General features: G+C 42.4%; 30 protein-coding genes, 4 long non-coding RNA genes and 1 pseudogene across 49 annotated transcripts in view; 18 read left to right on the top strand and 17 right to left on the bottom strand.

Annotated features, from left to right (window-relative positions):
- The window catches only part of LOC127761754 (uncharacterized), a 972-nt gene extending 898 nt beyond the window's left edge, over window positions 1-74 (bottom strand). The window contains exon 1 of the mRNA XM_052286081.1: window positions 1-74. This exon is cut by the window's left edge and continues 898 nt beyond it. Within this exon, the coding sequence (XP_052142041.1) occupies window positions 1-74 (74 nt within the window).
- An 8345-nt stretch (window positions 75-8419) lies between these two features.
- Window positions 8420-15900, top strand: LOC127761758 (premnaspirodiene oxygenase-like). Its single transcript, XM_052286085.1, has 2 exons — window positions 8420-8551; window positions 14836-15900. Exons 1-2 carry the CDS (start codon window positions 8420-8422, stop codon window positions 15898-15900), a joined length of 1197 nt encoding a protein of 398 aa, XP_052142045.1.
- Window positions 15901-20440: 4540 nt separating this feature from the next.
- On the top strand, window positions 20441-22445 carry LOC127764243 (premnaspirodiene oxygenase-like). Its single transcript, XM_052289095.1, has 2 exons — window positions 20441-20920; window positions 21382-22445. Exons 1-2 carry the CDS (start codon window positions 20441-20443, stop codon window positions 22435-22437), a joined length of 1536 nt encoding a protein of 511 aa, XP_052145055.1. The 3' UTR covers window positions 22438-22445.
- A 1545-nt stretch (window positions 22446-23990) lies between these two features.
- On the top strand, window positions 23991-26459 carry LOC127764172 (premnaspirodiene oxygenase-like). Its single transcript, XM_052289009.1, has 2 exons — window positions 23991-24464; window positions 25407-26459. Exons 1-2 carry the CDS (start codon window positions 23991-23993, stop codon window positions 26457-26459), a joined length of 1527 nt encoding a protein of 508 aa, XP_052144969.1.
- Window positions 26460-36533: 10074 nt separating this feature from the next.
- Window positions 36534-40875, top strand: LOC127762281 (protein CLP1 homolog). Its single transcript, XM_052286723.1, has 10 exons — window positions 36534-36813; window positions 36948-37016; window positions 37132-37233; window positions 37649-37890; window positions 38319-38457; window positions 38560-38616; window positions 39106-39240; window positions 39583-39815; window positions 40472-40516; window positions 40599-40875. Exons 1-10 carry the CDS (start codon window positions 36625-36627, stop codon window positions 40684-40686), a joined length of 1299 nt encoding a protein of 432 aa, XP_052142683.1. The 5' UTR covers window positions 36534-36624; the 3' UTR covers window positions 40687-40875.
- Window positions 40876-41463: 588 nt separating this feature from the next.
- LOC127762282 (serine/threonine-protein phosphatase PP2A-3 catalytic subunit) lies at window positions 41464-45979 on the bottom strand. Its single transcript, XM_052286724.1, has 6 exons — window positions 45545-45979; window positions 44707-44821; window positions 43977-44085; window positions 43818-43895; window positions 42680-42871; window positions 41464-41823 (listed from the first exon to the last, which is right to left on the bottom strand). The coding sequence occupies exons 1-6, from the start codon at window positions 45798-45800 to the stop codon at window positions 41650-41652; spliced, it is 924 nt and encodes a 307-aa protein (XP_052142684.1). The 5' UTR covers window positions 45801-45979; the 3' UTR covers window positions 41464-41649.
- Window positions 45980-50920: 4941 nt separating this feature from the next.
- LOC127761107 (25S rRNA (cytosine-C(5))-methyltransferase NSUN5) lies at window positions 50921-56051 on the top strand. The gene is made up of 13 exons (XM_052285332.1): window positions 50921-51242; window positions 51794-51852; window positions 52031-52081; window positions 52316-52448; window positions 53083-53168; window positions 53316-53414; window positions 53505-53558; window positions 54125-54269; window positions 54747-54808; window positions 54919-55006; window positions 55194-55277; window positions 55369-55530; window positions 55651-56051. Exons 1-13 carry the CDS (start codon window positions 50975-50977, stop codon window positions 55875-55877), a joined length of 1518 nt encoding a protein of 505 aa, XP_052141292.1. The 5' UTR covers window positions 50921-50974; the 3' UTR covers window positions 55878-56051.
- Window positions 56052-56095: 44 nt separating this feature from the next.
- Window positions 56096-57435, bottom strand: LOC127761108 (19.0 kDa class II heat shock protein). Its single transcript, XM_052285333.1, has one exon. The coding sequence runs from the start codon at window positions 56711-56713 to the stop codon at window positions 56189-56191; it is 525 nt and encodes a 174-aa protein (XP_052141293.1). The 5' UTR covers window positions 56714-57435; the 3' UTR covers window positions 56096-56188.
- A 4449-nt stretch (window positions 57436-61884) lies between these two features.
- LOC127761763 (uncharacterized) lies at window positions 61885-63431 on the top strand. Its single transcript, XM_052286091.1, has 3 exons — window positions 61885-61977; window positions 62161-62358; window positions 62490-63431. The coding sequence occupies exons 1-3, from the start codon at window positions 61885-61887 to the stop codon at window positions 63429-63431; spliced, it is 1233 nt and encodes a 410-aa protein (XP_052142051.1).
- Window positions 63432-67952: 4521 nt separating this feature from the next.
- On the top strand, window positions 67953-75229 carry LOC127763011 (aminopeptidase M1-A). The gene is made up of 19 exons (XM_052287565.1): window positions 67953-68284; window positions 68867-69012; window positions 69188-69290; window positions 70032-70218; window positions 70324-70417; window positions 70899-71052; window positions 71360-71464; window positions 71546-71662; window positions 71857-71970; window positions 72500-72682; window positions 72816-73095; window positions 73174-73295; window positions 73372-73469; window positions 73550-73727; window positions 74048-74162; window positions 74265-74332; window positions 74434-74511; window positions 74595-74669; window positions 74765-75229. The coding sequence occupies exons 1-19, from the start codon at window positions 68048-68050 to the stop codon at window positions 74945-74947; spliced, it is 2637 nt and encodes an 878-aa protein (XP_052143525.1). The 5' UTR covers window positions 67953-68047; the 3' UTR covers window positions 74948-75229.
- A 1517-nt stretch (window positions 75230-76746) lies between these two features.
- Window positions 76747-78245, top strand: LOC127762254 (uncharacterized). Its single transcript, XR_008015465.1, has 3 exons — window positions 76747-77096; window positions 77722-77810; window positions 77902-78245. It is a non-coding gene; the product is annotated as an uncharacterized LOC127762254 (long non-coding RNA).
- A 431-nt stretch (window positions 78246-78676) lies between these two features.
- On the bottom strand, window positions 78677-82871 carry LOC127762252 (U-box domain-containing protein 35-like). Its single transcript, XM_052286691.1, has 8 exons — window positions 82508-82871; window positions 81957-82027; window positions 81685-81806; window positions 81400-81582; window positions 80890-81205; window positions 80669-80770; window positions 80156-80584; window positions 78677-79456 (listed from the first exon to the last, which is right to left on the bottom strand). The coding sequence occupies exons 1-8, from the start codon at window positions 82869-82871 to the stop codon at window positions 78677-78679; spliced, it is 2367 nt and encodes a 788-aa protein (XP_052142651.1).
- A 2134-nt stretch (window positions 82872-85005) lies between these two features.
- Window positions 85006-92024, top strand: LOC127762253 (U-box domain-containing protein 34-like). The gene is made up of 9 exons (XM_052286692.1): window positions 85006-85351; window positions 85462-85592; window positions 85685-85800; window positions 86837-86958; window positions 87081-87373; window positions 87502-87603; window positions 90161-90589; window positions 90750-91499; window positions 91639-92024. Exons 1-9 carry the CDS (start codon window positions 85153-85155, stop codon window positions 91831-91833), a joined length of 2337 nt encoding a protein of 778 aa, XP_052142652.1. The 5' UTR covers window positions 85006-85152; the 3' UTR covers window positions 91834-92024.
- Window positions 92025-98368: 6344 nt separating this feature from the next.
- On the top strand, window positions 98369-100232 carry LOC127763865 (allene oxide synthase 3). The gene has a single exon (XM_052288661.1). It carries the CDS (start codon window positions 98421-98423, stop codon window positions 99900-99902), a length of 1482 nt encoding a protein of 493 aa, XP_052144621.1. The 5' UTR covers window positions 98369-98420; the 3' UTR covers window positions 99903-100232.
- A 7544-nt stretch (window positions 100233-107776) lies between these two features.
- LOC127763967 (allene oxide synthase 4) lies at window positions 107777-109646 on the top strand. The gene has a single exon (XM_052288771.1). The coding sequence runs from the start codon at window positions 107838-107840 to the stop codon at window positions 109380-109382; it is 1545 nt and encodes a 514-aa protein (XP_052144731.1). The 5' UTR covers window positions 107777-107837; the 3' UTR covers window positions 109383-109646.
- A 19288-nt stretch (window positions 109647-128934) lies between these two features.
- LOC127764529 (uncharacterized) lies at window positions 128935-130422 on the bottom strand. Its single transcript, XM_052289417.1, has one exon. The coding sequence runs from the start codon at window positions 130385-130387 to the stop codon at window positions 128987-128989; it is 1401 nt and encodes a 466-aa protein (XP_052145377.1). The 5' UTR covers window positions 130388-130422; the 3' UTR covers window positions 128935-128986.
- Window positions 130423-132356: 1934 nt separating this feature from the next.
- LOC127761769 (alpha-amylase/trypsin inhibitor-like) lies at window positions 132357-133861 on the bottom strand (annotated as a pseudogene).
- A 527-nt stretch (window positions 133862-134388) lies between these two features.
- LOC127764481 (uncharacterized) lies at window positions 134389-135750 on the bottom strand. The gene has a single exon (XM_052289365.1). The coding sequence runs from the start codon at window positions 135748-135750 to the stop codon at window positions 134443-134445; it is 1308 nt and encodes a 435-aa protein (XP_052145325.1). The 3' UTR covers window positions 134389-134442.
- A 1196-nt stretch (window positions 135751-136946) lies between these two features.
- LOC127761774 (uncharacterized) lies at window positions 136947-138746 on the bottom strand. Its single transcript, XM_052286103.1, has 2 exons — window positions 137607-138746; window positions 136947-137063 (listed from the first exon to the last, which is right to left on the bottom strand). Exons 1-2 carry the CDS (start codon window positions 138744-138746, stop codon window positions 136947-136949), a joined length of 1257 nt encoding a protein of 418 aa, XP_052142063.1.
- A 3154-nt stretch (window positions 138747-141900) lies between these two features.
- On the bottom strand, window positions 141901-146902 carry LOC127763304 (beta-galactosidase 4). Its single transcript, XM_052287960.1, has 17 exons — window positions 146338-146902; window positions 146118-146213; window positions 145928-146040; window positions 145718-145784; window positions 145527-145619; window positions 145274-145417; window positions 145048-145136; window positions 144848-144953; window positions 144666-144753; window positions 144397-144515; window positions 144150-144314; window positions 143889-144058; window positions 143691-143794; window positions 143496-143605; window positions 143195-143407; window positions 142870-143072; window positions 141901-142395 (listed from the first exon to the last, which is right to left on the bottom strand). Exons 1-17 carry the CDS (start codon window positions 146536-146538, stop codon window positions 142287-142289), a joined length of 2190 nt encoding a protein of 729 aa, XP_052143920.1. The 5' UTR covers window positions 146539-146902; the 3' UTR covers window positions 141901-142286.
- Window positions 146903-153425: 6523 nt separating this feature from the next.
- Window positions 153426-158857, bottom strand: LOC127761148 (uncharacterized). The gene is made up of 10 exons (XM_052285387.1): window positions 158495-158857; window positions 158231-158272; window positions 157988-158132; window positions 157541-157770; window positions 157316-157373; window positions 156328-156405; window positions 156141-156229; window positions 155471-155552; window positions 155209-155388; window positions 153426-155139 (listed from the first exon to the last, which is right to left on the bottom strand). The coding sequence occupies exons 1-10, from the start codon at window positions 158665-158667 to the stop codon at window positions 155002-155004; spliced, it is 1215 nt and encodes a 404-aa protein (XP_052141347.1). The 5' UTR covers window positions 158668-158857; the 3' UTR covers window positions 153426-155001.
- Window positions 158858-160124: 1267 nt separating this feature from the next.
- Window positions 160125-163008, top strand: LOC127763070 (tetraspanin-2-like). Its single transcript, XM_052287652.1, has 2 exons — window positions 160125-160718; window positions 162465-163008. The coding sequence occupies exons 1-2, from the start codon at window positions 160212-160214 to the stop codon at window positions 162768-162770; spliced, it is 813 nt and encodes a 270-aa protein (XP_052143612.1). The 5' UTR covers window positions 160125-160211; the 3' UTR covers window positions 162771-163008.
- A 381-nt stretch (window positions 163009-163389) lies between these two features.
- LOC127763071 (CASP-like protein 2D1) lies at window positions 163390-166109 on the bottom strand. Its single transcript, XM_052287653.1, has 3 exons — window positions 165736-166109; window positions 165123-165234; window positions 163390-163931 (listed from the first exon to the last, which is right to left on the bottom strand). The coding sequence occupies exons 1-3, from the start codon at window positions 165939-165941 to the stop codon at window positions 163644-163646; spliced, it is 606 nt and encodes a 201-aa protein (XP_052143613.1). The 5' UTR covers window positions 165942-166109; the 3' UTR covers window positions 163390-163643.
- Window positions 166110-170564: 4455 nt separating this feature from the next.
- On the top strand, window positions 170565-172666 carry LOC127764107 (cytokinin dehydrogenase 6). The gene is made up of 3 exons (XM_052288936.1): window positions 170565-171153; window positions 171249-171655; window positions 171781-172666. The coding sequence occupies exons 1-3, from the start codon at window positions 170565-170567 to the stop codon at window positions 172366-172368; spliced, it is 1584 nt and encodes a 527-aa protein (XP_052144896.1). The 3' UTR covers window positions 172369-172666.
- Window positions 172667-176859: 4193 nt separating this feature from the next.
- LOC127763033 (cytokinin dehydrogenase 7) lies at window positions 176860-178995 on the top strand. Its single transcript, XM_052287605.1, has 3 exons — window positions 176860-177439; window positions 177574-177980; window positions 178101-178995. The coding sequence occupies exons 1-3, from the start codon at window positions 176860-176862 to the stop codon at window positions 178686-178688; spliced, it is 1575 nt and encodes a 524-aa protein (XP_052143565.1). The 3' UTR covers window positions 178689-178995.
- Window positions 178996-179885: 890 nt separating this feature from the next.
- On the bottom strand, window positions 179886-185978 carry LOC127763034 (uncharacterized). 16 transcript variants are annotated; one of them, XR_008015644.1, is made up of 6 exons: window positions 185545-185978; window positions 185344-185398; window positions 185012-185039; window positions 180567-184884; window positions 180269-180417; window positions 179886-180190 (listed from the first exon to the last, which is right to left on the bottom strand). It is a non-coding gene; the product is annotated as an uncharacterized LOC127763034 (long non-coding RNA). The 16 variants fall into 16 exon arrangements; XR_008015643.1 differs by having other exon boundaries at window positions 180567-184631; window positions 185012-185125; XR_008015642.1 differs by lacking the exon at window positions 185012-185039 and having other exon boundaries at window positions 180567-184631.
- A 10512-nt stretch (window positions 185979-196490) lies between these two features.
- On the bottom strand, window positions 196491-198583 carry LOC127761705 (protein CYTOKININ-RESPONSIVE GATA TRANSCRIPTION FACTOR 1). The gene is made up of 3 exons (XM_052286028.1): window positions 198082-198583; window positions 197557-197937; window positions 196491-197355 (listed from the first exon to the last, which is right to left on the bottom strand). Exons 1-3 carry the CDS (start codon window positions 198289-198291, stop codon window positions 196900-196902), a joined length of 1047 nt encoding a protein of 348 aa, XP_052141988.1. The 5' UTR covers window positions 198292-198583; the 3' UTR covers window positions 196491-196899.
- Window positions 198584-201917: 3334 nt separating this feature from the next.
- On the bottom strand, window positions 201918-207623 carry LOC127762474 (uncharacterized). Its single transcript, XR_008015539.1, has 4 exons — window positions 207532-207623; window positions 204312-204572; window positions 202701-202987; window positions 201918-202595 (listed from the first exon to the last, which is right to left on the bottom strand). It is a non-coding gene; the product is annotated as an uncharacterized LOC127762474 (long non-coding RNA).
- Window positions 207624-207887: 264 nt separating this feature from the next.
- LOC127762473 (elongation factor 1-gamma 2) lies at window positions 207888-211273 on the top strand. The gene is made up of 8 exons (XM_052287000.1): window positions 207888-208007; window positions 208130-208190; window positions 209156-209305; window positions 209377-209437; window positions 209527-209579; window positions 209655-209756; window positions 209835-210324; window positions 210649-211273. The coding sequence occupies exons 2-8, from the start codon at window positions 208182-208184 to the stop codon at window positions 211026-211028; spliced, it is 1245 nt and encodes a 414-aa protein (XP_052142960.1). The 5' UTR covers window positions 207888-208007; window positions 208130-208181; the 3' UTR covers window positions 211029-211273.
- Window positions 211274-212866: 1593 nt separating this feature from the next.
- On the top strand, window positions 212867-216868 carry LOC127762472 (elongation factor 1-gamma 1). The gene is made up of 8 exons (XM_052286999.1): window positions 212867-213021; window positions 213140-213193; window positions 214229-214378; window positions 214449-214509; window positions 214599-214651; window positions 214800-214901; window positions 214978-215479; window positions 216244-216868. Exons 2-8 carry the CDS (start codon window positions 213185-213187, stop codon window positions 216621-216623), a joined length of 1257 nt encoding a protein of 418 aa, XP_052142959.1. The 5' UTR covers window positions 212867-213021; window positions 213140-213184; the 3' UTR covers window positions 216624-216868.
- Window positions 216869-217275: 407 nt separating this feature from the next.
- Window positions 217276-224555, bottom strand: LOC127762471 (probable serine/threonine-protein kinase SIS8). Its single transcript, XM_052286997.1, has 12 exons — window positions 223358-224555; window positions 222803-222906; window positions 221871-222715; window positions 221058-221098; window positions 220585-220653; window positions 220379-220479; window positions 220177-220255; window positions 219994-220092; window positions 218946-219014; window positions 218367-218416; window positions 218098-218274; window positions 217276-217994 (listed from the first exon to the last, which is right to left on the bottom strand). The coding sequence occupies exons 1-12, from the start codon at window positions 224249-224251 to the stop codon at window positions 217910-217912; spliced, it is 2613 nt and encodes an 870-aa protein (XP_052142957.1). The 5' UTR covers window positions 224252-224555; the 3' UTR covers window positions 217276-217909.
- Window positions 224556-231220: 6665 nt separating this feature from the next.
- Window positions 231221-234137, top strand: LOC127764781 (uncharacterized). Its single transcript, XR_008015963.1, has 5 exons — window positions 231221-231407; window positions 231485-231668; window positions 232672-232920; window positions 233041-233132; window positions 233850-234137. It is a non-coding gene; the product is annotated as an uncharacterized LOC127764781 (long non-coding RNA).
- A 1091-nt stretch (window positions 234138-235228) lies between these two features.
- On the bottom strand, window positions 235229-240973 carry LOC127764053 (putative transcription factor bHLH041). Its single transcript, XM_052288877.1, has 5 exons — window positions 240298-240973; window positions 240120-240134; window positions 239089-240024; window positions 238193-238684; window positions 235229-235944 (listed from the first exon to the last, which is right to left on the bottom strand). Exons 1-5 carry the CDS (start codon window positions 240688-240690, stop codon window positions 235852-235854), a joined length of 1929 nt encoding a protein of 642 aa, XP_052144837.1. The 5' UTR covers window positions 240691-240973; the 3' UTR covers window positions 235229-235851.
- A 23480-nt stretch (window positions 240974-264453) lies between these two features.
- LOC127763253 (ATP-dependent RNA helicase DRS1-like) lies at window positions 264454-269117 on the top strand. The gene is made up of 7 exons (XM_052287903.1): window positions 264454-265550; window positions 265697-265804; window positions 266175-266477; window positions 266709-266763; window positions 266889-266965; window positions 267463-267884; window positions 268016-269117. The coding sequence occupies exons 1-7, from the start codon at window positions 264500-264502 to the stop codon at window positions 268664-268666; spliced, it is 2667 nt and encodes an 888-aa protein (XP_052143863.1). The 5' UTR covers window positions 264454-264499; the 3' UTR covers window positions 268667-269117.
- A 5124-nt stretch (window positions 269118-274241) lies between these two features.
- LOC127763237 (glycine-rich RNA-binding protein 3, mitochondrial-like) lies at window positions 274242-278292 on the bottom strand. The gene is made up of 7 exons (XM_052287881.1): window positions 278133-278292; window positions 277802-278045; window positions 277639-277679; window positions 276142-276305; window positions 275904-276006; window positions 275657-275826; window positions 274242-275181 (listed from the first exon to the last, which is right to left on the bottom strand). The coding sequence occupies exons 2-7, from the start codon at window positions 277996-277998 to the stop codon at window positions 274663-274665; spliced, it is 1194 nt and encodes a 397-aa protein (XP_052143841.1). The 5' UTR covers window positions 277999-278045; window positions 278133-278292; the 3' UTR covers window positions 274242-274662.
- Window positions 278293-280524: the final 2232 nt, after the last annotated feature.

Below are 280524 nucleotides of genomic sequence, written 5' to 3' on the forward strand. Positions count from 1 at the left end.
TCAACAAATTTGGCTACTTCCTTCAAGAACGTTGGATGAGCTCTTTTCGTGTTGTACATCCATGTCCGATCCATGACCTACAATAAAGCTTGTCATTAATACATCCATGCCCGATTCAAACACGGATGTATTTAAATTGGAGGGAACTAATCACCTAGTAATTTAAAGTTTTACGGACTATTTAAACAGCTGCACAACAATTTTAAGCATTAATAGAATACTGTCGATCCATTTCTAAAAAAAGAAAATAATCGTCCTTTCATCCAAATGAAAATAAATTTAATAGAGGCAAACCCAACTTTTCAATGTAGGTACTAATTACTTTTATAAACATGTAAAAGATTGCATTATGTATTTGCTAAAAAAATAAAAAACAAAAAGGTACTTACACTATTCCATTTATAAAACTGCAAGTTTCTTCGTATTCCACCGATGAAAACTGACAAAAATGGAAGCAAATGAAGGAGGAGAACGAGCTCTACACCTTTTATATGGAACCCAATCAAAGATTTGAGGTCGAAAACCTTCCCCCTAATTTGTGGATGTTTAGGAGAGAGAAAACGCCATGCATGCATGGCAACGATCGGGCTGGGGGCTTATATGCCCCCCGACCATCGCAAGCGGTCGACTACTGTGGGCCGCACGGGATAATCGATTATCCCGTGCGGTTGTCTTAACGGATCGCACGGGATAATCGATTATCCCGTGCGGCCCACTGCCCGACCCCGGCATTCGCCTGGTTCCAGGCGGAGCCACTTATGGCCCGCCTGGAACCAAAATGAGCCGCCGTCCAGGATAATCACATATGTACTAGTGTCACTTGTGAGGAGTAAAAGAATTACTGCTCTAGAAAGAGGCCTGATATTGCTCTGGAATTTTTAGTAAAATTTTTAGTGAGATTGGAGTGTCCGGGATGATCGGGAGGCACGTGAGGAAGTGGCAGAAAAAGCGGAGGCGTTCGGAGTAGCGCTACTTCGGAGTAATTTTTTTAGTTTTTAGAATGCGCGGAGGTGGGGGCGCCAAAAAAAAATGGAAATGTTGGAGAGGGGAGGGCTGGGTGGCACGCAGAGCACCATGTAGCATCACCATGTGTATATATATGTGTGTTTATTATTTTGCAGTGGACATAGCTAGTAAAGACATGAGGCCAGCTAAAATATAAATTTATTTTTTACATAAATTACTCATCGTTGTCAGGTTAGAACAAATCAATATCACGGACGTGCATCAAAGACATCGGGTCTGAAGAAGAGGCCGCCACCAATGAGTCACCGATGACAGTCTCCAAAGCACACCAACAAGATGATCTAGTCATCTTTGTATCTTTGTTGGTTTTTAGTATGAGACCATCACAGATGACTCGTCCGTGACGGGTTGTAGGTTGACTAATTTGCCAAGTCAAACTTTATTCGTGACGGACTTTTAGTTTGGCCCAACACAGATAACTGTTATAGGTAACGGTGGCGGGTCTGACACATATGACCTTTCACATCCCTGACCAATAATCCGTGACCAAGACCCCTGACGATACAGATGAGGGCTCCCTCCTGACACCGATGACCTGTTTTGTACTAGTTAGAGACGTTGGGGTTTTTTAAGATTTGGGTAGGACTTGTCAATATGTATGTATTGACTCATCTATTGTTTTTGTTAATTTTTAGACATTTATGCAGGAAATGTGATACTTAGTGACAAGTATTTTGTGCTAGGTATTAGAGGATTTAAGGATGGTTCTTTCTAGAGTGATTTTTAGTCGGTTGCCAATATTGGTTTGATAGATGGGCATATCGAAGAATTTATATATTTTGCTACTTCTATTCAGTTGTGTTTGAACTCTTCTATTTGGCTAATCGGCCCTATCTATTATGTATGACTTGTGCACTCGCTAAGTTAAGTGAACCTTGTATGTGTTCATATGTGGATTTAGTGACAAGATTATGGGTAAGTGTACTAGCCACTGATCATAGGATCAGTACAGAGTACTCTCCAGAAATTCGGGAATTCTATCCCCAGCCAAATGCCGACATTTGGTTAGAGAACTCACGGTATCTACTCCTGTCATATTTGGTCTTGATTAATGTGCTTACACTAGCAAAGAAGAATTAAATGTATAGAAGTTCTTTACCCAGATGAATCTTATGGGGGGTAAAACAAGGTTCTTTGAACTAGTTTGGCCTACTTGAACATGAATGTTTCATAAAACTAGAGACTCAAGAAAGTTTTTTTTTCTTTTTTTGAGAAAGGTTTAATTTAGTGTGCAAACATCGTTGGACCTTTACATGAATAAATCAAATAGTGCCAATTTGTGAATTTCTGAACGTACTTACTGTAAAGTATTAGCACAAGGGTTGATAGAGGGCAACTTGATGAAAATCTTCTGAACGTATTGAATTTGTGATAGGGTTGTTAGACTATTGTTCTGGTTAAAATACAGATTTTACATCAATTTCTATTAACATGCTTTTTAAACTGCTGACAATAGTGCATTTCGTGCAAAAACTTTATATAGAAGTTGTTTTAAAATATCAAATAAATCCATATTTTATGTTTAAAAGATTGAAATTCAATTAATCGTGCGCTAATGACTTTTTCATTAGGCGTGTCCGCACATCATCTTTCGTAAACTATCTCGAACACGGTCTTCATAAGGCAGTTGGGGGGGGGGGGGGCGGGGGGGTTATTTTTATGTAAGATATACGGTTGTCGGTACAAGGGTTGATAGAAGAATGTACCAGATCTAGCTCCAAGATTGATGCACGACAAGAGAAAATAAGGTTGAGAGCATGTCGAAACAAATTTTCGGCAATATGAAAAGAGGGTAGCGTACGAGACCTAAAAGTGGATGGATGTAGAGACAGGGATTTAGACAGGTTCAGGCCCTCTCAGTGAGAGGTAATACCCTACTCCTGTTTGGGGATTTGAATCCACCGGGTGTTTATTGATCTGACGATCAGGTTGTCTCATGCCCCCTAGAGGGCCTCCTGCCCACCTTATATAGGATGGGGGGCAAGATTACAAGATAGAAACCTTAACCAATACGGAATCGGTTTCCTAAATCTATTTTACAATATTATCAAATCAAGACTTTAGACCGCTCCATAATATAAAAGGAAACGTAATACCCAAGTCATGATCGGTTACATATTCCATAGATATAAACTATCCCCTGTGACTAGTCGGATAACCATGCCGTGTGGGTATGGGGTATCCATAATCTCCACAGTAGCCCCTGAGACCTTCACAGTCGGAAAGATAATCTTCTCTCGAACTAGATTACTCCAAAGCCGAGTGCTTCAATCATCTTCGCCATGATCTCCCGAGTACTTTTACCAAATATGAAGACTGTGGAGGGCTGAAAAATAAAGTCAGGTGCATCGAATAGATGTACCTAATAGATGCACCAACTGAATGGTTTTGATAATTGTAGTCAACCAAGTGACTTAATATTAATATATAGCATATGCGGTGTGAATCCCGGAATAACATGATCCGAGTGATATACCGACTGCTTTGTAAAATATGATGCGTGCAACCTAAAGCTGACTACATCATTGAATACACATAGCAAAACAGCTATAAAGAAGCTTGTATGTTGTGAATAAATAAATTTCCAAAGTATTGGGCATACACCATGCGCACACTGCTTTAACAGATGTGCTTGAGTCCCTAAAAGACACATGGTTTCACCACACCTGGAAATATATGGCATATGTGGTATAAAATCCGAGTAAATAAACTCATAAGGATTTATCAATCGTCTGGAAAATGATCAAAATATATAATCAGCCTAAGCCATAATATTGGTCAATAAAAATACACACTTACGTGGCAAAAAGCAATGATGTTGTATCCAATCAATTGCTTGATAAACTCAAACAGCGCCATGACTATATAAAAAAGTCAGCAGGGCAGCTATATAAAGCTATGCTGTTTGACACCTTTTAAGATGCATTGTACCAACTCCTAAAAAGTTAAGTAACTGCGGCATAAAAGGATTTTAAGGTATTGGGCACTAGATCACGCGCACTTTGGCCTAAGCAAAAAGTGCCTAAGTCCCTAAAAGAACGTGACAAGCCACACCTGAAAATATGGGCTGCATACATATTAGGCCTAGGCCAAAAAATATGCCTTCGACACCCTTTAAAGGATGACGCATGTAACATGCTCCCGAGTAATAAATCTTCTAGGTAATGTAGACCAAGTGTAGCTCATATGAATAGCTTCTGATCTGAGTGATTATCCCTTATGGGATACTCCAAAATAGATATAATAATTAAATCCCGACTGGCGCAAGTATTCAGTTGATAATCCTTACGGGGAATAATAATTGATCCAGTCTTTGAGCATAGAAAATAAACTCATGACTATAAATCCATGTTGAATGTATCCGAAACAAGTCCAAATTGAAGATATAATCCTCACGCTTGAGTTGATGAGCCCCTGAGCATATAGCTTGTCCTTCTGTCATAGTCACCATTGTCCATTGATGGTAGCTGACGCAGTTGGCATCGAGACAAGACGACCAATATAGAGATAATATTGTCCACCAGAGGTGGCAAAAATATTGGTAGTAGTGAAGATAGTGATACCAATCAAAAGTGATGAAGTTGCATAGCCGTGGAGGCGAAGAAACCAATCGGCAACAGTCAGGTCAGCCAGCAATGAATATGAAGGCGCCCAGCGATAAAGTTGTGTAGCCATAGCAGCGAAATAATAAGTCGGTGACAGACGATGCAGCTGGTGAAGAAGATGAAGATGCCCATTAGTGGCGACATAATAAGCCATCCATGAAGGCGAGGATACCGGTCGGTGGTGACGAAAGCAAGCTGACGGTGAAGATGTAGACACGCATCAAAGGCGATGACAAAATCCACCAATCATGAAGATGAAGAAAATAGTCGACGACGACAAACGCAACCGACAGTAATGATGATAAGCAGCAATCATAGATGATCAAATATAATGACGAAGTTGCCCATCAATAGCAGTAGAGTGGGCTATGTTGAAGAGGCTTGACAGGATGTTGATGAAGATAACGATGTCGGTGATCCAGTCGATAGCAACCGTGAAAGTGAAATAATAAGTCGGCGAAGACATAGTCATCCATTAGCAACAGCGGAGACATCAAGGCCAATGAAGTAGAGGTACTGGTGATGATGTCAGTGACAATAATCCATCAAACTGTTGAGAAGATATCGAAGCTCGAATAATTTTCTTGATACGAGCGTGTGCATAATGAAGACTGATGCAACGCCCCTTGATTTATGAAGATGGCTGTAGAACTTGGTGCTATAGCTGTTGCAGATGCTTCACTTAGAGGAAAGTATATGCTGTTGGTCAACTCATTGAATCTGATCTGAGTTGATTGGTTGATGACTCCAAACTCCCAGACAAGTAAATTAAATCTCAAACTTGAGAAATTTGGAGTAGATTGTGGCGGCATGAAGAAGCCAAAATTGCCGGTGTAATAATTGGAGTTGCTGAAATTAAATGTCGGCTCTGAAGCGAAGACGAAGATAATAACTCCCCGAGTTGACTCGTTGATTGATTGATTGCTTCATCTTGACATAAAGCTTGTCGAATTTTGAGAGTCTTGTATTTGTGTAGCCCCTGACTCTTTGGTTAGTTGAGAAACAACTGAACATAGAGTCAAGAACTATAGCTTCTTGTCGTCGAGTAGTCATTGCTTGAGTGAATATACGCATAGAAGATGTCCAAGTAGAAATCTTGAATATTGGAACACCATCTGTTGTAGTAAAATAACATGGCATTATACTTGCTGACGCATGCCGAGATGTCAAGGCTCCTGTAGATGTCGTGGTCGGCGAAGTAGCAAAGCTTGCGAAGTAGAGGCAATAGAGTTTGCCAGTGCCGAAGATAATAAAGATGAGGTTGCTCCACCATGGTGACAAAGTTGCATAGCCGTGATGAAGTGAACACGAGTCGGCGGCAACAGAAGCAAACCGGTAGCGAAGATGAATAGTTGTGAAGATAAAAACACCAGTCGGCGGCGGCATAACCAGTCGGCGACGGAAGAAGTAGAATGCTGACAAAAACGCGTAGCCATGGAGGTGAACAAGCCAGTCGGCATCAGACAAGGCGGCTAGCAATGAAAATAATGACGTCCATCAGTAGTGGTAGCAGTATAAACCAGCCGTAGAGGCGACGGCACTAGTTAGTAGCAGACGAGACGACCGGCGATGAAGACGATAAGGCCAATCAACACTGGCAGAATCATGCAGCCATGGAAGTGAAGAAACCAGTAGGCAGCAGACGTAGACAGCTTGCGTTGAAGGTGATGACGCCTAATTGCGGTGGCGGCGACGTAGCCAGCCGTGAAGACGATAGCACCAGTTGGCGTCATACGAGGTGGCCGGTTGGAGAAGATGTAGACGTCCTACAACAGCGACATAATAAACCAGCCGTGCAGGCGGAAACACCAGTCGACGGCGGCGAAGGCGAGCCGGCGGTGAAGACGTAGACGCCCAAAACAACGGCGACATAATAGGCCAGCCGTGCAGGCGGAGACACCAGTCGGCGGCGGTTGCGAAGGCAGCCGACGGTGAAGACGTAGACACCCAACAACGGCGGCATAATAGGCTAGCCGTGCAGGCGGAAACACCAGTCGGCGGCGGACGAGGCGGCCGGTCGGTGAAGACGTAGACGCCTAACAACGGCGGCATAATAGGCCAGCCGTGCAGGCGGAAACACCAGTCGGCGACGGACGAGGCGGCCAGTCGGTGAAGACGTAGACGCCCAACAACGGCGGCATAATAGGCCAGCCGTGCAGGCAGAGACACCAGTCGGCGGCGGCGAAGGCAAGCCGGTGGTGATGTTCTGACTGATCCATTTCTGGAGCGTAGGAGATAAGCTTAAAGCCATGAATCCCCTTTTATGCAAATCTGGATCTGGATCCTGCAGAACAAACATATAGGATGAGTAGTATCTGATGTAAATATAATACTCGAGAAAAATCCAAGTATTTTAAAATGTTTATAAATATGTATTTCTTCTCTTGTCAATTTTGATTTCCTCGAGCAGATGACTCATTACGTTTAAACACTATGTCCGACTAGTCGTAGCCCCCAAGCACCGGGAGTCGGCCTAGGCACTTTACAAACATGCATATGAGTGACATGAGTTCGTCATTAATGGAACAAAGTTTCACGAATCTAAATTTACTACTCGGGTACTTTTGGAATTATTAAGAGTAGAAAATAAATTATCTTATCTCTATGCTTTTGATTTATTCCGAATAATACTTAGCACCTTGCGTTATTCGGTCCATCCAACAAGCCCCCGGTGCTAGGAATCGGCCCAAAGGCAACTATCCATTGGCGAACCAAACGGAAAGCATAAAAAGATAGAACTCCATAACTCGATAGGCACTTTTGTACTCAGATTATGTCGCAAGCAATCAAGATAAATATTATGAAAATTGTTTAAAAAATATGATATAACATCTATAGCCCCCGACTCACTAGTCAACGGCAAACCAGTTGATGTAGTGAGGCAAAGGAAAAGGCAAAATATCATATAAAGAATAAAATAAATGATGACTTAGCTTTTTAATATTCCCTTGGTGATGGCAGAAGTAGCCGATGTGGGAACAATGCCGTCCATCAATGGCAATGAAAACACCAGCCGTGAAGGCAGCCTAGGCGGTCGGCGGTGAAGTCGTAGACGCCCGACAACGGCGGCATAATAGGCCAGCCGTGTAGGCGGAGACACCAGTCGGTGGTGGCGAAGGCAAGCCGGCCGGTGAAGACGTGGACGCCTATGAACGGTGGTGTGACCAACTAACCGTATAGGCGAGGACACCAGTCGGCGGCAACAGAGGCAGGCCGGCAGTGAAGTCGTAGATGCCCAACAACGGCGGCATAATAGGCCAGCCGTGTAGGCGGAGACACCAGTTGTCGGCGGCGAAGGGAAGCCGATCGGTGAAGACGTGGACGCCCATAAACGATGGTGTGACCAACCAACCGTATAGGCGAGGACACCAGTCGGCGGCAACAGAGGCAGGCCGGCGGTGAAGTCGTAGATGCCCAACAACGGCGGTATAATAGGCCAGCCGTGTAGGCGGAGACACCAGTTGTCGGCGGCGAAGGGAAGCCGATCAGTGAAGACGTGGACGCCCATAAACGGTGGTGTAACCAACCAACCGTATAGGCGAGGACACCAGTCAGCGGCAACAGAGGCAGGCTGGCGGTGAAGTCGTAGATGCCCAACAACGGCGGCATAATAGGCCAGCCGTGTAGGCGGAGACACCAATTGTCGGCGGCGAAGGGAAGCCGATCGGTGAAGACGTGGACGCCCATAAACGGTGGTGTGACCAACCAACCGTATAGGCGAGGACACCAGTCGGCGGCAACAGAGACAGGCCGGCGGTGAAGTCGACGATGCCCATCAGCAACGGCCAATGGAGAGGCGCAGCTGGATCAGCGTGAGCTATGAGAGGCGCAGCCGGGTCAGCGTGAGCCATGCAGGGGCGATAGTCGGGCTCGGCAGTGTGGACGCAGCCAATCGCGAACTTGTTGAGACGGTCGACAGTGTCAGCGGATGTAGCCAACCATGTAGGCGAAGATGCCCGGCAATAGTGAGTGCGGGCTAACGCGCGGACAAATCAAGTCGATACTCCGCTGCACGGCGACGGCCTGACCACCACGGCGTCTCAGTAGCACATGCAATCAAACAAATAATTAAATTGATCAGCAGCAGCAAGGAATTAATTAAAGATAAATGCACAAATATCACGTGAGGTGTGATTGGTTGCTGGCTTGATGGGCATGCATGTTGCCGATGCATGGTCCTGTGCATGCCGGTGACGTGTCATCGTATGATTTGTTGGCCATGTTGCCATTTACAGCCTTGTTGAATTTGGTTGTTGATGATGTCGCCGGTGGCGAAGACGAGGAGCTTGAGGATGGCGAGAGAAATGTCGCGGTCGTAGCAGGGATCTGTCGACGTCTCGGACTCCTTCGCGTGACGCAACCCGCCCGACTAGTTGACAATGACGGCGCGGCAGCAGCCGGGCAGTCCTCGCCGACTTTGAAGCGGCGGAGGAACAGATCCGCGACTCCGGGAGGACGGCGGGGAGGGAGGCGACGTAGTCGTCGGAGCGGAGGAGGCGGAGGTCACAGCCGCGCACAGGCAGCGTAGCTGCGTGCGCGGCCCCGGTGTCGTCGGTGTCCATCAGCCGCAACCGTCTCCTATGCATGCCGATTAGATCGGTTTTGTCATGCCTCGTGTCTGTAGATCCATCTTGCAGCATCATGGCATCTTTGTTGGGGTAGATTGATTGGTTCAGTAGGCTTGGTGGTGGATGACCATCTGATCCATCAGATCGTCGCTGCCTTAGATTGAATCTCTCCTGACTGGTTTGGATCCAAGTCAGAGAGTGAAAACTTGTTAAAGTTGTCAGCGGCGACGACGAAGCAAAAATCCCGAAGCGAAGTGAAGACGAAGCCGACGACTCTTTGAGGTCGATCTCAGCACATCTCCAGAAATTGATTCCATCGCACTTCTCGATGGAAAGCTCGACGCAACCCCTACCTAGCGCGCCAACTGTCGAAACAAATTTTCGGCAATATGAAAAGGGGGTAGCGTACGAGACCTAAAAGTGGATGGATGCAGAGACAGGGATTGAGACCTAAAAGTGGATGGATGCAGAGACAGGGATTTAGACAGGTTCAGGCCCTCTCAATGAGAGGTAATACCCTACTCTTGTTTGGGGATTTGAATCCACCGGGTGTTTATTGATCTAACGATCAGGTTGTCTCATGCCCCCTAGAGGGCCTCCTGCCCACCTTATATAGGATGGGGGGCAGGATTACAAGATAGAAACCTTAACCAATACGGTATCGGTTTCCTAAATCTATTTTACAATATTATCAAATCAAGACTTTAGGCCGCTCCATAATATAAAAGGAAACGTAATACCCAAGTCATGATCGGTTACATATTCCATAGATATAAGTTATCCCCTATGACTAGTCGGATAATCATGCCGTGTTAGTATGGGGTACCCATAATCTCCACAGAGCAGGAAGACACGAACGAATCAGCTGGTATATGTGTCTCGGATGGATGAAATGAGACTACGTCGCAGGAGGACGAATTAGCGGTGCCCCTTTGCAGAAAAATAATCCCCAACCAAGATAGAGTCGGGCAATCTAGATAGCTAGTGCCACAGTTAGCTACCTACTGCAGAATTCAGCAAGAGGGGCATGGGCAGCCAATGTCTGCTGTTGATGGAAGATGCATCAGAACGAAGCCACCAGGATAAATTGTACATGAACCTTTGTTGATGGACTACCAATCACCAGGCGTGATGAACGCCAGCTATAAATTCGCAGTAACATGATGACTGATGAATGGAGCTTGAAGGCGGCATCATAGCAGCCATGGAGGAGCTATTGAGGCGTCGTCGATGGCCGGTTTACTGATTTTGCGGCACATGAAGGCGCGGAGCAATAACGCAGCGCCGTGGAATCTCAGTGATACGGAGATAGAGAATGAGCACGATGTTTTGTTTTCCCCGGCCCCCTTCCATTCTAGTTGTTTTGCAACTCTGACGCTTGGGCTGGTACTGGACTCCTATGGGCTTCATTGCACGCCCGTACTCTATATTATGTGTAGTCAGCCCAGGAGCCCAGGCTGGAACATATAACATTTAGGAATAAGTTCACTTTAGGTCTCTCTAATTTGTCGGTCAGTCTGATTTTCGTTTCTTGACCGTAAAACCGGGTACGACCCGTCCCCCAACTTACGAAAACCAGGTAAACGTTGTGCCACATAAGCCACGTTGCCCGGTTTTCATAAGTTGGGAGACGGGTTGTACCCGGTTTTACGGTTAAGGGGCGAACATCAGACTGAGCGACAAATAGAGAGATCTAAAGTAAACTTATTCCTAACATTTAATATTGGTCTAACCACACTCTCTCCAATCTAATGGCCCAACTAAAGCATTTGAGCTTCTCAAAAAAAAAAAACACTAAAGCATTTGAGATGACGACGTGTGGACGTAGAAGCATATGGCCACGAAAAATGAATAGACCCTAATAACTACGGAGTAATAACTAACTACATTACGTCGCGTGTACATGGAGTAGGGGACAGGTCATATATGGCGCCATTTGCACACAATAATCCCCGACTAATTAAGATATGGAGTCGGCCTATCTAGCTATTTTTAATCAAGAAGAAAAGTACCGGCCAGTGTGCTCCGAGCCTCCGACGATTAGCTACCTCTATCTACCAACTTCCCCATACATAAAAAAAAAAAAAAGACTTGGAGCCTCGTCATCAGTTGACCTAATAAACCAAACCAACATCTAAAATTTGAATTTATTTCGAACTCGATTTTAAGTTTCAACGTAATTTCTTTTTACCATTGGCTTTTAAGTCGCTACGAACAAATATATAAAATTTTTACATATAAATTTATTTTTATTCCCTAATAACCATTTTAATTTATTAGGGAATATAAGCAACCGATGAGGCTCTTCCGGTTTATAGATAGAAATATTTTATTATGTTCATGTCTAGATTTATAGTCAGAAATTGATTTATTAGATGTTGTCAATGGAAATTGGGACAGAGGGAGTAGCAAAATTGAGAGGCACCATCTCCGATATATGCTAGCTTGGTGGTGAGAAGATACATCAAAACAAAGCCACCGGACAAATTGCACAGGGATCTTTTGTAGATAGAAACCGTCAACCCTGATAATCACCAAGCATGATACGATGGTCTGCAAAGATGGACGCCAGTTATGAGCGGATATATATTCGCTTCCGGCCGGCGACCGATGTTTGGCTATGCAAGTCATACTAACTACGGTGCAGAATGTCTACCCTTGTATACGATCCTCCTATGCAGCCTCAAGCTGGATTTTCAACGGATCATACCGATCGGTCCCTTTCTGCAGCAACGACAACCGTGATGCTAATAACTATGCGGGGTTGAATTGACTCAGCTCGATCGTATATACTTGTTAGAGCACTACTATAATGCCCTTACTTTGTTACATGATTAAACAGAGAATTTAGAATTATATGGTATTGTGGGGAAAATTAATATGGCTATATTATTATATATTAAGCGATATAATAATTTTTTTACTTTGATTTTTTTTACTTATCTTAACAATCATGAAAAGTGATTGGACAAAAACCCTCAAATTCAACATCAAATCAAATCCTACATTTCAAAATTTTAATGTAGCTACCTAGTTGAAATAAAAGTTGCTCCGAGCACTCTCTTATCATTTCAAGGAGTACAAATTAATGGAGATCCACATGTTATATGTTATTGATAGGGGTGGTGGTGGTATTACCACCACCATTACTTTTTATAAAAAAAAAGGGTATAGAAATTGCTTCAACAATATACCAAAGACTTTTTCTCGTCGTGGGAGGAAACCACCATAATTTTGACCTTTTTAACTTTTTAGTGAACTTATTCTATAACTACAACTACACCTTGACAATAACTATAATCCAAAATATGCCTTCACCTCAACGCTATGGGCCTTGCATTATGATGTTGGACCATGAAATACACTATGAAAACAACAATATACCTAAATGCATGTGATTGCTTGCGTGGTGTAGCGGTAAATGGTGTTTTAAATTGTGGTGGAGATCAGGGTTTAAACGTAGCCGTGAAAATCTATGTGAAGAAAATTACACTGGTGGAAAAACCCTTATTAGTCCCGATTGGTAACCCCCCTGAAAACCAGGACTACCAATACAGGACTAAAGATCGCTATTTTTAGTCCCGGGTAAAATAATAGGGACTAAAGATCGAGCTGCCCTTTTTTTTTTATTTGCATGACCCTGTTGCTGCATGGTTTATATATATATATATATATATATATATATATATATATATATATATATATATATATATATATATATATATATATAATATTTAAATATGTTTCAATACATATACATGCATAATATATATATATTTATACATATATGTATGCAAATGCATATGTATATATATATTAAAGCACTTAACATTTTATGTGCATATATATGACCAAAATATATATTTACACTAAAGTAAATGTGTACATATAGAAAAATAGACATTGTATTAATTAAAATTCATTATGTCCTATCTAGCTACGACTTCGACGTAGTAGTCGTTATCTCAGAAGCTAACGACCTATGAATTGTATTTCTGTCGTAGTAGAATTCACCCTCGAGATCAAGGACTTATTCGTTGATGAATCCCATGAGTTGTTCTTGAACCGCCGCGATAAATTCCTTGTGTGTGAGGTTATCTCATACGAATAACCTATGAATGTATGAAATTAATTAGTAAACAACAAATCAATACGTACGCAATGAAATTTTGAATTTATTTGTATGTACATCGAGCTCTCTTGTGGTGATGATTTGGTCTGCAAGGCAGTGGCAATACTCGCACACGTAGTAACCGTACAAGTTAGTTCCCTGGTCTTGCTTTGCGCACTATATGTACATGACAAACGGCGAGAGATCTAATTAATATACACTTGTATTTGAATTGGAGATTCAATACAAATGTAGAGCATGTGTACTCACAGGAAATTAAACTTCCGCCTAAGTTTTTCTTTCCAATTGCCGCGGACCAAATGACGGAACCGATACCAAGCCCTACATGGTGTTTAAAGCTATGATTCGTAGTATCAATTAATTATATCAAAATTCGTAATAACATTGGAACTTATGACATTACCTGTCTATAAATTCAAAATCCTGGTCAAACGTAGACTCTTTTTTATCCATTGAGTCATATACATTGACTACGCAGGCCTCCAAGTCGAAGAGTAAAAGGACCCAGCGGAATCTGCAATGTGCGTTGGATGCATGACATATGAAACACTTAGCATGTACGTACGGAAATGAAATTTGGTAGGAAGACAGTAAAAACTAACTGTGTGTTGTACGGCAATAGTATGAACGTCTTGTAATGCTGCGCCTTCAGGAGATGGATGAGATTGTCCTCTGTGGTTTGCGGATACTTGTCGATCATATGGAGCTTAAAAAGAATGTTTTCGTGGGGTTGAATCGTATGCAATTTTGTAATTGCAAAAGGTGATAAGCTATAGAAAAACATACTAATGACATGATTTTGAAATATGATAGATTTAGTTTTTTAAAAAATAAAAAAAATGGGGGAGGATAATCAGGAAATTAAAAGGCAAGACGTTCACATTTGTTGGCTAGAGAAATGACAGGCTAACCAACTGGGCAATACTAGCTATATGTTCTAGGGTATAATACTTCATAGAAATATGGTTATTCAGTTATTCACATGCATACCCATGAACGTTAGGAGGTCTGCACCTGATCGTGTAGGTTCAGGTTATAATAACGGTGTAAATTGAGCGATAAAGTTGTATACAAAGTAACGGTATTAATATGGATAATTGAAAATAGAAACTAGCAATTATACATCAAATCTAATTGTAGTTTTCGAATCTAATGTATACAAAATACAACTCAATCTGTCTATTGAAACATGATGCAAAAGTTGTATATCGGATCTAATTCAACATTTAAAATCTGGCTCCGCCCATAATTAAGAAAATCTTAAAATGTTAAGTACACATTCTGGTCATACATGTGCTTAATTAAGTGCAGCTTGATCACTAGTTCATGTTGCAATATATACAATTAACCAAAGAACCATGCATAGACCAAAGATATATGATTAATTACAAAGTATATCTATTATAAATTACATTAAAAGATTTTAATGGTTAGTCATACTTAATTTCAAATTAAGTCTTATTGCAAATTTAAAGTTCTAAAGCAACAAGCTTCTTCTGACTAGATAGCGAGTCGAGTGGACTTGATCTGTGCAGTCGGGCCATTGACACTAGTGGACGTCAGTGCACTATTCTATGACATAACAATCAGCATCGCCTCATGTGCATCATTTGGAAAGAAGCATAGGAATGTTGATGAGTACCTTTCAGCAATCAAGACCGGGGTTAGTTTGGCTAGCGGATTCAAGATACCAGACCTCTTCCCATCATGGCGAACGATGCTCTCCATGGTGATTGGCATAAGGCGAGCCCTCAAAGAGGTCCACGGGATAGTGGACTCCACATTGGAGGATGTCATAGAGGAGAGGCAAGGTGAAAAGGAAGACAAGACTAGGCCTGACATGGTGGATACTAAGGAAAATCTAGTTGACATGCTCATTGGCTTACATGAGAACGGTGCCCATCTAAGTAGAGACAGCATCAAGGCAGTGATATTTGATATGTTCACTGCAGGGACAGGCACATTAGCCTCTGCGCTGAATTGGGGTATGTCAGAGCTAATGAGGAATTCGAGGGTGATGACCAAGCTACAGGGTGAGATCCAGAAAGCATTCCATGGCAAGGTCACCGTGGGGGAGGATGACATTCAAGCAGCCAACCTCCCTTACATCAGGCTCTTCATCGAGGAGACGCTACTGTTGCACCCGGTGGTAGCTCTCCTAGTACCTCGGGAGAGCATTGATGTGTGTGAGGTCAATGGCTACACAATTCTTGCGAGGTCCCGCATCGTGGTGAACGCATGGGCTATTGGGAGGGACCCAAAGTACTGGGATAATCCTGAGGAATTCAAACTTGAGTGGTTCGAGGGAAATATAGTGGACTTTACGGGAAGCAGTTACGAGTACCTACCTTTTGGAGCCAGACGAAGGATGTGTCCAGGCATTGCCTACGGGCTACCTGTCTTAGAGATGGCACTTGTGCAGCTCCTATACCACTTTGATTGGTCACTTCCAAACGGTGTCATGAAGGTGGACATGGAGGAGGAGCCAGGTCTTGGTGCGAGACGCAAGACACCGTTGCTACTCTGTGTCAACCCATTTGTCATTCCGGTATTGCAAGGCCAACAGTGATGGGTGATAGTATAGCTGATTGACTTGAAACTCTCGTGTATACTAGCTAGTATCGTGTATTATGTAAGCCCATGCATGGTCAGCCTTACATGCCTTTAGGTTTGTCCTCTCCTACCCATCAAAATGTTGTGTACCTTTGACAGTATTGTTGCCTGAGTATTTACTCTCTTTTAGAGAATTTTGTAATATAAGTGGCTGTAATTTCTTTGAAGCAAAGGTCGGAATTTTTATTCCATTATCTAAAAAATATAAAGCCATAAAATTTGAGAAATAATTCCTAACACAATTAATGTTATACTTTTATCTTGCCTAGTTTGCAGGTATTTGACACTTCACCCACTAGTAAAAAATAATTTGTGACCTACTCCCTCCGTTTCACAATGTAAGTCATTCTAGCATTTCCCACATTTATATTGATGCTAATGAATCTAGGCATATATTTATCTAGATTCATTAGCATCAATATAAATGTGGGAAATGCTAGAATGTATTACATTATGAAACGGAGGAAGTAAAACTTTTTGTATGCAGCATCCAGGCTGGAATTTCAGGCTTTCTGCCCTGTAGTCTATGCTAATTACTAATTGAAGTGTTCAATTTATACTGTAATCATTCTCATTTAGATTTTTTTTTTGGAAATGAAGAGAATATATTATAAGCCGTCAATTGCCACGTTTTCATGATCTTTAACCTTGTCAACAATGTTTTATATTATTGAGAAGGCCGAATGTTCTTCATGGCGCACAAAGTTCTGATTATATTTATCATTGTCTTAACCGAGAAGTGCCATTTATTTCTCTTTAAGGAGACCTGACCTCCTGTGTTTGCATGTGTCCATTGTTATTCGTTGACCTTGAAAGGATTAATTGGGGTGTGTATAGTTTATTTTATGTTAGTGTTTGGATTCATGAATATTATAAATATCATTGTTTTCTAACCAATTTGTTTGTCGACTCATGCCACACAATTCGTACCATACTGTAGCTATAGATAGCCAAATAAACTGCCCAACACGACAAGGCTCGGGTCCGAGATCAGTCAGGCCAGCACAGCCCGACCAACATGTCGAATCGGGCCGTGCCCGCCCACGAGCTACACCAACAGCCTAGGCACAACCCAATAAGACTTGGGTCATGCTGGATCGGCCCAAAGACATAAAAGCCCATTGTACTTATCTTTGGAATAAGTCTATTTTGCATCCCTCGTCTCTTTCGACCCTATCTTCTACGTCTAAAATAAGTCTATTTTGCATTTCTCATCACTTTGGATCGTGTCTTGTATGACTGAAAATAAATCTATTTTGTCTCTATGATCGTTGGACCGTTCCGTGTCGCTAGCACAACGCATGGGCAGTGCCGTCGAAATCGGAAATCAGGGAAACGTGATTAGCAATGTATTTAGTGTAGATTAGAGTCATTAGTTATTTCTTTGCTTTTCCGGATAAATACATGTGAACACTAAAGAAGAACATTTATGCCTAATTATCCCGGATCTAAACGGTGGCATAAGTGTTCTTTCTGCTAATATTGATTTTCAAATGGGTGACCTTAAAAGATTTGCATGTGAAAATCGATTTCTCAAGATGGGTAGATGCTCGCCTTCACAAACCTTTAATCGCATGTCAGTGATATGTAAAAATATGTTTTGACTGCTGAGAAAAAAAAAGTTTCATAGTAGTGATGATGAAATGTGTTAAATGTTGCAATAAATCTTGAATAAAATTCGACAGAAACCGAGTGATTTGATTACGAGAGGTCCAAAATTTGAAAGGTAATGTAAACCTAAGTCATGCATTACTTGCATTACTATCCCAGTATTGTAAAAGATGGAAACCGGCTGTCGAGCAGATAGGGTACCACTAAAGTGATTAGTCGGAATACGGATTATTAGTCGGAATAATACGAAAATTTATCGTTCAAAAAAATTGTATATTTGCTTATTAGTTTAGTTTTGCTTCTATTTAAATTAGCATACATTATATTTTCAGTCTGAATTGGAGTTGCACGCTGCTGCAGAGCAGCCGCCGGCGGAGCGAGTCAAGAGCTCAAACAGACGCAATGCCACTTAACTGTACTATGTAAGTCATAATTAACGACAAGGTGAAGAATTTCTCGCCTTGCATAAATTATAAATTATAAGAGCAGGTATAATAGCAAACTATTAGCCAACTATAAATATATTTTAATGAAATAAAAGATGAGAGAGAAAAGCAGCGGGCTACAAAGCTGTAGTCAGCTGCAGCGCGGACTCCAAGACACGTTGTGTGTATGACAGGTGAGACCGTATATTAATAGTATAGTAAGTTGCTATTGTATAAATTGGCTATTAGATTGACTATAAATGAATTAGAGCTAGTAGTGAGCTATACTATTAAACTTGCTCTAATACTCCTACGCAGCACCCTGGATTTTCAATGTAGCAACACAACAATAATCATGCCAATTAATTACATTGAGCCGGGTTGATTGACACCGTCGTAGATTCGAATTAAGTCGTCTGTCCTGCATCCCGGCCTGTCTGCTTGCAGTTGCAGCAACTTTTCATCCATTCGGATATTTTTTAATTAATGTCCTCCCTTATCTCAGTATCCTGCATTAGATTGAAAATTTCAGGAGGTCAACTGAGTTTAAATTTGTTACTCCCTCGTCTTATAATATGGAACACAAGGACTTATTCCATATCACATAATATACTACATACATATATGCATTCAATTAACTAGTATATTTTTTTCTGAATTTTTTTAAAAATCTTCCACCATCAAAATCTTTCATCTCATAATTATTTCTAAACAAAGATAATAATAATTATTTCTTGATCTTTGGATTAGTGGTGGTTTTGTCTTATATTTAAATAAAATGAGTATTTACATAGACCATCTTGAGCGATTGAGATCTCTCCTCTATTTGTATATAGCTTTATAGATCATGTTCACCTCACAAAAAAAAGATTGTTTGCAGTTTGATTAGTAAAAAAATTTCATCAACTTCCTCCTATTTGTGTGTATGATATTATCTAGTAGAGAGACCTACTAAAAATAATACCGAATTTTCATGTAAGCACAATACAACTCTAATACCGAATTTTGGTGTAAGCACAGTACAACTCGTCCCACAAGTTTATTCAACCACAAAGGGCGGGGAACCCATGTTCATTATGTGATGGCTGAATGAGCCATTCTTTGAAGATACTTTATGTGGTTTTTAATATATGACACGCCGTTAAGTTTTTAGATATGTTTGGCCATTCATCTTATTTAAAAATATGTATAATTATTATTTGTTTTGTTATTAATTACTTGATTTAGTATTAAATGCTTTTTTAGCACACTTGTATTTTTTAATGTTTGAGAGAAAGTTAAGACGCATAGTCATACCTACACATGTCTAAAGTAAATATCGTCATAAATTAAAATCTGGAGGAGTGCAATAGATGACAGTATAGTCTGACTTTTGGTTGGAACAATTCGAACCCATTGAACAAGATCCTGACTTATAACTTGACGATTTCCATGCATGTTTTGAAATGGATTAATATCAAAATGTATCTAATTGACTATACAATTCAGATCGAGTTATAGGAGTATGCTACTACTAAGATTGCTCATATAATATTTAATTATTTTCTGAGAACATGCAGGAGTGCTGCATTGGATTGAAGGAGCTTGTATTACAGACTGCATCTTTTTTTTTTTCTCAATGTCTACATCAAATGGCATTCCATACATGTACTTTTATGAAGAGGTACGTGATAAAATAATCTATGTTGTCTAATATTCTTAATCTTTTTTGTAACTACTTTGACCACGTACAATAAAAAGTCACGAGGACATAAAAAGTCAACTTGTCGTATAGTAGTGTTCCTGAAATAGCGTAGACTGGACTGTATCCAGTTGTTGACAAATGACAGCTGCATGCCGCCGGCATATATTGATATATACATCCAGATAGAAACTAGCAACGGAGCTTAAAATTCAACAATAATCAAATTAACTAACCTGTGATAGTATACTACTGGAGCATTTGGATATCCAAAACAATTATTGAAGCTAATATTATCGGGGGAAATGGTCGTAGTACGTAATTGCAAGCTAGTGTAGTCTGTGTTGCAGGGCCATGCAAAGACTTGATTTTTCCTCTGAAGACTCAAAGCATGAATTAATCTCTGTACGTAGTTTGGACTTTGAACACGCCAACCACTGCCTTCCTATATACCTTCTGCTATAAATACCGTAAATCATCAGCTGATCACCAAGCAGTCAAGCACTTAGTAGTCAGGGGAAGCTCAAGCACTTAGGGTCTATTTGAGAGCTTGAAATTCGGAGAAACAGTTAACTAGCAGCCATCTTCTGAGGATCTGCAAAGTAGGGTTTTTCAGCTTCTGACTACTAGTTTATTTCTATAGATTCTACGACCGTAGCTTCTCAGAATTTGAGTGAATGAAAAGTTGAACTGTTTAAAGAAGCTTCCGATTAAAAAGAAGCTACAGCTGTCAGAAGTTTTCCAAACAAACCATTCATCTCTCTCTTTGCTTGCTAGCCATGGATGGGCTCTTGTACCAAGCGCTCCTCCTCTCCGCGCTCGCCGTCGCGGTGCTCCAGATCGTCAAGCTCGCCGTCGTCAACAGAGGGAAGAAGCAAGCGGCGGCGGCTGCACCGACGCCCCCGGGGCCATGGAGGCTGCCGGTGATCGGCAGCATGCACCACCTCGCCGGGAAGCTGGCGCACCGCGCGCTCAGGGACCTCGCCGCCGTGCACGGCCCGCTGATGATGCTCCAGCTCGGCGAGACGCCGCTGGTGGTGGTGTCGTCCAGGGAGGTGGCGCGGGAGGTGCTGAGGACGCACGACGCCAATTTCGCCACCCGCCCAAGGCTGCTCGCCGGCGAGGTCGTGCTCTACGGCGGCGCCGACATCCTCTTCTCGCCGTCCGGCGAGTACTGGCGCAAGCTCCGGCAGCTCTGCGTCGCCGAGGTGCTGGGGCCGAAGCGCGTCCTATCCTTCCGGCACATCAGGGAACAGGAGGTGAACATTGATTGTCAGTATGAATATAAATATTAATTGACACATATTCTGGTCACATATGTGCTTAAATGCATGCTTGATCACTAGTTTATGTTGGTATACGATCACAGAACCTATAACCCAAACATGCGATTGCAACTGATCTAGATATAATCAAAGGATTTTTCACAGTTAGTCATATTTAGTTTTAAGTCAACTTTTACTGTGGTCTTTATTGTCAGTAGAATTAGTCTAGATATTTCATTTCTTATTTAATGGGCCACATCTATTTGTATTATCTTTTCAACTACTCGTATAGTAATAGAAAAAATAAACATAATCAATGGCTTAGATCATTTTTTTGTTAGTAATAATACTGGTAGTATGGTTACTAGCAGTAGACACCTCCGTAAATTTAAGTAACTCTTAAAAATTTCAAGGTGATCTCAAATTTCTAATACATCTATGCTTCTTCTATCTAGATGGCGAGTCGGGTGGAAAGGATCCGTGCGGTCGGACCATCGGTGCCGATGGATGTTAGTGCACTTTTCTATGACATGGCAATCAGTATCGTCTCATGTGCATCCTTTGGTAAGAAACAAAGGAATGCTGACGAGTACCTTTCAGCAATAAAGACTGGGATCAGTTTGGCTAGTGGGTTCAAGATCCCTGACCTCTTCCCGACATGGAGAACGGTGCTTGCTGCAGTGACGGGCATGCGGCGTGCCCTTGAAAATGTCCATAGGATAGTGGACTCCACCTTAGAAGAGGTCATAGAGGAGAGGAGAGGCGCTGCAAGAGAAAGCAAGGGCAGATTGGACATGGAGGACAACGAGGAAAACTTGGTCGATGTGCTCATCAAATTGCATGAGCAAGGTGGCCACCTAAGTAGAAATAGCATCAAGTCGGTGATATTTGATATGTTCACAGCCGGAACAGGCACGTTAGCATCATCGCTAAATTGGGGTATGTCGGAACTAATGAGGAACCCAAGGGTGATGACCAAGCTGCAAGGTGAGATCCGAGAGGCGTTTCACGGTAAGGCTACCATAGGGGAGGGTGACATCCAGGTGAGCAACCTCCCCTACCTTAGGCTTTTTATCAAGGAGACCCTTCGGTTGCACCCTCCAGTGCCTCTTCTTGTGCCCCGGGAGAGCATTGACATGTGCGAGGTCAATGGCTATACGATCCCTGCAAGGTCACGTATCGTTGTAAATGCATGGGCTATTGGGAGAGACCCAAAGTATTGGGATGATCCTGAGGAATTCAAGCCAGAACGATTTGAGGGCAACAAGGTGGACTTTGCAGGGACTAGCTACGAGTACCTACCTTTCGGAGCTGGACGAAGGATTTGCCCGGGTATTACGTACGCCTTACCTGTCTTGGAGATAGCACTTGTGCAGCTTCTATGCCACTTCAATTGGTCACTCCCAAAGGGTGTCACCGAGGTGGACATGGAGGAGGAACCTGGCCTTGGTGCACGGCGTATGACGCCCCTGCTACTATGTGCCACCCCATTTGTTGTTCCAGTATTGTAAGACAGACATTGATTGGTGCTAGCTGGTTGACTTAGAACTCTTGTGTGTACTAGTAGCATGTATTTTTTTTTTGTTTTCATTCCATGGTTGACCTTACATGCCTGTAGGCTTACACCCCCAATCCATCAAAAGGTTGTGTTCCTTTTACAATTAATTAATATACCGTCCTATATTTTTCATGTAGACAGCTACGAAGACATATATATTAACATAGACTGAAATGCTCGATAAAGAGTCTAGAATGTATCTGGCATCCCGTCCCATTTATATATTATCACCCATTCGATCCATATATTAGCATTTTTAAGATGCTTATTAGTACATATTAAGTATGAAGGGGAAAAACTTTGATAGCCCTTGTTAATTTGCATGTGCCATTTCATGATCGGATGAGGTTAAGAGATGAAGCATGCTGTTGCACAAGAGGTTAATAATGAACTATCCATTAACAAGACTATAGTCCTGGAAGATTATAATTAGAAATAAAAACAAAGCACTATGTGCCGACAAACTCCAACACACCTTGTTGAGGAAAAAAACTATAGAACCATACGATCACTGTTATGCGTGGCTGGACATTGTCTAGCTTACAATGGAGACACATAAGTAGGGCCTATCACCTAAATCTAAAGACAGTTGAACACAACGCACTTGTCCCTCACATAGACCAGTCACTATCATGATATCCAAGTATTGTCGCAATCGAAACAGTCTTTAGGCGTTAAAATAATTTTGGATCATCTACATGGGTGTTAATATTTTTATTTACTGTTTTCTCAATTAATGTCGGATTTTAATTAGGATGAGCATATGTAGGTAGTAAGACAGATAGGTAGATATAGATGGTGGCAATGATGCATACTGAAGATTCAATATTTCTTTTTTCTTGATAGATAGATAGATAGATAGATAGATAGATGTAGGAGTAAATATCATACAAGTGCTATTTTTCTAAGTCAAAACTATCTGTTGCTGTTGATTATTTGGGAAAACTACAAAAATAATTGATGATTCTATCATAAAACCGGTTTGTGATAGATTATTACCGAAGCTATTGCCACATATTATCTAAATTATCATAGGAATAATAAATTAAATATTTTAGAAATAAAATTAATAAAATACCTCGGAACAAAGTGACCTAATTAACAATGCAGCAAAAGAAAGTTTCTGAGAAAGTGTATATTTAGATACATGCAGCAAATAATTCATGGCAATAATCCAGTGAAGAACTTAGAGGAGCGGCGCTAAAACTACCATTAATAAAATTAAAAAAGTTATAGTTTTCTTAATTTAATATTGCATTGATAGATAGAGAGATGGAGAGATAGAGAGATGGAGAGATAGTGGATAGCTAGAAATGTAATATTGCATCTTTCTATCTCTCTAGCTATCCACTATCCACTATCTTTCTAGATAGAAAGGACTTCACTGCCCCTGCCATGCCAACCGCAGCTTCTACCTCTTCTACATATATGTGCAGCACATACACAAGCACATGCCACATACACAGTACAGAGCGCCGCCACAGCTCACAATTAACCTTGGCAACCATGGATGAGCTCTTGTACAGAGCTCTCCTCCTCTCCGTGCTCGCCGTTGCGCTGCTCCAGATCATCAAGGCGTTCCTCATCATCATCAGGGCAAAGCCGGCGGCGCCGCCCCTGCCGCCGGGGCCATGGAGGCTGCCGGTGATCGGCAGCATGCACCACCTCGCCGGGAAGCTGCCGCACCGCGCGCTCAGGGACCTCGCCGCGGCGCACGGCCCGCTGATGATGCTCCGGCTCGGCGAGACGCCGCTGGTGGTGGCGTCGTCGAGGGAGATGGCGCGGGAGGTGCTCAGGACGCACGACGCCAACTTCGCCACCCGCCCCAGGCTGCTCGCCGGCGAGGTCGTGCTCTACGGCGGCGCCGACATCCTCTTCTCGCCGTCCGGCGAGTACTGGCGCAGGCTCCGGCAGCTCTGCGCCGCCGAGGTGCTGGGGCCGAAGCGTGTCCTCTCCTTCCGTCACATCAGGGAACAAGAGGTACATATATAGGTCACACACATTAGCTTACACTACTTAACAATTTTAGGGCTTGTTTAGTTCTAAACTTTTTCTTCAAACTTTCAACTAATTTTCCATTACATCAAAATTTTCCTACACACGTAAACTTCCAACTTTTCCATCACATCGTTCCAATTTCAACCAAACTTTCAATTTTGGCGTGAACTAAACACACCCGTGGTGTTTGGATCCAGGTACTAAACTTTAGTCCCTGTCACATCGGATGTTTCGACACTGATTAGAAGTATTAAACGTAGACTAATAATAAAACTAATTGTATAAATGAGAGATAATTCGCGAGACAAAATTTTTAAACCTAATTAATCTATAATTAGTACATGTTTACTGTAGCCACATAGGATAATCATGGATTAATTAGGTTTAATAGATTTATCTCGCGAATTAGTCCAGGGTTATGGAATGAGTTTTGTTATTAGTCTACATTTAATACTTCTAATTAGTGTCAAACATCCGATGTGACAGGGACTAAAATTTTAGTCCCTGATCCAAACAGACCCTTAATTAACACATTCTAATCACAAATTCACATTTTGAAGTGTGATAGCCAAAACATGTGCATCATCGACATCGGACGTATTTTTTTTAATGAACCGGTACTTAGTGTGCTAATTTAATTGGATATATATAATAGGAGTATATATTGTACAAGTAAGAAAGAATAATACTAAAAAAAGCAAGGGGATAAGTTTTAAGGGTCGTTTTGCTCCAGATACGGTCTAGATTTTGATCTCCTCCTTGATTTTCGCCACTAGGGTTGTCGTCGAAAGCTCATTGTGTTCAAACACTCTACTTTCTCTCTTTCAAAATTACATAAGTACATCAAAAGAGGTTTGGTAGCTAATCATAAAGTTTGATCACAATCACTAATATCCTAATACAACATGTTATTTTTATATGTAGATGGAGAGTCAAGTGGAAGAGATCCGTGCAGCAGGACCATCGACGCCAGTGGACCTCACCGCAATGTTCTCCTTCCTGGTGATCAGCAACGTCTCCCGTGCATCCTTTGGGAGCAAGCATAGAAATGCCAAGAAGTTCCTTTCAGCTGTGAAGACCGGGGTCACTCTAGCTAGCGGTTTCAAGATCCCCGACCTCTTCCCGACATGGCGAAAAGTGCTCGCCGCGGTGACTGGCATGCGGCGTGCCCTAGAGGACATCCACAGGGTTGTGGATTCCACCTTGGAAGAGGTCATAGAGGAGAGAAGAAGCGCAAGAGAAGACAAGGCCAGGTGCGGCATGGTGGGCACCGAGGAAAACCTCGTCGACGTGCTCATCGGCTTGCATGAGCAAGGTGGTTGCCTGAGTAGAAATAGTATCAAGTCAATGATATTCGATATGTTCACGGCTGGAACAGGCACATTGTCATCAACATTGGGTTGGGGTATGTCAGAACTGATGCGGAGCCCGATGGTGATGAGCAAATTACAGGGTGAGATCCGAGAAGCGTTCTATGGAAAGGCAACGGTGGGAGAGGAGGACATTCAGGCGAGTCGCCTCCCATACCTAGGATTGTTCATCAAGGAGACTCTTCGCTTGCACCCGCCGGTTCCTCTCCTAGTGCCCCGAGAGAGCATTGACACGTGTGAGATCAAAGGCTACATGATCCCAGCGAGGTCCCGCATCATTGTAAATGCATGGGCTATCGGGAGGGATCCACGATACTGGGACGATGCCGAGGAGTTCAAACCTGAGCGCTTCGAGAAAAACATGGTCGACTTTACAGGGAGTTGCTACGAGTACTTGCCTTTTGGTGCAGGAAGAAGGATGTGCCCTGGCGTAGCCTACAGGATCCCCATTTTGGAGATGGCGCTCGTGCAGCTCCTCTATCACTTTGATTGGTCGCTGCCAAAGGGTGTCGTAGATGTGGACATAGAGGAGTCATCTGGCCTCGGTGCACGACGCAAGACGCCTTTGTTACTCTGTGCGACGCCATTTGTTGTTCCAGTATTATGAGGCACATTGAAGATGTGCTAGTTGATTGGTGTAGAAGTCCTTTTTCTTTTAAATTGTGTGAAATTTTCTTTTCCATGCATGATCCTCAGATGCCTTTGGGCTTGCCCTCCAAATCATGAAAGGGGTGTTTTATTTTGTAATAATGTTATTATGCTGCATCGAAGACAACAACAAATTAAGGAATCATTTCTCCATTTTTAATCTTAAAAGTGCATTGCATCATCCTGTGACAAGTTGTAAGTTTCACAGTTGACACTAAGGAAGTAATGATACCTAGATGCGTAAATATAACTCAAAAGGGCATGCATGGAGGCCTCTTTTAGGCCCAAAACTTGTGTAGACTACATGCCAACGGAAAATAAGTTTTTTTTATTTCTTCTATAGTGGTGGTGTTCTTTGCGATCTAAAACTCTCTTATGGCCAATGTAAATGGAAAATTATATAGTGCGAATCACATATATAAGTGAAAAACAGACACCTAAGATTTATCCACGTCACCAATAGTAAAGTACTCTCAGATTCAACCATTAGAAAAAAAAATTACTACGAGTAAAATTTTTTACTTTGTGATATGGATAAATCTCAGGCATCCACTTTTACCCCAACGGTAATTTTCAATTTTTATGTGGTTTCCACTGTATATTAAAACAGAATCTGGCGGATTGATTTGAATTCTGTTCTCGATTTTGCCATGTTGTTTATAAAAAATGCAGTCATTTGGGGATAAGAGCAGGTACAATAGCGGGCTATTAGCCAGCTATAAACATATTTTATTGAGATAAACGATGAGAGAGAAAAGCAGCGGGCTACAGATATGTAGCCCGCTGCAGCACGGACTCTAAGACACAATGTGTCTATGACAGGTGGGACCATATATTAATAGTATAGTAAGCAACTATTGTATGAATTGGTTATTAGATTGGATATTGATGAATTGGAGCTAGTAGTGGGTTATACCGTTAAACTTGCCCTAAGGTATGTTTTGTGACCGACAGTTACTGTTTTTTTATTTTTTAGAGGTGAATAAAAATTGGGCGACTCCCAAACAGGCCATTTGGTCTTATTTATTGTCAGTTTAGTTTGCAGACACAGTAGTTCAGTAGGAAATGTGTTGGAGTAGAAATCCCTTAACGCGCAAATCACACTTATGGTGTGTTTGGTTCACGGTCATATATGGATGAGATATGACCATTCATGTTTATTGGATATGACGATTTAATTTTTTGTTTGGTTTTTATAGATAGGATGGATCCAATTTTTTATTTGGTTGGAGGGATATAAGATGAATGGGATAAACCAAAATTTAGTGGGGCCATTATCATACATATTTTTTATTAAAATATAATCATCCAAGATCTTGTTTTAAAGATTTAATTGTAATAAATATAATGGTATAATCGAATCCCAAATCAGATATACGGTTTAGGAGAAAAAACATTTAGAGCTTAACTGAAGATTAAACCAACCACAATCAATCAGAATAAGCCACATCACCCAAACCAAAATATGGATGGCTTCATCTGGCTAGTCAGATCCACTCATCCAGCGTACTCCCTCCATTCCAAATTGATCTACATATAATTTTTTTGAGGTTATTCCTAAATGATCTACATATTTGTGTTCATTTATTAAGTCTATTCGTTATTTGTGTATTGGAGTAAATGGACATTGATGCATGCATCCATGCACACAAGTATTTATAACCCACATGCAATATCTTGATTTGCTATTGGCTAGGAAATAATGGAGATGGTGCATGCATCGAGTTTGTTGCTAGAGTAAATATAGTATGAGAGAATTATTAGCTTTTTTTGGTCTTGGTGTACCTATGAAATATGTAGATCAATTTAGAATGGAGGGGGTATTAAGAGAATATTTCATTTTTTGAACCGCCCCATCCACCCTACCCTCCAAGAAAAAAAAATTGGCTTCATCTCTCATCCAACCAAACACACACACACCCTTACAAAATGCATAATAATATCGCTTTGATCAACATGTTGAATTACTAACTATATTAGTAATGAAAAGAAGCTAAAATTCTAATTAGTCAAACCATTTCATATTATAAATCATTTTGAGTAAATATCAGAGAACCCCATGTACATGTACTTGTGTTTCATAAACCCCCATGTCGAAGCACCTGGTTTCAAAATACCCCACGTAAATGGATCAAGGTTCAAAAAACCCCATGTCTAAGCAGTTTGGGGCATTTGAAGTTCCCAGCATGGCTGATGGCCCATGCCACTCTTCCAGCAGTCGCATTCGTAGCTAATGTGAAGGCGTGGTCAAATGCGGGTGCGAGGTCGCAACTTTAGGCGAGATGGAACGCTCAGCCATTCTCTCGCTTCTCTTTCTCCCCTGTCTCGTTCACTCGTCTCCCATTAGGGCACCTGCTAGACGATGCCGCTGAATGCTGGAAGATAAAGGATCGCAGTAGACCATACGGCCACGAGAGGCAAGCAGCTCAAGCTATATGGTTGATATATGGCAGGTTTCTTTGCGGTATTTGTTGGAGATTATGTTCTAGGATTTATTTGATTTGGGGCAGGACAAATGCTAGATTGATCCCTTTTCTTATATATGCTTGTTTCTAAGAGTTTGATTTGAAATTGTGTGTTTTGGTGATTTGGCTTATAGAATTGATATTGTGATGTTGAAATCAGCAAGCTGATTATAACAAATTTTCTGAGAAAGCAGTCAACTAGGGAGAGGTGGCAGTCCACTTGTTTTGTTTTGTTTTTCCCTGGGATCGTCATCGTTTAGTTGCTGACATCCGCCAGCTTCTTCTTGCTGCATTATGCATGTGTCGCTTCGTTTCATCCGTAGCAAAAAGCTAACGATCGTTGAGACGATGTCTAAGCTGCAGGTGGGCCACGAGCCGAGTTGGCAAGACAAAGATGGCCCTAAACTGTTTAAACATGGAGTTTTTTCAGCTATGATCCATTTACATGGTGTATTCTGAAACCAGATGCTTAGACATGGGGTTTTCTGAAACACAAGCACATGTACATGGGATAAGACTAGTTTCTGGCATGATAATTGGTTTCAGCACTCTTGCCTGAAGGACATAGCACCTTTGTGTTTTAAACTGGCCAAAAGAAAGCAGAGATGTGTCCTTCATGAACTCCTAAACAACAACTGGATTGGCTCCTTTAGGCAATTCACCACAGTGGAAGAGCTAAATGAATTAGTGCATTTGGGAAGCTTGCTCCAAGATGTAAATCTTTCCGACAACATAGATGATATCTCTTGGAATTGGAATGAGTCAGGGTCTTACTCATCCAAGAGTGCATATCTCTTCCAATTCGAAGGACCCTTCACACCAATTGACTTCTCCTCGCTATGGAAGGCGCCGGCTGAGCCGAAAATTCAGTTCTTTGGATGGCTTGTCCTTCATCAGAAAACCTTAACCGCGCAAAGCTTACTTCACAGACATTGGCCGTGTAATTGGATCTGCCGTCTATGCACATGTGCCTTCGAAGACACCAATCATTTGTTCAGCGTTTGCAGCTTCGTCAGAGAAGTATGGAACTTTGTTCGCTCCTGGCAAGCTTTGCCACCTGTTATTGCTGATCCCACGGCCGGAACCTCCGTGTGGTGGGCTGCAATCAACTGCGTTCTCTCAAAGGATCAAAAGTTGGCGGTTAGAGGAGCACTCCTAACAACATGGTGGAATGTTTGGTTAGAGACAAATAATAGGATTTTCGCTAATAGTGCTAGAACCGAGCGTGAGGTGGCCTATGTCATAAAGCAGGAGCTTGATCTCCGCAAGTCGGCTTTTAGGCCGACCTGATGTCTTCTTTGTTTTCTCTAACTGGCTTGCAAGCACTATATTTTCTCTCTCTAATTAAATTCCGGCAGAGCTCCTGCCGTCGATTTCCCAAAAAAAAACAATCACATGTACATGTGGTTCTTTGATATTTACTCTTTTATTTTACAAACTAGGCAGGTAGCCCGCGCGAATGCGCGGGCATGTGTCGTATGATAATAGGTTTGAGATACTTATAAGAGCGAAGTATTAACCGGAGAACATCTGCCATGATTTCTCCCAAATTGTTTTCGTTCGCATTAATTGCTTTTACAATTTTCTAACCTATTAGCTTTCTATTATATCATATTTAAGTAATATCTATAAACAATTATTTATAATCTTCTTCATCTTTTGAAAAGAAGGTAAACTTATTTTCTTTAGAAAACATGTCAACGAAAGTAAAAGTAAGTGTAAAATAAAAGTAAGATGTTTTTCTGTTTAATTGCATACCTATTATCATGGTTTATTGGAGGATGATTTGGGTGGGACATGAAGCTCCACTAAATTGTATATAGCCTAGTATGATTGACATAATTTGAGAGGCAGTCTATCTATGAATATATTATGTAGAGTGGGTAAGAGGTACTACACAACCTAACATGAATACGATAACGACGAAATATAATTGCACAATAATATTTTTGAAATGTGATGTACCATGAATACATATAATGATATATATATATATATATATATATATATATATATATATATATATATATATATATATATATATATGTATATATATATATAACGATTAGAAATAATGGTTTTAGAAATAATGGTTCCACCGGTTTAAAAGGCATAGGAATATTCCATAGATGTAGCTTAAAAATTATGGTTGTTTTGATATCCAACATTATTGCGAAGTGAACGTAGCTCAACTGGTTAGTTTCCTTGTGGTGGAACTTTCCCACTCGGGTTCAAGTCCCAAACTTGAAATTTTTTTTCAGTGGTAGATGACGTATCCATCAACAGTGAGGCGCTCATGGTGACTTCGTCAATATCAAAATATGTCGGCCTAATCTCTCAGAGGTCCTAATAGGAGTAGGGTATGCGTTCATAGGGGCATATGTACTTTGTTTCTCGAAAAAAATATCCAACATTATTTGTTGTTTCTCTTTTAGTTTAATAAGTTTAATAGATAGAAAAGATGTCTTTGTTTCTAAAAAAATATCCAACAGTATTTGTTGTTTCTTTTTTAGTTTAATAGATAAAAAATAGGGAGGTGACGAACAGTGTTGTGTGCATGTGATGGCAAGGAGGAGGTGGAGGAGATTTTTTTTTCTAATTTTTCTATATGAATTAAGTGAAAGCCGATGATGGGGTATTTCATTTTTTAAGAATTTCTAAGGTTCTTTCTGTTATACTGTTATAGGACGTGACACATGGCAACTTAAGATTTCCTTTTAATAAAATAGATCTAATAGTCAAATATAATGGATGCATCAATTTAATTGGTTTTTCTTAGAATTTTAGGAGATGATATATGGTCATTTATGAGTGCTCTGGAGGGCGTTTAATTGTGGAGGGCGTTTAATTGATTTTTGTTACGTACAGTGATCTAGTATAATATAATACATCTGTTCAATTAATTTTTCGTTGTTGTTTAGTTGTCAGGCCACGATAGGGTCAACCTTTAAATGATGTATTTTAAATTTTATATAGTAAAATATAGCTAATGTGATTTTTATTTATTTATTTTATTATAAATAAAACAATAGCTATGATTATTTTTATTTTATGTTAGTTAAAAAAAATAGAAGAGGAGATAATTGAATTGGAGAAGAGAGGATGAGAGAGTTATAGGGGAGGGTAAAGGTGTACGTAAAGCAGGATGGGAGGAGATTATTGTTCTCAAGATAAATAGAATGGGTCCTAGTTTTGAGTTGATTATTAGAAAATACTTTAGGTATTGTATTTTTAATTAAACTACTTAAATTGTTCTAATTTAAGTGTGTATTATTAATCAAAAGGTTTTAAAATCTATTTGATGTTTTTCTTAAAAATGTATGGATTAGTGAACAATAGCTAATGCATAGAATATGTATGACCAAAGTAATGATTTTTTAAAAAAAATATATAGTTAACTTGGTTCTTTAATTTTAAGTTTTACACTAAATAATCTAATGGTGTACACCAATAAAAAGTTAGCTATATGATTTAGATAGTATAGTTGTTTAAAATTTTTTAACATAAAATATTTTTTTCATCTAACTAAATGAGGAAAATAAGAGAGAAAACATATAGGTGAGGAGGTACATACGCACAATGGGTCTACCATATATCAGTGAAAATCGACAACCAGATATTTTGTTTATTCTCATAATTTTATGATTTTTCTAATTTATTGAAATGTCACGTGGCGGCGTAGAAGTGTGTGTAGAAGTACTACATGGCGGGTTTACAGAATGTTTAATGGGCAAAGAGCTAAAAATGCTTCCATGTGATAGTTTTTAAATGAAAATATAGTTAATATCAAATGTAGTCGTAGTATTTTCCCTGTATACATCTAATTTAGATAAGTTTATTAGGGATGGGTGGATGTTTCTCGTATGTATAAAGATTCGAGTATGGAAGAACTGTGTGTAGTATGTACATACCTGGGAGATTTTAATTTTTTCTCAATCATGGATAGTAGCACGTTTATACATGAGAATTTTTTCAGTTTTTTTTTTTGAGCAGCACGTATGTACGTTTCTCTCGTAGCAATTAGGTGGGACCGTGGCATGGCTAATCCTTCTTCTTTTTTTCAATCATAATTACGTATTTTGTTCCTTTTTTTCGCGAGTAGCAAAACATGGAAGTACGTATACGTACGTGTATATATATACGTGGGATGTATTTTAAATAAATCTAATCTAATGGTTTAAAAATAGTGGGTCCACTGAATTAAATAAAAATCGATGGTTGGATATTTTTCTTTTTTCTCATAATTGTAAGATTTTCTCTTATTTATTAGAGCGCCACGTGGCAGCTTATGAGTGTTTGTAGGAGTACCACATGGCGGTTTGAGAGTGTTTGTAGGAAGTTTAGTAGACTTTTAGCTTAGCCAATGAGCTAGATCAAATGTAGTCAAAGTAGGAGATATAGGACATTGGTGTCAAAATAATATATTTGATCGTTAATTTTTAAATAATATATAAATAAATAAAACCATAATTTAGTAATGTCACATGCTTTTTTCTACCGTACGGAGCGAGTAACTTTTAATAATACTAATCAGATATATTTTTATGGCTCAAAGCATAAAAGCATAGATAATATGGAATTGGATTATTAGTTTGGGAAAGAAAAAAAGAAAAAAAAAGTACGTACCTATTTTTGGGAGGGGCTGCTATGTACGGAAGTACATACGTGAAGCGATGTACATTCTATATTGTGGAAAAAATAAATGGTAAATTTTCAATATGGATCGAATGGTGGAAAACAATGGGTCCACCAGATTTAATGAAAACCGATGGGTGACAGCTTAGTAGCGTTTGTAGGAGTACCATATGGCGGTTTGAGAATGTTTGTAGGAAGTTTAATAGACTTTTAGATTAGCCAATGAGCTAGATCAAATGTAGTCAAAGTAGGAGATATAGGACATTGGTGTCAAAATAATATATTTGATCGTTATTTTTCCAATAATATATAAATAAATAAAACCATAATTTAGTAATGTCACATGCTTTTTTCTACCGTACGGAGCGAGTAACTTTTAATAATACTAATCAGATATATTTTTATAGCTCAAAGCATAAAAACATAGATAATATGGAATTGGATTATTAGTTTGGGAAAGAAAAAAAGAAAAAAAGTACGCACCTATTTTTGGGAGGGGCTGCTATGTACGGACGTATATACGTGCAGCGATGTACATTCTATATTGTGGAAAAAATAAATGGTAAATTTTCAATATGGATCTAATGGTGGAAAATAATGGGCCCACCAGATTTAATGAAAACCGATGGCTAGATGTTTTGATTTTCTATAGCGCTATGTGGCGACCTGAGAGCGTTTGTAGGGGTGCTATATGGCGGCTTGAGAGCGTTTCCAGGAAGTTTAATGGAGTTTTAGTATATAATAGATTTGATTTAATAGAAATTCAAAGTGATTTATAATATAGAACGAAGGGAGTAATTGACATCGATCGTCACACAATCACTGAACTGTTACATGGATATAATCGTAATCTACACAGCAAACAGAAAAATTCTTACAGTTGTTCCAGTAAATTGTTTCTTAGTTACGCCTTGCGCTGCAGGAAGGCGTAGGTGGCCCCGATCGCGGCGGCGGCGGCGGCGATCTCCAAGGCGCGCGGCGTCAACCTGGCCGCCCCCGTCAGCTGGTAGGCGAACTCGACGGCGAGGAGCGCCGCGAGCGGCCACAGCGGGGCCTTGAGCCGGTCCCTGATCCCCGGCGAGCCGCGGGGAGCTCCCTGGAACCGCGTGAGGAAGTAGAAGTAGAGCAGCAGGAGGAGGTACGGGTAGGCGAAGACGGCGGCGGAGAACGGCGCGCCGGGCTCGAAGCGGCGCATCTCCAGCGTGGAGTTGAGGGCTGCGAGCGAGTAGCCCACGAACGTGGCCCAACCGTCGCCGCCGCCGCCGTCGGCGGCGTCGGCTTGGGGATGGTGATCCGCCGGCGGTGGGAGCGGGGGCTCCTCCTCCGGCGGCGGCTGCGGCGGCGCTTGGCGGGAGGCCATCGTGGTGGATCGGAGCACGCCGCGATCGAGAGGATGCAATGCGAGGTGGAGAAGGAGGAGTAGGTAGCTCGCGAGCAGGAAGAATGGCGGAGATCGAGGAGAGTAGGCGACGAGACGACTCGCGATTGTCAATGATTGTAGGCGCGTCACGCGTGGACTTGAAATGTGATGCGAGATGATGAAATAAAAATGAAATGTCCTGCAATTTGGTGAGTTTCAAATAAGATTCGACGTACATTGAGTGGTTTCAATTTGAGATGACGAAATTGGAGTTAGATTGAGAATTCTGTGAGTTGAAGTAAACTCTCAAATTTGTGCCTAGTGGTCCGAAAAAAACGGAGCGGTCCATTAGCACGTGAATACGTGATTAATTAAGTATAATTAAGTATTAGCTACTCCCTCCGTTTTATAATGTAAATCATTCTAGCATTTCTCACATTTATATTGATGTTAATGAGTCTAGACATATATATTTATTTAGATTCATTAACATCAATATAATTGTGGAAAATGCTAGAATGACTTACATTGTGAAACAGAGGAAGTATTTTTTTAGCACGTGATAAAAAATTAGAAATATGATTTTTTTAAGTAACTTTCGTATTGAAACTTTTTTTAAAAAAACACACCGTTTAGCAGTTTTAAAAATGTGCGCGCGGAAAAAGAGAGGGTGAGTTGGTAAAGAGGATTCCGAACACACCCTTACTCTCTATCTTAACATTCTGAGAGTTTGCAATCTAAACTCACTCGCACGGACAATAATCGAGATTGAATTTGTGAAATAACAGGATAATATTTATCATGAAAAATTGTTCGTGTATACTACTTTTTATAATCTTTTTGGTGAACATCGTTATCATAGAGTATGGTAATGGATGCATTGACATATATATACAGTAGTCCCTAACGATATATTGAAAAATATAGTGAAGATAAAATTGTGTTTGGTTTCTGCACCTTTGAACATGAAATGTTGGGTTATATAAAATTTATTATTACTCATAAATAAATCGAGTTCGAATTTAATGTTTTTAAACTTCAATAGATTTCCTATATATTTGTCGACAAATTTTCTCCTAAAAATATGACAGATGTAATTATATTACAATCATAGTGTAATCACACGGTAACTTATATGTAATTACACTGTAACTACAATGTAACATGTATGTAACTTTCAAAAATCTCCACATAACATGTTATTTCGGTAAAATAGAGGTCATAGGATCAAATCCTCTCACATGTGCGTACTGTGACTTTTTTCTTCTTTACCTGCACAAAACTTGAAATAGATCTAACGGTTTAAAACTATATGAAAGTTACATACAAATTACATTGTACCTACCATGTAATTTACATGCAAATTACAGTGTAATTACACTATAATTATATTCTAAATACATCTGTTAAATTTTTAGGAGAAAATTTATAGGTGATCCCGAATCCAATATCCAAGCCCGGCTCCGGCCAAAGCCCAAATTGCAATCCCTACATGGGCCAAAAATGCCCAAAACCATCGAAACAAAACGAATCCTTTTCTCCTTTTCTCGCAAAATCTCCAAAACCGCTTCGGCTTCCTCTCTCCCCTCACGGCGGCCGTCGCTTCGTTCGCCGATTAGCCGGCGCCGCCGCCGCCGCCGGTAGAGAACCCACCCCCTCCCCGCATGGCCGCCGCGGGCGGGGCCGCGCAGCCGCCGCGGCAGTACAAGCTGGCGCCGCAGAGCGAGCTGCGGGTGGAGGTGCCCCCCGACGCGCCCGTCCGCGTCCGCCTCGTCGCCGGCACGGCGGAGGTCTTCGGCACCGAGCTCCCCCCCGAGGGCTGGGTCCCCGTCCCGCCCCGCTCCAAGATCGCCGTAAGCGCGCCCTCCTCCTCCTCCCACCTCCCACCTCCCGCGGAGGAGAAGAGACCCGCCACGGGATTCGCCTCGCCTCGGCTCAGCTTTGCTGCGACCACTGATTTCTTGCCATTTGGTATGTTTCGGGGTAGATTTTCACCTGGCACGGCGCGACGGTGGAGCTGGACGGGGTCAGCGAGAGCGAGTACACGTCCGACGAGGTGATTTCTTCTTCTCCATATTCTAATCCCCCTGTGAATTTTGGGGTTTTGAGCTTCTTCCAATGCAATGCGATGTGGTTGTGACATAGTACTAATTACATGCTCATGGCTGTAGACACCGATGGTGGTTTATGTGAACACCCACGCGATCCTTGACGCGAGGAGGGCGAGGGCGAGGGCCGCCGCGGCTCAGGGTGCCCTGCCGGAGTCCTCGCAGGTTTGTGATCTCGTCTCTCTCGGTTTGGCATCTCGTCATGCAAGTTATTGCACGGTTAATTGGTCAAAAATTGTGTAGTAGATGCACACTTTTTGATTCTGTTATGTATATTACATAATTGCGTAATACTTTGGGATGGCTAGCATGCTAATTTTACAGTTTGTTGCACATGAGGTGTTTTAGATTCCTAGAAATAATATAGTGTGTGTGCCTGTACTATGTACTCCAACATAAAACTAGTTCTGTTTAACAACCAATGTGTTAGAGCAATAACAAGTTACAAGTTGATGAGTACCCTACGGTCCAAAATTGAATATGGGTGTTGAAAACATTGAAACATTGTGCGAACAAAGGGTATATTTATCCCGAGGTTTTTGGGCTGTCTTGCTTAGTTTTGCCTCTCTTCGCGGTTTAGGGACCCAGAGTGATCATTGTGGGGCCAAGTGATTCTGGAAAAAGTACTTTGTGCAAAATGCTCCTTAGCTGGGCTGCCAAGCAGGGCTGGAAGCCTACATATGTGGATTTAGATATTGGCCAAGGTTCGATAACCATACCTGGATGTATTTCGGCAACACCCATTGAGAAGCCTATAGATATAGTTGATGGGATTCCCTTGGAGATGCCGCTTGCATACTTTTACGGCCATCCAAGCCCAAGGTATGTCGTTCCCACTAAGGCCTTGTTCGGTTACGCTTGGATTCAATCCGGGCTGGGAATAACAGTATAGTAAGAAATTTATGATAGATACAATGAGAGACCAGAATTTATTTCGGGCCGGGAACCAATTTACTCATGATAGGGATAATAAGAGACCGGGAATCAATCCACTAGTCAAGAGGTGTGGAACTAATCCCGGCCTCTTATTGTCCCTATCATGAGTAAATTGATTCCCAGCCTGGAATAAATCCCGGTCTCTCATTGTATCTATCATAAATCTCTTACTATACTTGTCATTCCCGGCCCGGATTAAATCCAAGCGTAACCGAACAAGGCCTAACTGTTTTTTCCATGTATTTTATATAAAGACTTCTTTTCTTCTACTCAACTTTTTTGGCACCTCAACTATTTCTTTATGTTGCGGACAGTGTTAGTCCAGATGTTTACAGAGCTCTTATGAAGGAGCTAGCTCAGACATTGGATAAACAATTCTCTGGAAATTCTGAATCTAGGGCAGCAGGAATGATTATCAATACTATGGGGTGGGTTGAAAACCTTGGTTTAGAGGTAAATTTATTTGTTTCATGAGCAACTTAGATTTTGGTTATGTGTGTTGATGGCTAATATTTATATTCTAGCATGAGTTAATTCACCATTTGTGTTGTGCAGTTACTTCACAATTCAATTGAGATTTTCAAGGCTAATGTAATATTGGTATTGGGACAGGCAAGTGCTTCTGTTTTCTTCATAGTGTTGTAGAACTCTGTTCAAATGGGATGTCACTATCGTACTTCATAGTGCTATTTCAGGAGGGATATGCTTGTATTATAGGGCTGTAGAGAGCTCTCTAGTCATTTAGTATTCCCTGATTCTTATGTGCTGCCAAGTGTACTCTGGAATCTATGTTCAGTTTGATGTTGATGATGGCTGCTGTTTCTATACCTCAGTATGAATCTAGGGGGGGCAACCAAGCATTTTGTTGAAGTATTGTATTATTGTCTAGACATTTGCTTGTGTGATATCAATTATTAGCTTGTGTTATACTGTCATAGGGGTAGTTACTGCCCCCCCCCCCCCCCCCTCCCCTAACAACAACACACACACACAAAGGACAGCGAAACTATTGCTGTTAGGTTTATGTTGACAAGTGCTATCATGAATAAGCATGAAATGAAATGGTCCTGAAGATTGGATCATTTGATTTGTCTACTGCAGGAGAAACTATGGAAGATGCTAAAAGATGCAGCAAAAAATAAGCCCAACATTGATGTTGTAAAACTTCATAAATCAGAAGGTGTTGTTCCGAGAAATCCAAAGTACCGTCAAAAGACTAGAAGCTTCCGTATCAAGGTAAATTATTTTTCTGATAATAAAATGTGGAAGTTCCTAGATTCAACTTTCAAAAGTCAATGTTTCAATACAAGGCATTGTTTGGTAGGCAATATGAGAAATTAATTGATGTAGGCTTAAATACACATGCATTACTGTACAGTGTGACTCACCTTTATGTTCATTTTTCTAATGTTATCTTACAATCGAAGGAGGCTTAAACACACATGAATTACTGTACAATATCACCTCCTTTTTCATTTTTCTAATGTTATCATGCAATCGTATGTTACATTTGTTCAGTTAATGCCATCCTATTCTGCTCTGGTTTGCTAAAGCTAAATTGTAACACTCGCTTTGCAGGAGTACTTTTATGGCATTGCGAATGATCTAGCACCACACTCAAATGTTGTTAACTTCAGTGATGTATCTGTTTACAAGATTGGCACTCATCAAGCTCCTAAGTCTGCACTACCGATTGGTGCAGAGCCTGTGGCAGACCCTACTCGACTTGTTGCTGTTAACATCAGCACAGATATGGTCCACACAGTGCTTGCTGTTTCATATGCTAAGGAACCTGATGAAATAGTTTCCAGGTGATACCAACTGCCCAAATTAGTGCTTATGCTTTACATCTACTAAAATGTTTATGCTTAGAGCCATAGTCAATACAGCTTGATACGGTGATACCTTATTTATGCATATAATTGGTACATCAGGGCTCAGGTATAGGAAAGAAAAATACATAGTAAAGTTTATGGAATTTTGTATTGTCTTTCAGATGGGTGGGTTTCTTGCATGTTGTACATGTTTGATATTATTTTGCTTTCTTCAGACCAATCTATTATCTGTATGCACTAAATAACTTGTCTGTGCACAGTTCTAGCCCTAGCTAGTACGCATGTCACAGCTGTTGCCCACTTAAAAACCTGACAAACCCATTTACTCTAGGTGGCAGTTTTCAAAACTATTTAAGATCTGTATCATATGATCATTAGATTTATATACTTGAAATTCAGGATATCACCAAGTTATCCTGCAATCATTTTCAGTAGTTTACCAGTGTCATTATAATCTGTACTGCTGGATTAGCTCGATCATGCGTGACTAACTACAACTTCTCTAGTCTTTCGTTACCACTACGCAAAAACTGCAAAAATTATAGCATCGTTTTTCTTGTAACAAACCTGAGTGTACCTCTTTGACAATTCTGGAGATACGTTTGCTATAAACCTCTTTGACAATTCTGCAGCAATGTTGCCGGATTCATCCACGTGACAGATGTTGACATCCAAAGGTACCCCCAACAACCAAGAAAACTAGCATGTACCTTTTTATGGATTCGTGGCAAGACCTAACTTAACATGCTCTCATTTCAGGAAGAAGCTCACATACATTGCACCATGCCCAGGGGACCTGCCAAGTAAGCTGTTAATTGCGAGCTCGTTAACGTGGTACGAGGCTTGATCAGCTCATGGCAGAACGATCAACGATGTAGCTAGGTGGTCAGTTAAATTAATCAGATGGATGTAACACAGATGTATCCCTTGTCCTATCTCCGGGTGTACGTTGTAAACTTGCAAGCTTTTTAGTAAACTCAATGCACTGCTAACTAAAACTTATAACAGCAAATTTCACTCATTTCTCTGGAACCTATCTTGTGAATGATTTATTCTGACGGTGCTCCGCTGGTGTGTGCGCATTAACCTCTCTGAGACTTATCAATTCGAGTATTCTGATGTTATAATCATTCCATCGTGGAGGGTGCCTATAATTAGGCTTTACGAAAATATTCTGCATTTCATTGTGTACAATGTTGATAATGGTGCCTATGATGATAACGCATGAATGACAGGTAACCTGCATAATTATAAGGATTAGCAACACCTGGAAAGGCATAATGAAAGATCTCAACCACAACCATGAATTCTTAAAATTGAAATTAGTAGGGCACCCAGCTAAAAGGATCCTTGCCAGCTATGAACATGAAACATACAACTCATTACAACACGCTGACCCAAATTACAAACAAAGCAAATCTGATGGGGGATCATTGCTGAAAGCCCGAAGACGAGAACTATCTTCCCATCTGGAGATAATTTATTCGGTCATGCTGTGAGCACATCAGGCATTGCATCCCTGTGAAGACCGAAAAAAATATTAATAGGGGCGATCCTAATGCAGCTTCCCTTCACTGTCTACCAATAATACAAAATGGAAGTACATCAGGAGAAAAAAATCCAGTGCATGTAACTTTTAACGTCTTGTATAAAGGTTGAGAAGCAGCAACAAAATCTCCAAACAAAAGAATTGAGAGACATACAGCCGGGCTCGTGCAACCCGTATCTAAGGACAGAAGATCTACAGACCCCGACACCGCGGAGGAGAGGAGCATCAACACAGGTGAGTTAAAATTGTCAACACCACAAATTACAAAAAGTAGTCGGGAGTCTTGCGTGTTGTGTCTGGTTCAATTTGCCGAGGAGCTGGATCAAATTGGAGGAAGTTCTGATCCATGTTTTCGCCAATCTCAAGAATTGCAGCCATGTTACCACAGCGATAACAGTAGTTTGGTGCACTGAAGACCGTCACAACATTCTTGTCCTGGATGACAAAATCACAAGATAGAATATCTGAATATTGCATCCAAGGCAGGCAAATTATAGTATATCATTGGTCCCTTGCAAGATGCGGGAACATACAAAAAAGTACTGTCATGAATACAGCTGAAACGTCTTCTCGGCTCATGCATATAACACTATTTTTGCTATAAACCTCTTCAGTGGCACCAATTTAACTGACTGACACCACACAGTCACACGAAGAGCAACATCGGCAGATGTTCATTCAACATCTGCGTTCAGACTCTAATTCACAATTATTTGATATATGCCTTAGCAGTTAGCAGTTTGTGGATTAGCTCCTCCAAAAATTCACAAGAGCCAGCTAGTGGATTCATCGGTTTACAATCAAACACATTGAAGTGCACAAAATTGTATTGAGCTCTTAAAATTGTTAAATTAATAACTTAGATATTCTCCAAGATTCCATGCACCTAACAAATATATACTACCTCCGTATTTTAATGTATGACGCCGTTGACTTTTTGACAAACATTTGATCTTTCGTCTATTAAAAAATTTATGTAATTATAATTTATTTTTTGTGACTTGATTTATCATCAAATGTGCTTTAAGCATGACATAAGTATTTTTATATTTGCATAAAAATTTTGAATAAGACGAGTGGTCAAACGTTGGTTAAAAAGTCAACGGCGTCATACATTAAAATACGGAGTAGTTAAGAAATGTACTTGCGATCTCATCATAGGTATTCCAGCATTTCCCCAGGATGGGTATTTTAAGATTTTTCAGAAGGTATTTTTAGGGAATGTTCTACAGTTGTTCAATAAACGAGAAGAATTTATAATAAAAGGTAATGTTGAATTATGAACGCCTACCTGACACCAATTAAATCCTTCCATTACAAGTTGATGTGCCCTTGAGATGAGAGATAGACCATTTGTATGGTTAAACTGTTGAGCGATATCTTGCCCAAATGTATAACCTGCTCCTCTCGGTGAAATTCCCCACCCGCATCTGTCATCTGGGTCAGACCACAAAAGATCACACATGGGTCCTTCATGAGGAACCTGCAAGCATTTAGTGAAATTTGTAACATTAGCTGACAAAGAACATTTGAGAAATAAAGTGCAATTTCTTCTGCAAATGCAACAGAAGTATGGGCACAAGAGCTAACAAATATCACCGGTAACCATCATAAGCACAACCTCCTAGATAATCATCTAACTGTGAAAAAAAATTCAAGAGCAACAAGTATTTGTTCAATCATATAAAATCATCCACATCATGACCCACAACACAAACTTCTAACTAAAGTGAACTGTGGTGCTCTACCTAGAAAACAAGATCCATCTTCAGACATTTACAAATTTGCAGCAGCAGGAAGTGGAAATATCATAGTAAAAATATTCCTGTCAAAACTAATATAGTTGAATGGTATATCCCCAATTTAGACATTCCTTAAAAAGGAATTGGGGCCTGGGGTGATGGTGCATTCTACACCCACCCCCATCAAGACCTTTTTAAGCTAACATATGGATGCATCTCCGCATACTTGCGTAGTTAAGTTTTGGTTGTCGGTGGCTGTATACTCCTTTTTTTTGGGCAATTGAGCATACTTACTACTGCATTCCACTCTTTATCCTATAGTATAATTATTTGGCATCTTTTGAAATGTGTGGACTCGCTGCTAGTATATGATATATACCAACTAGATAATGCAAATAGTAATTACTACACCTAAATTGATTAATTATATGATATATATACCAGCTAGATAATGCTCTAATCCTCCAAGTAAAACAAAAATAAACATAATGTCATTTGAAAGCTAAATAGCTTATTGTTTTATTAATAGCATAAATAGCCCAAATAGCTGCAAAAGTTTCAAAAATCTGCCATTATCACCAGAATAGTGGCACACAAGACATGCAGAAGTCAAAATTTAGGGGTACTGCAGATGAAAGGTGACTAAAGACACTCGCTCATCAAGATAGTGCTAGCACTGCTTCATACCTCTTGTATACGATCAAGAGCACGGATGTTATCTAAAGTATCCAATGATGGAGAGAGACCACCGTGAAGGCAGAACACCTATAAAATGGGTGATTCACATGTCAGGCATATATTGGATAAGCCTATATCAGTTAAACCGCAATTAGTCAAGTAACAAACCTGGTTTTCTATAAGAGCTGTGAGAGGCAAATAATCAAACAAGTCTGTAAAGTATTTCCATACATTTGCATTTCCATACTTTCTCAAGCATTCATCGTAGAATCCGTACCTGTAGAAAAACAGTAGTTTTCATTAACCCACTGAAGAACTATCTATTGGGTTGAAAATATTGAAACAAGAATATTTTTTAGCATTCCTATCATTTAAAAAATTGCATAAAGAAATAGCTAGAAACAAAAACCATGAAGCATAGTGGCAATAAAATTACAATCCAATTAAATATAAGCAACCTATGCTGTAATAAACCACAAATTCGTGCCAATAAGGTGAATACAGAAGGAGGGATCTAGCTTGAGGTTCTAATCTGAGAAAATATATGAAAATGACAAAATGGTTTCACAGCATTAAAAAGGTAGATTGTTACAGGTCAGCAAAGAGGCAAACATTATGTATTAGCTATTTTTGGAAAGTAAATCAGCCAACATGTTTAAGATTCTGATTGGGTTCTCTAGTTTTGAGGTGTTAAGCACTAATAACTAGAGTCCTGATCAAAAAGCAAGTTGTTTTCTAAAATTCACAAAAATAATATCCTAGAATATTGATGTGCAATAAAAGAGTGCATCTTTAATGTTTGCCACTTTTTCGTTGTTACAACTATAATAATTGTGCAAGTAGCTAAAAAAGAAGAAAATATATGGGGGGAAAATCCAAATCTAGGACATAAACTCACACTTGAGTGATTTGTCTGCTCTCATGATTTCCTCTCAATATTGTAATTCGATCTCTGTAGCGTACTTTCAAAGCCACCAACAACGAAACAGTCTCCACTGAGTAGTAGCCACGGTCTGCAATAACAGCCATACGGTAAACGTTATCAACATTAGGAAAGCGAAAATCAATAGAGATGCGAAACAAAATTACAGACAGAAATAAACGCAAGCATGAAAAGAATCACACGCCCCATATGCACAGAAATGATGGGATCGCCTTTATAGTTTATAGCATTCCACGAAACAAACATACGATATCAGCGCATATACTTCAAGGGAAATCATGCGTCACCCCTTTGTCCTACTAAATAAGGATAATCACTTGTCACATAAAAGCGCAGATCAACGCATCGAAAGAGTCCTGCTTGCTCTGGAAGCACATTTCCATTTCACGCATAATCATCATCCCCTTATACCCCAATTAATGAGAATTCTTGATGATAGCCACATAGCTTATAAAGCCCACTAAGTATGGCACCCAAAAGGCAAGAAGCCAAGAACTCAAGTAGGATTCTCCGCAAGCTCGGCCAAACCCCAACACATAACCACCACAGGATATTCGCATCGACAAATCGAACTACAAGAACAAAAAGAACTACAATTCAGAACGCGAGCTCCAGCTCATTATCCCCAAGATTCTTGCCACGCTATAACCACCAGCCATATCAACTCCATCTCATCATCAGGATCTAAAAAAAGAAAGAAAAGAAAAAGAGCCAGCACCAATCCCCCCACCACAGATCGACCGAATCGAGCGCGCGCGCGCAGGGGGGAAGAGGACGCGGGGTATGAACTGACCGACGTAGTCGCCCATGAAGAGGTAGTTGGTGTCGGGCGCCTCGCCGCCGATGCGGAAGAGCTCGATGAGGTCGTAGAACTGGCCGTGGATGTCGCCGCAGACCGTGACGGGGCACCGCACCGGCTGCACGTTCCACTCCTCCATGAGGATGGCCTTCGCCTGCTCGCACAGCGCCCTCACCTCCCCCTCCGCCAGGTGCTTGCACTCCCGCAGCTGCGCGATCTGCCGGTCCAGATCCCCGTGCGACGACGGCATCCTCTCCCCCGCACCTCAGGGAGGGGAGGACGGAGGAGGCGCCACTGGGGGCTCCGGGTCCCGCCGCGCGCCGCCGCCGCTCGCCGCTGGCGAGGAGGGTGGGGGAGAGGGCTAGGGTTTGCGGGGGATCGGGGGTTGGAGGTGGAGGAGGTGGAGGTGGAGCTCAAGCCTCCATTTCTTTTTCCCTCTGATTTTATTTTATACGGAGACAGATTTTTTTTATTTTTTTTCTTTTTTTACAGGTAGTAAAGTGTACAGGAAGACCAGGGCACTGGGTTGTTTGGAGTTTAGTGGTAATGGAAGGGTCAAAGTGTAATTATGTGATGTTATTGCTGCAAAGCAGAACAGCACAAGTCAGCTGGTCAAAGTAGATGGCTATAGTTTGATTTGGGGTTTTATAAGGATTTCTTTTTTCCCTTTTTTAACATGTTTGTTTGGTTTTTAAGCAAAAAAAAAACTTATATTAATCAATCTATTCTGAAATACAAATTCTTTTGGCAATGCTATCTCGGGTGACATAGTTGAATTCTACCCGTAGCGTTGTGCTTTAAAACATGTAATATCGTTGCCATGGTTAAACCAGATCAAACAAAACGGTGAGTTCTTATGTTTAGAACTGAAGATGATGTGCTATCAAAATTATATTAAAAACCTCGCAAAAAATATATTAAAATTTCTAAAAATTAAAAACATATATTTCTACATTGTTTTCTTCGTAGTGATGAAAACTTTGCACCTAAGACCGTATATTTTCACTATTTTGGGGTTCTATAGCTACTTTATTATGTTTCATTTTAGACTATGGAAAGTTAGACTGCGTTCGTTTGGAGAACAAAGGGAGTTTGTTGGAGTTTGTTTGTTTCATTTTTCGCGCGCACGCTTCTCAAACTACTAAATAGTGTGTTTTTTGCAAAAATTTTCTATATGAAAGTTGTTTTAAAAAATCATATTAATCCAGTTTTAAAGTTTAAAATAGTTAATACCCAATTAATCATGCGCTATGCCTCACCTCGTTTTGCGTATTTTCCCAATCTTCTCAATCACCTCTCCCTCAAACACAGACTTAGGGCCCCTTTGAATCATAGGAATGAAAAAACGGAGGAATAGGAAAAACATAGGATTCTGACAGGAATGTAAGTGTAAAACAGAGGATTGCAAAACACAGGAAAAACATAGGAATGACTGTTTGATTGGACTATAGGAAAAACACAGGAATTTAAGGAGAGATAAAGACTCAAAGGATTTCTTCCATGAGGTTCTACCTCTGGTTAAAATTCCTCCAAAACTTGTATGGAAAGAGGCATTTCATAGGAATTTCATAGGATTCCATAGGATTCATTCCTTTGATTCAAAGAGTTTTGTGGGAAAAATTCCTATAGGAATGAAATTCTTTAAAATTCCTATGAATTTCCTTTGAATCAAATAGGGCCTTTTAGGGCTTATTCGGTTCACAGGATTTCCAAATCACAGGAATAGGCAAAACGTAAGAATAATGTAGGAATGCACGTGCAAAACAAAGGATTGGAACACAGGAATTTTTCCTCCACCGAGCTAAACAAAAGAGGATAGAGTAGATGTTTTCATTCCTATGGAATTAGTACATTTTGGAGGATTTTTAGAGGATTGGAATAGCGTTCCTATGGAAAATTTTCCTTTGAATCCTATAAACCGAATGCATGAATAGTGCTTATTCCAAAGGAATTGAGATTTCCTTAGAGAATCCTTCAAAACGAATAAGGCCTTAATGTAGCAAGAATTCTTCCTGTTGATCATTTTCGATAAGACAAGAATATAGCATGGTGTAATATATTCTCACCTACTACCAAAGAAGACTAGTACAACCATGCAGCAGATTGCAGGCACAGCCATGAGCCTCCGAACAGTGATGAGCACTGACATCAACCTTCTCCCAGTCAAAAGGCAAGCTTTTGACGTAGGAATAGATGATGTAGGACTAGAGGTAGGTGGAATAATGGATAGAGTTCCAGCTGTACTGTATAGGAAAAACATAATTCAAAATAAACTGCTGTTTATACGATAACATGCTCAGGTTAAAGTAGCTGTTTAGAGTGGCATGCATGCACCATTTCTTCCCATATAATTGGTCCTAACATCTTTCTATTATTGTCTTTACGTGAAATTCTTTGTTGCTTTCAACTGGTGGCTTTGTCTTCTTGGGAAAAAAGGTTGACTTCCATCGAAGTAATTAACATTTGTGAAAAAAAAAGATTCGTAAGAGAAAATTGTGATTTTCCATGTAAAAACTATTATACTGTAGGTATGTTCGGTAGTGCTTGCTGCTGCTGTTTGAAAAACGGCTACAGGCAACAGCAGCTAAAAACGGCCATAGCCGCATCACTGCAGCAGCTAGCGTTCCCGATCAACCCCTGTTTCTTTTGGGTGAGGAAGGACTAAAGGCTAGTTTGTTTTCTTCGGTTGTAGGAGATTTCTCAATGCACACGAAACGAAAAAACTTATTAGCGCATAATTAATTAAATATTAACTATTATAATTTTGAAAATGGATTTATTTGAATTTTTAAACAACTTCTATGTAGAACTTTTATTTGCAGAAAAAATGCACCATTTAACAATTTGAAAAGAAATTGTAGGCAATTTAAGTATTGGTACTCATAATACATATAGAATGTAGGCTATTCAAGTAGAATATATTCTCACATTAATATCACATAATATATATATCTCACTTCCAATTGCCTCCTCTATCAATCCTAACACATCAAAGCATATTGAGAAGGTTGGCTTAGAACAATAACACAACTACTCACATTTACACATAAAATTCGTTAGGGTTATGACATAATGAGTGCTATCCTTATGTAGGAATCTGTCGTCGAACTATATCCGTGGACGGTATTTGTAGAGTATGGGGATCATTGGAACTAGGGTGTACGCGATATTGAGGTAAAAAAGACGGTATGTAGGGATTTTTCTACATGTTCGGACCCCTTGTCTGACAGCTAATAGCACTACTCATATTGGGCGAAGCCGATGTTGCCTTTATAAATTGGTATCACTCAAATAGAATATTTGCGATGACCTAATATAGTCTTTGTCGGCTTGCCAGCATGGACCTCTTACACATAGTTGATGGTTAGTGTAGTTTTCTTCTTCGAATATGAACTCGACGAGATTGGAGGTAGCTCTAGATCCCTCATGTCGGCCTTTGTGGCGCCTGCATTGGGTTTGTCTATATCTGTATTGGCTTGTATTTTGACTTCGCATATCCCTCTTCCTAGTGGTGCTTGTATTTATATCCTTGGGTGCCCTCTTGTATAAGTAGGACTAGGGAAACATGTATATATATATATGATCCGAGTAGTCCTTTTAGTGTCGAGTAGAACTCTATTTTTTCTTCTGTATATGAGGCATGATTCCGTATAAGATTTGATATATATATATATATATGGTGGGTCCCACCGAGCCTAACCCAAAACTATTGGATATGCCTTATCTATAACATTGGCAAAATTTCAAGCATAAACTATGTATAATTACATCCTTTATGTAGAACCTACGGGTTTTGCGGATTTTTTATATTTTAGATTTTCATTAGAAAAATTATTTTATAAATAGATCTCTAGACAAACTATTTTAGAAAAGTTTTTTTAAGGTCTATTTATAAAATAAGTTCTTAAAATACTAAAATGTAAAACAATCCAGTACAGGTTTTTTCTAAAAAAAATAAAAACCATGCCTAGAATTTTTTTTTCACATATTCATGCTCTTTTTCTACGTCCTTCGTTGAACTTTACTTAGTTTTCTAAAACCAGGAAGTATATATAAAATGTTCAAATTCATGTAAAAGTTTCTCCATTCTAAACTACAATTATTAGTCTCGAATCATAATATGTCACCATAAACTCCATCAGACTGAATAAATGATATATTTGTCTGATTTTGTGATAATTTTCGAGAGAAACAAATAAACTATCTACTACAAAGTTTTGAAAAGTTATTTCAGAATGATAATAAGCTATATAAAAAGATTAAAAAGAAAATTGTTTGGAAGCTTAGAAAACAACCATGATATAATTCTTAGAGTAATCTCAATCTAGAAAACATCAGATAGTTTTCATAGTTGTCATGTTATATAGATAGAAACTATATACTCAATGGATGGTTTCTTCAAAATAAATTCGTATCCAATCACCTCTCTTCAATCTTCTTTCATCCACATATCTTCTCTTCCATTCCTTTTTTCTTGTGGAGAGTATCTAGAAAACCGTCGGAAGTTTTCTAAGTGAAAAACTTTCAAATATAACTATAGTATAATTGAAGTGTAATTACATTGTATCTACAATGTAACTGCATCGTAACTACACTGTAACTATGAAATAACTTATATAAAACTTTTATTCAAATATGATTTTATTGGTTAACAACGAGATCTTATGCGTGACATGTGTGAAAATTTCTTTCTAGCAATTTTTTTCCTTCATGCAAAAATCCCGAGGCAATCCGATAGCTACGAATTTGAAAGTTCTGGGGACAAAAAAAAAACTTGCGGAAGTTTTCTAGCAATTTCGTTTCCTGTGCAGAGCCGGTTTCTTGCATGAAAAACACATTTTTATTTTCCTTCTAACCGTTGGTCTTTTACTTTTACTTATGTGATAGTATATTTAATGAAAAAAATTTAGGGCATGTTTGGCACACCTATCCAACTCCACCTCTCCTCAGCCAAACAGTTTCAGCTCCACCTAAAATGGGAGCGGAGCTGGATGGAGCTCTCTTACAAAATGAACTAGAGAGATGGAGCTGGGTTTAGGCAGTTCCACAACTCTACTCCAGACCTAACTCCTGAAGCAAAATTTAAATGAACTAGAGAGGTGGAGCTGGGTTTAGACAGCTCCACAACTCTACTCCAGACATAACTCCTTAAGTAAAATTTAAAAGTTAGAGCTCTACCAAACATGCCATTAGCTGAGGTGAAAGGGATGTAACTACCCTAATCTGGTTCTAATATAACACCGGCCTCTCCTATATCCGGTTTTCTCTAAAATAATATTTTTAAAAAATCATATAAGAATAAATAGTAGTTGTAGAAATAACTGGGCCTAAACAAAAACAAGGGTGCCCACTTCTCTCAGGCTCCCAAGCCCAGCCCAGCGCAACACCCCCGCCCTCGCGGCCTCGCCAGTCGCCACGGCCACCATGCCGCCGCCGCCGCCGTCGAAGAACCGCGGCCACGTTCCCGCGCCCCGGCCGCCTCCGGGCAAGCCGCCTGGGCGACGGATGGCGAGCCGGGACGCGGCGGAGCGGGCGGCGTTCTTCGCGCGGCGCGAGGCGGCCGCGGTGCTCCGCCGCGTGCTCCGCGGGGACGCGTCCAGGCGCGCCGCGGGCTCCATCAAGTCGCTCGTGTACTCCCCCTCCGTCCGCAACAAGCGCGCCACCTTCGCCCTCGTCTGCCAGACCCTCAAGTGTAAGCCTCACTCGCATCGATGCCCCCCCTCGTTTCGCTGTTGCGTGCAAGGTGTTCGATGGAATGCCAGTGCCGAGCTGTGTTGCTGCGTCCTCTCAACTTGGATTTGGATATCCTATTACTGCCATCCTATGTGTCGCATGAAATGGTCGTGTGGGAATGAGTGCCAGGTGTTTGTGCCAGTTTTCTTCTCGTTTGTCCATGCTGCACAATGCAAGAGGTTATTTTCTGGCAACATTAAAGACAACTTCACTACCTAGCCTCCAGAGTTGCTCTGATATGGATAATACATCTTGGTAATCAGCATCACAAATAACATTTTAGCATCACTCACAGAACTTTGGTGGTAAAAATGCCAACTGTTAGATAACCCCATACACACTGTTTTTCCTAGATTTGGATGGTAATTGAGAGCTGGGGAGTAAAACCTCAGTTTGGTATACTGTACACTTAAAAAATAATCTGCTATACTGTACACTTAGAAAATACCTCAGTTTGGTCCTTTTTCTGTATTCACTCCTCTCCTCATATTGCTCTATTTCCTTTATCAGATCTTCCAATTCTAAAGGAGGTTTTAGCATCAACTGGAGTACTAACCAGTAAATGGAAGGTCAGTTAGACACTTCGTATGTTGTGATGGAATAATGGAATTGAATTCCTTCTTTTGTGTGCAGTATTGTTATCTGTGTGGTGTTCACATGTTAGCTTTAGTCATGCCTCTTAAGTTGCAACATAGAATACCTGCATGGTGCAAAACATCAACTGACTTTTTTTTTTTCAACTTGCAGAAACAGGAAGAATTAGTTTTCGTGACTGCCTATGACATTCTCTTTGGTCAGGTTTGTCAGTTACTCAACCCTTTAGATTCAACATATTACTTCCACAGTCTGTGCATTTGGTTTGTTTAACCTTTCAGTTGTGGAGTTCAGATCTTGTAGCCACAAAATGGTTAAACTTTTGCATTGCACTTGATTACATAACAGTTCTGCATGTCATTGAAGCTCACAAGATAGTTCATTTCTCCTGTCCCTATTAAAATAAACAATAACATGAAATGATATTGATACTTGTAGGAGACAGCAGCTTCTGGATCCGTTGAACAGTTAATTATGTTACATAAGGATACTATTATGGCTGCTCTTGAGAAAATGTGTATTAGAAGGAAGGTTCGTAGTGTTGAAGACTTAGTAAGCAAGAAAAGGACAGGTACTTCTCTCCGCTCTGTTCTTTTGAAGCTTTTCATTCATTATTCCTGTTATATGATATGATTACTTCTAAATGCTTCTCTCAGCCATCTAATTAGCCTGCCCTTCCAAAATCAAATGCATTAGTCGATGTTTAAATTTTTTGTAGCAGTTAAAAGAAGTGCTAGTCTGTAATGAAGCATGTAATTACACTGTATAATTAGAATGTGCTACAAACTTACACTTGCATTTGCAGAGCATCTCAGTTCAATTTTGTCAATACTCAATATACATTGTTCATGTAATGTTTCGTATAATAGGTAGCTTATGAGTTCATTTCCTTTTGTCCATGTACAGTTGATTTGTTATGACAATTGACATATTATGGCCAGCTCTGTTTAACCTGTTGGTTTTATTTTTAGCAATACCATCACAGATAATAGTTAATAGCACCAGTCGCATTTGCACCCGGAAAAACCGATTTGGTTTTCAAAATTAGGATCATAACAATGTTTGAAAATAAGTGTATTAATTGAATTTGTGCATATGCTTTGGTTTCTACATATTAATTACATATGGTCCTCACTAAGCTTAAATCATATGCTAATAGAGGAATTGTATTCATACAAGCTACTCACTGTTATCCCTTTCTTCAGTCAAACCAAAACCCAGGTTTCTTCGTGTTAACACACTCAGGACCAGTACAGATTCTGTCATCGAAGAACTGAACAAAATACACAAGGTACTTCATCCATCTTCATGTTTAGCAAGCCTGTTGCTGTAAGGAACAGTCTAAGCAATTCTTCCGGAACCTACTGCTGTAAATGCAACCTTATTTTCAAATTGTACTACTTGTGAGACTCGACTAATTTCATTCAGTATTGAGTAGGTTGATAAAGACGAATTGGTTCCGGACTTGTTGGTGCTCCCACCTGGAACTGATTTGCATAACCACCATTTGGTCTCAGAAGGAGAAGTATTTTTACAGGTGAAGTCTTGTATTTCTGTAGCGTTTACTCTTGAATGACCTATGAATAATACCGATTGCCTTTTTCCTCATCTTTAACTCCTTTCACAGGGGAAAGCAAGTTGTATGGTGGCAGTTGCATTATGCCCTGAGCCAGGCTGGAAGGTTAGTGCATTCGATCTGGCTGGACTAAAATTTCGTTAATATTTATTATTATCTTGAAACTATTTGCAGCCAAAGATCTACAGCCCTAAAAGGAAGGCAGCATATGTTCTTGATAGATGCTAAGGAGCAGTAGTAAACTAGTTTATTACCCTGCCTTTCCTGTATGCTTGCTTAATTAAATGATGGATATGACTTTACATAAATAAGATATTAATATCATCTGAATTACAGTACTACCTATGTTAGTGCGTAGCAATAAATACTCCATTGATTTTGATTATTCTATGGCATGAGTTTTTGGTAATGCTGAAATTGCTGGTATGAATTGAGCATACAAAATAATACTAGTAGCTATGTGTTTACTTAAAATCTATATACTATTTCTCACTTTGCAAATAATAAGTCTATATGCTTTTTTTTTTGTTTTCATCTTTTGTTTTTGTCATGGATTTGGAAAAAAAATTGTAGCATCACAATTTTTCCAGTCAAACAACATTACTTTGATTGTATTGCTTTTTAGTTACATCATGTTAAATCATTAATTTCCACTTGAACATTAAACTTAGGTTATTGATGCATGTGCGGCTCCAGGGAATAAAACAGTCCATCTTGCTGCACTCATGAATGGAGAGGGGAGTATTACAGCTTGTGAACTTAATAAAGAGAGGACCAAGACTTTGCAAAATACTATCCGAAGATCCGGAGCAAACAGTATCCTCTCTTTAAGTTTCTGGATTTAATGACCTTGATAGTGTATTTTTGCACATTGTTTTGCTGTTAACACATCCTTCTCACCATACTTTTAGTTTAAACTAGATCAATTTATTTTTTCAAGTTTGCATAGTTTCTGCTGTAACTAAAATATCCAATGATCCTTTTGGACCTTCAGTATAAGCTTGTTCTGAAGGAATTTCTAGATATGCTACTTAAGTTGATGATTAAAACATTCCGCCTCCCTTAGATTGGGGTGTTAATTTCTTTGTAGAAAACATACTATAACCTCCTGCCTGCATCTTAACTTTACTACGTTTTCTCGATATGATCATAAATTGTCTTGATGATATGTAGTTTGTTCTTCTGTTTCCCAAGTTCTATGTCTGTTTGTACTTATTTACTATACATTGTCTGTTATGTCTTACAAAGTTCATGACATATTTTGAAACTCATTTTCCTTGACCAATTGATTAGATATTGAAACAATCAATGGTGACTTTTTGGATATCGATAGCAACGATCCATCATATGCGGAGGTTTGTAGGAGTTATTGATAAATATTTTAGACGTCTTGTAGCCTTTTGCTTGCCTCATAGCACAGCTGTCCCTAATTTTGTGTGTTCCTATGAGATGATGATTGCTGCAGGTCCGAGCTATTCTATTAGATCCCTCTTGCTCTGGTTCCGGAATCTCTACAGAGAGACTTGACCATTTGCTCCCTTCGCACTCAAGAGGTAACTACAGGTTGATAACTTGTATATTCATACCCTGTCCAATTAAAAACTTTTTTGCATGATTTGCGATGAGCTTAGTATTTACTGTGTGCAATGTATGAGTTTGCCACGATGATATGCATCCTATCCTTGCATTCATGGAATTTTTGAGGGAAACATTTGCACTGAATGAAATCTTGATACGCAGGTAATCAGGATGATGCAAGTACGAGTTCAAGGATAAGGAAACTCTCCGCCTTCCAGAGGAAAGCGCTCTCACATGCTCTGTCATGTAAGTCCCTCCTCTTTTTCTGTATCCAATCTTAACATGTCAATGGACAGCATCTGCACAATTCTGAAGCTTCCCTCCACCTCTTGCCCAGTCCCCTCTGTGGAGAGAGTGGTCTACAGCACCTGCTCAATCCACCAAGCTGAGAACGAGGACGTCGTGAGCTCCGTCCTGCCATTGGCGTCATCGCTCGGATTCGAGCTCGCTACTCCATTCCCTCAATGGCGACGCCGTGGTCTCCCCGTCTTTGAAGGATGTAGGTGTTCTATACCTCAAATTTCAACCACGATCAGTCCTGGATGACAATCCATTGACGAGTAAAAAAAAAAAAAAACCCTCTAGTTCTTCATGGCTTTGGCTTTGCGCTTGTGTGCAGCTGAGCATCTGCTTCGGACGGACCCGGAGGACGGCCTGGAGGGCTTCTTCATATCGTTGTTCGTGAGGAAAGCAGCAGCAGCAGCCGATGCTGTAAAGCCTAGCAATGGTGGTTTGGGAGTGAGCAAGCAGGTTTTTAAGAGACGTAACGGGCTCATGGCTTTCGGCTCATCGAGACTGTCCAGGATGATGATGCTCTGCTCTACCCGGGGTCTCTCGAGAAGATGATCCTTTAGGATCTCTTCGATCTTCTTTCTTTGAAAGCTAAGGAAACTGAGTGTTCAACTGGAAAATTTTGTTTTGAAATGCTTAGACGAGGAATTTTTCTTTTTCTTTTTTTGGTTTTTGTAGACGCAATGACATTTAAGGGCAAATTTCATTCCATTTCACGGCTACCAAGCCACACAAAATACATAAGCAGATAACTAACACCACACACTTATTCACTGATTACTTGATCAGACGATCACTAACTAGCTCAAAAGAAGAACACAAACATTCCAGGACCATCATGATGATGGCAGCGACGCACGGTTCGCCTACTTGCCCTTGCCCTTGGGCTCGCTGGCGCCGGCGACCTTGACCTCGACGACGCGCGGCTTCTTGGGCTCCGGTGGTGGCTTCTTGTCGACGGTGACGGTGAGCACCCCGTCCTTGTACTCGGCGCGGACGCCGTCGAGGTCGGCGCTCTCCGGCAGCGGGAACCTCATGAACTTGCCCATCCGCCGCTCCATCCTCAGGTACTTCACCCCCTCGCCGCCGTCGTCGCCGTCGCCGGCGGGGCGCCTGCGCTCGCCGCTGATGGCGAGCACGTTGCCGTCCTCGACCTCGACCCGGACGTCGGCGGGGGCGACGCCGGGCATGTCGACGGCGAGCACGAGCGCGCCGGAGGCCCGGAGCTCCTTGACGTCCATGGGGGTGTTGGCCATGGCGCGGCGGTCGCGCACGTAGGCGCGCGTCGGCGGGCTGAGCTGCCGCTCCAGCTCATCGGGGAGGTCCAGGTCCAGCAGCTGCTGCATCGCTGCCGCCAGCAACGGCTCGCCGTCGACCACCGACAACTCCATCGATAACAAAAACTACTTTGCTTGGTGGATATAATGGTGATGATCTCTCTCTCTCTCGTCGTGTGTGGTTGCTTGCGCGATCGTCGCGTTCTTGCTTGGGACTTGGGAGAGATGGAGGGGGGGGGGGGGGGGGGGGGAGCTTGGAGTTTATATGGAGGGAGAGGAGTGAAGAGTGTGGAAGGGTTGGGGATTACAGGGAGGACGCCTGTGCAACAAGGTTTCCGTTTTGAGGCTGCCTGGCTCAGAGCTGGGGATTACAGGGAGGTGGTGGAATCAGCATGGGCACGGGGCAGTGATGGCTCACAGTCTCTGCAGGGCACCTGGAGAAATATGCAACAGATGGCTGCATCTCTTCGTGACTGGAGCAAAGTGTCTTTTGGCTCGATCCGCAAAGAAATACAGAGATTGGAGAGGAAGCTAAAAACACTCCGGTCTTCAGGTTTGGAGGAGAGGGTGATACAAGAAGAAAGGATGGTAGAAAGGCAGTTGTGTGAGCTCTTTGAGAGAGAAGAAATCATGGCTCGACAAAGGTCACGAGTGGACTGGCTCCGAGAAGGAGACCGTAACACTGCTTTCTTTCATGCTAGGGCCACGGCACGGCGGCGCACCAACAAGATCACTGTGCTGGTAAAGGATGACGGCACTAGATGCACTGATCAGGAGGGTATAAAAAAATTGGCCGGAAAGTTCTATGAGGATCTCTTCACATCTGAACCTTGTGTGTCAACTGATGTGGTGTTAGAGGCAATCCCAATCAAGGTTGATGTGCTGGTCAATGAGGAACTGGGCAAACCATACTCTGATGATGAGATCAAAGATGCGTTGTTCCAAATGGGCCCAACCAAAGCACCGGGGCCGGATGGCTTCCCGGCCCTTTTTTATCAAACCCACTGGGGACTGATCAAAGGGGAGATTTGCAATGCAGTGCGTGGTTTCCTTTTGGGAGAGGAGATCCCAGAAGGTTTTTGTGATTCTGTCATTGTCCTAATTCCCAAGGTACACAACCCTGAACATCTCTCCAAATTCCGCCCAATTAGTTTGTGCAATGTGCTCTACAAAATTGCTTCGAAGGTCTTAGCAAACCGTCTCAAACTCTTCCTTCCTGATATTGTCTCCGAGTTCCAAAGCGCCTTTGTGCCGGGGAGACTTATCACTGACAGTTCCCTTGTGGCCTATGAATGTTTAAACACCATTAAGAAACAAAGCAACAAGAAGCCTTTCTTTGCTCTAAAGATCGACATGATGAAGGCTTATGATAGGATTGAGTGGTCTTATCTCCATGGCTGCCTAATGAGACTTGGTTTTGAACAGGACTGGATCAATACGGTGATGCGCTGCGTGACCTCGACAAGATATGCAATCCGGATTAATGGTGAGCTCACCGACACTGTTGTTCCCTCGAGGGGAATAAGGCAGGGCGATCCCATAAGCCCCTACCTCTTCCTACTCTGTACTGAGGGGCTCTCTTGCATGCTGCAGAAGAAGGAACAACAAGGATTTCTACATGGGATTAGGAATGGCAGGCAAGGACCTCCAATCTCCCACTTGTTCTTCGCAGATGACAGCATTTTCTTTCCTAGAAGTGATCACAGAAGTGTCCAGGCTATCAAATCCACACTGCAAGCCTATTGTGATGCCTCGGGACAGAAAATTAACCTGCAAAAATCCTCCATTTTCTTTGGAAAAAGATGTCCAAGCAACATCCGGAATGAAGTAAAGGCAAAGTTGCAAGTGTCAACGGAAATCCTACAAGATTCCTACCTTGGAATGCCTACTGAAATCAGCAGGGCAGTTTCAAACTCCTTCCAATTTCTCCCTGGCAGAATTTGGAAAAGAGTCAATGGTTGGACAGACATGCCTCTCTCAAGGGCGGGTAAAGAAACCATGCTGAAATCAGTGGCACAGGCGATACCCAACTTTGTCATGAGTTGTTTCCGTATCCCGATCATGACTTGTGAAAAGATGAAGTCCTATATTGCTGACCACTGGTGGGGTTTTGAAGAGGGGAAGAAGAAGATGCATTGGAGATCTTGGGAGTGGCTGACCTGTTACGCCCAGAAATTCCCGAATAGAATTCCCAAGCAGAATGTGCATTAAAACCCCCGTCCAGGACCGGCCGGGGTACACAAACGACAAAGTTGACATACAGATCCACGTCTTACAAACATTATAAAAGTCTTACATAAATACAGCGGAAAAACAAAAGATAACTGGAGCTAAGCCTTGAATTGATCTGCAGCGGGAACACCACTCCACAGGCATCCTCGACGGCACGGACAAAGCCTACTCCTCGGAGAAACCACCATCGGACACATACTCATACTCTGGGGTTGGGGAAAATAGAGCAAGACTGAGTACTACCCACTGTACTCAGCAAGTCATACCGGAATAGGGGTATGATGCAGGGATTTATCAAAGGAGAGCTAGAGTGGTTCATTTGCCTAAAGCGAGCATTTATAAACAGAAGTTGAAAGAAGTAAACAGTTGTAATAATTAATCAATATTAATCATCCACTGTCCAACACTATCCCACGTTGCAACAGGCCCAGCCATCCACCTAAACTATCCAATTTCATAAGACTAAACTAGGGTGAAACTAATCACGGTGAATCTGGTTGACCGCCCATAACCGCGGGCACGGCTATTCGAATAGTTTTACTCTGATCAGAGGTGTACAACTGTACCCACAAGACACAGCCCCACGACACGTTACCGTGCGCCGACATGCCACCACGACATACCAGAAAGAGGCCGTGACAGGACCCTTCGCATAACCCCCTCTAGCCAAGCACACCACACCTCAGGTTTCACCCCCGTCCCCAGCGGGCGACGGGCAGTCCCCTCTCGTGCCTAGGTGAATCCGGAAGCGACAGAGCCCGTCGCAGGGCCCGCCCCGCTCCATCACACCCACCCTTGCCTGGATGCGTCAGCTAGAGGAAAGCTACACTACAAGCCCAGCCGTTGCCCACGCTGGCTTGTGGTAAGCACGATAAATTCTTCTAGGGTTTCCCGCAAACCGGTCCTTAATTGCCATGGGTGCGACTAGCAAAACCATGCACCCACAGCCCACCATGTGATTCATTTTAATTAATCAACACCAAAGCAGTGGTACTAATCCAACATTACCATTAGAACCTGCAGTCTATACTTTAATAGGATTTTTCCCCAATGTGTGCTAGTTGAACTAAGCATGGCTAAGCGATTCCTAATCCAAAGTCTATTCATGTTATAACTCAAGATAACAAGGAGCATGGTACCAAAATAGCATGGCTGTAACAATAGGTAAACATCCCATAGTATTGTTGCAAAGGGATGCAGTATTTGAAAGAAAACATTAGAACATTTACAATATAGGATCAACATGATCAAGTGACAGGCATGACTTGCCTTGCTCTGCTGCTGAAAGAACCTCGGCGACTATCTCGAAGTACACCGGAGCGTCGGGAGAACCGGAATCTAAGCGACATACAAAGCAAACAATACAAACAGGCTATAAGACTACTGAAACAGAGAACAAAACCATTTTTAATGGATTCTACACATTTTTCTTGATTTACTGAGACTTGAACGGGCTTAAACGGAGCACGGATGAATTAGTTATGAATTTTAGAAGATTCACTGTGTTTATTACTATAACAAAAGTCCTTAAATCATTTATTGCGCAATAAGCCCCAGGGCTGACGTCATCAAGGGGGGAGGGGTGGCGCCGACAGGCGGGGCCCGCATGTCAGTGGTGCACGGGGTGGCTGGTCTACCGTGGACCGGGACCACGTGGGTGGTCCACTGCCGGTCCACGGGGTCGACGGCCCGGATCGGCCCGGGGCCGATCGGACGGTGCGGCGGCGGGCTAGCTCGGCTCGGCACAAAGCCGGCCGGTCGGCCATGGCAAGGGCGGCGGCGCGCGCGCGTCCACCGGCGACGGCAAGCGGCGACGCGGGCGGTGGCAGCGGACAGCGCCCCGGCGGCGGCAACGACCGAAGGCGACGGCGAGCGCAGGTGGCGGCGGCGCACGGGGAAACGGGGAAGGAAAGGAAAGGGGAGGGAGTCCTCACCGGAGGGGGCGGCGACGACCGGCGACGAGGAGCGACGGAGGGAGGTCGACAAGCGGCGGACGGGGTCCGGGACGACCTAAAGAACGAAAAGGAAAAGATTAGAGAGGGAGAGAGGGGCCATAGAAGGCGGGAACGCCGGTCGAAGGCGGCGGACATGGCGGCTCTCACCGTCACACGGTGGGAATGGCGCTCCGGCGGCGAACCTCGACGGAGGAGGGGTGGACGGGGTGGATCTCGGCCACTCAAACCCAACGGCGGCGACGACGCGGTGTGGCGGCGAGCCTAGCGGCGGCTAGAGGCGGCCGGAGTGGCGGGAAAGGCGGCGGCGGGTGGATGCACGGTGCGGGAGCGATGGAGAGGTCGGGAGAGTTCGGCGAGATGGGGAAAAAGAGAGAGGGGGTGGCGGTGGAGCTTAAATAGGAGAGGGGGAACTCGGACGTGGCCGGTAGGGGCGGGATTCGCCGGCCGACGTGGGGAGTGGGGAAGGAGAGAGAGGCGGGATTTGAAACTCGAATCCCGGCCATCTCGGGCGCGGGCGCGAGCGGGAGAGAGGGGGAAGTGGGTGTGGGAGACGCGGCGCACGACCGGGGCGGCCGACGTGGCCCGGAGGGGGCGGGACGTGGGCACGGCGGCGGTTTCGGCGGTGGTGGCGACGTGGGGGCGGGCGGCCGGAGGAAGGGGACGACCCCGACAGGTGGGGCCCACCTGTCGGCGTCCCAGGGAGAGAGGGGAGGCGGCTTGGGCCGGCCCACAAGGAGGAGGGCGTGCACGGCGGCGGGGTGGACTGGGCCGACGGCCCAAGAAGAGGAAAAGGAGGGAAAAGAAAAAGAAAAGGAGGAAAAGATTTTCCCTGGGATTTAAAATTGCATGTGCTCAATTTTAATTGGTTAAAATTATTTCGAGAGCTCTGAAAATTCCACTAAAAATCTTGTTAGCGAATTTCGACATGTAGAACTCATGAAAAATTCCACATGCCAATTCTGATTATTATTTGCATTAATTTATTAAGGTTTACTCTTGCTTTACACTGGTATTTTCTTGAGACCATTTATAACTTCAATTTAGGCTTGGGAAAGAACTTCAGGGTGTGACATGACCTCTCCAAAGTCATTGGGAGGGATGGGTTTCAGGGATTTCGTCATCTTCAACCAAGCGATGTTGAGCAAACAAGGATGGCGCCTCCTCACTGATCCAAACTCCCTTTGCACAAGGGTACTTAAAGGCAGGTATTTTCCTAATTGTTCTTTTTGTGACGCCCCCCAACCAAGATCTGCTTCTTTCACTTGGCGAAGCATTCTGTTTGGTAAGGAATTACTCAAGAAAGGAGTGGCATGGGGGGTGGGAGATGGAAAATCAATCAAGATCCTGTCAGACAATTGGATTCCTAATGTGCAGGTTGGACTGGTAAGTCCTCTTATGCATATTCCGGAGGATGCAACAGTGCAATTTCTCATGGAGGAAGGGGGGAAAGAATGGAACCACGACTTGGTGAAATATGCTTTTGATGAAGAAACTGCCAATGAGATTCTGCAAGTGCCAATAAGCCGACATGGGGGGGGGATGATTTCGCTTCTTGGCCATATGACAAGAGAGGTCTGTTTACAGTGAGGTCGGCTTACAACTTGGCTCGGACAGAAGCCTTTCTTATCGACCACAACAGCAGTGGAAGAGGCCTCCCCTCTATCATGCATGACGATGAAACAAACTGGAAGAATCTTTGGAAGATCTGTGCACCTGGAAAGATGAAAATTAATCTATGGCGTGCTGCCCATGACTGCCTCCCGACAGGTTTTCAGCTCCGAAGGAGGCATATTGAGGCGAGGGATGGTTGTGCTTTTTGCAACAGAGATGATCGCATTGAGCACGTGTTTCTTATGTGCCCTTTCTCTGATTCTGTATGGAAAGAGATCAAGCAGGTGTACAACATCAAGCTGGGCAGAGGAGATCTTGCTAATGTGAGACAGTGGATTTTTGACTTCCTTTGCCGAGGTTCAGCTATCCAGAACACAGTGCTTGCTGTCACCTTCTGGCATATTTGGGAGGCAAGAAACAATGCCAGAAATAATGTGGAGACTTTGCATCCGAGAAGGGTGGTCCAGAAGATAGTGGCGTATGTGGAAATGATCATGCAACACTGCGGGCCTGGGAATGTTTCTAGGCCGGCGGAACGCATTTCATTGCCTAGCTGGGTGCCACCACCGGCGGGCGTTTTCCTAATCAATATTGATGCAGCGGTGTTCCAGGCTGAGCGCCAAATGGGAGTCGGGGTGGTGATCAGAGACCAACACGGCAACTGTCTTTTAGCGGCCAACACTCGTTTCATGGGGATCACCGATCCGGAGACAGCGGAGGCTTGTGCTATCCGGCATGCGCTGTGGCTGGCCAAAGAAGAAGGCTTCCATAATGTGATTGTTGCTTGCGACTGTCTTTCTGTTATTCAAAAGCTAAACTCACCTGGGCGGGATCGCTCCAAGATTGGTTGCCTGGTTGAGGACATCAAGAAGCTTGGTGTTGAGTTTATCAGTGTTTCCATTATCCATGTTAGTCGTTGTTCTAATGTAGCGGCACACACATTAGCTCGTTGTTCTGAGCCCTCTGTCTGTAATGTTTACCATAATGAGACTCCGGACTGTATCCGTGAGATGCTCCTGTCTGATGCTCAGTAATCAATAAAGTGCCGCTTTCATCTCAAAAAAAAAGTGTGGAAGGGTTGGGTGGTGAGGTGGTGAGAGAGATGGAGAATGTTCGGGCGTTTCTTGGGAGGGGGAAGAGGCTTCAGCACTCTTTGCTGGGTGGGGTCCACTGTCCACGCAGCGGCAGCAGGCATTCCGGTGCATGGAAACAAAAGGTCCGTTTTACCAAGAATTTTGCAAAATGTCCCCAAAAAAAAAAAGAATTTTGCAAAATGCTTACCCTTGTTTGGCAGTCCAATAAGCCCTTACTTGGACCCTCCCCTCCGGGACCGAGATGAAGGAGAATTCTCACCCATGGATGAGCAGAGGTGGAGCTTCATAATTTTCCGGGGACTAGGCTGGGGATGGTAAATTACCCGTGGGTGACTCGACAAGACCCTGGACTATTAGTTATATGTTTAAAAGTAGTCCACTCAAAAAAATATAGGTCCAATATATATAAAACCTAACCTTAATACACAGCCCTCTCCCTCACCCAATCCCTAGATCCTCCTCAATCATTCCACTGTCGTTATCTCTAGTTCCCAATCCCCATCCGACCATCCCCAACCGTCGGTTGCACCTCCCCATCTTGTTAGCCTCCTCGTTGTGTGCCCCGTCGTCGCCACCTGCCTTGTTACGTGCCCGCGCCCCCTCGTTGTTGGCGTCCTCATCACTGGTCATCTCGTTGCCGCCTGCCTTGTCATACGCCCACGTCGTCAACCGCCTCACTGCACACCCCCTCGTTGCCAGACTCCTCATCGTCATCCACCCCCTCATCACTGGCCGTCTCGTCACCATCCGCCTCCTCTTCTCTGGCCACCTTGTTGAGCGCCCCTCATCGTTAGGTCGCCTCATCGTCATGCCGCGTCGCCGCTCCTCCATCATGCCACCTCGTCGACGCACCATGCGTTGCCTCGTCGGTTGCCCTCGAGCTGACTCTTAGTCGGGTTGCGGGGCCACAAGGGGCCGGGGGCAAGGACTAATTTCGCTCCGGTAATCCCTCCAGGGTTGGGGGTATTTGGGGGTAGGGATACCAGAGGATAGCAGGGGCGGGGGTGTTCCAACCCAACCCACCTTGGTCCCATTCCGTTGCCACCCTTAGGAATCAAGACCAAGAGGTCAAAAGCTCCATCGATTGGCCATGAGCTAATTATAATCCAAAACGGCTTATTAATGAAGAAAAATAATTTATAGATCAAATTTTTATATCTGTATTTTTAGCGACTTAAACAATGCTAAAAAGAAACAACATAAAAACATATTCTAAAATTAACTCCAAAAATTAAGTTATATAATTCAAAATTTGTTAGTAGCGATTTCATAGAGGGCAAACAATGAGAGTCGAAATTGGACTCACCGAAATATCTCTACTACGATAAAAGGACAGTCGTCCTCCCTTCCCTTCTTTCCTTCCACAATCCTCATTGCGCACCTCTTCCCTTTGCCAATCTCAACATAGCGCGCGAGCGCACTAACAGAAGTTGAGAAAGAGGAGCTCGTAGGAACAAAATGGTTGGCGAGCACTCAAAAAGGGAAGGCTAAAGGTGAGAAGTGAAACCACAAGTGAGAAGTGATCAAGAAGGAAGAAAAATGGATAGAGAGAGGAAGAGGAATTCTATATATATAAAATATACATTTTATATAGTTGGTACCCACTAGAAATTATTAGAAGCTAAAGCTCAACATGCAAGTATACTATATAATCGCCTACTAGTCATTATTATTATAAAGCATCTTAAATCACATGTAAGCATGATATATCATATCTATATATCCTATATAGTTTGCACCAAAAACAAAAACTAAACATGCATTTAGCCACATCACCCACAAAACTAGAGCCACCGGATCATTTTCATGAGCCATCACAACCATCCAATAGATATTAAATATCAACAGTTATCATTTTTCATTGATTATGAGTAAACTCAACATTCTTTAACCATTTAACCACTTAGCATAGTATGCACCATTTAACCACTTAGCATAGTATGCAGTAAAACACCACTACAATAAGTATTTCATTTTTCATATGTGAGGTGTTTTTATAGGTACATAGTATTTATCACGTCTATACATTGAAATTTTTTAGCTGCACTACACACATGAATAGTTTGCCGCAACACGTGGGGTGTTATCTAGTACAAGTAATTATTAAAAGCTAAAACTCAACATACAAGTATACCACATCATCACCCACTAGCCATTACCATATATCATTTTAAAATACATGCAAGTAATGTATCATATAAAATATAATATTATAGAGTTTAACATATAAGTATGTTAAATCATATTTATCACATCATTTTTACGATATTTAACACTCATCATTTCTATAATATTTACCATGTATGCATCCATTTATTTTGTAGCAAAAGCCGGGTATCATCTAGTATCAATAAAGTTTATCCCCATTAAGTGTAGTTAAATACTAATTTTGTATTCTCTCATGAAACCACATCGCCTCAATTATTTTTAGTCTTTGGAAGATTCATCAAGGATGCAAATTGCATCCCTTCTCCACAAAACCACACCGTACAACTCAATCATTTATAATTTTTGGATAATTAATGAAATACAAAAGGTATAAACACATGAAGGAAAATCATATAGTAAGTTGGAATTTTTTTTTACAATTTATATATACTATTTTACAACATAATTCTCTCGCAACATTGTGTGGAATTACCATCTATTAGGGCATGTTTGGCACAGCTCCAGCTTCAGCTCCATCTCTCTTAGAGCTGGAGCTCAGCCAAACAGTTTTAGCTCCACTTAAAATGGGAGTAGAGCTCTCTCACAAAATGAACTAGAGAGGTGAAGCTAGGTTTAGGCAGGTCCACAACTCTACTCCAGACCCAACTCTCGGAGCTAAATTTAAGAGTTGGAGCTCTACCAAATATGCCTTTAATGTAGTGAATGATAGGTGGGGCCTACTATATCTCTTGCATTTTTCTTTTTCCCTTTTGCTAAATCTATTTAAAAGTTTAAGGGTGAACAGGTATGGTTAACTTATATTCTTTTCGACGTACATCTAGTTGTTACCTCACTAAGGAGGCTATCAGACGGTTTATTGGAGAATAAGTCAAACGGCATATTTACAAATGAAAAATAATTCACGAATAAAATTTTTATATACGTATTCTTAAGGATCTAAAAATAAAGGCTGAAAAATCAACTCCAAATTTAAGGTTGAAATTTTAAATTTTGGCTGGTAAGTATAAGTGGAAAGATAAGCCTTAAATCTTGTGCACCAACTTAATTAGATCCATATTATAAATTATTTTACAGAATCGTTTAATTCTGGGTGTTTGTGTTAAAATATCAATTATTGAAGAACAATGCATGTTACGACAACACTGTGACAACCTATACCGAATCAAATAACCTCTCTTTGTTACTAATCTAAAAAACCCCGATTTTTTTACATCTAAACACATGCAACACCGTATTTCCAAATACAAGCACGCCAAACACACATTTAACTTTGTAGGCACTAGGCAGGATGCTACTTGAGTGGTGATTTCTATTGAACTGTTATGAGCAAAACTAATTGGATGCTGAATTGATGAGTACTACATACGTATACGTATACACCAACAGCTTACCTCCAATTGGCCCGTTGGCTTTTGTTTCAGAAATCAGAACAACATGGCCCTGTATTTTCTCCAACAAAAGTTGGATTAAATTTTAGATACTCGTGGCATGCTTTTCAAACTGCTAAACGGTGTGTTTTGTGCGAAAACTTTCTATATAAAAGTTGTTAAAAAATACCAGATTAATCTATTTTTCAAGTTTGAAATAATTAAAAATCAATTAATCACACGTTATTACAACCTCGTTTTACGTGAAACACTTAATCTTCATCTTCATCTTTATCTTCGGGATATTCAAACACCACCATAGTATGTGTAACATTTTTGCTACGATTCAAATCTAATTCATCCATAAGGATCATCAAAATTAATCATAATTTGTGCTAATTAGTAATCTTCATTTGTTTTGCATACTAGTTTTGCATATCAATCAGCTTTCAATCGTAACATATACATTTTTCAGTGTAATCTAAATATAGTAAGGCACATGATTGCTTTTGGTTGGCAAAGAAGAGAGTATTTTTTTTAAGAAGGCGAAGGAGAGTTATCAAGGCTGATGATTCCTGCACGTTACAGCGAAAAGCACATTAATCTCTTGGACATTTAGTTAAACAAACAACTCATTTGTTTTGACCAACATCAGGTCAACCGGATCGACGTGGTCACGTAGGCATGTTGCTTAGAAACAAAAATTCAAAAATCATGTACTCAAATTCGTAATTAAAAGGTTGCATGTGCTTAAATACAAAAAAAAAAAAGGAAAAAAACCCAAAAAGTAAAAAAAAAAAAAAACAGCAGAGATAATCGTATTCGTGCCCAAGCCGTACGGCCAACGAACTGATGCACGAATCTTAAAGCAACGAAACCCCACTATAATACTCCCCATCTCCCCGAAAACCCCCTTCCAAAAAACCGCAAAATCTCACCGAATCTTTCGCCGTCTCCGAGGCTTGCACAACTCTTCTTCCTCATCTTCCGCCGCGGGCGGCGACGGCGGCGGCGGCGGCCATGGCGGCGGCGGAGCAGAGCGCGGAGCAGTTCAGGGGCCAGGCGAGGCTCCCGGGGTTCGCGGCGCCCCGGCGGTACGACCTGCGGCTCGTCCCCGACCTCGACGGGTGCGCCTTCACGGGATCGGTGGACGTCTCCGTCGACGTCACGGCGCCCACCAGGTTCCTCGTGCTCAACGCCGCCGAGCTCGAGGTCTCCCCCGGGGGCGTCCAGTTCAAGCCCCATGGCGCCGAGCAGGTAGATATAGATTCGCTTTTGTTTCTCCCTGGCGCTTTGGGTGGTGGCCGGCCGTGGGTTCGATCTACTCGCGTGAGGGTGGGGGGTTTGGGCGTGACAGGTATATGTTGTTTTCGGTGGATTAAGGGTTTGATCTCTCGAGTCGAAAAATTAGGGGGAAGTTGACATTTACTTCAGTTATCGGAACTTGTTAGGGCTTATGTTTTTTTTTCTACTAAAAATGTCTTTGGATATTTCGATCTTTTTATAGCCTTTATCGTAGGCCTCATGATCTTGCATCCTAAGGGTTTTAGATTTAGATAGGGGGTCGTTGCCGCAGTTGAAAGTGTCAGGAAATCGGGATGTGATTTAATTATTTAGAATACTCATAATAAGTAGAAGGCCTGTGCTTGTAATAGTTAGCTTCAATTTAAGGTTTGTGTTTCCATATCTTTAATTTGGTAGGTTGAGGTTAGAGCCAAAATAATGATGGCTAGGAAGTAGCGATCTTTATTTTTTTGGGCCGAGGATGGTTTTGCAAATAATATCCTAGCATTTTGTTATGTATTTTCTTCATAAGGATCGTTCTATCTTTTGCATTAGGAGCTGCACCCAGCGGAGGTTACCAATGTGCCAGAGGATGAGATCCTGATTATCCGCTTCAATGAGGTTCTTCCTGTAGGGGAGGGAACTTTAGTAATTGCATTCAAGGGAACTCTGAACGACAAGATGCATGGCTTCTACAGAAGGTACTCATTTTGTGGTGAAAAGGTTTACTTGTAAATATTTTGTCTCATGTACATAAACTCTGTAAATATCTTTTATTAAATCTTAATATACTGTGGGGGCCTCTCCTCCCTGGTTAAAAAAAGTTTATTTGTAAATTAATAAATATATATATGTAATGTATTGTGTTGTCTCTAGTGTGTATGAACTCAATGGGGAGAAGAAGAACATGGCGGTAACCCAGTTTGAACCTGCTGACGCAAGGCGTTGTTTTCCTTGTTGGGATGAGCCCTCTTTTAAGGTCTACACTTCCTTGCCTTTTTTTTTTGACTCCTGGTATCTCAAGCTAGTACTATATGTGTTATTTTTATTTCTGCTTCATGGGGAATAAGTGTTTTGGGCCATGCATGGTGCTTACGTTCAATCTCACTCAGTGTGATGTCTAGTTGAGGACAAAACAAATTATGTCCCTAAATGGACATATTGTGCCACGTGGGGCTTCAGTTCTTCTTGTTATCGCTTCATGGAGTCCATGGAATTTTTTTTGGTGCTATCTCATTTGTTATCCCCGAGTTTGATGGTTAGGATTTAAATTCGTTAGGGTTAGTTATGTATTTTCACTTTTTTTTTTTTACCTTCCATAGCTTTGGATGATATAAACTGAACAGTCACTCCACATGTTCGATTCATCCTTAAACTCTAGGGTATAGACTGATTACATGTTGCCTGATTTCATCTTTATATATGAGTTATGAGTAGACGAGTGTCTAGTGCCCATTGGATATAATGATATAGAGCAGGGCATGCATTGTTTGATTTTGTTGCTCATTTTCTGAACCTATGCCATATTTGTTTTCCTTCTGGAATCAAAATAGGTCTAGAATAACATCTGCAGCTCATCCTTTACCATACCAAAGAAAACTACATTCTGACTCTCTGCACCAACTGGTTAAAAGTGCATATGAAGAGGAGTTAAATATTAAGGGACTTTAGGTTAAACAGAAAATATAATGTGGGTTTAATCTCTCCTTCTTCGTTACAGGCTATATTCAAAATTACTCTAGAAGTTCCGTCTGAGACCGTTGCATTGTCAAACATGCCAGTGGTTGAAGAGAAGGTCAATGGCCTTATCAAAGCTGTCTATTTTCAAGAAACACCAATAATGTCAACATACCTAGTGGCTGTTATTGTTGGCATGTTCGACTATGTGGAAGCTTTCACCACTGATGGTACTGTAACTCTTTCATTATCTCACTATCACACCTATTTTAGCTTTCACCTTTTTGTGGCTCATGTCTTCAATTTAATTGGCCTTGTCTTTATTTTACTTGCAGGCACTAGGGTTCGTGTTTACACTCAAGTTGGCAAGAGTGCCCAGGGAAAGTTTGCACTAGAGGTTGCTGTGAAGACACTGGTCCTCTTCAAGGAGTAATTATCTGTTCCTCTGCCTTAGTATTGATTATTTGATTAGCAGAGTTATCTTGTGCAGTTATGCTGCTATTACAGTGCTCATTAGACATTGATTATTTTTGATACCAGTAGTATTGCTGAGGAATTTCTGGAACTTGTCGTTGCCAAATAAATACCATTGAATGATACTTATATAGTCTGCCTCTCTCTCTCTCTCTCTCTCTACATATGCAAATCTGCAAACTTTAACTTCTGCAGGTTGACAGATATATTTCATTCTATTGGAAAACCTTTTTTCTATATCTATTAGAGTCAAATCAAATATTACATTATGAGCTATTTCTGGATGTTATGAGTTTTAGAAGAGGCATTCAAATGATGTATCATTTCATAGTTATATAATTTGAGGAACTGTTAAGACTTGAGACATATGCATCAACCCTTAATTGACTTACTGTCATACATGATCCAGCTGATGACAATTCCTTTACGTTGCTAGGTATTTTGCTGTGCCATACCCACTCCCAAAAATGGACATGATTGCCATTCCTGATTTTGCCTCTGGAGCAATGGAGAACTATGGCTTGGTTACATATCGTGAAACAGCTTTGTTATTTGATGAGAAACACTCTGCAGCTGCGAATAAGCAAAGGGTAGGACACTATTTTAATTTTATTATTTTGATTATTTATGCTAATATTGCAATATGATTCATGGTCACCATTACACATGATTTATCCACCCAATTTGATTTATCAGCTAAACAAATGTTGATCTGATGGTGTGACCAGAAATTTTTCTTATCAGCAAATTAATAACTGGATAGTACACCGATGGGTCCTTTGAGTCATCATTTAAAGATTTAATAATTTCTGATATTCATATCCGTTTTGGTTGTCATGTTTAATTGATACCATCCTTCTGTAAGATACGTAGCTAATCTCTTATTCCACTGTTCAGGTTGCAGTTGTGGTAGCCCATGAATTAGCTCACCAGTGGTTTGGAAATCTTGTGACGATGGAGTGGTGGACACACCTATGGCTTAACGAGGGTTTTGCGACATGGGTAAGAACAAAACAATCAAGAGTACAAATATATAGAAAATTTACATTTTTATGTTGCTCATTTGATTTTTTCCTTTTGCAGGTCTCCTACTTAGCTGCAGACAATTTCTTTCCTGAATGGAATGTTTGGACCCAATTTCTTGAGGAATCTACAACAGGTTTCAAGTTAGATGCCCTTGCAGGGTCACATCCAATTGAGGTAATGTTTGATATATAGCTGCATATTTCTAATAATAGGTTTGTTTTCATCTAACTGTTTTTTCAGTTTCATTTAAGTTTTCTTAAAAAACACTTAAAAAATTTTACTATACTTTTGATGCCAGTGTTACCAAGATCTTTCATTGCAAACTTACACTAAGACTTACATCGCAAATTTATGTATGCTATTTTCAGGTCGACGTAAATCACGTTGATGAAATAGATGAAATATTTGATGCTATAAGCTACAGGAAAGGAGCTGCTGTTATTCGGATGCTGCAAAGCTATCTTGGGGCTGAAACTTTTCAGGTTTGTGATGCATGTACTAGTGTGCTGCCCCATGTAGTGCTACAGTTTTCAAATAAATACGTACTGTAAATTCTAATTTTACAAAACACCAAACGACTATCTTCAAATCTAAAACTAAACTGGCCAAGTAGGCATGTACATACATACATGTGTACATGGTTTAATATTTAAAAAGATCTTACAAATGATACACTCTTTGATTATATAACCACAGGATTAGCATAAACTCACTATAACTACCGCTGGTCCTCTTTTAAATTCTAGACCAGAGATGTTCCCTTTGTTATTTTGGAAAATACAAATGGATGGCAGAATGGTTGCTTTTTATATTTGTTTTTTTAAAGACTGTTTATCAGCCTGCATAAGCTTTTTATTAGGACCTTAATATTTGGAGTAGTATGTTACCTGAGGAATTAACTAGGCGCAGAATTAGTTATTACTAATAATATTCTTTGGAACACAAGTTTGCATGAGGTTTCATTTTTTGCTTCTCATTGGAAATAAGAAGTTTGTTTGTTCTTTTTGCTAGAAATCTCTGGCCGCATACATCGAAAAGTTCGCATATTCAAATGCCAAGACTGAGGACTTGTGGGCTGCCCTTGAAGAGGGGTCTGGTGAACCAGTGAAAACATTAATGCATTCATGGACAAAGCAGCAAGGGTACCCTGTTGTTAATGTGAAGCTCAAGGATGGAAAGCTAGAGATGGAGCAGGTAAGACTTTCCTTTCTTTTTTCACTATAAGGTGGACTTCCTTCCCTCTATCTAACCCTTTTTGCATCCTAAAAAAATATTATTGTTTCTATTTGGAGGATTTGTGATTAGCACCTGGTCTTATCTCTTGCAGACACAGTTCCTATCAAGCGGGGCTGAAGGAGTTGGGCAATGGGTGGTTCCCATCACACTGTGTTGCTGTTCGTACTCACGTCAAGAGAAGTTCCTTTTTAATGGAAAGCAAGAGGATTTTAATTTGTCAGGGCTTGTAGAATGTCAAAAGAAAGAAGACTTCTGGATTAAACTTAATGTCAATCAGACTGGCTTCTATAGAGTGAGCTATGATGAGGAACTTGCATCTCGACTTAGATATGCAATTGAAGCCAACAAACTGAGTGCAGCAGACAGATATGGTAAAGTTCTTACAGAAGCATCTTATAAGTGGATGTTACCCTGCGCAACTGTTCTTACAATATTATTGTTTGGTACAGGTGTACTTGATGACACATATGCCCTCTGTATGGCTGGCAAACAGAAGCTAGTCTCCTTATTGCATTTGGTTGCTGCGTACAAGGATGAAACCGAGTATACTGTGCTCGCCCGTGTCATAGATGTATAGATCTTTCTACCCGACAAATGTTTTTGTTAGATTGATTCTGTTCTAAGCATTTCAATTCTTGGCTTGATAGACAAGTCTGAGCATTGTCGAGATGGTGGCTGTTGCTGCTCCTGAGGGGTTGGGCAAGCTGAAAAAGTTCCTGATTGACTTTCTTGAGCCATTTGCACAGTAAGTTCTGTATGATGCCATTCCATAATGGAAGAATATTTTGTCCTACAACCTCCTAAACTTTCAGGAATCCTTTGCAGGAGAATTGGTTGGGATGCTAAAAGCGGTGAGGGTCACTTGGATGCATTATTGAGAGGTACACTTTTAACTGCTCTGGCAGAACTTGGCCATGAAGCTACAATAAATGAAGCTGTACGCCGATTTAACATCTTTGTGGAAGATAGAGAAACACCACTACTCCCTCCAGATGTTCGAAAGGTTAGCATTGTAATTTACTGCACATTATGTTGGGGTTATTTGTTAATTTTATATCTCATTAACAGGAATAGTGTTATTTGTTAATTTTATATCTCATTAATGAAGTTGAGTTTGTTCATGAAACTTTGTAGGGTTGTTTATTTACATATTACCTACATGTGTGATTCTTTTTGAGATTTTTTGAAAATTTTATAAAAAAGTTTCCAAGTTTCTGCCTAAGATGTGGTTTCCACCATGTATTTTTCCTATTTGTATAGCTATGTAACTATGCGAACTATCTGCACTCAGATCTTCTTTTTAACCATCTTCCTGTTTTGTAGGCGGCATATGTTGCTTTGATGCAGACAGTGAACAAATCAAACAGAGCCGGCTATGAATCACTATTGAAGATCTATAAAGAAACTGATCTGAGCCAGGAAAAAGTCAGAATTTTAGGTTAGTCAAATATGCATTTAATATTTATTTTGACATAGGTGACATTGTCTGTCTGAAGTTGGGACTTGGGACCTTTTATAAGTTCCGTTCCTCCTTATGTAGGTTCTCTAGCATCTTGCCCTGATCCTGATGTTGTTCGTGATACACTGGACTTCATGCTGTCACCTGAGGTAAATACAGGAATCAGTAAACACCTTCACATTCTACATGATACAGCCAAAACTTTATCTCATGTGATAAGCATAACTCACAACATTTTATGAATGAACAGGTGAGGAATCAGGACTCTATATTTTTGCTTAGAGGAGTCGGTGCAGCGGGACATGAGGTGGCATGGACATGGTTGAAGGTGCTTACAAATATGTTATTTTCCTCGATTCGCCTTTCTACTTCCTGTTTCTTCTACTGACACCATGCTTCTTTATGGTTCAGGAAAAGTGGGACTACATTTCAGACACCTTCTCTGGAACTCTTCTCACCTATTTTGTTTCCACCACCGTCTCACCGGTACACAGTACACCTTATTTTCAACGTGCTCACATACACATGCCATTATCGTTACATTGTAAATTTTCCTGACTCGGTGTCGAAAATTGTTCCAGCTGCGCACCGATGAAATGGGCGACGACGCGGAGGAGTTCTTCAAGAGCAGGACGAAGGCCAACATCGCGAGGACGGTGAAGCAGAGCATCGAGAGAGTGAGGATCAATGCCAAATGGGTGGAGAGCACCAGGGCCGAAGCTAACCTGGGCAATGTCCTCAAGGAAATTTCTCACGACCACTGAGACGACCGATCTTTTCCTGCGCCGTTGTCTTAGCGTGTAAGATGCGTACTCTCCAGCAACAAGTTAGTAATAAGAACTTGGTGGGTTAGACGACCTGTTGCATGCCCCTGATACTTGCATCTATGGACCAGTTTCTCCTGGTTATGTCAGTTTGATAGATGCAATTGCAATTTGCATGGAGTATTTGATAGGGACATCCGGACATGAATTGCATGCAAATGTTGCCCTGGCAGTTCAACATTGCCAGAATCTGGGAAATTAATGAGCATCTTTCGTACACAATCGAGCATTCTTACGTCAAATATTAGGGCTACGAGGCCCTGACTGCAAATATAAAAAAGATACTCCCTCCATCCCATAATAATTTCACTTCTAATATTTTAAATCTATGCCATAAAAAGGCGTATTTTTAGGTTATGGTTTATGAGAGGTCGATCTCATTAAATTCACGCGTATAGTCCAATGGGAAAACAAATTTATCCGTGTCATTGGTAAAAGTGTACTTTGTTGGACTGATGGAGTATGATAAGTATTATGAAAGATATTAGCCGTTACTAAATTATATCCAGCAACAACAATGATTCTACTTCATCTGTTTCAAAATGTAGCTATTTATAGCACAGTTTCGTGTTCCAAAATGAAGCTATTTCTCCACCTATCTCCTCATCTCAACCAACCATAACCATTCTTCTCCATCTATTTTCTCTTTTCAACCAATCACACATTTTCTCTAATACTCGTGCCAATCTTAAAAATGTCTACATTTTAGGACGAAGGAAGTACTCCTTCCGTCTCATTTTAAATGCAACTGTAAGTTTTCGCACATAATTTTGATCGTCCGTCTTATTTGAAATTCTTTTTATAATTAATATTTTTGTTGTTTATGAGATGATAAAACATGAATAATACTTTACTCGTGACTTATGGTATTTTTTTTCAATTTTTTTTAAATAAGACGTACGATTAAAGTTGGACGCGGAAAACCATAGATGCACTTAAAATTGGACGGAGTAAGTATTTTTTTTTTAGCATCCTACTCCCTAGCTAACTAGTACTAGAACTAGTACTACTACTCAGGGCAAGTGCTATGGTAGATGTGACTACCACCTCTAAATTTATCTATTTTATTCACCCATGAACTAAGAGACAACCCATACAATCAATGCATCACCTCCAGTATACAAATACTAATATCTCTGATACTCTCATATCTTTCTTAAAATTTATGTGGAGGTTACCACTTAATTTAGGGTGATATTTAACTATTTGCTTATAGTACTTGCCCTCAGTTCTTGAACATTAGCTACCTCTATTCTAAAATACAAATATGGAAGTTTTATAAAATATTAGTTATCTCTATCCCAAAATAAAGAATATAGTGACTTGTTAGTTTGTTATATTTTTCCATTGTAAAGTCCTACCTCCGTCTTATTTAAATCCGTGTCCAACATTTGACCATTTGTTTTATTTAAAAAATTTATAAAAAAGTTTTAAAAAATAGTCACATAAAGTATTATTCATATTTTATCGTCTAGGGCCTATTTAGATTGTAGCCAAAATAAACCTTACCAAATTTTGGCAAGATGACAATATTGCTAAAATTTTAGCAGGATTTCTTATGTATTTACTAAATTTGGCAACAAACTAAACGTATATATTTTATTTAACTTTATAAAAAAAGATGGTATGGTTAAAAATAACATCTAAGTGAATATGCTTCTAATAACAATAAAAATAGTAATTATAAAAAAAATTAAATAAGACGGGACGGAGGGTGTATGAGCTACTTCTATCCCAAATACAGAGACGGAGGACGGGAAGAGGAGAGCAACGAGCGGGCGGCGACGGGGGACGACGGGGCGGAGAGAGGAGGAGGAGGCGACGGCGCAGAGGATTCTCCGGCGCCGCCCGCCCTCCCGCACGCTCGCAGCTCGCAGCTCGTGGCGCCGTCCTCCCCCCGTCGCTGCCCGCCGCCCGCCGCTATACCATCCCATTCTTGCCGCCCGGGAAGACACTCAGCCCAATCCCATGCGCCTGTACAGTTGTGCGGGAGGAGCAAGGGCCAAGAGCACGGCACCTGCCCCTCGGCACCGGACACGCTGGCCTCCTTCTCACTGCTCTCTCCTTCTTGTGCTTGTGCAGGCAGAAGGTGATTGAACAAAACCGCAACCGCCCCCTTGTGCTCTTCTACTGATTTTGCTTCTGCACTTGTTTGTTTCAGTCTTGATTTTGGTGATGTACAATATACTATGCCTATGACCCTCATTGCAGTCTGTATATAATAGGATAAGATGCACAAATCAGAACAGGATGGTTTTATTTTTTTTAGTACAGGATTTAGAATTTATAACTGTAAATAAAAAGTAGGTTTGACAGGTTTGTTGGGTGTCATTAACAGTACTATCAATCCGGTCATCAAACTCAAGTGATATGCAATTTTTTTTTCATTATTCCAAACAATGCAAGGAGTTCTATATATCCCACTCTCGACATGTTTACTTGTTAGTGCTTTAGTTTCGATGGTACTTGAAACATGTTCTGAAGCCAGATTTCATCAAAATGGTAGGAATATATTATTGGTCCTCTTGATTGTCAGCCTCTTGTAAGTTGCGACTTGCCTTTTCTAGTGTATAAACTTTTTTAGCACTCCTTATAGCATGTTCTGAACAATCCCTCTAGTAACGATCTCTTGTTTTTATGAACATGTTTGGAGCCCTTGTTATATAATTCTTGATTTCTGTAATCTCTGAGTTTCTTAGTAAATTTATGTTCAGGCGGAGGCTATGTCCAATTACTCCCTTTTGTGTGAATACTATTGGGCTAGGCCCCCAGAAGCTGGGTGTATTTTTAAGAGGATTGTATGGTGAGTAGATAAGGGCCAATTAAAATTATGTTCTCCTTGTTGTTCAAAGGTATTTGTGTTTTTTAAATCTGATCTTCAACGTTCTGCATAGGCTACATTTGCTGCAAGCTAGAGAGAGCTATTGTGCGTCGGATTGGGAGCTCACATGCCATCAGGAAACTAGATTTCTGTTTAACTTGTGTCCCATGGTTAGATAAATGCATGCGCCAAGTTTAGTAATGACAAAGTGCTTCCATCTTGCTAAAAATAGTGAAATAAAATTAATCGAAAAACTTTGGCACTGCCTACCCTAACTGACTCTTTAATTTGATCTTGGTACATGAGTTCAATTTTGGTGCCAACAAATTGACTTGTTTTTCCATGAACCCATGCATTTAATTGATGATACTTACAAGTTGTCATTCTACGAGTGAGAATTGTTTGAGCAGGTATGATAATCATAGGAGGTCCCATCAAAGAAAAGTTTTTTTTTTTTTCGAATGTGGTATTTACATTCTGTTGCAACACATGAGTACTTGGCTAGTCATAGAAGCAAACCAAAAGTTTTCTCTGGCGATGACAAAGATGCGCAAAACATGATCTGAGAACCAAAGGCTGCTCATCACCCACTTGGCATCTTGGGCATGTTACATTACATACAGAAATGCATTGCCTTAATCTTTCCTTTACATGGTTTAATTTTCTCCTCTTAATCATCTACATGCTAATGATTAATCACCCAAACTATGTTGCGCCATTAAGTAACATCATCAGCTCAGCTGCAGTCCACACAGAGCGAAGGCAGCAGCAGCAGTGCCTTTTAATCATCTATACATTGCAGCTGCAGGTGCAGCAGCCATGGAGGATGGAGGCAGCAGAGACTCTGATCATGGCGTGGAGACGTCGTCGCCGCCGAAGCTGTAGGGAGCGGAGCTGGAGCAGGTGGTGCTGGTGCTGCTGACCTTGGAGGCGTCGTACTCCTGGCCGAGGCAGCGCAGCCGGTTGAGCTCTGGCAAGATCTCCTTCCCGAGGTCCGGCCGGTCCTTCTTCCTCAGCTCGGCGCACCGCAACGCCAGCTTGGCGAACACCAAGGCCTCCTCCACCGGCCAGTCGGTCACCATCGGGTCGAGCACCTCCTGGAAGGTCCCCCTCTCGATGGCGCTCTCGACGTGGTGGGTGAGCCCCATGGGCGACCTCGCCGTGATGATCTGCAGCAGCAGGATCCCCAGCGAGTAGATGTCGGACATGGTGGTCAGCATCCCGGTCTGCTGGTACTCCGGGTCGATGTAGCAGAAGGTGCCCGCCGTCGAGGTCATCCGGTACTGCGTGGCCTCAGCGGCGGCGGCGGACTGCGGGACGAGGCGGGCGAGGCCGACGTCGCTGATCTTGCTGACGAAGTTGTGGTCGAGGAGGATGTTGGCCGGCTTCAGGTCGCGGTGGACCAGCGGCTCGGGCTTCGCCTGGTGGAGGAAGAGGAGGCCAGTGGCGATGTCGGCGGCGATGCGGAACCGGATGTTCCAGGGGATCGGCAGCGTCTTCCCCCGCCGGCACAGCCGGTCCTCCAGGCTGCCGTAGTCCATGTACTCGTACACCAGGCACCCGTACTCCGGGCATGCTCCCAACAGCAGCACCATGTTTGGATGCCTCATGCAGCTAAGCACTTCTATCTGAACAACAAAATAAATAAATTACAACTTATTCATCACCATGCAGTTTATTAATTACTCCCTCTGTTTCAGATTATGAGTCGTTTTGACTTTGGTTAAAGTCAAACTGTTGTAAGTTTGACTAATTTATTAGTCTATAATTAGTTCTATTAAATCTATAATTGAATATATTTTTATAATATATTTGTCTTGGGTTGAAAATATTATTATTAATTTTCTGTAAATTTGGTCAAACTTGAAGCAGTTTGAATTTGACCAAAGTCAAAACGACTTATAATATGAAACGGAGGGAGTAATTAGCTTGATCATGACATGACTATCTTTTGCATAATTGACATCATATATTTGATCTGCCCAAAAAAAAGAAGAAGAAACTCTCACTACATGCAGTTTATGAGCTTGGTTATAACTATCGTTTGCATAATTGACATGCAGATAATTTAGATATTTGAATGGTAAATATGGGTAGGAAGATAAAATGTCTTCAAAAACATATGATTGAAATAACGATGTTCTGAACTAACTCATTGTCAGATCATTAAATCCTTCAAAAACAAAAGAAAGAAAATTTGCTTCCTGATGGTGAGAGAAAATATTGCATTCAGTTTTAGTTTGGTTGTACTAATATGTTAACTCAAAACAACCCTGAATATACTGAAAAGATGAAGAATTTACTAGATACTCCTATATTAGATTTACCTCTTGCTGAAACTGTTTCCTCCCTTGTGATGCATCTGGCCTTAAGATTTTAATGGCGACATTAGTATGATCCATGACAGCTTTATACACCGGCCCATATCCACCTTCCCCTATCTTGAGTGCCTTGTCAAACTTATGGGTGGCAGCTTCAATGTCATCAATGGAATACCTCCTGTACCTTAGATCAGTGTTGTTCATTGCTTCTGTTGCTCTCTTCCTCTCCTCGGCTTCGCGCTTCGCCTTCCACTCTGCTCTCAGTCTCTTCTGAGCCTCCAGCTCTGCAATTCTCTGTGCAGCCTCTGCTGCTTCCAGTGCGGCTCTGCACTTTGCCTTCTCCATTTGGACCAGAGCAAGGGCTTCCTCTTCAGCATTCCTGAGTTCTTGGTACTTCTTGGACTCTTCCATCTTCATCTGGTGCATCTGAGCAGCCTGCTGATTTGATCATTATTCACTATTGTTTCAAAATATTTCAGATAATAGTTGAAATTTACAGCGACATAGAAGTGGGCAGACCTTCTGTTTAGCATCAATTGCTTCCTTGCATGCGGAGTTGTACATTTCCATTGTCTGCTTCAGCTCTAGTCTCAGCCGTCTCATTTCCGTTTCGACATCCTTCTGAATTTCAAACGACACAAAAATAAGAGTTGATCAAAGTCCAATACTCTAAAAGATTCCAGATCGCCAAGATTTTGATCAACTGCAGAAAAACTGATGTTGCCGGTGTGCTTGCTTACCCCAGCTGAGCTTAGGCTTTCCATGGACATTGATGCGGAAAGCGAAAGCTCCAAAGAATCGCCGAAGTCCATCGATGGCAACTCCAAGCTCAAAGGAAAATCAACATCATCTGAAAAGGAGCTACGGGTTACCGAGGGCCTTGGAGGAGCTATGAAGTCGATATAGTCGTCGAAATCCTTTGGGGGTGCTGATCTAGCTCCAGAGAGAGGCCTTTCCCTGGTTGGAGCTTTTGCAAAGCCAGATAGTCGGTCCACCGATGGTCTTTTTGCCTTTGGAGATGATTGATTGGAAATCTTCTTCCAGTCTCCTCTTGATCTGTTCAGCAAACCCGGAACATGATTTCGTATTATGTTAGCAAGTTCAGAAGGTAAACCGAGTGACATGACTGATAAACATATCTATATCTACTTATTTGCATACAGATGTTTAGATTTTAGAATCTGATTACTTCAAACCATTTTGCAATGTAATTATTGAGTGAAGCGATTATTCCTTATCGACAAACTTACCTCGGATATCCATCAGATTCTATGCTTGACTGTGAGTACTGTTTGGGAGGGAGAGTGGTAAAGGGTGCTGGGGCTTTGGCTGCCTTGACTTGGATTGCCTTCCCTTTGTGGATGACATGCACTGTGCAGTAATCAGGCACCATCTTCATCAAGCATGTTGGCACATCAGGATTTCTGAACTTTCTGCAGGACACGAGGTTCATGACTGTGTTCAGTTATTACAGGTTATCAAGGGATTGGGGAATGGTGCACAGCACAGCCATGGAGGAATGAACAATCATGCACCTGATGAATGTGTTCCTCGTCGACGCCCCGACGACGATGTCGGTGATGGCGTTGCTAGTGGCATACTCGACTATTGCTTTGGAGATGTCACTGCCATCCAAGATCACTTCCTTCAATTGCATCTGCAGTTTGCAATGTAAGTATTTCTTGAGCTTATTTTGTTCCATTTGATTTTGTTATTGTCATCTTATTCTAGTAGTGAAAAAAAAACATGTATCTGATAAGATAGTAGTATATATATTGGGGCAATTATATATTCTATTGGCACTCACCCCTTTACGAGCACAATAGCCTCTGTATGAGATGAACATCTGTTGCATCTCTGCATCCGCTCCTGCTTCAGCTGCAGCATGAAGAAATTTGTTGATGAAATTAAATAAACCAGGGTAAATTGGAGAAAAATACATAAATTAGCTACCGGAATCTAACAAACTATATGCAGAATTTTGAAACAATGCGTATTATCGACAAAATCATGCCCATTTTGTCGTGTCTGAATTTTCCATCTTCCTACAAACTTCCATTGCATGATGGGAAAATGCGTAATATTAGCTAACCCATGAAATCCAAACAACTACATGCATTTCAAATAAAATGTGCATTGTCGACAAAATCATGCCCATTTTGTTGTCTCTGAATTCTTCATCTTCCTGCAAACTTTCACTGCATGATGGCACAATGCAAACCATGCACATTCTCTTCCACATCCAATTATTGCATCTCTCCAATTCGACCAAGAAAAAAAGTAGTGTTTTTTTCCTCTCACTGATATCTCTTGCATTACAAGATTAGCTTTGGTTCATGCAGATTCATGGAGCATTACCATTTTGCTGTGGCTTGACATGGACGAGCTGGAGAACGCTGCCCCTGGCGAGGAGCCGGTCCACCGCCCACTTGGCCGCCTGCTGGCTGTTCTTGTCCCGGTCGACGGCGACCACCGTGGAGCTGTCCCTGGCCTCGCTGTCCCCGCTGCCGTGCGAAGACGCCGAGGAGGAGAAGGCCGACAGGTACATGCTCCCCGCACCTCGCCGGCAAAAAGATCGTCGGAGCAGGAAAGAAGAGGAAGAGACAAAAAAAAAAAAAAAGGATTCTTTTGCTTCTCCTCCTCTCCCTCTTCTTCCCTCCTCCGGTTTTTGATCAAGCCAACCAAAAACTGCAGGAGGTTTCACTGTTTTTTTTTTCTTCATTTTTTTTGGGGGCCAAATTTGGGTGCTGCAGCGTTGTTAATGGCCGTTGGCTTGCTTATGTTTTTGTGGCTCTTGTGTCCCCACTTGTCATTGACTGCAGGTGTTGCTCTCTGATCTATTTTTGCATGTCCTTGTGTGCATCCTAGTTGAAACACGGATGATATATACAGTCTTGCATTTTTTTTAAAAGGGAGTGTAGTTTACAATGTACAAAACCCCTACAAATTTGATAAATCATACTACGTAATTTTGATCTAAAAAACCATAATGTTTTTTTTTTCCTTTGTCAGAAAGACTGGTCTGAACTTGAAAAAAAAATTGACACGCGTCTAGCACAAAATGTAACTATGAAATGCCACTTACCCCTTCTTTTTATAAAGCTAATACCCACTAAACACTTAAAACTCAATATTCAAGCATAATATTTATTAGCACTTGTAAAACCTACATGCAAGAATGCCACATCGACCCATTAAACACAAAAAGCTCAACATGTAAACATATAGTAATTGTATCTATAAAGGTCATTCTAAAACTAAACATACACATGCTAAATCATCATTCTCAAATCATTTTCATATTATTTTAATCCAAATCATTTCATCATTTTTCCAATATGTAACATATATCCCGCAACAAAACATGGGGCATCATCACCATATGGAGGTAATTTTCAGGACAATATATTGGCTCCGGTTTTGGGCACAGTTACAAAGATCTGATGAAGACGAAGATCTTTTAAAAGTTGCATGCAGAAAGCTTGAATCGATGGTTATGTAGTTTTTTGCCAATTATGAATGAAGATTCATAAATAGGCTTTAATAATGTGTTCTCCATATCTTTTATTGGTTATTTTTATCTTTATTTACTAGTTGCTATTATTTTTGGACTACACTTGTTTTGAGTGCTAGACTGTAATAATGGGCTGTAGCTCTTTTGAGCAAAGGTCGGGATGTTATATTCCATTACCTAAAAATCTAGTTGTAACCTTTTAATACATTACCTACTAGAAGGGGGCAAAAATTATTTCTTGGTACCTCTCAAGAGGACCGTATATAAAATTTCTCTTTCATAGTACGTACTTGCTAATATACATGATGATTTTTTAGTAATTTCGTGGTACGGAACTAATTTCGATGTGAAACATACTGTAAAAATTCGTGTGTTGCAAGTGTTAAAAGAACTTTTAAAACAGTAGATAACTGAGAGCTGATAAATATACTTTACCGATAAATCTATTACAAGACTAGAATCTACTTTAATAGTTCCTTACTCACTAGGTTTCAAAATTCTTAAATCCAGCATCGACATCGACTTGCCTTGCAAGTTGCAACGGATATTAAAAATATACCTTGCATTGACATAATTTGGAAGCATACATGAAAATTATGTCTTTTTGCACACAAATATATATTTATCTAACATATTCTCAGATTAATTGTTATATTTTAAAACGGAGAGAGTCATAAAATTGGATTGGACACTTAGTGATACTACCAAAAACACAACATATAAAGAGATAATGGGACTGCCTATAGAACATGTGATAGGAAACACTCTTCGAAATCATGCAAATTTTGGACCGTCCGATTGTGTGTCTTCCCCATCTCCAATAGCTCCCTACTGTCGGACCCGCCACCTCCTAACCAATCCTCCTGCCTCCTCCTCCCCCTCCCCCCTCTCCCCCCAAAACCACCACCACCGCCCTAGTACCACCCCTCTTCTAACCCTGCAACTTTGGTGGCGCCATTGTAGCCTCGTTGCTCGCTGATCCACCGCCCATCACCAGCTACCGTCTCTCACGATCATCACTCTTAAGCCCAACTTTCCCCCTCTTCCCCTTCCACTCTGACCTCAACCTGAGATCCTAATCTATAGGTCCCTACCGAAGTTTAAGATGCTACCGATGCCAGAGAAGATGGGAAGATCACCGAGCTAATGGAAAAGGACAGAAATATGAATCACAAAGTACATTAGATGGCCAAAATTTATAAGATTTGAAGGTAGATTTCATACCAAATAATTCTTAGCAATCCCGATAAATTAACCACAAGAAGTAGTCAAAACCGCTCTAACCTCACCATACACTTGTCAGAACTCAAAACCCTCCTCTGTGAGACTGACACTGCGGGCCCACTCTCTTCCACCAAAGCCCATCGTTATACTAGTGAGCTGAGCGAGCTCCTCCCCGACTCCCGAGACGCCCGCGCGCAACCAACGAATTTCCCGCGTCGCCTTGAACCACCTCGCGATCGCCGCCTCCGCCTCCGCCTCGATACCCATGGCCTCCGGCGAGCCTCGCCCGCCGTCACCCGCCGCCGTCGCCGTCGCCGTCCGCCCCGGTGGCAGCGCGAGCCGCCGCGCCGCGCGGTGGGCCGCCGCCAACCTCGTCCCCGCTGGAGACGGAGACGGCCGCGCCTCCGCCGCCGCCATTTCCGTCGTCCACGTCATCGCCCCGCTCCGGTTCGTCCCCTCCCCATGTAAGTCCGCGCGCGCGCCTCGTCTCTTCCTCGGCTAGCTAGGTAGCGGATTTGGCTTGACGCGGGGTTTTTTGCTTTTGCGCGCGGCGTCGTGTGGGGCGGTGGGGAAGGCGGGGAGCAGGTGCCGGCGGCGCGGGTGGCGCGGGAGGCGGCGGAGGCGTACGCCCGGGACCGCCACGCCCGCGCGCAGGAGGCGCTCCGCCCCTTCCGCCGCATCTTCGCCGCCGCCGCCAATGCGACGGTGAGTTTCCCCCAATCCTCCAAAAAAAAAAACAAAAGAAAAATCCCCATCTCTGAACTTTTCCCGTGATCTGATCCGGTCGCGTCGCGCAGGTGGAGACGGTGGTGCTGGAGGGCGACGGCGTGGCGGAGGCGCTGGTCCGGTACGCGGCGGATTCCGGCGTACGGAGCCTGGTGATCGGCTCCGCCTCCTTAGGGTGGTTCAGAAGGTGCGTGTCCTTTTTCTTCCCCTCCTTTTCAGCATTGAATTTTGTTAACCTATGATGAGATTATTAGGGGTATTGTAATTATGTTCTCAAGAGGTGATTAAGTGAAAAGGGCGTCTCGTTTGCTATTAATTTCACCTTTTTAGTCGAGGGTTGGAACACGGAACAATGGCTTCATTAGAAATTAAAGTGCATTTTGATGGGGATTAGTTGCAACCCTCAAGTCACATTGCTTGTGTATGGTTGCACTGTGCGTGTGTACTATGCAGCATGTGTGTAAGTGTGTTACAGTATATGTTGCTGACAATTTGGTAAGCTGCTGCTTTCTGCTTATGATGATGGGAAACAGTCGTCCAGGTGTCTTCAATTGCATTACAGATGGCTGATAGAAATGTTTTGTCTTGTCCTTTTCGATGTCTAGACATTATAATATGACATTGCATTAGTCCTTTCATACAAATGTTTTCTTGCAAAATTCACTGAAGATGTAGATAGACCTTGTCACCGGTTGGCTCCTGCAAACTTTTCTGAAAAAAATTAGTAAGGTTGGTTGGTAATTTATTTATTTGATGTCGGTGTACCAGGTTGTCAGTTTAAATTTCATGGACAGCTAGTTTCTGTTTGATAAAAGCCTGATGCCTAATGCAACAATCCAATTTAAACCCAGCACCAGCAGTACTTAGGTTTTTGTCAAAATGATTTGGGACATCAAGCTATACTTTTCTATGCTAAATTCATTTATAGATCTTAGCTTTCCGATTATGGCTGCAATAAAAATCTGCATTATTGTACTGCCCTCAGTTTTCTCTGGATTCAGAAACTTCCTTCTTCATGTACAGATTGTAAATAAATCTGTCATACTTGCTTCAAGGTTGCTTGATGTTTCTATTTATATTTAATAATTTATTTTTATTATGCTATCATCTTTATCAAGAAAGTTATGATTCGCATAACTGCTTTTGCCATCAGGACTTAAAAATAAAGTCTTTAGCACTGTTATGTTTTCTGTCCTTAAATTGCTGCACCGTCCATTTTTCAGGGCAATGAGTGTCCCAGATGTTGCCACTGCGGTCCTAAAAACAACGGAAATTTCATGCAATGTATTTGTCGTGTCCAAACGAAGACTGACCCTGAAAGTGACGAGACATCCTCAAATGAGCAGTATGTCTTGAGTTTTGACAATGTGTTTTCCTCTTTGTCCTATGTTTTATCTTGTTTCATGTTTCTCTTTGCTAGTTTACATATTTCAAAGCTCCGTTTGTGTTAAGGCACTCCTTTTGTAGGGTCTGGTACTGGCTTGAGAATTCAGTCAGTTAGTCAGAAAGCATTTGCACAATCGTACAGAAGTTTGTTGTTCGACAACTTCCCTGAGAATGGGATACACCCAGATTCATGCTGTCAGTCCCGTGTTTCTCATTGTGGTCCTACTAATGCACGTCAAAGTTCAGAAAGTCATGGGCAAATCCTCTTTAACAGTTTAGGTGCAAAGACAACAGGAATAGAAGGATATAAAAACCATGGTCTTCGAAGCCCCTTCAAGGAAGCACATTATGCTGACTCTAACTCAAGTGAAGAGGTCAGATCTGTCCCCTCCTTTCTTAAATTTTCTTGTACTACTATTCAGTGTTGCTGTCAAGAGAAACTAATTTGAGACATATTTGCTTTCGTATCATGCTAAACATGTTACCCTGACATTATCTACAGTGTCAATCCATAGATGAAGTAGCAAAACTGAGGAAGGAATTGCAGGATACCTTAGTGATGTATGACAAAGCCTGTGAAGATCTTGTCCATGCTAAGAAAAAGGTTAAGTTCTTAATACAACTTAAGCTATCTTCAAAAGTTATTATCTTTGTTTGGTCATGCTTTCCCTGTTGGTTGTAAATCTTGTACGCAAGTAGTCAGCTACTAGTTAAATTATGTTTTTGTGCATTGTCTGTTGCACATGAGCTCTGAAGTTTGGACGCTGTGTGCGTACTTGGTCGTGGCGAGAATAGCTCGCGGCTTGGGGATGTCAATGCCTCATGCGGATCATGGGGCTGGATGTGATCAAACCACGACGTGGGAAGCGCTCGACGCTTTCTGTTTTGCATGTTGCTTGTTCCATTTTCCAGAATAAAAAGGAGAAGAGAAAACCCTGAATAGCAGCAGCTTGATCGCAGCACAAAACCTTTCATGTTATAGTTCTTGCTCATTTCGTTCAAAAAAAATAGTTCTTGCTCATTCTTGTGTTCTAGCTCGAGTTAGGATACAAGAGTTTGTGAGGAAGAAGAATTATAACACAAGAGGATTTGTGCTGCGATGAAGCTATAGCTTTTCGGGGTTTTTCCCTTCTTCTGTTGACAAAAATGCAACATGCAATTCCCACTTAATTTCGGAAATTTCCAAAATTGAGTAATTTCGGACCCCCCGGGAAGTCAATATCTTGACCGGAACTTTTGTTTTTTCTCATTTTTTTGTGAACTTAGTCAAATTCAGTTAAATTGTGTCAAAATTTCAGAAAATTTCGGCCCAAAAAATGCTGAAAATTCAGTTCTACCGAAATGGCCGAAATTTTAGCTGAAATCAAAATTGAAAGAGATTTGCTCTGGTCTAGCAAAAAATACCTCGAGGTACCAGTACCTCACGTTACAAATCTTTTCCGATCGTTGCATCTAGCTGGGCAGGTTGGGCATTGTTACATCCAACGATCGGAAACAATTTGGTACCGTGAGGTACCGGTATCTCGAAGTACTTTTTGCTGGACCATAGAAAATCTCAAATTGAAAACCCTGTTTACAACCAACAAAACTCCCCATAAACCTTGTCCACCTGCTTGATTTCGACGAGGCCAATCTTGGATCGTAGCTCAATGAACTTGTCGTACCCAAGTGCCTTTGTTAGGATGTCCACTAGCTGCTCATTGGAGCTGATGAACTCGACCTTCACCTTGGCCTCTTCAATGCATTCTCTGATGTAGTAGTATCTAGTATCAATATGTTTACTGCGATCATAGAAAACATGGTTCTTAGTGAGATTATGCATTGGTTGTCAATCTTCAATGTGATGGCACCAGCCTCCTCTCCTCTAAGCTTAGCGAGAAGGCGCACCAACCACACACCGTGGCAAGTGGTAGTCATGTCAATGATGTATTCAGCTTCGCAAGACGAAAACACCACATCTTTTTTCTATGATTGCCAGGTGATGAATCATGTCAGTCATGTTGCCAAGGAAGAAGAAGACGCCATAGGTTCCTTTGCGAGTGTATGTTTGGATGGTGCTCTGACCTGAGCGCTCTCACTCAGGCAGGTGCATCCAACCACAGGCCACCAAAATCGGACGCCTAAGAATCATGCCTGACTCAGGTGTGATTCTCAGGGGGTGAACCAAACAGGCGGGTGTGAACCAAACAGGGCCTGAGAATCCCCGCAAGATCGCTGTCGCTGTATCAGACAAGATGCACTGCTTCGATCTTCCTCCAGTAATGGCAGCCGTAGTTGGTGGGGCCTGCGACGTATCTCCAGTGGCGAAGCCATCGTGGGGGCCAGGGAGGGCCTGGCACCTCCCATGCCGCCATGCGACAACCCCCCCCCCCCCCCCAAAGTGATTATCCCGTATAATCTGATCATTAGTTACTAATGAGACTAACTATATCGCTGCCTAGGTTTTAGCTTAAATTGTTACGTGGGTTAACTAACTGAAGTTATATGTGGTTGAAAACCTCAAATTAAAATGATGAAATGACATGATGTTGAATCATCCATATACTAAATATATTACTGTATTTAAAATAGATGCTATTTAATGATCTAATTTAAAATTAGTGATCGTCCATATATTAGTAGACATATACGTCTAAAACCACATCAACAATCATAATTTCCATAATTATATAAGGAGTGATTAGACATATCATACGTAATTGCGCATATTAATATAAACAAGATACGATTGGGTATATCTTTCTCTTCTAGCTAATTGCTATGATATGCATGATGCTGACCACACATTACACTCTACAACATTGTCCATCGAGCCGCAAGTGAGCTCTCTCATCTCATAGATGGCACCCCCAATCCCTAAATCCTGGCTTCGCCCCTGCGTATCTCAGCACACATTTCACGGCCGCCAGGTGCTGGTTGGGCTTGATGAAGTCCGTAGTGCACCTTCGAGGACTTGAGCTAGAACAAAACAAGAAGAAGATTGCCAGGGAACCTTACAAACCCTATAATCTTCCTCTTGAATTCTACATTATTGACCCTCAAATTATTCTATATCTCTGAATTTTTTTAAAGACATGTTACATTCATGTTACCTCAAATGCATTGATCCTTGTTATCATGATGATTCAAATGCATTGATCCTTGTCATCATGATGATGCAGATTCAGGTACTTTCCAGTGAGTGTTCTGAAGAGGCAAGGAAGGTGGAGCATGCTCTACAGGAGGAGGAAGCTCTAAAGCAGGTGGTAGCAGACGAGAAGGCAAAACATTTAGAGGCCATTGAAGAAGTTGAGCAAGCAAAGAAATCATTCACCCGGGAGGCCTACTCTAGGAACAAGGCAGAAATGGTAGCGAGCATGATCTCCCTCGATAAGGCAAAAGTTGTTGATGCTATTTTGTCAACAAGCAAAAATTGCAGGCGATACAAAAAACATGAGATCGAGCTCGCCACTGATAATTTCTCTGAAGCAAGGAAGATTGGTGAGGGAGGTTATGGGAATGTGTATAGGTGCACCCTTGATCATACTGAAGTTGCTGTCAAGGTCATTCAGCAAGATTCCATCGACAAGACCGATGAGTTCCTGAGGGAGGTAATTATGGTTTATGGAAAAATTTATGCATATGCATGTAGAATTCAATAATATGGTTTGTGGCAAAATTCATGCATATGCATGTAGAATTCAATATACAGTTTTTTTATTTGTGTCTGAGAATCTCAGTAAAATGATTCTACTGTATGGCTTCATGCAGGTTGACATTCTCAGCCAGCTTCAGCATCCCAACCTGGTTTTGTTGCTTGGCTTCTGCCCTGAAATTGGCTGTCTTGTATACGAATACTTGCAGAATGGAAGTCTAGAAGATCAACTTCTTAACAACAAAGGGCGCCAGCCGCTGCATTGGTTCCTAAGGTTCCAAATCATCTTTGATGTGTCATGCGGGCTTGCATTCTTGCATGGAAGGAAACCGGAACCTATAGTCCACCGTGACCTCAAACCCGCAAACATCTTACTGAACAAGAATTATGTGGGTAAAATTGGCGATGCCGGTTTTGCGAAGCTCATATCGGATCTTGTGCCTGACTGGCAAACGGAGTACAAAGAGACCATCATCGCCGGCACGCTGTACTATATGGATCCTGAGTACCAACAAACCGGGACGGTTCGTCCGAAATCGGACCTTTTCGGCCTGGGAGTTATCATTCTTCAGATGCTAACCGGCAAACGCCCCAATGGGCTCATTGTCAGCGTAGAAAACGCCATCAGAAACGGGATGCTTGCTGATATCCTGGACAAGTCTCAGACTGATTGGCCACTTGTTGAGGCAGAAATGTTGGCAAAGCTTGGCTTGAGATGCACTGCCCTAAAATGCAGAGAGAGGCCTGGCCTTGAGTCAGAGGTTCTCCCCAAGCTCCAGGAAATTCTGCATAGGATTACTTCCACTGTTAACTTAAGAAGTCCAAAGTTAAATGTGCCAAGCCACTTCGTCTGCCCTATAATGCAGGTAAATCCACTGCTACCTGACTGTTATTTTCATTCATCTTCACTATACATTGCTCGAAAAGATTACTTTTATACCTCTTAAATCTGAATAACTATAAAATTATTCTTTTAAAGAAGTCAATTATACAAATTTTATACAGGAGGTAATGAATGATCCTTATGTTGCTGCTGATGGGCACACGTATGAGCAACAAGCAATCAAAGCTTGGCTCAAGAAACACAAAGTATCCCCGGTCACACGGCGAATTCTACCAAATTTGTCCGTAATACCAAACCATTCGTTGCGAGCTGCGATACAGCAGTGGAAGTCACAATCTGCTCATGCAAAGTCATAAAATGGGCGTGGAGTTTGTTTCGATATGATTTAACTTTTTTGATCTTTGAGTTCTTTATCCGGGGTTTGTTTCGATATGATTTAACTTTTTTGTTCTTTGAGTTCTTTATCCTGTAAATTAGAGTGCAGTTAGGATCTTAGGGAGGAGGGCTGTTGCCGGTAAATAAAGGAGGGCTGTTGCTGGTAAATAAAGGCACTGGTGGAGAAACCATCTTTGGTCGGTCGACCAGATTTTACAATAGTCCCGGTTATATTAAAAACCGGGACTAAAAATATCTTTAGTCCCGATTTAAAAGCTACAGGATACTTTTCAATCTTTAGTACCGGTTGGTGTTACCAACCGGAACTAAAGATCTATTTGTAGTCCCGGTTGATAACATCAACCGGGAAAAAAGATTGCCATACGCTTTACTCCCGGTTGGTAACAGATCTATTTATAGTCCCGGTTGGTAAAACCAACCGGGAGTAAAGATCGACGTGGAGATCGGAGAGGTGTGCACGATCGGATCGAGGTACCTTCTCCTCTTCTTTAACTCCTCTCTTCTCCTCAACCTTATCTCCTCCTCTCATTTTTAACTCATCTCTTCAACCTTATCTCCTCTTCTCATTCTTATCTCTATTCTTCTCCTCTTCTTCTCCTCTCCTTCTCCTCTCTACTGCCAAGCCGGCGCGAGGGCGGCGGGTCGCGGAGGGCCGGCCGGCCGGCGCGGTGCGCGGTGAGGCGGCGGCTGGCTGCCGCGCGGCGGCGAGGCGCGGTGGGCCGGCCGGCTGGCACGGCGGTGCGGCGGCAGCTGGCGGCGGGGCGCGCAGGGAGGGCCGGCCAGCTGGCGCGGCGGTGGTGGGCGGCCGCGCAGCGGCGGGGCGCGGAGGGCCGGCCGACCGGCCGGCGCGGCGGCGGTGCCTCGCCGCGCGTCTTCTCCTTTTTTTTTCTTTTTCTTTTTTTTTTGAAGAATCTGAGATTGTTGTGTGAATGTATTTGATTGGATCTGAGATTGTTGTGTGATGTATTTGATTTGTGTGTGATGTGAATATGTGATGAATTTTGTAGAAGTTGTGATGTAATTTTTTTTAAGATTTTGTGATGTATTTGAGTATTTGAGATGATCGATTTGTGGATTTGGAGGCAATTTGAGGATGATTGATTTGGGATTTTGGGGATGGAATGGGGTGAAATTAATATATTTAAAAATAATGAAGAAAAGAAAATAATAAAGAGGAACTGGAAAGAGCAACCGGATTAGCCTCTTTAGTCCCGGTTGGTAACACTAATCGGGACTAAAGATGCTTTATCCTTAGTCCCGGTTGGTGTTACCAACCGGGACTAAAAATGGATTTTTACTCCCAGTTTTTTTACCCGGGACTAAAGATAGCGATCTTTAGTCCCAGATTCGTAGTCCCGGTTCGAAAACCGGGACTATAGGGGGGGTTACGAACCGGTAGTAATAACCCTTTCTCCACCAGTGAGGTTTAACCGTGCAAACTATTTAGTACCGAATTTGAAAAAATTGCAGATATGATTTGTTCTTATAATATGAGTAACATGTTTCTCTTTCAGTTTCTGTGTTGTCTCTCTTCCCCTTTTATTTGTAATAATTTGGTTAGCTTGAAATGTACTCAAACACCTTCTGTCTTAATACAAATAGGTATTCGTGAGTAAAAAAAGTAGCATATTTCTCTCTGGGGATTTTTCAATAAAGAAAACATACCATTTTAAATGGTCACATAGTCTTTAAAATATAATTATGACTGCCAATTTTATTGCTCAATAATTGAAAAACCTCAGTAAAATTATAATATTATAAAGGAATTTTTGAGGAAAAAAATCTATACATGTGATTTTTATACGTCTAACCTAAATATTTAAAAGAGTTAATTGCACTTTGGCACGCATATTCTTACCAAGTTTTATTTTAAAAAGATAGTTATGTCCAAAGTTTTTAAAGTTTAACTTTAAGCATGTCTAAAACGATGTGTTGTTTAGCCTAAGGGAACACTAAGTTCTATTCCTAAACACCCTCCATTTTTCCTATCCAAATCCATATATATTAAATAAAATGGTGAAATATACCAACATCTCTCAGCCTGCATGCATGCATATAATCCAGAATTTTTTCAGGACTAAAATCCCTACCCAACCCGAGCCCAATGTGCGGCACAAGGCCTACTATTTTGGATTGTAACTCAGGCCGCCGATCTTAGCTAGTTTTACGTCAAGAAGAGAAAAAACAAGGGAAAATCTTGAGCCAAACTTTCTCCGCCCAGACCATGATCAGCTAATACTGGTGAGGTAACTGTGAGATCCGACCATGATCCTGTGGGTAGATCTAGCTGTAACTCCACATGGTTTTTGTCCATCGCCAGGAAATTGTGGTCCTGTATATAGGAGAATTTTTTTGACAGCAAAACAGCTACCCCGGCAGGTACTCCCTCCGTCCAAAAAAAACAAACTCTGGATTTCCGTGTCCAATGTTTGACTGTCCGTCTTATATGAATTTTTTTTATAATTAGTATTTTCATTGTTGTTAGATGATAAAACATGATTAATACTTTATACGTGACTTGTCTTTTTATTTTTTTTCATAATTTTTTCAAATAAGACGGACGGTCAAACGTTGAACACGGAAATCAATGGTTTGTCTTTTTTTAGGACGGAGGGAGTACAGAACATAGAAACAAACTACTAGTAACTAGAAGCTGAATAATCCCAGCTTTTCTATATCCTCACTAGTTGAATATAATACCCACTTGTATCTTTACAATCTGTTAGAAGAGAGAATTCTTTATATACCATTAAAAATTTACCAATTTTCTTATATGTCACTCGAAATTGACTTTTTCCTTATATTCCATTGCCTCAAATTTTCGTACCTTGTCTTGCCACTACCTTATGTATTGACCGTTAACTCTATAGTAAAAAGACACATTTGCCTTTCTGAGATTTACTAAGTGGTTATAATATGAGAATTATTTGAAAGTTACAAAGAAACTGGTTGTAAAAAAATAGCCATATAAAAAATAAATATCGATGTAAAAATATTTTTTATTCAGTATATTAAAACTATGTACTGGAAATTCATGTGGATAGTATGTACTGCAAATTTGTATGGTTTCTACAGCTTTTTTTTTTAATCCGGTATATACTAGATCTCTCGTTGGAGGTATGTACTGCTTTTTTTTTTTTTACAATTCGGTATATACTTTATCACATGCTAGCTTTCGGAGGTATATGTGTACTGTTTCTTTTTTTATGGTTAGTATTCGGTATATACTAGATTACTAGTGGTTTTTGGCTTGCTACGTCCATATATATCCACGCTCGTCCTCCACGTGTAGGGATACTAATATCGTTGATATTTAAATGAAAGATCTAACAGTTTTAAAAGTAAAAATATGTGAAAATTTTGTCTTCTATGTTACGGCTAAAATATAATGAGTTTGAAGATATATGTCTATTGAAAGAAACATTACAAATATAACACTATTAAAAATATATACGTGTCTATTTTTATATAATTTTATATAACATTTATTAGTTGCTGCGGACGAACTCATTTGCCTTACCCGTGAACTTTGGTCCAACATCCAAGCTTTGCTGCCTCCACTGACGTGTGCAAGCGAATGCTGATAAGCATGCGGACAAGTGCTGCGCAGTCATTGGCCATGCGTACGTCTGCCACGTGCGCGTTCGTTAATATTCGTTCTTCCAGCCTCCCCAAGCTAGCAAAGGCAGAGTTCAGTTCCAAATTTTTTTCAAACTTCTAACTTTTCCATCATATCAAAATTTTTCTACACACATAAACTTTCAACTTTTTCGTCACATCGTTTCAATTTCGACCAAACTTTTAATTTTAGCGTGAACTAAACACACCTAAAGTTAATTGGTGCAGTACGACAATTTGGCAAACTGATTTCGTTTCAAAACCTAATATCATGGTAGGCACACATAAGTGAATGCATGCTTAGTCGCCATTAACTAGAGAATGAGAAAATGGACAAAGAAAAATAGACAATCACGCACACGTACATAAGTTTTATCATTATATGAAAGACGTGCATGCTTATGCAACATATCACACGCAACGTAAGTTTTATCATTATACTCCCTCCGTTTCGAAATGTTTGACACCGTTGACTTTTTAGCATATGTTTGACCATTCATCTTATTCAAAAATTTTTATGAAATATGTAAAATTATATGCCTACGTAAAAATATATTTAACAATGATCAAATGATAGAAAAAGAATTAATTATTACTTAAATTTTTTTGAATAAGACGAACGGTCAAACATGTGCTAAAAAGTCAACGGCGTCAAACATTTCGAAATGGAGGGAGTATGAAATACACGTATGCATATGCATCATATATATCACACACATGTACTACATAATCGTGAATATGTATTTGTGAACTATCAGATTTAAACTTTGGTGGATAGAGTAATACACACGTTACTATTTCTCTGAATGCGTGCACTCTTTAACCCTTTAGCATGGGTCATATTATTGCACTTTTTTTTTTGTTACTACGTGTTCTTGTAGTTTACTGCGAGGCGTCATGCCGCCCATGATGTCAGGATGTTGCGTTTTGTAGCTTAATTGTTGCCAGGTCGGGGAATAGCATGGTATTATCCACACAGGGGGAAAAATGTTGTTAATTAATTAGTACGTGTTCTCGTTGTGACCATGCAATTAGCTAGTTTTTTTCTCTTTAATTAGCTCTGTTGCTAATTATTATTCAAGGTTCAAGTGTGATATCGATGAATCTAGTATTCAAGTTACATGGTGCTACTTGTCAGTTATATTTGTCAGCGCTCGACTAATTCTCTTCTTTTCGCGTTCCTCGCGTTCGGTTAATTTCGCCTTCCATTTACTATTGACTCTCGCAGAATCATCAGGACTGATATATAGGTACAATTATTTTGCGTCTTGATTATGTACATGTAATTCCATCCATTTGAAGAAATTACTGACAAACTAAATTTGTACGTAAAATCGTAATTTTTTTACAAAGTAAGAAGTAAGTCACCTTAATATGATCTATGGATCATCGTACCTCAAATAGTCAAATTCCACATGCAGCTAGATGCATGAATTCCACGGAAATGATGCATGATGTTACCGTGCGATCGATTGAGACTAATTGAGACCACATGCAGTCTTCTCTATGACTGCAAGATAAGAACACGTACGTGGCTACGTACCTTTTGTTCTTTCCTATAGAAGGTAGAAGTTCATTCGCATATATAAAGTCTTTTCTTTTTAAAGTATAAGGTATTTTAATTATATGGAACACATTGATATTATATATTTAGATTTATAGTGCTAGAAGCTTAGGATGTGTCTTATCTGATCAAATAATTTAGGTTCCCATCGGTTGGCCTATTCTGCCAAAGAAAAAGCCAAATTTTGAATTTTCAAGCTTAACTATGAGATTGATTTTGAGATATTTTCAACGTAATTTCTTTTTCAACATTGGCTTTTAAATCACCAAGAACACATTTATGAAAGTTTTACCTATAAATTCATTTTTATTTCCTAATAAGCTGTTTTGGCTTATTAGGAAATAAGCCAAACGATGGGGACCTTATATTTTAGGACTGATGGAGTAGTAATTTTTCTATGTACTTAGATATACTTTTGTTCGGATATAGATTTAGAAATTATTATATTTTGAAATGGAGGTGGTATTTAATTTATAAGCTACTCCTCCGTAGTATTTCGGATGATCGATGCAAATGTACATGCTCGCGAACTTAAATCACACATATATAGCCCATTTAAGTGGCTCATATCAGCTCATTTTAAATGGAGGTGGATTTAGTTTTCTCCCTCAATGATATTCTCTCTTTTTTACAAGTCATCCAAAATTTCATAGTTCTTTAACAAGATAAATTAATATATGATATATCACTCTAAAAATATACAAATTCAAATTTAATATATTGCATATAAATAATAATAAATTTGAATGTGAATAATGTGTATTATTTGCGGCCAGATTTATTATTTGTTATTTCTATATTTATAGGTCAAATTTGAACTTACATATTTGTGACGTGATACATATACTATTCTATATTATTATTTTTTAGAAAATACTTGATGATATTTTAGGCGACATGAAAAACAAAATGATCGATATTCCCTTAAAAGACAAATAGATTCTTCCCACTTAAAATGGCATATATAAATATAGTACATGTTTATAGTCGGAGCCACGTACGTACAAGTTACATTGGGATTTAAATATAAACATGTGTATAGTAAGTGTATTTAATTTTTACTTGTACGTGGCTCCGACCATTTATCTTATTAAAAAAATATATAAATATGCAAAAGTATAAGTTAAAATTATATTTTATTTGATGATAAAATAAGTCATAATAAAATAAATAATATTTATATAAAAATTTTAAATAAGGGAAATGATCAAATGTCATGAAAAAAACCTACGGCATAATACAATTTGAAGTGAAGGAGTACTATTTATATCCCACCAGACGAACATCCTCTCGCTCCTCGAACCAACCCAACACAACACTTGCACTTGCACTACGTACTCTCATTTCATCCGCTCCCGGCCGGCAATGGCGTCACCGCCAGTGAACTCCGGCGACGCCGCCGCCGCCGCCACGGGAGAGAAGAGCAAGCTCTCGCCGTTGGGCCTCCCCATACGCGAGATACCCGGCGGCTACGGCGTGCCCTTCTTCTCGCCGCTGCGCGACCGCCTCGACTACTTCTACTTCCAGGGCGCCGAGGAGTACTTCCGCTCACGCGTCGCCCGCCACGGCGGCGCCACCGTGCTCCGCGTGAACATGCCGCCCGGCCCCTTCATCTCCGGCGACCCCCGCGTCGTCGCCCTCCTCGACGCGCGCAGCTTCCGCGTCCTCCTCGACGACTCCATGGTGGACAAGGCCGACACGCTCGACGGCACGTTCATGCCGTCGCGCGCGCTCTTCGGCGGCCACCGCCCGCTCGCCTTCCTCGACGCCGCCGACCCTCGCCACGCCAAGATCAAGCGCGTCGTGATGTCGCTCGCTGCCGCGCGGATGCACCACGTCGCGCCGGCGTTCCGCGCCGCCTTCGCCGCCATGTTCGACGCCGTCGAGGCCGGCCTCGGCGCCGCCGTCGAGTTCAACAAGCTCAACATGAGGTACATGCTCGACTTCACCTGCGCCGCGCTGTTCGGCGGCGAGCCGCCGAGCAAGGTGGTCGGCGACGGCGCCGTGACGAAGGCCATGGCGTGGCTCGCGTTCCAGCTGCACCCGATCGCGAGCAAGGTCGTCAGGCCATGGCCGCTCGAGGAGCTACTCCTGCACACCTTCTCCCTGCCGCCGTTCCTGGTGCGCCGTGGCTACGCCACCCTCAAGGCGTACTTCGCCGACGCCGCCGCGGCCGTCCTCGACGACGCCGAGAAGAGCCACCCGGGCATCCCGCGCGACGAGCTCCTCGACAACCTCGTGTTCGTCGCCATCTTCAACGCCTTTGGCGGCTTCAAGATCTTCCTGCCACACATCGTCAAGTGGCTCGCCCGCGCCGGCCCGGAGCTCCACGCCAAGCTTGCCACCGAGGTCCGCGCCGCCGCCGACGACGGCATCACCCTCGCCGCCGTCGAGCGGATGCCGCTGGTGAAGTCGGTGGTGTGGGAGGCGCTGCGCATGAACCCGCCGGTGGAGTTCCAGTACGGCCACGCGCGGCGCGACATGATCGTCGAGAGCCACGACGCGGCGTACGTGGTGCGCAAGGGGGAGATGCTGTTCGGGTACCAGCCGCTCGCCACCCGCGACGCGAAGGTGTTCGACCGCGCCGGCGAGTTCGTCGCCGACCGGTTCGTCGCCGCCGGCGACCGGCCGCTGCTGGAGCACGTGGTGTGGTCGAACGGGCCGGAGACGAGGACGCCATCGGAGGGGAACAAGCAGTGCCCCGGGAAGGACATGGTGGTGGCGGTGGGGCGGCTGATGGTGGCGGAGATGTTCCGGCGGTACGACACGTTCGCCGCCGACGTGGTGGAGGCGCCGGTGGAGCCGGTGGTGACTTTCACGTCGCTGACACGGGCGGCGTCGGGATAGCACGCACGTCGACGTCACGTGCGCGCCGAGCTGTGATTTAGTACTGTACTGTACTAGGTTGGTGGATGCTTTAATTGCGTGGTTAATTATTTGCATGGAGTTCTTGATTTGCCGGGGACCGGGGTGGAGTGAAAGTGTTTGAATTCAACTTTTGATTTTATGTAAAGTTTGATGAATTAATTTGTTACAAAGGGGAAATGAATAATGTAGTGATATGATCCTACTGCTAGTCTGCTATGGTGGATATGTGAGTTGATTTGTAATCTGTCTGGTCTTAAACTAATACTCCCTCCATTTTACAATGTACAACACTGTTGATTTTTCTCATAACGATGTAGTAGTCCATAGGCACTTGTTAAGGGAGATCCTGGCATTTGTTCCTTGGTGTGAGGAACCCTGTGTGTGCCATATACCGCATGGGGATGGGGAAATTTTGCACATCGAGAGAAGGAAATTCCCGTGGGTACATGGCACCCATCGGAATATGGAAATTCTCCTCTAGGTGTATGGAAATTTCTCCTGTGAGTACCATATCTAGGGAAATATGGATGGGAGGATTTCTTCACCCCTCGAGAGCGGGAACGGGATGCTATGCTACCCAACAGGGGCAGCCCGTTGCCATTCCTAATCCACGTGTCCACATCCCAGGTATGTTTGATGCTTTCGGAGGCGCATGCAGAGTGGATTGCATGTTGTGGTGTGAGTGAATTGTGTAAGCGGGTGCATCCAATGGTACTCTCTTAAGAAGAAGAAATAAAATCCTATAAACCGAAAAGGCTTGAAATTTCTCTTATTGTTCAAAAGAACTAAAGAAAGCTGGATTTTCTGGGGTTCATATCTATGGCTTATAATATAGGAGTACGAAATTTAAGAGGCCCAAAAGGACCAATGATGCCCATGCGCAGTAGCCTGAGATGAGCCCAGCCCAATCTCTTTAAAGAATCGAGCGAGAGGAAGCTTCGGGTGGACCAGTTTGTTTCTAGGGCCCAAAAGGAAAGAACGTTTTCGCAATACAAATGCATTCAAAGCGTTTCTTAAAAAAAAAAAATTACAAATGCATCCACACGTATTATTCTCCAGGAAATTAGGTTGAACAGGTACGGTTTTTTTTTAGAGCGACAGGTACGTCTTTTGATTGGTCTGGTTTTGTATTCAACTCCCCATGTTTCACATGCATTTGAATTCATAAAACAGATTAGACCGGGACAACACGCTACTACTATCTAACCATTTTTCATGTGGTTAAATCATTTTTTGCAGGCGGATGGGTGGTCCACCTGCATGTATTTTCGATTGCGGGCACTTATGTCATCCGACTACGAAAAAAAGGCAAAAAAAAGTAAATGTTCCTAAAATTGAAACCCTAGCCAGATACGTCGCCACCTGGTCGCCGCAGTCCAAAGCCCGTTGGATCCACTCGGGCTGGGCCCCTACCGCCGCCAGTCATCATCGCAGCAAACAGGCCGTGGTCGTGGACATCATTGCCATCGAGTCATTGTCGCTATCGAGGATCAGAGATGAAGTGTGGGAGGGGGAGAAGGGCCGCTGCCACCATTGGATCCACCTCGGTCGGGGTTGCGGCCGACGGGTCCGCCACTAGATCCACCCAGCCGGTGCTGCGGCCGACGGATTTGCCACCTCCTGTCGCCGTTGTTGCTTGATCCGCCCCAGCCTGATTCGTCGCCTCCTACAGCTGCTGGATCTGCCTAGTCGCCCCCCACTCCTTCGCTACCGATGATAGATCCCACGCTCGCCGGCTGCTCTGCTCACATGCCCTACTGGCTGATTTGCTCCCACGCCCACCGGCTACTCCGCTCCAATGGCGGAGTAGAGACTGGAAAGCCCGACCGCCACCGCCACCCGCCATCACTGGTAGTAGGAGAGGAGTGGGCAATGAGGAGAGTGGGGAGAGTTGTGGACGGGAGAAGAGAGGATTTTGTGGGAGAGAGAGAGAGGGGAGAAAAAAAGGAGTGGGAAGAGAGGTGGGCATTTTTGCATGCTATCCTGTGCTTAGGGAAGCAATTTTTGCATGCGGGAGTAGTTATGGTCTGTCTACAATCTGAAGGTGGTCTCATCCCAAAAAATCAATTATGTAGTAGCGATATTCTTAATTAAAAAGAGAGCTAGGGTTATCCTTTCATAAAATAAAAAGTCATCCAAATTTCATGCTTTAATTTCAAAGACGACCCAAAGACCAAGAGCAAGCACAAAAAATAGCCTATAAGCTGACTATAATTATTTCTTTGCGCATGTACAGGAGAGATAAAACAGATTGACAGCTGTTCTCCAAGAATTAGCTTTGCACGTGCCTTAAAAGAGATGCATTAAATATATAAGTGAGGAAAAAAAAAGATAATATAATAAAATAGAGATGACCTTAATCGCTTAATTATTTCACATGTTAGTTGTAATATATACTCCCTTGTCCCAAATTATAATGCCTATATTTTTTACACGTTCTTCAATAACATACTTTGACCAATATTTTATTTCATTATATGATCCCAATAAACATGAAATTAACATCATATATATGAAAGTACTTCAAAATATGAATCTAATGATATAACATGCATAATACTTAGTATAGATATAGTATGATTATTAGTCAAACGATACCGAGTTCGATTTTTCTTAAAAAGAGGACGCTCTGTAATTTGGGACGGAGGAAATACTAATTTTAGATGTGCTTATTATAGTTAGTGGTTAGCTTTATCATTAAATTTTCTCTCGTCGCGATAAAATCTACGTGTACAAACTTAATTTAGTTTCTTAAAAGATAATTATGGAGTTTCAAAAAAATGGCCTCTCCAGGAATCTGGGGCCCCGTGACGAAATGTAAATTAGGACCCTAAATTTTTTTAAAATTATAGATATAATATAACTAAGCATATTTTATGTCAACTATATAACTTTAATGTGTTATTTCATACCATATTCAAAAAATACATCAAATAAATATTAATACTAAAATAAAAGAGAGTAAAGGTAGTACCAACCTCGTGATGTACTGAAAAGCATCATCCATCTATTGTTTTTTTGAAATGAAATATTTGATTATATCTTCATAATTAATATTGTCCAATACATCACTTTCAGCACCTGAATCATACTTCTTATTTGTATAAGACATGCCAATGATTGAGGAAATAAAATTCTTCTCGTGTTTTATAAACAAAAGAAAAGACAAGACATTATATTACTTTTTGGTTGAATAATCAATCTAATTGGTCATTCAAAATACCATAATTTTATTTGAATGTATATGCATATGAATATATATCCATCCATCCCAGTCAATGAACAGTGTGAGAAAAATAGTCGCTGTAAACAATTGGCAACAAGGATAACAGTGTGAGAACATAGTTGGATGGATTGGCAGGCACGTAGATGAAGCTATACATGGAACCATAGAAATCACATGGCTTCAGAAAAGAAAAGTATAGCTATGAGTAGATCGAGATGGCCATGTCAATGATAATTCGAGCCTTTGAGGGAGATTGGATTGAGGATTCGAGGACGAGGAGATGACCAAGAGGACGACGACTCGACGAGGAGGCAGAGCCGCAGAGGCCGCACAGCCAGCCCGCCGCCAGCAGCCGCTAGGGCTTGGGCTGTTCGGTGCTCGCCTTGCCGCCGCTCGTCGCTCGTCGCTCATCACCTAAGATGCCTGCTCATCGCTCGATATTATCGTCGGTGAGTCGGTCTGCTTGCCTGCGCGTCGATCGCCGCCTCGCGTCATCGTCTCGTCGACTCGTTTGTCTCGACTCTCGATCTCGTAGGCGCATGCATCAGTTGGAAATTGAAGTCACTTCACTGGTCACAACGCGACGAGCCCACGACCCACGCACGCACCGACGCAATGCAAAGCGACGCCTTTCGCCTTCTGCCCCTGCACTCCTCGCTCGGTTGGTAATGGTAGCAGGCCAGGCATGTGTGCAGGCTGTTGGAATACGCGTAAGCTACTATAGCATAAATTAAAATTTTCTATCGCGTAAAACAGGAACCATGCAAGTATTAGATCATAGATTGTTACCACTCGACGCGCTGCGCAGCGGAAGAAGACGCTGAGAAGTCGAAGGAACTCTCGCGAAGTAGCGCGCGTCGATGTAGAGGAAGTAGTCGATCGCACCGGCTCGACCTTCTCCTCCACGTGCGTTCTCCTCGCCATACTCCCACGCCGATCAGCACCGCAAACCAGCAGCGCCTCTACCGGTATCCGCACATACAGGGACGGAACGCCATGCGCAGATGTGCTAGCACCCGCGCGCGGCTAGGGTTTTGCTCGGGGAGGGAAGTGATGGCTAGGGTTTCTCACGTGATGCAATGCCTCCGCCGGTCACGCCACTCACGAATATATAGGATCCATCACTCGGGCCTTCAAGACCCGTAGGACTCCTATTCGGATCCCTATCCGAATTAAGCTCATATTGGATCTCTATCCAATCCCCTTATTCCGGCCCATTAAACGTGCGACCCTGTAGGTTCATATATACTCGGCTGTAACCTGAAAACTCCTTTTCGGTCCATGCGTCAACAGCGACACCTAGCAGAACGTATTGACCCACCGGGCATACATAAAGATCATATCGGCTGAACATCTAGTGTATATTTGTATGAACCCCTTTGCCTCACGATATCGATTAAGCTCAAGGCTAGATATGTGCCATCCTCTAGTAGCTCAATCATTCACTCGAACCTGTTGATAGATTATATAACTTGTGATTGACTCCTCAATCACCTTTGGCATGGCCATGCACTTCCATAATCTACAACATCGAGGGGCCAAGAGATATCTCTCTATAGGAGGGGCAAATCCCATCTTGATTATTCATATCCCACTACATGTTTCATAGCATACCCGAAAACTACTTTTATAGCTACCCATTTACGGAGTAGCGTTTAGCAGTCCCTAAGTAAGCTGCTACACATGTTGAGAACCATGATAATCTCAGGTCTAAGTATTCAACACCAATACTAAATGAGATCACCGATGACACAATACATATGGCTCTTGCAGTGTCTCATGTTGGGTCTATCCAACAACATGTTCACCAACATGTGTCCACATTATTAATTTGGTATCTCTATACCATGATCCATGAGACATGATCATCAATTAATACATATGCTGATCATATAAACATATTTGTTCCACATATGATATTTGATCAGGGATCCTTTAGAAATAGTAACAAACAATATAAAGAGTCTCATGAAAGAATCACATATTCATTAACCAATAAGGAGTTATCTATTTCAAGGAACAATGTCGGATAAATATGTAAACATAGTATGTGATACAATCATCTCTATGATTGCTTCTAAGGCATATCACTAACACATGCCTACTCCGAGGTGAGGGCAGTGGCGAAGCTATATTGTGTTTAGAGGGTGCACATGAACCCCCAAATTCCTAATCTCACTTAAAAACACTAAAAACACTAGAGTGTATATTGTTGTATTAAAATTTTCTAGGTTTTTAATAGTAGTGTACCTCTTTGTTTTGATGCTAGATTCGCCCCTGGGTGAGCGCCCCCAAAAAAAAATCGAGGGCCCGGCCTGTGCAGCCGTCGTGTTGCTCATGGCTAGCTATCGACGGCCCTGTGCAGATAAAGAAAATTATTGGTAATAATAGCTAGGGTCAGGCCAATAGGGATAATGGTTTCTTGGGTATGAATACATCCAAGCTACTGTACTTGTGTCAGATTTAGCTCGAATTAAAATACTCCCGCGTGATACTTGCTTAAACATTAAAATCGTCCACATAGTCATCAATTGATCAATTCATCATCATATATAGTCCCATATGATGATCTCGATCGTACGTGACGATACTTTGAGCTGGTCCACTTGATCAACAGCCGATTAGGTATTCTTCCTTATGTAAAAGTACACTATCGAAGTTACTTAGTACTATTACTTTGCTACCTCCGCATTAAAATAATTTCGTTAACGCACCACGCTCCCGGGGAACGTTTTTAAAATCTCGAGTGGACATCCCCTCGATCTTTGCATTCTATCGAAATAGTTATAAAAAAATAAAAATTTTGATAAGATAGATTGATATGTTATATATAATTTGACTATGGGGTATTTAGATCCAGAGGTGTAAAGTTTTGGCGTGTCACATCGGGTATTATATAGGGTGTCGCATGAGGTGTTTTGACACTAATTAAAAAAACTAATTACAAAATCCGTCAGTAAACCACGAATGGCGTGGTTTACTGTAGCACCACATTGTCAAATCATGGAATTAGGCTTAAAAGATTCATCTCGCAAATTAGTCATAATTTGTGTAATTAATTATTTTTTAGTCTATGTTTAATACTTTATGTAGGTGTTCAACGTTCGATGTGACGGGGTGTAAAATTTTTATGTGGGAACTAATCAGGGCCTATATGTATATGTTAACTAGCTAGAGTTCCATTTATCTCTTTTGTTATAACTCGTAGAAGTTGAACTTGTACGTATTTAAAGTGATTAAATCACATATTAATCTATCCTCTTAATATTTTTATAACTATTTAGATGACATGTTACAATCAATGGAAATATAAGACATTTACCAAAGGTACTCACAATTTATGTTAGATTTACATATTATCTATTTGATCAAATAATGTTGTACAATAATTGACTCGTATTTTCCTTTCCAGAGATGCTATCATAGCTTAAGAATACATCTGGTAAATAGATGAACTACAAGGCTAATGTAATATTATTTCAAGACCTTCCTCAACTATTTTTGAAGGTTACCACGTCATCTTGAACCCTCAACATGTAGATATTCAAACCCAGTGAGTTTTTAGCCCAGTTCGGTCTCTTAGGACAACATTTACTACAAACAGACCTAGCGTCTTTATGCTAACTCTGTTAGTTAATTTTGGACTTATAGGAGAGCTTATGGAGTCACATTTCAAAGCATATCATCCACGATAAACTTCATCCTGAGTCAACGGAAATCATCCAAACAAGATTGCACTGTTGTTGAAACCAAACTTAAGTTTTAGACTTTGTAATAGACTAGGCCTATCTCGAAAATGCCTCTGTCCATCTCCACAAACCTAAACACATTCCTAGAGCTATTTTCCTCTTTAAATATCTATGTACAGCCTATAAAACAATTGGATATTGTTTAGTTGAATTTTGCCAAGTGCCATTCACTATGTAATCCTCGGTTGTTTAGTCGCTTTACTATAGATTCAGAGCCCCCAATAATTGGTGTGTTGATTTGCCGAGTCGATTAGATAAAACACTTCCAATGTTTTCTTTGTTCTTAATTACCTATTCATAATATTTAGATTGCAAAGATCATCAAGCACGCATCATCATTTGTGGTATAGTGATTGTACGACATCCTGGACTTGTTCTGTCGTCATCAATTCATCAAAGCTAGAGTTATCCCTCACCAAAGAAACAAACCACAAGAGAGAGCGCCATTAGATATCCCCTCGACCGTTTAAAATTTATTCCTTCACAGTCCATGATAAGAGCAAGCAGTTGGTACTCCCTTCAGTTTTTTTTTAAAAAAATTCTTGGTTGTAATTGACTTCTAAACATATATTTATCATTCATCTTATTAAAAAATAATTAAATAATATTATTTATTTCGTAGGGATTGTTTTATCGTTAGAAATACTTTAAATATAACTTATATTTTATAAATTTTAATATATTTTTAATAAACCAAACGGTATGATAAAAATCAATAGCGTCAAAATATTACAAGTAGGATACTACCATCAATGCTCAGTCAGCAACAGACACACAATGAAAAAAAAAGGAAAAGAGTTTACCTTGTCTGCTTCTCACTTTAGCCTATTTAACCCCAGTACAACAGATGCTCAATGATTCATAGCTGTGGCAGTGACGATCCGACACCTGCACGCTAGTACGTAGTGCGTATACGTAGCCAGTACCCTACTCCCGTCCATGGCGCCGCCGCGAGCCAACTCCGGCGACGGTAACGACGGCGCCGTCGGAGGGCAGAGCAAGCTCTCGCCGTCGGGCCTGCCGATACGCGAGATTCCGGGCGGCTACGGCGTGCCCTTCTTCTCGCCGCTGCGCGACCGCCTCGACTACTATTACTTCCAGGGCGCCGACGAGTTCTTCCGCTCACGCGTCGCCCGCCACGGCGGCGCCACCGTGCTCCGCGTGAACATGCCGCCCGGCCCCTTCCTCGCCGGCGACCCCCGCGTCGTCGCCCTCCTCGACGCGCGCAGCTTCCGCGTCCTCCTCGACGACTCCATGGTGGACAAGGCCGACACGCTCGACGGCACCTTCATGCCGTCGCTCGCGCTCTTCGGCGGCCACCGCCCGCTCGCCTTCCTCGACGCCGCCGACCCTCGCCACGCCAAGATCAAGCGCGTCGTGATGTCGCTCGCCGCCGCGAGGATGCACCACGTCGCGCCGGCGTTCCGTGCCGCGTTCGCCGCCATGTTCGACGCCGTCGATGCCGGCCTCGTCGCCGGCGGCTCCGTCGAGTTCAACAAGCTCAACATGCGGTACATGCTCGACTTCACCTGCGCCGCGCTGTTCGGCGGCGCGCCGCCGAGCAAGGCCATGGGCGACGCTGCCGTGACGAAGGCGGTGAAGTGGCTCATCTTCCAGCTTCACCCGCTCGCCAGCAAGGTCGTCAAGCCGTGGCCGCTGGAGGACCTCCTCCTCCACACCTTCCGCCTGCCGCCATTCCTGGTGCGCCGCGAGTACGGCGAGATCACGGCGTACTTCGCCGCCGCCGCCGCGGCCGTCCTCGACGACGCCGAGAAGAACCACCCGGGAATCCCGCGCGACGAGCTCCTCCACAACCTCGTGTTCGTCGCCATCTTCAACGCCTACGGCGGCTTCAAGATCTTCCTGCCACACATCGTCAAGTGGCTCGCCCGAGCCGGCCCGGAGCTCCACGCCAAGCTAGCCTCCGAGGTCCGCGCCGCCGCGCCCGCCGCCGGCGGCGAGATCACCATCTCCGCCGTGGAGAAGGAGATGCCGCTGGTGAAGTCGGTGGTGTGGGAGGCGCTGCGCATGAACCCGCCGGTGGAGTTCCAGTACGGCCGCGCGCGCCGCGACATGGTCGTCGAGAGCCACGACGCGGCGTACGAGGTCCGCAAGGGGGAGATGCTGTTCGGGTACCAGCCGCTCGCCACCCGCGACGAGAAGGTGTTCGACCGTGCCGGCGAGTTCGTCCCCGACCGGTTCGTCTCCGGCGCCGGCGGCGCCGCCCGGCCGCTGCTGGAGCACGTGGTGTGGTCGAACGGGCCGGAGACCGGGACGCCATCGGAGGGGAACAAGCAGTGCCCCGGGAAGGACATGGTGGTGGCGGTGGGGCGGCTGATGGTAGCGGAGATGTTCCGGCGGTACGACACGTTCGCCGCCGACGTGGAGGAGCTGCCGCTGGAGCCGGTGGTCTCGTTCACGTCGCTGACCCGCGCCGCCGCCCCCGCCGCCGCCGGCGAAGGCGCCGCGCGGCGCGGACTATAATAGTGTCAAGCGGCGGCGCGCGTGAGCGGCGAGTGCTGGTGCGGCGACGACGCTGTCCATGCATGGTCGCTGTCAGTTGGTCAGATTTGCATGGATTTCTTTTTTCTTTGACCTAAAAAAATTGGGGAAAAGGTGTACCTTCGCGTGCATGTGGGGGCAGGTTCCTAAGTATAGGGATTCGGTTTGTCATTGTGTGAAGTTCAATACGATGTTTGAAGTTGAATAAAATTATGTGCGTTCCTCGTGGTTTTTCTTTTTGGGTTATAGGTCAAGATGGATAATCACACAATGCAAATTATGTGCATTCCTCGTGGTTTTTCTTTTTATTATAGGTCAAGATGGATAATCACACACGCTACCAATCATGCAGTGGAAATCGTATATGTAGTGAAAAATTAAAATTTACCTTTGATTAAAAATAGATGTCTGATATTTATTCATATCATCAAAAGTAGAAGAATTTTTTCTAGTAAAATTCTTACTCATGATTGAATCCAGGAGTTTTCAGATTTATACTACATATTTCTCCCAGCTAAAGCTACCTAGCTTGTGAATAACAACTTCTAAGGCTGAGTTTGACAGTTTGTTTATCAACTTGAAATGATAACTTTATTATTTCTCGTTAGCACGTATTTCGCTAAACAATATATTTTGTGTAAGAAGTTTCTATACATAATTTATTTAAAATTTATAATAGTTAATATGTAATTAGTACAACTGTGCAACTCTGTTTTTTAATTGACCGGCAGGGAATACCACTCTCATGACTTTCACTGAGAAGGATGGCCACGAACCCTGGCTCCTTCACACGCAGATCCACCCCATGATTTAGGATTTAACCCTTGCTTTGAGGCCCTTACTCGTACACGATGGTTCGTAATTATAAGTCATTTCTTAACACGTGTTTTAAACAAGGGGTTAGCGAGTAGTTTTTTAAAACCAACACAAAAATTCTCTCCTAAGATGTGTCGAACCTAAGGCTGGTAGGTATACTATAACCAGGGCCGGTCCTGGGGTTTGGGACCCCAGGGCAAAAACTTATATAGAGGCCCTTATTAACACGTGGCTACTGGCGAGCCGCGATTTGCCGTGTCCACCTGCCGTTTCTATTTACGAGACACCGAGAAGTCGCCGCGAGCGCAGTAGCAACAAGTGGCGTAATGTGATCGAGGCGGCACGACACGAGTGGCGTGGTGTGATCCAGGCGAAGCGACGGGAATCAGATGAATATCGCTTCGGCTTCGCTGAAACATGCCTGGCGATGGACTAAAATTGAATTGGGCTATTCAGCTGTCTAACTTAATATAGACCTATGGCCCATGGATTAAAATTATACAATGCGTAGTATATATATATATACTATATGTGTATAGGGCCCCTAGATTTTGGGGGCCTCGGGCAGCGTTACGGCCTGACCCCCCTAGGGCCGGCACTGACTATAATATTATAACCACTGTGCAACAAACCCGTTCACTACCACCTACACTTTAGATTACAAGTTTTTATTAAATAGTACAATCGAACAAACACAACCCACAAACTTTAGTTACACTGTATGACGGTAGATCATATCGAATTCCCGCAATAATAAACCGCTAGTGACGATATTAATTAGTATCACTAGCAGGTCAAGCCACAAAATGGCATTTGCACATATGATCGATGCAGTAATATTGTATTACATATATTTGTTATACTAGCAAAAGTGTCCATGCGTTGCATCCGGTGATTACAGAGTGTGTATATTGACCAAAAATGTTGTTTGGTTTAGCAAAAGTGTCCGTCCGTTGCACCGGGAAGCGTACAGATCAGAACAATATGCAAATAATTAAAATACAGATTCGCTGAAATATTTGGTATTTTTAAGTAGGTATGTATATAATTAAATAAATTTACAAGTAAAGCAAGTGTGAGAAATAAAATGATATGATTAAATTTAATTTTATTAAATTCTCCATGATTAGTTGCGCTCTTTGAAATTTTATTGGAATTTTCATAGCTAAATTGCTAATTTTAATAATACAAACATCATTTAACAATTATTTAATTAGAAAAAGAAAGAAAATACTTCCTTTTAGGTTTGCTTCAAAATAAACACATAATAACTATAATATAATTGTAATGCTTCTGAAAAAAAATAAATTACTAAAAATGAACTAAAATAGACTTATTTCCGTCCCTTGCCGGTCGGTCCACGACTTTATGAAAACCCTAACCCTCCCCCTCCCCCTCTAAGTCGGCCGCCTCCCCCACTCCCGACACCGCCTCTCGCCCTCCCCCTCTCCCCACCGGCGCCGCTTCCCCTCCCCTCCCCTCCGGCGGCGCCGCTACCTCTCCCCATCTCCGGCCTCTCCCTCTCCCCCCAGCCGGCCGCCTCTCCCACCACCGGCGCCCTTCCCCCACGCTAGCTGTGGCGGCGGCGGCGGCGCCCTTTCCCCACGCTAGCAGCCGCGGCTTCCTCCACGGCGAGCGGCGGCGGTGCCCTTCACCACGCTAGCGGCAGTGGCGGCGGAGGCTCTCCTTCCCACCTCGCCGACATGGCGCAACGACGGCGGGGTGCGGCGGAGACGGCGGCGACGGCCGTCCCTCCCCCTCTCCCTCTCCCTCTCCCCGTTGGCGTCGACGGCGGCGTCGGCTTCGTCCGAGGGTGGATCCATCAGCGGTGGCGGCCACCGCAGGCGGATCCGACAGCGGCGCTCCCTCCGGCGGCGGTGGTGGCGTCGGCGCCGCCGTTTTTTTTTTGTAATTTTTTTCCATGGCTATTGCTAACCGAATCGGATTGAGCACGTGGACGAACGGGACGAAAATAGATGTGACGAAAGGAAAAATATGAATATTTATATTAGTTATAGATTATAGAAAAAATGCCAGTGCGTTGCAACGGGTAAACTAAAATTATATTAAATATAAAAATATTAGATGATTAGGATTTAGTTTTACATGATATGAGCTCTTTAAGAAAATCTATTCCTAATGAAATAAAAAAAGTTCAATTTAAGGGACCTCAAGTGAACTTATTCCGTGCGGAGTAGAACAAATCCGGGACAACTTTAGGGACATTAAGTAAACTTATTCTGTGACAAGCGGCCCAATAGTGTGGGCGGTCTGGGAAGGCCCGACGAGGGAGAAGCTGAGCGGTTCGATCTGATGGACGGTCCTGATTGATCGCGCCCTATATATAAAAGTTGAAAGATCAAACCCTAACCCTAAAAACATTCCCCACCCCCTCCCTCTCTCTCAGTGGCGCCGCCTCTCTCCCTCCGCCGCTCTTCCACCCCCCCCCCCCCCCCCCGCGCGGCGCCTCTTCTCCTCCCCCTCCACCTCCACGGCGGCACCTCTCCCCTCCCCCTCCACGGCGGCGCCATTCCCCCTCACCGGCGGCGCCGCTCCCCCCCCTCGCCCTCCACGGCGGCGCCTCTACCCCCTCTCTCTCGCCTCCCTCGTGCGACGGATCCGGCGTCGGCGGTGACCGTGGGTGGATCCGGCCGTGGTGGTGGCGGCCGAGGACGGATCCGGCGGCGGCGGCTCCCTTCAACCCCTCTTGCCTCCCTCCTGCGGTGGATCTGACGGCGGTGGTGGCGTCGACGCCGACCGCATGTGGGCTGGGCGGCTGCTGCTCCCCCTCCCCGGTGTGGCGACGCGGCTAGGAGCGGCGGTGGGCTCGGGAGCCGGTCGCGGCGAAAGGCAGCGATATCGACGACGACGACGAACGACGGTAACAACGGCAGTGACGACGGCGACCACGAGGAGGGCGGCTCCGGTAGGCAGCTAGGGTTAGGGTTTGGATTTTATTTTTGATTTGGGATGTTGATTTTGTCGAGATTGATGGTTTTGATTTGGGATTATAATTGAGTGATTTTATGATTCATATAGTTTGAGAATTGGGGGCAAAAGGGTCGGGAACAATCGGTTTTTTTTTATCCGACTGGGATTTTTTGGGGTTGGGGGAGGGACGAAAAATCCCTTGGCGGACGATGTGACGATCGGAAAAATACGAATATTTATATTAGTTATAGATAAGTCCCTATGGACGATTACATTACGATCATTTGAGATGGATGGACTTCAAGCCTCCACATTGAGCATGTCGAGTTTTTTTTCCCCTTACATGCCACGCAAGGCAAAGCACAATTAGGTGACAATTAATGAGTACAATGTGTACAATTTACAATAAGAAAACCCTATAATGACATATCCAAATGGATCAGTAGCTGTTAGCTAGTAACTTGTCCTAAAGAACATTCTTATGTTAAACGCCACTTGTTTGTAGAAATCCAAGTCATCTGGGGCCGCATGACCGAGTCATGTCTCATGCACATGTGCTAAGTCGTTGACCATGCTTTTGTGTGTCTGGTGCACATGCGAGTGCAGAGCTTTTACTAAGCTGAATTATAGATTTTTTTTTTGAGATGATGTGCACTGTAGTGTTGTATAATGTACATGTTGCTTAATTATATTAGCTTAGGCTTAAGTCACATATGGATTAATTATTGGTTGCTTGGTCAGATATATGGATTGCAACACCTAAATATATGGAAGGTATCCCTACTTTCTGTTATTAATTTTTTAGTGAAATAAGTGCACGAGCGATCCCTAAACTTACGTGGGTGTATCATCTAGGTCTCTGAACTCTCAAAATGCATATTTTAGATCCCCAAATTTATTTTTGGTGTTATATAGGTTCAAACGAGTTCCAACCCACTCTATGATGTGGCATGTCATGATAGGGCCTACGTGTTAGTCAGATCCACGTCAGTTACTGTCACGCCCCGAACTAGTCCCGAGCGGAACTAGCCCGTGACGCTCCAAATTAACCTGTTAATCGATACCAGTCCCAGGAAACAGTGCTGGTATCACAGGAAGACAGAATATCACAGCAACAGAGGTCTCTTTATTATAGAGTAGGAGTACAGTCATGTTGGGCTGCGGACAGATCCCGAGCTCACAACTGCATTACAAAAGGGAAGCGGAAGCCAAAACTTGGACCAAACATCACAGGCGCAACTTGGGAACTAGGCCGAAACCCTAAAACTCATCGTAGCCGGCTTGCTCCTGAAAGAACTCCTCGTCAGCGGGATCCGCTTCATCTTCTTCAGCAACTGGGGGGGATTATTTATATAAAGCAAGGGTGAGTACGGGAGTACTCAGCAAGCCATGGGAAATAAGTGTTTAATGCAGGCTTCAAGGAAAGGCTGTTGTTTTTGCAATTGATTTTATTTGAACTCTTTTCTGAAACAACTAAGTGAGTGCTTCTCAAACGACACGGATGAGACAGTGCGTCTCGTCCGGTCAGAGTATGTGCAATGTATCAGTCTTTTGAATTGATCAAGATTGGCACCCGGCCAACAGCTTTCAAACGGCCACTCGGGCCTGGCTGATCCCGTCAGCCGCAGATTTACCAAACATCAAACCCATTTCACAACAGCAAATTTCACAAGGCAGTAGTCAAACAAAACTACGCTAGGAATCACCTCACATCCGCCCATGACCGTGGGCACGGCTATTCGAACAGTTTAATAACCTCTGCAGAGGGGGTACACTTTACCCACACGACATTACTAACTCGGATCTTCCAGCCCGTGCAGAACAGCCACGACTAGAGACCTTAAGGCTTTCATGACAAAGCATTTCGAAAGCCGACACAGGTTCACCATATGCCAACGAGAGGGGTCCCAGACCAACACCAGATTAGGTCCCAGACCATACTGTGCCAGGAAGCCCAGGGGTCCTCCTCGACACCACCCCGGCGAATCCACATGTCTCTTGGCATCAAGGCTCCCCCGATTAGCTAGTTACTCAGCCAGGGGTGTCCCATTCCACCCATGTGGTCGTACTTGTCTTATGTTCGGATAAAATTCCAAGGAAACGGTCCTTAAGTTCAAAAGCGGGAAACCGTACACCCGGTACGTTCCCCGGTCCGCGATTTTGGAAATTCATTTAGTTCGCAAGCACCGACCCAGGTGTCGGGTTTTCCAAGTCTTTTGTAAAACCCAAGTTTTACCCAAGATGTTTCTCAGATTTTAAGTTTGAAGACGACCGTCGATACCCGCGCAGAGTGCACGATTACCGAGGCACAACTAGGTGGGTACAAGGGAACATGGTATAACAATTGCAATGGAAGGGTCAAATGCAACAAATTAGGTAGGTCCACCAATCTGCCTTGCAGACAGGACAAACAGATTAAGTGCGATCCTATCAATGCATAATATTTTTCAAGCAACATAATTAAGTTCAAGTATAGGTTCAAGATGTTCAAAGGTGGCTTGCCTTGCTCGAGATCTGGAGCTTGATCCTCGAAATCCTCGCACTGCGGGTCTTCGGGTTCCGAAACTACACGCGAAACGGAACAACTCAACAAACGGCGAAAATAAAGCCCTATTATTGACCTCTAAGCGTGCCATTAAATAGATCTCGAGATTTGAGGAATTTTGGAAGCTGAACGGAGTCAAACGGACTTACGGTTGGGAAGATATTGAATTTCTAAGATTATTGGATTTTTGGTCTAAGGGAAAAGGATTTATTTAAATCCTTTTTGAAAAAGAAAAGAAAAGAAAAGAAGGAGGGAGGGAAATTAGACTTCCCTCGGGCGGCTAGGGCGCGGCCCGAGAGAAAGGGGCGGCTCGGCCGAGTTTAATGGGCCGGCCGGCCCAAGAGGGCGGCCCAAGGTGCGCGCGCGGGCGGGCACAGAGAGAGAGAGCCGGTGGGCCGGGTCTATCCCGCGTGGTCCCGGGTGGGACCCGCTTGTCAGCGGCTCGACTCACCGTGAGCGAGGTGCACGTGGGGCGTGCTAGGGTTTGCGGAGGGAGGCGCGGCGCATGCGCGCGGTTCGCGGAGGACGCGGTGCGGCGGGCCCACGCGCAGCCTCACGGCTCGCGGTGGACCGCGCGCACGGGGAGGGAAACGGAGGGAGCGGCTGGCCGGGTCGGTCGGTCCGGTCGCGGCCGAGGTGGTGCCGACGTGACGCCTACGTGGCAGCCATGCGGGCCGGCGGGAGGTAGACGACGATGGCGGCCGGAACGGACGGCGGACGGCGGTGGCGATCGGCGGAGCGAACCACGGCGATACAAGCGAAGGCGAGCACACCGGGATGTTGCATAGGACGAGGGGAGACGAGCCAACGGCTCGGATTCGCCGGGGATGCTCGACGGCGGCGGATTGCAGCGGCGGCATCCGGCGGCGAGGGAAGGGGGAAACGGCGACGAGGTCACGAGGGGCCGATTCCCGGCGCTGAGAGCATCTATGCGGCTACGGGAATCCGTTGCTAGCGTCGGATTAAGAGGAATCGCATCGAGGGAGGCCGGCGACGAGAGGCGCTTCCGAGCTCGGGCGGCGACGGCGGCGAGCACACGGCGAGCGACGGCAGCAGTCGGGGCGGCGCCGGCTAGCTACGGGGAGGCTACGCATGCTACTACCGAAAACTAAGGGGGCGAGATGGAACGAGGAGGGAGAACGGAGGGCGACACTACCGCGACGAGGAAGGGCACAGTGACGATGGGCCGACGGCACGGGAACGATCTCTCCGGCCTCGGGCCGGGGAAGAGGAAGGAGAGGGTGCGCCCGGAGTCCCCTTCCGTGTCCTCGCTCGTGCCAGCTCCTCCAGCACACGCGACGGCGGCGGTCGGCGAGAGAGACGGCAATGGCGCGGGCGGAAAACGGGGAAGATTGGGAGAGGAAAAGGAAGGGAGGGCGCCTGGGTTTATATGGACGACAATGTCGGTTTGGGAGAGGGGATCCGACTTTGGACGGTCAAGCCAGCGAGCTGGCGCTCCGGCTAGCGGCCAAATCGGCGACAGGGAGGAGGAGAATGACGCCGGCGGAGGAAGAAAAAGAGAAAAGGAGGAGAGGAAAAGGGGGCTTGCCTCCTTGCCGCTTCGGGAAAAAAGGGGGGGAGAGAGAGCGACGCGACAGAGGGGGCGGAGGGCTATGCCTCCGTCCCTTGGAGGCACGCGCGGGGAGTGGCGGGGCCGAATCGATGACAACGGCGATGACGGCGGAGGCGGCTTGGAGCGGAGCGGCGACACGGGCGGCAGGCGCGGGCAGGCATGGCAGAGGCTGACGGTGGCGGCGACTGGCCGGTCGGCCACCACGGCGCGCGCGCGCGGGAAGCAATGGCGCGCGGCGACGATTTGGCGGCGTCGGCGGGAACGGCAGCGGGATGCGGGAGGGAGGGCTCGGCTCGGCGCGGCTCGCGCGCACGCGCGTGCAGCGCTCGGGCAGAGCGGGGGAGAGGGAGAGAGAGAGAGAGAGAGAGAGAGAGAGAGGGAGAGGGAGAGGGAGAGATGGGCCGAGAGAGATTCGGCCCATCGAACCCGAGGGAGGCAAAATAGACTTTTGCGGAGGGATGTGATTTGGGAAGGATTTGGATTCGGGATTGAACTCGATGATAGATCGGGGATTTGAGATCTGAGATGGCACGGACACTAGACAACAAGCAAAGAAACGGATTTCGCAATTAGGATTTTTTTTGAGCTAGTTTTCCCGCTAGGTGCCACGACGGAACGGGCGCTACAGACCAACCCCCCTAACAAGAATCTCGACCCCGAGATTCAGCACCTAAGGGAGCAGCTCCGGGAACTCGGCGCGGAGAAGATCTTCTCGTTCCCATGTTGCCTCATCTTCAGAATGATTGCTCCATTGGACCTTGTAGAACTTAATAGTCTTCCTTCGAGTCTGGCGTTCTGCCTCTTCAAGAACCTTGATTGGCGTTCTGCCTCTTCAAGAACCTTGATCGGTCTTTCCTTGTAGGTCAGATTCTTTTCCAGCTCGATATTACCCAGGGGAACTTGTTCTTCTGGAACTTGAAGACATTTCTTTAACTGGGATACATGGAATACGTTGTGCACATCTGCGAGACCTTCAGGTAACTCAAGCTGATAAGCCACTTCGCCACGTCTGGCGGTTATGAGGTAGGGGCCGATGTAGCGGGGTGCTAACTTGCCGGACATCCCAAACCTCCTCATACCACGGAGAGGTGATACCCGCAGGTACACGTGGTCTCCTTTTTCGAATTCAAGGTCACGCCTCCGATTGTCAGCGTAATTCTTCTGACTTTTCTGAGCTGTCTTTAAACGTTCTTGGATCAGCTTAACTTGTTCTTCTGCTGCCTTGAGTATGTCAGGACCGAATACCAGTGCTTCGCCCACCTCATTCCAGCACAAGGGAGTGCGGCACTTTCTTCCGAACATTGCCTCATTCGGCGACATCTGAATGCTGGCCTGATAACTGTTGTTGTATGAGAACTCAGCATACGGCAAACAACGATCCCAAGTGCCTTCAAAATCCAGGGCACACGCATGTAGCATGTCTTCTAGGATTTGGTTTACTCTTTCTGTCTGACCATCGGTCTGCGGATGGTAAGCTGTACTAAAATTTAGATCGGTTTCGAGAGCTTCATGCAACTGCTTCCAGAACCTTGAGGTGAACTGAGTGCCTCGGTCTGACGCAATCTTCTTGGGACAGCCAAATCTACATACAACATGGGTCATGTAGAGTTCTGCTAATTTCTTTCCATCATAGGTGGTTTTCACTGGCACGAAATGAGCTGATTTCGTGAGTCGGTCCACGATTACCCAGATGGAGCCGTACCCGCTAGGGGTTCTTGGCAAACCGGTGATGAAATCCATTCCGATCTCTTCCCATTTCCACTCGGGAATCGGTAGGGGTTGCAGCAGACCTGCTGGCCTCTGATGCTCTGCCTTGACTCTTTGGCAAATGTCACACAGGGCTACGTATTCTGCGACATCCCGCTTCATTCCAGCCCACCAGAAGTATGCCTTGATATCCTGGTACATCTTCGTACTTCCTGGATGAATGGAGTAGGCGGACTCATGAGCTTCCTTTAGAATGAGATCTCTTAACCCATTCTTGGCCGGTACACAGATGCGTGGACCGCACCAAACCGTGCCTTGATCGTCTATGAAAAATCGGTGTCCTTCTTCTCCTGTATTCTTTTTTAGTAATTCTTTTATCCCTTCATCATCTTTCTGAGCTTCCCGGATTTGCGATTCTAGGGTACGCTGCACTGTCAAGCTGGCAGGGACACCTGACTGTACCATGGTCAGCCTTAACCCCTCCAATTCTCTGCACAGGCGATCTTGGTCTGGCCATATTTGAGCTACATTGCAATAGGCCTTGCGACTTAGCGCATCAGCGACCACATTAGCTTTACCGGGATGGTAATGAATTCCAAGATCGTAATCCTTGATTAGTTCCAACCATCTTCTCTGCCTCATATTTAACTCGGTCTGCGTGAAGATATACTTAAGACTTTTGTGATCGGTGTATACTTCACATCTGTTCCCGATTAAATAGTGCCTCCAGATCTTAAGAGCATGAACCACGGCTGCCACCTCGAGATCATGGGTGGGATAGTTGACTTCATGGGGCCTGAGCTGCCTGGATGCATAGGCCACAACCTTTCGTTCTTGCATTAGGACACATCCTAAGCCTTGTCTTGATGCATCACAGAAGATCTCGAAATCTTTTCGGATATCTGGCAAGGTGAGAACTGGGGCAGTGGTCAACCTTTTCTTCATTTCTTGAAAGCTGTCTTCACAAGCTGTAGACCATTGAAATTTCTTTTCCTTCTTTAACAGCTCGGTCATAGGTCTGGCTAGCTTAGAGAATCCTTCAATGAATCTTCGATAATATCCAGCTAAGCCAAGGAAGCTGCGGATCTCTGACACATTCTTGGGCGGGTTCCAAGCAAGTACAGCTTCAACCTTGCTGGGATCTACTTCGACACCGTTGGAGGAGACCACGTGTCTAAGAAATGCTACTCGGTCCAACCAGAATTCGCATTTCGAGAATTTAGCGAATAGTTGATGATCCCTGAGCTTTTCCATTATCAGCCTCAGGTGTTCAGCGTGTTCTTCCTCATTCTTGGAGTATATCAGGATGTCATCGATACATACCACAACAAACTGGTCCAGGTATTCCATGAAGATTTTGTCCATTAAGTTCATGAAGAATGCTGGAGCATTGGTGAGTCCGAAGGACATCACTGTGAACTCGTATAGACCATAACGCGTTGAGAAAGCGGTCTTCGGGATATCTTCAGATCTGATTTTCAATTGGTGGTAACCTGATCTCAAGTCAATTTTAGAGAAAACTCTTGCTCCTTTAAGTTGGTCGAACAAATCGTCAATCCGTGGCAACGGGTACTTGTTCTTTATAGTTACTTCATTCAGGGCTCTATAGTCGATTACCATTCTCTCAGAGCCATCCTTTTTCTTAACCAGGAGCACTGGGGCTCCCCAAGGGGATGAGCTAGGTCGCACATAACCTTTACTCTCCAATTCTTCGATTTGTCTTTTGACTTCTGCTAACTCATTAGCTGCCATTCGGTAAGGTCTTTTTGCAATTGGTGCGGTGCCTGGTGCCAGTTCTATGGCGAACTCAATCTCTCGGTCTGGTGGCATACTCGTTAATTCTTCGGGAAATACGTCCGGATATTCACAGACTATGGGCACCGACTCCAAGGAGGTGACTTGTAAACAGGTTAGGATAGACCGACTTGCGGTAGGGGTGTTAGAGGTAAAGCGGACTTGCTTTCCTCCAGGTCCTTGCAAGGTGATGGACCTTTCAGCACAATCTATCTGTCCCTTGTGCTTAGCCAACCAATCCATCCCTAGGATGATGTCCAAGCTTTGCGAGTCTAGGACTATCGGTTTGGCTAGGAAGTCAACTCCCTCAATTCTAAGGTTAACTTCCGGGCATATTTGAGTTGCCCTTATATTCCTTCCAGGGGAATGTACTATCATTGGTACACGTAAATTTTAGGTTTTCCAACCATTTCTTTTCACAAAAGCTTGTGATATGAAAGAATGGGAAGCTCCTGAATCAAACAGAACTATTGCGGGTACGGAGTTGACGGAGAACATACCCATCACAACGTCTGGAGCATCCTGAGCGGTCTCGGCTTGAATGTGGTTCACCCGGCCTCGACCAAAGTTGTTGGAAGCACGAGAACCTTGTCCACTTGCCTGAGAGCTAGGGCGAGACTGAGCTGCCGCTGGAGTAGGAGTTATGGCAGTGCTGCCATTAGCATGCCCTGAGTTGGTGTTGGTAGGATTCTGAGGGCACTGTCTGGCATAGTGACCCATCTGGTTGCACCGGAAACACTGAACTGCTGACGGTCCTAGTGGTGACTTGAAAGAGGTAACACTGTTTGGCGCAGTATTGCCACTTGGGGCATGCTGCTGTGGCTGAGGTGCCGGACGGTTCATTTGAGGACGAGGGGCGTAGCCTGGCTGGCGGTTAGTCTAAGTGACCGATTGGTGATATTGCATGGCTTGACCAAGGCGAGGGCGAGGTGCGCCTCGGGAAGAATTCCCCTAATGGTTAGACTTGCGTTTTTTATATTCTTCGGTAGCCTCTTTTCTGGCATCCTCAAGTAGAAGTGCCTTGTTGATCATATGTTGAAAAGTGGGGAAATCGTGGGCAAGCAACTGGAGTCTCATTCCAACTGCGATTCCCTTCAAGAACTTCCTAATCTTCTTCTTGTCTGTGTCCACTTCCTCAGGGGCATACCGAGCCAACTTGTTGAACTGACTTAGGTACTCATTGACACTACTATGGCCTTGCTTAAGCCTGTTAAATTCCTCTTTCTTCATATCAATGGCACTTTCAGGCACATGAGCTGCACGGAAAGCCATAGTAAACTCATCCCAAGTAATGTTTGTGGGTTCAGGGTGTGCATTGCAGTAATTCTCCCACCAATCTGCAGCAAGTCCTCTTAGCTGGTGAGAGGCGTAGAGCGTCTTCTCAACAGGAGTACACTGCACTAAGTTGAGTTTTCTATCAACATCCTTCAGCCAATCGTCAGCCTCAACGGGCTCGACGGTCTGAGAGAACTCTGGCGGTCGGGACCTCAGAAAGTCTGTCAGCTTGGATCTATTGTTGCCCATGTGAGGGTGGCCATTTCCATGCGCATTATGCTGAAAGCCGGCTATGGCTGTGGCTAATCCTTGCAAGATTTGTGTCTGAACTGCCATCAAGTGTTGCATGTTATTTTCAACATGAGGTGGGGAAGGGATGCGTTCTTCCTCAGAATTGTGACTGGCAGTGCGGTGTGAGCGGTGAGATTGTTCTACTTCTGCATTACGGGAAGCTGTGTGATGCGAGCGATTGCTGCGGTGGGGTTGCTCAACTTCTGCATTGCGGGAAGCAGTACGGTGCGAACGGTTGCTGTGGTGAGACTGCTCATTAGCTGACTCATGATTTGCTTCTGGCTCAACTCTACCTTCCTCAAAACCGAAGCGGGCTGGTGCACGAGCAGCACGGCGGGGGCGGCTAGCCATCTAAACTCCCAGAAGAGGGCGAGGTAAGAATCAGATAAGCACTTAGGAGGGCAAGGAGCAAAGTAAATAACAACTCAAATAGCACGCACTAGGCATAAACTGGATTTTTCAAATCATAAAAACACCTGATACAACGGGTGTGGACAAGTCACAGAGCTACGCCGAGCTTGACTGTACGCACACCACCTAGGAGATCCAGGCTACCAAACAACACCCACATCAACACACGCACGCACTACCTCGCCACGACTCCAAAAGAGTTGGCGGCGGAACAGAAGGGCCTAACACACGGACGGCTGCTGAAGACTGCCTCCTCTACTCCTCGTCTGCCTGGCTGCCTCCTGTAGTCGGCTCCTCAGTCGAAGAAATGTCGATCGGCTGACGCGAAGGGACCGGCGGAACCTGTCGAGGGCCGGCAGCAGCACGGGCCGCTGGCGGTGGGGGAGCTGGGTAATCGAAGCGAAACACGGTGGAAGAACCAACAACACGCTTCCGCGCAGTGCGGATAAAGCGTGGGCCACGGCGGGAGGAAACAACTGGAGTGTGTCCGGGGGTGTAGGAGGGGCTAACTGGGTGTGGGTAGGGGGAGTACACTGGTGAGTACGGCGCACGCGAGCTGGGGGAGCGCGGGCCACTGGGAGTGTGGGCAGAGCCGCGGGAGCTGTGGGAGGACAGGTGGCTGGTATGGCAGAGGCGGCCTGAGTCCCAAGAGACAGTGTCAACTGAGGTAACACCCTCCTCGGCTAGACGGGCCTCCAGAGCGGCGTAGCGGCGGGCAAGGGAGCGGTAAGCCTCAAGGAGTAGGTCGTGCTGAGTGGCCTGAGCCTCCGAAAGCTCAACCATGCGAGTCAGCACTGGCTGAGACTCGCTGTACGGACAAGGGTACCTGGCGTCTGCGTGGCCAGAAGGAAGGCGTGGGAGCTGCCGGAAGGCAGAGCCCCTGAGACAGTGGCTGTAGTCGTGGGCCAAGCGACAAAGCGCAGTCCAGGAGAGGTCCTGGTACGCGATCTGGAGAGTGGGCCTGGCCACAATGAAGTGGTGTGGGCGAAGGCCAGCTCCGCATATACCTCCACGAGGGTAAAGGTACACGGAGAGCTCACAGTAAGGGGGAACACGGTCCACGGAGTACCCCGTGTACTCGGGACACGAGAAGCCAAGGAAGCGGGCGAGGTCACGAAGCTGAGCGACGTGGTGACCCTCACCAAAACCGTGGGAACTGAAGCTGGCGTTCACTGCCATCTACAGTTTTGAAAGAGGGAGAAAAGATCAGTAACCATTTTAGCAACAAACTATTGAAAAAGAAGAAACCTTAGCTTTTCGCAAGTAGTTTTGAACTTAGTATCCTTAGGTTCGTCCTATACGTCGAGTTTCGCCCTATGGCCAAACCTGTGCTCTGATACCATCTCTTGTCACGCCCCGAACTAGTCCCGAGCGGAACTAGCCCGTGACGCTCCAAATTAACCTGTTAATCGATACCAGTCCCAGGAAACAGTGCTGGTATCACAGGAAGACAGAATATCACAGCAACAGAGGTCTCTTTATTATAGAGTAGGAGTACAGTCATGTTGGGCTGCGGACAGATCTCAAGCTCACAACTGCATTACAAAAGGGAAGCGGAAGCCAAGACTTGGACCAAACATCACAGGCGCGACTTGGGAACTAGGCCGAAACCCTAAAACTCATCGTAGCCGGCTTGCTCCTGGAAGAACTCCTCGTCAGCGGGATCCGCTTCATCTTCTTCAGCAACTGGGGGGATTATTTATATAGAGCAAGGGTGAGTACGGGAGTACTCAGCAAGCCATGGGAAATAAGTGTTTAATGCAGGCTTCAAGGAAAGGCTGTTGTTTTTGCAATTGATTTTATTTGAACTCTTTTCTGAAACAACTAAGTGAGTGCTTCTCAAACGACACGGATGAGACAGTGCGTCTCGTCCGGTCGGAGTATGTGCAATGTATCAGTCTTTTGAATTGATCAAGATTGGCACCCGGCCAACAGCTTTCAAACGGCCACCCGGGCCTAGCTGATCCCGTCAGCCGCAGATTTACCAAACATCAAACCCATTTCACAACAGCAAATTTCACAAGGCAGTAGTCAAACAAAACTACGCTAGGAATCACCTCACATCCGCCCATGACCGTGGGCACGGCTGTTCGAACAGTTTAATAACCTCTGCAGAGGGGGTACACTTTACCCACACGACATTACTAACCCGGATCTTCCAGCCCGTGCAGAACGGCCACGACTAGAGACCTTAAGGCTTTCATGACAAGGCATTTCGAAAGCCGACACAGGTTCACCATATGCCAACGAGAGGGGTCCCAGACCAACACCAGATTAGGTCCCAGACCATACTGTGCCAGGAAGCCCAGGGGTCCTCCCCGACACCACCCTGGCGAATCCACATGTCTCTTGGCATCAAGGCTCCCCCGATTAGCTAGTTACTCAGCCAGGGGTGTCCCATTCCACCCATGTGGTCGTACTTGTCTTATGTTCGGATGAAATTCCAAGGAAACGGTCCTTAAGTTCAAGAGCGGGAAACCGTACACCCGGTACGTTCCCCGGTCCGTGATTTTGGAAATTCATTTAGTTCGCAAGCACCGACCCAAGTGTCGGGTTTTCCAAGTCTTTTGTAAAACCCAAGTTTTACCCAAGATGTTTCTCAGATTTTAAGTTTGAAGACGACCGTCGATACCCGCGCAGAGTGCACGATTACCGAGGCGCAACTAGGTGGGTACAAGGGAACATGGTATAACAATTGCAATGGAAGGGTCAAATGCAACAAATTAGGTAGGTCCGCCAATCTGCCTTGCAGACGGGACAAACAGATTAAGTGTGATCCTATCAATGCATAATATTTTTCAAGCAACATAATTAAGTTCAAGTATAGGTTCAAGATGTTCAAAGGTGGCTTGCCTTGCTCGAGATCTGGAGCTTGATCCACGAAATCCTCGCACTGCGGGTCTTCGGGCTCCGAAACTACACGCGAAACGGAACAACTCAACAAACGGCAAAAATAAAGCCCTATTATTGACCTCTAAGCGTGCCATTAGATAGATCTCGAGATTTGAGGAATTTTGGAAGCTGAACGGAGTCAAACGGACTTACGGTTGGGAAGATATTGAATTTCTAAGATTATTGGATTTTTGGTCTAAGGGAAAAGGATTTATTTAAATCCTTTTTGAAAAAGAAAAGAAAAGAAAAGAAAAGAAGGTGGGAGGGAAATTAGACTTCCCTCGGGTGGCTAGGGCGTGGCCCGAGAGAAAGGGGCGGCTCGGCCGAGTTTAATGGGCCGGCCGACCCAAGAGGGCAACCCAAGGCGCGCGCGCGGGCGGGTGCAGAGAGAGAGAACCGGTGGGCCGGGTCTATCCCGCGTGGTCCCGGGTGGGACCCACTTGTCAGCGGCTCGGCTCACCGTGAGCGAGGTGCACGCGGGGCGTGCTAGGGTTTGCGGAGGGAGGCGCGGCGCATGCGCGCGGTTCGCGGAGGACGCGGTGCGGCGGGCCCACGCGCAGCCTCACGGCTCGCGGTGGACCGCGCGCACAGGGAGGGAAACGGAGGGAGCGGCTGGCAGGGTCGGTCGGTCCGGTCGCGGCCGAGTTGGCGCCGACGTGGCGCCTACGTGGCAGCCACGCGGGCCGGCGAGAGGTAGACGACGATGGCGGCCGGAACGGACGGCGGACGGCGGTGGCGATCGGCGGAGCGAACCACGGCGATACAAGCGAAGGCGAGCACACCGGGATGTTGCACAGGACGAGGGGAGACGAGCCAACGGCTCGGATTCGCCGGGGGATGCTCGACGGCGGCGGATTACGGCGGCGGCATCCGGCGGCGAGGGAAGGGGGAAACGGCGACGAGGTCACGAGGGGCCGATTCCCGGCGGTGAGAGCATCTACGCGGCTACGGGAATCCGTTGCTAGCGTCGGATTAAGAGGAATCGCATCGAGGGAGGCCGGCGATGAGAGGCGCTTCCGAGCTCGGGCGGCGACGGCGGCGAGCACACGGCGAGCGACGGCAGCAGTCGGGGCGGCGCCGGCTAGCTACGGGGAGGCTACGCATGCTACTACCGAAAACTAAGGGGGGGAGATGGAACGAGGAGGGAGAACGGAGGGCGACACTACCGCGACGAGGAAGGGCACAGTGACGATGGGCCGACGGCACGGGAACGATCTCTCCGGCCTCGGGCCGGGGAAGAGGAAGGAGAGGGTGCGCCCGGAGTCCCCTTCCGTGTCCTCGCTCGTGCCAGCTCCTCCAGCACACGCGACGGCGGCGGTCGGCGAGAGAGACGGCAATGGCGCGGGCGGAAAACGGGGAAGATTGGGAGAGGAAAAGGAAGGGAGGGCGCCTGGGTTTATATGGACGACAATGTTGGTTTGGGAGAGGGGATCCGACTTTGGACGGTCAAGCCAGCGAGCTGGCGCTCCGGCTAGCGGCCAAATCGGCGACAGGGAGGAGGGGAATGACGCCGGCGGAGGAAGAAAAAGAGAAAAGGAGGAGAGGAAAAGGGGGCTTGCCTCCTTGCCGCTTCGGGAAAAAAGGGGGGAGAGAGAGCGACGCGGCAGAGGGTGCGGAGGGCTCTGCCTCCGTCCCTTGGAGACACGCGCGGGGAGTGGCGGGGCCGAATCGATGACGACGGCGATGACGGCGGAGGCGGCTTGGAGCGGAGCGGCGACACGGGCGGCAGGCGCGGGCAGGCGTGGCAGAGGCTGACGGCGGCGGCGACTGGCCGGTCGGCCACCACGGCGCGCGCGCACGGGAAGCAACGGCGCGCGGCGACGATTTGGCGGCGTCGGCGGGAACGGCAGCGGGATGCGGGAGGGAGGGCTCGGCTCGGCTCGGCTCCCGCGCACGCGCGTGCAGCGCTCGGGCAGAGCGGGGGAGAGGGAGAGAGAGAGAGAGAGGGAGAGGGAGAGGGAGAGATGGGCCGAGAGAGATTCGGCCCATCGAACCCGAGGGAGGCAAAATAGACTTTTGCGGAGGGATTTGATTTGGGAAGGATTTGGATTCGGGATTGAACTCGATGATAGATCGGGGATTTGAGATCTGAGATGGCATGGACACTAGACAACAAGCAAAGAAACGGAATTCGCAATTAGGATTTTTTTGAGCTAGTTTTCCCGCTAGGCGCCACGACGGAACGGGCGCTACAGTTACATATACAAAAATAAAACTAAATAAATATTTTATCCTATACCTTAGAATAGTTTTATCTATCTTTTTTTCTTCTCTACCTATGAGGAGAAAATATGGTTTTAAATTTTATTTTTTATAAATGACCGACATGTGGGTCCTACTAACACGTAGGCACCATGGCAATGCCACATCAGCGCATGGAGCGGGTTAGAATACATTTGGACCTATGCGACACTCAAGACAAGTTTGAGGATCAAAAAATATATTTCGGGAGTTCAAGGACCTAGATGACAAATCCGTACAAGTTTAGAGACCGTCTATATACTTTACTCTTGATTTTTCGTAGAGTAACTTTTGGACGAGTACAGTAACTTTTGGTTGTATATACTAATGTCTTGATACATAGCTAGAAATTTTTTTATATTTTTAGACGGTGTAAGGGCATATGCAAAGGTATACTCTCGCAATTAATGTACCAAAATAGTTGAGACAAACAAAATTTCCTCTCATTACTGTACCAAAATATTTTTTTACTACCCTTCTTTCCTTTTCTCCACCCCATGTAACAAAATTTCTTTTAATAAAACAGTCGAGTCTGGACCGTTATCATGCGTAGCAATCATGTTTCCCTTTCCTCCCCTCTCTCTCTCTCTACCATATCATTAATTTTACTTGCATAGTAACGAAAAGAGACCGTCATTACACACCGTTGTATATGCCCTAAGTATTTTGTATCACATCCAAACTTGGCAATGAATGGCCGACACTACGTCGTCTGTTTAATGAGACTTACACCCTCTAAAGTCGGAACAAGAAGAGCGACTCATTTGAACAATTTTTAAAAGGAGTGACTAAATTTAGCCAATCTCATAAGTGTGCAGTACACACTAAAAAAAATCTAATTAGTGTGATTATACTCTAGCGGTGATCTAATTAGCGTGATTATACTGTAAGCGGTGAGAAAATCGTGGTGAATGTAACTGCAAGTACAATTGTGGACCATGGATGAACATGACAATAATACAAAAATAACATAGTGATATTGAAAGGGAAACCAAGCAGTTGCATCTAGTAATTAACCTTAAAAGATTGACCCTAAAAAAGATAACACGGTGCAGAAATATCATATGAAATGCAACCCTAATTAAATTATCCATAATTCCTTTCCTTGTTTCATAGATCAGATGATCCATGCTTGAGCTCATAGGCTATTAGCCGCTCCTTCTTAACTGTCCTCTTCTTCTCCAGCGAGTTCTTGATCATCTCCTGCTTCTTCTCCTTCTTCTCATCCATGGCGCCGCCGCCGCCACGGCCGCCGTTCAGCTCCTTCACAATGCGGGTGTCCTTCATCAAGCTCCGCTTCGACCTCGCCGCCGACAGCTTCCCGGTGACCTCGTCGTCGTCGATGACGAACACCTGGCCCATCAGACCCTTCCCCTGGAGGTGGTGCAGGAAGCCGCCGCCGAGGAATCGCCGGAGGAAGTTGAGCCGGACATTGTCCGTCCATGTCGACGTCGTGAGGAGGCCGTAGTTGGACGACGACGTGCGGACCGAAATCACCGGGGGCTTGCCGCCGGCGAGGAACCTCGTGATGTCCTTGAAGAGCTCCTTCTGCTCGACGAAGTTGGTCTTGTCGACGCCCGCTCCGGCGGCGTCGATGGCGAGGTCGGAAGCTCTGGCCTCCATCTTGGAGAAGAGGGCGCCATTGTTTTTCTCGGTGAAGAGCTTCATCTCGATGGCGACGGCGAGCGCCTCGCCGGCGGCCATCCGGACCTCGCGGCTGTCGGAGCCGAGGAGGGAGACGAGGTGCGCGTGCGCCGCCGCGCCTCGCCATGGGGCGGCGGGGGACACCTTCTTCTTCTTGTTCCACCCGCCGGTGGTGGTCAGGACGAGCGTCCACGCCGACACGGCGGCGACCAGCACGCGGGGGCTCGCCGTCCCCTTCGCCGCGCCGGCGAGCTTGGGCCCCGCGCTCGGGCAGATCACCGCCCACAGCGCGTTCATGCACGCCTCCGTGTCGTCCATGTTCTCCGCGGCGACGTCGACGAACGCGACGACGGCGAGGCACTCGAGCGCGGCGACCACCAGGGACGCGTCGGCTTGCGGCGCCTCGAGAATCCGGGAGGCGAGCGGGTACGTCGCCTTCATGATCTTATTCGCGCCGGAGCCGAGCGGGTTCGCCGCCGTCTCCACCGCCGCGATCTTCTTCGAGGTGGCGCCGGGGCCGAGCGTGACGGCGAGCAGTGCGACGGCGCGGAGCGCCAGGCAGGCCTCCCTGGCGGCCCTCTTCTTGATGGAGACGTAGCAGCCGCGCAGGATCTCGTCGGTGTACCCACCCTCCGCGTCGTCGGCGGAGAGGAAGCCCTCGAGCGCGGCGATGAGCTCCGCCAGCGCCGCCTCCCGCGTCGACGCCCGGCTGTCGTGCACCGAGACAGCGACCTTCTCGAGCACGGAGACATTCCGACGGATCCTCTGCCCGCACGCGCTCACAGCCACAGCGCCGCCGCCGGCGGAGGCATCGTACGACGTCGAGGCGTGGCCGCTAGAGCGGCCGGTGGATTTCTTCAGCACCATGGCGAGGCGGTGGTTGAGGAGGCAATTGATCGAACACGTCGCCGGCGCAGAGAGATTTCGTGATCGATCGGGAGGGGGATCCGGGGATATGTAGAGCGGAGGACCGTACGAGACCGAGTCGTATTGGGCGTGGGCGGGAAGAGCCCTGCCGCCGTCCGATCTGATGAGGTTTAATTTGGTACGCACGATTTGTGTAGAAGTGGAGTACAACTCTACACAATTTTCCGATCAGGAGTCATTTCAAATTAGGGTAATCTTGTTCATGCCAAATACGACTCGGTAATCCTGTCAAATTTTTATAATGTTTTATGGGATGAACTTGTCAAATTAGGGTAATCTTGTTCATGCCAAGGAGGATTAGGCTTTACATTATCACAAAACATGTCGACCAGGAGTCATTTCATAGCATGTACGAAACACTGGGTAATAAAATTTTACAACGTTGATTTCCTTGCTATATATATTTTCTAATTAAACAAGCATTATTAATTTGTCAAATTCTGCTACAAGATACTCCGATATGATGACTTTGTGATTATAGCTGTAGTAAGACACCGTAAAAATGAACCTTATGAACAAGAAGTCAATTATGCGCTATCAAGTGCTACAGGAATTTTGTGTTCTAAATCTATACCTAATAATAATAATTAAAAAATATGTAAGGCTTCTGCCATCCTTTTTTTGTCCAGACCCCTCCTCCCACGCCTCCGGTTCCGCCTCACTCCCTCCCTCCTTGCGCCCCCATCTCTCCCCCTCCCCTGCAGCCCCTCTTCTCCCTGGCAACGCCCCTCCTCTCCCGTCTCCCTCCTTCATTCCGGCACCCCCATCTCCCCCTCGTTGCACACGCTCCCTCTCTCCCTTGGTATCTCTTCTCCCATGCGGCATCCCTCCTCTCCCCTGCGTTCCCTTCCTCTTACACATTCAACAAAAATGAAACCTTCTCGTTCGGGAACACGTTTTGACGCACTCACTCGGCCGTGTTCACCACAGGAGCTCACTGTTGTTGTTTCTCTCTATCGGGACCATGTTGTTCTCGGCCGCGTTCCCATTCTTCGGGTTTTCTTCGTTGCCAGCCAACACCATCTATGGACGAGTCACATCGTGAGACACGTACTACCACTTCCCTCACTGTCGTTTGGTCGCCGAACGGCCGAAGCATCGGTGCCCATGTTTCCTACTCTTTTGTTTCTCGCCTTGAGCTAGGGAAGACATTGAGTGTCTATTGGGCATTATTCCTTTTTGGTCTAGCCTAACCATACTTCTGGACCACTCACATAATATTACAACCATAGGAGTATGAATAGAAAAATAAAAATTCTAATTTATATCAATATGTGGGTTAAAAGAAGTTTTTCCAATTTCTAGCTAATTTCAGTTGTTTTTTCATTTACATTATTAGTTTTAGCACTATTTGATCTACTAAAAATTATTATAACTTATAATTTTCTCTATATTAAATTATTTATAGCTAAATGAGAAAATAAGATTAAGTTATATAATTTTCCTGATATTGAATTATCGTTCTGGACAAAGTTATTTATAGTGTTGTTATTTATACGTTTATATTTCCTTCATCATTTATGCCCAATTGTAATATATGGTTTAGGATTTTAATTTATGTCAATGAATATTATTTAGAATCCGTTGCAACGCACGGGCATTATGCTATTAACCTCTAGATAATTTCTTTTGAAAAGATAGATGGACTGTAAATAAAACGAGCACACCACAGCTTCTGTCAAATGTATGTTCTTTGCAAGAATTTTAATAAATTTAATCTCATTACTTAAAAAACGATAAGTTCAATACAGTCTAAGTTCTAAACATGGCCAAGAGAATACGCTGGTTATAAAGTACTAATATGGACTATACTTAGGGACATAATATGGACTTTTTTTCATACTAACTTATCCAGCATGCGGCTTATGCTCGGCGGTAGATCGGCCAGGCCATTGTTGGAGACTTCGAGTCATGGATAGATTCTCTTGGGCCAATGGGTTGCACTGACCATCTCCAAGATGAGAATTGCTAAGAAAAAAAGTTGGAATAAGTTCATCTGAGGTCCCTTAACTTTACACCGAATCCGATTTTCGTCCTTAAACCCCAAAACCAGATATAACCGGTCCCTAAACTGTCAAAACCGGTACAAACGAGGTGCCTCGGCGGTTTGGTAGGCGGTTTTGGCTGACGTGGCGCTTACGTGGTTGGCTTGACTAGGTCTTCGTTCCACGTGGCATTGACGTAGCGCTTACGTGGCAATTTTACCTCGAAAAAATAATAAAACCGTGGGCCCAATGTCAGGTTCATGGAAAATAATTTTAAAATAACAGGGCCCACGTGGGCCCCACATGTCAGCCTCACTCCTACCCTCTCACTCCTCTCTTCTTCCCTCTTCCCTCTCCCCCCTCTCTCTCTCCTTCCCGGGAGCGGACGGGCGGGTGGGCGGCGGAGCAGGCAAGCGAGGCGGGCTGTCCAAGCTCCGGTGGCGGGAGGAAGACCGACGCCGAAGCCACGAAAATTCGGCAGCTCACAGCGGTCTCCACCGCGGGAGACCGTGGCCTGCGGCGGGAGGAGCACCACCGCCGCGGCTGCACAAATTCGGCAGCTCAGCCGCGGGAGGCCGTGGCCACGCACACCGTCGTCGTCGCCGGCCGTCACGCCGCTCGTCAGCGGGCAGAAGTCCATGCGGTAGTTGGTGCCGGTGCGGCAGGTGAAGGTGCTGGTCTGGTCGTCCTTGGCGTAGCTGTAGGCGTCGGGGCATAGCCCCTTGAAGAACATGGAGTAGCTCGTCGGCGGGAATGTTAGCACTAATCTTGTTGCATAGGATCCTTAAGTGCTTGTTTAGTTTTTGGATCACATCGTGTGTTAGACCTGGTTGCATGCTGGTGCTACCAAATGTGATATGTTCATGTTAGTGGCTTGCAAGGATCGGCAAATTAGCTAGTAGTTAGCTATGGCTTTGTGCTATGCTAGTACTTGCATGTCCTGCATGAGCTAGTGGAGCAAGTCTACCGGTTAGTTAGCTTTGTGCATGTAGCGAGTCTTCTTTTGTTCATCCAGCTAGCTATCGTGTCTGCCAACACCAATAGGGCAGACGTGCTCGAAGCCTCGAACTGGCCCCGGCAGTAGTAGGCGTCGCCGCGCCGAACTTGCCGCACGCACCGGCGCAGCCGCCTGGGACACGGAGCTCGGGGAGGCACGTACCTCGCCGTGATGTCCACGGCGCAGCTCGGCCCGCACCCCTTGCTGCACCCGGCGCCGCCGCCGTTGGTCGTCTGGAAGCTTACCGGCACGTTAACCCGTCGACGAGCGACAGGTCGAGGAAGTCGTCGCCGGCGCCGAGTCAGGAGCCGAGCGTGTAGCCATGTACTCGGGCAACGTGGTGGGCGGTTCGCTGGAGGCGGAGCAGGACAGCACGCTGGCGCAGTCGCCCGTGACGCAGCGGCCGCGGCCACTGCCGTCGAAGGAGCCGCCCGTGCGCTCCGCCCCCCACCTGCCCGTCCGCTCACCGGGAAGGAGAGAGAGAGGGGGGGGGGGGGGGAGATGGAAGAAAAGAGAAGGGAGGAGTGAGGCTCACATATGGGGCTCATGTGGGCCCCATCTTTTTTAAAAAAAAATTGTAACTGATATGTGGGCCCATGGTTTTTATTATTTTTTCAGAGTAGAATTACCACGTAAGCGTCACATCAGTGCCACGTGGGATGAAGATCTAGTCAAATCAGCCACGTAAGCTCCACGTCAGTCAAAACCGCCTTCCAAACCACTGAGAGATCTAATTTGTACCGGTTTTGACAGTTTAGGGACGTATTGTATCTGGTTTTAGGGTTCAAGGACGAAAATCGGATTCGGTGTAAAGTTAAGGGGCCTCGGATGAACTTATTCCAAAAAAAGTTATCGTATATTTTTTTGTGAAAAACTTTCAAACGTAATTATATAGTGCATATAATAATTCTATAAGTAACCCAATTTACTCTCAGATAATTATTTTTCTACACAATAACTTTACATGCACTGGCCTCTGCTTGGCCCAAATTCCCAAAATTCCTTTCCTAGTCTCATACAGATGATCCATGCTTGAGGTCAGAGGCAATTTGGCGCTCCTTGTTGAGCGTCCTCTGCTTCTCCACCTTCTTCTTCTGATCCATGGCCATGTCGACCTCCTTCACGACGAACACCTGCCCTATCAGCGGCGCCTCCTCCCCCATCACCACCTTCCCCTGGAGGTGCGGCAGGAACCCGCCGCTGAGGAATCGCCGGAGGAAGTTGAGCCGGACAATGTCCGTCCATGTCGACGCCGTCAGCCGCCCGTGGTGGGACGACGACGCGCGCACCGAGCTCGCCGGGGCCTTGCCGCCGGCGAGGAACGTCGCGATGGTCTTGAAGAGCTCCTTCTGCGCGACGAAGTTGGCCTTGCCGACGCCCGCTCCGGCGGCTTCGCTGGCGAGCTCGGACGCTCTGGCCGCCACGCCGGAGATGAGGGCGCCGTGGCTGTCCCGAGTCAGGAGCTTCATCTCGATGGTGACGGCGAGCGCCTCGCCGGCGGCCATCCGGACGGCGCGGCTCTCAGAGAGGAGGAGCGAGGCGAGGTGCGCCGCCGTGTCGCGCCACGCGGTGGGAGAGGACGACGCCGCCTTCTTCTTCTTCCAGCCGTCGGTGGTGGTCAGCACGAGCGTCCACGCCGACACGGCGGCGGCCAGGACGTGAGGGCTCGTCTTCCTCGCCGCGCCGGCGAGCTTGGGCCCCGTGCTTGGGCGGATCAGCCCCCACAGCGCCTTCATGCACGCCTCCGTGTCGTCCATGTTCTCCGCGGCGACGTCGACGAACGCGACGACGGCGAGGGACTCGAGCGCGGCGATCACCAGGGACGCGTCGGTTGACGCCTCGAGGATCCGGGAGACGAGCGGGAACGTCTCCACCATGATCTTCTTGGAGCCAGGGCCGGGTTCGAGCGGGTTGTACGTCTCCGCCGGCAAGATCCTCCTCTTGGAGCCCGGGCCGAGCGTGACGGCGAGCAGCGCGACGGCGCGGAGCGCGAGGCGGGCCTCCTTGGCGGCTCCCTTCTTGATGGAGGCGCAGCAGCCGCGAACGATCTCGCCGCGGTGGTGCCACCCGATGGAGTGGGCGGGGACGAAGCCCTCGAGCGCGCCGACGAGCGACGCCAGCGCCGCCTCCCTCGTGGACGCCCGGCTCTCGTGCACGGAGACGGCGGCCTTCTCGAGCACGGCGACCCTCTGATTGATCTTCTGGTAGTAGATGCTCATGCCGCCGCCGCAGGCGCTGCTGGTGTCCTCGCCGTCCAGCACGGACGACGACGACGAGGAGGCGTGGCCGTTAGAACGGCGGATGAATTTCCCCATAACCATGGTGAGCGGTGGTTGACTGGTTGAGGCAATTGATCGAACAGGTCGCCTGCGCAGTGAGCGGGTGGTTGAGGCAATCGATCGAGCACTTGGCAGGCGCAGTGAGAGGCGTTCCTGATGGATCGGTGTGGGAGTGGACGAGAGGAAGGGCAAGCGGAGGAGAACCGACTCGGAATCGGAGTCGGAGTTTGCGCCGCGGCTGGGGCTGATTCCGAGTCGGAGTTTGCGGTGCAGCTCTGGCACCGTCCCATGTGATTCAATTTGGTACGTGTGATCAAAATTGGAACTAAATTAGGGGATTATATATTGGTTTTTTTTAAGGGAGAAGTTCTTTCAATATATTTGGTACGGTGTTTGCATTCAAAGGGATAAAAATCCAACGCTTCTCAATAAAAAAAAAAAGTATTTAACTATTAGTGTAGATATTTTGTCCGAAAGAACATGATCGTGCTAGAGCTTCTCCTTTGATCGTGTCTTCTTGCAGGTCCACATGTTCAGATCCTATTAGAAGAATAGAGGAGATCTCCTCGCAAAAAAGAAAAAAGAAAAAAGGAGATCTCTTTCCAGTCCCTTATACAAAGGTATTTGTGAAGATCTCATCTGATGGGCCTCACCTAGGGCTGTCAACGAGCCGAGCTCGAGCGAGCTCGCCTGCATAGGCTCGAGCTCGATACAAGCTCGAGCCGAGCCTATAAAATGTTCGAGCTTTCAAACAGGCTCGGTTCGAGCTCGATCAAGCTCAAGCTCGACTACTGAGCTTGATTTTTAATTAGAACAATGTATATTTCAAGAATAATCTTTTAAAAAATAATTAATTTCCGGTTCATCATATTAATAGAAGAGGAAAAAGAATAAAATAAATATATGATGATAATACAAGGCATACAACTGACATATTTGATCTCCTAATTTATTAAATAACAACAAAAAAAAGTCATATATTATTAGGCTCGTTAGAAGCTCGAGCTCGACTCGACAAAGCTCGCGAGCTTTGGAACAGGCTCGGGCTCGGCTCGTTTGAAGCTCAAGCCGAGCTCGAATCGAGCCTAGGACGAGTCGAGCTCGAGCAGCTCGCGAACCTCGAGCTTTTTTGACAGCCCTAGCCTCACCTATGCTATTGTTCATCTCGTCTCATGTTGAATCCTCAACAATTCTGATGGTTCTCCGTCTGTTTCTTTTTGGAGAATTTAGGTCAAATTCTAGAGCACGAACAAACCAATGTGAAAAGACAATGCGCAAGAAGAAAGAAGACGGATCTGATCTTTTTCCCGTGGAGATCTATTCGATGCGTAATCAATGCTTGATTTACGTTTTTCCTGCCTATCGGTACCAGATCAGTTCAGCCAAGTATACCATCCACTTAAAATATCCATATTTTATTACTTAATTATTTCACTGTCATCGGTTATAATAAGTTTTATTCGGTACCTTACCCCTCTCTCGATCAATTGTCCACATTACTTCACCTCTCAATACTTCTAAATATCTCGCAAACACCTTAAAAGCTCTCTAAGTCATATTGATCAATCAAAGCTAATCATTACTACTAGTGCTAACTACTAATACTCGAGCAACAAAATCGGCTGCTGCACCGGCGGCAACATGTGGCTCGCCGTCGCCGGTGCAGGAGGCGGCAGCAGATGCGGCTGCCGGTGCACCGGTGGCAGCATGTGGTGGCAGCACGCCGGCGCCGGGAGCAGCATGAGCGCCATCGTGCCGCTCTCCGGCTCCTCCTCCGGCAGCCCGAACTTGTTCTTCTCCTTCCACACGGCTTCGCGGCACCTCCTCCGCTCCAGCGTCCGCTTCTTCTCCCTCTGCTTCCTGCTCATCCTCTTCCTCGCCGCCGGTAGCCCCTCCACCTCGTCGCCGTCGACCTCGAACGTCTCGCCGAACAGCGGGTTGTGCTGGAGGTGGCTGTGGAAGCCATTGCCGAGGTACCGGGTGAGGAAGTTGAGCTGGAGGAGCTTCGTCCATGTGGTCACCTTGAGCACGCTCTGCCTGCTCGACGACGTCCTCACCGACTTCGTCGGGGCCTCGCCGTCGTCCAAGAAGATTTCGATCTGCCGGAAGATGTCCTTCTGCCCGGCGTGGCGCCGCTTGTCGCCGGCGCCCTTGCCGGAGGGCTCGGTGGCGAGGTAGGAGACGGTGGCGTTGAGCGCTTCCATGTCCTCCGGCTGGGTGTCGTGCGCCAGCTTGAGCTCGACGCACGCGGCGATCGCCTCGCCGGCGGCGACCCGGACGCCGCGGTCGTCGTGGTCGTCGAGGAGCTTGGCGAGGAGCGCGATCTTGTCCTTGCAGCTCTCGCCCTCCTCCGCCTCGTACCGGTCGTGCACGACGGTGAGGAGGAACGCCCACGCCGACACGGCGGCGGCGAGGGCCTCGGGCGTTGTATCCCTCGCGTCCCCCGCGGCGAGCCTGGAGCCGCCCGGCCCAGCTGAGCTCGGGTCGATCACGCCGGCCCAGATGGCGTCCATGGACCTCTCGATCTCGTCGTCTCCGTCCTCGCCGGCGAACGTGGCGACGGCGAGGCCGTCGATCGCGGCGAGCACCTTCGCCATGTCGTGCGACGCCTCCACCGTCTTGGCGAGGAAGGGGAACGCCTCGGCGAGGACATCCTTGGCGCCGGCGGTGTCGTCGCCGCCGCCACCGAGGGTGAGCGCGAGGATGCCGATGGCGCGGTAGGCGAGGCGGGCCTCCCTGACGGATCCCTTCTTGAGCGAGAAGACGCAGCGGGACACGATGGTGGTGTACTTGCAGCTAACCTCCCGCGCCGACACGTGGCCCTCGAGCGCGCCGACGAGGTCCTCCATGGCCGCCTCCCGCGTCGACCCGCGCTTCTCGAACAGCGCGACGATGCACCGCTCGACGACGTCGCGGGGCACCATGTCCACGCGTTCCTTCTCCGGCCTCGGCGGCCGGACATGGATCGGCTTCTGGCCCGTCACCATCCTCGACATGAATTTGCCACCGCCGCCTCTTGCATCTGCACGGCGAGCCATCGCCGGAAAACCTCACCGTCAATCGATCGAACAAAAGAAGAGAAACAATTAAAACAGAGATGGAGGACGTACGTGGGAACTCCATGCCCGGAGATCGGCCGGATGGAGCCATGGAGAGATCGCCGGAGACTGCGATGACTGATCTGGTTGTGCGCGTGCGGTGGAAGTTCGCCGGCAATGAGGTAGGTGGAGGTTGGGACGGCGAGGGGGCGAGAGGAATATGTAGTGGCGGGGAGGAGGAGACCGTGTCGGCGACGGAGAGGGAAGGCGCGCGCGGGAGCGGGAGGAGCTCGTGCGCCCCACGGTGGATTTGAATTCGGGTGTTTCCTTTAAAAATCGTGCGGGTTTGAGATGGGCCTGGTTCGCGCGCAACTTAATGGGCTAACCTTGACGGCACATGAATATTTGGGCTCGGATTGTGAAGCCCAGCAACGTGTGGACCGAAACATGCCTAGGAGGTAAACAAGCCCATCACATTATGGGCTTGGATACGGATGACAGTGTATGAATGGGATTAGAATTTGAATCTAACGTTTATGTGAATATGTTATTATGACCGCCCCAGTTTTAGACTTTAACACGGGTGTTAGAAAATAGATGAAATTAAATAAAAAAATTGTGATTGGTTGAGAGAAGTATGTAGAAAATTTGAATGGTGCAACGTTGTGATTGGTTCAGAAGATAATGCAGATGTAAAAGTGATTATATTTTAGAACGGAGGGAGTGCAAATTTTATTAAAGAATAAGTCCAAATTGAAACATACTGAATCTTTGAAATGGTGCCGATTTTAATGTTGTAATGTACTTATAATATATAGCTACGGGCATATTTTTACAAAGTCGCATTTGCAAATAATAATAATAATAATAATAATAATAATAATAATAATAATAATAAAAAAGTCCTTTCAAAGTGCACTTGACAATACTTTTCAATTGAACTGAAACCGGAGGGAGTATTGGCCATGTTGTTTCGTGGGGTTTGATTGACAAGTGGAAACACTTTGCAATTCTGTGGGCAGTGTGGTTGTAGATGCATTGCTTCATTTATTATGGTTCAAACAGTGGTCGCTACATAAAAATTCAATAGTTACATGCACATTGGTGCTTTGCTTTAGTAGGAATTTTCGTGAGGTTTTAAGGTCTCTGACCTTTGTATATTGAGTGTCTATTAAAGAAAACTCAAATTTATTGTGTACCAAAATTATATGTTGGAACTGATTGATATAGATTTGTTGGCTGATCTCGGCTTACAACCTACTGAGTCGCGCACGTTGCCGATTTTACCTCCTAAGAGTAAGTTCAATAGTATAGCCAACTACTAACTCTAATTCATCTATAGCCAATCTAATAGCTTATTCATACAATAGTTATATACTATACTATTAATACCTGGTCCCACCTGTTATACACACACTGTGTCTTAAAGTCCGTGCTACAGCTGGCTACAAATCTGTAACCCGCTGCTCTTCTCTCTTCTTATTTATCTAATTAAAATATGTTTGTAGCTGTGGTTTATAGCCTGCTATTTTACCTGCTCTAGTTATGCACATTAGCATGGATCCTCTTCTATTTTCAAATGCGAAACTCGAGACGTTACATAGCACTAGCAGAACAGACAGCTATGTTTGGCGCCAATTTTTTTGCCAGTCTTGGCGCCATTCCTCTTTGATTTCACCTTTTTCTTGCTCTGCCCTCTCTGCCTCTGAAGAACTCTGAAGTCTGAGCCTCGAATTTAATACTACAGTTGCTGCTGCCTGAAGCCACCAACAGAAGTGAAGGCTATACCACAGTGTTTTGCATATCTTGTGCAGCTGTGCTCTTGACCATCCACTAGTAGCCAGCCGGGCAACAAGAACCTCCAAATTAAAATCCAATGGATTCCTGCACCCCACTTTTCCAGGCTTGACGCACTGACTAACAGTGGACTCCTCACTCCTTTTCAGAAGTGACATCCTCGTCAGGTTTGCAACTTCAGAAAAAATCTCCTACTCCTACTTGATCCTACTGGTACTAGGACTACTCCTTAAGGATGACACATTAGAGATTAGACCCGGTTTGACTGAGGCCGAGTTTAGTTCCAAATTTTTTCTTCAAACTTCCAATTTTTTCATCACATTAAAACTTTTCTACACCTACAAACTTCCAACTTTTTCGTCACGTCGTTTCAATTTTAATCAAACTTTCAATTTTAGCGTGAACTAAACACACCCTGAGTACAGATAAAACGATCTTATGGAAAGAAGATAGGCGTCATTTGACAGTACGATAGGAAAAAACAAAGGAAAGCTTAAAAAAGCTCGTACCTTTTGTACATTTCCAACAAAAGAGAAGTATATTGGGCTTTGCTCACATTGTTGCCATTTCAATCTTACCAAAGTTTGGTATTATCAAATTTTGGCATATTTTAGTGTTACCATTTGTTTTTTACCTTGGCGTTATCAAATTAAGATAGTGTTAAATGTGTTTGGTTTGGAGCCATGCCAAATTTTGATGGTGTTTTTTCTAGAATCAACAACTTTTGGTAGATTGGTAAAGGTACGGATATGTTTAGTTTATTACCCTGCCAAAATTTGGTAGAGTTGAAAATGACAACAAAGTGAACATGCCTAATAATACATTGGTATGGAAATTTTTTCATCAAAGGGATATAGAAAAATGTCTGTAGGAATTTGAGTAATATGAAAATGCTTTGCCAATCTTATGAAACAAATGGTCCCTTGGGATCAGAGGTTAAAACAGGAGATGCTATTAGCGCTGATTTACCAAATATAAACTATTACTCCCTCCGTTTTAGGTTATAAGACTTTTGCCTAGATTCATTAACATCTATGTGAATATGGACAATGCTAGAAAGTCTTATAATATAAAACAGAGGAAGTACAAAGTTAAAATTGTATTTGTTTGATTTTTCTTATAAAAAAACTCTTTTTTTCACAAAACATTTCTGACTGAAACTATGCCACAGAGAACGGGGAAGTAAACTGTTCTGATAAGCTGTTTAGAATGTATCCTAAATTGGCCCTCTAGAGAGCGCTTTTAACAACTTCAACTTCTCGTAAAATCTCCAACACATCAAACAGTTTTCCTAAAAATGGATAGCTACAGACAATAACGGATTGACAAAACTATTTGTGATTTCCTGCATAATCAATTCTCACAACTAGTAATACTAGTAATTTATAATGTCGACAAAGATTACAAGTTACAATAACAAATGCTCTATGCACCGTAACAAATTCCCGAGCAACGCAAACAACTGAACAGCGTCTGCATGCCGGCCGGTGGCCGGTGATGCCGCTGCCGTCGCTGCAGCCGCAGTGAAGGCCACCGGCGAGCGAGACAACCACCTCTCCGACTCCCCAATAAATACACACCTGTTGCTGCTGCTCCTGTGTTTTTTTTTTTTTTTTACTTGTAAGGTGTTCGTCTGTGTGTGTAAATACCATCGACGAATTCTGCGTGCTACAGGAGGAAGCTGTTCACGCGGCCGTCGACGACTGTATCAAATGGTGGTGATGATCTCTCGCTGCAATTCGTTCATGTGGTTCTCGTCGCCAGGCTGACGCCGGCGAGGTCGCCGCCGTACTCCTCCAGCACCACCAGCAGGTTGCCGCCCGGCTTCAGCCATGATCTCGGCACATGGTACCTGAAATTTTATCCAAAAGAGTAGGTACATTTTACGGTGATCTCTCCCCAATAGAAGTGATCTTAAGCGTTAATTTATGAGGCAAAAAAAATCGTTCTACTAATAGTAATTGAGTAGCGGTAAAATTGATTCTACTACAGTAGCAGAGACACTATTATAAACGTCTCTTTCTTTTTGTTATTTAAACATTGTAAAACATTTCATTATTGTTGAGCATGGGTGACGGTCTAGTCTACGGATTGATAGTCACTAATCTTTGTGTTTCTGCTCTACTTGTGTGCTTGGGATGTGGTTTTTTGTGGTTCTTTTTTGGTTTTGTGCATTTTATGCAAAAGCTAAGGGCAGACTCAGTTGGATTATATTATCTTGATGTAATTGACCGAGCCTCGATAAAACTTCCATTATCTAAAAATTATTGTTCAGAGAAAATTTGAGTTGCGTGAGAAGATGGTTATGTGAGGCTGAATTTATTACCATCTTTGGGACAGGTCGCCGCAGTTGGACCGGCACTTGTCCTCGTGGTACGTCCCGGCGTAGCTGCAGCCGCCGCAGCCACCGGAGGCCTTGTACGACCAGTACCGGCCGACGTGGTGGCCGTTCACCCAGAGCTGGCCCTTCCCCATCCTGCCCATGTCGAGCGCCACCGGGTCGTTCCCGGCCGGCGCGTTGAAGAAAGCCTGAGACAATCAATGGTGACAAAAGGAAATTCAGCAACAGGTGACACAAATTCAGTCTGAGCGTGATGAAACTGTAATTCCACTTTGTCATTGCTGGTGCTTCTTCAGAATTCAGCACTTACCTTGTGCCAAGTCAGTGGCTGGTAACCGCCAGGGCCACCCCATTCGACTGCGGAGCTTCCGGTGACGGTGTGGAGACCCAGCGTTTCGCCTTTCAGGCCGACCTGATAGGTCCATTTCTGATGGCTGAGGTCTTTTGTGCCCCCATTTAGGCTGGAGAGGGTCACCGGTCCGAGCACTCCGACATTCCAGTTCTCAAAATGGTTGCCAACATTCTGAAAATGGTATCAGATATCAGTGTTACAGGTAGTTTGAGACAAGATATAAGTGTCCGGGATATCAGTTAAGCTGTGATCAACTCACAGGGAGGCCAACTGCTGAACTTAGGATGGAGATCTTGTTGCTGCCCTGCCACATCTTGACACGTCCATTGTATGTCAGCTTCGGGTTGTCGTAACCACCATAAACAGATCCTACGGAGGAAGCAAAATCATGAACATTCACTAAAATGATTGGTGTTGGCTTGATCTAACATGAAATGTAGCTAAGTGCCAGTACCATATGATTTCCCGTTCACGAACACCTGCATCGAGTGCCCAGCGGAGTAGACAGTGAGCTGAGGAGACTGACCAGACCTCAAGTCATTTGTACCAATGTTGACGCTGCAACAAGAATTCATCAGGGTTAAGGGAAAATTCATATGGCTTCTAATAGAAATGGTTGAAATTTTGTCACATATCAAGGTTGGTCACTCACTATGTGGTGTACCACAGGTAGTCTGACTTGTCCCATGTCATGCTCAGCTGCTCAACAAGGCCATCCTTCGTGAACGCGCTGTCGCTCAGCGAGTTTGTGTCCTCGCTATATGACTGCCAAGCGAATCGAACCACTGGGTTCATCTTTGGCATCAATGTTGGCTCCTTCACCTGTGCCATTATCATGTAAGTACATTAGACCATGTGCTCCAGCAAGGTCCAGCTAGTCCACATAAAGGTTCAAGCTTCAGTGTTCCCTAACCGTTGCAGTGTTGAAGACGGCAGTTTTGCAGTCCGGCAGAATGCTGATGGACCAAGCAGGAAGGTTGTACTGCTGCCCATTGAACCTGACTTTGACTGCAGTGTTCATGTGGTAGTTCGACAGGAACGCCGCGCATGCTCCATTCTTTGCCTTGAAGACATATGCCTAAAGGATTTGACCAATTATGAATCTAGGAATATCTATGGATGATCACATATATTGTGTGCAAGATTGTAGCAACACCAACCTTCTCATAGCTGCCAATAGACTCTATTGTCGGATCGGCAGAAACCAGCACAGGCTCAGCCTGCTTGATGGCCCTGTGAAGGTCTCTCAAGTGACCCCATTTCGGTTGCCTAAGCAGACCTGAGATGTACATGCCATCCGTTTATCAACTGAGTCAGATCCATGTCAATCAAGATTATAAACAGAAGATAAAAAACAGCAAATTTCCGAAAATATCTCAAGAAGGCAGGCAGGAATTCAAGTTTATCAAAGAAGGCAATCACTGCATACCAAATTCGTCAATCGGAGCATCATAATCATAGCTGGTTGCAATGAAGGGACCACCAGCTGTCCGGCCAAAATTGGTTCCTCCATGGTACTGCACCAGAACATGAAATGCGGTCAGAACAAGTAAAACTACATTCACTGCAACACCAGTGTTGGTGTGACCAGTGAGCCCCCTCTCTTCTCACCATGTAATAGTTCACGAAAGAGCCACCCTTCTGTATGAACCTCGCCACGGCAAAAGCCAGATCCTCCACTGGCCGATGCGGCACCCCACCTCCGAACGATGTAAACCTTCACGTGCAGTAAAATGTAAAACCGTAGTAAGATCATTCCCATCAGATTAGGATGGTATGAAGTGCGACATGAGTTGGAACAAGAAAATTACCAGCCGGTCCAGGCCTCAGTCCACATGGACGGCTTGTAATTCTTGTTTGGGCTGAAGTAGTCGCAGTAAAATCCATTGCAAGTGTTGATCTGCCATGGTTGGGGATAAAAAAGGGTAAGAACTCGCAGTCTGGCACAGTGAACTGCACAACAAACTCATTCATTTGACACCACCAAGGAAGGTGGAGTAGTTTGTTTCCAGTTTCTACTATCAATTATCAGTGTACCACTGGGTCAGGGGCGTCGTCCTGCTTGCACATCACCCACGGCACGCCAGTGTTGGTCCCGACGGCCATCTTTGCGGCCCAATTTGCATACGGCTTGGCACCGCTGCCACCGACCGACTCCATCGGCCCAAACTCATTCTCCACCTGACCAAATCCACCACAGAAACATCAATTCTCAGTAAGCTACACTCTAAGCTAGCTGCATTGCAGATTGCAACGGACTAAGCAGAGAAGCTGTTCTTCAGGGATTCACCTGAGACATGATGATCGGGCCGCCCTGCCACTCGAACAGCCCCTCGGATTTCATCATCGACACAATCTTCTCCACAAACTTCTGCATTTCCGCCTACACGATTACAAGCACCAGATATTTACCACATCATAAACCCCAATTCTTGAAGAATGTAAGAGACCAAAATTGCTGCATTCGTGTTAGCACAATACCTTGAACGGGCCATTGTCCGTCCTGAAGCTAACCCCCGGCACATATTTCAGCCAGACAGGAAAGCCCCTGCAAGAATCACCAACATTGCAAACGTTTTTCAGATGCAACAACTTGCAACCAAACACACACTGAAACTGCAATGCTGCAGCTGCTACATTCTGCTCCAAAATCTACCCAAGAACACTGAGACTCTGTAGAAGAATCGTTACCCAAAGTTCCACTCGGCGCAGACGTAGGGGCCGATGCGGAGGTGGACGTAGAGGCCGGCCTGCTTCACCAGCTTGACGAACCTGACAAGATCGTACCGGTCGCTGAAGTAGTACTGCCATAAAAAGGAGGTCATCAACCAAGAACTCGTAGGAAGAAGAAGAAGAAATGGTGAGGTGAGAGTGAAAGTACCTGGCCCTGGACGGGCTCGTGTCCGTTCCAGAAGACGTAGGTCTGGATGACATCGAGGCCGCCGTCCTTGGCCTTCTGTATCAGCCCCGGCCACATCTGCGGCGGCGGCGACGGCGAAGCACACGAAGCAAGAATCAGAAACCGGAGGTGTACGTGAGAGAGAGAAAGAGAGAAGAGAAGTGGCGCATTTGGGCGGCGGCCATGGATGGGGGGTACGTACCTCGGGGGTGCTCCGCGGGTAGTGGATGGAGCCGGAGAGGAGGATGCGGCGGCGGCCGTTGATGACGAGCGACCGGCGGTCGTACGACACGGCCGCGTTGGCGACGCCCACGCTCGCCGCGAGGGAGGCCGCCACGAGCGCCGCGGCCAGCACTGCCACGCGGCGGCCGGCGGCGGCAGCCGTAGTCGGCGCCGGCGCCATTGCAAGTGTGTCCCCTCTCCAAAGAAAGCTCCGAGCTAGCTACCTCTCCTCTGCTCACCCTCTCTCTTGGCGTGAGAGAGAGAGAGGGACAGAGAGAGAGAGAGAGAGAGAGCAGTGAGCTGCTTCTTGGAGAGGAGCAATGCGTGCGAGGGGGCAACGTGAAGAGCGCCGCACGGTGTTTTGTGGAGGGTGGCAATGGCGATGGAGGGAGAGCTCGCCTTTCTTTTCTTGTTTTTTTTTTCTCTCTCAGTTTTTAACTGCTTAATTTTGATCCTTGGACTCGACTCGCGAGAAGAGGAGTGAAGTGGGAGCAGTTGCAGGCTAGCAGCTGCAGTAGATGGGGGCGAGGTTTTTATGGGAGAGAGTGCAGTGTGAAGCTGAGCTGAGCTGAGCTGAGTGAAAAAGGGAGTTGGCGCACTGGAAGGGAAGAAGGAGGTGGTGCTGCGGGTGGGATGGGTGGACCCACGACATTTTTCATTTATTCTAGCGTGGGCCCGTTTGGCATGAGAAAGAGTAGAAATGCAGCCGGCCGCCCGCATCACGCACACAATCCCATTGGGCCAGCATATCTTGAGATTGATAAAGTCTTATTGTTAATAGGTATGTTGCATATCAATGAAAGAACAGATAATCGTAAATGTGAGCACCCATATTAAGGCTATGTTTAGTTCGTATGCCAAATTTTTTTTTAAGTATATAGACACATATTTGAAGTATTAAACGTAGACTAATAACAAAACAAATTACATATTCCGCTTATAAATTGCGAGACGGATTTATTAAGCCTAATTAATCCGTCATTAGCAAATGTTCACTATAGCATCACATTATTAAATCATAGCGTAATCGTAATTAGGCTCAAAAGATTCGTCTCGCAATTTACATGCAAACTGTGCAATTGATTTTTTTCGTCCACATTTAATACTCCATGCATGTGTCCAAACATTTGATGTGATGTAAAAGTTGAAAGTTTGATGAAAAAATTTTGAATCTAAACACAGCCTAAATTTAGGATTTGAATCTGGGTGGCTGATTCCACAACCGTAAACCTAGCCAGTTCAGCTAAAATTTAGGTTGGATTAGAAGGGTACATAGATTTGCGATTAAGGCCTTCCTTGCTATGGAGGATTTTTTTTTGGATGAAATTTAGATGAATTCAACTAATTTAAGCGAAAACATTTTATTCTAAAGGAGGCATTAAGGTTGATTTCTATTACTTTATTAGGTTGAAGGAATTATAGAGAATTTTCATACAACTGAAAATAGCTCCTATCAAATAACTCCTGAATGCCGGGATTTTCCACAATAGCACTGGTGCACACAGCCACACACTGATGTGGAACAAGAACCAGGAGGCAGGAGCAACTGCTGCTAGACGAGCAGTATTGTAGAGGATCGACATTCTAACCTGACAATGTGCACCTTCTTCGGAAGGTAACAAGCGTATGCAATTCGTTTTCCCAATTCCTACTTCATCCGTTGGAAAATAAATCGATTCTTAGGATCCTAAGAAAAATTTTGCATCGAGAAATAAAAGACCAAAGTATCTCTCATTAATAGAAAAATAGTGTTAATGGGTTGGTAAAATAAGGTGTATTGAAAGGATAGAACTTCTTGATTTGTGAACTAAGGATAGGTATAGAATAGAAAATCAATCTTTTTTTGACAAATATTAGTTACTATCAATTTTTTTTTGGATGAAGTAGACTGGCTACTAGTGTTCTTAGCTTAGGCCTTGTTTAGTTTTCACGCAAAAACTTTTCACCATGTCTGTCACATCGAATGTTTGAAGACATATGTGAAGTATTAAATACTCCCTCCGTATTTTAATGTATAGCGCCGTTGACTTTTTAACAAACGTTTAACCTTTTGTCTTATTCAAAAAATTTATGTAATTATAATTTATTTTATTGTGACTTGATTTATCATCAAATGTTCTTTACGCATGACATAAGTATTTTTATATTTGCATAAAAATTTTGAATAAGACGAGTGGTCAAACGTTGGTTAAAAAGTCAACGGCGTCATACATTAAAATAGAGAGGGAGTATATAAAAAAAACTAATTACACAAATTACGTGTAAATTGCGAGACGAATATTTTAAGCCTACTTGCTCCATGATTTGATAATATGGTGCTACAGTAAATATTTGCTAATGATGAATTAATTAGGCTTAATAAATTCATCTCACAGCTTACAGGCAAAATATAAATTTTGTTTTATTATTAGTCTACATTTAATACTTCAAATATGTCCGTATATCCGATGTGACATGCCAAAACTTTTTACCTCTGGATCTAAACACAACCTTACTTCATGTACTTTCTCTTCTTGGATACACATGGTCATATTTATAGAGCCCGGAATATAAGTCATACACGCGCAAGTCCACCGATGATACTTCTCAGTTCATGCATGTACCGGTGTGCATTGCGTTGGGGTCATTGGATTAGTTATTATAATGGAATCCGTTCATTCGACAGGACAAAATCCACACGCCATGTCTGCTAGATCCGGCCGTGCGTGCTCCTCACACTAATAATCATGCATGTGAGTGTGGCCAATACTATACTTGATAGTAGGCTCCTCCCATGCACACATGCCGCTGTCAGCCAACGCGTCGACTCGAATCCTAGCTACGTGCTTAGTAGACGACAAATCAATAGCATCATGTGCCGATCAAAAGGCTCGTTCAGTTTTGTTGCAGCAAATGTCCAAACAAACATTTATCCCCACTGTCCAAAATCCAGATGTCAAGAATACAGTATATGCTAAGAGTACATATTAGTTACTGTATTACAGCAATGCCTTATGTGAACAGTGGCGGATCAGAAAATTGATTCGTTGGTGTCATAACGTGTGTATCGGTATCATAGTATGCTAATTATATTTAGATCATGGTGTTATAATATATGGATAAGCAGTTTTGCTATAGGTTTTGCCGAAAGTCGTCGGTGTCGCCTGACACCGGTCCTTATATTGTAGATCCGCCCCTTTAAACAATCAAATCTGAAATTTGCTCATATGAAGACTCAGGACCTTGGGTGCTACTCATGTCACTGCAACCACTACTATTTTATTCAAATAGTTTTTTCAATAAATAACTATTCAAATAAAAAAATACAGATCGAAGGTTACTTCCCGTCATTTTGCAGCAATGCCCACCGTACTTAAATTTGGTCAAATACGTGGTATGTACTAACGACTAGTCGAAAAATTGTGGTATGTGTAGCGTGCACATTAAGAGCAAGTACAATAGTAGGTTATAAGCCAGCTATAAATATATTTTAAAGAGATAAATAAAAAGAGAGAAGAGCAGCGGGCTACAGATCTGTAGCCAGCTGCAGCAAGGACTTCTAGACGTAACGTGTATATGACAGGTGGAACCAGACATTATATTGGTTATAGATGATTTGAAGCTAATTCTGTGCTATACTATTAAACTTGCTCTAAGTAGGATCGATGTGCGGCCTCCGGGCCTCGTTGTGCTCACAGAAAAAACTAATCAAGCATGCAATGCAGTACGTGCAACAGCAATTAATTCCTGCCGGTTTGCTTAACCAGGATGGTGTTACTTGAATGAGAAGCGGCTGATCTAATTAATCAGTCGCGATCTCTCTTAATCTAGCTTATTAACACAGCCTTTAATTTAATTAATAGCCGAGTCCGTTAAACCAATTGTTAACCAGACTAACTAAAAGGGCAGTTGCACAATTGCACGCTGGCCTTTACTGTAATGCAAGCACCGATATTGCAGCTGAGATATGATGCTAGCTTGACAGTTCGAGAGTACATATTAGTAGTACACTAGTGCGTGAGACAGTGCCTGATCTTATAGATAACCGTGTTAGTACTTAGTACTACTAGTTAATTAGCCTGGCTAAGCAACTTTAATTGATGATCTGTCACGTACACTCTCCTCTACACTACTAGAGGCTAGAACTTTATTTTAGCCATTCATCATCATTGCCGAGTGTTGATATAAAGAAGCAAAAGATCAGGCTAGAAGACTTTAGCGTATGTATGTTCCATTCGAAATGGAAAGGAGAAGAGTAGAGATGAGAGTAGTAGACACGAAGCATGTCGACCAGGATCTCTTAAGGAATTTCTAGGAACCTTTTTCTTGAGGAAAAAACACTGACATGTGTTGATGTTTGCATAAAGCCAGCTCTGTGCTGCATTTCATCTTCTCTTGCAGTAGCACATTGCACCTTAAGCTAGTAGAGTACCCCTCTATCCTAAAATATAACACTTATAATTGAATTGGACATTTCATAGTATTACGGATCTGGACATGTTCTCTGTCTAAATTTATAGTACTATGATATATCTAATCTGGTTCTAGGTTAGTATATCTTAGAAATGAGGTAGTAGTAATATACTGCAGTGTTTTGCTGCCTATTTTCAGGGCCCTATTGCTTGAGAGGATATATAGACAAAGGGGGAAGGGGGAAGAGAGGCCAAAAAGGCCAGCCAGCAGTGAGTACTCGTATGAAGAAGATTTTTGTACCTACTTGCCTTGCCGTATGAATGTGTCACTTGGGTTTGCTTCTACTTTAAGCATGGGTGATGTACCATCATCGGTAGTTTCATACAAAATTTATTTATTGCTTAGTGCAAACTGAATTTCTCATGTTCCAAACATGCCATCACCATTTGCCATGGCGAGGCGTGTTGAGATGTAGATAAGCAATCTAATATTAGATAAAGTTATCTCTCAGTTGTGCAGCCTGAAGTATTGCAGAACAAAAGCAATTGTTGCTAAAGGAGAATGCTTGAGACAGAAGAAGCCTAAGGACCACAAAAGAAGGGTACAGACGAGTACATACCTTCGAATTATATGACCATGATGCTGTTACTTGGTTGACAAATGGCCAAACAGGGAGTAGGGCGAGTCTTGTGGATTTTGACAGCTCTAGTGACATCTAGCACACTGTTCAGCAACATGAAAAATGCCGCACTCCAAGATCGTTGCTTGATCCATTTTTCATTTCTAATGTGTCCGCTCACGCGTTTCCAATTTATTTTTTTCTATAAATAATTTGAAACCAAGTTAGACACTCGGCTCAGAGTCTCAGAGAATCTAGATAGTGAAACTAGTAAAATTTGTAAACAAAAGTGTGTCTCTGGCCACGAATAAAAATGGCATGTTGTTTAACCTCGCCTTGGGAATACCTCACTCCCTATTTGTTTGGTGGCATTGATAACAGTGCAGGAAAGCTTAGCATACCTAACAAAAGCTCTATACCGACCCCAATCTTGTTCTATTTACTAACCAATTGATTTATCCAGACCAACTAGATATCTTTGCTATTAAAACATGATCAGTCAGATCTTTAATTAATGCAGACATTTTGATCCAGATTCTTGTTTTATGCAAATCAGATCATAAACTAGTAAAAGATCCACATCGTTGTTTTATGTTGATGTCCTTGTGTTATGCTGATGTCTGTGAGCACCTTTTTCCCTGAGCAACGGAGCTCGGGAAAAGGTAGCCTGGTTATATATGTGACAACATGAGCTGTTTAATACTGTTCTTATTTGTACCCTCACTAGCCGGAACCCAACAAAACCTACAATGGATCTTGCACTCAGCAAGATAATTGATCCAATCTGAAATCAATCTAATCAACTGCTTGGGATCCTACGGCCTAGACGAACCCAAATAAAAAGGTTGTTATTCACAAGATGGACATAATCTGTACTATAAAACATACTCTCTCTGTCTTAAAAAAAGATAACTTCTAAAATGAATCTGGACATGATGTGTAGAGACCAAAAGAGAAGATACAAAATGCAAAGTGCAGGCCTAATCATAAGTTGCTCGCTAGTCACTACTCACCACCTATCGCTTAAGATACAATAAACTCGTAGGAGCATGGACAAGAAGAATCATGCAACTTTTTGCTAAGATATTTCAAACAATTATGAGTGCAGAAGAAACGAACACCATGTTTGAGTTATGTACCTTGTTAGTGCATGGGTTTGAGCAAGCAAAAGTGGTTATCAAGCTTAGTCTTCATTCGTGTGCGCCTCTATGCAACAATGGTTCCTCACCCAGGTCAATCCTGCCAAATTAAACTGACGCTGAACAGAGTAATCCACTACTGTCTTGTATCAGATCACCTTTAGTAATAAGTACAATTATCTCATACTCCTGTGGCAACGAATGCATCCCATATACATATCTCATTTCTTTCCAAAAAGATCCCATGATGCAGCCAACATATTCCCCAAAAATGCAATTCCTGGTATTTCCAGAAAGAGATCATATTTTAGCTCGTAAAAATACGAGCAGACAATTCCTGGCATTTCCATCATGGAACTTCCTGCCATATCCTGGGTGTGATGTTCAACTGTCAACATATTCCCCAAAAAGCCAGGGATATGGCAGGCAGTTGACATGGTTGACAGTAGGTATGATGTTCAGTCGTATGAAGCCCCAGCAGTACACCCTAATGCAAACAATTCAATATTTGTCATCAAATAACTGTTCCAATTGAACCTTGAGGACCAGGCACCAGCCAGCCATGTATACCTGTCAAATATAGCCAAAAAATTAGCGTCTGAAACCAGAAAATGTCCCATATCCATGCTCAGGTAGTTCATCCACTGCTTTCCATGCAATGTTTGCCATTTCGGTTGCCATCGTGGCGACTCGGTTGCACCGTTATTCATAATCCTGTGACTACTGACAAACCACCAACTGGTCAGCCAGTAGATAGAACAAATTTAACTCTGATGATGACAATACAATATGGCATTGCAGCTATGCAGAGATCAGAAGACATTCTAGTTACTGAGCTGAAGATATCCCACATAATATTGTTTACTCATCCAACTGTTGACAGTTATAACTGAAAGATGTGGCATCCAACACAGAAGATCTGACAAGTTATCATGCAGGCATTTGCCGGTTGAGGTAAAGTGTAGATCCCTGGGACCATGACTTAATGGAGAAGAGCTGAGCCAGCAAAGCTACTCTATCATAACAACTCTGGCAATTTATTTGGCACCACAGATCAGAAGAAAGTACTCCACATAACGTGTTCAAAACTGCACATATAAAGCACCACTATGTTGTACGATAAGCATTGGAGCTGTCCTCAACTCCAATCACTCTAAATAGATCAAGGATAGCAGATCTTGTAAATGAAATCTGGATTTTATCTTTGCTATCCTTCAGTACTATAATAGGTACATAGAACTCCCCAATAATATGATGATATTGATGAGAGATTGACACTTGGACTACTACCAGTATGGACCACCATCACAACTGTCACAACAGATAATAGAGTATGCTAGTACCATAATAAGGTCAATATTAATAAACCACTTCAATACATCAAGAACCAAAAACAAAGAAGATGACAGAATTCATGGGAACAAGCTATTGGGCCCCGTCAGGTGATAGTTAAAAGCTTTCTCCTTCGCTTCATTCCAATCTTGAAGGGGATGTGGCTAATACCCATCAGCTCAGCTTGCTCTGAAGCACAGAAAAAATGAGCTTCCCAATCTTATCATAGGAAAATTTCCAAAAATCCTATTCATAATGCACATAATGCTCCCTAAGGCATGCAAAAGAGCTTATGTTGAATAATTCATAAGCAAAATAAACAAGAAATTTAACAGTAGATGCCTGTTACATTACCTAGCAGAATGAAATGGGCACCCAAATACGAAATGCTTACATCAATTGAAGATTAAGAGGTTGCTATGGATTATTAGCAGGATGCAAGTCAGTCAGGATTAAGGAGTCAACTAAAATACAAACTAATAGAGAATTACAAGACTGAGAATCACTACAGTGCCATACGCAACATGTAACTATGTAAGGAAACATGCGATACACTGCAGCGGGTCCAATTTCAACACAAAATATAATACCACTATTCTCTGTTCAATGTAGGTTACAGCCTATGCCTTGTAACATTGGGCATACAACAATCAGACATGATTCTTTGAAGTGCCAATGCCGCAACAAACATCCAGGATTTAATATATCAAAGCAAACATCCATGGTGCATTTAAATAGTGTCATGAGAAAGATGGTGCAATCTTATGGTTGCACTAAAACCTCAAAATCTCTCGACATCATACCAACTAAAGGTATACATGCCAGTGAGCATACGTAAGTGAGCAATGCCATTTTCATCAGCTCTTGCAAAAATAATCAAACAGATGGGATATGCTATGCAAGAATTGTAACATAAATGCATAAAAGTATTCAATAGAAAAGAATGGCAAATAATGAGTATCCTGACAAAAAGTTGAACGTGGCATACAAAAACTAAATACAAAATTATGTCCCAGCTGAATGGACATTACCAAAGAGAAAAAATATACAAAGAGTTAACCTCCAAAGTTTCTTCCTTTTTGATCTCTATCCAGGGGTTAGGATGATTCATTTATCTAGAAGAGGATGATGTGTGAACAGCACACTTCATACTTCTTTGTTTCTACATTGATAACCAGGTTGAAATTGCTAACAGTATACCCATTGTTCCCAGACCATACATGACAATAGTGTCAGCATTCTTGACATCAAGCTGTTCCAGCAGAACATCTGTCCACCCATGGGACCTTACTTGTGCTTCCTGCATGTTGCAATTTGCTAAGCATTAGCTTCGAAAAACAACAGTATCTCAAAGTTTACTAAAACTCACTTTCACTTCTTCAATGTTTGATCTTCTTTGGCTAGCCTTATTCTGTAACACAGCATGGTTCAGTAGATTATCTCCAGTGGATGGGATGGTTCCAATATCATCTGCAGCTAAGAAGCCTGAGTAGGCAGAATCTGTGTGGATAGTATTCATGACTGATCCAAAGAAATTTGTCACAGGGACCTGAACGATGACAGAAAAGGATAAAACAATTGTGAACAAAATTATGTATTAGATTAGAAACAAATTTTAACTTATGCTTTACCTCATTTAATGGCCGTTCATAAAGATCCATCCGATAATACGCAGTCGACAACAGCATAGAAGGATTATAGGAGTTGAAAAGACTGTAGCATAACAATGAAAAGGTTATAATTGTATCACAAAGATACTATTTTCAATGTATGAGATGAACACTATTTCGTACTCTGTATGGTTACCAAGCTACATGCTTGTAGAGTCTTGGTAATACAAGACTGCATATTTAAGCATTATTCCACACGGGCTAGTTACAAAATACTATAAGACACAACTACTCTATGGTGCTTTTAGAAATATATGACTGAATATAATTTAGAATTATTGCACACACTTAGTTATAAAACACAATGGATTCCGAAAGATCAGTAAAATCCATTGGAAGATTGATATATACTCCATAATAAAGATGACTCATGTTATTCGTAGTTAATGCACATCCCAGTAAATTGCATTTTGGATAAAGTAAATACTAAATATATCTTGTGTGATGTAGATACAATAATCAAATTGCTCACAGTTAATGCACATCACAGTGATAACAATTATATGCATACAAGAAAGCTCTACAAATAAAATTATGAAAAAAAAATTCCGAGACATTGTAATGAATTATATTTGGACATGTAGGAATTAAAGAACTTGCAACCATTATAATAGTGTACAAAGTCTTTTACCTGTTCAATGAGGCATTGCTATACATGTTGAGTTTCTCAAAGAAAGCAAGTGTATAAAAGGTAAACCTATCCACAACAGAAACACCAATCTGCCACAAATAAATAGATCAGGTATCACCCAGTGATAAGACAAAAAAAAGTTCCAAATAATATATGAGACAATTGTAAATGGAAGGCATGTTCTCACGTCTGAATCAAGATGATGAGAATAAGAGTTTTCACCCTTCATGCTGCTACCAATCGTTAAAACACCAGGTGATTGAAGCTGCAGATATTTAATATGTCAAGTACAGCTGTAGATATAGTTTTCATATGCAGAAAAATGTTGACCATGATAAAGGAAATAACTAAATTGATCATACAAAATTGTCTGGTCTTAGTGCTTTTACTTATTTATATATCTGCTTGGAAAATAGTTTTGGTCTGTTACCTACAGAATACTTGCTAGATGGTCACTTTACCTTTTTTTTTATTTCTGTAAGACAGTGTATGGGTTTCTAGGAAACCTTTCTTGCCATATTATTTCTATTACTTTGTAATATATTCCAGTGGAGCATTCCCGTAGTGTTCTAAAAAATGATGTGAAACACTATCAATTGATAAATTAGTGTATCAAAATGTAGTAAGTGGAAACTGGAAAGTCCACATTCGTCCAACTGCTCTGCACAAATACAGCATGGAGTCTTTGGAATTTTTTATTGTCTAATGCTCCCTCCGGAAACAAGTACTTGTTGTATTGGGCATGCATCCAGTCAAAGTTTTAATACTCTTGAGTATCAATACCTTCTTAAATATTTAATTTAATAGGTGAATGATGCATGTAGAAAAGTACTTTCGTTATATTATAATTTAATGGCTTCTACTATTATTTCATAATGGAAAACTAAGAGTCAAATTTGCATCTGGGAGACCATTTCGATGCCTAAATTACATTTGTTTGTGAACAGTGGAAGTAGTTCTTAAGCAATAAAACATAATGTAGAAAATTTCACATAAGCAGCTAATAAATTTTATAGTATGAATTGACTTGACAGTAAACTTTCAAATGAACAGGCACATAATGAAGGTGCAACCAAATATTATCTCAAGTTACAAAAAAGAAACCCTTATGTTGTAAGTAAAGGTGCTTGAAGTAAAATGTTATGGGAAATAATGACCAAGACACTGAGACAAACCTGTGAAAAGAGAGTGGCAGCTTGGCATGTATCTACCATTATCAACAACTCTTTAAATCTGAAGTGCAGGTCAGAGAAAAAGACAGTTTGAAAAACTGAAGTGTGAAATGAAGAGGAGCAAAACAAAGGCCAATTTTTTTGGCAAAAAAGAAGAAGAAGAAGAAGATTCTGTGTATACGAGTAAAGAAAAATATTACAAAAAAGCATAAGGTAAACAAATCCTACCTATGCTTCTCCTTCATTTGCTTTACTGCATCTGCTAAATCATGGCTCTGAAGTTCTTCAGAATCTTGGAACTTCAAAAACTCATCCCCGCCATGTCCTGTCATATACAAGAGAATATGGCTTCCTTCATCACTTAAAAGACGCTTTGATCTTGGTACAGCACTTTCATGTCTTCCAGTCAAAACTCTCAAAAAGTTTTCAACTGTCACCTCATAACCTCGGTAATCAACCTGCCATTAGGTGGCCAAAGGTAAAACTAGCATTAAATCAGATGTTATTCTTAACATAACCATAAGGTGGTAATCATGAATGAACATTATAAAGTGTTACCAACAAATTGCATTGACTAGATACACCAAAAGTGGCCATTTTACCATGTAAATTGTTCATTGTGATGTTTAGGATTCAGATATTTCAGGAGTCATATTTTCAGAGTAAGGAACTCACCTCAACGTTGTCACCATATAGATTAAGCTGGTGGTTCTCATTATTGAACACTTGGGCAGGATAGTTATTCCTAGGGTTACAAGCCATATCATCCGCCAACATAAGTATGATCCGCTCGTCGGGTATTCCTAATCTCTTAACTGTCCTGGAGGAAACAAACAATGTTTTGCTAGTAAGGAATAATCTATAATCTATAGATACTACAGGGAATAACAGATGCATGAGCATAATTAATCAAGCTACCTGTACAGAGACAGAGTATTTGCCATATGTCGATAATTAAACCTGGAGAACATTACAAAATTGGTTAGATATCAAATGCGCGAAGTAATCAGCATCTGGAGAACAGGTTAGAATATCAAATGCGCGAAGTAATCCGCATCTGTAAGTTGAAACAAACCCCTAGCAAATACGAATCGCTTAATAGGCGAACTAAACAAGCATGCTTCCAAACTGGATCTCTCGGCCAGACGAAGTAAACAACGGTGCGGGGGGATGAGGTCTCACCAGAAGCGTGAGGTGCAGACGAGCACGGCCCAGTTGTTGTTGTGCATCGCGCCCGGCGACGACGCCGCCGCGGAGGAGGAGGTGGAGAAGGCCAGGAGCATCAGCAACGCCGGGAGGAGGAGGACGAGGAGGGCGCGAGAGGGCCCGGGGATCCCGCCGCGGCCGGACGCCATGCCAGCCTCCGGCGGAGGGGGAGCGCCGCCGGCGTGGCCGGGTCGGGAATCTAGGGGAGGAGGAGGAGGCGGCGGCGCGAGATCGTCGCTCCGGCGAACGCGGCGGTGGACTGGGGCGGCGCAGGGTGAAGGGCCGCCGGGGCTGGTCGCCGGTGGAGGAGTGAGGAAGGAAGTCGGTGGGCTTTTTTGGTCGTGACGAAGCAGGCCTCCTTCGCGTGGATGGGGGCTAGTTGATGGGCTTGCCTCGTTGGGCCGACGAAATGTTAAAAGGACGAAAAGTCCCATGTGAATAATTTTCACTCTCTTTCCCGATTTCCTTTTTAGGTGATTTCTTTTTCACCTTGTATTGGTCAGGTATTTATTTGGGAAGTTATGGACGAGATCCCTAGTGTAGGTCTATTAGGGAATTTTCTCAAATCAGATTGTATGTGTTTACTTGGGGGCTGCTAATTGGGGCACGCGTGCTAGCTGCGTAACTCGTGTGCGCCCCCCTCTCTCTCGCTGCTAATGACACTGATTAGTGTTAATGGTAATATTTAGTGCTGTTTTAAAAACAATATACATCAACAATTTAGTTAAAAGTTTTTAAAAAATAGTTGAAAGTTTTAAATGTTGGCTTGATTTTTATTTAATATTTGAGTTGAAAGTTTTTTAAAAATTTAAGTTTAAAGTTTTTGTAATTGAGTTGAAACTTATTGGTGGGACGATTGTCCCTCATTCGGCTAGATGGTGATGATGGTGTGTTTAGTTCACGTTAAAATTGAAAGTTTAGTTGAAATTGAAACGATGTGACGGAAAAGTTGAAAGTTTATGTGCGTAGGAAAGTTGGATGTGGTGTAAAAGTTGAAAGTCTAAAGAAAAATTTTGGAACTAAACTCGGCCGTTGTGCTCTTTCTTACCCTCCTCATTCTTCACCATGATGCCTGGATCACACCTTCTCTTCACCTTTTCTTCTCAAGCCAGCTATGATTATGGCTTTATACCTGTCATGCTGACATCACTCCTCTCCTCCACCATGGCTTGTACGGCCGTGCCATGCATGCAGTCTGATGCAGAGCTTTGTTGAATTGTTGCCCAGATGACGGCGGACACAGATGCAGCCATGCAGGATGCTCCTAGAAGGTGGCCAGCTTCACCACGAAGCGCCACGTGTCTTCCACTCATTCGCTGAGAGAGAAGATAAAAAAAAAAGAAGAGAAAAAACTTCAACCTGGCAGAAAAGCAAGTACACAGTTCAGATTTATCATCGTCGCCGACGGGGACGGAGAGCAAAGCCGCCACGCTGTCAACCGTCCAGCCAATCCCACGCTCACACCTGGCACCCGGAGGGAGCCACGTCGGCGCAAGTGGGACCCACCTGCCACTGCCCCACATACCCGGGCCCACCTGCCAGTCCCCGCCACCTTTCCCCCCCAAAGATCCAAATCTCCTCCTTTTATTATGCCAAACCCACCCCCACACGCGCGCACGACACGACACGACACGAGCGCGCGGCAGCAGCAGCAGCAGCAGAGCGAGCTCGAGCTCCAGCTGCGTCGGCCGCCATGGCGGTGAGCAACAACATCACGGCGTGCGTGACGCTGATGGCGCTGATCTGCGCCGTCCCGGTGATCGCCTCGGGCGTGTGGTTCGCGTCGGCGCAGGGGGAGGAGTGCGCCCGCCTGGCGCGGTGGCCGGTGGCCATCCTGGGGGGCCTCATCCTCCTCGCCGCCCTCACCGGCTTCGTCGGCGCCTACTGGAACCGCCGCCGCCTCCTCGCGTTCTACCTCTTCGCCATGGCGTCGCTCATCGCGCTGCTCATCGCGCTCCTCGTCTTCGCCTTCGCCGTCACCCGCGGCTCCGGCGCCTACCCGGTGCTCGGCCGCGCCTACGACGAGTACCACCTCGATGGCTTCTCCATGTGGCTCCGGGGCTACGTCTCCGACGACCCGGCGCGGTGGGAGCGGATCAAGGCGTGCCTCGTCGTCTCCGACACCTGCAAGAAGCTGGCGCGCCAGGCCGGGTTCCTCACCGCCGACCAGTTCTACCAGTCGCGCCTCTCGCCACTCCAGGTATAGTTTTTTTTTTCTTTAATCTCATTTTGTTCTTTAATCTCATTCTGTTATTAGCTACTGTTAATCTTAATCATCTCATCGACTAGTTAAACTTGTCTTACCATCCTCAGAATATTTTAACTGAGTTCAATAAGATTTCATTATCTAAAAATCCTAGTGTTACCACTATAAACTTACTAGCGGTTGATTTTTGAAGATAAAGCTATAAGCTTAGTTAATTAAATCCTTTTAACCTCTTTTCTTTATATCACTTACTCCTGTTTTACTGCATAAAACATAGTCAATACTTGAACTCCTTGCATTTTAAGACGACTTTTATTTAGAAACAGAAGTGTTAAAATTACCCTGACCGTCCATGAGCACATGAGCAGCTATGACTTCTAGCTGAAACAAAGCGTGGAACTTTTCTTTTTTTTTCCCTTTCCAAGGATCAGCTTCTCTGAGCATCTAGAGATAGGAGATGCTACTGGAAGAGAAGAATCAGATGGCAACTTTATATCTCAGTAGGACACATATATAAAAAAAAGCATGACTGATTATCAGCACTGCTCGCTGTCACTGAGCGGTGGGCCATCCCTCTTTTGACAGTGTACAAATGCAAGTGCTCTAAAGGGGAATCCATGTGTAGGTCCATGTAATTAAGCTTTTTTTGGGTACAAATCAGGCAATGACATGGACGGGGAATATAATTGCGTAATGGGGCGATTTCCTGGTCGGATGTGCTTTGCTTAACAAAAATTCTCCATGCTTTTGTTAGCTACAAAGATTATAGAGACAGGTCATTTTCAGTTTTCCTTTTTCCCAGAGAAAAAGAGAAAGGAGATAATTCAGATATGTACATAAGGTTTTCTTATTACAGACAAGATTGGAGACAGGAGTTCGTGGGCGGTGCATGGGGGAGTGTGATTAATTTTGGTCTTGTTGATTTTAGAGTTCATTACTGATTTTGTGTTGCCAACGTATGGGGCTTAGAGTTTTTAAGAGTTATCATCTCTCTGCGTCCTCATCCGCGCAGAGTTTGTCTGTCTGTGACTGAACATTTTAGTACCGATGATTAGCCTCGAGGCTCATGCGTCTGTCTAGGAAGAAGTATCTCTGGATCTGCCTGCCTTGGCACCATCCATCCTTGGTGCTTCATGTGGTGTAAAAGCCAAAAACAAAAAATCTCACAGATCTACCTGTACCAAGAAATAGATACCACACCGACAAATGATTATATTTTTTTTTCATCTCCAATAAAAATAAAATTAAGTTTTGGCTTAACTTTGTTGGTGCAAGCAAACTACTCTGTTTTATATTATAAACCGTTTCGAAGTCAAACGTCTTTAACTTTAACTAAGCTTATAAAAACTAGCAATATTTTTAATAGACGTTAACAAAACTATTGTCGATGTTGTTATTTTTTTTAAGAAAAAAACTTCATATGTCTTTTGTATTATAACATAAAATGGAGGTACTTAACTTCGAAAAAGAAAGAACATTCAAATTCTTTTTTAAAATTAAATTAAGCGTGCTATTCTCAATTTATTCTTAATCAGACTAAAATCAAACTTTCTGGTGCTTATAAATTATTATATTTCAGTTTTATCCCATTCATAGAAAGGAGATAAAATGAGAAATGTTTACCGTCCAATCTAATTAGACAATACTAGAGGTGTAATATCAACTCATCAGCTATGAATAACTGTTCATCATCTGAAAATGAGAAAAAAAAAATCTCCTGTGTGTGTGTTATATATGCAGTCCGGGTGTTGCAAGCCGCCGGCGGTGTGCGGGTACAACTACGTGAGCCCGACGGTGTGGGCGGGGCCGGCGGCGCGGCCGGCGGCGGACGCGGACTGCGGGGCGTGGGGGAACGACCCGTCGCAGCTGTGCTACGAGTGCGAGTCGTGCCGCGCGGGCCTCCTCGCGGCGCTCCGCGCCCAGTGGCACCGCGCCAACGTCGCCCTCGTCGTCGCCACCGTCGCCCTCGTCTTCCTCTACCTCGTCGGCTGCAGCGCCTACAAGAACGCCCAGGCCGAGGCCCTCTTCCGCCGCTACAAGTGGTAGCAGCAGCAGCAGACTCCCCCCCCCCCCCCCCCCCCCCCCCTTGTAATGCAATGCCCTCTGCTTCAATTCAGCTTCAGAATTTGCTTTCTCTTCTTGTGAGTTGTGATCAATGCAAGTTGTATGGTAGTAGAACATGCTAGATTTGGGTTATTGTTTGTACTGTTGTAGATTTGGAGTAGTAGTTAAGATTCATGGCCAGATTGTGATCTAAAATTTCAGTGTGATTTGGTTGGTTTATTATGATGGGAATTTGTCGGTGTTCGTCACTGACTGAATTAACCTGCTACTACTAGTAGATGTATGGATCATGGATTGGTTTGTTCAGGGGACAAAAACCAAGCATGCTGCGTGTCAATCGTTGAAGCTAGTCAGGTTTTGTCAGGGTCGTCATCTTGCAATTGTCTCTTCTCTTGGATGCCATCTGACTGTCTAATGCATGTCAGTTACTGTACTTGCTTAGTCACATGGCCACAGTTCGATATACAGTAGACCACATACCTGTCTGAAATCCTGACTCTTCAGTCCCTGTAAAAGCTGTAACATCTCCAAACAAAACAACTGTCTTTCTGAAAGAGAAGAGTAGTTCAGTTTTTTCACACTTCAGTATCGACCCCGAGTCTGAACTCTGAAGATCAGCTTCAAGTATACATACATACAGTACATCTAAATAAAATTGTAAATGTATAGTAATTCTAGTTCATGGTATCTTGAGCACTTATACAGGTTACATCTACACAACCATTTTTTCTTTTCAGACAACACGCATTAGAGTGTAGTGACATCTACACAAAGCAAGACCTGAACACACCGTAAACAGCTGAACACAGTAAAAGTACCATCTAACTGAAAGTTCAGACTTGGGAGAGCCACTAACTAGCCTGAAACTACAGGCTTGCCTTGCTCCTGCGACAGCTGCTGCTTGGAGTTGGATTGAGATGGTGGGTTGAACTTGGTGAAGACCCTGAAGGCGGAGATGAGGGAGAGCGCCATGAAGCAGAGGAGGGCGGCGGCGTTGAGCGCCACGGACACGGTGGCGGCGCCGCAGAAGCGGCCGAAGTAGGAGCACACCTCCCCCCACGACACCTCCCGGTCGCCCTCCCGCGCCAGGTACACCACCTCCGCCGCCGCCGACGCCGACGTCAGCAGCAGGTACGCCGACGCCTGCTCCGGCAACGGCCACCGCCGGATCAAGATTCGGTCAGTGTTTTTTATGTGTTGCCATTGTTTAACTGAATTGCTGGAAAATTTCCGCTAGTATTTGTATTTTGTCCCCAAAAACTTTTAGATTTGTGATCATCGGATTGCCTTAATATTTGTGCATGAAAAAAAATGCAAGAAAGAAATTTTCACACGGATCACGTGTATGTTGCTAGCCAACCAAATCATAATTGAATACAGGTTTTATATAAATTATATGGTTGTTACAATGCAGTTAAAGTGTAGTTTAATTACACTTCAATTATGCTATAATTATATTTGAAAGTTTTTCACTTAAAAAACATACGGCAATTTTTTACATACTCCCTTGTTTAATTTGATCCACAGTTAAGGATGTCTCCGAATCTCATGTGATTAGACATCGATGCCTTTTTCCTTAAAAGAAGAAACACAACGCAATCATAGACCGCTCACAACGCACAAACCCATCACTATGAACGTACGAACGGACACCTTACCTTTACGATCATATCTGATAAACTGAATTGCTATATCTACGATGCATAGATGTTGGTTCTATTAAACAGATGATATGTTGATATGTACTATCATTGATGACTTGTTTTCTTAAAATTAAAAAAACAATAATCTCCTGATGAAACTGGATTTATATTAGTACTAGGATATACTAGGTTGCATGCTGCTGCTGCTACATTTGTACATAAGGATAGTGAATTGGTATCATGTTAAGCTCAAGAAAAGTGTTTTTTTCCCTTCAATATGCTCTGTGATGAAATATGCGTCTAAAATCTGAATCAAGTAGTTCAAGATAGAATGGCATGTTTATTGCCAATATTATATTCCTTTTAGGTTTCTCTATCGGTTTATCCTGTGCCCATAATAAGAATCTAGCTTCCTTCCAGTACTAATTATTGATGTACAGTTTAGCCTTGACCAACTCATTAATTATAATCTTATCCTAGCAAGTATTAGTACTAAACACTTCCCTTGTATGTACTTATGTATATTATAATACTTACTCTATATATGATTGAATCTTTTTTTGCTGCAAAATATATGGTTAATTGATCATTTTCTCTTTCTTTCATTTTCAGATTTTCTTTTAAAGAAACAATATAGAAGTTTTCTGATGAGATGAATATAAAGAGGGAGAAGCGAGGTTAGGAGTAAAACCTGATCCAGGAGGAAAATGAGCCAATCAAAGCGAGTGATGAACTTGCAGGATGACAGCAGGATGGAGGCCACCGAGTAGGCAGCCGTGATGGCGTTGATCCAGACCAAATACCTGATGGAAAAAAAACATTGAAGTTTAGCATCGTAATACTGATTATCTAATAATCTGAAGAACAAACTGCACAAAGTCATCCTATAATTTATCTAAAACTAGATTAATAGGAGCACAGGGACGGTAAATAAATATATATACATATCAGCACATGAATAAAAAAAGAACCCAATAACGCCTTTATTGTTTGGCCAAATGCAGATAATACGCCATTCGACGTATTAGCAAAATAATAATAATTTATATATTAGACTTCTATATATGTGTTCTTAGCGACTTAAATGTCAAAGTAAAACATAAACTTTAATAAAAACTTTCAAATTAACTTTAAAATTGGGTTTGAAAATATAAATTTTGGCAGCCACTGATACTGTAAGGAGGAAACGATGGAGGCTATGTCTAGGTGATTGATTAGTAAAATTCAATTTCAGGAAAGTGTTAGTACTGTAATTAATTAAGAAGATAACTAGTCAAGCAAGACGGAGCACACGGTGAGTTTACCTGAAGCCGGAGAGGTCGGAGAACCTGACCTCCCCGTAGGTCTCGTCCACCTGCTTGTTGGTGGCCATCTCCCACACTGACGCCACGGCGAGCGGCACCGCGCACACCCGGAGCCCCAGCTCCGCCAGCCTGAACGGCGCCGCCACCTTCACCTTCTCCTCCTCCGCCGCCGCCGCCGCCGCGGTGCTCCCCTCGCCGCTCCTCATCTTCTCCTGCGACGACGACGGAGATTTCCTTCACCTATTCTTTCTCCGACCTGTCTCGGTGTGCGAGGAGGAGAAAATCGGTGAACTGTGAGGACTTTGCGCGCAAGAGTCCAAATTGGAGCGGAGCTAGATAGATAGATTTAGATATATGGCGGGATTGGTGGCTTGTCGTGCAGTGTGAATGACTAGCGAGTGTGTGTGTTCTTGCTCGCGAGTGTGGGGGGTGGGGCCCACGGAATGTCGTCGCGGCGCGCGCGAAGACTGGACGAGTATGGCAGGTGTAACGTGGGCCGTCCGATGGTGTGATGGACGGATCGGATCGGATAGGATGGAGTGCGTGAGTTGCCGGGGCAGCGAGGGCAAGGTGAACAGTGTGTGTACAGCGATGGCTGTTGAAAATTATTTTATTAGTAGTTACTCCCTCAGAATAGACAATATTTGTTTTGAATATGACTATTATCAAATTTTTAAAACTTCGACTATAAATATCATATAAGATATTTGTCTTAGTAATGTGGAGACCATATATATAGATTGGTGGTAAAAAGTACTTCAATAAAACCATATATTTATTTTGTAATAAAAGTAGTGATCAAGGTTATTTTTTGGAGATTGTGTCCTTGTTCAAAACAATAAGTATTATCAACCTGAAGAAAACAGTAGCTAGGGCTCATTAATAGTTTTTGATATTTTTTACGAAAATTTACATTGTGACATCTTATCCTAATTAGGATGTGCCTTGTGTGGCCCATGAGAACGGTGTCAATATGTTTGATATCACATTACTGATTAAAAAATGGTGGAACCAACTTATAAGGATTTGTTCCTCTAACCATATTATTTATGGTTTAACCTTTTATCATGAAACAAATATGAAAGTTTAAGTGGGGTGGTATGTGTAGCAAGTGAACTCACCCATCAAGTGGATTGATTTGCATGGTTCTAGAGGACGGACTATTACATACAGGATTATTTAAAGGGATTTAAACTTGGTTTTAGAGATAAACTTGAAGGTCACACCCTAGCTGCAATATGCTTGCCTTCTTGATTTTGGTGGTAAGCTTGGGGTTCAAATCCTAGCTGTCATATGCTTGCCTCCGCCCCTAGTAGGCTAGTACTGCTACTGATGTTCTATTTAAATTTAAATGTGAGCTGAAGATTTTGACAAATAGCCGATGAGTATTTAGTTAGCAAAGGATTAAGCTAAATCCAACTTTCATTTTTATAAATGGGAGTGGTTGGTGTGGGGATGAGCGTTGGAGGGAGTGGGGAGCTAAGGCCGGACCGCAAGCTTTTGTTAGTGGGGCCGGGGTAGGAGGCTAAAGTAGCACCGCACGCGAATGGCGAGACCACCCACCCTATCTCCATTGCCGCCGCTCAAAAAGGCCACCACTGCAAACTGCAAAAGCTCGCCAGAATGGCTCTCCGTTCGCCACGGCGCGACGCGTGATCTGAACTCAGACAGAATTTTGTGGCCTGTGTGTTCATACGATTGATTAATCGATCACTCCATCTACTCATGCTTCATATAGAAAAAAAAATCAAAAAAAAAATTAACAAACAAGTCAAGCATGAATCATCTCGTCATCTTATAGGAGTATCATCCTTAAAGACAGTGGCCAACAGAATGAGTGCGAGGGAGAACCAAAGTATGAAAGTCCGTATACAGCAGTACAGGGCTGTGGCCGGTGTGCATACGTCATCACCTGACTATGGTCACGTCAGCTGTCGATTAAGAGGCTTAGGCTCAGTTTGGCACAACTCCTTATACAAGATTTTGCGGGGGTTGGATATTCCTAACTTCACAAAAATTATGGATCTAGATCTACAATTTCGTGCATAAAGTGGATAAATCAATTTGTTCTTATTGTAGATGAAATTTTAAAATTTATAAAAGTATAATTTAATATAAAGATATTAAATCTACCGTGGATATAAAATCTGAAGCTTTTCCAAACATGATCTGTACTACCTATTGGCCTAATGGTCCGTCACATTGTTGGGAATGCCATACGTGTGTCAATGGGCCATCCTGGGCCTTATTCAGGGCGACTCAAAATTTCGTTTCGTTTTGGTGTTAAAACGTGGACCTCAGCAAAGATGAGCGAAATCCGTAAAATTGGACAAATTTAGTTTGATATTCGATAAAAACCGAAACAAGTGGTTTGTTAGTCTACTTGATACCGACACTAATACAGAACTAATTTTTTGGACGAGACTCCTTTTAGGTTGTAGACAGACCGTAACTGGTTGCACCTGCAAAAATCGATCGATATTTTCACATATGGCTCTTTAAGGGGCCAACATGTAAAAATTGATTTTCACAGGTGCACCTCTTAAGGGGCCACATGCGAAAATAAGCCTACTTTCGTAGGCGGGCATATTAAGGATCCACCTAGAAGGTTAACTTACCTTCTCTTTTCCCTCTCAACACTTAAAATATTTTCAAGCATCATCCTTATCCTCTTATCTCTCTCACCTCCTCTCCACCTTAGACTCCTCTCTTCTCTCTCTCACCTCCTCTCCTCTCTCTCACTGGGCGGTAGCGGGCTCGGCTATCTTGGGCGAACTGCGGCGGGCTCGGCCTGCAACAGTCGCCTTGGCTTCCTCGGGAGCTCAGCGATGGCAGGCTCAAGCAGGAGCGGCTAGCGGCGGGTGGATCTACCGCCGCTGGCCCTGCGACGGTCGGGTCCGCCGCCGCCCTCGGGACGGCCGGATCCGCGTCGCCGTCGCAATCGCCATCTTGGTGGTAGGGTTTTGATTTTTTTTGGTTTTCTTTGTGTGGACGACACAAACACCCGCATGCGAAAATAGCAATTTTCGTTTACACTTTCGGGCGGACGGACGGCTCAACCTCACGCAAAAATAGAATCTAACCGTTTGAAAAATGCTTTCTATACTAGTGCGACATACTATAATAAGATGTCCTAGCATTTCTTTTTGTTGTTGTAGTGGAGATGTCATAGCTTATTCTCATCATTCATCAAGGTTCATCATGAGAGAAATTTTACGGTTCTCGGGAAAGTATCTGGAGATATCAAAATTTTACACTAAAATGTAGTACCTTTTGATACCATTTTAAGGATGGTAAAATTACTCATTGTGGACAACGGATTTTATAACTCAGTACTACTCAATGTGACCATACTTCTCTCAGTTTCATTTTCATCGATATAACTTCATAGCACTAAATGAAGAAGAATGGTATTGGCAAATTAATAAACTTAACAAGAATGGAATCTAAAAATAAAAAAAGCTCTGACCTCACCAATTTCTCTGACACACAAAAAAGAACATACCTGTCTCTATCTCTCCCCTCTCTCCCCTGTACACGTGTAGTGTGTACATCCACTAACAGTTTCTGGTTGATACATGCATGAATCAGCAGAGCAGATGGCTAGCTTAGCTCAATTTTTGTTTTTAGCCTTTGCTGCACCTTCTTTAAAGAACAGAATTCTAAAGTGATAGCCACTAACCCATGGAGACTGTTTCATGTAGTTGACAAATCTACAGATTTGATTTGGTCCAAATTTATATATAGGCCTCAACATTCACGCACCCTCCCAAACTACAACATTGTGGCATATCATTCCATTAGCTTGTTTATACTAAAGTACATGACCTGCCGACTTAGCCATTTTTTATTTACTTCAAATCCTGAGTATAAACGTCTGATCTGACTGCAGATGAACTCCAAATTCAGAGTTTCAGAGAGTTATTTATATATCAGTTACTCCTATACTTGCAGGGCATAAACAAAACCGGAAGGTCAAACAGTGAGGCCACCATGAATGTAACCCTTATAATGTAGTATAAGAAATTAAGAGTCAATTTAAGTTTACCTGCCTATATCATGATTTGTTTGTGAGAGTTGTTGACAAATTAATTAGTCTTGTATATATGTCAGCTGATTAGTAAGGTAAGCTAATATTAGGCCATGTGTTTTCGGCAAAATTACTCTAAAATTCACTCTCTGAATTTGACAGATTAATTAGTCTCCTAACGCCAGTTGATAAGATAAGGCTAAGTGTTTCCTGTAAAATTACTCTAAAATTCTCACTCACTACAATAGTTTTCAAGTTAAGATTCAGTAATTGGTTTTATTAATTGAGATGTATAGCTACGATGTGGCGCTGAGGGTTGACAAAATGTTGTATCTTTAGTAAACAAAAGCACTGAAGCTTTTTAGCCATTCTGTTCATAGTTTATATATTTCTGTCTCAGCCTGCGAGGCAGAAATGTATATTACTCGTGTCCTTATCACTCTTGTGCTTTAAAAGACAAATTAAATCATTAAGAATTCTCTGCAAGTCAAAACACCAGGAGATGACGAGATTGATGATCAAGATTTGTTTTTTCTTAACAATGTTTCAGCCACCATTATTATTATTTTCTGTCAGAAGTCAATACATTTATTTCAGAATACTAGCAAGAAATCAACGCAATGCTCTGCACTACCTACATTTGTCAACGTTTCTAAGGCCATCTATAAATGTCTTGGAGTTTTGACCTAACTCACACAAGCTCTAATCGTCTCTTTCTCGGTTCATCACCTGAACTGATCAACTGCAAAGCGTCCGAGTTGCAGTGTTCAGTTCGCTAATCCGATTGCATTTCGGAGAGATGGCTGCAAGGTGTTTGATCGCGTTCATGGTCATGGCGAGCTGCCTGTCCGTCCTCGTCTCCGGTGGGCTTCCCGGCGATCTCTTCGCGCACAGTGTCGCCTCGAAGCTCCGCGTCGACCGCGACACGACGGCGAGGGCGTCGTCGGACTTTGGCCGCATCGTGGCGGCCGCGCCGGAGGCGGTGCTCCACCCGGCCACGCCGGCCGACATCGCGGAGCTCGTCCGGTTCTCGGCGTCGTCGCCGTCGCCGTTCCCCGTGGCGCCGCGCGGGCAGGGCCACTCCGCCCGCGGGCAGTCGCTCGCCCCCGGCGGCGTCGTGGTCGACATGCGTGCGCTGGCGGCGCGCCGCGGCCGCGTCAACGTGTCCGCGGGCGGCGCGGGCGCGGCGCCGTACGTGGACGCCGGCGGCGAGCAGCTGTGGGCCGACGTCCTCCGCGCGACGCTGGAACACGGCCTGGCGCCGCGCGTGTGGACGGACTACCTCCGCATCACCGTCGCCGGCACGCTCTCCAACGCCGGCATCGGCGGCCAGGCGTTCCGGCATGGCCCGCAGATCGCCAACGTGCTCGAGCTTGACGTCATCACAGGTAATTAACTAAATAGTCCAATTACACATGAACACTTTTAACACTGATAATTAAATGATTGAGCGACTATTAACATTGTTACAATTGTAATCCAGGAAGGGGAGACATGGTAACATGCTCTAGGGACAAGGACCCGGACTTGTTCTTCGCGGTTCTCGGTGGGCTGGGCCAGTTTGGGATCATAACCCGGGCTCGGATTGGGCTTGAGCCTGCCCCAAAGCGGGTTCGATGGGTCAGGCTCGCCTACTCGGATGTGGTGACCTTCACCAGAGACCAAGAGCTCCTCATATCAAAACGAGCTAGTGAAGCAGGGTTTGACTATGTCGAAGGACAAGTCCAGCTCAATCGGACACTCACAGAGGGTCCCAAATCAACACCCTTCTTCTCGCGTTTTGACATTGATAGGCTTGCGGGACTTGCGTCAGAGTCTGTGTCAGGAGTAATATACTTTATTGAAGGTGCCATGTACTACAACGAGTCAACTGCTGTCTCTGTTGATCAGGTAGGGAATTATGATCCGTTTGCAATTAGTATATACCACCACAAAAAATAATATTGTGCTTTACCCCCTCAAAGGGAATGGTGAATAATCTTTTATTAATGATTAATTTTGTTATTTCCTTGCAGAAATTGACGTCAGTACTAGAACAACTCAGTTTCGACAAAGGCTTTGTGTTCACAAAGGATGTGAGCTACGTGCAATTCCTTGATCGTGTGAGGGAGGAGGAAAGAGTACTCAGGTCTATCGGCATGTGGGATGTGCCACATCCATGGCTAAACCTCTTCGTGCCCCAGTCTCGCATCCTTGACTTCGACACCGGTGTGCTCAAGGGTGTTTTTGCTGGTGCCAATCCTGTCGGTGTCATCCTCATGTACCCCATGAATAGGAACATGTGGGATGACCGTATGACAGCGGTGTCTGGTAATGATGACATGTTCTATGTCGTCGGGCTACTCCGGTCTGCGGTTGTCCCCGGAGATGTGGAACGCCTGGAGAGGGAGAATGAGGCAGTTCTAGCGTTCTGTGATAATGAGGGCATCGGGTGCAAGCAATATCTACCACACTACACATCACAAGATGGGTGGCGAAGCCATTTCGGGGCCAAATGGAGCAGGGTTACCGAGCTAAAGGTAAAGTATGACCCATATGGGATACTTTCACCAGGGCAGAGGATTTTCTCGTCACTGACACCAATGGCATTGGCGGCTATGTGAAATGGTAGTTTTGAGGTGAAGACTGTGGAGTAGTTTAGGTGTTTGTGGATTCAGTTTTGAGGTTATATAGGATGAAAGTAAATTGAGTTGAATGCGAGAAGTTGAAATACTGGTCAGAACTCTGGAAGAGGGATTGTAGCTTTATTTTAGGAGATACATGTAGGAAAGTTAACTGTATATCATTAATTTTATTAGGAGGTTGTTCTAGGTTGTAGTTGCCACACTAATTTTTTTAGGATTTCTTTTGTTTAGCAAGGCATGCAAATGTAATAAACATAGGAAGATTTGTACAAAGGAAATAAAGGGTTGCTTGAAATCATTTTATGTAGTTTGAATTTCGAAAAAAATATGAAATTGTTTTGTTTCTCTGGTGTATGGTGATGATGCCATTCGGTGTTGGAATGTATTTTCGAATTCATTTCTTGCACTAATTTTGATTTTTGATACATCCATTTTTCATATGTTGGTTGCAGATTTAACTTGAGTCTATAGTTCCCATATGTTAATGAAGGACACATTCCATAAATGTTGTGTTTGGTGCTATGTTTTTCTATTACCCACCTCCTTTTTTTTATAATGAAATGCTTCGTTTTGGAATTGGTTGATGCAATACGTCCACTTTGTTAAAATAATATCATAAGAAGAAATAACATAAATGTTAATACAAGGACAAGAACATGAAAAGTACGCACAGTTTGATTTTTGAGAAAGCAAATATGAAACCGCCACTTCTTTTGCTTGGTATGGTGATGATACCATTTGGTGGTGGGGTGGCTTTTGAAATTACTTTCTTGTTCTTATTTTAGGTATAACTATTTTCATATGTTTTCTTGCATATTCAACTTGAGTGTATAAGTTATGTATGCAAATGAAAAAAATATTCTATAATATATGGGTGGAGGAATTCATAACAATTTTGTGGTTAGTGATCACATTTTCCATTAAGTCATCCTTTTTTACAATTAAATTGTTCATTTTGGAATAGATTAATGTAAGGCATCCACTTTGTATGTAAAAAATAGATCACAAGAAGAAAGGACATAATACTTAGACCAAGGCATGGAATTTATGCAAAAGGGACCCATAAGCACTTAACAAAAAAGTATATCCTTCTTTCTAACAAATGACTACATAGATCATTGTGTTGCACACATCCATAACTTTTTGACTTTGTGTTTATTTACACTTTGGAAAAACAAGGACAAGAATAAAAAATCGGAAGCGCTACAATATTGATAATGAAGGACACGATGGCCAAACAAAAATCACACCACAATGTTTCTACATAGCCATGCTAGCAAACTTGTTATGAAATAGTTTAAACTAGGTGATGGGTGATATTGGAACTAGGGTTCCTCACATCGCAAACATGGGGCAGCTTGGTGCCATGACATCCATTCCCCTAGCTCTAAAGGGTAGCACCGGTCTGTCGTGATGATCGTGCACCCTGATGGACTCGGTTGAAAGTGCGGTCCGATGAAGACTAGCTTCTTGGAGGTCCCGAGCAAGTCGTCCCCCGAGCACCCATCAAGGCCGTATCCCCGATCTCTTGGGATGTGCTGTCTCGAGCATGGTTGGCCCCAAGCACCTACGGTCTACCTAGCGCCGCAAGAAAGTGTTCAAGAGTCAAACTGCTTCTAATGGATTTAATGTGTTGGAGCGATGAGTGTCGTCCCTCTTGGGGCAAGATTACAAATATCTACCTGTCCATGCATGCAGCACAGGGGACATGATGAACCTTATCATCTATCCGTCGAGGAACGATGTGGCTGGTAGGCGGTACGGTTCACTTTGTGAAGCCGTCTGGCCCACCACATTTTGCCCACTCCACATGGACACCGATAGGTGGGGCCACGTGGCACTGACTATGGATGACGACGCCCTCATTAAATCACCCTAAAGCTAGTGGGTACCAATTGAGGGCACATGGCAGGTGCTCACGCCCCTTCCCCCTTCGGCTCTGCTCGAAAGAGGACCACAACAATGAGCATAATGGGCAAGTTGGGATAGCATGAAGCCCGAAGGAAGATATTGTCAGGTTAAGCTAGATGTAGTCTATGACATGTACCCTTAACCCATCCCTTTGGTACGATCATTGTGCTTCCACCTAGATTCTATAAGGGGAGGGACTGAGACCATGAGAAAGGGTTGGAAAATTCTAACTGGAACTTAGGCAAAGAAATAGCACACAACACACAGGAGTTGGGTATTACACCCCTAAGCGGCCCAAACCTGTCTAAGTTCTCCTTGATTATTTCTTTTCCCGTTCCGAGGTAGCTCAAAGTCTTCCTCCCCTAGCCTAACTCAAAGGGGTCCCATCGGGTCCCTGCTACTGGTGTTCACCCATCGATAGCAAAGACATAATACTTACTCCCTCCGGTTTTAAATTAGTTGACGCTTGGAGCTTGGACACTTTGGATGAAAAAACTTGACGTTTTAGCCTCATGTGATTATTTTAGACTGATTTACTCTTGTATGGCTGCATGCATGCAAATCACATTTAGTGACTTGATGCATCGAGTCCTGCACAACACTGCATCGTCTCCTACATCACATTAACCTGATGCATCGGGACAAGCAGCCACAACCACTAGATTAAGAGGATGTGCTTGTTAGATGTGCCATCCTAATGTATTTAGTATGGGTAAAATATGAATATGCACCCTATCTAACTATTTCTTGATATGTGAGATCCTGCCAAAAATATCAATTAATTTAAAACCGGAGGGAGTAAGAATTAATAAGGCGGAAAAATCATGAAAAGGGACTCGTAAACACTTGCCCCCCTCCCCCCCCCCCCCAAAAAAAAATCCTTATTTCCAACAATTGACTATATAGACCACAGTGTTGCACACACATGTAACTCATTGACTTTACATTTAATTACACTTTGGAAAAAAAGGGACAAGAATAGAAAATCGGAAGAGCTACAATATTGAAAATGGAGGACATGATGGCTAAACAGAAAATCACACCACAAGGTTTAGCTTTGTTTTTTTTCGTTTTCTTTTTTTGGCTTTGCTTGCTGCAGCTTCTTAAAGAACAGAGATGATCGCCACTAACCCATGGAGACTATTCCGGTAGTTGACATATCTTCAGATTTGATTTGGTTGAAAATTATATATATGGCTCTACATTCCCGCATCTTCCCAAACTACAACCCTGTAGTATTTCATTTCATTACCTTGTTTATCTTGTTTATGCTAAAGTAAATGACCTGCCGACATAGCCATTTTCTATTTAGTTCAAATCTTCAGTATAATATTTGTTTGAAACTTTCTGTAGAAGTTTCTGATAGGACTGCACACGATCAAACTCCAAATTCAGAGTCTATGTTATATATATATATGCCGGATATAAACAAAACGGAAGGTCAAACAGAGAGGACACCATGAATGTAAGCCATATGATGTACCGAGTAAGATAGTAAGAGTCAATTTAAGTTTACCTGCATATATCATGATTTGTATATGATTTGTTAGTGAGAGTTGTTGACAGATTAAGTCGTCCTGCATCTCAGTTGATTATGAAGGTAAGCTAACATTAGGCCAAGTCTGTAAAATTACTTTAAATTTCATGCATTAAATTTGACGGACTAATTGGCCATGAATTTTTTTTCTAAAGATTGATTACTTAATTAACACAATAAATTTATATTTTCAGAAATAAACTTCATAAATATCTTAGAATAAGTGATCTAAACAATAAAGAAGCTTTTTTTTTAGAAATATATATTTAGAAGCGTAGAACAAATAATCCATAGGAAAAATCTTGAAAAAAAGCTTTGAACAAACTGGTCACAAATAGCTCGGAAAAAGTGATCTCCTAACACCAGTTGGTTCTGAGATTTAAGACAAGACAAGGCTAAGCTAGGTGTTTGCTGTAAAGTTACTCTAAAATTTGCACGCTCTAAAATTGTTTTCAAGTTAAGATCCACTATTTGGTTTATTGAGAATTTGAGATAGATAGTTATGATGTGGTGCTGAGTGAGTGTTGACAAAAATTTGTATCTTTAGCAAACAAAAGCAGTAGTGAACCTACCAGAATGGTTCAAAATCTTAATTTTTTTAGACATAGTGTTCATAGTTTATAAATGTCTCAGCCTGCAAGACAGAAATATAGTATTACTTTCTTTGTTCTTTAAAAGGCAAAATCATTAAGAATTCTCTGCAAGTCAAAACATCAGGAGATGACGAGACTGATCAAGTTTTGTTTTCTTCTAACAATGTTTCAGCCTCCATTATTCATTTTTCTCTCAGAAGTCAATCCATCAGAATACTAGCAATAAATCAATGCAATGCTGTGCACTACCTACATTTGTCAACGTTTGTAAGGCCAAAATGCTACCTATATAAATGTCATGGAGTTTTGACCCAACACAACACACACAAGCTAATCATCTCTTTCTCTAATCAGTCCATCACCTGAGCTGAGCAGCAAAGCATCTGAGTTGCAGTGTTCAGTTCGCTAATCCGATTGCATTTCGGAGAGATGGCTGCAAGGTGTTCGATCGCGTTCATGATCATGGCGAGCTGCCTGTCCGTCCTCGTCTCCGGTGGGCTTCCCGGCGATCTCTTCGCGCTCAGTGTCGCCTCGAAGCTCCGCGTCGACCGCAACTCGACGGCGAGGGCGTCGTCGGACTTCGGCCGCATCGTGGCCGCCGCGCCGGAGGCGGTGCTCCACCCGGCCACGCCGGCCGACATCGCGGAGCTCGTCCGGTTCTCGGCGTCGTCGCCGTCGCCGTTCCCCGTGGCGCCGCGCGGGCAGGGCCACTCCGCCCGCGGGCAGTCGCTCGCCCCGGGCGGCGTCGTGGTCGACATGCGCGCGCTGGCGTCGCGCCGCGGCCGCGTCAACGTGTCCGCGGGCGCGGCGCCGTACGTGGACGCCGGCGGCGAGCAGCTGTGGGCCGACGTCCTCCGCGCGACGCTGGAACACGGCCTGGCGCCGCGCGTGTGGACGGACTACCTCCGCATCACCGTCGCCGGCACGCTCTCCAACGCCGGCATCGGCGGCCAGGCGTTCCGGCACGGCCCGCAGATCGCCAACGTGCTCGAGCTCGACGTCATCACAGGTAATTTACTAACTAATACAACTCATCATCCCCTTTAATTAGCAATCTAATTAACTTGTACTACTGAACATTGTTAACAACATTAATCAAATGATTAAGCGGCTAATGAACAATGTTAACAATGATTAATGCAGGAACGGGTGATATGGTGACGTGCTCTAGGGACAAGGACTCGGACCTGTTCTTCGCGGTGCTGGGTGGGCTGGGCCAGTTTGGGATCATAACCCGGGCTCGCATTGGGCTCATGCCGGCTCCGAAGCGGGTGCGATGGGTCCGGCTCGCCTACTCGGATGTGGCCACGTTCACTAAAGACCAGGAGCTGCTTATATCAAAACGGGCTAGCGAAGCCGGCTTCGACTACGTCGAAGGACAAGTCCAGCTCAACCGGACACTCACCGAGGGTCCCAAGTCGACGCCCTTCTTCTCTAGCAGCGATATTGGCAGGCTTGCTGGACTTGCCTCGAAGTCTGTGTCAGGAGTGATCTACGTAATCGAAGGCGCCATGTATTACAATGAGTCAACCAGCACCACTATGGATCAGGTATACAATTATGATCCATTTGTGTTCAGTAGATACAATGTAAAAGTACTATTGTTATCTATGGCCTCAAAGGAAATAATGGATATTTTGTTAATGATCAATGTATTGGTTTCCTTGCAGAAATTGGAGTCAATACTAGGGCAGCTAAGCTTTGAGGAAGGCTTCGTGTTCACAAAGGATGTGAGATACGTGCAATTCCTTGATCGTGTGAGGGAGGAAGAAAGGGTGCTCCGATCGATCGGCATGTGGGATGTTCCGCACCCATGGCTAAACCTCTTCGTCCCTCGATCACGCATCCTTGACTTTGATGCTGGTGTGTTTAAGGGTGTCTTCGCTGGTGCCAACCCTGTTGGCGTCATCCTCATGTACCCCATGAATACGAATATGTGGGATGACCGAATGATGGCAGTGGCCAGCGACGATGACGTGTTCTACGCTGTGGGGTTGCTCCGTTCTGCGGCAGTTATTGGTGATGTGGAACGCCTAGAGAAAGAGAACGAGGCGGTGTTGGCATTCTGCAATAATGAGGACATCGAGTGCAAGCAGTATCTGCCACATTACGCATCACAAGATGGGTGGCAACGCCATTTCGGTGCTAAGTGGAGCAGGGTTGCCGATCTAAAGGCGAAGTATGACCCACACAGGATACTGTCACCAGGGCAGAGGATTTTCTCATCACCAGCATCAATGGTGGTGGCGTCTATGTAGCCGGTCAAATGATAATTTTGAGGTAGGGAGAGGAGTATAGATAACTAGCTGGTACCCCGCGCGTTGCTGCGGGTGCAAACATAGCCCACACGTAGACATAAGCGTTACATATACCATGTATAATTGCAAATAGTTTGAATCAAATGTACCAACATTAGAAATCTGATTGACCTTCTCATACATAGATCACTGTCCCAAATCAGACTATCTTCTTTTTATTAGCCAATGAGGATGGGAATTTTAACAGAGAAAGATTGGTACAAAATTCTAACATCAAACTCAATCCAATGTAGAGCAATCCTTTTAACTTAATAAAGTGCTTCTCACTATGTTGCTTACAACTATATTACCAAAATTATCTTCACCCTTTTCATGTCAGGATTTGGCAATAAACACTGCATTTTTTTTTTTTGCGATAAGCAATGATACTTATTTGAAAGAAAGATCATGACTCCCAACTGCAAGATATGCATCGTAGAATGAATTGCACAAACCTCACCTAGCCCTATCCACCATACTATGGTGCTCTCATCATCACAACCATTATACTCTGATGTTCTCACCCAGCTTGATCTCCTGAACCTAGAAAGCATCTTGATCTAAATGATGTCCATATCCAGTTTTGATTAGAGTATTGAACTTTATCGAATCTGTCAGCTACCATCCAGTTCTGCTAATTCAGGGAACATCCCACTTAACAACCCATTCTTGAACTAAAACAGACAGTAATCTTGATAATCTACTGGATAATAACAATATATGATTTCAGTCTGGACAATGTCTTGATGGCTTCAACTGAAATGAAGTGAGAAGCGTAGAATAGAAGTAAGAGTAGGAAGTAATACCTGGCAAATATTACATTATTATTTCCACTCGTCCTGGGCAGCCTGTCCCCGGCCTGAAATGCTATGCACAAAGAAATATATTAATACAGACGTACAGTAAAACACCGCTGAAGAATCCTCTCTTTTAGTACATACTAAAGCTTAAATAGATTTACAGATGGTCAGTCCAAAACATAACACCAGTGCTTGCCCGGTAGGTAGCAGCAGATCATGCAGAAAACAGTCATGGCCTCATGGGAAACAGAAGACGATATTGCGCTATATTATAGTTTTCTATTTACCTGAGGCAGTCCTGAGCAATGTAGCACACTGTAGAACACAAGAAAAAATTGACAGTCACTGAAAATCTCAATTTTTGATGGCCACAAGATATTGTCACCTTGCATTTTCTTGGCAACTTTGTAATGTAGTGTAGTTCTTAACCATAAGCACTTGCTGAATGCCCTAAAAACAGGAAATCATATACAATACTAACTTTACAGAGAGTCGGGTCTATTTGCTTCACACTGAATCTAACTCAACTAACAACGAACTAAAGTACAGTGGGAGAACATAGATGTACAGAAAGAACATCTTAGTTGTCATAGCAAGGAAGATTGTCCGGTATCGGAACTGGGAAAATCAAGCACTCTTGCAAATTGATAACTGATCAGAGACCTGCAGTGCAAACAAAAGTTAGGTAACAGTGAGAAATTGATAATTATGATTACCCTAAGGAGATGTAGGCAGACATACCAAGGACCAGATGCAGATGGAAATTGGATCAACTTGCGCCTTTGCTGGAGCATAGTGTGGCAGCGAGCTGACAAATTATGTATAGCTGATTCAACCATTTCATCGAGCATAACAAAAGCATACATAAGTTTGATGTTCCTGAAAAACACCTAAAAATCACAGACATGTTATTACCTGCATTTTCAAGAGGTAAAACTCCAGGTTAGAGGCTTGGAGCAGTGCAAGGAATGGGGAATCGAACCAAAAGCTAAATGCGAAAGGCACAAGAGGAAAGTAACAGGTGCAGGCACCGTGATACCTGCGGAAGAGGAGGCAGCGGCCGTTAGGCGCTGAACCAATAGGAGATGAGAGGTCACCGCTAGCGCGGATGGAGTCATCTGCTAGGTGCCCACCATGGGGTTGGGCCCTCTTCGCCGCAGCCCCGAATGGCGCTGGGGAAGTGGGGATTGATCGATTGGGGATTGGGGATCAGGAGGGATGGGGATTGGGGAGACGAGTGGATGAGGATGCACAAGCAAGCAGGCGGACGGCCAGATCATACCAGCTGTCAAAGATCCAACGGCTCACGCATGGCATGGAACTGTTACCCTGTAGCAGAATGCAGCGTTCTCGCGTAGGGTGTTACTGTGGGCAGGAAAACTAAAGGTTTAACTAGCCGGACCCCGCACGTTGCCGCGGGCATAACAAATATAAATATATATATTAAAAAAATATGAGGTAAGCGGAAAAGGTTTCTCTGATTCATATTAAGCTTCAACCTTTCAAAATATTTGCATCAAACTTTATACTGAACTAGGAAGGTAGCCCGCGCGTTCGTGCGGGCATACATCGTACGCTATGTTTGAGATAAGTATAAGAGCGAAAAATTAAACGGAGAACATCTGCCGCGAAATATTAAATTGTTTTCATCAGCATTAATTGCTTAATAAGTTTCTAACCTATTAGTAATATCATATTTAAATAATATCTATAGGCAATTATTTATAATCTTCTTTATCATTCGAAAATAAAGTAGACTTTTTTTTTAGAAAATATGTAAACGAAAGTAAATGCGTATCTATTACTCCCTCCGTATTTTAATGTATGACGCCATTGACTTTTCGACCAACGTTTGACCATTCGTTTTATTCAAATTTTTTTGTACAAATATGAAAATATTTATGTCATGCTTAAAGAACATTCAATGACGAATCAAGTCGTAATAAAATAAATGATAATTACATAAATTTTTTGAATAAGACGAATGGTCAAACGTTAGACAAAAAGTCAACGGTGTCATACATTAAAATATGGAGGTAGTATAATAGTTCATTAAGGGATGAATTGGGTGGGACATGAAGCTCCACTAAATGTATGGGTTTATATAGGCTAATACGATTGATGTAGCTTGAGAGATGATCCATCTATCAAAATTTCAAGTAAGGGGGGTGAGAGGCTCCATGCAACCTAACATGAATACGATAATGACGAAATATAATTGCACCGTAATATTTGGAAATATCATGTACCATGAATACATGCTTAACTTTTATATAAGATAGATCTAACAGCTATAACTAATAGTTCACCGGTCTAAAAGGCATATAAGTATTCCAGTAATGTAGCTTAAAAATTATGGTTATTTTAATATCCAACGTTATTGCGAAGTGAGCGTGTCTCAATTGGTTAGGTTTCTTTTGGTGAAACATGCCCATGTTCAAGTCCTAGACTTGACACGGGTGTTCGCAGTTACGATTAATTATTTTTTCAGTGGTAGGTGACGTACTCGTCGACAGCGAGACGCCCGTGGTGACATCATCAGTCTCAAAATGTGTCGGCTCAGTCTTTTGGAGGTACTCAAAAGGGTAGGGTGTGCGCGTGCTGCGTTTCTAAAAAAAAAATCCAACATTGTCGATTGTTTTTATTTTATTTTAATAGCTAAGAAATAGCAAGGAGACAACAAAACTTATTTTCTTTTTTCTTAAATATATATGATGCAAAGTAATGAATTTTTTTAATAATGTAGTTAACTTGATTATTTAATTTTAAATTTTATAGTAAATAATCTAATTTATCTCCTACTTAGGCTACATTCTATCTCATTGGTTGAGCTTATGCAGGGCACGAAAAACAATGTAGGTCATCAACGCAATATTAATTAAGTATTAAATATTACAAACATTAAAATATATTTTTTTTAAAAAAAATTATAGAAAATATTTGCAAAACACGCAGTTCAAAGAACATGCTCAAGATAAATGAGGGAGAGCCAATCTGATAAACACTTTAGAACTCAACCTTAAATTTATTACTAAATATGTACAAATCAAAAGCGTAGATTAATTGAGTCATTAACGGCTAAAATCCTAACTGTGTTTTGCGAGAAAAAATGCGACATATTTTTAAACAATACATTTTTTTATTTGAGTTTCTGACAATATGTCCCAAGTAATATTTTAATTACTCACTATTTCATCTTGAACTATCAATGTAGGCCCATTGATGTAAATAAAATATATCTATACTCGACAATTGTAGTGTGAAATGATATGTTAATTTGATATTTTATATTATATTATAGATCTATTTTTGGTTGGGTATGTTTTATGAAGTAATATATTTTTCTTATGCTACCACCTTCATTAAATATTTGACGTTGATCATCATAACGAAAATAAAAAAAATCCAGAGGAAGTATAATAGAAAAATCTAGTTTAAAATTGTTGTTTTCTTTCTGTAGTTTCACTAAATATTTAACGTTGGCAATGTTTTTTAAAAAATACAGAGGAAGTTCCAGTAGTACGTAGTACGTACGTATACATGCAGTATGTTTTTTCTATCTAACTCGTACATACGTATATGCCTTCTTGGCTTATTCCGGCCATTATTTTTAGGTAAGTATTACATGGTAAATTAGGAGGGATATATTACTATTTATAATGATCTAATCTAACGGTGTAAACTACTGGGTCCACCAACTTAAATGAAAATCGATGGCTAGTCTTTTTTTTTCTTTTTCTCAGAATTTCTAAGATTTTTTCTATTTTATTAGAGCGCCATGTGGCGGCATGAGAGCGTTTGTAGGAAGTTTAATGGACTTTTAGTATATAATAGATAGATAACATCATTGAATACCATAACAAAGTTTTTGGCCATAGCTAATTTACCAAACTTTTAAACGATTACATCATTTGCAACCGCAAGCTCTGTAGCACACATGCCCGTTGCGCCATTTACAACCACATACAACCGTGTTGAAGGCTCTGGTCAATCCACCCCCAAACTATTTTGTGACCAATTGGCCAGCAGATAAACCAAAGAAAGCTGTTTTGCGTATAAATTGGCCTTATGAAAACCATCCATAGATGAGGCTGAAAGTTTCTTATCCAAAGGCCACCACCGAAATGGAACTTCAGTTACTTCCACAGTTCCAAGTGCACTTGATTGTGATGGATTGACAACAAATTGTAAAATATTAACATAATTTTGACTATATTGTATGCAAGTGATATTTACATGTATTGTTATGGTATGGAGTAGCCCATAGGTTAACACATTGTTTAACTAAGCTGGCCTCTTTTTTAAGGGCTATTTTTTAAAAAAAAAACTTTGAGAAGACCAAACTGACCTAAAATGGTTAGATTGCGGCAATTCGTTTCTAGAAACGGTTGAAATCAATATGCAAGAGTATAGGAGAATGTGCATATGTAGCTGTAGAAATCCTCTATTTCAAATGTAGCTCTACAAATCCAATGGAATAGTTGATAAACAAAGCGTATTGTACGCTTGCAACTAAATGAGTATATATGTAAATTAGAATAATACAATACTCTGGAGCCTGACAAAGGGAACTATTAAGATTGCAGGAATCTAAATGATGAGCCAATAACAGTGTTAAGTATCTTTACGTAAAGTCAACATATGCATTATGACCATTCACTGGATAAACAGCGGGGATGTACACATGACATTCATCCTTTTTTAAAAATTAATAACTGAGCTATCCCAAAGAAATTAAACAATTACTAAAATAATTTGAATATAACTTGTGCTCATAATTACAAATGGTGTTACCGTGGATAAATGTGTTCTTTTCTTCAGAGAGAAGAACTTGGAAGACTCATGGTAGTTTACTCCCTTGTTGATAAACATCAGTTACTGAAAGAAAATGCGGAAATGCTAGAACAAATTTAATTATTACCTTGCTGGTTATTATGAATTGAAGCCTCATGGTGATGAACTATTCATATGGCCTCATTTGTACATAACAGCATAGTTTGTACAATGCAAAATGAAGAAATGCCATCAACTTATGTATATTCGTACAAATGAAGGCCCTCATCATCCCATAAATGCTACAAAAGCATATGCAAAGCCATGGAACCTACAAAGCAAGGTGTTACACATGCAGTTCAACAAATATATCACTTACTGAAGACCATGAACCTGACAACCCATACATAGGCCTCGTAATATAAGCAATCATGGCATCATACTACAGCAAGCGGTTGCAATCAAGTTGAATTGTGTCTTTTGTACTAAACATCAAGATTATCTATGAAATAGTAAATTATTTTCCAGCTTGAATGAGCACTTCATTCTTCTCATTTGTATCACCATGAAGCCAATTAGGAACACTGAAGCAGGTAGAAAAAACAATCATCGAACTTATGTATACCAAAGCGATAACTAATTATTACTATGCAAGCACAGATAGGACATGTGCAATCGGAGAAACAGCACAACGATTTTTTATAAGTTTACCTTCCATGGTGCATTGTTTTGTGGCATCCTGCAGTAACCACAGATACATGGGCACATGGTACAATTACATAGGGGAAATAATCAGGCCAATATCTCTCTGTACATGCAATTTTGCTGTGTAAAAAAAAAAGAAAAAGCTATAACCACATATGGCTGCTAAACAAATGGAATCCTAGCGAGATATATAAAACTATCGTGCATCTCTGAAACAACGGGAAATCATGTATTATGAAAGAAATAGGAAAACCTGATTGTTGTTTGCATTTTAGGCCGATTGTACAGGTAGCAAACATATCAAAAGAAATATTCATGGAAATTAGTAGGAATCATACCTGTAGCAATGGAAGAGGAACATTGATATCCTAGACCAGAATGTATCATGTGCACCTGCATGCATAAAGAGCAAAGCAAAGCTAATCTGACCAGTGAAATAAGTACTGAGAAAGGAACAATTATGCAAATCAACAATATGAGGAAAATAAAATGAACCTAATAAGCATCAGTGCATACAGAGTAGTAGAGGATGGCAGTACCAACTGGAGAGGCGTGGAGGAGCCGATGAGCAGCAGCCACGAGAAGCGAGGAGATGGCCATGGACGAGATGGGTTGGTGGCAGTGGTAGCCGGTGGCTCCACGAGAAGACGGCGGCGGCGGTCGGCTCCGCAGGGAGGTGGCACAGGACAGTAGCTCCAACGGAAGGGAGCGGCACCGCTGGCTCGACGACGACGAAGCGGCACTGGGTCGCCGACAAGTAAGGCGAGGAGGCTACAACGGTGGCTGGCTGGCTCAGCGACAAGGCGGCTGTAGCGCTGGATGCTTGCTCCGTGGGAAGACTGCTGTGGCGGCCGGCAGCGAAGATTTTTGGGACGGAGGTGGCGAGGATTTTAGGATGGGGATTGGAGATTTGGGAGTAGCACGGGTGGGGATTGGGGAAATGGGGAATGGGAGAGACTCTCTCCGAGAGTGTCTTTCGGAGCCAAGCATGTTGATGGACGGCCGGATGGAACCGAGACGGCGAGATCACACGGTGCATGCATCCGCTGGTACTGTTACCCTGTAGCAAAGGCTAGCTGCCCGGTGGTTCACCGGTAGTGGGTTACGAAAACTAAGGATCTAAGGATATGTTTGGATGGAGGGATATGGGTGGATAGGACATGGCCGTCCATTTTTTTTAGGTGTTTGGTTGCTGGGCAGGGGTTGGATGGGGCGGCCCGGGGAGGAATATTCCCCCCAGATGCTGGATGGGGGGATCCGGCCGATTTGCCCGGATCCAGCCGCCCGAGCGCCCGGGCGAGCGAGGGAGGCGGTCGCGAGCGGGATGCGGGCGCGGCGGCCGGCGCTGGCACGGCAACAGGAAGAGGGACGATGGCGACGGGAGGAGGCGACGAGCTCGGAGATGCTGGCGGAGACGACGATGCGAACCGGCGACGACGACGACGACGACGGTGCGGGCGGCGATAGCCACGTCGGCGGGAGGCGGCGGCTGGCGGGAGGAGGCGGCCAGCGGGAGTAGGTCGCCGCTGGCGGGAGGAGGCGCGAGCTCGGAGACGCCTGCCGGTGACGACGACGACGCAGACCCGACGACGACGACGACGCGGGCACCGAGAGCCGCGTCGGCGGGAGGCGGCGGCGCCTGCGGCCGGCGGGAGGAGGCGGCCGACGGGAGAAGGTGGCGGCGGGAGGAGGCGAGCAGCGGTCGCCGGCGGGAGGAGGCGGCGGCGGCAGTGAGGAGGAGCCCCAGATCTAATGTTTTTTTCCTTTTTCTTTTTTCTTTTTTTCTTTTTTTCTATGTGTATTTATAATATGGAGAGGTAGTGGTGTAAAATTGCTAGAGAATTTAAGTGAGAGGTGACCACACCTACAAATCCAACCTACTCACTCCAACCAAACAGAAAATTGGATCACCAAATCCACCTTTATCCCTACAACCAAACAAAAAATTGGATCGCCATATCCACTCTACCAAACAAAAAACCGGATCGCCATATCCAGCAAAATATGGACCGCCATATCCCATCCTACCTTGACCGTAAACCAAACATACCCTAATATGATATGATATGATATGATCAGGTGTTCAGGGATTTAGTTTTGAGGTAACGGAGGGTGAAAAGCAAATTAAGTTGCTTGTGAGAAGCTGAAATGCTGATAAAACCCAAAGAACTCTAGAAGAGGGATTGCAACTTGTTCTTAGAAGATATATGTAGAAAAAAAAAATCTGGATATGGTTGATTCAATTAGGAGGATGCTGTAGGTTGTAGTTGCCACGTTATTTTTTTTTAGGTTTCCTTTTGTTTAGCAAGGCTTGTAATGTTACACACACGTTAATGAAACGATTCAAAGGGAACAAACTAAGGCTGTTTGAAATCATTCCGTGTAGTTTTGACTTTTGAGAAAGATCAAGAAATCATTCTGTGTAGTTTAATCTTTTGAAAAAGAAAGCTTAACTGGATTTGGTGTTGGAGTGGCTTTTCAAATTCCTTTCTTGCATTTTACTAATACAACATTTTTCATATGTGGTGCTGTAGGGTCAACGATTCAACTTGAGTCTATAGGTTCTATATGTCAATGTAAGAGGAATTATATAATATATATATATAGTTTGTGTTTGGTGCTCATATTTTCTGTTACGCCGTCTTTTTTTACAATTAAACAACTCATTCTAGAATAGGCAGATGTAATAAGGTAATAAGGCATCAACTATATCAATCCTACATGGGCTACATGGGCCTTAATTTCAGCCCATCTTCTTAGCCTAGCCTTAACAATTAATCCTTGGAAGGAGTAAGTTCACCTACCATCCCTCAATTTTACACCGAGTTTGTTTGACATCACTTATCCTCAGTTCTAGAAATTTTCGTCCCTAAACTATACAAAACAGTTCAATTTAGGTCCGATAGCAGTATAGATGCCCGATTTTACTGATGTGGCATCCTAGTCAGCAAGAAATGATTAAAAAAAAGTATATGGAACCCACATGTAAGTGAGAAAAAAAAATGTAGGGTTCACATCTTCATTTTTCCTTCTCTTTTCTCTTTTCTATTATTCTCTTTCCTTCTTCAGCCGCTGCTGTTGGGAATCTACCACGGCGACGACGTGCAAAAGGATAAGCTCCGTGAGAGGCGGCGGCGGCGAGCGAGAGCAGCAGTCGCCTCTTCCCCCTCTCCCGCCGGCACAGCCCGCAACCTCCCCCCCTCTCCCGCCAGCCTCTCCCGCCAGCCTCTCCCCCCCCCTTCTCTGGCTGGCCTCCTCCCCTCTTCTCCCGCCGTCGCCGCCGCCACTCCGCTCCACTCCGCCGCCCGCTGGCGCGCAAAGAGAAAACAAAGAAGAGAAAAAGGAACATAGAAGAAGAAGAAAATTTTTAAAAAAGAAGTAAATGGTGGAAAGAAGGTATGCGGGTCCCACATTTTTTTCTCACTTACATGTGGGCCTAGATTGCTGAGGATGCCACGTCAGTGAAACCACTCATATATACTATCATATGACGTTGATTGCACGGTTTTAAACATTTGAGGGGTGAAGATTTTTGGTTTTGGGGATTAGGAATGCCATACACACTCGACGTAAAGTTGAAGGACGGCAGGTGAATGGATGAGTCTCCTCTGACGTAACCTATGACTTTACGTCAGAGGAGCGACATGCTTGGCAACTCTCTAAGGTGGCATTTGTTTCTACTGAAGATAAACGATAGAAAAAGTTGACAGAAAAAAATTAGTGCATTATTAATTAAGTTTTGATTATTAAAAACTTAAGAAATAGATTTATCTATTATTTTAAAGCAACTTTTATAGAAAAATTTCATACGAAATGTACCGTTTAGCAGTATAAAAAATATGCTAATAGAAACCAAGATAAAATATATATCTTAATCAGAAAAAAGAGATGAGTAGTGGGAGTCTTTTTTTTATATAATGGATAAAAATTCAGCCTCTATATCCACATGTGGATATACCCCCGCCATTTTGTTGTTAGATAGCGAACTAATAGTAAGATTAGCATGAATATTTGATTTTTTTTCAAGTCCCGGTATTTTGTTTGACATATAGAAGTGGTGGGAATTGGTAGACAGATTAAATAGAGATAAGATCTCAAGGAAAAAGAAATATACGGTTAAAATTTATTTGGATAATGCAAAGAAGGAATTGTCTTTCAACTCTCAGCCCCTTATATTAAGGAGGGTTCCCTCAATCGTCATTCTCATCGCACCAAAATCCCACATCCATTAACCAAAGAATCAAACGAACCAAACATCAGCCGCATCCCTCCAAACTTTACTGTCTTTCTTGTAAATATCACGGTATATTCACACTAAAAGATGAAAAAAAAAAAGAAAACTAACATGAGACTGTGTTACCTTATCAAGTGGAAGGAACTTCCGGCTGAGCTGCTAGCTTATGTGTGGTGTAATTATATATCTTAAAAGAAAATTATGTGTACTGTGTATCACAAAAATAATTAATACATCTGCATTGCACTTAAGTATTTAGTAGTATACAATATCCTCTTTTAAAACCTCGTAAAAAATTTCCTCTCTAAAATAATAATATTAGCTCTATTTTACTTGTAGTTTAAAGGGCCGTCATAATAAGAAATGTACATGCTTTATCATTAGATTTTTTAATCACTTGTAAAATAATCAAATTATTAAAAATAGCCGCAAGAGAGTATTTTTTTTATAGATATACTAATGTTATTTCCACATTTATTCTTTTTTATATTAGTGAGTATAATTTCAAGATTTAGCCAAAATCTATTTAAAACGACATCTATCCATATGAAAACAGATCCAATATTCCGCACCCTCCAAAAGAAACTACTCCCCTTTTCTGACCGGGAGTAGTTTCTTTTTCATATGAAAACAACTAGTCCAATATTCCGTACATTGCAATGGGCCCATCTGACCCAACCCAGGATAGGCCAGGACTGTGGATCAAGTTTAAAGCATTGGATCATCCAATCTATTTCATTAACCAATCTTAATTTCTTAATTTTGTTTTTATGGGGAGGCAGTGGTTACACTTCACGCGACGTGTGCACCACGTGGAGAGGAGAGGATGGACACTCTGCTTTTTAGTAGTAAGCATTTATAGGATTCAACACAGTATAAGTATTTAAAATTTAAAACTTAATTTAATGGTTTTAGTCGCAATTTGTTTACCAGCATTGATTTTAACGACGTTTTAAGTCGTTAAGAACAATATATATGTGTAAAAGGTTTACTCAAAAGTTATTTTCTTATCGGTAATAAGTGTTAGGACTTATAATCAGCTGTACGCCAAAAGATGGGCTGCTAAAAATATTTACATTTAGGAGAGGAGGGTATAGGTACTAGCTAGTGGTACTTCTCAGTTCTTGTAGAGAAATAAAGGGTGGTATATTGATATTGCCATGTGGGATGAAGGCATCAAAAGGTACAAAACAAAATGTCCAAATGCATGGATACACAAGTTTCTGACATGCTCATGGCGTACCCCTGGCTTGTACAGTATCAGGTAAGGTCCCTACTACGTACTAGCCATGTTCGAATGATCGATGGTAATCATTCATAACCATTTAGTCTCGTCTAGTTGGTAGACCACTTAACCTCAAATCTTTTTGTCCACTAAGCTATTAAAAATGATCTCACTTTACTCCCTCATGATATTTGTATATTTTTCTCTTTTTACATATGGCATATTTTAAATTGAAAATATATGAGATATGATAGGGAGCATTATATATACCTCATGCCTTAGATTTTTCTTGAAATTTTTTATCACTATTTGCATAGGTTAGAAGCAATTGGGATTGATTCAAAAATCAGGATTTATAACTGAATGGAAACTTTCATAGAGAAATTAGAAGTATTTTTCACAGGTTATATTGTTATGGTTCTAAAAAAATAAACATATTTGTATAAAGAGTAAAAAAGGAAACATAAAGAAGGAAAATATTGTTCAGTGTAAATTAAAGAAGCCAAAAAATACTATGGAAGGTTAAGTGTGATAAAATGGTAAATTGGCATTGTAGCTCAACACGATCTTTTGCTAATTACTATACCTATATATGTAACTTCTATATAGATGGTATCCATTGTACCAATTATTAGAAGGTAAAGCGCAACATGCAAATATACTGCATCATTATGTACTAGCAATTACTATACAAAGCATCTTAATTCACATGCAACCACGACACATTTAAAATATCATATTATATAGTTGAACATATATATAAGTATGTTAAATCATCTTTCTTACATTATTTTTCATAATATTTTAACATTTACCATTTCTATAATATTTAGCATATATATTCATTCATTTCATAGTAAAGCACAAGGTATCACCCAATTACTATCTTATAAGATGCATTAAATAATTTTAGGATTGGATTGGCTACAAATTGTGTCGTTTGTTTTCAAATCCTATATCACTATTATAAAAACGATTTCCGTAGACGAGATCCTTTTCTTCTTTCCTTGGCGGGTATATTTTTTGGCATCATAGGTCTGTCTGCAGAATGGGGGACGGGGGGCGAGAATTTTTTGGCACCATAGACCATTTTTTACCACGTAGAAAAAATGGTTTTTCTAGTAGTGTATGATGCTCGGATCAGGCCACCAGCACCGGCCCTCATTCTGCTAATTTACCATGTGGTCTATTTGGCCTAGATCTAAGATTTAGGAAGAGAAGAACACAATGTAAAATCTTTTCTGCGCACTTATGTTTTTCTATATGTTTTTCTAAGAATATACAAATACCGCAAGACCCCACAAACTATACATGACTCTTCTCTGTGTTCATTATATGTGATTTCTACTAATCTCCCAACAATCGTTACATGGTACATATATATATATATATTCTAGTTATACTATTTATACATACGTTGATAGTTAATATCAATTCTCTACGTTATTATTATCGGTGTGGTGACCTACGTATCAGCGAGCAGTATCACGGGTAAAGCGTAGTAGTAGTGTAGTACTGCAGAGGACCTCATCTGGTTGGTATGTTTGGTCTTCAACTACAATGCCCTGTCCGGGCCCCGGCTGGCTAAGCATGAAATGCCAAGATGCAGCCATTTGGGGCCCCTGCTGCTGCCAAGATGCCACCCCAGCCGGTCGAAAAACCACACAATCACATACTCATCTTTTTCCCTTCGCCACATCGCATCTCTAGCTCATCTTATCTTTGCTTTTTGTTGGTACTTCCGATATGATTTCTTCCCTGTGAATAATTTTTTTAGTATCATTATTTGTGTCGCCAAAATCAACATAGGTTGGCTTAGCATGCATTGGGTAGGTATCTGGGTAGTACTAATCCATGATGTCAAATCCACTACGTGTTTACAGATTGTCCAGAGTTAAAAGGACCCTTTTTAATTTGTTGTGTGGTAAACTTTTGCAGTTTCGCTAGAGTTGCCTGCATTGGATGCTGCGCTGCGTGGCTGGTGGGCAGCGCCCTCGTCCGTGAACCACCAAAAGATCTTTTTTCTTTTGTTTTTTTACACTACCGTAAAGCCGCGAAGAGAAAGGTGGGATACTGGTTTTTGTTGGAGAAATTAATTCTTCCCTTAATTAATTAGATTTGTTTAAGATTAATTTTTTGTTTTGAGAAACACGGTACAAACACAAACGCTCACAACACACATGCACACTCACCCTCTATAAACACACACGTATACAATATCTCTATGAGCACCTCCGAAAAACGGAGCTAGCATATATTGAGATTGTCAAAGTCATCACGGATATCTCGCTATCCATAATTACGTCATATATCACTGAAAAAATAATTAACCGTAAATATAAACAGCCCTTATCAAGTCTATTGAACGTACTTCTTACATATGCCTATTTAATTGAAGTTTGCAATACATATTGTATACAGTTACTAATCTATTTGGTGCGAGGTTGGACTTCGATTATGGTCAAATGAGACGAATTGGACCAAAATTTGATAAAGCAAACCTCTCTTAATTAGTCTTGCCAAAACATGTCTAATCCTATCTACCTATAAAGTTACAAAACAATTACAAAACACTATATCCTATAACTCAACACGTACATATGTCACATCATCATTCACTAATAATAATTACATTTTAAACCTCATGGAAGCATGCTATATTATTTATATAATTTATTAAATTTTAGAGCTTTAAAATACAAGCATATATTTAAATCATCATCCCACATAATTCATATAATATTTCAATATATATCTTCATCATTGTTTACAATATCATATACCTATATTCACATAATATTCACTACTACAGAAAGGCATATACAAGTCACACGAAACATCTAAAACCGACACCTATAGTGCTTTTTACACCTTCGCGGGCTGACAACATTTATACTTCCTCCGTACTCGTAAAGGAAGTCGTTTAGAACAGCGACACGGTCTCCAAAACACAACTTTAAATTCTTGTTTCTATAAAAATATTTATTTAAAAGTGATATATGTATACTTTTATGAAAGTATTTTTCAAGACAAATATATACATATAATTTTTACATTTTCAAAGTCAATAACTTGAGAGTTATTTATGATTTATATTTCCAAGGTTTGACTTAAACATTGTCCTAAACGACTTCCTTTACGAGTATGGAGGAGTATGTGCCATTTTCTAAAAAACACGATGCCTTAAATATAATATATTATATGTGTCATTTTTTAAAAAACGACACCTATACCAAACCTAGCCAAACCGGCAAACCGAGTACCCGACCTTATCCACTCGCCCACACTTGCCTCGGTCTCTTTCTCTCCCATACTTCTCTCTCTGTGTGTGTGCGTGTGTGTCTCGCGTGGCGGTGGGCGGCAGCCTAGCGGAGGTGGCGGTCGCACCCTCCCATCTGCTAGATCCGACGGGAGGGGGTGGCGACGGCCGCGCCCTCCCCTCCGCTAGATCCAGCGGGAGGAAAGGCGGTGGCGGCCTCCGATGGTGGGAGGGGAGGCGGCGACGGCTACAACGGGAGGAGAGAAGGAGGCTCGCCCCTCCTCCTCTTCTCCTCTTCATCCGGCAACCGTGGCAAGGGTGGAGTAGGACGTCGGCCCCGTGTGTATCCTCGTCAGGCAGTAGTCCATTGAAGCGTTAGCGTCTTGTTCTTGATGTTCATATTCATGTGTTCTTGGATGTTGTTGATGTTCATGTGTTCTTTGATCTAGTCGGGGTGAAGGGGAGATGCTCGATGCATCAGCTCGATTCGAGGTGATGCACGAGCCACTTTCTTTTTGGATTCTTGAGACCTCAAAGGTGCCAGTTCTAGAACTGACCCCTTTGATTTCTCTCAGCAGTGTCGCCTTCTCTGACCGGCATATGTGGGGTTTCCAACCAGCATCTATTTGTGTTTTTTAGTAGTGATTTCAATATATATCTTCATCATTTTTTTAAAATATCATACCTATATAGTTCATCATCACTTAATTAATGTTATTTATTTCTTATCTCATCAAGCCATATCACCTTAATTATTTTTGGCCTTTAAATGATTAATTTATGGTCCGAATGTTTTTCTCTCTCATAAAGACACACCATCTTATTTTTTATATTTGGATCATCATGCTAGTTAAATTCTTGTAAACCACGTCAACTTATATAAGCTTATGCCGTTTAGCTATCTTAAATATTATTTCTACTTATTATCATATAGAACTTCCGCGACAATGCATGTGGGGTTTCATGTAGTCCGTGCATGTGAAACACCTAGAAAATAAAAATCAATTACACACATTATAATAAAATGGCAAAAATTATACAATAACCAGTGCTGTTATTTCACAGAACTGGTACTGTACTAAGCTCGATACGGTTAATACGATATTGTTGTACTCCGTAACAGACAAAAAACAAACAAACAAAATATCGTATTATCATGCGTGCAGTTTACAGTATCGTACGTACATGTGTGCATGTTGCAGGATACTCCTGGCACTTTGCCGGCAGTGTCCGACTCCTATACTGTCCCTTCTGCTGCATGAGCTGTCATGCATGCTACTATTCTCGTCTCAAAACATAACAATATAAAACTGAATGAAATATATTGTGTACAGTTCAACAAATTTTGACTAAAATAAATTTTAACCAGTTTTAGTTGCTATATTTTAAAACAGAGACTATTACTTCCTCCGTTTCACAATATAAGTCATTCTAGCATTTCCCACATTCATATTGGTATTAATGAATCTAAATAAATATATATATCTAGATTCATTAATATCACTATAAATGTGAGAAATGTTAAAATGACTTACATTGTGAAATGGAGGGAATAACTTTTACTCAGGGCTGCTTTTAGCTTTTACTGATCCGGGCACGCAAGGTACGGTACTCCTACATATATGCGTAGTAGTTCGGTACGGTATATTAGCTAGACTAAGCTTGTGCATGAAAGTAATTAATGAATTGTTTATGCATGCAGTTAAGTAAAGAAAAATAGGATTAATTCTTCTTCAGCCATTCAGGGTGCATGAGCTAGCTCTACCTTTTGTCTTACAAAATTATATTCGTTTTGCGTTGTATGTATCTTTTTATTCTTATACACGCAGACGTAGACACCCGTACACAATTACACACGCAGCACCACATATACCCTCAAATCTGCCTTTTAACATACATTTAAAGAGACGGAACCAGCAGCCGTCACACATGATTTCACTAAAATCCTACATTGCTCTCACTTGCATGTGCATATATAATATTTCTTTGTGCCTTTAATTTCTTGTGTTTTTCTTGTGTAAACTCCAAACAATTTGAACATTCTTGCATTCTTATAAAAAAACCATAACTTCATACGGCCTGATACATGACTTTTTTGTATTTTCCCTAGCTACCAATCTTTTTCACTTCTTTTTTCTTTTTTCATCCGAGCGGATATATGTTTAATTTGTTTCATCATCTTTTTCACTTCTTTTTTCTTTTTTTGCATCCGAGCGGATATATGTTTAATTTGTTTCATTGTTGTTTACTAGTAATATATAGATATTTTAAGGCATGTCTTTTTTACTGAAAACGTTACACATCTGTTCGTCATGTTGGTTAATTAGAAACTGAACACACAAGCAATTGCTACTTTCTGGATTAACTTATTGTTATCAAACGATATTGTTTGAATACATTGATGTAAATAACACGTACCTACAGCTAATATGGTAGCTGGTATTGTATATTGTCCATCAGACATCTATGTATGGACGTATTGTAATTGTAGCAAAAGTTTGTATGTACTATAGTATATATAGGACACACATTTCCAAAATCAAAGGGTTCACTATGGACTAGCCCCACTGCCACACACATGCATGCATATATAGCTGACACGATAGAGAATGTTTGTTTCCCAAAAAAAGTGAGAAGGCCAGCTTTTGACAACTGACAGAGATCATATATATACATAAGCTAGCTGACATATGTAACAGCAAGAACAAGTCATGCATCCATGAACGACACCCAATGAATAGTAGAAGTACACCTACAGAACGATCTGCTAGTTTCACTACATCCGATTCTCTCCAATCTCCATATTATTATTAGCTCCAAACATAACAGATACAAGAAGAAAGAACTAAGAAACATGATACAAAAGTGGCTTGATTAATTAGCAGCAGTAGGGGGTAATAAAAAAAAACCTCAAGCTAATCACTCAGCTGATAGTAAATATAATCCTGATCCCGGCTAGTAGCTAGCTAGCGAGTTTGTTCTCGCTTATTTCGTCCTTAGACATGTGATCACTTTCTCTCCTTCATCCTGATCTAGTGATCTCCTCAACAACACAAAACAACAAAAGATCACAAGGCACACACAAAATATTGCTAGTAGTGGTACATAGTACTCTGGTTGTTGCCCTCATCAAATTAACGGTACTAGTAGCTAGCTAGTTTTGATCAGCTAGCTAGCTAGCTGTGGACGAGGCCACAGGATAGGGTCATGAGCAGCATAGCGGCGTCGGTGATCTCGTCGCGAGGGAGGCCGTGGAAGAACGCCGGAGAGGCGGCGGCCGCCTTGGATATCGGGTTCTGTGCCGGCTTGGAGGTGGCGGCGGCGTTCTCGCCACCGACGACGATGACGTGATCTTGGTCCTTCTTCGGAGCGGCGGCCACTACTTCTCCAGCAGCCGTGGGCTTGGTGGCAGCGACGGCAGCAGCAACGTGATCGACCATCTTGCACCGTTTCTTGAACGGCAGCGACCGGTCGACGTCCGCCGCCCTCTTCTCCTTCTTCGCCGCCGGCTTATTGTTCACCGGCGCCGCGGCCACGCTCTTTGCCGGCGCCACCGCCGCTCCGCCGTTGGCAGCAGCGGCCATCGCCCGCCGCGCCTTCCTTTGCCTGATGCCACACGCGTTGCAAAGGGACTGCACCATATGCATATATAGCACAACACACAATTTAAACCAAGCAAATCAACAATCTTTAACAGATGCATGATGATCTGGTGTAACAAAACAAAGAGAAAATGCACATAGTAAGGTAGCATATACTAGCACCCAGACAGACAGATCAACACATGAGTTTGGGCAGTTGTTAATAGGGGTGTAATAGCATGTAAATCTCACCTTGGGGCCACAAGGACCACTTCTCCACAAGGGGGTCTTGGTGGTGTTGCAGTCCGAGCACACTCTAACGACACCCAAAGCTTGCTGCAGTTGTTGCTGGCTCTCATCCTGGTGCGCTTGTGCTCTTCTCCTTGGCTTTCTCACCGCCCCGCCCTCAGGATCGGTTGCCGCCCCCTTCCTTATGATCCTCATCTTCATTGGCGGCGTCGACATCCACTTGCTGGTTGATCCATTGGCATGCTGCTTGTTGTTACTCTCGATATCGTATGGATCATAAGATGATCGCTGGATCATGTCGCTGCCGATGCTTTGGATGGTTGGTCGGAACGGAGACGGTGTGAGGAAGACATCTGATCCGCCCATCATCATGTGATCATTGAACTGCAAGAGCAAAAAAAAGAGAAAAAGAAGAGTATAAGCTAAAACTATTAGGGCAAGCAGCATATATACTAAGAAAGAAGCACTGATCTACATGTGTATAAGTAGCTAGCTTGTTCTACACATGTATGTGATCGATCCCCTCACCTGTTGATTGGATTCACCCAAAACCTGCTGCCTCCTCAAGCCCTGATCTCCATAGCTTTGCCCTTGGTGCTCGACGGCGCTGTCGATCATGAAAGGGAACAAGATAGGAGGGTCCTTTGCTCTATGGAAGGCTGGGTAGAGCCCCTGATCCTGATCCCCCTCCATTAGAGGGAGAGTAGCAGGTAGCTGGCTCATGTAGATAGTAGACATATCAGAGAGGAGGAGGAGGAACGAGATGGGAGAGAAGCTATAGCTTAGCTGAGGAGATCTGGGAATTATATTGGTGTAGCTTCAGGCAGTACAAACAACTGTATCAGGGATATTGCATATAAGGAAGATAGAGATGTGGAGAGGAGAGTAGTGTGGTTGCCTAGGGGCCGGAGGATCTGCTGTTGGAGGGGCAATTTACAAGGGCCCAGGGGATGATCATGGACAGTGGAGAGAGGCATGTCCTTTTAATAAAAGGGAAGCAAGAGGAGCCAAGAGCTGCCATCAATCCCTCTCCAGCTCGGGCCTAGGAAGATTTAGAAGGATGCCATGTGTGTGATCCCTTTCCTGAGAAAGAGGGCGAACACAGTTAGCACAGGAAAACCAAAGGCAAACAGTGGGGGAAAAAAAACACACTGCGCACTGTACAACATGCAAAACATTCATTCCAAAACAACAACCAATTAAGATCTCATGCATGCAGCTGCAGGCAGTAGCAGCGTGTGCCCTACCAGGCGCAGCAGTATTCATCGTTTTCTACAAAAGTATTTTGCCTGTTATCTCAAGACCGTGATGCAGGATGATTGCAGCGTTGCATACATCATGCACTATATATATGTTCCAAAATCTCATCCAACGGCTCATGTGACGAGTAAGCAAATTAATTAGCACCCATGATAGAGTATATGTTTGCACAATGGCACTAGACATATATTTCCCATGTATAAACAGCTTAGTACCTTAATGTAGGTAATATTAATTTCCTAATGAAATATTGCATGGCACGCTCTGCATATATAAAGTGTTTGGATCTGTGGGTTTCGACTGTGAAACAAACAGACATACATACATATATTCTAAACTCTCAAGGAGACACCCCTCATTATTTGCACGCCATCTAAATGGTTATGAAAAAAAATAAAAAAATTAACAAGATAGATTATTATATGGTAAATCACTCCACAATCATGCAAGATCAAATTTAATTTCTATAAGTTGTAACGTAAAAAATAAATTTGACTATGAATACACGTTAACTAGCCATAGTTTAGTTTGTTTTTTTGTTGCAACTTGTAAAAGTTGAATTTTAATTTGTATGTTTGTGGAGTGATCTATCACATATTAATCTATCTAGTTGATTTTTTTCATAATCATTTGAATGATATGTAAATAACAAGGGATAATCCCCTCGAGAGTTTAGAATCCACTCCTATATATATGTGGTATTGGAAGTACAATAGGCGTCATGATTTCCTCAAAAACACGATCAAAGAGAAAACAAGGCATAGAATTTCACTAAACCAGGGAAATTCAACAATTATATCTATAGCTTTTGATTTCGAGTAATATTATTAATTTAAGAGTATCAGTTGGGATATATTTGACCAAATTTGCTTCCAATTCAAAGATTAACTTGTAATATTAGATATCGCGAAGTGAGAGTAGCTCAACTGGTTAGGTTCTTTGTGGTGGAACCAGCCCACCCAAGTTCAAAAACTAGATTTGACACGGTGTTCGCAACGGCTTATTATTCTTTCAGTGGTAGGCGATGTACCCATCAACAATAAGGCATATGTGGTGACTTCGTCAATCTCAAGAAATGTCGGCCCAGTCTTTCTGAGGTGCTCTGCCTTCGTCAATCTCAAGAAATGTGCGTTCACAGGGTGACTGTACGTGCGTTATGGGCGCTTGCATTTATACTGTGTTTCTTAACAAAAAAAAAAGAGATATCGACATGTTCTCTAATACACCAATATAAACCCCCCAAAAAAAGAAAAAGTATGTCCCGCAAAACAAGTGATTCCGTGTTCATACAACAAATTAACCTTCTTTTACAAAATTGATCACACTTTTGAAAACATTTATTATTTTAAGAACAGAGGGAGTTTAATCTCCCTTGTTTGGCTCCAAAATTAATTTATCAATAAATTATGTACTAAATACTCTCTCTGGTTATAGTGACATTTTGGATGCATGTCAGCATGGTCCCAATACAACCTTAATGCTCTATTCATAAAATATATTAAATATTGACATATTATTTTGTGAAAGCACTTTTGAAAGCCATCCACACATCAATTAAGTGTACCAATTCTCCTGGTGTGCAGGGCTGTCTTTGTGACACTACTTTGTATATACCCCTGTAAATCCAGCCCCCTGTTTTCTATTCTTCTCTTTTGTTTTGTCTATTTTGTTTTTCCTGTTTTCCCTTTTTTCTGCTCCCTGTACCCCCTCTGCTACACTCATAACTTGTAACCTATAAACCTCATTTCTCTTAATGAAATGACTATAAGGTAGGGCATGCTCTACCTTCTTGCGTCAAAAAAAATTTAGTGTGCCAAATCTGAAACTTATAAATATGCCTATAGCCACATTATTGCCTTTTGTGACTAGGCGTAGCTAATTACCAGCAAAATCAAAACCTCACTGCAAGTTGAGTAAGAAATGTATGATCAAACAAACAAGTCGTGCACATTATTATTATTATTATTATTATTATTATTATTATTATTATTATTATTATTATTATTATTATTATTATTAGTTCGAAGATGCATAGATTTAATTAGCATCACATGAAGGAGTTGTTTTTACGGGAATATATATAAATGCGTTCCCTGTATGAACTACATGAAAGTTTACATGCAAGTAGCTTGTAGATCAGCTGGCAAAACCTACCCTACACCATCCAAATCCTGCTACTGCACGAGCACATTCGAGTAACTAATAATTAATTGCACGACTAATAGTCTAATCAGCAATCATTGACTGCGAACCTATGTAAATAACTGTATATTGTGACATGATCACATCTACTCCCTCCATCCCATAAAAAACCAATTTAAAATGAGATGTAACGTTTTCTAGTACAATGAATCTAAACAGAGGTATGTCCAGATTCATTGTACTAAAAAAAATCACATCTTATCCTAGGTTGGTTTTCGTGGAATAGATGGAGTAGCTAGCTAGGGCTACTACCTAGTTAACTAACTCTCACATGCCATGCATCTGTTAGTACATGCAGTACATGCACGTTTCCCAGCACTGTAGTATAAACGACAGATCGGTTGAACAAAAGCTGGAGCCATTCAGCAGGGAGGCCTGCCTGTGTAAAATCGGGTGAAGAATCAGTGCAGTGGCTCTAATAGATAGGTTTGCATGAAGAAGCCATTAGCCATCCCTCTCTCTCTCTCTCTGGTTTTCTCTCTCACACAGTCACACACGCACTGGAGACAAAGAAACATTAAGACATGAGCAGGCAATGAGACACTTCCTGCGCCAAGGGCCCCAGGCCCATATGCAAGCATGGTTTTTGGATTTAGCGGCAGAAGCAAATGTAACAGGGGTAGTTTTGCCTCTAGCCAAGAGCTAACACCGGCAGTACGAAATTAATCATAGTATCATACGAAATTATATCAGATAATTTTCTGGCGGCAGTAGGAGGCCGAGAGAGAGATTACATTAATGAAATATGCCAAGTACGGAGGATCAAATTCCAAGAGTTTCAGCACAGCTAATATATATATATATATATATATATATATATATATATATATATATATATATATATATATATATATATATATATATATATATATATATATATATATATATATATATATATATATATATATATATATCCCCAGAGCCTACAGCAACATCAACAAGACATTTATACCATCATCAGTTCAAAGATTAAAAATATACTACTGTTTAGGAAAAATATTTTTACCTGCTCTGATTTGTGATGAACAGAGTCGACCTAGGTCCATGAAAGGGCAAATCTTTTCCACGACTCAGAACAGGATATACTGATTGCATGATCTCATCATACTGTTACATACGCTAGCCATTCTACGGCCTGCCTGCTGACTATTCAACCAGTCTTTATCATCACTTGGGAGAGGTCGAGGGACTAAAATAAAGCCAAAGCTGCAATAAACATGGCACACATCCCTCTAATGCGCAACCAAAATCTCACTTATTGCCCATGAGCAAGAGAGAGGAGGAGCAGAAACAGCTTAAACCCTGAAAGCGACGGCTCTTCCCACATGACAAGCCCACACACTTCCATTGGCAAGGGTCCAAAATCTGGGCAACTTGTTCCTCCCCCTCTCGTGATCCCGTTGGGGACAAAGCTCAGCGAGGAGCGCTCCCAAACAAGCAACTAATGGAGCAGATTTTGGGGCTGGCAGCGCAGCGCGCCCACTGCGCGCGCCTCCGTATGTACGCGGTATATATGCGTACAAAGGAGACAGAGGTCGACAACGAAAACGCCCGTTTGGCAAGATCGTTGATCGATCAACCTACAATGGAGAGCAGAGAGAATCAGTGATCATCAAAGATAGCAATAGGAGTAGGACACGTGTCGCGTAGGCATTTCCCAGAGTGCATCGAGATCGGTGACGCACCTCTGAGCTGTGTGGGAAGAAGGATACTGATGAAGTAGGAGAGAGCTGGGACTGGAGCTCTTTTGGTATTTTGGAGAAGCTAGCACCTGGGTTTGTACCATCTCGACGAAATGACGAGCAGATCTCTGCACTGAACTTTTCGCCTCGGTTTGCACAATAATCTGTCAGGCATGGTTCAGTTGTGAATCGTCATATCCTCAGACAGAATGCAGAAGTTGTCTTCGTGACATTGGATCTAGACCCTTTATGATTTATCCGGAGTAATCCCTCCTGCATAAATAAAGATACTGCAAGAAGAGTGCAGCTATAAGTCAGCACAGAAATTTGAGATTGATAAGGTGGTATATGTTATCAATATTAAGCATCTAAATGAATTTGTCACAATCTTATCTCAAGAAGTGACCAAATGATCCCCCATACTACCGCAAACAGTACTGTCCTTGCCTCATCATTGTGTAATGAGCCATTTTGTTATGCATGATGCAATATCATTCGAAGTGCTTGAGCAATACTGAAGGAGATTGAATCTAAATTTAACATCTACTCCATATATCTAAATTTAACATCTACTGAAGGATCAAACTCTTATGGTAAAGGCTGCAGCTGTGACATCATTCGTTTACTTATGTTGACAGTCCATGTGCTTAAGCTACAGTAGTAGCAATAATGTAAGAGCGTGTTTCTGTTAAGACATGCATGCTATATTCTCCAAACGTAACGGAAGCAAGAAAGAGATCTCAGCTATAGAATAGATCTACTAGAAAATGACTGGTTATCCTCAAAACATCACACAACACCATAAGATACTTCTGTCTCGCTCAAGATGTCCGGTGAAATATTGGAAAAGTATGCCACAAAATAAAAGTTAAAAATAGCATGTAGCCAAACGACAGCTTTTCGCTAATACGGTACTAGAGAGAGGCCGTATAGATATGTTCACAGATAATTACATGAAAACTTCAGGCCACACTACCAAATTCTTATCGTACCACTCGTATAGCTGGATAATGTTCACTTTGATAGACAGCCAGCTTCTAGTTTGTATGATGGTTAAGATGTATACGTATGAGCCTTTTGAATCACTCCTTGAGCAAGAGTGTCTATGAGAATAAATTCACTCACTGTCACAAGATGTAAGGTGCCCAGCTCAATGATAGACTTGTGGCCAACAAAAATGTAGCTTTCACAAGGCTCTTGCAAATCCAACGGGATCATGGCTTTGTGCAAAAGGACACAATACGCTCCATGCCTACGTGGACCCTCATGTGTGTGTGGGATCATGATACACACAAGTGAGAGGGTTTATGTATATACATGCACTTCATCATTACTAAATAATAAGAAAGAAAACAGAATGCTACAGTGTTCAGCTTTGAAGGGTTGCTGCCAGTCTAGCAATGAATTTCATGAAGAATATCAGAAGATGTACTGTTGCTAAACATAAAATGTTCCCAAATACTCCAGCAAAAAATGATTCTCTGTTAGCTCTAAATACTCAGTTAACAGAATCATGGTAAAATCAGGGGTAGAAATGAGGAAAGGGAAATAAAAAGGAGTCAGAAAATAAAATCTAAATAGTAATCTTGAGTGAAGAAGCTGAGGTGTTCATACCAGAGTGCAGGCTAAAGTACAAAAACCCAACTGAGAGGTGTTCATGGTGAATTAGGCTTATCAGTGGCACCCAAGTGAATAAAATGTTCTATACACAACAGGCATTGCCAAGAATCACTTCTTTTTTCCAATCTTGCAAACTTCTCTTCATTAGGACAAAGAAAGGCCTAGATATTTGAGAAAAGTTGCGCTGCAGTCTCCAATTGTCAAACATCTTCTAGGAGTAGGCAATACCAAGTTTATCATCAAGAAAAAGGAGGCCTGCAATGACACTTACAGGAATAATATCAGAAATGTAGTAACTGCTAGTAAACATGTAAATCAATGAATCACAATAGTACAAAAAATAAGAGATGGAATAGTTCAGATATGATCATAATTTGATTTAATTTTTCAAAAGTATACCTATGATAATATAATAAGACAAATATGTGATTACCAAGCAATGCAATAAGTGGCTCTGCGCAGCACACAGCCATAACGAGCCGTTGTTATTAAAGAAACAACAAAAAGACAGAAAACAAAGAATACACTAATTGAGAGGAACTGGATAAGGTAACCTAGGGGTGTGATGAAGGGCTGAGCCACAACCACTTATTTTTCGGCTTAATGTCACTCCACATGATTTTGAGATTATGCTACGAGTGAATGATGCACCAGGTAATTTTTCAAAACTAGGGGTAAAAAAGGAAATGAGGGTTTACCAAATCAAGGATGGAAACTATGGGCTTGTTTGGGGAAGCTTCTAGTTGTTACAGCTTCTCCCAGAATCATAAGCTCCCCTAAACAGTCCAGCTTTTGGTCCAAATTCTGAGAAACTATAGTTGTAGAATCCAAGAAATGAACTAGAAGCCAGAAGCTGGGAAACCCAGTTTTTCTAGATTCTCAGAAGCTGGATACTAATCAGCTGCTTATTAGAATCTTAAGCTCCCCCAAACAGGCCCTATAATATTGTTCCCACTTATTTTGTAAGTCTCTTACTTTGATACAACAGAAGCACACAATATCAGAACAATCATAAGATTTGATCTGTTGAGGCGCCAATTTTTTTTGGTTCACTGCACGTTCCTGGAACTCTAATGTGATGCCTCACCATTAAAATTTCCACCTCTACTTTTTTTTTTGTAAATTAAGCTATAATAGTTTACATAATAACTAAGAAAGCATAAAAAAAATAACATGCCATATGCAAATAGTTGAATGGATGGATTATGTTCAGAGCTCAGCTGGGAGAACATTCCTGATGTGCTACCTCTCGCTATGTTTCCATCACATCATTGAATTTCATTTATATGAAGAAAGAAAACAACACAGCGTATGCAGCAACTACATGTACTTTCTCTCTCATGCTTAAATCTTGCAATCATGTCTCAAAAATAATTGTGAATGTTTGTACCATGCAACAACAAAATAAAGGTGTATCCAGGAAAGTTTGAAAAGAAACATATGACATTGACAAGTCAAGACAATGGACTAGCTAATGGATAGGATGGGGAGAATCGTCTGGGTACGGATTTCTTAACATATGAATGTGATGATAGGAAGTGTATATTGTATAAGTATATTTTCTGATGCCAGGTAATCTATAAAGTGTTCTATTTTGGTGCTTCTTTTTTGTTTTTTGTTTAAAGCAGACATGAACACTAGCATGTCTGTGCGACCATATCTCAATCGGGTGAAACTTCGGCCCGATTGAGATTACTTCCTTGTGACGGCCTACTAATTCCAGGCATGTTAGGGGCCGTCACAGATGGAAGGATCTGTACTAGTGACTACCAGATTCCAAGGCAGAGGTCTTATGTTCCTATTTTTCTGTAAAGAATATACACATGCCCCCCCCCCCACCTTCCTCCCTTAACATTTCAACATTAGGAACAAAGCTGCACAAGCCGCTTTCACTTGACGGAACTTGCTCAGGCTGTTTGATCCTACACGCAGAGTTATAAGCTTTTAATTAGATGTTATTCTAAGCTATGAGAATGACCCATCTAGATCCTTTTTGTATGTTCAATAAAGGTGCAGCCTACATATATCTAAAGAAAAATGTCACACGAAAGGGTTTGTATTGGTTAACAGCTATTTAAGCTTATGGTACAGCAGCTGCAGACTTCTCTGAGTTCAGATAGACAAACAATAATCTAATCTTAACACATAGAGCCACATTTCTTAAAGTATTTAACAAAAAATATGGTTGAATCAAAGGTACGGAAAACATGCTTGAACTATTGCATCAGATTAAAACTAGTGACCTGACAGCATCTAAATAATTTTGACACAAGCCTTACCTGTAGTTCAAGGTATACACTACAGGTGAAGTTAAGATTGATTTTCATCTCACTGTAGGTCCAACTTTTTTTACTATAATACTTGCAAAAAAAAAAAAGAAAGAAAGATTTGGCCTTCCCTCTCAAAATCTTCACAAACACATAAAACTTCAACTTGAAAGCGCGGCAGAGCGCACTTAGCTTTCAGAAATCAGAATTATGCGACGTCCTTAATACGACACAATATGCTGATGCTTACGAATATTGCAGCAAGGCACAAGAGAATACATGAATGAAACTACATCAATCTAAGAATAAAGAACAACCATTGTGTCCAGTTTCCAGTTGCACCCACCGCCACCATATATTGTGGTAGAAACAGTCACTAGGCAAGGTATATCTCTACCGTCTCTGTTGGTCTCATTTGGCACTTGGACCCGTCAAATATAGAATATGATACTATCAAAACTATTAAGAGGCATCATAAGCAAACTGTCACTATCTTTTAATCAACAGTCATATCGCTCCAATCCAGTTACTTAAGCACATATGGCCAGGACCAAACCACAATGCCAGTGAGACCTTGACTAAAATCATGATCCCTAACTTTATACCGGTGCAAATAAGCCGTAAATGGTAAAAATGCCGAAAGAAACGCCGAATTTTCTGCACTAACTAAGGCACCGCCGGATGCTTCTCCGACCACCACATCCACAGCCGAACCCAAGATCAGGGACGCACAGAAACCTCTACAAGCTCATATAGCTCAACACCCAGCGTCGCCACACGCAAGAAAGGTACCAGACCACAAATCTTGGCCGGGGGCGCATTTCGCCGAACATGTGGTGAGCGACGACGCAGCGTCGCAGGGCAAATCACGCCAGCGCTTCCATCTCACCAGCCAACACAAAAACCCAGGGTCTAGGAGCGGAAGACGATGAGAAGGCCGCGTATACCTGCAACAACTCATCTCCGCCCGCCGCCGGCGACGCCGCCGCGCGCCGCCGCGCCCAGAGAGCACAGCCCAACCCGACGCCGTGGGAGAAGCAATAATAATAAACTAATCAGCACAAAAAAAAAGCAGAAAAGAAAAAAAATAAAGGATCGTTACGACTGGAAGGCCCAACAAGAAAGGCCTAAGGCCCATTTCAGCCCAACATATAAAGCGAAGGCATGAGGCCCGTTACAGCCCAACAGGCTCGACTGAAGAGGCCCAGACAAATGGCCTCGGCTACGGAGATGCCGAGCCTGATCTGCGCCGTTCGATCCCTCATCGGACGGTCAGGATCACTCGCGCGGCAACCCTAGGCGAGATCGCGAGGCGGGCGCCGCCGCCTCCATAAGTAGGCGGCGCCGAATCCCTCGTCGGCTGCTGCTACTTCCACTAGGGTTTCGTCTTGCTTCTCCCGCTGCTCGCCTCGCCTCCTCGACGGTAAGATCTCCCCGATTTGCAACAGCTATTGTGCTCGCGCGATTGTTGCTTGTTGCGAATCTTGTTTTTGCGGAGTTCTTTGATACATATGTAAAATTTTGTGGTTTCCTCATGACGTGCAGATCTGAGATCATCGAGATCGATTGAGTGGAGCTAGGCGGCGGCTAGGGCGAGATGGCGCTCGTAAGTGTGATCTATCCATGTTACCTGTTCATGCTTATCACGTGTTGCTACTTGTGCGAATTGGTTTGATTTGTGGGGATTAATAGTGGGAAAGCTTGGCCTGATGCGGTGGGGGGTTTGGTTGTTCATTTCAAATTATAGCTTGTGCGGGTTGTTGTATAGTCTGCTATGAGAAAATCTTTTTTTCTGCATGATCAGGGTTGATTTGATGCGCATTGCTACCCAGTGTTTCGATCTAGGAAGGGTTTTTGTAGGGTGTTGACAATTTAGGTGTTCAGGATTTGACTTGGATCGTTGACAATGTTCGGTTATGTCTAGCATCTCTGATTTTCTTCATGCTGGCTTGCGAGCTCGTTGATATCAATGATTTCTGGTGTTCTTTTACTGTTACTTTCTGGTTCAAGTGCTGGTGGTTGAAGAAGATTTATGGTGTTCTTTACTTTGTTACTCTCTGCTTCTAATGCTAGTGGATGGAGTGAATTACTTAATTTGTAGTAAGGAGCTATGATTTTTTTTCTGCACTGTCATTATTTTCTGATTATCTCATTGGATACCAAGTGTTGCACTATGCCAAAGTAAGTTTGTATTCAATGCAAGTAAATGAGTGCCCAGTGTCTTGCCGGCTTGTTAACATTATACTCGTTATCCTGCATAGACATGCACAGGGTTGATTTCCTAGAACGCTTAGAGCTTTTTATTTGATGCAAATGGATTCATTTACAGTTTCAAAAATGTGTTTTATTTGCTTTCAGAATATCTGATCTCACGTTGACCTTATGTAGCTCAGCACTTCTGCACATAATTATATAATTATTTGCATTGATTATCGCTATGCACAACATTGGAAGCTAAAGTTACTTTGTAATATATGCTTCTTGATCTGTGAATTGGTTCCTCTGCTTGTATCGTTTTTGTTTATCATGCTTGTGTCTCCAACCTTATGTACATTATTCGTCTGTGATTAGGTATTGCATGCTGGCAGTGGAAACAAGAATGCATTCAAGGCACTCATTGCTGCCGAGTACTCTGGTGTCAAGGTTGAGTTGGTGAAGAACTTTCAGATGGGTGTCTCCAACAAGACACCTGAGTTTCTCAAGATGAATCCTATTGGGAAGGTTTGAACAAAAACCATCCCTGTATTTTGGTACATTCGCACAGAATCTTATTTGGACACGTTTTCTTTCAGATTCCTGTTCTAGAGACTCCTGATGGTCCTGTTTTTGAGAGCAATGCGATTGCACGATATGGTAAGTGATACATAGCAAGGAATTGGAGTTCTCTTAATCTTTTTCTATCATATCTGATTTAGTTCTAAGGCACTGTCATTTTCCTGAAGTTACCCGCTCGAAGGCTGACAACCCACTCTATGGGTCTTCAGTGATTGAATATGTGAGTGTCTTCTATAGATATTTAAGATCATTCTTGATTATTTTACGAGCTTCTAGAATTGTATGTTTCTTCCAGGCCCACATCGAGCAGTGGAATGACTTTTCGGCCACAGAGGTTGATGCTAATATTGGAAAATGGCTCTACCCACGGCTAGGAATTGCTCCCTATGTTGCTGTGGTAAGTATGGTCAAGTGGGTGTCATAGTGTTTTCCTTGTGTCAGCAATTTGTTGTCTAATCTTATTTCTGCCCAACAGAGTGAGGAAGCAGCTATTGCTGCTTTGAAGAGATCATTGGGTGCCCTCAACACACACCTTGCATCAAACACATACCTTGTTGGCCATTCGGTGACTCTTGCTGATATTGTGATGACCTGTAACCTCTACATGGGCTTTGCTCGGATCATGACCAAGAGTTTTACTTCTGAGTTCCCTCATGTTGAGAGGTACTTCTGGACCATGGTTAATCAGCCAAACTTTAAGAAAGTCTTGGGTGATGTGAAGCAGGCAGAGTCTGTCCCACCAGTTCAAAAGAAGGCTCCACCACCAAAGGAGCAGAAGCCAAAGGAAGCCAAGAAAGAGGCTCCAAAACCTAAGGCAGTTGAGAAACCAGAGGAGGAAGAGGAGGCACCAAAGCCAAAGCCAAAGAACCCTCTTGATTTGCTCCCTCCAAGCAAGATGATCCTTGATGAGTGGAAGAGGTTATACTCAAACACAAAAACAAATTTCCGTGAGGTTGCTATCAAGGGTAAGTTTCTTTTGGGAATCTAGTAGTCACTAAAAGGTTTCCACGTAGAAAAGTATAGTTTCTTTTGGGAATCTAGTAGTCACTAAAAAGGTTTCCACAGAGATAAGTTTACTACATTGCTGTGAGTACACTAGAAAGATATGAGTACAAATTGGCTTACAAATTATAACAGCTACTAAAGAGTCAATGCAAATTTGTTTGTTGACCTGTCAACTGTTAGCAAGTTATATCTCTTTGATTACCATTATTTGTCATCTGCTCCCAACTTCTGTTGTGTGTGAAGTTCTGTGAATTGAACTCAACATGTCTTCTCACTTATTGCAGGTTTCTGGGATATGTATGACCCAGAAGGTTACTCCCTGTGGTTCTGCGACTACAAATACAATGACGAGAACACTGTATCCTTCGTGACCATGAACAAGGTTGGTGGGTTCCTGCAGCGAATGGACCTGTGCCGCAAATATGCTTTCGGGAAGATGCTTGTGATCGGCTCTGAGCCGCCATTCAAGGTGAAGGGTCTTTGGCTCTTCCGTGGCCCCGAGATCCCCAAGTTCGTCATGGATGAAGTCTATGACATGGAGCTCTATGAGTGGACCAAGGTTGACATCTCAGATGAGGCCCAGAAGGAGCGCGTCAGCGCCATGATTGAGGACCTGGAGCCATTTGAGGGCGAGTCGTTGCTGGATGCGAAATGCTTCAAGTGAGGCGTCGTTGGAGCAAGGATACCGTGGAAAATGAGCTATTTAGGTTTTGGATTTACCCTTCTACAATAGTTCATGATTATGAAAAAAAAAAATACTATCACCATGTGGCTATATTAGTCAATATTGAGTGTGCTGGTCTTTTCTTTTTGTACTGTTTGCTAGAGTTTTGGCCCTTTTTAACCTTGTAGTTAAGTTGTTAAGACACTTATCCATCGAATCATCGTCAGAAACACACCATTCGAATCTGCTGTTGCTCACGTGTTAAACTTGCCATTCTGATAATGTTTTGGAAATAGGCAACAAAACGAGTTATGGTGCTGGGTTATTTTATGTATTTTATTCTGTTGTTCATGTTTGTTGTGTTTCTTTTTTTTTTCTTTTGCTTTCAGCGCTGGGCACGCAGACGAAGGCCATGTTCGTTTCTATTGAGATTTTCTTGATTATCTGTTTTGGTGATGGCTATTTGAGGGTATATAAATGAATGAATGAACGAATTACTATTAATTTAAAATTTTGCTTTAGAAAAATATTTCCAAGAAACTTCTATTATATAGAAATTTTTTACATGAAACGCATAGCTTGGTAAGCCGGATAATAATCTCCTGAATCAAAAATGGGATCTACAACGCATGGATCAGAGATTTGCGTTTTGTCAATGTGTCAACTTGCCTAAGCATTTGCCGAGTAAATTTAGTGACGTTAAAGAAAGAAAGGGAAGGAAGGAGAAATATCGTTGCTACGGGTGACAACGGTTCAGAGTTAACGTGGAAGAAACAGAGGGAATGAAGGAGAAACATCGTTGCTATGCATGACAACGGCTCCTCAGAGTCACGTGAAAGAAAGAGAGGGACGCATGACATGACAACGGCTCCTCAGAGTCACGTGAAAGAAAGGGATGGAAGGAAGGAGAAACATCGTTGTTACGCATGACAACGGCTCAGAGTCTACTCTTAGCATTCATTAACGAAAAGTTTGTTGCATGAGAGTGGAGAAAAATGAAAGAAGTATAATAAAAATTTATTTATGCATTAATGGTTTAGAAAACTTATTGTCTTTATTACTGTAGTACTTCCTCCGTTTACTTTCTAACATTGCTAATATTCATATATATGTTAATGAATCTAGACATATATGTGTGCCTAGATTCACTAACATCTATATGAATGTGGAGAATGCTAGAAAGTCTTATAACCTGAAACGGAGGTAGTAGGATATAGTCTCTAGCAACATTAATTAATATAAAGAGCTCATATTAGACCCTACCTTTATACATACCTTGAAATTAACTCACAGCATCACCACCATGCGAACATTAAATCCTCCTTACTCCATTCCGTATTCTGTAATACTATCTCCTTCCCCTTAATAACGTTGGTCCTTACTCTACTCAGTATTCTGTAATACTAATCTCCTTCCCCTTAATAACTTTGGTTAGTTTAATTTTGAGTAAATTTTAGGGTGTTTGGTTGTAATCACAATTGTGGCAAGATTCTCTTTCAATAAACAAGTCATATACGTCATTGACTCAAAAAGGTGTTGCAAGATTTTCTTAGGCTTGCTAAAGTGTGACCAAGAATTTGATCGCCTCAACTTAGACAAGTGTGGCAATACTTTTGTACGTAGTTTTATGATAAATTAACCTATATATATAATTTTCTAAAATTTATTTTAATTTTTTTATGGGAAAGAAATGGATTTAATTTTTTTTTAGAAAAAATGCCCAAGGCCCGTTTCGATCCAACGGGCTCGACTGGAAGGGGCCAGAGTGCCAGACGAATGCCCGCCTACGGAGTGGTTGGATCTGCTCTGCGCCGTCCGATCTGTCGCAAGGCTTACTCATCGGACGGCCGAGATCACCCGCGCGCAACCCTAGGCGAGATCGTAAGTAGAATCGGCTGCGTCGAATCCCTCCACTGTTTTTGCTGCCGCTGCTACTTCTTCCACTAGGGTTCGTCTTGCTGCTCCCGCCACTGCTCGCCTCGCCTCCGCCACCGTAAGATCTCCCCGATTCGCTACAACTAACTAGTGTGCTTGCGCCATTGTTGCGTACTGCTGATTTTGCGGATTTTTTTTTAAATTTTTTTGGATTTTTGTTTCCTCATGATGTGCAGATCTGAAATCGAGTGAGTGGGAGCTAAGGCGGCGGCCCCGTCGAGATGGCGCTCGTAAGTGATTCTTGATCTAACCTCGTTTGCTCGTGTTCTTTAGTTGATTTAGTGGAGAAGCTTGGCATGATGCGGTGGGGTGTAGTTTTTTTTTTTTTTTTTTTTTTTTTTCATTTTCAAATTGTAGCATCTGTGGATTGCTGTATGAGTCTTCTGTAAAGCATATCGTTTTTTCTGCACGATCAGGGTTGATTTGGTGCGCATTTCTACCCAGCATTTAGGGAGGGTTTTGGTAGGGTGGTGACAGTTTAGGTGTCACGGATTTTATTTAGATCGGTGGACAATGTTCGGTCTATGTCTAGCATCTCTTATTTTCTTAATGTTGTCTTGCAAGCTCGTTGAAATGCAGATTTCTGGTTTTTTTTTTTTACTTTGTTACTTTCTGGTTCAAATGCTGGCGGATCAAGTGAATATTAAATAATTTGTGCAGTGAGGAAGCAAGGACCTGCCTTCGAAATTTTTCTAGTCTATATTTCTGATTATTTGATCCCAAGTGTTAAAGATTGTTGCCAAGGTTTTCCAATAGTTAGCCTTTCTTATATAATTTTGATGATGTAAGACCAAATTCAAATGCATACAAATGAAAGCCTGATCACATGACAGTTTGTTGACAATATATACATTATCCTGTAGAGATTCGCACAGGGCTCTGCTTTCCTAGAACGCTTACAGCTTCCTGTTTGATGCAAATGGGATTATTTGGAGTTTCGGAAATGAAGGCTTATTCACTTTCTGAATAGCCGATGAGCATGTAGACATGTCTCATGCAGACATTATAGCTCAGCACTTGTGCACGTAATTATATAATATGTATGTATTGACCATCACTCTGTAGAACATTGAATGGCTAAAGTCACTGTGTAATATGTGCTGCTTGATCTATGAATTTGTCCCGTTGTTTGTATATTTTTTGTTTATCATGTTTGTGTATCCATCCTTATGGACATGCTAGTCAAACTGTCCTTGTAGTGTTGTCATGTCATGCACTTCCCTAACCTATTTTCACGCTCAACTTTGTAACTTGCATTGGTGTAGGTATTGCATACTTTCGATGGAAACAAGAATGCATTCAAGGCACTCATTGCTGCCGAGTACTCTGGTGTCAAGGTTGAGTTGGCAAAGAACTTTCAGATGGGTGTCTCCAACAAGACTCCTGAGTATCTCAAGATGAATCCTATTGGGAAGGTTTGAGCAAAACCACCTCTGAATTTTGGTACATTTGCACAGAATCTGATTTGGACACGTTTCCTTTCAGGTCCCTATTCTAGAGACTCCTGATGGTCCTGTTTTTGAAAGCAATGCGATTGCACGATATGGTAAGTGATACATAGCAAGGATTCCGTTCTTTTAATCCTTTTCTCTCTATTGCTTGATTTAGTTCTAAGTTCCTCTCATTTTCCTGAAGTTACTCGCTCGAAGTCTGACAACCCACTCTATGGGTCTTCACTAATTGAATATGTGAGTGATCTTTCATAAATATTTAGGATCATTCTTGATTATTTTCCAGCTCCTAGAATTTTGTGTTTCTTTCAGGTTGATCTTTCATAGACATTTAGGATCATTCTTGATTATTTTACCGGCTCCTTGAATTTCTTGTTTCTTTCAGGCCCACATTGAACAGTGGATTGACTTTTCAGCCACAGAGGTTGATGCTAATACTGGAAAATGGCTCTTCCCACGGCTTGGATTTGCTCCTTATGTTGCTGCCGTAAGTATGGTCAAGTGGGTATCGTTGTGTTCTCCTTGTTAGCAATTTGTGATCTAATCTTGTTTCTGCCTAACAGAGTGAGGAAGCAGCTATTGCTGCTTTGAAGAGATCATTGGGTGCCCTCAACACACACCTTGCATCAAACACATACCTTGTTGGCCATTCAGTGACTCTTGCTGATATTGTGATGACATGCAACCTCTACATGGGCTTTGCTCGGATCATGACCAAGAATTTTACTTCTGAGTTCCCTCATGTTGAGAGGTACTTCTGGACCATGGTTAACCAGCCAAACTTTAAGAAAGTCATGGGTGACGTGAAGCAGGCAGATTCTGTCCCACAAGTTCAAAAGAAGGCTGCAGCACCAAAGGAGCAGAAGCCAAAGGAAGCCAAGAAAGAGGCCCCAAAAGAAGCTCCAAAGCCTAAGGCAGCTGAGAAACCAGAGGAGGAAGAGGAAGCACCAAAGCCAAAGCCAAAGAATCCTCTTGATTTGCTCCCTCCAAGCAAAATGATCCTCGATGAGTGGAAGAGGTTATACTCAAACACAAAAACAAACTTCCGTGAGGTTGCTATCAAGGGTAAGTTTCTTTTTTGGAATCTACTAGTCAGTAAAAAGTTTCCAGATAGACAAATTTATTGCATTGCTTTGTTGCAAAGGATATGAATACAAATTAGGATACCCGTTAGAATTTGTTTGTGTAGCATCATAAATAGCAAGCATGCATGTGACTTTTTTTAGATGTTATATGTTGTTAGTTACTTTTCAACTGTGAACTAGCTAGCTGTCCAGGATCAGCTGAAGGCCTGGAGTTGTTGCTTTTACTGCAACTTCAGCAGTCATCACATCCAGTAATCCAACAAGCAACCAATGGCTAGACCAAGAGCATCTCTTTTCCTTTCTTTCTTTATCGAATATTTCCAAAACCATGAAATCAATGAAACAGAAAATTAATAAAAATATTAAGTTGGACTATAAATAAAAAAACGCCTTGTTTTCAGAACTTTAAAAAATGACACTGTTAACTATGCTATTCTTGTGTCAATTTGTATCTCAAACATTCTAGTTTAGAGAAAATTAACATCTTAGCTAGAGAACTATAGCATGCAAAAACTGTTAGCCTCTTGTTGTTGGATGGAGAAAATTAACATGTTAGTTAGAGAAGATGCTCAACATCTTAGCCCATTGGTGGCTTGATGGATGGCTATATGTGTTGACTGCTAAAGTTGCAGTCAAAACAACTACCTCAGCACTTCTACACCATTATTTCTCATCTACACCAACTTCTGTTGAGTTTGAACTGCTGTGAATTGTACTCAAGTTATCTTCTCATGTATATTGCAGGTTTCTGGGATATGTATGACCCAGAAGGTTACTCCCTGTGGTTCTGCGACTACAAATACAATGATGAGAACACCGTGTCCTTCGTGACCATGAACAAGGTTGGTGGGTTCCTGCAGCGAATGGACCTGTGCCGCAAATATGCCTTCGGGAAGATGCTTGTGATCGGCTCTGAGCCGCCATTCAAGGTGAAGGGTCTTTGGCTCTTCCGTGGCCCCGAGATCCCCAAGTTCGTCATGGATGAGGTCTACGACATGGAGCTCTATGAGTGGACCAAGGTTGACATCTCAGATGAGGCCCAGAAGGAGCGCGTCAGCGCCATGATTGAGGACCTTGAGCCATTTGAGGGCGAGGCTTTGCTGGATGCGAAATGCTTCAAGTGAGGCGTCGTTGGAGCAAGGATACCGTGGAAAAATGAGCTATTTAGGTTTTGGATTTACCGTTCGAAAATAGTTCATGATTCTGATAAAGAAAACACTATCAGCTTGTGGTTATAATAGTCTATATTGAGTGTGCTCTCGTTTCTGTGTGCTGTTTTTAAGAGTTTTGGCCCTTCTATCTTGTAGTTCTGAGTTGTTAAAGACACTATCCATCGAATCATCATCGGAAACACACCATTCCTTGTGAATCGGCTGCTGCTCATATGATAAACTTGGCAATTCTGATGTTTTCGAATTGTTATGCAAGTAAAAGAGGTACAGTGATGTTCATGTTTGTCAGATTTTTTGTTAGCGTTGTCCAAATTCACTTCAATTTTGTTTTCTTTTAGTGGTGTCCAAATTCATAGGGATTCTTTTCTTTTAACGTTGTCCAAATTCAAATTTGTAGGGATTCTTTACTTTTAGCGTTTTCAAATTCGTTGTTCTAGCTTATGTCTTATCCTAACTGCGGTTTTTTGTGAGATAGAGGGAGGAGTCAATTCAGCTTGCCTAACTGCGGTTTGTGTTCAAGTCTTTTACGTCAAAAGTTTTGTACAGATATATGCGCTCAAACATAACGTGTACATAATTATGGGCACCAGAACTTACATCATCATCACCATACCAACAATATCTCCGCTAGTAACCATACAATATTATAGGAAAGAAAGGGACCAAAGGTAATAAGATATTAAGATGCATATTCAAGACGATGCAGAGTAAAACTCTGTATAAATGATATACAAGATTTGCATCTGGTTAAATACCGGGCCGCAACTTTTTGCAGACGCCACAAAACTTTTGATTTCGTTTTCCCTTTTCCATTTTTTTCAACCTGACCTTTTCTCCTTTTTCCAATTATGAAGCAAGACAAAAAAGAACGAAAACCAAGATCCTATCTTTGTGGTTAAATTCTGATTCTCAGAATCACCGTTCCAAATTCCAGAACTGAACAAATTATTTACGATGGCACAGAGCACTTCGTGTTGCACCACATTTCTTCACTTGGGACTAACACACTATTGCTTTCTCCAGCAGCGCCTTTGCACGGCTTCAGAGAGAGTTTTGTCACATTTTTTTTTCACAACAGGATGCGTAGAACCTTCGTCCATGCACATCCATCCTGCATGCAGAGACTGCGAATACATCTCCACAAAGCTTCAACATGAAAAACTTGGCCTCTGTAGTAGTAGAGCTTACATACTTGTATTTTTTGTTTGACCTGAGACTTTTTTTCTCAGGAAGGGATGTCAGCAGTTTTCTGGAACAACTAACCGCTGTAATTGCTTCAGCGGTGACAAGAGCTGGGAGAACGATGGTCGTTTGCTTGGATCGCTGCACGAAAGAACATTGGGGGTCATTATCAGTGGAGCAAGTGGCAGGTAAAACTAGGTAGAATGAGAAGAGTAGCATGTTATCCGGGCTGGTTTGTTCTTACTTTTCCCAGCACGAAGATATTATGGTAGCCACCAGTGGGTCAATTTCTTTGGGAATTTCTAGTCGCCTGTTCTGGAACCCAACTGCTCCTACAACTTGCATTGGATTCAGTCCACTCCATGGTACACGCATTGTTGCTAGTTCCCATAGGATTACTCCAAAACTGTAGACGTCACACCTGATGCCAGCATTCAATTTTCAATCAGCAGGAGAACATGACAGGAAGTAAATGGAAAGGCCAACATGTCATGAGAAAACTAAGCAACTCACTTCTCATTTGATGGCTCATTACGTAGAACCTCTGGTGCCATCCACTCCGGCTGTAGCCCAACATAAAATATGGTCAAGGTGATGGAATAATTAGCTAATTACAGGAAACACCCACCAAATGAACAATAAAAATGTTATTAATATAGTACACTATGCCACTACATGATCTTGGATTAACAATGAGTTGTCTAAAAAGGGTGAGGCTCTACTTCCAGAAAAAAATAAAAAGACCCTGTGAAAGTAACTAGGGTAAAGAGAGCATGGCTTGAACTGATCTATACAAAATTAGTTGTGCAGAGCAAACTACATTGCACAATGTTTTGCATAAACCATTCTGTTTGAGGACACCGGCATTATCCAATGCCTCAAATATTGCATCTAAACACCAGGCAGAGCAATCAATGTGTTATTTTGAAGTCTAAAGTTCAAATGATTTGCATATCCTAGCCGTGTAAAGTGCAATAGTGCGATATTCCAGAGTTTCTGGAGAACAAAGATGAAAAAAAAAAACACCTTATCATACAATCAAAACGAGGTAAAACATGAAAAAGAAAGTCACTAGAGCATCAAGGATATTACCGTTCCAGCTGTTGATTTAGAGGACAGGAAAGTGTGATGTTTCAACCTTGACATGCCAAAATCTGACACCTGCATGAAAAAATGCATGTATTTACAATATTATTAGTCTATACGACATGAAGCTTTTTGTGATGCAATTGCTAATTAAAGAGGAACATGGATCCCTCCATTTTAATGGGCATTGCTGAATTCTGATAAACAATTTGTCAAGTATTCTACACAAGTTTAGCTAGATCTACTTTACTTGCATGTATAGTAGAACCAGCAACTTGTTACCAGTACATCCCTCACTCTAAGCTAACAGAACCTTGATATTTAACTACTTCTCCATAAATTTCCCCAAAGCACCCAAACAGCAGCTAATGCCTAGAGGTCTCCACTAGCATACCTTTTCATGGGCTGTTTTGATTTGATGAATGAGATGGTGAATGGACCACCCAATCCAAAATCTAAACATACCTACTTGTGTGGTTTGAGGAAATAAATGATTTGGTCCATGTGACCATGTCCATAACCATCTCATCCATCAAACACATATAGTGAAGTATGAGAAACATGGTCATTCCCAAAAGCAGGGGAATAACCATATGAGAAATATGACTCTATAAGAAATATGCAACAGCTTAAACCAAGCAGACCATAAATTCATTTGGTACAACATCCCATCTTGATAGCTTATTGTCTTGCCTAAGAATAACCCAGAAGTATAGGATTATTTAAATGGTCGCTCAACAACTGGGTATCAGACAAGCTGATCAGTGGCAGACTGGCAATCACCACAAGGTCTGTTTACATACAGTATTATAATCGAGAAAATGTAGTCCAGTGTATCCAAATGTTCTGTTTCATGTAAACACTACATTGAAAAAAAAAAGAGCAGAACATCTTTTTGATACCAAACAAATATCATATCAACTTCAGCAAATCTTATATTCTTCCTATGAGAAAACAGACAAGGTTTATCCAAGATGAAACAGAACAACAAGACTAGTAAGCTTTTTTGTTCTGTATTGAATGAGAAGAGGGTTGTGATTTCTGAGAAAGTCACCTTAACAACCCAATTTTTATCCACTAAAAGATTTGGGGATTTCAAGTCACGATGCACAATAGTAGGATGGCTAGCATGCAAGTAGTTCATCCCTTTTGCCTGCAAGACAATAATAAACTGTCAACACGGTATAAAAATAAGCATCAACAACAAAAACAAACAAAACAGCTTCCTGAAGCTTACCACATCCAATGCCATTTTTAGCCTTCGTGTTTCATCAATTTGACTGTTTGGCCTATGCAATAGGCGGTAAAGGCTCCCTCTGAAAAAGGAAGTATGTTATCTTTGTTGTAATATCTCTTTCCGCTCATATAACATATGCACAAAAGTAGAAGGAGCCAATGGTTATGTTGACTGAATAAACCAAAAACAAAGTTGGAGGAACCTTGGAAGGTATTCAGTTAATATCGAAAGATTTGGTGGTTGTGTCACATATCCCAAGAACAGAACTACATTTGGATGCCTCAGCCTTGACATGATCCCAACCTTGAAGAGAAGGAATGCACACTCAGTTGAGGAAATAAAGTCGATAATATTTATACACAAACTCCAAAAGAGATGCAATGCATTAAATCTTAAAAGTGGACTCACTTCACATTTGAATTGATCTAGTGCAACACCCGATAAATCCTGGTCAAGAAATTTCTTCACTGCAACTTCCTGCAATAGATGAGGACAATAAATTACCAGAGCAAGAAACTCACAAAACAATGGCAATTTAGGTGAAAATGAATCATATATGTTTTGTTTCTTCCAGCTTGGTAAATTTGTTACAGTGGGCCTGATATTTCCCTATTTTGTTTTATTGGCCTTCCTAGGCAACAAACCTTTGATATCCAATAGTTACCTGTTAAAAGTCACTGCTTTGCAATACAATGAACCAGTGGTAGCTCTATTTATGAGCTAGTTCGTACAGACGCAGTAGTTATCCAGTCCTGTACTGTCTTACTATAGGAACTATATGGCACAGGTATTACCTTACTATTTAAGCTATAGACCTTACGACCACTTCGTACTGCTAGCAAAATATAATATAAGAATTGCTCTTCAAATATGTGACTTACAGTGCCATTCCAATCTGCATGATATACTTCCCCATATGAACCTGCAAAAATAAATTTAGTTTAGAACACAGAGAGTAATGGTACAAAAGAAAAGTATCCAATACATTACAGAGTAATGGTATAAAATAACACAAAATTTAACTTAGTTCAGTATGTCAAAAAAAATTAAAAAGGAAATAATGATGGGGATCACATTGCAAAATCCAGCTAATTTATTCCACTCTCTAGCCTGAATAAGTGCAGTTTTATTTTTATTTTTCAGTGTCTCCATAATACAACTTTGGCCAATAACACAGAAAACACCATTGGTTGACAGCGAATTATAACGCAATGAAAGTGGTGTTGGTTTAGTTGTAAAAGTTCATAATTTAGAACACCTTCATTCTAAAACTGAACCATTAGCAAGTTCCTAAATAAAAAAAAATCCATGATACGCGCAGCAGATATCGTATATTTTGGAAATTAGAGGCATTCAGACAAGCACCAGTCGTTAAAATAGAACAATGTCTGTGAAACAAGATCGATTTCACAATACAAAGCTTCAAAGTGGATGACTACCAAAAATGTTAAGGAAGAACCATAAAAAGTCTGAATTTTCAATCAAATAAATGAATGTATTTATTACTAATGTATTTAGTGCCATGTAGAGAGCAAGAGACATTTACTCTTTCTGCATATATATTCATGTAACTTGGTGTTCATTGTAAACTTGAAATGCAGTATGTTGTCCCCTTAGAGAAGCTACCTCTTAATTAAATACTTACTGCTATACTAGTAAGTGGTAATATAAGATCTTGGAATTAATGCAGATACCTAGACCAATGCGCTCTCCAATATGAAGATCTTCCCATGGTATTTCATAGTCAGCAACGTCATCTATAACAGAGCTGATTGTTTTCGTGCTAGAACAGCTCGACTTGTCCAAGTTTCCATTGCTACTTCCTGGCATCTTCACCAAAGAGTCCTCAGAAAACCTTTGGTCCTCGTTGGCAATGGCATGAGCTGTATGATCATGCAAATCCAAATTTCTGCCAATTGCTTCTGTATTCCCCACATCATGCTGCGCATCTTCATGGAAACAATTCACTACTGCTAGTGTTTTGGTATTGCCATGTTGCAATGGAGAATCTTCCGCTACATGACCATTTGGCAAATTTTGACCTGTTTTAGCGATTACCAACCATCCTGCAGTTTTGTCATCTTCAGAAGCAGTATGTTTGCATATTTCAGGTTTCTCATAGGTGGGTAGCAATGCAGTGCCCTCCAGGAGCAAGTCTTGCAAATTTTGTGCAAACTGTGGGTCCACTTCTGTGGGCACTAAATACATGGGAGCATCGTTGACTTTCATCAGATGCGGAATTTCCCCTTCATCAGATATGGTACTTTGTTTAAGCGGGTTCTCTGTGTGGAAGATGTCTTCCAGCTGTGAACTTGCTAGTGCTAAAGCAGATTTTTGTTCAGATGAACTTCCCCCCATGTCACTTGTATTCTTACATCCAGCACTAATCTGCTCAAGGGCTATGCATAGTTCTGCAACACTCTCCTCGATGGCATCATTGCTCAGTTGACTATTGTTGGAGTCCTGAAACTGACTGCCAGAAATATCTGAAGGGATTAATGTGCCTGGAGCTCCCATCAGATCAACTATATATTCAACACTGCAATAGGATTTGATTGTTATATATCAACACAGAAGATATCCTAATATTAAATACTGAAAGATTGTAAAGATACAATGTAGATACCTGTCAAAATCAATTTTAACCAAGTTAATAGCCCCTTCATCTGTCCCCGTATAATATATTCCTTTGACAAGCTTGCATGGTAGATTAACTCGATCAGCTAGTACCTGAAACCAATCTGATCAGTTATTTTCTTTGTCCAACAGAAACCTACTTACGTAGAAAGCTGTCACCAAGATATGTAGTCAATGAAACAAGGTTCAAAGGTGTTTCTTTTTCATCAACCATTTCAATTATCCATTCCATACAGCAAATTCAAGATTTACCGATGCCCATAAATGAACTAGATTGGCTTCCACAGTTGGACTACCACAGCTCATAATGGACAATATAACTGGTTGAAGGTGAGTACTAAACATCTAAACATTTTTCAATATCATAACTGGAATCGGGAATCATTTGTGCTTTAAACAACCATTCCACAATGTAAATTGTGCAACAAGATGGAAATTGTTACCATGGGGCTATTCCCATATTTTCTTACACTTAACATAATTTAATGCCCTATGTGAATGACTGGATTGAAGTAGAATACAGTACTTCTGCAGAGATACTAACCTTAAATAGCAAAGATCTGTGGCGTGACAACCCAATGGGAAGCAAACCAAGAGGGAGAACAATACTGTTGCGCTGAAGGCATAGCGCGCGGCTCTTCACTCCCCATTCCCTGTTCATTTCATCAGCATCATCCACCGGACCGCCCATAGCATCAACCACAAGGTTTGCAATCTTCTGCACGAGCTCCGGCGAAGCGACTCCACCATGCTCCGCCCTATCCTGCGCGGCAATTGCCAGAGCCCTCCCTTCGAGCCGCTTCAGCGCCGGATCACGCTCCCGATTGACCAAAACTGCCACGTACGCGGCGTCTCCACCGACGGGAACCGCCCTGAGGGTGGTCAGGGAGGGGAATTTGGCCTGGAAGTGCGGATGCATCGGCGCGCCGCACACATCGTAGAACCCGTCGGAGAGCCTCTCGTCGTAGTTGACGACGCAGTGGTTCCAGTACCGCGCGGAGAGGGCCTCCATGGGGCCCCGGTCCCCGGCGGCGCCGCCGAGGCTGATGCGCTCGGCGGCCCGGATCTGGACCGAGTCGGCGTCCACGAGCCCCGCGTGATCCGACGCCGAGATGGCCAGCGCGAGCCGCACCTGGTACTCCTCCTCCAGCCGCGTCATCGTCGCGTCCGCCCCCATCCCCCTCGGCTCCTCCGCCGCCGCCGCCGCCGCCACCACCGGAGCCGCAACAGGAGCCATCACCGGCGCCGCCTCGGTCGCCGCCGCCGCGGCGACGACCGGAGGAGGCGGCAGCGGCGGGGGCTGCGCCGACGACCGCCGATGCTGCCGCGGGCGGTGGTGGTGCTCCCCCGACGGGGCCCCCGCCGCCGCCGCTCCTCCGCCGCTCCCGCCCCCACCCGAGAGGTGGAGCTTCCGCAGCAGATGCTTCATGCGTGACATGGATTACCACCACCACCACCACCACGGAATCATACAACTCCTCCTCCCTGATCCGATCCGCCTACCCAACCCAACGAATCAGCGTACCCCGACGAACTCACCTCCTCCCTCCTCCGAGCACCACCACCGCCGATCTACCAATCCATTCCCGCGCTGCTCGATCGCGCGGCGGCCGCTGTAAATTCGTTGCTTCGCGTCGGCTTCGCCTCGGCGCGCGGGGGGTAGCAGCTGCCAAGGTGAAGCGAGGAAGAAGAAGAAGAAGGCATCGGCATCTTCCCCTCTCTCTCCACTTTTTTTTTCCTCTTTTATTATTTTTGGATTATTATTATTATTATTATTATTATTATTTTGGGTTGCTCGACGTGTAGTAGTGGTAGACTGGTTTGGGTTGGGTTGCTTGCGCGGTCTCCGGTTTGGGGGGATCGGATGATGATGGGGAGCGTGGGTGACGTGGCAGGTTTGGATCGTGCGGCTGGGATTGATCCGCAGGCCCGTGGTCCAGACTAGAGGCTTCCGAGTGGATGGATGGATAACTCAGTTTTTTGGATGGTTTGACACTAATCCCCACTTCTAGATTAACCTAGCTCTGTATGGACGTGTTCGGCAAATTGTGGGTTTATAAGAAAAAAAATAAAAGGTCATTTTTTGGATAATACTTTTTTTTTAGGCTGGGAATCCTTCTCCTCAGCGCTTAAAATGGATTTACAGTCTCACAGATTAACATAAATTATTAAGTATTGGTTAAAAAACTTGAAAATAGACTAATATAAATTTTTAAAATAACTTTCCTACGTTTTTTTTAAAAAGACACCGTTTAGCAGTTCCGTTCGGAAAACATACGTAGCAAAAATGAGAGAATAAAAGTATTAAAAAAGGAAAGAAAAAGCACATTCTTCAGTCATTTGGATTGGAACAAACTTTTACCAAATCTATAGAGCTGAGATACATCTGTTCAAATAAAAATTTGGCAACATTAAAAGTTGAAATATTACACCTAATAAAAGATGTTTTAATCTTAGGCATCCTTACATCTCACACCTTTTATTCTAACCCTCCACTAGTTTGTATTTTCTAATCTTATCCTTTATAGCCCTAAATGCCCCTATTTTGATTAGAAAATCATCGCTCTATCGGCAAAAGTTTCTTCTAATAACTTAGCATACATTCATAATATTCAAAGTTGAAAGCGACAAGTTAAAAATGAGCTATGTATATCATCAACCCGATTCTCTTTGTTTTCCCTCTCACAACATATATAGGGATTTTTTTTTCTTCTCAATACATCCTTACATTCTTCCCCTCTATTAAGAACTTAAAAATGACAACGAAAAGTAGGATCCTCGTCATGCCGGCATTAGAGAGAAAATGTGCGATTATCCCTGACCTTCTACTACGTTCTTCTCCATCATGACAATGTGCGAGTATAGTGGAAGCTTAATGTCACTTTACATTCCGATACAAGATAATCACTAGGGTAACAAAAATTCAGCTGGTTTCAAAAATCAAGATTCTTCGTGTACCATGTGTGTTCAACAAATGAACAACTTTTACACGTCTAGAAAAAGGAAAACCTTATATATAATGATCTAACACCTCATTGGTTTATATATGCATTTCTCTCTCAGCTCTAGATAACTTAATTTTTACTCAATGCTATAAAATCATAGTAGTTTTACCAAGAATTTTACGCTATTCCTTCAAAGATCAAATCTTCATAAACTATCATTTGGAATTTCTAGGTTTGACCAAGACGGCTAGACCTACTAACGTTGGTCTTCATCTACTCCAAACTCTGTTCACGTTTCAACTTTTTATTTATTTGTAACAAAATAGAAGCCTTCAGTTTTTTTTTCTCCTTTAATTTTCGGTAAAAGTGGTTGCCTCCTGACGATGATGAGTTGTATTAGCCGGCAAGTATAACCATGAAGGTTTTGTTTGACTTTCAACGGCAGATTTGGAACCATGCAGACACCCACATTCATTGGGCGAGAAGCGTATAAGCACTGGGGCCGGCTCTCCTGTTGCTTAATTTGTCGTTTAATTAATTACACTATTTTAGTGACCGAGTCGCCATCGTCTTAACGGACGGAGCGTCTCAAGCTACAGTAAAAGAATTTACTTAGCTGCATCCAGGTCAAGCAGGGCGGAGGTAGGAAGTTATCAAGAGTAGGACCATGTAGATGTAGTTTCATTCATTGTGTTTAAATTTCGGGTTTGTTTGGTCTGGAACCAATTTTTACTCTACCAAAATCTTGGTAGTGCTAAAATATTAGCAAGTTTTGGCACTACCAAATTAGGTAGTGTTGAATTTGAACTATTGTGGGTAAAATTTGGTAGCAAATCAAATATGCACTTGCTACTATTGAAGTTACCAAAATTTTGGTAGGGCAATAAGTTGATATCAAAACAAACAATCCCTTCATCTAAAGTTTAGTGTTTTTCCATTGATTTTTTTTGTTACATATGGGGCCCAAGACTAAGGTCTTGTTTGATTCAGCTTAGGATTATTATAATCTAGATTATTAGGAGTAAGCTGAAATAAACAGATAGCTTATTATGATAGATTATTACAATCTATACGCCAGATTATTATAACTAGCTGGGTGGCCGCGCAATTGCGCGGCTAACACCCAAACAAATTCATATATATTTTAGTATGATTTTACTTAAAATTTATTAAATAGCTATCTCATTATCTTAAGACTTTGAAAGACCAAACCTTATCATCCTCGTGTTTGTACATATAGTTTTTAAAAGTCACACCAATTGCTACCTCTTATGTCATCTCCTTCTTTATTTGCTTGCTCGATCTACCACTATTTCAATTCATTCTTCTTGAAACCTTTAAAAATTGGATTTTATAATTTTTAGAGTTTATTGTCACGTTGGGTTTTGCTTTTATAATTTCCATATATCACGTTAAACGTTGCTATTATACTGCTCTACGGCCCGTCCACTGTTTCTTCTCTTTATTGTTAATGAGATATTAAAAATCGAATATAATTATCGTTTGGGTTCATTTTTACTTTCTAGAAGTCCCGCCAAACCGTCAGCGGCTTTGCGATTGTACTCCTCTACGGCTCACGCGCTGCCTCCCTTCTTTATTGTCATTGAGATTTTAAAATCAAACATGATTATCATTGGGGTTTTTTTTTTACTTTTTTGAAGTTCCAAACCTTTTAAAATTAGGCTTGTAGTTTTATTTTTAATAATTTTTAGAAGTCCCATCAAACGGTACCACTATGCCCCTCTACAGCTCGTCCGCCGCCTACTCTTTATTGCACTGTGATTCTAAAAATCGAACATAACTATCGTTGGAATCCATTTTTTATTTTCTAGAAGTCCCATCAACCGTCGGCGGCTCTGCAACTATACTCTTATACACCTCGCCTGCTGCTTCTCTTTTTTATTGTCACTGAGATTTTAAAAATCGAATATGATTATCAATGAGGTTTATCTTTTTTACTTTCTAGAAGTCCCGGCAACCGCCTTACTTGTTTGCTTCATGGCCTGCTTGACGTCCCTCCTTTTAATCGTCATTACGATTCTATTTAGTGTTTTATTAACAGTTTTTATATGTCGTAACAACCGCCACCACTATACTCTTTTATAGGCATGTTACTTAATTTATCTCGTCATGTGTTTTAGATCTTTTCTTTTAATAGTCTTTATTTTTATCACAAATTTAGTTATTTATAAATTGTATTCCTAATTGAAATCTTATTTTTCTTTTTCTAATTTTAGAATTTATTTTTTTAAAAAAATTAGTTAACATCGTATTGTGTTCTTTTAGTGTTTTTATTTTTTATTTTCAATTTTAGTTGTTTCAAAATTGTATTCCTACGTGATCTCTCTTTTAATTTTTATAATTTTGGATATTATTTTATTTTTTATTCAAAATTTTAATTAATCTCGTATTGGGTTTTTATATGGATTCTTCTTTCAATATTGCTTATTTTTAATTCCGAATTCAAATAATTTTAAATTGTATTCCTACTTGAACTCTTCTTTTATTTTCTTTTGCTTATTTCGGATTTATTTTTATTTTTATTCTGAATTTTAATTAATCTCATTTTTAATTCCGAATTTCAGCTATTTTTAAATTGTATTCCTACTTGGACTCTCATTTCCTTTTCTAATTTTGGATTTTATTTTATTTTTATTTTGAATTTTGATTAATCTCGTATTAGATTCTTACATGGAAACTTCTTTCATTATTGCTTATTTTTAATTCCGAATTTCAGCTATTTTTAAATTGTATTTCTACTTGAACTCTTCTTTCCTTTTGTAATTTTGGATTTTATTTTATTTTTATTTCGAATTTTGATTAATCTCGTATTGGGTTCTTATATGGAAACTTCTTTCAATATTGCTTATTTTTAATTCCGAATTTCAGCTATTTTTTAAATTGGATTCCTACTTGGACTCTCCTTTTTCTTTTTCTTTCCTTTTCTAATTTTGGATTTTATTTTATTTTTATTTCGAATTTTGATTATTCTCGTATTGGATTCTTATATGGAAACTTCTTTCATTATTGCTTATTTTTAATTCTGAATTTCAGCTATTTTTAAATTGTATTTCTACTTGGACTCTCCTTTCCTTTTCTAATTTTGGATTTTATTTTATTTTTATTTTAAATTTTGATTAATCTTGTATTGGGTTCTTATATGGAAACTTCTTTCAATATTACTTATTTTTAATTCCGAATTTCAGCTATTTTTATATTGGATTCCTACTTGGACTCTCATCTTTCTTTTTTTTTCTTTTTCTTCGATTAATGTGGGAATTTCTAGCCCCCACAGCGAACGTGACACCTCCTTTCAAAACTGTTTTAATAATATAATAGATCTGGTAATCCACTCTAAAGGTGCTTTTTTAATTATTAGATAGCTAACATCTAACAAACAGCTAATAATCTAGAGAAACAAACAACTAACAGCTTATTCTATATCAACTTATTATAATCCAGCTTATAGTAATTTGGCTCAATAATCTAGATTACAATAATCTCAAACTAAAACAAACAGGGCCTAAGCTGCCCCACAAGTAGCTCCGTCCCTGAACGCTTGTTGCATGCTATGCAAGCATGTACGTAAACTCAGTGGCGGAGTCAGGAAATTTACTATGTGGGATCGATTATTATTATTTTAGTATGGTCATTTATGTAAATTTGAATGGATTTATAGGAAAAATTAAGATTCAAAGGGCAATAGTGAAAAAGTTGTGGGGTTAGCCGACCTCACAACTTACACATAGATCTGCCATTCTCAGTGTAAACCCGGTTTGTGCCATCAAGCAAAACAGGTACCGGTTCGATGGAAAATGTATGTCATCGCTATTATTATTGGATCGCCAGTACTGGCTTAATAGGCTATTTTAAGTAAAACAAATTTATATTTAAAAATGACTGGCTAGCATATATGAGAGCATAGTATAACCAGTAAGTTTTTTTTTCCTGGAAATATCTTGGGGAGTGAGGAAATATCTTGGGGAGTGAAAGGGAGCTAGTGGCATCGTGGCTCATGCATGGCTGTCTACACATGTGAGATGGTAGATGGTACTATCTCCTAGTTGAGCATTAATCTATAATTATCGATTGATTAATCAAACGTGTGCTTATGTGTGTGCACAACTGCACATGCTGATCGATGCAAGTTGACTTATGCACACGGGTTCGTGTATGTGTATCCATAGCTAGCCGACCTATTTTGTCTTGAAGCAAAGAATTATAGACAAGTGGCTTGACCTATTGACTTATAGTATTAAAAAAGGGTACTTTTACTTTGCAACAAAATAAAGCACTTGGATTATTTATCGAACAAAGAGAAGAAGGAGATACATGATGGGGTCAATGGTTAGTGTTATCCAAATCCGCTTGCATCCCGAGGGAGAGACGGCAGAGCAAAATATCTAGGAAAGTTTTAACATCTAGACATATATGTGTTCAGATTCATTAACATCTATATAAATATGAGCAATATTAGAAAGTCTTATAATGTGAAATGGATGAAGTATTTCATATGTGTGGTTGGTGTAGACGGAGAAAAAAGCTATTATTTTGGAATTTGTACAATTATCTAGGCGATTTCTTAACTCATCCTTTTGGCGTATGTGAAATGAGAAATTAAATACCGACCATTATAAGCTTGGAAAATAAATTTATTTAATTATTTTTATACAACTTCTATATATAATGCTTTTAAAAGAGTATCATTTTAACAGTTTAAAAACATGCTAAAAAAGAGAAAGTTGAAGTTTGAAGTCAAAGAAAATAAGTAAATAACATAGCCTAAACATTCTACAATTTGATCCTTTTAAAAATTTATATTACAAACAGACCTTCCGCAAAATTTGTTCTCCCGTTCTCTCTCTTTTTTTCCACCTTTCGGTGTTATCATCGAATGGGCCTCCGGTGTAGGCCCATCATTTCATCATGGGCCTCATTCCTGCCAGCCCATTCGTCAGCCCAAGCCGTCGAGCGGCGGCGCGTCTCCGCCGCAAGCGGCGCCGGCGAGCGGCATCTCCTCCCCACGCCGCCTCGCCGTCGGCGACGACGTCCCCAGCGCCAAGGTCAGCCACCGGCGCCGCCGCCGCGCCCCCGGTCCCTCCTCCCCTTTCTCTCTGGCTTCTCTCATGTCCCCCCTCTATGCCCTCCACCGCGGGCTGCTCCGCCGCTTCGCGGCGCGCGGCCGTCGCGCTCATCCGCATCGAGAAGCGGTGAGCTACAACCCTTGCCGCATTGCGATGTTGTGACACGGGCGAGTCATGGCCGTCGCCGCCGCCGCCGCCTTGTCGTGCCATACGCCATCGCAACGCGCCGCCGCGCAGCATAGCAGGGCACGCCCGTTTGGTTCCCTCTCAAATGGGTTCATCTCGAGCGATCGGATGAATCGGAATCGTCGAGGCGCTGGAAGGTTCGGTTCGGTCGGTTGATGATCGATTTCCCTGTGGTACGTACGATTCAGGAATCCCATGCCTGTATTTTTTTTCTCTTTGCAAAAATTCCGTTTCATCTTCCGCTGCTTAATTCTGCTTGTGATGCGTACGAATCAGGAATCCACAGGTTCTCTTCAGTGCCAACTAGTATTAGTTGGTCCCAATCTTCCAGAATCACCATTTCTGCTTGGATGTTTCTAAGCATGATGGTATTAGTGAGGTTTGCTCAATCAAACTCTATCGTGCACCTGTTCTTCTATTTTGACGAATCACCAACGATTATTTTGTAATAATCAGGTGTCGTCCTGCTATGAAGATTCCGGTGCCGGAAATAGAGGAGATGTATCTGAAGGAGCACCTGGGTGTTGATTTAGTGTATCATTACTTTTTTTCTTTGACAAAGAAAGAATCTATCATCACTGATGATGATGTGAAGAATTGCTAACATTGCTTGACTCGCTCAGCAATACTTTCTGGATCGGTGAGTCCTTATCCTTCCTTTTTTTTTTTTGCTGCTTCTTTATGTTAGCTTCCCTGCATATTGATCTAGATTGGTTCTGAAAGATATTACACGTGGTAATACAGGAGTTATTATTCACATTCTGGACAGTTAATCCTTATCCAACATCTCTATCAAAACCATGTAACTCTTGGTCACTGGCTGGGTAGGACAAACACAAAAAAACAATAAGTAAATCTTTTCAGGATGATTAGCCTGACTTTTATGATGTGCAAGAGAAGTTGTACGGACAGTGGCCAGCCATTTCATAGTTAAATGAAAAATGAATAGTTTGGTATGATATAGGTATGACTTTACGTATACCAGCACATGAATGGCATTGATTTCTTCTTTCTTTATTGTTTTATGTTGATGAAGAGTCAAGGTAAAAAAGTAAGGAAATGTGAAAAGAGACATGCAAAGAAATCACATTAACTGTGCTTATTCTACAGTATCCTCATTTACCAACTAAATGCATGTGAACTGTGAAGTATCCTACACTATACTCATTTTCTTCCTGCTGACATCTGGTGGAAAGATTTTTCTTTTTATTTTTTTTACATTCATCAACCTTGGGCTGCATTCACTTGCAGTTATTTATTGATGATGCATTTTTCCTCTCGATCTCTATTCCTTAGGAGGTTACATGAAGTCAAGTGCCTGGGCTATAGCAGATTCAATTATAAAAAGAAAAACTTGATTAGGTATCTAGTAATAGAAATTGAGTAATGCCCGGCGAAAAAGAAATTGAGTAATCGTGATAGATATATATGCCTGAAATGCATGCTTGACGGATAAATTGGGTTGTATATGAAGTAGTGTGTGTGGTCTACATGCACTGATGCGGATATTTCAGCATGGGATCTTGCCAACAAGATTGTTGAACAGAAAATTATTTGCATTTGAAAGCTTTCACTACATGACATTATTTTTGTGTGAACCCTTTTAATTGGCTCCGTGTTCATAACTGTCTCTTTTGTTTCAGCAATCCTGTCCATATTCAAGGTCAAAACAAGAATGATTCTACCTTAACATGGGAAAGCTCGTGCTACTTGACAATGTCATAATGAATCGCAGTCAATCTCTGATATTCGTATCTGAAGTCTCCTGCTTGTGTCCATTTACCATGAAACCATCCTGGATGAAGCCCAATGAATTGTGGCTGAGAACAGTTGCCTGATTCCAGTCATTTTCATGTGCCCTCAGTTCACTGGCACTTGACCTGGGAAGAAAGGTACACATTTGTTCCTATTGTATTGCTGTTGACTTGTCACTATACACTTAGTTCGGCAGTTCCTTTATTGTGTAATATCCTGGCATTATTTGTGATGTATGACTCTGCAATGTTTGGTAGGCAACCTGTTTGAGAGGAACTGCCCATCTTGAGGTAAACCCTCCAGGCCTTGTCGACAATGGATTCGAGTCAGCAGTGCTTTATATATGCAGGTAATTTGTTAAGAAAACTCATATCAATCAATATGTCACTTTCATCTGTAGACTACCCAGACTTAGATATGTCTATGCAGAAGTTTCTCATGGCATTCCATACTTCCTAAGTTCCTAGTCCCGATTCCAACTTCAGTTTGCATTGCCAATTGCCCAATTAGCGTATGGAAATCTTTTCATGCTTTTTTGTTTGGATGTCAAGTCTGATTGATTAGTCTAACCAAATACTGAAATACTATTCTTTATTGCATCAGCTCGCATGATGGTTATTTATCTCTGGATTTTCCATCTTTCAAGTTTCAAACATGGTCAGTAGTCCAACATAGCGGCATACATATATATTTTTTCTTTCGCAAATAAGCAGACATGCTGCATAGCAGGGAGCAGATCTGGTGCAGTTGTGCGTAGTCCTTAACGTCAAATCTTTTTCACTTCCATTGAACGGAAGTGCCTGTCACATGTCCTTAGACAATTCTTTGCTCCTTTAGTACCTTTCCAACCAGATTAATCCTCAAGGTGCATGACTTCCAAGTACTTTCAAAGTACGATAGGGGATCGATGGATGCTTCGGTGGTTCTTAGTCCCTCGTTCTGTTCTTTGACTGGAATATTATGCATCCATGGTCCATATGGATCTATATCTGGTCCCTCATCTAGATTCTTTCCGGGTAGTTTTCCAACAAAATTCAATGATCATAACATCAATGAAAATCCACAGGAACTCATCAGGCATGTCGGGTTTGACAGCAATGCGAAAGGATCCTGTCTATGATTGGTGTCTGGTGACCATCAGCAGCGGCTGGTCCGGGAAAACGGATGCCACAGAAGGATATAGCGGCTCAAATTGCGACCTGTCCACCCCACCAACACAAAGGTATATTTGGTTTGTGACCTAAGTTCGCTACACCCAATCTTAGCCATGCCATTTCATGCCACAATTTATCAGGCAAGCGTTTGATTAATTTGATTAATTTCTGCGACAATAGCAACCCATCTTTGTTAGTGTTTTGGCCCACTTGTTAAGTTGTTATTCTAACCAGACTGTCAACAACAAAATGTCACGGTTTGTATGCCGCGGCACACCTTAACTAATTTTGTTGTAGTAAAGTTACTTATCAAATAAATCCTTAACCATATAATATAACTTTTTAAAGATGAGGCGTTCCACAATTTTTATGGCTAACAAATTATTTTCCATGAGGAAACTGGGTCTACGATAAGAGAGGTACTAAATATAATGTTTTGTGGTGTGTGAAATTTTAGCAGTAAACTAGTTGGTTAGTCTTGCCAAAGATGTAGCGAAGTGTGGCCACCAATCGAAAACCCTTAGTAGCCACAAGCCGGCAATCCTGAACTTCCACTGTTGGAGGATTTCCAATTAGAAAAAGGGTGGTCAAATGTTACAGTTGACCAACAAATGAAACATTAAGTTATATATGAAAAAAAATCAGCAACTGAAGCATTTAAAAATTTTGTGAAATACGGTGAAGATACACATTGAAACATGTTGATATCACATATAAAACAACGAGTGTTAACGGATTGAAAATATATGTTTTTCTTTCATCAAAATATAATTATGTGATATCTTGTTATAAAGATTTAATTACAACGAATACAATGGTGCGATCGGATTGTAGATTGGATAACTAGTTAGGAGAAAAATCATTTTGAAGATCGCTAAAATGCATACATACATGCATAGAGTGGAGAGAGAGTAGTGACAAGTAGTCCCGTGAATTTTGTGAAACACACCACATATTAAAACATATCACTATCACGTATAAGACATTGAGTTTTAATGGTTTAAAAGACATGGTTATATTCTATTATAATATAATCGTATGATATCATGTTGTAAAGATTTATTACAACGAATACAATGGTGTGATCGGATCGTAAATCGGATAAGTATTAGGAGAAAAAATATTTAAAGAGAGAAGAAAGGAAAAATAAGAAGAAATTAACTAGTTAGGAGTATGCATGTGAGAGTGTAGGGTGCTCGAGTCTGGGCAATCTCTCATGCATATGCAAACAATTCTCTATGTATAGAAGGGGGAATAAGATGAAATTTGTTGCTACGGTCTTAGTGGACAACGCAATTGGTGTTCGGATCTCATTGTATCCCACCATTAGAGTTTGACCAGTCCCCAAATTATTATTCGAACAAACATATAGTAAATCCGTAGAAAAAATTGCCAGATTAAAATATATGAATCTGTAAGGCCGTTTACACACAAAGTTCCATCTCTTCCTCTCTAGAACGCAGTTCAACCATGTTGTAACACCGGGCTAGCTTTGTCACAAGTCACAACCCTGTTGAACTACATCAAGAATTCAAAAAGAATGCAAAATTGCAGCAATATCTGCTCCCATACCATCCGCCCATCCCCAATTAGATCCTAATCGAATGGTTATATTTCTCCTCCATTTTACCTCAAAAGCTTAAAAAGAAAATCTAAGCTGTGTTTGGATCCGAATCCCAGAAATTTCCCAGAGACGAAAACCCCTCATCCTCCAAACACCCGCTTCAAAATTCCAAAAAAAAAAAAAAAAAGAGAAAATGATCTTGATTTGAAACTGATCTACTTGTTCAAGCCCCAAATGCGTACGTACGTGTGCACGCGTCACCAACCCCAACTTCTCGAAGAAGGAAGCGCACGCATCGATCGATCACGAGCTGGCCGGACCAGGTCGAGGTGAGGGTCAAAGCCGACGGGCTACGGCGGCGGCGGTGGCGGCGGCGGCGCCACCAAACTCTCGACGGCCTTCGCGATAGCTTCCTTGAGCGACGCTTCGTCGAATTCGCCCGCCTGCAAAGGTTGTCGCAAGAATATAAAGATATCAATCATTTTTTTTAGATAATGATAAAGATATCAGTCATATGCTATATACGCATGGTTTTGGTAATTAAATTATCCAGCATATAAAAAATATACATCCACGTGCTGCACTGTCTGCTACAGTATTCCCTATAAAATAGAGGAAGAGTATATAAAAACTCATTTTAATAAATGACGCCGTTGATTTTTAATCATATAATTGACCATTCATCTTATTCAAAAAATTTATGTAATTATAATTTATTTTGTTATGAGTTGTTTTATCGCTCAAAGTATTTTAAACATGATTTATATCTTATACATTTTCATAATTTTTTTAACAAAACTAATGGTCAAACATGCGTTTAAAAGTTAGTAACATCATTTATTAAAAGACAGAGAGAGTATATGTTTACCGTGGAGAAGCATTTTTTTTTTGTGTGTGTATTGTAACAAGTATTTCTTGATTATTGATACGGTGTGAGGACCTAATTGGAGCCTTGGACCACTACTACTTTCTACTGGAATATAGCGCTAAGTTCTAATTTGATTTTCTTTTTTTGTGTAAGAATCTAGATATATGTAGAGGAGTAAAGATATATCCATACTCAAGATTCAAAAGTTTTGCCGCACATATATCTGACATTAATTAGGAATGGACAAAAAGAAAAATCAAATATCATGGCTCAGCTTGGATCGGCTCATTGCAAACTTGACCATGGATCGACTTGAATTCATATATCGTAATGAGTTGAGCTAAGCTTGAGGTTGAGGGAATCATGCGAGCTACCCGTTCATAGCATACAAGGTCACCATATCTTTTTATACTTCGGCTTGTTAATTAGTGGTTAACCCTTTAAATTACTTTCAATCCATCGGATAATTATCCAGTGGTTTACTAGTTAGTGTTTATTATTTTAAAATAGATGATAAATTAGTATATGCTGAAATTATAGAGGTGATATAAATGAGCCTAATAACGAGCAACACCCTATGAACCGAGTTGGCTCGTTATCACCGTATATGTCACAACGGGCTCATAATTAAGTAGTTTTAGGCAATTTTGGTATAAGGTTATGGTTCCATCGTTTGCTTGTTGGCTTATCAGTCACAACCAAAATTTAAATTTTAAAATTAAAAATTATTATACTTTATTTTTGTATATTAGCTTTCAAATCACTAATGATATACTGACGGGGTTAATTTCATGGACTCATAAGAGGGGCAACTAGCCAAACTTACTGGCCTGGTCAAAGTCAAGGCGAGTTGATTGAAACGGCCCGGTAATTTTATCTTGTTCCTCCTCCTATGGCTAGATGAAGCTCTTCAAGCAATTCTGCAGATTTGGTGCAGTTACCAGATGAAGCTCTTGATAAACTGTTTGCTGAAAGGAACATGACATCGATTGGGATTTGGATGGAAATGAATTGAAAACCCGGGCCTCTAGTGTTTTGGACTTGTATGCTGTCTGTCCGTGACGTCATGCATCCCACACAGCAACAGCCAACAGGGGCAGTCAAGTTTTCCAGTTGAGTTTTCTCCGGTGGGCCCCACCCCCGTCGCTGTAGGGTAAACTAGGCTGATCTGGTTGACTTTGACCTAGGTTTGAACAACCAAATCTCTCTTTCTTCGTCACTCACCTCTCTCTCATGAGCCCTTGACAATGAACACAAAATGGAGCAGCTCAAGATAGTAGACCAGCTAACAGTTTGGATATATATATATATATATATATATATATATATATATATATATATATTGAAATAATTGTTATAAACATTTGTGATCATTGATTATGACTAGTTTGGTGAGATATGCACAACAATTAACAGACGTCTGGAACGGAATCCAAATATAACATATATACGAAACAATACAATCTCTATTTGTAATTTTATAAAATCAATCTTGTGTTTCAAATAAAGGCTACATATAAATATTACTAGCATTAAGCTTGCACTACGAATGATATATATAAAAACGGATACTCCCTCCATTTTAAAATACAAGACATAGTTCAATCTTGATAACTTTGACAAATAATAAATCATAATATTTATGTTTAGTGTCATGTATATAAGTTAGATTTGTATTTGAAAATATTTTCACATTTCATATAATGTGTAGCATTAGGCACCGTATAAAAAAACTATATGTGTCTTATAATCTTATAATTTGGGTCAGAGGAAGAATGATTATTTGCACGAAACATACATTTCAACAGGGTAAGCATCCGTACCGTTGCTCGTAGTGTTAGGCTGGCCTGAGCGACGCCATTGCCGCCGCCGCCGCCCGGCTGCCTCGCGTCGACGGCCACCACCGTGAAGCCGCCCATCGCCTTGAGCAGTGCGAGCACCCGGAGCACGAGCTCCGACACGTCGGCGCCGCCGCGCTCCGGCGCCCGCACCGCCACCCTCACGGTCACCTCTGGCGCCGACGACGACGACGATGCCGATGCGCCACCGTCGTGATCACCGCCGCCGATCACATGGACCTGCACCCTCTCCGGCGAGCCGCCGGTGGCGGCGGCGACGGCTAGCCATTGGTGATGATGGTGATGGTGAACCTCGTTGACTGTTCGGATCATTGATGATCTCGATGATGATGATCCATTGGCGCGTTGGTGGATTTGGGTTTGGAGTGCTCGGTTCTTGGCTTCGAGCTCCGAGATTTGAGCTATCAGCAAGTTCATGTACTCTAGTGTCTTGGCAAGAACTGTGGCCTTGTCTTTCTGAAATGCCAGTAGTTGATTTGATTAAGATCGAGAAGCTATTAATAATTAGTAGAACAGATTAATTAGCAGAGTTAATGTGCAATACGCAAAATAAAATTGTAGTAATTAAAACTGGAAAAATGGCTATGTGTAGTATTTCATTGGTTAGATAATGGAAAAACGTTAATGATTTCCGCCTGATCTGCACTTCAATCTGATGAGAACAATATGCAAGTAATATAAGATTCTAACAATTTGAACTAGCAAATAATGTTTAGAAGCATTTCAGGTTGAATTTGAACAAGATTTTCTGGAAGCTAATTAAAATGGGTTTAATTTGCATTGCAACAAGGACACAAGCCACAAGGTCATTAACATGATGGTGCAATTAACTCATGTTAATTATTAGGAGTATAGTTTACCTTTGATCCTGGAGGAAGCAAACCTCTCAAGTGCTCGAAGCTCTCGTTGAGCCGCTCGCGCCGCCGCCGCTCCGATATCATATGGTGGAGCTGGCTGCTCGTCGGCGGCGGCGGCGCGGCCGTGGCGTCCTCGTCGTCGTCGCCGCCGCTCCGCTGCGCCGCGGCAGCGCTGGCAGCGGCGGCGGCGCGCTCCTGGCTGCACCTGACCATGTGCATCCTCCTCAGGATGGAGAAGCCCATCTTGATCATCCGCTGCCCCGGCGCGCCCGGCGGCCGCCGCGACGCCGCCGCGCGCGGCGCCAGCGCGGCGTTGTACGCCCGGAACGCCGTCGTCGTTGGCGTCCCCCGCCGCGGCGACCGGATGATCTGCGCGCGGTGCTTGACGGACGACCACGGGGCGTGCAGCGCCGCCGCCGAGGACGACGTCGAGGGGGAGGAGATGACGTCGAGCATCGCCTGTGCCATGGCGGCGTCGTCGGCCTCGGCGCTCGGGAAGTGGAGGACGCCGCTGCTGCCGACGCCGCCGTGGCGGGAGAACGGCGACACGTGGACGTGGTGCGGCGCCGGAGGGCGCGGATGGAGCCGGGACGACGACGACGGCGTCGTCGTCGTCGTCGCCACCTGCGCCGCGAGCTCTCGGGGCGACGGCGTGGCGGACGACGAGGCCATCATGGGCGTCATCGTGCGGAGCAGCGACGTGGAGGCGGCGCCGTCGGCCGGGCTGCCGACGAGCGAGGACGACGACGACGACGGCCGCGTCGGCGGCAGCTGGAGGAGCTCCTCGAGCAGCGACTGCTGGAAGAAGTCCTCGGAGAAGACCTGCTCCACGCTCGCCTGCAAGCTGCCGCCGCCGCCGCCGCCACCGTAGTTCTCCGCCGGCGCCGTCGAGAAGCCGACCTCGATCTCGCCGCTCTCGCATCCCATGAACGCCGCCATCTGCACGCCACCAAGAATGGCCCATGTCAGCTTCATCCTTCTCGATTTCTAACACGATCATCTTACGAAACAATATTATGAAATGGATTACGAACCTTAATGCCAGCTTCCTGAAAGAACATTACCACAAAAGATCATACGAATTCGTTAGTAAATCCATAAATTTCTCAGGTGTTTGATCAACTAATGGAACCCAAATTGATCAAGAAGCAAGTGGATCAAGCAGATCGAACAAGTGCATGCACCGGTGAGTTCCGAGTTCCGAGTTCTGACCTGGTAGAAGCTTTGCTGCACCGGCAGCGAGGCGGAGGCGACGAGCTCGAGCTCCGAGAGCTCCATGAACGCGCCGCCGCCGCCGCCGACGTACGCCCACCCCGGCACGCAACCGGTCACGGCGCCGCAGACGGATCCCCGGTACGCGTCGAACAGCGCGCGCACGCAGCCGCCGCCGTCCTCACCACCGGAGAGCCATCCGTCGACGCAGTAGAGCAGACGCGCAGCACCGGCGGCGCCGCCGGAAGAAGGACGCTGGTGGTGCAGGCTGGCGGCGGCGACGAGGGGGAGGGGAGCCCAGGCGCAGACGTAGGCGCAGCCGGGGAGGCGCGCGGCGGCGCGGTGGAGGATGCGCTGCCGGGACTCTTGGCCGAGCACGAAGATGGTGTCCATGCAACGGCCACGATCACCACATGGTCTCCATGACTACCTAACTTAATTAGCCAACCCAAACTACTACTTCTTCTTGGCCCGACTCGGCGAGATGGCGCGGTTGCCGTCGACGATAGAATGGGAGATTTAGGGGTATATATATGCGCGCGGGAAGGAGGGGAGCAAAGGTGAAGACTGAGGACGAGGACGACGACGAGGGCTGCGGCGGAGATGGGGATGCATGGGAAAGACATGCATTGATGCATGTGTGGATGGGAGTGGATCGGAGGCGGGAAAAGTAGGAAGGTAGCTTAGGAGGAATAGGAGAAGCAAGAATGGTGAAATGATGGTGGGGGTGGATTGGTGAAGGGTTTGGTTTGGGGAGAATGGATGGAGACATTCATGGATGGATGGATGGAAAGGAAGGAGGTTGAAAAGTACTAGGGGTAGTGTTATCTATTGGAATGGAAAGTCGTTCAAAGGTCTTCCCTGTGTGATGGTGGGTGATATGATGCTGGGTGCCTTGATAGCTTAAGATGATCTTGAAAAAGGGTCAAACAAGGTGGCACAAACGTAGCTACCATGGGGGGCTGGAGATGGGTTTTGCCCCCTGCCCTAGTTCTGTGCATGTGTTGTTTAAAAGGCCAAAAAAAAAATGATAAGATATATCAATATGCGGATATACTATTTTACAAACATGTAAATTCAAATTCGACTTATACAATTAAAAAAAAATTGATAATTGTATAAGTTGAATTTGAACCTGTATTTTTTAGAATGACATCACATATTGATCTATTTTACTATTTTTTTCAAATCTTTATAGAGAAAATTAATTTAAGTGACATGTAAAAATAAGAGGATATCTCCTCAAGGGATTAATAGAGTTCACTAGGCTGGCTGTACTTGGAGGAGCCAAGCCACTAGCCATTTTTCGGTTAGCTACTTAGGCCTAGTTCGAATCTACAATTTGATTTGTCTTTTCGGCAACATATAAAACGATATAAGTTATTAGCACATGATTAGTTGAAATAAATTATTATAAACTTTTAAAATATGTTTGTTTGATTTCTTAAGGAAACTTCTACATAAAAAGTTTTTTTTTAGAAAAACACACATTTAACAATTTAAAAAGTGCATGGGCTAGAAAAAAAAGTTACAAACAATGGAGCTTAAGGCTCAAATAGTGGCTGAGCGTGAAATTACTCAACATTAGGACTGTACTAGGGCTCAAATACCAAAATTTATATAGTGATTAAACTTGATTTTGGAGGCATGTCGGCTATCACATAAAGCTTGATTAATCTCTATGGTACGTATGAACCTCTTGTTATTTTAATTTCATCCTGTTTTATTTTCTGCACCAGCAGTATGCAATTTCATATTGATATAGCAAAAAGAATTAAAAAAATATGGAAGGCTACAATCAAGAAAAAAGAAACATAACAATCCAAGAAATGGACTAGCACCAAGCCAGATGCCGTTACCTCTACGGAGTGGTCACAAACGCACCACCCATCACCAACTCCAAGCAAAAGGTCGCCTAAAGACTCTCATCTATACCCACGGAGAAAGGTTGCCGAGTGAGAGGGTGAGAGAAAAAGATACACTCGTGCATCACATAAACCTAATGGTGAAACCATGAGAGTCGCTAAAGACTAAGATGCTTGAAGGCAGCAAATGTGAGAAACAAGGCATCTTAATTACTCCCTCCGTCTCAAAAAAAAAAGGCAAACCCTGGGTTTCCGTGTCCAACTTTGACGGTCCATCTTATAATTCGTATTTTCATTGTTGTTAGATGATAAAACATGATTAATATTTTATGCGTGACTTGTCTTTTTATTTTTTTCATAATTTTTTCAAATAAGACGGACGGTCAAACATTGGGCACGAAAACCAGGGTTTATCTTTTTTTGGGATGGAGGGAGTAGACAATACTTCTAGAGAGGTCACGATGTCAAGAGAATCGCCACCACCTGGCCAAGACACTTCGGACTTGATTTTCACATGAAGAGCCCCACTAGGGAGGGAGAGAGAGAGATGCCTCACAATGTCCGGCCCCAAGGGGGGACCGTGACGCTCAAGGTATTGTTGCTAGTCCTAAAAAAATGTCGAGCCAGGCTTTCGCCTACAACTCCCTCCCCTTTGAGGGAGTGCCCAATAGAAGATGACTTGCCACCACCGCCATTGATATTGTTCGGTTGAATTGAACACGCCATCTAGAGGCACCCTCCTTTCTGTTGCTGCAACCACTAGCCTCACCTGCTGCAAATAAACATTCGCTAGCCAGGAAGGTTGCCCACAGCCTCCGGCAGCCTTTGCCAACATCCAGGCCATGACTACCGCTAGCCTCTGCCGCTCACACCGGCCACCCGCTAGCGTCGCGCATGCTAGCTCCCACCAAGGCTTCAATGGACGTCGACGCGTTCCCAATCGACCTTGGCTAGATCTGCCACAGAGGCATCGGATCTAGCTGTAACAGCGCTAGATCTAGCCACCGATGCCAGTGTCCTCTTAAAGCCTTCAAGGCCACAGACGGTGCCCAACTCAATGTGGTGAAGCCCCACTGCTGCCTTCATTGCAGTCGTGCAGACTTCTGGTGGCTCACTGATCAGACGACAGTAAGGTGTAGAGAAGGAAGAGGAATGACAGGGGCTCAGTGACGATGAGTTCCACATGTGTCACCCTAGAGATGATGCGGGGATGTCGTGTTTTATTAGGTCTAGTTTGGAACACAACAATTAGTTTTCCCTAGATTTATAGAAATAGAATTGACTAATGTGGAAATCCTACATGCATTGTGTTAGTATGATAGTTATTGTTATCATGCATATTTTGTTTTATGCTTGAGTTATTCAAGATAACTACACACTACTTAGTAAGTGCGTGGGGGTACTTTAGTTGTTTTTTATATATCAAATATTTAATTCTCACATAATGGAAGAGTTTCATGAAAATAAAAAAACAAGAGAGCTTGAGATAGAGCAAGTTTTAAGAGAACTAGCTGGGTGACCCACGCAATTGCGCGGCTAGCACAAAAAAATCATATATTTTTTTAAGTATGATTTTACTTAAAATTTATTAAATAGCTATCTCATTGTTAAGACTTTGAAAGACCAAACCTTATCATCCTCGTGTTTCTAATTATATAGTTTATAAAAATCACACCAGTTGCTACCCCTTATGTCAACTTCTTCTTTATTTGCTTGCTTGATCTATCACTATTTCTATTCATTTTTCTTGGAACCTTTAAAAATTGGATTTTATAGTTTTTAGAGTTTATTGTCACGTTGGGTTTCGTTTTTATAATTTCTAGATGTCCCGTCAAACGTTGCCATTATACTCCTCTACGGCCTGTCCACTATCTCTTCTCTTTATTGTCATTGAGATTTTAAAAATCGAACATAATTATAGTTTGGGTTCATTTTTACTTTCTAGAAGTTCCACCAAATCGTCAATGGTTTTGCCATTGTACTCCTCTATGGCTCGCCCGCTGTCTCCCTTCTTTATTGTCATTGAGATTTTAAAATCGAACATGATTACCATTGTTTTTTTTTACTTTTTAGAAGTTCAGAACATTCAAAAATTGGACTTGTATTTTCATTTTTTATAATTTTTAGAAGTCCCATCAAAAGATGCCACTATGCCTCTCTGCAGCCCGTCCGCCGCCTACTTTTTATGTCATTGTGATTCTAAAAATCGAACATAACTACCGTTGCATTTATTTTTTATTTTCTAGAAGTCCCGTCAACCGTCGGAGGCTCTGCAACTATACTTTTATACACCCCGCCTGCTGCTTCTCCTTTTTATTGTCATTGAGATTTTAAAAATCGAAAATGATTATCAATGTGGTTTTTTTTTACTTTCTAAAAGTCCCGGCAACCGCCTTACTTGTTTGCTTCACGGTCTGCCTGACATCCCTCCTTTTAATCGTCATTAGGATTCTATTTGGTGTTTTATTAACAATTTTTATATGCCGTATCAACCGTCACCAACTATACCCCTTTATAGGCCTGTTACTTAATTTATCTCGTCATGTGTTTTAGATAGTCTTTTCTTTCAATAGTCCTTATTTTTATCACAAAATTTAGTTATTTATGAATTTTATTCCTAATTGAAATCTTTTTTTTCTAATTTCAGAATTTATTTTTTTAAAAAAAATAGTTAATACCGTATTGTGTTTTTTTAATGTTTTTATTTTAAATTTTTAATTTCAGTTGTTTCAAAATTGTATTCCTACTTGAACTCTGTTTTAGTTTTTCTAATTTTGGATATTATTATATTTTTATTCGAAATTTTAATTAATCTTGTATTGGGTTCTTATATGGATTCTTCTTTCAATATTGCTTATTTTTAATTCCGAATTTCAGCTAATTTTAAATTGTATTCCTACTTGAACTCTTCTTTATTTTCTTTTGCTAATTTCGGATTTTTTTTATTTTTATTCTGAATTTTAATTAATCTCATATTGGGTTCTTATATGGACTCTTCTTTTAATATTCCTTATTTTTTAATTCTGAATTTCAGCTATTTTTAAATTGTATTCCTACTTGGACCGTTGTTTCCTTTTCTAATTTTGGATTTTATTTTATTTTTATTTTAAATTTTGATTAATCTCGTATTGGGTTCTTATATGAAAACTTCTTTCAATATTGCTAATTTTTATTCCGAATTTCAGCTATTTTTAAATTGTATTTCTACTTGGACCCTCCTTTCCTTTTCTAATTTTGGATTTTATTTTATTTTTATTTCGAATTTTGATTAATCTCGTATTGGGTTCTTATATGGAAACTTCTTTCAATATTGCTTATTTTTAATTTCGAATTTTAGCTATTTTTAGATTGTATTTCTACTTGGACTCTCCTTTTCTTTTTTTTCTTTATCTCCGATTAATGTGGGAATTTCTAGCCCCCACAGCGAATGTGGTGCCTACTTTCAAAGCTGTTTTAATAATATATTAGATAGATTGAGAGGTAATTAAACACTTGCTCTATTCTTAACGGTTGCAATAATTTGACAGCTTTCATCATCATTTCCTAAACGGTTGAACTTACCGCGAAAACTCGCATCCCGGCCATGGCATTGGACTTATTTTTGCATAACCGAGGGGAGCTACATATGTACAGTATATATCCTATGGTCAAGCTGGTAGAGTTTGATCCTTTTTATGAAAGACATGATAGTGCCATTTACCAAACGCCTCCTTAATTGGATCTCAAAACCACAAAAAGTATATGCAGTCAAAATCATTGATAGACACAACTTAGAGACCAAAGGTTTGGTTATCCTTATATTATATTTCTATTAGTCCTTCAGGTTAAAAACCCTGAGAGATTCAGATTCTTCGTTTCTTTTCTCCCCTCCTTTTCGTCAGTTGATTTGGCAACAAGCAGTTTGGTTAATTTAATTAAGATGCATAGATATGAATACATGGGGTCCATGGAGATCATTAACACCGTGCACTTGGTCCACTGCTTTTGGGCCTTTTTCTCTGCTAAATTGGGATTTGGTCTTCGCCCGTATACCATTCTTCAGTAATCAGGCCAGGTCAAGGATGCAACTGCTGGAGTGCTAGTTCACAGCACAGGGTGCAATGGACCATGGCATCTTTCGTACTATCCTCAATAGAACAAATGCTAATTAATCGGTTCATCAATTAATTAATTTCATTGTTACATTGCACAATACTACATTTGCAGTAGTACTACTACTAGTCGTAGTCAAAGAAATGCAGTGGCTAAATGGCTAATGTGTGCTTTGTTTTAGCTTATTAATTAATCAGCTGATGATCATACGAACACAGCGCGTGACACTGGTTCACATTGAAGCTCTAGTTGTTGATTGGGATTTCATTATTAGTTTAAGTTGCTGCTGGAATATTGTATGAGCCATTTGGGTGCGTACCAACCTCGATCACAATCTGGTTGCAATTGACTATTAGATGCATGCTGTCAATTAGTTGTGCAGAATTGTAGTGGTGATTGGTGAACTAGTGTGATGTCATAACATTTGATATTTAGAGCAATATGCATAGTGTGAACTTAACCTAGATTGCTAGAGAAGATGGTAAGATGAACAATATCAAAGGCAAAAACAGAGGAATATTATCATAGTAAATTACAATTCATTCCTATACATGACAGCTTCTTTGGAACATATGGATTTTACAGGATTTTCACATGAACAATTAGTTAAATTTCCGTATAACTCCTATAAAAATATCATCCATTCGAAAGGAGGATTGAATAGGGAAAAAAAATCGCATTCCAGACCTGGAAAGCAAAGAAGCCTTTCATTCACAAGTGTTCACCACCTGTGAGTCATTTTAAATGAAACCTTAGTTAACATTAACATGGGTGCTAGTTTCAGAGCCAAGTCAAATTTCAGTCTTCTTTCGCACACTTCCGCCATAAATCTAACTAAACTTTAGATAGTACTCTGAAGTTGATCAATTAAATTTGTTGTCTCTGAAAAAGACCACAAAAAAGTATTAGTATTCTCCAATCTTTAGATCCTGCCAAACTGCATAGATATGCTATCCAAGTCCACCCGGACCAAATGAAAACTACATATATGCATGCACAACCGAATCTTGATGCCATTGACAGTATCTGATTTGATGCAGAAAAGTAGTCACTTACTTGACAACATGTCTTGTATAATTTTCCCTTTAATTAATGCAGATAAAATGTTTTGATTAGATCATTTGATTAGTTGACTGGGATCCACATCCACTCGATCTAGTACCTCATAAGTTGAGTTTACCACTTTTAATTGATTCCAAATCTAGCTAACACCTATTTGTTTATCGATTTAATTACTTAGTGCCACATGTCTGCACTTTTAGAGGTTTGAATTAGGTTAACCATGCTTGTACCCGTAAAGTTGTAAACCTCCCTTTTTGACAAGTTCGGTGAGATTCTTGTATAATTAAAAGCTCCAAAAGGTTAGTATTACCAGCAAACAATTAATTGCTAGGACACTTGGCAAGCCTATATATAAGTATTATATATACAATGTGCCGCATGTCTTATATGGTGGTTATACTGGAACTTGATCATTTGATCTACAAAGGATATAGCGGTTTTTTTCGTAATACCAAATTCATCATAAAAAAATATTCGTAAAAAATATACGGCAGTTCTGTATGTGAAACGGACGTGACTACGTGTCCTTGAGACAATGAGCTGCATACGTCAAATAGAAAGACACAAAAGAAAATAATAAGTTGCAAATAAATTAAAGGAACTTATAAAATTCTAATGGTTGACAAAAGATTTGTCTTGGAAATGGCTATCATACGAAACAATGAAATTGTTTGGAAAATTACGAAGTTCATTGAAAAAAAAAGAGATCTTTGAAACGTTTTCTCAATTCATGCCTTTGTTGGTGCAGTCTTTGGCTGGTGAGTTGGAACTTGGAAGTAGCGGCAGCAACACTGCATTTTCTTTTTCATTTTTTGACGAAACTACTGCAGGAGATAAATTACACGTAGTTAATATATTAAAAGCAAAGAAGCTTATGTACAAGACAGGAAAAAAATACAAAAGGGTAAGCCATGCTTCTACGTGATTTCTCATTTCTCTAGCTTTTGTCTTTATTTTCAAAAGATCTTCCTTCAAAAGACGTCTCCAAGTAGCTATCAAACCTACTTTAGCTACTTTAGCATCAAAAGGTTACTCCACTTCGCTGCTTACTCCATTACGCTGTTTCTAAATATGCCAAGCAGCATAGAGAGTCATCTCGATAAAATTTAATAAATTATAAAACTTTTAGCAGTGAACATCGTATTGAAAAAAACAAACTCAACTAGGTACCCAAATGCTTCACAACACTTTAAGTTTTCTTACAATTTTAATCCGTGCGTCCTATTAAAGACGATCTGTTGGCTTCAATCTAAATATATTAAATATATATGTGCTATGTCTATATTCAAATGCTTTAAAATCTCTCTATATATATATATATATATGTGTACGTTTAAAATCTAGATAGGTAGTTTTTTATGCGATGGACGGAGTACCTCATCTGTGAGACTTTTTCAAAGAGAAACAAAATAAGCGAAACCTCCGTTTAGTTTGTAATAATTTATCTGAATTGAAAGAAAATGTTTGTCCGTAATTGGTGGTTTCGCATGCGGTCGTTTTCGAGGGTCAAATTCCGGTCAACTCAATTAATCGCTGCAGGTCGTCGATCGAGTCTGTAGCTACAGACTTAATCAATGATGGATTAGTAATAATTGTTATTATCTGTCACGATTTTGTATGTGAATGTGACAGTATGTGTGCCCACCCGGCCGTACAAATGTGATTAGTCTTTGGTTTCGTAGTAATCCATGTTAGCCTGAGCTATACTATAAGCTAGGCGTGCGTTTATACGCGCAGACGACCTGTTTGTGTCCCGTCGATTTCATTTGCCACGTCAGCTTGCTGCAGACCCACAGTTCGTTGGCTGGAAAATGAGAGACGGGAAAAGGAAGAAGGGGATGAATGGAGAAGCCATGGGTATTTTAGTCCTAAAATATTAGAAAATACATTAAAATGATACGTAGTGGTACATCGAAAATTATAATGGTATGGTTACAAGTAGGTGAATAGTAATGGCATATTTTAAAACCATAAAAATTATAATGGCATGGATCAAGTTTCCTCTGGAAAGGATGGATTAAGTTTTGGATTTTCGTGGCACGCTTTTCAAACCGCTAAACGGTGCGTTTCGTGCGAAAACTTTCTATATGAAAGTTGTTCTAAAATATCATATTAATCCATTTTTCAAGTTTGTAATAATTAAAACTTAATTAATCACACGTTATTACCACCTCGTTTTACGTAAAATACTTAATCTTCATCTTTATCTTTATCTTCAGGAGATTCAAACACCTAACCAATGAAATATATACTAGTATTATGAACTCGGACATATATGTCTCATTCATTATGGTTATTATAATTTGGGACGAAGGTAGCATGACATTTTCTTTATAGATTCCAATAAGAAAATTTCATATGAAATACTTTAGAATAAAGGATTAATATAATATACCTTTGAAATTGGGCCAATCCGTGAGACTTTTGGAGGAAAATAATTATAGGGTTGTACCGCATGTTTCTTTCTTCCTATGTCTCATCATGGTTCCTGTTTTCTTATGTGTTATTCAAATGATTTTAAAACTTTGCCTATAATTTTATATTTTTCTTTCATGTAATGTGCATGGCATCCTATCCATGTGTTTTCACAATTTTGCATTCTGAAGGGGCTTTAGATTTTTTTTTTATCCACATTGATACTAAGCTCCTCTTAAGTATCTTACATTTTCTTCTAAATTTTATCTCTCAATATCTTCTATTACCTCAATTCTAGGATATAATGATTTGTAGGGTTGAACATAACTATTAAGTAAGTAGATGGAATTAAATGTGAAAAGATTTTGATTAGTAGAGAGGAGAAAGTAGGTGAGGAAGTTGTTATATTTTAGAATAAATTTTAAATACTATGTTATTATATTTTGAGATAGAGGAAGTAACTCACAGTGAAAATATAAAAATACATGAGAAAGAAGATATTATAAAGAGTAAATTTAAGAAAACTGCAACTTTAGTGACAAAACTATCAGTTTGCTACAACATTAGCGATATGTTTCAGTTTGCTACAACAATAACTTTTACAATAACAATAACAATAGCATGTGAAACTATCACAAAACTATAACTTTTGCGTTATATGCTGCTACAGTACATATAGGTGACAACTGTAGCAGCATATAACATAAAAGTTGCAGTTTTGGAATAATTTTTCACGCTATTGTTACATCAAACTGAAACATGTCGCTAATGTTGTAGCAAACTGATAGTTTTGTTACTAAAGTTGTAGTTTTCTGAAATTTACTCTATTATAAATGTATGTGAAATAATATATCATAAGTCAAAATTTACTATGTGACGCTCTAACTATGCGGCATTGGACATATGTGACACTAAAACAATTATGTCACTACCACTGGACACTTCTATTTATCGAAGCACACTATATTCACTATATAAATATATTTGGTTCAAATAAATACTCATTTACAAATAACACTTTGTGTCCCTTAGCCAAATCATTGCACCAATCGATTGCCGATTCGAGATCTCTAATCCCTTGCCACTCCCCTCCCCAAATCAAGCAGCCACATCTTCGCACTGATCCATCAACAATGTTTTGCCTTCTGGCGATAGGACCTAGTTTGTGGACGATGGTTGTGTGGTAGTGGTGATTGTGCTGGTTCGCTTTAATTAACAAAAACAAGTTCGTTTGGCCAATCCTGATGGAGCTTGGCATCGCTGAATTACTTGTGAATCCATCGTCAAATCTCCTATAATTGATTAGAATTCCTCTTGTACATAATTTGAACGATATATTCAGGTGAGAAACCTCTTCCCTCCGGTGACTTGTTTTTTAAAAACTAGTACGTACACATTTACGGTATAGAGCCTTGAAGAAACCAAAAAGAAAAATAGAAAGAAAGAAAGAAAAGAAAAGAAACGAAAAAAGGGAGAAAAGAAGAAGCTAAAGCGAAAGAGAGACATTGATTGAAGGCTCTCCGCAGCTACTAGAGTTCACTGAGATATGAGAGGGTGGGGATAAGCAATAAGACCGAGAGAACTTTTCCGGTACAACATACTGATGGTATACACTGCTAGTATAAATGATTTAACGGTGCAGATTGATTTGATCTTCTAATTAATTGGTTTGCAGTATAAAAATTTAAAAGGGTAGATTTGTCTTTCGATGCGGTGGTTCAGGTCCGGCCTCTCCCTCCTTGGTGGCATCGTTAGCCGACCAAGGGCTCTCAGCGTGCACCAATGGCGTTGTCGGGCACGCACACGGGTGCATGAGGTTCTGTGGCCACTTCTAGCACCTTCAAGGTGCAGCTATGGCAGTCTCTGGAAACTAAAATTTGCTTGCATGGACAACAGCCTATAGCACCGACATATGAGAATAATCTAGGTGTTGTGGTGTATGTTAGTATTCCAAACTAAAATGAGATATTGTGTTTTTTACGTGCGCCGCAAATGTGGAATATGAAACTGCATTTGTCAGGTTTGCCGCCATCTCTCGTGAGTGTAGGGCATGACGGCGGGGTAGCCAAGCAGCGACGAGTCACACCGTCGCCATGCGCACGCCGTCGAATTGCGTCGCTGCCAGAGCTCGTCTTCCCCTGTCTCTCACGAGCCTGTCTTACACATTACGTCACAAATATAATATAAGGATTCTACAAACAAGGATTAATTGAGCCTGAATAATGAATTACAAATTTTTATCAAATTCCTAATTTACCCTTGTAAATACTAGCAGCATATACTGCCAGTACAATGTACTGTAAAAGTTCTCAAGACTGATTGACCAATATCAATAGCAAAGAGGTCAAATAGTCACTAGTCCTTTAAAAAAAAACTTCAATTCTAGCTCTTTAATAATATCATTGAAAGTTTGGAACTAGTCTTTATTGCTAAATCCTTTCAATCTAAACTACTGAATAATCTCATAAATAAGTATATTCTATTTTAATTTGAAAAAAAGATGAGAAATCACAAACTAAATTTGAAATTTGTAGATCATGTTCTTTCTAATTTTTTTTCAGAACTGATCTTGTAATTAGTACAGCCATACAACAACAGGTGTTGGGGGGGGGGGGGGGGTTGGCCCCCTCCGGCACCGCACAGCTGTGCCACTGTATAGCAAAGCTTGGACAACCACGTTTCCCAAGGCTAGAAAGACTTAATTAGTCACATATGAACTAGCTGTATTTGAATTTGGACAACTTTAAATGAGATAGATAGGATGCTTCAACTAAGTAAATAGCTTCAATAATTTTAAATAAACATTTTTAAGACAATAGCAGTACAAAGTCTTTATGTACATAGAATGTTTGCATGAATAAAGTTTGCTTATTTGGTCATACAATATTCTAACCAAACATATAAATACTAGCTAGGGTACGTTTGTAAAGGCTTTCTTCAAATGTTATTGTGCCAATCCACTCCAGTGGAAGACACACTTTTTGGAGGTGTGTATTCCATATTTGATTTTTATAAAAGTAATGTTTGTTTCATCAACAAAAAATATGAAAAATTCTTGGTTCTAAAAGGGATAAACTATAGAAAGATAATTATATTGTTGGTTTAACATGATTTTCAAGCATAACAGATCCATTTTTCAAAACATATTGTCCGCTTATGGAAAAAAAAAACATATCTACAAGTGGCAAACAGTGTGCTCATAAAACAATAATAGATATAGAGCAAAGCTTGAAAACCAAAGTTTCCCCATGTAAGAAAGACATGATCTCATCAACTTTGTGCACTTGCGTATGGACAACATTCATACTTTAATGAGATAGCTTCAACTAAATAAATAGTAAAGTAGATGTTTTTCTGACGATCCACACCATCTCCATAAATGTCAGCCAATGCTAGTTTGGTTACAAACAACACTAATAGCGATAACTTGTATAGAACCTAAAAGGCATTCTAATAGATTAGAGCCATCTGTTTAAACTAGTGGCAGGCACATGATTTTGGTGGTGGGTATTTCATATTTGCACAGTGAGATTTTTATAAAAAAAATGTTTGTTTCATCAATGAAAATATACAGGTTCTTAAATTTGGAAAATATACCATGTTTTTCCTGGTTAGAAAGACGTCTCATCAACTTTGTGCACTTACATATGGGGCAACATATCCTATGCACACAGGCCCTCACGTGTACACACGTGCACACCAACTAAAAAATGTCACCAAAAAATCTAGAAAAAATCATACACATACTTTCAATTGTATTACACCTAGGGTTAAAATCTTAACGTCAAATTCATTATATTTTAGCCGTAACAAAAAAAACAAAAAATCTGACAGTTTTAAGGTTGCAATTTTGTCAGAATTTTATCTTTTTTGTTATTCTCTATGTAGAATGAATTTGAAGATGCGACTTTGCACGTAGATGTAATACTATTAAAAGTATATGTATGAATTTTCCTAGAATTTTTTGTGATAATTTTTAGTTGGTGTACACGGTGTGTACATGTGAGGGCCTGTGTGCATAGGATACGCTCCCTACATATGGACAACATGCATACTTTAATGAGATAGCTTCATCAAAATAAACTATACAAAGTGTTTTGGATATTAGAATTCCTATAATTGATTAGAATTTGTTTTATAATTGATTAGAATTCCTTTGTAATTTTTCTCCAAAGAAGCCCATCTATAATGGTCAAAAGTTGATCAATTGTCATCTTATACATCAAAGTTGTGCCCTTTTTCTAAAAATGGTATCTAAGTCATGAACTGACAAATAAATCGTAATCAATAACTTGAAAAACCCATAACATGGGAAATTAAGAAACGATCATTGAGCGGGAAAAATAAAGTTGGACTATTGACATTACAAACATCAAGACATCTCATCAATAATTAAGTTCTAATTACGCATAACGGGAAAATAAAGTTGGACCCATGTTTGAACTTGAAATATCAAACAGCTTACAAAACCCAAGAAGTACTCAACACTCAAGAGTCAATCTCAGCTTTTCTTTTCTTCCCTCTCTTTCAAGGATACATCATTCGAAGGTACTACACCATGCCCCAAGTTTCCTTACTACATATCTGTCAGCAAAGACCCTATCTAGTGGCAAACTATGTGTCAGTAATTTTTTTCCCGACAGAGATGGTCTGTCAGGACAAGTGCTGCCGGCAAAGGTCTTTCCCGACAGATAAATCTGTGCTGACAGATAGGTTGGCAATGTTTTTTTTGCTCTTGCCGACGGATAATTTTCCTGACAGACGGACCTTTTCCGACATATGGATCTTTGCTGACAAATAGTGTGACATGACTCATACTTTTCCCGGCAGATAATATGACACCAAGAATCTATCAGGCCAAAAAAAATAAATAAATGGAGCTCATCACAACAAGCAACACATGACAAATTAAGTGTACTTTTCACTAATTTTACAAATCGATTACTGAATCCAACATACAAGTAAAAAATCACATAGCTCAGCTAGGAATTGTGAGGATAGTGCATACATACAAATTTGAAATGACACCAAAGATGGAACATATAATGGTCTATAAGAAAAGGGGATGCTAAAATAACTATATTATCTGGACTTGGCCAGATTTATAGATTGTATACATCTTGTTGCTGGCAAATATCCTGAAAAGCATCGAATTGGAAGGTACAGGCTCACTTCATCCATATCAAAAGTTCACATGTATATTTTGATATATTGATGCACCTGTAATGCAAAAGTGTATTGCTCAGATATAAGGTATAACCAAGATAAGAAATCCAATAAGAAAATTTTGTCCGGAATCCTTTATTTTAAAGGATTAATACCTTTGAAATTGGGGCAATCCGTGAGACTTTTGGAGGAAAAATACAACCCTATGATTTTCTTCCTATGTCTCATAGTTGTTCCTATGTTTTCTTATGTGTTATTCAAATGATTTTAAAACTTTGCCTATAATTTTATATTTTTCTTTCATGTAATGTGCATGGCATCCTATCCATGTGTTTTCACAATTTTGCATTCTGAAGGGGCTTTAGATTTTTGTATCCACATTGATACTAAGCTCCTCTTAAGTATCTTACATTTTCTTCTAAATTTTATCTCTCAATATCTTCTTTTACCTCAATCCCAGAATATAATGATTTGTAGGGTTGAACATAAGTATTAAGTAAGTAGGTGGAATTAAATGTGGAAAAATTTTGATTGGTAGAGTGGAGAAAGTAGGTGAGGAAATTGTTATATTTTGGAACAAATTTTAAATACTATGTTATTATATTTTGAGATAGAGGAAGTAACTCACAGTGAAAAATATAAAAATACATGAGAAAGAAGATATTTATAAATGTACGTGAAATAATATATCATAAGTTAAAATTTACTATGTGGCGCTCTAACTTTGCGGCATTGGACATATGGGACACTAAAAAAATTTATGTCACTACCATTGGACACTTCTATTTATCGAAGCACACTATTTTCACTATATAAATATATTTGGCTCAAATAAAGACTCTTTTACAAATAACGCTTTGTGCCCCTTAGCCAAATCATTGCACCAATTGAATTGCCGATTCGAGACCTCAAATCCCTTGCCACTCCCCTCCCCAAATTGAATAGCCACGGCTTCACCCTGATCCGTCAACAATGTTACGTGCCTCCAAATGAATCCAACTGTCAAACACAATGCTATGCACCTCTGCCACAGAATAAGCATATGAAACCATACATTTTTTTTCAGCAAGGCACAATATAAAATTGTTTTTCACAAAATTAACATTTTCAATACAAATAATACTTTGTGCATTTGTGACCAAAGTGCAAAAGAGTAGCACTATACATACGACTCCTTCATCCGACCGGTGTCCGACTGAAACGGCTGATCACCACACTAAGTGAAGGCGTGAGGCTTCGTATGATGTTCTGCATGTTACTGACGCCGTGTACTTCACAGTCGTCCGAAAGTCGGATCTAGTGTGTTTTTTTTAACTCCTCCCAATTCCCCACTGCACTTCATAGGTTCAATCTGCTAGTTCTCATCTCTGCACTGCCGTGTCCTCAGACAAAATGCGTTTTCTTGTGTTGTTGGCACGGTGCTGAACGGGCGGCGAACGGCTGTAAGGGTGGTGCGGCTAGGTGCTGTTGTTGTCAAGCAAAGTAAAGGTCTGCTCCTGTTTTCTTCTCATGAATCCTTTGCTCCTGTAGATATGTAAAAGTATATTAGAATCAAAGCGAAAAATCATCTGGATATATATGAATCAGAAATGAAGGTTGATTTATGGGGGCCATCTAGTCTCTGATGTTCTTCTGTTCCAGAGTGATTTTGTTCGGTTGGTTGGAATATGGAGAAACAAACATCACCTTTATCAGTAAAACTTGAATTATATATGTATGACCTTATATGGACCATAAGACCATCTGGTCTGAGGTTTCTCTGCCCATGTCCTTGTTTATTTGGCTGAAGTGGGTTTGGGATTGGAGTTAGGATGGTTGTGATTGCTACAGCATAAACCAAGCGCACATGACAATTTTAGCCTCCCCGACGTTGGGATCGAACAGCGAAGGGATGATCTGGTTGTCAATCGCCGTCAAGCTCTCCATTAGTCCGGCAAGGAAAGCTCTGCTCCTTTTTTCCACTCATGACTCCTTTGCTCCTGTAGATATGTAGCAGCAGATTAGAAGCAAAGGAAAAAAATCATCTGCATATGAATCTGAAATGGAGGTTGGTTTTGGGGGCCATCTGGTCTCTGATGCTTTACTGATTGATTTTGTTTGGTTGGTTGGAGAGTGGAGAGAAGAAAACATCATCTGTACCAACAGAACTTGAATTGTATATGCATGACCTTCTTGGGGGGGAACTATGAGACCCATCTGGTCTGATGTTTCTCTGCTCATGTCCTTGTTTATTTGACTGGAGGAAGTGGAGTGGGGTTGGGGTTAGGATGGTGGTGATTGCTGCAGCCAATACACTCTAATATGGACCATGGCCGATAAATTTAGTCTTCCGATCGTTAGGATCATCTTGTGCGGATTGAACAGATTGGATGGTCAGGATTATGGTTTAAGTCCTCATGTGATGATGATCTCCCAAAAAAGATTTGTGGGGTTTCATTTATGGTTTTTAATAGATTTTGTGAGGTTTAGTTAAGGCTGGTTACCCTCCCAACTGCTGGAATTGAACAACGCAGATTGACCTGACTGGACTTTTAGTGATAAAGTTCTCACAGTCTTCGCAGATAGATCCGTCGAATTTTGTTTTAAGGTTTTTCAATAGATTTGTAAGGTGTTATTTAAGATTTTTCTGTACCTTCTTGGCTTGGTATGTCTTCACTATTTTGTTTGGTGTTGCCAATTTTTGCTAAAGCTGTCCATCATCAATGATGGATGTTTGCTACCTACTGTATTATTACTGACTCTGTGACATTTCTAGATGTATTCATAATATCATTGAGTTCTGGTTTGGGAATATCACAAAAATTGTGCACTTCAATTATTGAATACCTCATGTCTAACATGGTACTAGCCATTCCACCTTCATATAATTTCACCTAGTTTCTATGACAGATCATAAAGTACTCTGAAATGTTTTTTCTTGCATTGCAAAGGAAAAGTGGGGTGCATATCCATTTAAATTGCACATAATAATACTTTATATCGATTTCTTTTGTCAAGATTTCACAAAATCATGCAATCTTGTTGTTCTATAATTGTGTTATTTTCTTAAAATATATATTATAAATTACAGTGAACAAAATGCATTTAAAAGCTTGGGCTCGCTTGCATTCATGGGCGCACCTTTTACTCGTAAGCCATGAATGGTGGATGCCAGTGTTAGACATAGACATGTGTTGGAATCCGACTCGCATTTAGTTGTCCGATTTGGCTCCCAAAAAATGTGAAGTACATAAATGCACACACATTGAGCAATATCACCTTTTTAGGATAGTACAAATAAAATAGTTACGTGCACTTGTTTTTCTTCTTTGAAGGATGTGGTATTAATTTCCCCCTTTCTTCTGTCATCAGGTGCTTACATAGTTTCAGAAAGTGTACATGGCACAACAAGGGCACAGCATGGTTTCAGAATGTGTTGAGAAAGAACAGGTTTCTGCACAAGCCATAGGAAGTAAGAGTAGCAAAAATAAGGTTTATCCAATAAAGGAAAGTGCTTTGCATGTAAGGAAACATCACACACTCTGGATCAATGCAGCATAAAAGAAAGACTGGTTTACCAGAAAAGAAACATCTCTAGATGATAAGGAGGTGAACTTCACTGTAGCAAGGTGGAAGGAAGACAATGAAGATAACATTGAATTGATTATAGAATGGTTTTTAGTTTATGGGGTCCCAAGGATATACAGAAACTGGAAGGAGCTATACCAAATTGTGTCAGCAATCAGTGTATTGATTGATGTGGATGAGGAAAGTTTGTTAGGCGACCGTAAGGAGCCTTTTTCATGTCACTTTATGTTTGGGTGGTATTCAAGATGTGTTATGTTTATGATAGAAGACGAAGCACAAACCACGAAGTGTGAAAGGAAGGTATTAGAAGATTGCAATGGCCAAGATCATCTTGATGAATTTGGCAAGGAATATAGAGCCAAGTCAGACGAAGCTATTGAAATTCCTCCAGAAATACTGAATAAAGAGATGAATTCAGAGAGCAGTAGTAATGACACTAGTATTGCTGTTTCAACACACAACCATACATTGGATGTCAAAGGCTGGTCAGACAAGGAATTTGAGAATAGAAACATTTGTTTTAGTGGAAGAGGCTAGCTTTATTGAGGATAACAGATCCTTCTAAACACAGCCAAATTAGTGATTATACGTTGTTGGTCTATGAGTTGTATGGGCTTTTATCTATCTCACAATCTGTTTAGAAATAAGTTCATTTTAGGCCTCTCATATTAACGTTGAGTTCAAATTACATCCTCAAATCATAACACCAAATATAACGTGTCCCACAACTTGTCAACTTGCAATACCAAGGTATACCGTATATCGTTGTCCCATGGAAGTATTGTGTCCAGTTTTGGCTGATGTAGTGAGTTGATTGCGGTCAACCAGGCTAAGTCAGCATGGGGCCCACGTGGTCCCCACATGTCAGCGGGCTAGTGTTCTTCCTCCTCCCTCCCTCTCTTCCCCATCTTCTCCAGGGCGGTGTGCGACGAGGAGAAGGGTGTTGGCCAGCGATGGAGAGGAGCGACAACAATGGTGGTGGAGGAGTATAGTAGAGCAGTATGATTCGGTCACGTTGAGCACGACGACAAGCGCGAGACGTTGCTCGGGGCCTTTCGCTCCACTCGCAGCGGTGGTAGAGGGGAAGAGACATGGAAGGTGCACAGATGACACGGATGAAAGACGGTGTGGCCAGGGATGACGGTGGTGAGAGCGAGAGGCTCCACGAGGACGGTGGTGCTCCCCCTCCCACCTTTCGCCCTTTGCTCAACGACGGTTGCACAGGAGCAGCGATAGTGCTTCCTCTTTCTTTTACACTGAGGGTCTACTTTCTTTTACAAATGACAATTGTGTCATTTAACCAAATCACAAAGATTTGACTGAGAACCTTTCTATCTGATGACCCAAAATCCCTTCGCACCCCTTCCCCCCAATTGAGCAGCCACAGCTTCACAACCTGTCAACAGCAACTATGTCCTCTAGTGACAGAACCTAGTTTCAACAAAAAAGAACATATTTGTTTGGCCAATCTTGATGGGTGTACCATCGGTTGCATCGCCAAATCCCATATCATTCTATTGTTAAATCTCCTATAATTGATTAGAATCCCTCTTTCCTTTAATTCCAAACCCTAGCCATGCATGTGAATTGCAGGGTAAGCCAAATCTATTTATAGCCAACTATAATAGGAAGAAATCGCCGTCTAGTGCATTTATGTTGCGCCTTTTTCTCCAAACGTAGTATCTAATCATGAACTGACACATGTCTTTAACGTTCTTAGAAAGAAAGTAAACATCGCAATAATAACCTATAAAACCTATTGCGCGGGAAACTAAAACCCCAGCAAGAACATAAAGTTGGACTCGTGACATTACAAATCCTAGGACACATCTCATTAGTAAGTCATAATGATGTGGAAAATTGAGAAACTATAATTGTGCGGGAAAATAAACTTGATTTATGACAGTACGAACCCCAAGACATCACTCATCAATAGTAACTTATAATTACACGGGAAATTAAGAAACTATTGTTGCACTGAAAATAAAGTTGGAGTCCTTAAAATACAGATCCTAGGATATCTCTCATTAGCGAGTGCTCAAGAATCTCGCATGTTCCAACTTACTCCCTCCATTCATTTTTATCATCAAATTTGGTTTGTACAACAATACCAAGATAATATAGCATAATAATTAATCAAAATCAATCAGCACTATTAGCATTTCATATCCTTGTATGCCGCATGGACTCCCCAATTAGTTGTGATTGTATTAAATACTTGACCAAGATTTCTGCCGATGAAGCCGCAAGGCATGCATGCAACGCAGCATACAACCTTGTGTTTGTTTGTTTGTGTTGTAACTAATTCCCTCCACACGAAAGAGATACCTATTAACATATGATTAATTAAGTATTAACTTAAAAAAAACTTAAAAATGGATCAATAAAATTTTAAAAATGATTTTTCTATAGAAACTTTTTGAAAAAAAACACATCATTTAATAATAACGTGTACGTGAAAAACGAGGGAGCGAAGTAAGGAAATTTGTCAAAAGAACACAAAAACGAAGGAGTGAAATTGGGAAAAATTGTCAAAAGAACACATGGCGTTAACAGTTTGCCCGAGATTTCTGCCACAGCCCCACCAAATACGACAATCAGACGGGAACTTTCGTTTTTTTTAAAAAAAAATATGATGATCAAAAGAGAACAGAGAGAATATGGTAAATTAAACAGCTTACCATTATCTAAAAAAACAGCTTATAAAACCCAATAAGTACTCAAGACTCAAGAGGCAGTCTCAGCCTATTTTTCCTTTCCTTTCATTCAAGGATGCATTCGTAGGTACTCTCGGTTTTTCAGTTTACTAGTTGCCATCCAAATGCATTGCACTAAAATTCGTGACTAAAATATAGAGGAACCTGCTCACATTTCAAAACTGGTAGCAATTAAATGCTACTACTTCTGTCCCATATTACTTATCTTTTTAAGTTTTTGTTTTATTATCAAAAGTACTTTACATATTACTTATCTTTTTTTATATTTACACTAATTTTTTAAATAAAACGAATCGTCAAACGTTATAAATAAAAAGTCAAAAACGTGGACGGAGGGAGTACGTGCCTAAACAGGAAGCAAACGTTACCTCCAAATGGATCCAACTTTCCAACAAACTGCTATACAACTGTTGCCACCGAATAAGCATATGAACACATACATAATTTTTTGCAGCAACGCACAGTACAAAATTGCTTATTTCACAAAACTAAATTTCCATTACAAATAATACTTTGTGCATTTGTGACCAAAGTGCAAAAAAAACATACCCGGATCTAGGTTTTATAATCCCTCCCAATTCCCAAATCCCCACTGCACTTCACAGGTTCACCAACTCGTTCTCATCTCTTTGCGCTGTCCTCCGGCAAAAAAGGCATTTCTTCCTCCTGTTGTCGGCGCAGCGCCGCCACACGGGTGCTGTGACGGGACGCCGGCGGCGAGGGGCTTGCAGGGTGGTGCGGCGGCCGGCGACGGCGAGGTTCTCTGGTTGTCAAGCGCCGGGAAGATCCATCAGTCAGGCAAAGGAAAGGTATGCTCCTGTTTTCTTCTCATGAATCCTTTGCTCCTGTGGATATGTAGAAATAGATTAGAAGTAAAGCAAAAAAGAAATCATATGCATATGAATCTGAAATGGAGGTTGATTTTGGGGGGCCATCTGGTCTCTGATGTTTCCTGATTGATTTTGTTTGTTTTGTTGGAGAGTGGAGACAAACATCAGCTGTATCTTAGAACTTGAATTATATATATATGACCTTATGGGGGCCATCTGATCTCCGATGTCTCCCTGGTCCTGAATCCTGATTGATTGGGGAGTGGATAGACAAGCATCACACTGATAGAACAAGAATTATATATGTATGACCTTGTGGGGTACCATAAGATCCATCTGGTATTCTGGTCTGAGATTTTTCTGCCCATGTCCTTGTTTATCTGGCTGGGGGAAGTGGAGTAGGGGTTGGGGTTAGGATGGTGATGATTGCTACATCCAATATAGTCCCTATGGACCATGCCCACATGACAAGTTAAGCCTCTCGACCGTTGGGATCGAGTGGCGCGGATTGACCTGATTGGACAACTAGGGTTAAGTCCTCACTTAACAATGGTTTCTGCAAATAGATTTGTGGGGTTTCATTTATGGTTTTTGATAGATTTTGTGAGGTTTAGTTAGAGCTGTTTACCCTCCCAACTTCAGGAATTGAATGGCCAGAGATTGATCCAACTGGACTACTAGGGGTGAGGTCCTCAGTCTCCGCAGATAGATCTGTCGGATTTTGTTTTAGGTTTTTCAATATATTTGTAATGTTTTATTTATGGTTTTTCTAGGCTATGGTACAAAAGATGTTGTGCTTTGGTTGGCTTGGTATGTCTTCACTGTTTTGTTTGATGTTGCCAATTTTTGCTGAAGCTATCTATCATCAATGATGGATGTTTACTACGTACTGTATTATTACCGACACTGTAACATACTGACATTTGTAGATGTATTCATCATTAGCTTATTCATTGAGTTCTGGTTTAGGAATATCACAAAAAACTGTGCATTTTATTATCTCCTGTCTAACATGGTGCTTGCCATTCAACTTTAATATAATTGCACTTAGTTGTTTTGAAAGCTTAGAAAAACTAGTCTAAAATGTTTTCTTGAATTGCAAAGGAAAAATGGGGTGCATATCCATTTTAAAAGAGCATAATGACCACTTTATATTGATGTCTTTGTCAAGATTTCACAAAATCAGATAATCCTATTGTTCTGTAGTTGTGCCAATATTTTAAAACATATATTGAAATTTACAAACAGAAACAATGCATTCTAAAGCTTTGGCTTGCTTGCATGCGGGGCACAGCTTTTACTTGTTTACCATTAACGGTGGATGCTAGTGTTACGGTGTTACCTAGACATGGACATGTATCCGAATCCGACTCGGATTTAGTTGTCCGACTTGGCTGGAGCAAGTGGAGTGGGGGTGGGGTTAGGATACTGGTGATTGCTACAGTCCTAATATACTCCCTATGGACCATGCTAACATGACAAATATAACCTCTCGACTGTTGGGATCAAATGGCGTGAATTGACCAAATTGGATGATTAGGGTTTAAGTCCTCATGTGAGGATGGTCTCCACAAATAGATTTGTGGGGTTTTGTTTATGGTCTTTTAATAAATTTTGGGAGGACTTGTTTAAGGCTATTTGCCCACCCTTTCAAATTGAACAGCGCAGATTAACCCGACTGGGCTATTATTAGTGAGAATGTGAGATCCTCACATCACAACAGTCTCCGCAGATAGATCTGTGAGATTTTGTAGATATTTTTATTATAGATTTGTATGGTTTTATTTAAGCTTTTTCGGGCTATGGTACCAAAGATGTACCTTGGATGGTTTGGCATGTTAACTGTTTTGTTTGAGGTTGCCAATTTTTGTTGAAGCTAGCCTATCATCAATGAGGGATACTACCTACTGTATTACTGAGGCTGTGACATTTCTAGATATTCATCATTGAGTTATTCAGTGACAACTTAGAGAAACTACTATAAAATTTATTTCTTGTATAAATTTTAAATGCTCGCTTTTTATTGATTTCTTTTGTAAAGATTTTGCAGAATCAGTTAGTCCTATTTTTCTGTAATTGATCCAATAGAGTGAAATTTGCAATCAACACAATGTTTGCCACATAAATTCAGTACTACGGTTGCAAGCTATATCATTGCATCTAATATGCATTTAAAAGCTTGGGCTCTGTTGCATGCAGGAGCGCAGCTTTTACTCATATACCATTAATGGTGGATGCTAGTGCTACCTAGACATGGACATGTACGGTATCCGACTCGGATTTAGTTGTCCGATTTGCACCCCCAAAAAATGTGAAATACATTTTGAATTAGACACAATTGACAGAATCAAACACAGATGCACACTTAGAGAAAAATAACCCTTTACGGTAGTACATTTGTTTTTTTCTTTTTAAGTGTGTGGTATTGATTTCCCCCTTTCTTTTGTCATCAGGTGCTTACATAGGTGATATAAACAGAAAAGTGTACATGGCACAACAAGAGCACAACATGGTCACAAAAGGCACTGAAAGACTGGTTGCTGGCGCACAACTATTTGGCCATTCTACAAGGCAACCATTCTACATGATTCAACCTTCGGAAGAAGTTGTTCAGAAGGAGAAATTCTATCATCACTGCCTACTGATCACATCTGATGTCAGTAACCTGGACCTGAGAAAAGTGAAAGTTGAAGTAAGCAAGTTTTGGAAGCTGACTGACTGGGAGATAAGGACAGAAGGCAGACATAATTTCCTAGTGTCCTTGAACTCAGAGGATGACCTAGTAAGCTGTTTAAAGACTCCAAGAATAGAAACATCAATAGATGATAAGGAGGTGAACTTTACTGTAGCAAGATGGAAGGAAGATGATGATGAAAACATTGAATTGATTAGAGAATGGATTTTAGTTTATGGGGTCCCAAGGATATACAGAAACTGGAAGGAGCTATATCAAATTGCATCAGCAGTCGGGGTATTGATTGATGTGGATGAGGAAAGTTTGGAAGGTGACCATAAGGAGCCTATTAAGTTAAAGGTTGCATTGAGAGGTGTCGATGCTGCTCCTTTCTCATGTCACTTTGTGTTCGGGTGGTATTCAAGATGTGTTACATTCACAATAGAAGATAAAGCACAAACCACAGAGTGTGAAAGGGAGGTCTTGGAAGATTGCAATGGTGAAGATCATCTTGATGAATTTGGTAAGGAATACAACAACAAGACAGACAAACTTATTGAAATGCCTCCAGAAATACTGAATAAAGGGATGAATTTGGAGAGCAGTAGTCATGACACTAGTATTGTTGTTTCAACTCACAACCATACATCGGATGTCAAAGGCTGCTCAGACAAGGAATTAGAGGCAATAGAATCAGCTGTATTAGTGGAAGAGCCTAGCTCCATTGAGGATAACAACATAAGTGCTCCAGCACCCACTACAACCATCATCTCTGAAAAGACAGCAGAAGACAGTCCCTGGGCTGAAAGGGAGCAGTCCATAAGTGGAAGTTCAACTAGCATGATTGGAGACACGCTCTTCAAAGGCGAGTCAAAGTTTACACAAATCATGCATGGTATATTAAATATGTTTGAGATAATAGGATAATCCATTTCTAGTTTCTCCAAGAAAACATTAATAGGCCTCATTTTTCTTATAGTTGACATCATCTTCTTTATGCTTCACCAGCAGCCACTGTGATCCACTCCAAGAAAACAACTGAAGACATACCAAAAGCTGAAGGGGGGCAATCCACAAGTGGAAATTCAACAAGCATAATTGGAGAAGAACCCTTCAGAGGTCAGTGAGAATTCTGTATTCGTAAAGTTTGTATTTTTTTTCTCAAATACAGAGAGATTTGAGCATCATTATATTAGGAAGAAGAAAGAGGGGGTAGAACCCCGAGTACAAAACCAAACACGCACACACTGAGATCTGCATAAAGTTTCTTTTGTTATAAGGATTTTCTTTATAAGGATAATACTTCTAAGTAAAAAGGAAAAACTAACTGATTCTCGATTCTTTGAAAAATGTAGTTTTAGCATGTATGTAGGTGAATGTGTCAGCTACACTAATTTTAGCATATATGTAGGTGAATGTGTCAGCTACACTAGGATAAATAGTTACCCTTTTGTTGATTGGCATTATGTTCATAACAATTCCCTTGAAGGTATACAAAAACCACCTGTCAAGATTGTGTATGCAAGAAGAAATAAAAGATCCATGGAGAAGCAGGATTACAAAAGCTTCCTAGAAAAACAACATCAGAAGGAAATGGAAGCAGCTATAGTGGGCCAAAGGCAGAAGTCGGATGATGAGTCTGGAGGAGATGGAAACAATAAAGACAGCAATTCGATTGCTCCATCTGCCATTGCGATCAACTCTAAGAAGAAGCAAACAACAAAAGACATTGTGACAACTCAAGGAGCACAATCTATCAGTGAGAGTTCAATTGGAGAAACTCAGACAAAAGGTGAGCGAGTATCCTGTTTATGCAAAGTTTGTTGTCGCGTATTCCTTATACCTGTCCTAAACAAATTGCTCTATTAGAACTTAAAAGGAAAATGCAGAAACAACATTTTATTAGAAATTTCTGATAGAACAGGGTAAACCATATCGAATTATAAAGTGTAGGATTAGAAGTATCTTGTTATTACTTAGTTGTGTTGAACTGTCCCTGATCGTGTTGGCATGGCTGGAACAGGAACCGGAGGAGCTCGGTTTAATGCAAATCAACACGTTTCTAAAATGAGCAAACAGTATGTGATCTAACATTTTCCTTTTTATATTATTGGATTTTGTATTTATATTTTTTCATCATATATGAATATTCAATTATGTCCAACATGGGAATGGCATGATATGGACTAACTCGAAATTCCAGGGAACACAATGAAATCTTTAAGAGTTTCAATGAGATGGGTCTCCAAGAAAGCCTACTGAAGGGAATATATGCATATGGTAATTCTTATTTATCTGCTTTGTGTGTGTGTGTGTGTGTGTGTGTGTGTGTGAATTGCTGAGACAGTGTACCCCTTGCCTCTAATCTTTTTCTTTCAATGACTTGGCCTGACGCCAAGTGTTGACAAAAATGATGCTCCGTGTGATTTCCATGGTGTCGAAAAGACCACACAATTTGTCCAGCTTACAGTCTTCCTTCTCAACGTGTGATTTCCATGTGTGTGTGTGTCTCAGCAGTTCTATGTTAACGTTGAGAAGGAAGACTGTAAGCTGGACAAATTGTGTGGTCTTTTCGACACCATGGAAATCACACGGAGCATCATTTTTGTCAACACTCGGCATCAGGCCAAGTCATTGACAGAAAAGATTTAGAGGCAAGGGATACACTGTCTCAGCAATTCATGGAGGCACACACACATTCTAGGCAGCAATTTTTATTTGGCAGAGCTTTTACAAGAAACCCCCATTGTTCTTATCCCTTGATGTTATGTTTACAGATCTGGATAAGCCTTCTGCAGTCCATCAAAGAGGAATTGTCCCTCTATGCAATGGTCTGGACATTATCCAGCAGTCACTGTTTGGAACAACTGTGACCTTGTGCTGTGGTATTCTGCAACGACTAGATTATGCATCTACAGAATGCCAGGCTTTGGTTCTTGTACCAACACGAGACTTAGCACATGAGACTAAAAATGTTATTGGAGTACTTGGTCAATTCCTAAGTGCTAAAGCTCATGCTTTTTGTGGAGGGACTAGTGCCCATGAGGACCAGCAAATTCTGTCTACTGGAGTTCAGGTTGCTGTTGGCACCCCTTATCACGTTCTTGGCATGCTGCAAGGTAGAGCACTCTGTCCAGATCACATTAGAATGTTTGTCTTGGATGAAGCGGATGAAGTACTGAGAGGTTTCAAGGACCAGGTTAGTTCTACACTCATTTGTAGCAATAACAAAGAATTACTGCACTGAGCAACCTAGTTACAAAGCATGCACTATTTGGGACTCCATTTCCACATGTAATTCTTACTAATGGTCATCTATCATCTTTGCAGATCCATGGTATTATCCAGTTTCTTCCAAACAAAACCCAGTTTGGGTTCTTCTCTGCTAGTATGTCCCATGAAGCTCTTGACATGTGCCGCAAGTACATGAATAAGCCTGTGGAAATCATTGTGCCAAGAGATGAAGAACTTGAGGGTATCAATGTCAAGCAGTTCTATGTTAACGTTGAGAAGGAAGACTGTAAGCTGGACAAATTGTGTGGTCTTTTCAACACAATGGAAATCACACGGAGCATCATTTTTGTCAACACTCGGCATCAGGCCAAGTCATTGACAGAAAAGATTAGAGGCAAGGGGTACACTGTCTCAGCAATTCATGGAGGCATACACCAAAGAGCCAGAGACAAAGCTGTTCAGGAGTTCCAGTCTGGATCATCCCGTATCCTCATCACCACTGATCTCCGTGGCATCGATGTTCTGCGTGCCCCTGCTGCCATCTTCTACGATCTGCCGACGCAACCAGTCTGCTACCTCCGTCATGTTCAAAGAAGTGGGCAGCATGGACGGAAGGGTGTGGCCATCAGCTTCATAACTAACACTGATGAGCGTGTGTTCTCTACCATCCAGAAGTTCTGCAACATCCAAATAGAGGAGCTACCCTCCAACGTTGCCGATCTCCTTCGAGAAGAGTTTACCCAATAGTCTTATCTCTATAGTCTGTATATGTTCCTAGTTGTGTTGATCAATTAGACTTGCAATTTTGCCTAGGGACACTTTTCATGAATAGAAATCTTGGTTGGAATTGTATGGAATTTGAACTTCGATTTACCAGCTGTTTATCATCGCTCTATCATATATTGGCTGGACGTGCGAATTCAGTTGTTGCTCGAAATGTTTATATGTATTTATTCATTATTCTTAATGTTTTGATTTCTTCACTATGACCATACTATGTATGATGGCAGAACATGTGGTAAAGACACAAATGTGCAAATGTGTTTGCTGAACAGCAAAATGTGGTGCACACATATGACATGTCAAACAATTTTGGTCTTCTTTTTAACACTAAATATTTGTGGGCTTGGCTAGATTTCTACCGGATCGGCCCAAGGAAACGGCCGACCAAACCAAAACTCATTAAGATTGAGGATATGTACAAATGGCATGGCCAGATTCAAAACAAGGCTGATGGGAATACCAAATTAGCATGTCATTGCAACACAAGAGAGGGACGCATTAATTAACCACACTGCTCCAACTCAAGACAAAACACTTTCCATCCAAATCTTAGGGCGCCATCTAGAGTTGTAGGCACAGCACGAACGTGTACCACATCCACATCCATGATTAAATTCAAAACTAAATTATTACGAAGAGATCAATGGTTTCGTTTTTTTTGTTGGCAAAATTTTTTTAATAGAAGTTAAAAATCGCAGCAGAGCACACCCGATGCACAAGCAGTTTAACCATCTATACAGAGTAAGATAGACAGATCTGAACTCACCTGATCGAGGAGCATGGTCGCTGCACCTGCACCAGATCCCAGCACGCGGCGACGACGGGCCAGCTTACTCCTCGGGCTGCTCCTCACGCGCGTGCAGAAGAAGGATCGCCCGGCGCCGCCGACGGCAACCGCAGCGCAGCGACCATGCCGCCGGCGGCGACCCATCCGCGAGCGCCTGGCAGGTTGCCGAAGCAAAGCAAACCCTAGCGCGTGTGCTCGGACGAAACCCTAGTGGAGCAAGGGATCCATCCATCCACCATATGGATCCGATCCGAGGCTGCTGCTCTTGCTCCGCAATTCTCTCGAGCCCGACCGAGCTGAGCTCGCATCGCAGTCGCAGCGCACGCTGAGCTGAGCTGGGCTTTGTGGCCCTAAGGCCTAAAAATTTGGAAACTATACTTCTGTATTTCTAAGCTTTTTATTGGGAACTTTGGAATAAAAGTGGGGCAAACGATTTTATTATATATTTTTCAACAAATTTTCACTAAAAACTTATTAAATATAAATATAATATAATTGTAGTATAATTTTATTGTAACTTATACGTAACTCTTATATAGTTTTTAACTATTAGATTTAATTCAAGATTCATGTATAGCGTGCTTACTGGTTAGGCGATTCTATCTCGAGAAATGTGCTTCGCGGAAATAATATGTTACCACAGGATTTTTAAAAGTTACATTTATACTATATTTATATCTGTTAAAATTTTAGCAGAAAATTTACCGATAAATGTTTAGATAGCCCTATGACCACATATTTACTCCTTCTGTTTTAAATAACTGTCGGTACTGAGTATCACAGTTGTAGCTTTGATCACTAGTTGCTCATTAATGAAATGATTGAAGTATAATGATTGAGAGCTTCGTGTTTATATTTAAGATGCCATATAGGATTACTTCGATACTTCGTTAATTCCATCTAACGATATGCTTGGATTTGCGAGGCCTGGTTTGGTTGGTCCAAAAATTTGAACTAAAAATCTGAAGCTTCGTGACAGCGAAATTGAAGTGCAGGTTTTTGTTACTTGTGCAAATAAAAATTATTTGTATAGGAAATATATAATAGCTAAGAAAAATTTCAATACTCTTGGAAAGGCTGATTTGAGGTTGAAGAATGGTTATTTTGGCACAACGAATGGTATATTCCAACGTAAAATAATAATAATAATAATAATAATAATAATAATAATAATAATAATAATAATAATAATCTAGTGTACACACCGTGCACAATAACTAAAAAAATATCATAATTCTAGAAAATTTATATATATACTTTTAGTAGTATTATATCTATGTGTAATGCGACCATTTTTAAGTTCATTATATATAGGAGCAAAAGAAAAAACAAATCTAATAGGTTTATACTTTTAAAACTTTTAGATTTTTTATTTTTTCAGAAAATATAATTAATGAGGTTAAGATTAAAGTGTAATACTATTGGAACTACATGTACAATTTTTTTCTATAATTGTTGTAAAATTTATTAGTACGTGTACAGTGTGTATACGAGTTCGTGTACACATATATTCCCATTTATACATGTTATATCTATTCAATTTCATGTTCTTTGGCAAAATATTTGGAGTACAAATGGGGCTATACCATAGGCCCGCCACCAATTATTTGACACTAGCTCGCATGGCATTGCCACATTGTGACAACATAATCAATGTAGCGAACGGATAGAGTAATAAAATCATTAATATTTTTCGGTCTATGCATGAAGCCTTACAAAGGAGGTTTAATTTTGCTAGTTTAAATGCAACATTTCATTTTTTTTTGCGTGGTTGAAAGGATTGCCTACTCATGAATCATGATCGCCACGATAAGGTCCATGTAACCAAATGGTTAAATGTCCACGATAAGTTTCACATAGTTTAAATGTGTATCTTACATTCTTCTTATTTAATCTAAATATGTGTCTTACATTTTAGAAATTTGAGTAGTTTTGCCTTTTATTCATTGCGTTGTCATCACCATTGTTGGTGTACTCGGGGTGAGTTTTGGGCATCCAACCTCCTCTCAGCACTCTACCTACTTACTTTCACCAACAATGATGTCCAGATAGCCAAATGGTAAGTGTAGTTTTATATCTAGTATCCCGCCATCTAAATATATACCTTCCTCCCTCTGTCCCTTTAAACTTGATGTTCTAGCTTCTGGTGAGAGTATGAATATAGTGCAAAAATAACCTGTACTGCCCCTATACTTCTATCATTACTAGTACTAGACCTTAATGTCTGCTGGTTTGAGGTAAGAGAGCAGTGAGTGGTGTGGCAGAACGTCAGACTAGTTGAGTTGTGGTAGAGTAGGTCTGAACTACGAAAACAGGCTCCTAGCGACACTCTTCGTGGGACATTGCTTCAGCGCTAAAACGACCTCCTTTTCGGGACGGAGGGAGTACTTTTTTATAGAAAAATGTGTATGTTACATTCTTAATAAAAATGATGATTTTGCCTTTTTATCAATTGTGCTACGATTTTGGTTTATTAATTTACATGGGCAGAATTTTGGTCATCCAACTCCACTGTTTCTTATGATCACCAGCGGTGAGATACAAATCAATAGATGGATTTGCTCACCATGGGCAAGGAGAATGGCTACTATCAAAATACTAATCCATATGTTACATATTGTAAGATGTCTTGTGTTTGAAAATTCAAACTAAGCAAGGTGTTGAATTTCCCTTTCAACCCCTCCTCCATTCAAACTAAGGACTCCTTTGTTACTGGACAACTAGTGTTGTCGCTCACCTTCTAGAATCTTCGTTGCCACCTCCAGTTGTTGACGGCTCGATGCAACTCATATGTGGTCCTATCTTTCTTGCTTCTACTGACCCTTGGTGGCACATCTCGCTGCTCACGGTGTTCTGACTTGACATTCACCCCTGACCCTGGCAGCGCAATGCTACTTGTTGCTATCCGCCACCTTCATTCTCACTCATGTTTGCTCCATCACCATCACTCATGCAGCTAGGCAGCATGCAAGCAGGTTTAGAGCAGGCAACTGTGCCACACACTGTCAGCACTACACCCCGGGAGACAGTTCGCGCTCACCACCCGCTCATGTATGCCTTTCGGTCTTGCCTCAACGAGCTTCGGGCGAGACTCTTGAGGAGGAGAAGATTAGTTTAGGAATATGTAGCTAGGGAATATGATATTTTACAATCTAGTAGTAGTGTAGGATGGTCATAACGTCTTGCAGTCTGTAATAGAGGGAGTACCTCAACTTGAATGTCTTCCATGTAGGGGTCGTAATGGGTCTAGGCTCATGGATCCTTTCATAACCTACCTAAGCCTCGTATATTTTCATGTTAAAAATGACTAAAGTTCTAGCCCAAACTAATATAGATCCAACCCATCCCTACTTCTGTATTTACAACCAGACTTTTTTCGCAGAGATATGTATAGGAGAGCGCTACAAATCGGGCGTTTGTTATTTGCAAAACATTGCACGGTGTTGCAATATAGTGTTGCAAAATGTTTCATATATTGCACTACTCGATGAGAAATATTTTAGATGTTCCATCGATCGAGGGAAAATGTTTCATTGCTTGAACGTAAGTGCTTCAACCAAAACACAACATTCGAAACATATAGATTGCAACGTATGCAACATTGAATCAAAACAAAATGAAACATCTTAATACAATACAATAGTGTAAAAAAGTAAAACTCCAACAAAATAGACCCACCTTCGTCTTCTTCCACTCCAGCCACTACAACCGCCAATGCGTGCGGGGAAGGGGAGGATGATCACCACCGTCATCCTGTCTCACCCTACCCCGTCGTCGGCAATGACGAGGTCCTTCACCACCATGTAGCCACCGAGACCCTACCCCATCGTCGGCAATGACGAGGTCCTTCAACACCATGTAGCCACCGAGAGAATGGCTTCGCATTGTTAGTCTTTCGGAGAGAGGGCCGGGGGTTGATTGTCACATCATCCTGTCTATCGTCGGCAATGACAAGGTCCTTCACCACCATAGCCACCGAGACGATGGCTTTGCAGTGTTAGTCTTTAAGGAAAGAGTAAATTTCACAAAACTACATGTTTTGTGGTTCAAGTTGCAGAAAACCACACACATTTTGACACTTGGCACTTAAGTATATATATTTTTGTTGTGTAGTTTCACAAAACCACACTATCGATGAATGGATTCACCTGCGAGATGACGTGACTGTTTCATCTAGGACAAGGACATGACATCCTATTACCAGCCATCGCACGAAATTAATAGTATGCCACGTCGATGGAATAACCATGTCATCTCACCGGTGAATCCATTTATCGATAGTGTGGTTTGTGAAACTAAACTACCAAAATATAATGTGTGTAATTTTCTGCAATTTGAACCATAAAACATGTAGTTTTGTGAAATTTACTCTTAAGGAAAATAAGAAATGAAGGAAACGTGTGGTGGATTATGTAGTTGTGAGAGTGAGAAGGACGAGTACATCCAATATTTTGGAGTCATCAAGACGTCCGTCCCTAAGCGTTTTCAAGATGCCTCTTAAGCGTATCTAGACACAATTGAGGTGGAAGAAACGGCCATCCAGCCATCCCGGTAAGTCTATCTCAAGGGCAAACAATCAGCACTCAATCACTCTCCCATGATCCCATCAACTCAATCACATTTTCACATCAGCCTCGTACACAGGTTACTGACAACTGAGTATAATCAGACGAACATATGTATTTGCAGTGGACCATGCATTCTTCACTGCCGTAAGAAATACAGAGCGCAGAACAATGATAGACATAGAGATTATAGCAGCAAGGTCAATAAACAGTCAAATTAGAATATTTAAGCAAATCCGTTAACGGTTCCCTTACATATAAGGGCAGATGGCAACAGTTAGCTGCTTGCGAAGGCAATGTCACTACCGCACAAAATATAATAGGTCAATCATACCAATACTGTTCCTAACACAAAAGGCTTTGTTTGAGGGTTCTAATTCTCTCAGCATATGAAAACTAACGGAATACAACATAGCTTTCATGTGTAGCTTCTACAGCAAACTACGGATGGGTTCAGCGACTAAAATTACACAGTTGGTCCAGTTACGAGATAATTCGATGAAACTAAATAAATGTTCTGGTGCCGCTGATTGAGTAACCCAAGATAAAACGCTGATTTTCCAGGAGGTGCACTTATTGTATCCTAGAAAAAACTCTCAAGAGTTCACTCATTTCCCATATGGATGGTACCTGCTGGAACCCCGCCCACCAGCACCTCCTGCTCCAGCTCCACCATAACTGCCATATCCTCCAGCACCACCATAGGCACCCGGAGCGCCACCATAGGCACCACCACCATAAGCACCTCCGCCATAGGCACCCCCTCCATAGGCACCACCACCATATGCCCCATAAGCACCATAGGCACCTCCATACAAGGAGCCACCATAACCACCACCATATCCTGATCCAAATCCAGCATTACCTCCATAGCCATACCCTCCTCTGCCATAACCATATGCAGTACTATCATAATAACCTCCTCCAGCCGATCGGTAACCAGCACCATACCCATAGCCACCGCTGCTGCCACTGCCACCGCCACCGCCGCCGCCTCCACCACCAGAAGCAGCAGCTCCACCACTACGGTATGAACTGCGGTAACCACCCCCGCTTCCATGGCTAGATCTCCCATTACTACTGTGATCACCACCATGTTTCTTTGGCTCGGCCTTCTTTATTTCAACCTGAAAATTAGTAGAGTACAAAATAGAGAAGATTATCAAGCTACCCTTAAAGGGTACAACAAAAATCATGTTGATCAACGCTACCACTTATGAGATTAGTTTCCAGATCATTTGACCCAGCAAGCAATTGAGTAGCAAAGCACATGTTACAGACAATGGAACATAAATTGATTAGTATCGAGAAAAGATGAAAAGGAAACCCACAGAAACACCAACTGCTGCTAGATACTCAGGCCCTCCATTCATAATTGAAAGCAACCTTGACAACTTAGATTTACAATGTGACCTGTCTATTTCTTTCAGCATATGAGCATCTCTAAGTTTATTACCATTTTCCCTTTGTTTCCATGTTTCCTACTAAATGTTCATACAGAACCAGAAGGCGTGCACATGATGATTGTAAACGTGTTTAACATAAGTCGCCAAGTTGGTAACTACCCAAGAAAGTCTGCAAACAATTAAAGAAGTTTCTAACCTGCTTTCCACCAAGGTCACGCATTCTTCCCTCTGATATAACCCTTTCCACAGAATCCTCACTTTCAAAAGTGACAAAACCAAATCCTCTAGAACGCCCAGTGCTATGATCAAGCATTATTTGATGTTCAACAATCTTACCATATGGGGAGAAGTGCTCCCTCAACTCATCTAAAATTTAATATCTTGTCAGTTTTCATTGTAACTACAAATCGTTGAAGATTTTTATCTGTAAGTCTAATAAGTACCTTCAGTTAGTGATGAAGGTAATCCACCAACAAAGATTTTCCTTGTCTTCGGACCATCTTTTGATGACATTTCTTCCCTTGGGACTGTCCTTTTAACTTCAACCTGAACAAATAAAAGTTAAGCAAGATAAAGAGAAGCCAAGATAAACCCAAAGTACCCAAAGTGCGACTTTGCAAAAGAGTGTCAACTGTAGACTGAAGTCCCACGTAACGGCTGATCTAAATCAAGATGTCCTACCGTTCTTCCATCTATAACATGCTCATCCTCCAAAACCTTGTCTATAACAGATGGATCGGAAAATGTAACAAATCCAAATCCACGAGGCATCTTAGTATGCTTGTCCTTCATAATTACAGAATCAGTTATAGCCCCATACTTCTCAAAATGCTTGGAGAATGATTCTACATACAAACAAATAAACCATACAGCTTTGTCAAATGGGAAAAAGGAATTATCAGCAAAAGAAAGAGAATTGGGTAGGCAAACAACAGAGTATTGAAGAAATAGCATGGTGAGTCGGGATTAGGTCATGATAGAAAAGCAATTCACAAGGGCAGAAAGCATAGAGATCTCCATTCAGAAATCATGGATAATATTAGATGCACTAATGCAAGTCTACATGCCCCGAAAGCTCACACTATCACTTGTTACAAATCATTTTAATCTGGTCACAGAAAGCAAATGCAGTGTAAATATGCTAGCAATCACAGGATTAAATGATCATGTGCAAGTTATTAGTACCATTTTCTACCTTGTTAATTTGATATAAATAAGCGAATATTGGCACAATATCTCATAGTACAATTAGTCCCATATCGATCAACAAAAAAAGGAGTGCAATTTGAGAACCCACAGCACAATTTAACAACAAAAATCCATATACACAAGAACTAGAAGACATGAGAGATTAAACAAGTTCCTTCTTGTTAGTATACCTTTCATACAAATATATGGACTTAAGTGAGTGAACAGAATACAGATGATGCAATAAAATGCAGAAAACAAATCAACACAGGATGCAAAACAACACAGCTATACAGGTAAACTGATAAGCATATATGCTGTACATCCATATAATGGTCCCTGAGGCCCAAACTCTTGTGGTTCAGTATGGGTCTAATAGTATTTTGACTGAATATCAAAAATTAAAAACTACATTCAAGAGTTATGCAAAGAGAAGTCTGGTTTTGGCAGCGATAAACACATAAGTTATTTGGAAGACACAGCAACCGTATTGTGCACATAAATTTGTATGACCCTTGTGTCACACAGATCATACTGTCCCTGCTAAAACGTACAAAATGCAGAAACGTATGAAACCTAACAGGCTCACAAACATCACAGCACCAACACAAAGAAACCATAAAAACAAATTGATTAACCTAAGCCCAAATCACAAAACAACACAACATAAAAGGGCAGTTTTGGATCCACTAAATTTATATCCAATTTTAGGCAGAGTAACACAAGTCATATCTTACAACAGCACATTAACAAAGAACGATAAATTTCAGTAAGAATGCCAGATAATATCATCCTTATCTTGAACCTACTACTACTGCGTGTTTTTCTACCAATGTTCCTTTCACAATTTTCCACAAAGATGCTGTAGAACTTCCTCCACACCACAGCTTGAAGCTGGAACTAACGTAAACAGCGTCCTAGAAAAAAAGTTAATCCTATGGTGCGCTACCAGTACTAAATTATAACAAAGCAAAGCCATCGACCGTTCACCTTCGGTTGTCTCCCAAGCGACGCCTCCGACGAAAATCTTCCTGCAAAAAAAAGAACAAAACAGTTACATCAGCTCTCAAGTCTCAAACCCCCCCTCCCCCCTCTCTCCCAAATCCGAAACAAACCCCCCAAAATCCCTAGCCCAAGCCACGAAGCCACCGACCCCGACGAGTCGCCGCCGGGCGCCCTCCCGTCGTCCCCGCCGGCGTCGCCATACGCGCCGCCATCGCCCCCATCCCGACCGCCGCCGCCCCGCCTTCCGGGTCGGCCCTCCTCGTCGAACCCCTCCACCTCCTCCACCTCCTCCTCCTCCTCGTACCCGTTCATCCCGTGCTGGTTCTCCTCCGGGTACCCCGCCATATCACACAACAACAAGCTCGCCGCCGCCGCCGCCGACGCCGATGCCCCTGCAACCGGGCACAGAAGAAATCTGAGCAAAAGTGACGAAACCCTAGCTCGCAGAGGAGGAGGAGGAGAGGGGCGCGGCGGATTACCTCGGAGGCGGATCGATCGGAGGAGGAAGGGGAGGGTGGTGGGGGGTTTGGAGGTGGAGGAAACCCTAGGCTTCGCGTGCGGGTTTAGAGGGGGGTGGGAGATTGGATGGATGGAGGAGGCGGCGGCGAGGTGAGAGGGGGGAGTCCAACGCGTAAACCGCTCGAGGGCTCGGGGTTCGGGGCTTATAAAGCCAGCCGTGCACGCCTCCTCGGCTCCTCGCCCGCCCAAGCCCAGCGAAGTGGAAAGCCAAGGCCTGAAAGAGGCACGAATGCACGGGATACAGTCATACAGGATACATACAGCTAGTACTGGTAGTAGAACGTATGGTGTGTTTAGTTCACGCTGAAATTGAAAGTTTGGTTGAAATTGGAACGATGTGATGGAAAAGTTGGAAGTTTATATATGTAGAAAAGTTTTGATATGATGAAAAAGTTGGAAGTTTGAAGAAAAAGTTTGGAATTAAGGTTGTGTTCGGTTCCTTCTAAAGTTGGAAGTTTGGGTTAAAATTGGTACGATGTGACTGAAAAGTTATGTGTATATGACAGGTTGATGTGATGGAAAAAGTTGGAAGTTTGGATCCAAAGTTTGGATCTAAACACAGCCTAAACAAGGGCTACCTATTGCGATTAAAATTTCTCGTGGCAAATTTTATTGGGCACGTTTGACGTTTCAAACCGGAGTTGTTTTGGCTGAGCAAATCAGCATACACAAGCAAGCCGGAGCAGGTTGGCTGAGCAAAGTGGTGTGGCCGAAGCAAGCCGGCACATGTGAGGGGCAAGACGGCAGAGGACGATGACAACAATGCCAGCGCCGCGGACGATGTCCAGTTGGGGTTCGTCGACCCAGACAGAGTGGAAAATGTGATCCCACCACCGCTGTTGCTGCCATTAAGGCCGTCGTCTGTTGTACTCTTCCTGTGCACCGTCGCCGCCCTAGGAGAAGTCCGTGGCCATGTGGCCCTCCTTGCCTCACTTGTAGCACGCACAGCTGCCTCTTCTCCCGTTGTTCTTGCCGCCGCCTCCACAGCCACGGTCAACCCTCGCCGTAACCTTGGTCCCCGCTGCCGCTGGGATGGGATCCGGTGGTGAGCATGCCGCCGCTTGACGTGGTAACGTCCACGACTTTGTGTGGCCATCGTTGCCAGATCCGATGGATAACTCATCGCTCTCGTTGAGCTCCGGTAGCCGTTGAACTTGAGGGAGGACTTGTGGACGAAGAGGTCTTCTGCCACCCTGCTCGCCCTTCCCACTCCCCTTCGCCTAGGGTGACCTCGACTCCTACATCTCCTCGAGGCGCCCCGCCCAACGCTTGCAGGTCCCTGCGGCCGCCACAAACAACGGCGAGAAGGGCTGGGCACCTCACCCTGGCCTTCTCCCTGCCGCTCCCTGCCCTTCTCCCTCTTTGTGTGTGCTCATCAGCCGACGACTACGAGGGATCTCGAGGAAGGAGCAAGGATGGCCGGATGGAGAGAGGAGGAGACGCTCGCCCTGGAGGTAGAGAGGAGTGCAGGGGTCCCATTGTTTTTTTGTCTGACTGGTTATGTGGGCCCCACATTTTTGTTTTAATTTTTAATTTTTATATTTTGCTTTCAGTGCCACATCATTGCAACGTAGGATGATGACCAAGTCAAACCAGCCACGTAGACACCTCGTCAGCCAAAACCGCCATCTAAACCACCGAGGGATCTCGTCTGCACCGGTTTTAACAGTGGAGGGACCTGTTATATCTAGTATTGAGGTTTAGGGACGAAAACCGAACTCGTTATCAAGCAAAGAGATCTCAAATGAACTTATTCCAAATTAGAACTCCTCTTCCTCCCACCACAACCAACTATGGGAAAAAGTACACCACAGGTCCCTCAACTTGTCCTCGGGATAAAAAAAGTCCTCGAACTGTAAAATCAGATACGTGGGGTCCCTTAACTATACAAAACCGGTCACCCGAGGTCCTTTAGTGGTTTTGACCCCGGTTTTATCTACGTGGCGGCTGAGTCAGCGTGAGACCCACATAGGCCCCACATGTCATTTGTCCACGTCACCCTCTCTTTCCCCTCTTCTCTCCCTTCCTCCTCTCTCTCTCTCTTTCCCCCCTCTCTCTCGCGCGCGCGCACATGGAACAGGAAGGGAAAGAAATTCTCTGCGGCAGGGCCGCACGCCACACCCTATGCAACACCACGTAGAATAACGACGCGTGTCCATTGTCCATCAGCGCGCTGCAGCCCCAGCCGGCCTGAGCCCAACTTTGGAGCCGAGCCGATGCCTGGTATACTACACCCACACATCCGTCGGCTCGTTGAAAATGCTACCGAGCCGCATCTACTGGCTACACATGAAGCCTGAATACTTTCATTTTTCAATAGTTTTTTTATACAACTATTGCTGATAATATGCG

The sequence above is a fragment of the Oryza glaberrima genome, chromosome 2 (assembly GCF_000147395.1).
Source record: "Oryza glaberrima chromosome 2, OglaRS2, whole genome shotgun sequence".
Taxonomy (NCBI): Eukaryota; Viridiplantae; Streptophyta; class Magnoliopsida; order Poales; family Poaceae; genus Oryza; species Oryza glaberrima.

Coding starts and splice junctions, on each gene's coding strand:
- LOC127761758 (XM_052286085.1), top strand. CDS start 8,420: ATGGAGAGGCGCAGCTGGATCAGCGTGAGCTATGAGAGGCGCAGCCGG. Junction 8,552..14,835: donor TTGTTGAGACGGTCGACAGT/GTCAGCGGATGT, acceptor TCTTCTGACTAG/ATAGCGAGTCGAGTGGACTT.
- LOC127764243 (XM_052289095.1), top strand. CDS start 20,441: ATGGATGGGCTCTTGTACCAAGCGCTCCTCCTCTCCGCGCTCGCCGTC. Junction 20,921..21,381: donor GGCACATCAGGGAACAGGAG/GTGAACATTGAT, acceptor TCTTCTATCTAG/ATGGCGAGTCGGGTGGAAAG.
- LOC127764172 (XM_052289009.1), top strand. CDS start 23,991: ATGGATGAGCTCTTGTACAGAGCTCTCCTCCTCTCCGTGCTCGCCGTT. Junction 24,465..25,406: donor GTCACATCAGGGAACAAGAG/GTACATATATAG, acceptor TTTTATATGTAG/ATGGAGAGTCAAGTGGAAGA.
- LOC127762281 (XM_052286723.1), top strand. CDS start 36,625: ATGGCCGCCGCGGGCGGGGCCGCGCAGCCGCCGCGGCAGTACAAGCTG. Junction 37,234..37,648: donor CCCTGCCGGAGTCCTCGCAG/GTTTGTGATCTC, acceptor TTCGCGGTTTAG/GGACCCAGAGTGATCATTGT. Junction 40,517..40,598: donor ACAGATGTTGACATCCAAAG/GTACCCCCAACA, acceptor CTCTCATTTCAG/GAAGAAGCTCACATACATTG.
- LOC127762282 (XM_052286724.1), bottom strand. CDS start 45,800: ATGCCGTCGTCGCACGGGGATCTGGACCGGCAGATCGCGCAGCTGCGG. Junction 44,822..45,544: donor CTTCATGGGCGACTACGTCG/GTCAGTTCATAC, acceptor CTGTTATTGCAG/ACCGTGGCTACTACTCAGTG. Junction 41,824..42,679: donor AAGGATTTAATTGGTGTCAG/GTAGGCGTTCAT, acceptor TTTGTCATCCAG/GACAAGAATGTTGTGACGGT.
- LOC127761107 (XM_052285332.1), top strand. CDS start 50,975: ATGCCGCCGCCGCCGCCGTCGAAGAACCGCGGCCACGTTCCCGCGCCC. Junction 51,243..51,793: donor CGTCTGCCAGACCCTCAAGT/GTAAGCCTCACT, acceptor TTCCTTTATCAG/ATCTTCCAATTCTAAAGGAG. Junction 53,415..53,504: donor AAGGAGAAGTATTTTTACAG/GTGAAGTCTTGT, acceptor CTCCTTTCACAG/GGGAAAGCAAGTTGTATGGT.
- LOC127761108 (XM_052285333.1), bottom strand. CDS start 56,713: ATGGAGTTGTCGGTGGTCGACGGCGAGCCGTTGCTGGCGGCAGCGATG.
- LOC127761763 (XM_052286091.1), top strand. CDS start 61,885: ATGGGTTTCAGGGATTTCGTCATCTTCAACCAAGCGATGTTGAGCAAA. Junction 61,978..62,160: donor CAAACTCCCTTTGCACAAGG/GTACTTAAAGGC, acceptor CCTAATGTGCAG/GTTGGACTGGTAAGTCCTCT. Junction 62,359..62,489: donor TTGGCCATATGACAAGAGAG/GTCTGTTTACAG, acceptor AATCTTTGGAAG/ATCTGTGCACCTGGAAAGAT.
- LOC127763011 (XM_052287565.1), top strand. CDS start 68,048: ATGGCGGCGGCGGAGCAGAGCGCGGAGCAGTTCAGGGGCCAGGCGAGG. Junction 72,683..72,815: donor GAAAGCTAGAGATGGAGCAG/GTAAGACTTTCC, acceptor TATCTCTTGCAG/ACACAGTTCCTATCAAGCGG. Junction 74,163..74,264: donor GGAAAAAGTCAGAATTTTAG/GTTAGTCAAATA, acceptor CTCCTTATGTAG/GTTCTCTAGCATCTTGCCCT.
- LOC127762252 (XM_052286691.1), bottom strand. CDS start 82,871: ATGAAGAAAAAAAAAACAGTGAAACCTCCTGCAGTTTTTGGTTGGCTT. Junction 81,583..81,684: donor ACGAGGAACACATTCATCAG/GTGCATGATTGT, acceptor CGTGTCCTGCAG/AAAGTTCAGAAATCCTGATG. Junction 80,771..80,889: donor AAAGCCTAAGCTCAGCTGGG/GTAAGCAAGCAC, acceptor TTTGAAATTCAG/AAGGATGTCGAAACGGAAAT.
- LOC127762253 (XM_052286692.1), top strand. CDS start 85,153: ATGGCCTCCGGCGAGCCTCGCCCGCCGTCACCCGCCGCCGTCGCCGTC. Junction 85,593..85,684: donor CCGCCGCCGCCAATGCGACG/GTGAGTTTCCCC, acceptor CGCGTCGCGCAG/GTGGAGACGGTGGTGCTGGA. Junction 86,959..87,080: donor GAGACATCCTCAAATGAGCA/GTATGTCTTGAG, acceptor CTCCTTTTGTAG/GGTCTGGTACTGGCTTGAGA.
- LOC127763865 (XM_052288661.1), top strand. CDS start 98,421: ATGGCGTCACCGCCAGTGAACTCCGGCGACGCCGCCGCCGCCGCCACG.
- LOC127763967 (XM_052288771.1), top strand. CDS start 107,838: ATGGCGCCGCCGCGAGCCAACTCCGGCGACGGTAACGACGGCGCCGTC.
- LOC127764529 (XM_052289417.1), bottom strand. CDS start 130,387: ATGGTGCTGAAGAAATCCACCGGCCGCTCTAGCGGCCACGCCTCGACG.
- LOC127764481 (XM_052289365.1), bottom strand. CDS start 135,750: ATGGTTATGGGGAAATTCATCCGCCGTTCTAACGGCCACGCCTCCTCG.
- LOC127761774 (XM_052286103.1), bottom strand. CDS start 138,746: ATGGCTCGCCGTGCAGATGCAAGAGGCGGCGGTGGCAAATTCATGTCG. Junction 137,064..137,606: donor TCGAGGTCGACGGCGACGAG/GTGGAGGGGCTA, acceptor ACCGATAGGCAG/GAAAAACGTAAATCAAGCAT.
- LOC127763304 (XM_052287960.1), bottom strand. CDS start 146,538: ATGGCGCCGGCGCCGACTACGGCTGCCGCCGCCGGCCGCCGCGTGGCA. Junction 145,785..145,927: donor TGCGCCGAGTGGAACTTTGG/GTAACGATTCTT, acceptor TGATTCTTGCAG/GGGCTTTCCTGTCTGGCTGA. Junction 145,418..145,526: donor GCCCGATCATCATGTCTCAG/GTGAATCCCTGA, acceptor GGATTTGGTCAG/GTGGAGAATGAGTTTGGGCC.
- LOC127761148 (XM_052285387.1), bottom strand. CDS start 158,667: ATGGCGTCCGGCCGCGGCGGGATCCCCGGGCCCTCTCGCGCCCTCCTC. Junction 158,273..158,494: donor GTCTGCACCTCACGCTTCTG/GTGAGACCTCAT, acceptor AATGTTCTCCAG/GTTTAATTATCGACATATGG. Junction 157,771..157,987: donor TATATGGTGACAACGTTGAG/GTGAGTTCCTTA, acceptor ACCTAATGGCAG/GTTGATTACCGAGGTTATGA.
- LOC127763070 (XM_052287652.1), top strand. CDS start 160,212: ATGGCGGTGAGCAACAACATCACGGCGTGCGTGACGCTGATGGCGCTG. Junction 160,719..162,464: donor CGCGCCTCTCGCCACTCCAG/GTATAGTTTTTT, acceptor TTATATATGCAG/TCCGGGTGTTGCAAGCCGCC.
- LOC127763071 (XM_052287653.1), bottom strand. CDS start 165,941: ATGAGGAGCGGCGAGGGGAGCACCGCGGCGGCGGCGGCGGCGGAGGAG. Junction 165,235..165,735: donor TCCGACCTCTCCGGCTTCAG/GTAAACTCACCG, acceptor TTTTTCCATCAG/GTATTTGGTCTGGATCAACG. Junction 163,932..165,122: donor TCATTTTCCTCCTGGATCAG/GTTTTACTCCTA, acceptor TTGCCGGAGCAG/GCGTCGGCGTACCTGCTGCT.
- LOC127764107 (XM_052288936.1), top strand. CDS start 170,565: ATGGCTGCAAGGTGTTTGATCGCGTTCATGGTCATGGCGAGCTGCCTG. Junction 171,154..171,248: donor CGAGCTTGACGTCATCACAG/GTAATTAACTAA, acceptor ATTGTAATCCAG/GAAGGGGAGACATGGTAACA. Junction 171,656..171,780: donor CTGCTGTCTCTGTTGATCAG/GTAGGGAATTAT, acceptor ATTTCCTTGCAG/AAATTGACGTCAGTACTAGA.
- LOC127763033 (XM_052287605.1), top strand. CDS start 176,860: ATGGCTGCAAGGTGTTCGATCGCGTTCATGATCATGGCGAGCTGCCTG. Junction 177,440..177,573: donor CGAGCTCGACGTCATCACAG/GTAATTTACTAA, acceptor TGATTAATGCAG/GAACGGGTGATATGGTGACG. Junction 177,981..178,100: donor CCAGCACCACTATGGATCAG/GTATACAATTAT, acceptor GTTTCCTTGCAG/AAATTGGAGTCAATACTAGG.
- LOC127761705 (XM_052286028.1), bottom strand. CDS start 198,291: ATGTCTACTATCTACATGAGCCAGCTACCTGCTACTCTCCCTCTAATG. Junction 197,938..198,081: donor TGGGTGAATCCAATCAACAG/GTGAGGGGATCG, acceptor TTGCTCTTGCAG/TTCAATGATCACATGATGAT. Junction 197,356..197,556: donor GTGGTCCTTGTGGCCCCAAG/GTGAGATTTACA, acceptor CATATGGTGCAG/TCCCTTTGCAACGCGTGTGG.
- LOC127762473 (XM_052287000.1), top strand. Junction 209,438..209,526: donor CAATGCGATTGCACGATATG/GTAAGTGATACA, acceptor ATTTTCCTGAAG/TTACCCGCTCGAAGGCTGAC. Junction 210,325..210,648: donor CCGTGAGGTTGCTATCAAGG/GTAAGTTTCTTT, acceptor CACTTATTGCAG/GTTTCTGGGATATGTATGAC.
- LOC127762472 (XM_052286999.1), top strand. Junction 214,510..214,598: donor CAATGCGATTGCACGATATG/GTAAGTGATACA, acceptor ATTTTCCTGAAG/TTACTCGCTCGAAGTCTGAC. Junction 214,902..214,977: donor TTGCTCCTTATGTTGCTGCC/GTAAGTATGGTC, acceptor TCTGCCTAACAG/AGTGAGGAAGCAGCTATTGC.
- LOC127762471 (XM_052286997.1), bottom strand. CDS start 224,251: ATGTCACGCATGAAGCATCTGCTGCGGAAGCTCCACCTCTCGGGTGGG. Junction 222,907..223,357: donor ACAGATCTTTGCTATTTAAG/GTTAGTATCTCT, acceptor GATTGGTTTCAG/GTACTAGCTGATCGAGTTAA. Junction 218,417..218,945: donor CTAAATCAACAGCTGGAACG/GTAATATCCTTG, acceptor GTTGGGCTACAG/CCGGAGTGGATGGCACCAGA.
- LOC127764053 (XM_052288877.1), bottom strand. CDS start 240,690: ATGGACACCATCTTCGTGCTCGGCCAAGAGTCCCGGCAGCGCATCCTC. Junction 238,685..239,088: donor TGCTTCCTCCAGGATCAAAG/GTAAACTATACT, acceptor CTGGCATTTCAG/AAAGACAAGGCCACAGTTCT. Junction 235,945..238,192: donor GCCTAACACTACGAGCAACG/GTACGGATGCTT, acceptor CAACCTTTGCAG/GCGGGCGAATTCGACGAAGC.
- LOC127763253 (XM_052287903.1), top strand. CDS start 264,500: ATGGCACAACAAGAGCACAACATGGTCACAAAAGGCACTGAAAGACTG. Junction 265,551..265,696: donor TGGAGACACGCTCTTCAAAG/GCGAGTCAAAGT, acceptor CTTCACCAGCAG/CCACTGTGATCCACTCCAAG. Junction 266,764..266,888: donor GTTTCTAAAATGAGCAAACA/GTATGTGATCTA, acceptor TCGAAATTCCAG/GGAACACAATGAAATCTTTA.
- LOC127763237 (XM_052287881.1), bottom strand. CDS start 277,998: ATGGCGGGGTACCCGGAGGAGAACCAGCACGGGATGAACGGGTACGAG. Junction 277,680..277,801: donor CCCGGCGGCGACTCGTCGGG/GTCGGTGGCTTC, acceptor TTTTTTTTGCAG/GAAGATTTTCGTCGGAGGCG. Junction 275,827..275,903: donor ACCTTCATCACTAACTGAAG/GTACTTATTAGA, acceptor ATTAAATTTTAG/ATGAGTTGAGGGAGCACTTC.